The 275541-nt window shown below is 46.8% G+C and overlaps 4 protein-coding genes and 3 long non-coding RNA genes across 15 annotated transcripts; 4 read left to right on the plus strand and 3 right to left on the minus strand.

The window, feature by feature from the left end:
- Positions 1 to 1320: 1320 nt before the first annotated feature.
- LOC140689847 (uncharacterized) lies at positions 1321 to 7852 on the minus strand. 2 transcript variants are annotated; one of them, XR_012064989.1, is made up of 3 exons: positions 7171 to 7852; positions 4723 to 4892; positions 1321 to 1786 (listed from the first exon to the last, which is right to left on the minus strand). It is a non-coding gene; the product is annotated as an uncharacterized lncRNA (long non-coding RNA). The 2 variants fall into 2 exon arrangements; XR_012064988.1 differs by lacking the exons at positions 1321 to 1786; positions 4723 to 4892 and adding an exon at positions 6511 to 6756.
- A 19528-nt stretch (positions 7853 to 27380) lies between these two features.
- On the plus strand, positions 27381 to 39562 carry INSYN1 (inhibitory synaptic factor 1). Its single transcript, XM_006213734.3, has 3 exons — positions 27381 to 28385; positions 28798 to 29504; positions 38749 to 39562. Exons 2-3 carry the CDS (start codon positions 29349 to 29351, stop codon positions 39466 to 39468), a joined length of 876 nt encoding a protein of 291 aa, XP_006213796.2. The 5' UTR covers positions 27381 to 28385; positions 28798 to 29348; the 3' UTR covers positions 39469 to 39562.
- Positions 39563 to 57427: 17865 nt separating this feature from the next.
- On the minus strand, positions 57428 to 87410 carry CD276 (CD276 molecule). Its single transcript, XM_072951047.1, has 10 exons — positions 87284 to 87410; positions 71738 to 71864; positions 68516 to 68854; positions 68024 to 68338; positions 67087 to 67425; positions 66613 to 66909; positions 62822 to 62956; positions 62161 to 62202; positions 60727 to 60762; positions 57428 to 58772 (listed from the first exon to the last, which is right to left on the minus strand). The coding sequence occupies exons 2-10, from the start codon at positions 71808 to 71810 to the stop codon at positions 58750 to 58752; spliced, it is 1599 nt and encodes a 532-aa protein (XP_072807148.1). The 5' UTR covers positions 71811 to 71864; positions 87284 to 87410; the 3' UTR covers positions 57428 to 58749.
- A 28050-nt stretch (positions 87411 to 115460) lies between these two features.
- Positions 115461 to 180487, plus strand: NPTN (neuroplastin). Of its 2 annotated transcripts, none has more exons than XM_072951071.1 (8): positions 115461 to 115732; positions 153173 to 153344; positions 156587 to 156681; positions 167049 to 167182; positions 170859 to 171132; positions 178078 to 178099; positions 178860 to 178934; positions 179470 to 180487. In XM_072951071.1, exons 1-7 carry the CDS (start codon positions 115642 to 115644, stop codon positions 178918 to 178920), a joined length of 849 nt encoding a protein of 282 aa, XP_072807172.1. In that variant the 5' UTR covers positions 115461 to 115641; the 3' UTR covers positions 178921 to 178934; positions 179470 to 180487. The 2 variants fall into 2 exon arrangements, with proteins under 2 accessions (XP_072807172.1, XP_031547526.2); XM_031691666.2 differs by lacking the exon at positions 115461 to 115732 and adding an exon at positions 147946 to 148288.
- Positions 117478 to 122363, plus strand: LOC140689778 (uncharacterized). Its single transcript, XR_012064885.1, has 2 exons — positions 117478 to 117582; positions 120628 to 122363. It is a non-coding gene; the product is annotated as an uncharacterized lncRNA (long non-coding RNA).
- Positions 128397 to 131788, plus strand: LOC140689777 (uncharacterized). Its single transcript, XR_012064884.1, has 3 exons — positions 128397 to 128573; positions 130299 to 130448; positions 131508 to 131788. It is a non-coding gene; the product is annotated as an uncharacterized lncRNA (long non-coding RNA).
- REC114 (REC114 meiotic recombination protein) lies at positions 167928 to 237401 on the minus strand. Of its 7 annotated transcripts, none has more exons than XM_072951065.1 (6): positions 237212 to 237401; positions 226645 to 226734; positions 195507 to 195590; positions 188509 to 188721; positions 183312 to 183398; positions 167928 to 168266 (listed from the first exon to the last, which is right to left on the minus strand). In XM_072951065.1, the coding sequence occupies exons 1-6, from the start codon at positions 237368 to 237370 to the stop codon at positions 167958 to 167960; spliced, it is 942 nt and encodes a 313-aa protein (XP_072807166.1). In that variant the 5' UTR covers positions 237371 to 237401; the 3' UTR covers positions 167928 to 167957. The 7 variants fall into 7 exon arrangements, with proteins under 7 accessions (XP_072807166.1, XP_072807167.1, XP_072807168.1 ...); XM_006213764.4 differs by lacking the exon at positions 167928 to 168266 and adding an exon at positions 180488 to 180752; XM_072951070.1 differs by lacking the exon at positions 167928 to 168266 and adding an exon at positions 180788 to 180849.
- Positions 237402 to 275541: the final 38140 nt, after the last annotated feature.

Raw genomic sequence — 275541 nt, forward strand, 5'->3', positions numbered from 1 at the left:
GGAATAGCACGAAGGGCTGGGGGTTCAGGCACCAGGACGGGGGAGGCATGACTCCAGGCAGAAGTTCTCCTGAGGCCCCTCTCCACCCACCCTGCTCTGGAGGTGCCTGCTGTCAGCAGGACTGGCTGGCATCCAGCTCATCGACACCCACAAGTCTTGTATGCAGCACGGGAGCTCCCACAGTTAGGGTCTCTCCCTTGGGCTGAGCTCGGTGGCATGCCCAAAAGGAAGGGCAGAGGAGGAATGCACCCAGCTCGAGGCACAGAGTCCAGGGTCACCCACAGGAAGGAATCCAGGGTGCTGGGTCTGCCCTGCAAGGATGCCCGACTCCCTCTCCCTCTCCCCTGTCGTTCTTGCCCCAACACCCTTGATACCTTCTCTTCTTTCTCCTCCCCTCCCCCTCCTCCCTGCTATGGAGAGCCAAGGGTGCAATGGAGGCTGGGGCCACCAGACCCCTTGGGGGCAGGCCCATGACCTGCCCCCAAGACTCCCCTCTGAGAAACCCGTCCCTTGCTTCCTGTTTCATCAGGATTCCGTCCTACAAACCAGAAGCCCTCATGTCTGGCTTTGTCACTTCCTCATCCAAAGGGTCCCAGGACCTAGGAGATCCTGACCACTCCTTCTACATTGGGTCGGAGCACTCGTTGTGACCCCACAGGAAGTGCTAGTGGGGGGTTCCAGGCACCGGGGAGTCCCTGCGGCCTGTGCACCCCACGAGGGCCATGCTGCCTGGGTTCCACTGCAGACCAGGGTACCAGGTCTTCCCTTGAGCCCAAAGAGACTGAAGGTGGGGGTAGGGGCAGGCTGGGGGCTGGGTCCCAGGTGGGGGGGACTGAGGAGGAACAGCCTTGCCAGCCTTTTCATCTGCTCCTCATTATCCTCTGCCTGAGAAGGTAATTAAGTCTTCCTCCCATCAAAGGCAGAGGGTTGGCTTCACCCCAAGGCCTCGCTCACATGGAAGGGAGATAATGAGCGCTCTCGCCAGGCCTGGGGAGCGGGGAGGAGCCCTGCCCCCACCCCATCACACACACACACACACACACACACACACACACACACGCACGCACGCACGCACGCACATCCGAGAGACTGGTTTGAAACCCCCCCCCCCCCGTGAGCACCACCCCGGGCAGTGGTGGAAAGCCCCGCTCTCCAGGAAGCTCTGAGAGGGAGAGCTGCGTTGTGCTGGGCCCTGGGGTTCAGGGCCCGGCCATGGAGGCGCCCAGGCGGAGGGGCGGTGCCCAAGGCACTCTTCTAACTCAGTGTGGGACAGGACGGGGTCCAAGGGCGCTCTGGGAGCTCGGAAAGGGGAACCACAGATTCCCGTGGACAGGACGAGGGTGGCTAAGAGGCTGGCGTGGCTCCCTCTGCTTGAGCCCTCAGCGTGTGCCGGGCACTGTGCTAGGCTCCGGGGAGGCGTCATTTCCTTTAGTGGGAGCCACACCCTTTTTGCAGCAGATCCTTGTTTCCTCTTTTTTTTCCCAGAGGTACAATCTGAAGCTTGGAGAGATTAGCTTGCCCCAGTTACAGAGTGCAGAAAGGAAGTCTTCCCGGAGGAATGGCCTCAGAAGGATGGGGGGACGGCAGGACTGCCAAGGTGAGGTGGAGGGGAGGGCAGCAGCACTGGTGGTGCCGAGAGAGAGAGATGGTGGCTGGTCCGTCAGGCTGAGCCTAGCGATGTGGGGAGGGTGACAGCCAGAGCCGCAGCCAGCAGGGAACCAGCGAGTGTTCAGGAGCAGAAAAGTCCCAGGAACAGGCACCAGACTGGCAGGCACAGTGAACAGTCCTGTGGTTACCGGGGACGGGGGAGGGAGGGATAAATCTGGGAGTCTGAGCTTTACAAATGTTAGCCACTATATATAAAAAGAGATTTTAAAAAGTTTCTTTTGTAGAGCACAGGGAACTATGTTCAATATCTTGTAATAACTTTTAACAGAAAAAATATGAAAACGAATATATGTGTGTATATGCATGACTGGGACACTGCTGTGCACCAGAAGATTGACACATGGTAACTGACTGTACTTCAATTAAAAAAAAAAAAAAGAACAGGTCTTAGAATCAATGTCGTCGGGTAGAGAGAAGGGGCCAGTGTGTATCGGGGCCAGTGTGTATCAGTGCCAGGAGCCTGTCTGACCCTGACCTCCAAAGCCCGCATTCCTGGCTCTGCTTCAACAGGGGAGGGGGTTCCCGGAGCCCAGCATGGGAACTCAGACTCGGGAGAGGGTAGAGGCCTGTGCTAGGACCTCCGGCACCAAGCTCCCTGCCCCTTGATGTGGTACAACCACTCTATGCCTCAGTTTCCCGGCCTGTGAACTGGGATAATGATGGTGTCCACCTCATGGGGCTGGAGAGAATTAAGTGGCATAAAGTTTGTGTCAGAACAGACCTGCTCTGGGTTGCCGCAGGTTTCTTCCAGCCAGGGGAGGTCCCAGATATGATCCCTGCCATCTCAGGGATGAGCACATTTAATGGGAGGGTTTCAGGCCAACCTCCAGCTTTCAAGTAGTAAATGCCTTGCCCAGAGCAGCTCCTCGGTTACCCTTAATCTTGATGATATGGAGCTGGGCCATTGCAGGCCCCCAAGCAAGTCCCCAAGCCCTGTCTACCAGTTACCCAACCCTTACAGTCCCCAGGTGACTCAGGGTGGGGGCTGCTGAGAGCTCAGGACAGCTCTTCTCTCCTGCCCCAAACTGCCTTCTCGTGCCAGTGGGTCAGGCTGGCAGGCTGGACGAGAAAATGTTTTGGGCCACAGAGACCTGGTTTGAAATTCCACCATTAGCGCTTGGCTCTGGGCCTAGAAGGCCCTTCTCAACCTGTCAGTCCCCTCTGGGCAGCCTTATTAGTCATGAGCAGCTGCCTCTAGCAGTGATTTTATTAGATCCCTTCTAACCAGCAGATCTCTGGGCAGGAGCAGGTGTGGATGGTGGGAGAACAGAGCAGAGGGTGTTGGTCTTATGAGGTGGGACAAGAAGCCAAGAACCCTGAGCCTGATAACCAGCTAGGTTGAGGCCTCATCTCAAAGGCTGGACACTAGTGCCCCTGCCTCACACCTGTCTTATTACAGAAACCCCAGGAGGAAGTTCTCCAGGCGTGTGGTCACACACACACACACACACACAGGTGGGGAATTCTTCCTGGATACTTCTGGGCTGAGTGAGACTCTACACCCATCAGAGAAGAGAACGAGAATGGGAGACTGAGGCTGGTAACTCAGGCAAGGCCTCACTCTGCCATGGACTCACTTTTTCTTTCTGGAAAATGGGGAGATTTTCTGACTTCATGTGATTAACCCAGGTCCCATGTTCTTGTCCCAGAACTGATGAAAGTACCACACAGGACTGAGCCCTGAGACCTACGACTCCAGATGGGAGGACTGAACTGTAATTGCTTCTCTGGGAAGTCTGTTCCCTTTAGTGTGGCTTAATCATATGACCAGCAGGCCAGGGCATGGTGGAAGGGAGTGGTGGGAGGGAAATGTGGGGTTTTTTCTACCCAAGCACTCTAGTTTCAAGCAGATGCTGCCACCAGGTGTCACTAAAGGCCCAGAGAGGTTGACTGACTTGCCCAAGGTCACACAGGCCTTCTGATGCCCAGCCCTGGGAATTTCTTGCCAGACCTAGAGTAGATCTCTGCTCTCCCTCTGAGGTCGGGTAGGGGAGCCATGGGGAAGCTAGAAAGGACCCAAAGGTCCTAACGTCAGAAGTAGCTTCCTGGGCTCAGGGCTCAGAGGGGTAAGGATGTCAGATGCCAACAGCAGGAAGAGGAGCTCTTAGAGGGGGAGGTGGCCTGGGTTCTCTGACACTGGGTGAGGGGCTGGCTGACACTGCGGGAAGAGCAGTGCCCCTACTCATGCCACATCCAGTACCCGGGTGCCTCCTCTACCCTGCTTGTCTGCATACCTTCTCCAACCTCCAAAGGAAGCCACTTCGTGATTGGACAGATGAAGTGGGATTTTGAGGCCAGCCTTATTTAAACTCCTCTCCAAAGTCAATAAAAAGTGTTAGCAGGCTCAGGACCCACTGATGTCCAATGGGCAGGACCCCGGTCCAGGATGCCCCTTCCTCAGGGCCAGGCTCACTTTGGCCCCTTGCTCTCCTTTCTGCCTGGCTTGGGTTGAAGCTCATTTCCCCACTGGCCTCCAGAGCCAATGGCTAATCAATTCAGGGCACCGTTAATGTTGGTTGGATGACTGTTCCAGGGGGGCCATTTCCAGACCGGCTGGCTCCCACGTCTGGGGGTACTGAGGGCTGTGTGTGTTGCCATGAATGCCCACTGGTAGCAGACCCTGCTGGTCGGTTGACCCAAGCCCCTCCACAACACTTTCTCCCCAGCCACCTTCCCGTGATTGGCCTAGAGGTGGCCATGTGACCCGCCTCTGGCCAATGAGATGCAAGAGAAGCACTAAGTAGGGCTCCCGCGTGCTCTTGTTAAAAGGGACAGAGCTGGCACACCCAGAGCCTTTCCATCTTCTTTCTGCCTGGGATGTGGACAGAGGTCCGGCGTGGCTACAGCCATCTTGCTATTATGAGACAACAAGCAACAAAAAGAAGGCTTTCACAATAAGGATGGTGGAGGGGGTGATGGAAGGAGCCTGGGGCCTGGGCAGCCTAGTGGAGCTTTCATTTTGGCCCTGGACTTTGCACCCCTGAACTTCTTGCTGTGTGGAACAGATGTCCTCCTCCCTTTTATGTGCTAGAACCCTGCTAGGCCTTGTCTTACCTACAGCCGTACGCATCCTTAATGGTTATACCACCCTTCTCCAATTTAGCGATGCTGAGCCCAGGTAGAAAGAGAGCTCTTTCCTTTGACCTCAGTATTTGCTGGGGAGGCCGGGACCCTGAGCTTCCAGTGCATCGTGAGGCCAGGACCCTCCTGGAGCAGGAACTGACCTGGAAACAAGGCTGAGTGTTGAGTGTCAGTAACTCCACTAATAGCCTGAATCAGGGACCACGTGGTCTCTGAGTCCCCTGTGTAACTGCATGTGCATTTCCTGCTCCCTGCACTCTCTCCCAGCTCTACCAACCTCCTGGCTAACTCTTATTTATCCTTCAAAACAGCCCATGCCACCTCCCCAGTGACCCCCTTTACTGCACCCTAATGATGGGTTAGACAGTTTCCTTTTTGCCCCCACAATACCCTGGCCACTCTCAGCACTGCATTTATCACCAAAGATATGATGCTCACGTGTATGTTGTCCTCCCTCACCAGACCAGCTGTCTTTTTCCCTTTATATGCTGGTACATATAGTGGGTGTTCCAGGCATCCAGGGAGCCATCATTCTTTGGGTTATTCCTTTGTTCAGAGTTTATTGGGCTTCCCTCATGATCCCGATGCCACACGCAGCAGCTCTGCTGTGCCAAGCTGTCACAGGGCCTAGAACATCCTTGCATAAGGGATCCCTGGGAACAGTCCCCAGAAGGCTGGACTCGGGGATGAGTACTTCCAGCCACAAGCCCAGCTTCTTAACAGCTTCACAGAGCAGGGAGGGAATGTAAGACTGGAGCCAAGATAGCAAAACAGATTCTCATTCTGGGCATTCTGCCCCACCCCCACTCAGCGCTGCTGTTCAGTGAGGAGGGAGAGTCAAGGGCAAAGTGTCAAGGGCTGTATGATGCAGACCCCACATTGCCTAGGCTCTGGGGCTGGAGGGGTGGTCATGGGGTTCTTTGCAGGGCCTGCAATTATAATCACATCCTCCAGGACTCAGATTTGGGAGCTGGGGATCAGGGACGAGCAGACGCAGGGGGCATCCCGTGTGGTTGTAACCATCTGGCCCTGAAGGCTTAGTGGAGAGGGAAGCCCCTAAAACTCTTACGTCTCTTCCTCTTCTGGACTGAGAAATGTTTCCTCTGTGCCGCCCACACGCCCAACGCCCCCATTCCCTCGTTCCCTTTCTCTCCCTCCAGAAGCATTACCCAAGTACCTGAGCACCGTCAGTCTCTCAGCATTTCAGGTGAGTGGAGGCCCTGCGTGCTCTGCTTCCCCTGGCTCCCCGGGTGGCCTGAAGCCTTGGACAGCCCCTCCAGCCTCATGGGCCAACTCCCCTGCCCTAACCCAAGTCTCTCTGGCATTTCAGAGGAGCCCAGGCCCCACACCCAATGGGGAGGCACTGGTTCCCGTCCTAGCCCTCTTAGGCTCTGATGGAGGGAGGCTGCCCAAGGGCAATGTCAAGAGACCTAAAGTGGTCCAGGCTTAGAGTGGGCGTGCTGCTCAGTTACTCCACACTGGGAGAAAGTGACTCAGTCACTCTGCCCAACAACCCTGCCCAGTAGGAATTGTTATTACCTTCTTAAGAAGAAGGAGGAAATTTTCTAAAACTAACATGAGAAAAAATAGAAAATAGGAGCGCTTCTAAAACTCCTAAAGACATTGCATTTATAATCAAAAATTCTTCTCACAGAGAAGAGTCTAGGCCCAGGTGGTTTTCCCGGTGAATTTTACCTAATATCTAAGAAAAAGAAATAAACCTTATTACAGAAAATCTTCCAAATAATAGAAAAAGAGGAATTCTTTCTAAGTCATTTTATGAGGCCAGCATGACCTTGAAACCTCAATTCCCGCATCTGTGAAGTAGCGCCTGTCTCAGAGGCAGGGAGCAGGATCAGCATTAGAGGAGTTGTATGCATAGCCCTTGGCACGATCCTGGCACCCAGCCTGTGCCCCGTGTATGGCAACTGCTTCTATGCGGCCAAGCCAGGATTCAGGCCAATGCCTGGGTCCTATCCGCACCAGGCTGAGACCAGAACAGCATCCCTTCAGCAAAGAGAGAGAAGAGGGCTGGGGAAGTTAGCCTGTCCGGCAACAGCCACTTAGCAAGCCTGATCTCAACAACCCTAAAAAACCTCTTCAAGGTAGGTGTATCAACCCCCTTTTACAGATAGGAAAGCTGAGGCTCAGAGAATCTGGGACGGACTGTGTCAAGCCTAAGCAGGCCTGTCTGAAGACACAGCTCATGATTCTCTGAGCCTTGCTGATCAGGCAGGTGTGCTAAGCATCCGAGCCACAGCAGTGGAGATCTCTGACCTTGAGCTAAGCTGACTGAACTTCAGGGTCCCCATCTATAAAATGGGCGGAGGGGCTGCTCTCAGAGTTGTTGAAAGACAGAGGAAGCACGTGGAGTCTCCCGGCTGCCATGTCTGTTTGAAAAGTTCCCATGATCCGGCTCACCTGGGCTGTCAGACTGTCCCCCTCAGGTCGCCCCTGCCCCAGCCCTCACACAGCACCGTTCCTGGCGTGGGGAGGTGGGTCCCCCGGGGCAGGAGCATCCCACTGCTGTACAATGTTTTTATTGCGCAAGCGACACATGCATACAGTCTCATTGTAATAAAAACGGAACAATTCAGAAATACATTGACTGGTAAGGCAACATGCCCCTGCGCCTCCCCCCGCCCACACGCCCACCCGGAGACGAGCGCGGCGGGCAGCGCAGAGAGCTCCTTGCAGCCCCGCGTCCGTGCGCTCGCTCGCACAGGCAGCGCTGCACGTCGGCACGCGGCACTTGGAGGTGGCCTTCCACGCGACGGCGACCGTCCTGCACGTGTTGTTCTGCCACGCGCTCTTTTCACGGCCCCATCCCACGTGCTATTTATAGCTTCTCTGCTTCCCGGGGATTTGAGGAGGGTCACCCGAGTTTTCAGAGGGCGGGGTGCAGGGCAGCCGGGAGCTGGGGCCCTGGCGTGACGCTGACCTGGACGGATATCCCAGCTCTGCCACCTGCGTGTGGGGGCCTTGGGCCAGCCCCTCAACTCTCTGAGCCGCCATTTCCTCCTCCGTGAAAAGGGGGTCACGTTAGCAGTTACCTCACGGGGCCAGTGTGACGTCACTGTGGGACGGCAGAGAGGGTGCTCCAGCATTTCAGCTCCCCAGCTGCGACATCAGCCTGGTCCTGCTTTCCCTACGCAGGGGGAGAAGCAAGCTGAGCTTAGTATCTGTTGATGTCCTTTGAATATTGCCATGACCCATTCTTTCACTTCTGAGACCTGGTGGAACCTTCCTCTACCTATTCGGAAAATGGGAACCTGAGTTCAGGGAAAGTCGGAGCTGCTGAGCTCTGGCCATCACCTGGCCCAGCCTCCTCATTCGACGTGAGGAAACAGAACCTGCAGGGAAGAGAGTAACTGGCCCACAGACTGCTCTGTACATAGTACAATCAGTGTTCGCTAGACTAGGGCCAGATGCTTTATCTAATTCTCATCCATCGCAGTGAGGCAGGTGTTGTGCTTTCCCACCTTATAGGCCAGAAAGCTTAGGTCACTTTCTCAAGAAGACGCCACTAATAGGGGCCAGAGTTAAAGCCCGGGGTGTGAGTCTCTCTGCCCATCTGGTTGAATGTCCCCTCTGCCTCCTGCCAGCACCTCCCCTCCCTCCCTCACCCCGCTGGAGCTCCCCGAGGAGGGCTCTCCCGGCCCCGGGGGCAGCTCTGCCCACCCTCCTGTGCCCCGCTGCTCCGTCCCGACACTCGGGACCCCTGAGCTCGCTGACTTGGTGTTGAACCTGTCCTCTCCCCCGAGACTGTGAGCCCTCGAGGAGAAAGTCTGGTTCTGATTCACCTCTGCATCCCCATGCCCAGCACAGGGCCTAGCACCCAGTAGGCAAATGCAAATCTTTGTGGAAGGGAAGGGGGAGGGAGGAATGCCAAAGCCCGTGGTCTCTCCTCTGTCTCACAGCTTCTTTTGCCAGAGTCAAGGTCAGAAGACAAGGCACCAGGCTTTACACCAAATTTGATCTCCCCCCAACTCTCATCACTGCTGCCCCTCACCCCAGTGCCCAGTCCCCCTCCCTCGTATGCCAGGGCTCCCCACTGCCAAGGGCAGCAGCCCCTCCCTGCCTCCCCTGCCACACTGCCCACAGCTCTCAGGATCCGCCCTGCCAACCTCACATCCATGAGGCCCCAGGCCTCAGTAAGGAGCCCCCCTACCAGGCCACATGCCTTGAAAAGGTGACAAGGCCTTGAGCACAAGGCCAGCAGGGCCTTGCCTCGTCTTTCAAAGCAACTGAGAAAGTGGTACCTCCTCCATCAATGCCACCCTCCTGCTCAGTGGGAGCCCCCGTGGGGCACGCTCTCCCTCCAAGGTGGGTAGGGGGCTGGGGAGACTCCCGGTGTTTGTCAGCCGGAGCACTGTAGTTAGGAGGACTGCGTTTCCATGGATACAAGCCATGGGAGCTGCTGGGAGATGGGGCCATGGTGTACACAGACACGGATCCACACGGACCTGCGAGAAAAATAGCAACAGATTTGCTGAGTCATTGGCCCCACATATTTATAGTCTCTGGCAAAGGCAGACCTGCCTATCAGAGGCTAATAATACTGCAGTAGCGTGTTAATTGCAAAGACGGAGCCTTCAAGCATCCATTCAGACACCCAAGACCGTTCCCTGAATAAAGAGTGGGGCCCTCCCAATGGGAGCCCGCGTGGGGGTGAGTGTGCGTGTTTGGGAGTGCGTGTGCGTGCAGGGATGTGTCACCTGGCTCTAGCAGATTAACAGCACCCGTTGTCTCTTCAACTGGTCTGAAACCACCCCACAGCAGGGTTTGTTTTGAAGTACTCTTTAGACACCTAAGGATGTTTAGGATTCAACCCAGGTGTACAGGTGGACAGGAGAGGAGAGGGGGCCAGTGGCTATCTCCCCGGGATGGGGGCGGGGGTGCAGCCCTGAGACCTTCATCCCACACCCGCTGGGGACAGCTCTGGGCAGCCAGGCAATTAGAAGAAAGGGAGAGAAAGGCCTCCGCTTTCTGGGAGGTCAGCCCCAGTGAGCCACCTGACACGCATGAGACCAGACAAGGGCCCAAATATGGGAAGCAGAGTCAAGGGCGATGGACACCCAGAAGCCCGGGTGCCAACCTGAATAAACACCCAAAGGCCAAACTCAACTCCACCTGAGTCTATGCACCGTCGCCTCTGGGAACCAGGAAACCCATCGCGCTCTGGTCCAGGCAAGTCTTCCCCTCCTGTGACTTCCATCCACACCTGGTGGCTCTGCCTTGCAGCGGAGTTCATTATGTTCCTGTCCATCACCTCTGCCACTCTGGGAGCAGCACAGAGACTGGGTCACACGTGCTCAGCACCTGGCAGAGAAGGCCCCCGGTGAAGATTTGTGGATGTGCAACCGAACCCCTCCGTTTCTTTGAAGGCAGTTCTCAGGTTCCCCGAGTGTTCTGAACTCCAAGCCAAATACGCCCCTGGCACAGGTTCAGGTCTCCTCCCTGGCTCTCTTCTTCTCTGGATGCTCTCTGTCCTACACTGCGCCCCCCAGTGGACAAAGTGGGCTGAGGATGGGGCCCCAAAGGGTAAGGCCTTCAGCCCCCATACGCTCACTCCTGCCCTCAGGACAGGGAGGGCAAGGATTGCTGAGCCCAGCCTCGCTTCTGGCTTCTGCTCTGGCTGGAGTGCAGCCCCCTGGCCTCTGCCCTCTGGCTCAGCCCAAGGGGACAAAAGCCATACTCTCCCTCCAGAGCTGGGGTTGGGGTGGCCTCCAGGGGCCCACAGGGGAACAGCAGAGCTAGGCTGTGCAGGGAGGAGGGGGAACTGGGCTCCTTACGTGAGCTGGGCCTCCACTTCTCCCACTCAAGTCCCCCAAACAGCTCAATCATTCATGACAGCCCACAGTATTCTGAGGAAGGGAGACGGGGAGGGCGGGAGGAGGGGAGGAGGGGAGAGAGGGCCAGCGTTCCAGATCTCACTTCTCTTCAAGAGAAGGTTGACTCAAGAGCTATTATTAATAGTAAATTAAATAGTGTGGTTATTCTGAATAATAAAGAGCTCTCCTGTTCCAAGTTCTCACTGTCCTCTCTCCAGGGAAATGCCTGCTGTGGCCTGAGATGCGGCATCAGTGATGGGCATCTGTAGGATGGCACTGATGCTTCCACTGTGCCCACGCACAGGCTTCCAAGTCCCGCCAGGAATGCCTCTGCCACCCTAGCTTCAACTGTGCGGGAAGACGTTCCAGGTACCCACCACGACTCCACCACGGAGCCCAGAGTCACCTCGTCGATGACGTCCCTGCTGGCAGAAAGTGGCCCTCCTGCTTGCTAGCCAGGTGACCTTGGGCAAGTCCTGAACTGTCAGTTCCCTCATCTGTAAAATGGGGATGCTGTTTTTAGAAGGATTAAACTTAATAATAATATTGTTATTACACATAAAAAGTTAACACACATCAAGGACTCGTAACTCTGCTGGGCACCCAGTAAGCTCAGGGTAAAGGTTTGTTAAATAAACAAGAAACTGCCAGGATGTTCCCAGGCAGAGGCCAAGACCCAAGAGGGCAGGCATCGGGGCCTTTGTGACAAATGCTTGCCCCCTGCAAAGAGTGCCTCCATGGACACCGGCCCACTGGGGGGCGGGGAGCGGGCGGTCAGCAACGCGGCATCTTACCCGGCTCTGGGCCCCAGTTTCTCCCCCACCAGCAGGGGATAAAGCTTGTGCAGTGAGCCAGCTGTGACCCAGCCTACTCTGACCTGTGGTGTGTGTGTAACACCAGCTCACGTCAGACTGTGATCCATCTCACTGAATCTTCACCCAGCCCTGTGGGTGGGCACTCCGCTCGCTCCTCAGATAAGGAAACTGAGGCTCCAAGAGCTTAAGTAATACGCCCAAGACCGCACAGCCAGCAAGGGGTGGAGCTGGAAGTGGAGCCCGGGTCTGCCTGACACCACAACCTGACTCTGATGCCCTTTAAGCCAAGTCACCTGACCTCTCATCAGATTCTTGTCCAGAAATACGTCCTATGACTCAGGATTGCTGGGGAGGGCGGCGGGGAGGGGTGATGCTGGGGGAAGTCTGGGCTGCACCCCCCACCACCACTGGCGGGGCCTAGTGGCCAAGCAGCCCTCCCTTTGATATCAGCTTGTTCCAGGAGGTGAGAACTAGATGGCCGCCTGGTGGCTGGGGGAAGGCAGAGAGGTGAGAATGGATCCTCTGGAGGATGAGCCAAGGAGACCCTGGAGGACCAGGACGAGCCCGAGGCCCGATGGAGAGGCAGAGGCAGAACTGCTGCTGAGGCCCAGATCAGGCACCAGCATCTGGGCTTCAGGGAGACCCAGGGGAACACGGCCCATCAAAAGCCCTCTGGCTCTGTCCCTCCATCTGTCCCCAGTCACCCGGCCCCTCCTGGGCCCACTTGGCTTCCCTCTCCTGCATCTCCAGAGGCAGCAGCTTTGGGGGAGCACGCTCTCCCCTGGGGCCCTGACGCTGCGCAAAGTTGTTGCTTAGGAGGAGGAAACAAGGCTGACTGCATTTTCTAAAGAGGCTCCAGGGAGTGGCAGCCGCCTGTGAGGCTGGCAATGGGGGCCTGTCCACCCTCACCGTGGCGGAGCTGGGACACAGGTGGAGCAGGGGCTCCAGCGGGTGTGTGTGCAAGTGTGTTGACAGGTGTGCTCGCTCTCAAGTTGATGGAGCAACACGTGGTGGGCAGGCCCTGAGCTGGGGGAGGAGACACCGAGGGGGGAGCAGGCCATTCCTTGGCTGCCTGGAGCTCCTGCAGGTGGATGGGCACAGAGAAACCACCTTCCGCCTGGTAAGTACCAAAGAGCCGGGGGGCTCACCCAGCCTGCCAGGTCAGGAAGGCTCCCTGGGGAGGAACTGATGTGTCCACCCTGGGGAAGGAAGATGGGAAGGGCATTCCCGGCAAGAGAACAGCATGTGAGGAGGCCCAGAGGCACAGAAGGAGACACAGGTTTGCCACCTGCAAGGATTTTCATGTGGTTAGAGGGGAGAAGGTGGGGGTGATAAGCAGGGTTGAGGTGGGGGTGTTGGACAAAGGCAGTTGTATGAGGCCTGGGCAATGCACCTAGACGCTTGGGTTTTCTGCTGAAGGCAATGAGGAGCCACAGAAGAAAATCATCTGATCTGACTGAGCTTTAAAAGATCACTCTAGGGCCAGCCAACACCCCATCCAGCTCTCCAGAGCCCCAGCTCAAGGCCCTTGGCATCACAATGGGCGTGCCCCGATGAGTCTGCCTCCTGGGTTGGGGGGGTGGGGGTGGGGCCACATTGTGGGCATGCTCATAGCCACGGGATGCAGCGCACAGTACAGATCTGCTGTGTCGCCATATTTCTCTCGGGCAATGCATCCCCTCCCTACTTTACAGATGGCTATAGCAAAGATGATTATATATCAGAAAAGCAGGCCATGTGATTAATCATGTCAGTTACCAGAAGGGGAAAAGTTAGGTGGCAATCTTAACAGACACCAAAGAATCATTTGATAAAATTGAACATCCATCCTGATGAAAAGTCTTAGTAAAATAAAAATAAGAGAATATTTCCTTGACATACTAAAAAAAAAAATCCATCTGCCAACAGCCAGCATCATTCTCAGCCACAAAACACCCGCAGGAAGTATTCATATTTAAGTCAGAGCAGGACAAGAGTGCCTGTTATTATGACAATTAGTTTACATTGTTCTCTAAGTTCTAGCCAATGCGATAGCACCTTAAAAATCAAAATAAAAAGAAGCATGACTTTCGGGAGGGAGGGAAACTGCTACCATTATTTGTTCATGATGTGATTGTTCATCCTGAAAACTCAAGAGAATCAACTGAAAAACTAACGAGCCCATGAGAGAGGTCAGTCAGATGGTCAGTATCAAAATAAGTAAATCCAACAGCAAAATCCAGTTAGAATATGTAAAAGATTGGGGGGTCTCCCACGTGAGTTCCTCAGTGGCTCCCCACACCTTGAGAACATGGAGTGAGGAAGCAGCCCAGGGACGCTCAAATCTCAGGACTAAGCTCCAAGCACCAGGGCCCTGGTGGGGAGCAAAGGAAGATGGGCAGAACTGGAGAGTCAGGGCGAGGAGGAGGGTCCCCTGCAGCATCTTCCAGGGCTGGCAACAGTCGGGCTTTGACTAGGAGCTGCCCAGCCCCTGGGCCTGGTTCCCAGCAGCCCTGGGACGACGAGACCGGGTTGCTCCCAATGGGTCAGTGAGCCTGGACTCACTCAGGCACGGGACCTGCCCCCGGAGGTTCCAGGCTATGCTGGACATGGGGTGGAGGGAGTGCAGACTCTGATGGAGAGTCTTCATCCACTACAGGGTACAGAGTCCCAGCAAGTGAGATTCCAGTTAAAAGAGTATTCCTCAACATCTGAAGGACTGATGACAAATTGTTCCTCTGGATTCGTTAAAGCATATTTCCCAAGAGAACCTGTCCATGGCAAAGAGATCCACCCAGCCAACGTCCCAGCTCCGCTCCGATACCAGGGTCTCACTCCCAGCTCTCTGCCTCCAGACGCCCAGCAACTGGGCCCTTCTTGCTTGGGGTGGCACAATTCCCCCAGAGGCACCCAGCAGGGCTGCAGGTGCCCAGGCACTGGCAGTGTCGCTCCCAGTGCACATTCTCACAAAGTAAAGCTTGTAGATTTCTCTTCCGTTTTCCATGGTGTGAGTGTGGCACGTTAGTGTGTATGGCTTCTCTCAGATGCTGGGAAATCTCTGGGTTTTTCCGTTACTCACTGTCAGAACCCCCACAGCCAAAGGTGTGACAGCTGTGGCATGTCAAGGGAGCAGGCTCTCTCATCCCCACCCCTTTTCTCATTTGTCCTCACTCACAGGCTCCACCTGCACCAGAAAGCCACTGCGGCCACCAGCCCAGGGACGGGACAGTCATCTCCCAGGTGAGACGCGGCCATTTAGAGGGAGGTTTGGTACAAAGCGGTGGTGCTTCCGTGGTGGAATTTTAGTCACTGGGACAATGTGTAAGCAGCATTTTAGTCACTAATTACTTGAGGATCATTTTTCAGTGCCTGAAAGCAGGAAACTAATGAGGGGCAGTGTGGTGCTTCAAACCCCCTCGGGAAGCTGTGGTGGCCCAGGGGTGCAGAGAAGGAAAGGGGGGAGGAAACAAACACGTCTCGAGCACCCACTCTGCGCTTCGCCTCTGATGTCCATGAAATCCACTACCATTGGGCACAGGCGTTACTTACACCTGGACTCACAGCCTGGCCACTTGGGCTCCACAGCGCACGTTCTCAAGCGCCGGACCCTGGCTGATCCTTAGAAGACCAAGCTTTACATGGCAAGCCCCTGGGTGCTCACCAGATGCAGACCTCCTCGCAAACCCACCCCCTGCTCCATGGCCAGATCTGCTTGGGTGTCCTCATCTGCCTTGGTGCCTAGAATTACTCCATGAATGCTTTCTGTCCTTCGGATCAGAACTGTCCTCCTGTGGGTGCTCTGTGACCATCAGGGTCTCCCTGTGAGGGGCCACGCTCAGCACCACGCCCCCCGGGAAGGGAGCTTTTCAGGCAGGACAAGGGGTGGGGCACAGAAAGGAAAAGAGAGCACTGATCGTTTTGCAGGCTCTGTCTCAGTGCCCAGCCCCCACCCTCCCTACTTCTGTAAACTCAGTTATCTACAGTCCCCTCCTCAAGCCCAGAGTCTGGGGGAAGATGCTGGGGAGTGGATTTGCTTGGCCTAGCTCACCGAGTCCCCCTGGCTCCTTGATCTTGTCACCACAGAAACCTCGTGGAGTCACCAGTTTCATTAAAATGGGGGAGAAACTCTCTGCCTCTGCTTGGTTCTGTGCGGGAGTGAGGAGGTTGGCGGGGAAAGACCTAACCCCATCCTCAGGGACGGAAGAGCCCCTGATGCCCGGGGTGCTGGCTGCTCAGACACAAGTCTTCCACCTCCCTGAAGTTTCTCGGGCATCCTTGCCAGGAAGAGCGAATCCTATAGTTTTGTGCACATGCCCAGCGAGCTTCACGCTGCACCTGGAGACTGGGAAGGGCTCTTCCCAGGCAATGCTGAGTAAATGCTCATCTAGCAGACTTGGGGAGCTGCTGTTAAGGAAGAGAGAGGGAGCCAGAGTTCTGGACCACTGCACTCACCACCACCACCACCGTCAACACTGCCACCACCCGCACTACCATCTCACTCGCAGTACCACCACCCCATCTTCACCATTGACACTGCGCTCACCATCACCACCGCTGTTAAATGTCACCAACACTGTCCTCGCCACACGGCCACGCATCATTATCGTCACCACCACGGCACTCAGCACATCACCATCATTTGAAGGGAAAGGATGTCTCCCTTCACAAAACCAATTGATAGACTAATCAATCAATCAATCAATTTTAAGCCCTTTAATGGAGGCGGTAGAGGAATCCGTGTAGGGAGGGGCTTCTGGATTACATGGTCCCCGGTGTTACTCCCCGGGCTTCTTCATCCTTCAGGGAATCTGTCACTTGTCACTGTGGCCACCAAAGTGGCTGCAGGGGCTCTTTCTTTGATGCCTTGGGACATAACTGAGACAGAGCTAGATCATTTACAATAAGTGAGACAATAACTCAAGCTGCTGGTGACAGTGAGGTCCACACAGACTTCCTGAAAGCAGTTTAGCAATACAGCAAAGGCTTTGGAAAGTGCATTTTCAGAAATTTTACTTCTAAGAACCGATCCCAAGGAAATGATTAGATAAATGTGCAAATGATTAGATAAATGTGCAAATGTGGGTGTTATAATAGCAAAAGTTGGAAATAGCCTAAATGCATAGCAAAAAAAAGAGATGGTTTAAAGAAACCATATGAACTAATATGCAGCCATTAAAACAGAAAATATAGATGTGTCTATTGATATAAAACTATGCTAACTCTATATTGTTCATGAACAAAAGCAGGTTTCAGATCAGCATTTATAGAATAACATTCCTAAAAAAGTGTGTTCATGAAACAAGGTGAAAATATTTTATTTTAACAGCTGGCACCAAAATTCTTCTTAGACAAGATACTGTCTTTGGGAAAATACTTGGGGCAGCTGTTCAGACAGATGATCATTGCAAACCACTCAGCATGAGACAAGGAGAAGAAATCCTTTTGCTCTTGAGGAAGATGGCAGAGAGGTGCAAAGATCAGAGAAGAAGGGAGAGAGACAGGGAAGCTGGTGTGGAGGAGAGAGGGCGGACACGTGCCAGGAAACCCCCCAGGGGTGTGGGCGGACGCAGGAAGGCTGTTAAGAGCTGGGACCTCTGCCCTTTGCTCGTGGGCTGCAGGATGGGCCACGCCTTCTTGTCCCCGACACCAAACGTTCAGTCAAGTCTCCTAAGTGCTCAGAGTTTCTGCACAGAATTGGATAAGGGGCCGAGTTTCAGGTCTGATCTACCCCCAGGTGGTCCTTTCTGGTGAAGTAAATTATGGGTGGTGCAAATACTTTTTAGTTTTGTTTATTTGTATTTTCTGATTTTCTACAGTAAACATTAAAGGAAAAATTCAGAAACCACACACAGGGAAGAGAGTCAGATGGGACGATAATCTGAGTTAAAAAGCGTGGGCTACACCCTCCCACCACAGACCCCCGCTGCCTTCATGCTGTGGGCATCGTCTTGACACCTGCCTCCATTCAGGAACATCCATTCAGATGTCTCAGCACCTGGAAGCCTGGTCCCAGGAGAGTAAAATTCCGGGGCAGGCACAGGGAATCCCCATCCCAGTGCCTGAGCCTGGACCTATCTTCTCATTCTGGCCTCTGTCCAGAGGGCCCACATCTTCCTGCAGGGTTTACAATAGGAATGACCTCCCCTTTTAAGGGGTGTCCTGCCACTTACAAGAACTTAGACATGTGGCCTGTCACAAGACAGTGTCTTAAGACAGCACCACGGCAGTTCCAGCAATCATACAACAAGTGCGCGCACACGGCAAGCAGGGTGCTCGTCTGGCTTGGAATACTCCCGCCCCCACCCCCACCATCGCCTCATCGCCGCCACAAGCCCCAGCCTCCTTTGTGTCCGAGCAGTGTGCGCGCATCCAGTCCCACCTACAGTGGGGCTTAGCTTGAGGTGGGCCTGGAAGGACACTACGAAGAAGGAAGTGGGGGAGGGTCATGGTGTCCCTGAGCCGCACAAACCCCGTGCAGTTCCTTCCCTTGGTATTCAGTGCAATAATGTAGCTGGTAATGGGTTTGTTTGCATTCAGTTGGATGACACTGTTAGTTATGAATTTATAATTTGTACAGGGATAAGGCTTTTTTTTTCCTTCGAGGCGTCAGAGAAGCTGTTGCTTACAAACTTGTAATTTGCCACTGCAAATCCATCTGTAAATGACACTATTGCAAACTGAAACCCTCCCAGGCACAAGGAATACAGCCTTAGAATTAAACTGTGTGTTTGACAAGAACCTGCCTTTCTGTCCCGCCCCAGCCCTGTTGGCTCCCCCTTCTTCCTGGGCTCAGCCTTGGCTTTGGCCCCTGCGGCTCTCATTCCCCAGCAATCCAGCCCCAAGCCCCTGCTCCTCTCCTTCCACACCCAGAACAGGGTCAGTAGCCAAACCAAGGTTGCACAGCTCTCCGGGGAAATTGCTTAGCCAGCAGGCATGTCATCTGAGTCTGGGGGTGAACATGGAACCCCACTGTCCCCTTCTCCTAACTCTCTCTGGGTCTTTGTTTCCCCATCATTGATGGGACCCCAAAACCAGAGTATGGATAGGCAGTCTGAGTCTGCTCAGGAAAGCACCCCTCTGACCAGGACTAAGCCCAGATGGAGGGGAAAAGGGCAGGCAAGGAATGGATCCACAGCCCTGAAGGACAGAACTGAGGGGAGCAGTGAACTGGGAGAGCTCAGCCCACAGACTATACGGAGCCAAACCTCTGCCTCAACTCTGTCTAGGCTCTTGTATTTTATACTTTTCATCTTATTTCCTTTTGTGTTTCCCTCAATTATTGGCTGATTTATTCTCTTCTTAGTAAAAGTTTATTTTAAACCTTTAAGTTTCCTTAACTTAGGATGGAAATTAAAAGGAGGCTCAATCCATAGCTAGGCTGAAGATTAAAATTGGTGTCTGGCAGGAAGGCAGAGCTGGGAAGGAATTTGGGGAACTTATCAACAGAGAGTCAAATCAACAAACATCCTTAGTGCTCCAGCCCCACTGCACGCCAGACCCGGGGGCAGAGGAACACGAGAGACAGCGTGGCCTCTGCTTCAGAGGCCATTGTGCAAGTGGCTAGGATAACATGTGATCGCTGCTTTGATAAAGGGAACCTGTGGGTTTTGGGGCCCCATGACAGAGGTGCCAGAACTAGTCTAAGAGGATTTAAGAGGAGACCTGCTGCTGATAAGCTGTGTGACCTTAAGCAAGTTGCTTAACTACCCTGAACTTCCTCAGGTGTCAGGATTTGCTGAGCACTTGCATTGTAGTCAGTAACAGGGATGTACATTTTAGCAGCAAATGTAGATGGGACATAAGTACAAATGACAGGGGGCCTGGGCTAGGCTGGGGGAAGGTTCTGGGAAGGCTTTCCTGAGGAGTGAGATTTCAGCCTGGGCCTCAAGGGTGAGCAGGACCAGTGGGTGAAGAAGGCGTAAGAGTGCCCCCAGGGCAAAGGGATCAGCATGTGCAAAAGTCCAGAGGCACCGTGCATCCAAGGCGCTGGAAGGAGGTCAGTATCGCTGAAGGACAGAGAGTAATGGAAGGTGAGGAGAGAGGGGAGCTGAGAGAGCCCCAGGAGCTGGACCACCCAGGGACTTGCAGATGTGGTGAGACTTTGGACTTTAGGAAACTGAAACACAGGAGGGATTTTAAGCAAGGGAATGACATATCGAACTCAGAGTTTTTTGAGATCCTTGCAGCTGCCATGCGGTAAATACCCCAAAGAGGAACAGAGAGCATGTGGCAGAAGGTGGATTTCATTGTTTGATGGAGAGATGATGGATGATGGTGCTTCAGACAAAGCAGGTAGCAGCAGGGAGTACTCAGATATTAGAAAACATTCAGGAGGGAGAATGAGCAAACAGGTGGATTTGGTGTGGAAAGCAAGAAGAAGGTACAAAGGAAGATTGCCAGAGTTCCTGTAAGAGCAGCTGAGATAGTGGGACACGGGGGAAGAACTGTTTAGGAAACACTCTGAGCTTAGTTTGAATTCTGAGCAGCTCAGGAGTCAGGAGGCTCTGGAGGGATCTGGGCTGGAGATGCTTAATTGGAATGGGGGCCATATGGGTGGTAACTGCAACCACGAGGGAGGTGGGTGCCATGGAAGAGGAAGAGAGAGGAGTGAGAATGAAGAGGACAGAACTGAACCCTGAGCAACTCCAGTGCTCAAAGACGGGCGGGGCGGAAAGCAGGCAGAGGAAGCTGAGAGCCAGCTGTGGGTGTGCAGCCAGCAGGCTCCCAGGAAGGCGTGGCGCCCCTGCAGCCCAGGGAAGAGAGGTTGTGACTGAGCCACGTGCGGTGGGAAGACAAGTCAGATCAGGATTGTGAACTGAGCAACCTGGAGGTCACTGGTGACCTCAGCATTTAAAGTTTTGTTAGGGGAATGGTGGAGGCAGGCTCCAGACTGCAAAGGGAGGAGGCAGGAGCGAGAGCAGCAGGAGGGCTGGCCAGGAAGGGGGGCAGCTCTTGGGGCCAGTCTGGCTGTGGCACCGAGAAGATGTGACAGGGAAGCGGGGTCTTACTTTAAGATGGGAGGGTTTGGAGAGCAGATGCAAACACTGTTGAAAAGGACCAGGAGAGAGAGAGAGAGAGACAGAAAGACAGACAGACTGACCTGAAAGGAGAGGGGAGGGTAAAGGAAGATGGCCTGCACATGACCCCACCGAAGGCAGAGGGGAGCTAACACCGTGGCTCTCCCATGCCGAGGTAGACTAACTGGGGATTCTCTGAGTGAAAGTACTCTGCAAAATACCATCCTCCTGGAATATCCCAACATCCCACTTTTAGAAGAGGAAGCAGAGGCACAGAGAGGGTGTGTGATTGGCTTAAGTCACACAGCAGGACGTGGCATGCAGGTCTTTTCTGAGCTGAGCAGAACTGCGTGTAGAGGTTCGGGGAGGAGTGTGAAGGCTCAGAATGTGGGTTGGGGGGGGCCTGAGCTATGTGTCATGCCCCTTCTTTCTAGCGTTTCCCATCTCGGTCACCTGAAAATATTTTCTTTAATAAAAATGTGAAACAAGTGTGTTAGAGATTTAAATTAAAAAAACGCACGTTGAGAACCGGCTGCAGCAGACCCTGACGGCACAGAGGCGGCCGCTCTCCAGCAGCCCGTGGGCTGTGGCAGAGGGTCAGGCTCATGGTGACGATGCAGCGCGGCGAATGCCGAACTTGCAGTGGGTGAGGGCGCTGTGGTGGCACAGAGGGCGGGCCTCACACACTGAGAGTATTTCAGGAGGGTCTGGCAGTTGGCCTGGAGGAGAAGGGTGAGAAGGGGGACATTCCAGGCAAAGGGAGAGCACGTGTAAGGAGGGTAGTGAGGCAGAAGCATCAGGAACGAGGGACAGCGGAGAGGAGCTTGGAGAGACGGACAGAGCAAGGTCCTGAAAAGACCTGAATGCCAAGCTAAGGGGACCGGACTTGCCTGGTAAGGAAGGGGAGCCATGGAAGGTCATAAACAGGAAGGTCATAAACAGACCCCACCAGCCACAGTGGACTCCACAGGGTACGTCTAAGGTCGGCTGACGCAGGGGCCGGGGGACGCAGGAAAGTGCCTGGTCAGCAGTAGGGAGAGGAGAACTCCGTCTACACGATGTCAGGAGTTACAATCCGCAGGAGTTAGTGAGAGTCTAGGGTGACCTCAAATTTCTGGCTTGCGTTGGGGGGAGGGCGGTGCCACTCTCTGAGATGGAGAAGAGAAAAGCAGACACACCTGGGGGGAGACTAGCGGGTTCTGACTCAGGTGCACTGAGCCTGAGGTGCCTGCAGGACTGCCTCGTGGAAATGTCCAGCAGGCAGCTGGCAACGTGGTCTGAAGATCTGGAAAGCTCTTGTCTGGAAATAGCAAACTGGAAGGCAAGAACTTTTAAGAAGTGCCAAAGGGCCCCCCTGGGGAAGGTGCATGGAGGGAGAAGATGGTCTGAGCAGCCCTCGGACCACCAGCACTTAAGGGAGCAGAGGCGCAAGACGCCGAGCCCGCTGGGAAGCAGCCCTCCGAGGGGGAGGAAGAGACTGGGGAGAAGTGAGAAATGAGCCACGGAGGAGAGGGTGCCGGGAAGTAGGAGAGGCCTCAGCAGGGCCAAGTGCCACCAAGCCATCGCCTTGGACAGGGGAGGGAAAGTGCCCGCTGGTCTTAGCAAAACAGGGTCTTGCTCGGTGAGGGCGATTTCAGCAATGTGGTGCTGCCCAAAACCAGGTTACAGGGCTAGAGGGCGATGGGCAGTGGGGAAGAGGAGGCAGCCCGTGTAGAAAGCTCTTTTGAGACCCTTGCCTTTTGAGGTCCTTGAGACCCCTGAGATTACAGTAGGCAAGACAATGACAGAAATGTTCCCAGATGTGGCTTTGCCAATGTGAGCCCCACCAACTGTCCAGCCACAGAAGGACATATGTCACCTGGTTGTTCCGAAATGACCCTTCCTGGGAGACTCAGATATGGACTCCTCTTAACTTGGGAACTTTCTCTTGAAAACTTTGTCTGTAGAGTTATCCACTCATCCCACCTATGTGTTCAGAAATTTTCCTGAGGCCCCATATATCAATAAGAGTAGCTAATTTTTATTGAACACTTACTAAGCCCTGTGCTGAACATGTTATATCAACTGCTTTATTTACTCCTAAAGACAACGCTCAGGAAGGTAGTTACAGAGAGGGGAAACTGAGGCTTGGAAGATTTAGTGAGTCCCAGGGTTGGTGGAAAAGCTAGCTTATGAGCCAGATCCTTCTAGCGCCCCCCCTCCCCCGGGTGCTAGCTGCTCTCTTGTCTCTGTGCTCTCTCTCCGGAGCCTGGACATACTCACTCTGGCCCCGGCACAGCCTCCCTGGCGCCAGAACCCACTCCTTCTGAGAATCCAGCTTACAGATGGAATCTCTGTTCCCTCCTGACCAGTCTCAGTCCTGCGCACTCAGCCACGATGGATGGCAGGCGAACAAAAACAGCTACAGCCCTTCTCGCTCTTGCCTGCCCCGCCCTCGCCTTGGGCACTATGCTTGGTGCTTCTTGTTCCTTACCTCACGCTATCCCCAACGTAACCCTATATGGTCACTATTATTTTGCCTATTTTACACGTAAGGAACCTCAGATTCAGAGAGGGCAAGTAACTTGCTCAGGCTCACACAGCTGGTGAACAGGCAGAGCTGGGACACAAATCCCAGTCTGCCTGATGCAATAACCTCCCAAATACCCTGCCTCCTCTCTATGGCCACAGGGCTACAGCTCCCAATCCTCTGGCTTCAGGAACTTGGGACACCCACTCCATCTGGGAACCCAACCATGTAGTCAACCGTCTATTCATCTGGCATTCCCTGACTGTGTTTTTTAGGCTCCTATTGGTTGCATAAAACAGGAACCCAACCCATCTGCTGGAGCAATACAGGGATGTATTGGCTCTTGCAGATGGACAGGATGTTCCTGCAGCTCTCAGGACTAACAGAAGGGCTGCAGGAACCAAGGCCATGAGAGCCCAAATTGGGACTGTCAGCAGTGCTGCTAGCAAGCTCTCTAAACTACCCCACCCCTGGCCCCGTGACTTTGTTTGGATCCTGCTTTAATGGGAAAGATGACTTGTCTGCAGCCTTGGGCCTATGGCATCCAGCTTGTGGCTCTTCCTGGCCCCCACATAACAATTCCAGGGAAAGAGTCCCACTGGCTCTGCTGGGGAATGTGCCCATCCCTTGTGCCAATCACTGGTGCTGGAGGATGGCACTCTGTGATTGGTGCAGTCTGGGTCGCATGCCTACCTGCTGGCAGTGGGGTGGGGATGGGTGGGAGTAGTGGGCAGGTTAACGGATAACCCACTAGGATTACGTGATGACAGAGGAATTTCCCAAAGGAAGGGATGCCTGCAGTGGGATGATGGAAAACAGGCCAAAGTAAGTAACTAGCTGTCACACTCCACTCACTACACAGGTCCACGTGAGAGGCAGGGGCCGACACCATCTTGGGAATTCACAGCCTCACAAGAAAATAAGGCTTGTAGACACAAAGCCATTAACAAGAGCTGAAGGCAGCTACCATCTATGGAGCACCGACCAGGTCCCAGGCATTGGGCCAAGTATTTCCAAGTGCTCACAATGACCCTGGAAAGTAGGTACTATTATCATCTCTATTTTTCTGAGTCAAAGAGACAGTAGAAAACAAGCTTTATTTTTTTGGCAAGATGGCCAATATAGGGGGAAAAATAAAAATGTTTATGGGCTCCTTATCCCTGCTCAGAGAGGTTAAATGACTTGCCCAAGGTCACACAGCTAGCACATTAAATGAACACCGTGGGAAACATTTGGTTAAGGGCCAAAAGAGTACTTCTGTTTCTCCCTATTGACTGAAGGACTAAGGAGGGCTGTCTGGAGGTGGGGGCTGGGGATGTGGACCTAAGCAGAGATCTGAAGGATGGGGTATCTGGGCAGGTGGCCAGGGAAGCTAGGAGGAAGGGAAGATGGATAGATATACTAAGGAAGGTGAGCCTGAGCACCACCTCGCCCAGTGGCAGCCCTTTGAAGATTTACAGAGACCCCTTCTCCTGAGTCACCTATTGTCCAGCCTTCTCTGACCAGCCTAATCCTTCTTCACAGGACATACACACCAGTCCTCTCCCCATCCACACATACCTCCTCCACATTGGCTGCCCTCCTGTGGACATACCCAGTGAATGGGGGTCCCAGACATAGTTTAATCCACACAGATGACAGAAGAAATATCACCTCCCTTTTTCTAAACACCATACTTGTATTAATGAGACCCAAGCTCAATTAGGTATTATTAAGTCATTACATCCTATCCTTTCAAACAAAGTGCACTGTCTCCTAACACTCCAAGTTGAAATACATCTCCCCCATCCTGGATATGGGCAGAAGTTTCCATGGACCTAAGATGAGAAAATCATTTTTTCTCAGGCTCAGTCCATTTTGTATTTTGGCTATCCCTTAGCATCATAGCTTCCACGAAAGTGATTGGTGGGACTGTATGATTCCACTTATATGAAGTATCTGAAGTAGTCTAACTCATAGAAACAAAAAGTAGACTGGTAGCAATTGCCAGCAACTGAGGGGGGTGGATGGTGCATTACTGTTTAATGGGTACGGAATTTCAGTTTCGCAAGGTGAAAAGAGCTCTGGAGTTGGATGGTGGTGATGGCTGCAATAACGACATGAATGCCCTTAATGCCACTAACTATACACTTAAAAATGATTAAGGTGAAAATTTTATGTTATGTGTATTTTACCATAATTTTTTTAACAAAGTGACTGGTGGGCCCTCTGGAGCCACCTTCCCAGGAGAACATCTCCTGCACCCCAGGCAGCTGGATTCACACCTTCCCAGCTTCTGGAGGACCCAGGGCCTCCAGAGGACCCTTGTGAACATACCTCTGAGAGAACTAGGAGAACAAGTGAAACCATTAGGACCCATAACACATCACTGTCCCCAGAATTCAAGACCCTGTGGGCCAGCCTCAAACCACCATCCAGCTGCACCTCCCTTGACCCCTCATCTGCCTCTAGTTCAAGATTTCTACTCCTTTGTCATCTGAACTTCTGACAATGTCACCTATACTCTCAAACACCCATTCAGCACCAACCACTCAACCCTCAATGCCCAACAGTTTGCTTCCTCCCACCTTCTTCCCCCCAAACAAACAAAAACCTTTCTCCTGCCACATCGCCGCTGACTTCTAAATACTGAGACCAGTAGATGCTTTCCATTCTTTTCTCACAGCCACTCTCTGCAGCCCTGACATTGCTGAGTGCGTGCAGCCCTAACACTGCTGAGTACTTCCTCCTGAGCCCGTTTGATGCCCACTCTCCTGGTTCCTCTCCTACCTCCCTGCCCACTCCAGCTCCGTCTCTCTCGGAGACTCTTTTCCAAGACCCCAGCCCGGACCTACTGCTACCAGTCTCCACAGTCTTCCTGATTAATTTCATCCCCTTTAAGGATGATTCAAATAAAGAAATACTCTGAAGCCCAGGCATAGATCATATGCACGACAGGCTTCAGGACATCTCCACCTGTCCCACATTAGACTCCTCTTCTTCACCCCAGGCCTGTCCTTCTAACTCAGCTGCGGGCACAACCACCTACCTAGTCTCCCAAGCTGTAAGCCAGAGGCATCCTGGCCTCCCACTCCCTCTCCAAGTTCAAGGTCTCCAAGTCTTCCCATGTTCTCCTAAATTATTTCTCAAAGCATCTCTCCACTCCATCCCTGCTACCATGCAGGCCCCTCCCCTCTCAGCTTGATTCTTGTAACTGGTCTCCTCCCAGTGGCCTAGCCCTCAGATCCTCCATCCATAATGCCCCAGAGGGATCTCCTGAGAGACAAGCAGGACCAGGTTCCTCCCCAACACCACAGCTTCCTTCCCTCTGCCTCAGGATAAAATCCAATCTTCTAACCATGGCCTCTGAGCCTCTCAGGACCTGGTCTTCCTCTAGTCCGCTTTCCACAGAGCTGTCAAAATGCCATCTCAGAAAGGCCACAGTTGGTTCAAACTTCCCTGCCTTCCCCTCTGCTTCTGAGCCTCGGCTCTCGCCCCCACCCCCACCCGGGCCTGGAGTGCTCACCCCCACCTCCCCCGTATTGACAGGCACCTGGGTAGCTCCTGCTTCTCCTTTGAGATGCAGCTCAGGGGTTGCCTCAAGGAGAGCCTGCCAGCCCCTGGCCTGGGTTCTCCCAGTCTCCCGCCCTTACGTTTGCTTCTAGAACTAGCCTCTGTCCTGCATTCACCACCCCTGAGTTTACTCCGGAGTGTCCCCACAGCTGTGAGCTTCCCGAAATGCTTTTCCTTCCTGTGACCCCAGAGGCTAGCCTGGGGTCTGGTACACAGAAGGTGCAGAATAAATGTAGAGTAAATGGATGAATATCTGAACGAAATGAGCTGTCCCTGTCATCTGCGGAACCTCCGACTCCCAGCCCTGTCCAGCCCAGAGCCTGGCACACAGTCGGCGCTCACTAAACATTGTCAGTATTCTATTCTCTGAATTAATCTGATTGAAGGTACTGTCCGGAGTACCTGAGGTATGATGGAGGGAGGGAGTCTGAATGCGAGACATTTAGCCAAAAGGCTAGCCTGGGGCTCACCGCAGTGGGGGAAGGGGCAGTGAGGGCGGTCGGAAAGGTGGGGAGGCACGGAGCCAGCCCTTCGGCCGCTGCCCCTCCGCGCCCCGAGGTCAGCAGGAGTGCGCCCGGGCCAGCCCGCTCCAGGCCCGCAAGGGCAGGACGTTTCCCGGTCCCCGGGGTGGCGAGACCGCCCGGCTCGCTCTCGGCGCCGGGAGGCGTGTGTGTCGCTTTAAAAGCTCCCTCCCGGCGCGCCGGGCCGGCCCCTTCCCTGCCAGCGCCGCGGCGAGCGGAGCCGGGCGAGCCGGGCGGCCTTCGAGGGGAGCCAGCGCCCGCCCGGGCGGCCCGTCCGGCGGGGGGGAGGGGGGCGGCGGCGGCGGGGCGGGCCGGGGGCGGCCGGGGCGCGGGCGGCGCGGCGCTCGGGGCGCGGGGGCCCAGGCCCAGCGGAGCCCGGCGGGGCGGGGCGGGGCGAGGCGGCCGAGGGAGGCCCAGTCCGACCCGGCGCCTGGTGGCCGCACCGGCCCGACCCGGCGGCCGGTGGGGGGGGGGGGGGCTGGCCAGGCGGCGAGCCGAGAGCCAGCGGGCGGGAGGCGGCGGAGCGGAGCCGAGCCGAGCGGAGGCTGAGAGCCCCGTGCGCCCCGGCCCCCGCCGGGCCCGCCGCGCGCCCCCTCCCCTCGCCTCGCCGCCTCCTCTCGCTCTTCTCGCCTCCTCTCCTCCGCCCCGCGCCGCTCCTGCGCCCGGGCCCCTGCCTCGCGCGCTCTCGGCCCGGCCCGGCCGGGACCTGGTCCCGGCGGTCGGCACGGCCCCTCCCCCCGGGACCCGGACATTCCGGACCTTTCCGACCGTGGACTGAGCGGCAGAAGCATTGTCGCCCCCGGCGGACCGCGGGGCTGCGCTGAGCGGACACTCGCGGCCGCTCCGGACGCCGCAGGTGCCGGAGCGCGGTCATTCTGGGTCCGGGGTGAGCGCGTCCCGGGCGCCCACGGGTGCCTGCTCCCTCCGGGCAGGGCAGGGCAGACCCCGGCGGGGACCGGAGCCGGCGGATCTGGACTGGACAAAGCGAATCCCGGACGGTGCCGAGCCCGGGGAATGCTGGGCGTGGGCTAAGGGGATCCCGGCGTCTTCCCATCCCTCCGACTTCGGCTCACGCGCTGGGACCGGCCCAGTGTCGCCTGGGTCGCCCTGTGCCCGGGTCACCTGTGGCCTCGGAGCCCCGGACCCGCCCGACCCTTGCTCATTCTCCACCGGGAGCCCGGCGGGGGTTGGAGGAGATTTTTCCTGCCCCCTTCCTTGGAGCGGGGAGGCCCCGCCCCCTCCCACCGCCCAGATGTCTCCGGTGGCGGCTCTGAGGACCTCCCTGAGGCCAGGGGCCGAAGGGTGCAGAGAGAGAAGCCCGCCCTAGGGAGCCTTGGGGGCCCCCCAACCTCGCCTTGGGACTTGGCCCCCGACGCTGCTCGAAAGGAAGGCCGGTGCCCCCACTCTCGGTGAGTCCGGGAGCGGAGTGGGGGTTCTGACGGAAGGCGGGGCTGGGGAAGGGAGGGTCCAGTTGGGAATGAGGGCACCCTAGGGGTACCAGGAGTGAGGATAGATGACTGAGAGGCCCTCTGGTGAACCAGCGAGGCCAGGCCTGGCTGATGGGGGAGGTTTGGAGGGGAGCTGGGGCAGGGTGCCCCAGCGCAGGTTGAGGGCTTCTGCTTCTAAAGCAGGGGCTCCCTCTTTTCCCTCTAGAGGAGGGGCTGTGCTGTAGAGCATCTGCCCCCGCCACCCCTCCCCACAAAGAAAGAAAACAAATCCCCAGCGAGAAAGGGTGCAGGCTGGGGTGAGGAGGGAGGCAGCGGCATTGCTGGCTGGTGCTGCAGCCTGGGAGGGCTGACGCCAGGCTCGCTTTCTCTGCAGGGGGCTGCCCTCCTCCAATCCAGCTCCCTTCCCAGAGCCACCCACACCTGGAGCCCCCTACACATCTGGAAGACCCTGGCCACCAGCCCTCTGCAGGTGTCAGTTGCATCCCAAGACCTCTGCCTTTGCAACTGCCTAGGAGTTGTGAGGGGATTACTGCTGCCTTCCCCCCATCCCAAGGGCATCTCTTACCCTTAGTCCCTGCAGAGTCATCCCCCTGCCTCTGTGTCCAGCTCAGCACACCCACAGGCACTTCAAGTCCTGGAGGCCACTCCTGAGAACCAAGGCCCCTCCCCCTGCCCTTCTATGTCCTCACCTTGACCCCCTCTGTCAGACTCTGCCTCCCTCTGGGTGTCCCATTCCCCACCCAGAGGTAGAGGAGGCGAGGTGGCAGGGGGCAGGGGCTGGGTGAGGACCACCCAGGGCCAGGGTGGGCTGGGGGGCCGTTAAGATGTGGAGCTCTGCCCGGCCGAGGGGGGCTCCGTGGAGGCAGACGCAGCGTGTGCCCAGCTGGGGGGAGTATGGGCAGGCCTGTGGCCACGTGGTAAAGGATGAACATTCGGGGCACCCCGGACCTCGGGCAGCCCAGTGACGACCCCAGCAGTGGTGGTGAGCGGGAGCGGATTCGACAACGCATGAAGATGGTCATCGGGCAGCTCGAGGGCATCCTGCGAGAGCTCAAGGAGGTGGCCAAGGAGCTAAGGGAGGTGAGTGAGGGGCCGGATAGCCCCTAGACCAGTTTTCCTGGCACAAAATCGTACTCACACATAAGTGTTTAAGTGTGTGTGGGCCAGCAAAGCTGTGTGCACCTGTGTCACTCTGCTGGGTCCTTCCTTCCTCTTATTCTCCTTTCCCCAAATCTGCTTGCTAAATGTCACTGTACCCCAGCGCTGGAGGGGCCTGTGATCCAGAGACTGCTTGCTTGGGCAGCATGTTGTGGGCACAGGGCTCAGGGGTTAACACTCAGAGCTGCCAAGGTGGCCAATAAGGACCGAATCCCGCCACAGCCTTAGTGGAAGACATTCTTCTGTGACCCAAGCTGACCTTTGACCCCACTATCTGCCTCCCAGACTCTGACTGGCTTATAAGAAGCCCTGGGAGAATGTAGATGGCTCTACTGAGGCCGTCCTGCTGCTCGAGGCCCAGCGCAGAGCATTCCCCAGAGATCACGCAGATACTTAGAACCCTCGATCCTGAAAAAATTAAAGCCAGTGATGCCTCTTCTGCCCTGAGGGAGGAATGGGTCTAGGGGACTGCTCGTGGGTGTCAGAATTCCTGCATATGTCGGCAGGGTCAGGAATCTCAGAAGGGATGCATCCACGTCCAACAGTTCTGAACGTTTGTTGCCAAGTATGAAAAGTCACCAAGAGAACCTGGGATGTGTGTCCCTCTCTGTCTCTCTAAGCGGAGCCCAGTTTAATTACTGCTTCCCACATTGCCAGGGTAATGAGGTACACATGTCCTCAGCCCTGCCTCCTGGGCTGTGTTTGAGCCCAAAATGCATGACCAGCGTTCTGAGCTGCTGGCCTGAATATGCCCGCTGGGTGCCATTACGCCAGCCAGGTGGGCTTTAGGCAAATTTCAGCTCCTTGTAACCAGGGTCCCTGCAGAGATGGCAGGGGGAGTGATTGAACTGGAGTTATGGGCTTGAGCTCTCCCCAGCCAGCTGTAGGGGGGCACTGGGAGTGGTGGGGAGAAGGGGTGATGGTGGACTATCTCCGCCAACTCCTGACTGGTAAAGTGGCGTTCCAGTCTGGCCTGAGAGCCAAGGAGCAAGGGGTGTTTGAGGGAGTTGTGTTCAGAGTAGAGAGGGTTGTGGAGATGCTGGGACAGGAGGAGAAGTTGGGCAAGGCGGCACCCTGCCCAGAGTCAGCCTCATGGAGCCTACTCGGAAGTCCTTTCTCAGGAGGTGGGAATGCCTGTTGCTGCAGGTAGAGAGAAATGGTACTTCTTCCCGTGGTCTGGGCTGAACATCTTTGGGGAATACAGTTTAGAGGTCAAAGGCCAGATGCCCCTGAGCAGCCCCTCCTCCCCCAACCTCATTGGTCCAGAGGACTACAGTCCCCCTCTTTGACCCTCCCCACCCCCCATCTTATTTCAGATGTTCTATGGTTCCACCAAGGCCATGGGAACGGCCCAGAGTCTCAGTCTTTGGCAGAGGCATGGGATTGATGCCTCAGCAAGCCTGCCCAGAAAGAGCCAGAATTGACTCTCAGCATGGGAAGCAGCTTTGATAAGCTCAGAGCCTACTCCCAACTGAGCATCTTCTGGCACCTGCCTTTCATCTTCCCCCCAGCATAGCCATCCAGAGCTTGAAGGCATCTCACAGGTCATCCAGACCAACCCTGTCTGTTTGCTGTTGAAGAAACTGAAGCCCAGAGAGGGATAAGGGCTTGTCCAAAGTCACATAGCCTACCAATGGCAGAACGAAGCCTAGAACTCAGGTTTCTGATGCCTATTCTGGAGCTTCAGCAGGTGGGCTAATGGGTGACCTCTTTGCATTTTGACAGGGGCCTTCTAGAGGTGATACCTTATGCTTGTACTGTGATGCTCTGAGGGGTACCTTTTAGGGGCAAGTCAAGGAGCTCAAAAGTGCTAGGACTTGTTTGCAGTCCCTTCCCAGCACAAACACTCACCCACTCCCATGTCTGGCACAGCAGAACTTCAGATTCTCAGGCTCTGCAGCCCAGAGGCCTGAGCTGGGACAGAGAGAGATGAGTCCCCTCCCCATACACCCTGGAGGCCATGTGCCTCCACCCAAGACTTTGGCAGGTTGCTACAGCAACCAGAGTCTACCCTGTATGCCACCGCCTGCCCGCTACCAATGACACCCAGCTGGGAGGGGGGACAGGCCTCAGAATTCCCCCGTCCCCCAGGCGGGGTCTGGACGTTGGGTGATGGGCAGAGGGAAGTGTTGCAGAAGGCAGGTGAGACTCCGGGAGGCCCAGGCAGAAGAGGAGATGCCATAACTGAGTTCCTGTGGGATGGGATTTGTTAAGAAATGGATTAACAAGAGAGGGGTGCCAGGCCCCAGTTTGGAGTAAAGGGTTGCAGTCCCTCTGCTCCCTGGAACCTCCAAGGGGGCCATAAAGCTGAATCTGTCAGGCTCTCCTTCGCTATAGCTTGGTGTGGCATTTGCCCTCAGGGGTGTCACAAGGTAGTAGGCTCAAGGTTGAGAGGGTGGCAGACACTTGTTCCCTCATCACTCCCCACCCCCACTCATCTCAGCGGGGCAGACAAGATTCACGTGTGAGACTGCTGGGGGCTAGCACAGGATGCCTGATGAAGGAGCAAGGCCAGCAGGGAGGACCGCCTCAGCCGTAACCCCCTCTGCCAGCCTCCTCTGTCTGCTGCTCCCTTCCCCCAGCCCCAGACCCCACTGATCGTGGCAGACTCTCCTCACCCTCTTGAGCACACAGCTTGGAGTTCACAGAAAGATGAGAGACACTAAAGCACTCCCTCCCCAGGACCCTGAGCCTCAGTCTGCTCATGTCTGAAATGGGGATGATGATCATTTGCACCTCAGTGTAATCTTAGGAGGATTCATAGGGCTTGGCATGTGGTAAGGGGGACAATACCTACTCACACCCCTAAAGGATTTGGAGTCCCCACCCCCATACCTCCCGCACCCTCCCCACCCCTGCTGCAGCCCTGACATTGGCCTCCTGGGCGATAGAAAGCAAGTTCTGCCCCATGGATGGGGCAAGTAGTTTAATGGACTAAGAGATGAGGAATGTAAAAGTGCTTTGAAAGCTAAAATTGTACTGCAGAGGGATGTGACGGTCAATCATTAATTAGCCCTCATCTCTCCTCGGTTCCCCAATACTCCAGGATGCCAGACCAATCCCAGCAGGCTCTCTAAGCTCCTCAAAATCCTAACTTAGAGACACAGCAGAGCCTAGGGGCTAAGAGCATGGGCCTTGCTGCCAGACGCCTCTGGTTCAAATCCAAGTTCTGCCCCTACCTAGCTATGTGGACTTGGGAAAATTACTTTACCTCTCTGTGCTTCTTTTCTCCCATCTCTAAATGAGGGTAATGAGCTCTGTGCTCCCCATCCCACCCCCCAGCCCCATGGTGGTTGTGATGAGGGTAGGAAGGGGGCTTTGAACAGAGAACCAAAGGAAGTGGGGGTGATGTCTAGGGGATGAGCCTTCCAGGCGGCGGGACCAGCCTGTGCAAAGATCCTGGGGAAGAAATGTGCTCCTCGCGTTCAGGATCAGCAAGAAGTGAAGTGAGGCAGGAGGAGAAAAGCAGGAGAAAGGTCAGAGAGGGAGCCAGGGAGTCAGATTACACGGAGCCCTGCGGGCCACTGTGAGGAATTTGGATTTTATCCCCTGAGGATCCCACGTGCTTTTCGGAAATCTGGTTGTGTTTCTGGGTGGGAATCTTGCCTCCCCACTGCTCCCCCTGTTCCCTACCTATAGGGGCCCTCAAGGCCAGGGATAACGGCCTTGCCTTTGGTTTCTCAGATGTTGCGCTTACCTTGAGCAGGTACTTGGCCTCCTCCTCCAAGGTTTCCCCCTCCCCAAAATGTCACACAGCACGGGGGTTCAAAAGTGTTTCTTGTGTCGATCACTGGTGTCCCTCACGTCATCACTGACTCTTGGGTAGGACATAACTTAAGGGCACAGTTGCCCACTTTGGCCTGAACACCTCAGGAGGATGGAAGGCTGGGCACAAACCTCCCACAGCCAGGGGCAGTGGTGGGGGGCCCCCCCACACAGTGTTCTTGGGGAGCGGACCCAGTGGTGATTGTACAGTCTCCTAGGCAAGATGCTGCCTATGAGGTGGTGCTGAAAGCCAAGGGCCGTGCGGGCACAAGATAAATGTGGCCCAGTCAGGAAGCAGCTGGAGCAGGAGAGGCTGGGGACCACGGAGCTGTGCCAAAGTGGGTCAACTCCATCACCCGCCGCTCAGCAAGAATTGTGCGGATTTTTTCTCATTTTTTTTTCTCGCCTTCATTTCCACCCTTTTCCCTTTGCATTCTCCTCCTCTGAACAGATTCACGAAGCTCCCCGGCCAATTAAGCCAAATTCAGGAATGAGAATCGTGAATCATGCACCTTGCTCCCCCCCCAATCCCTTCCCCAACTCCACAGCCCCCCAGGAAGACAATAAATAACATAATCAAGAATTAAAAAATAATCAGTGGTCATAAATAATGCAGAATCCCCAGTTATGTAACCAGCTGCCCCGGGGAGCTGGGAAGGAGGGAAGGAGGTAGCAGCTTGTCAAAGGAGATAGGGGCCAGAGGTGAGGAGCGAGAGGACTAACCGGTTCTAGGACTCCCAGGTCCTCAGTCCTGGGGACTTAGGGACTACGGACACGCTTTCCTTGGAGAGGGGTCTCACCCAGGGCTGGAGGGCAGGCTGAGGCAGGGAGTACTGGGGTGTCCAGGACCAAGGAATTCTTTCTCGAAAAAGAAGCCCCCAGCGGTTTTATTAAGTAAGCCTTCTATCTCAATGCATCTGCTCATTCAAAGCTGTATTTGTAAAGGGTATGCCAATTCCTGTGCCAAACTGGGGATGCAGTGGTGAGTGAGGCAGACCCAGTCCTGCCCCTCATGGGGCTTCCTGTCTAATAGGAAGACAGACATCAACCGCATTATAACACATATACACATAAAATGGTAGCAGTGGTAAATACTGGAAAACAAAGGAGAGGTGCAGGGTGCTTTGAGAGCCTCTCCCAGGGAACCTATCCTCAACTGGAATCAGGGAAGACTGCCTTATGGAAGTCAGGTGGAGTGAGTAGGGAAGAAAGGAGGCATTCCAGGTGAGGCCAGAGGAACAAGTGAGCTTGGTGGAGGAGTAGGGCTGGTGAGGAGGCCGTTCTAGCCGCGTGGAGGCTGATTGCTGGAGAGAACTGGACCTGCGACCAGGTTTGGTATGGGGTTGTGTTTGGGAGGCTCAGGAGTTTGGGGAACAGGGAAGTGCTGGAAGCAGAGGGGTGATGTGGTCCTGCTGGCTGGAAGTCCCCCGGGTGCCTCGTGCAGCAGGAGCTAGGCAGGAAGTTGCTGTCGGTGGGGAGACTGGATGAGTGCGGCGTTCAGGTGGGTGCGGCTGAGGCTGTGACCAGGACACAGGTTGTGGACACCCTTGGGACAGGGCCTGGGACCCCCAGAGGGTTTGTCATGGCCCTTAGCCCTTCCTCTCTAGTGTTCACTCTTGCTCCCTTTAGAGCAGACAATTCTTGTTCTTAAGGGGCCGGGCCCAGGAGCCTGGACCCCTGAATTCCGGTCTCAGCTCAGCTCCTTCCTGTCTCTGGGTCTCAGTTTGCCATCAGCAAGCACGATGAGAAGGGTGGTCTCCACGGTGTCTCCACCCGCTCCCGGCTTCGAGGTTCTATGCTTTCTCTGTTCCATTTCTTTCTCCATTCTCTCTCTCCCCGTCTCTTTCCTTCTGTGTATATAATTATTTCCCTGCACTCCAAGACAATCCCAAATTACATGTAGGCAAAATGATTATTAAATCTCAGAGAGAAATCATAGATTTCAAGACAGTCAAAGCGGAGAGGCAGGTAGCCCGGGGCCTGCCTACCATCTGCCCTCCCCACTGGCCCCGTGAATGAGGCACCAGGGATAGGCAGCAGGGTTTGTGGACTGACCTGGTCCCTGCATACAGTTTGGGTCCCCATGGTACATCACTCCCCTTTCTGATCCTCATCGAGTGGGTGTGACCTGTCCCACCTAATAGGCTGGCCTAGATTTGCCTTTGAGCCTCAACTGTTTGGCTTTTAAAACCTTTTCTCCTGTTCTGTTGGGAGACAACCCTACTATAGGGAACATAGGTGCCACCCATGTGCTGGGGTTTGAAAGATCCAATATGTCCCATTATTCTGCCACAAGCACTGGAAATGTCCCCATCACAATGTCATTCCTTTGTGAAGAACTGACTCCCATCAGCTCTTGGGCCTGGTGCCAGAGGCCTGGCCCTGTGTTAGCACCCATGGGTGCACAGTGGATACTGGTGGTCTGCATTATTATACATGCTTTCTGTGCATCAAGTCATTAAAGCCTGACCACAGCCCTATCAAGTAGGTATTACTAGAATTCTCCTTTGATGAAGAAACTTTAGGCCCAGATAAGTTGAGTAACTTGGCTAACGTCACACAGCCTCTAAGTGGTAAAGCCAGGACTGGACTGCAGATCTGGCTCCAGAGCCCCGGTTCTTAAGTGCTTGGCTGTGCTGACTCTGCGGTTAAAGCACATTCCTATCTGTCAGATCCCCGGGGCCTGGTGAGCAGAGGCGCATCCCCCTGTTTGACAGGGGAGGGAACAAGACATGAGAGAGGGAACTTACCTGCCTCTCAGGCCTCCAGCCAAGATGGGGCAGACTTGGGACTTGACCCAGACCACCCTTTCTTCCTTCCCTCCACACTCCAAGGATGGGACCAGAGAGGGACATTCTAATGGAGAAGAGGAAGGGCCCAAACGTGAATGCCTCCTGAGCAGGTGGCCGGCAAGGGCTTCTTGGGCAGGGTGGGTGTGTGTCCAGGCCTGAAGGCTCTGGGGCTCCTGCTCCGTGAACCCTGCACATTCCTCCCAGGGGACTGGGAGCCCAGCTTCAGGCCTGGCCTGCCCTCAGCCAACCCTGTGAGCTCACAGCCAAGTCCTTAAACTCCAGATTACCACTGAGGTCCTCCCACCCTCAGAGCAGCGGACTCTCAGCAGCTCTGCTTGATCAGGGGAGTCTGATTAGAGGGTGTGGCTGTCTCAGAGGCTCAGGGCCTCTCCTGAGGCGGCAAGGCCCTAGGCTCCTATTTCTTCACAGCTTAAGTCCGCAGTCCCCTCGGCCAGTGGTTCTCAAAGTCTCCCTGCACCACCAGCAGCGGCAGCACCTGGGGGAGCGTGTTGGAGAGGTGCCTCTCCAGCTCCACCGGGCCCAGGGAATCGGAAAGCCCAGGGAGTGGGCTGCTGCGTGCCCCGGGCTGGGAGCCCCTTCTCTAGGCCAGGGCTCCCGCCAGCTTCCAGTGGGGCTTGGGTTAAGCAAGGGTTTGGGGGGAATGTGAGCTTCTCTGAGGTGGGGGAGTCATTCTAGGGCAAGGGAGGGCATAAGAAGGGGTGGCCAGACTGGAGGCGGAGCCCTGTCCTCGTGGCCTGTCCGAGCCCAGGTATCACAGCAACTCCCTATGTGCAGTGCTGCAGGGCTGGGGAGGCCAGAACCTCGGCTTCCCTGGGCCTCGGGCCATCATCTGTAAACTCAGGAAGTGATGATCTTGTCAGTGGAAAGCCTGACACGCAGTAGGTGCTCAGAGATGGGAGATGATGTCACTTTTATCACCAATGTCCCCGTGAAGCCCTTTTACTGACTTCGCATTGTTCCTCCTGAAGCTCTGGTGAGGCTGGCAGGGCTGAGATGACCATACCCTGGGTGGTGAGTGATGTTGAAGGCCAGAGAGATTGTGTGAGTTACTCAAAGACATACAGAGCATTCAGTGTCTCAGCTGAATCAGGACCCCAGGTGTCTTGACTCCCCCAGCTCTGCCATAGGCCTCAGCCAAGTGTTCCTTCCATCCCTGGTCTGGGGCGGGGACGGTGGGCATCCCTTGACAGTGACATTCCAGAACAGCGTCTCGAGTCACTCCTGTAAACACAGAGCCCTAGAATCTCAGAGGCAGAAGGAACTTTGGAGATAAGCTCGTCACCCAACTCCCCATTTACAGATTGAGAAACTGAGGCCTAGAGAGGGAAAATGACCTCCAGTCCACCTGCATCGGAGCCCCCGAGTCCTACCTCAGTAGGTGACCCACTGAGCTGGACTCCTCCTGACCCGTTGCTTCTGCCCTTGCTTTACACTTGCACTGTGAGCCACTCACCACCCCCACTCCTTGCCAAACACCTTGCACATCCCCGGACAGCAGTCGTCTTCAGTAAAGGTTTGTTGAATTAGGGACTTCATTAGTTAATGAATTAACTGACCGCTCTGACCTCAGGGACAGAGCACTGGACAGGGCCGGGAGCTGGCTCCTGGGCCTGATGACTCACCGCGTACATCTTCGTCTCTGGGTCTCTTGGTCCCTCTGCTTTGCTTTTGTTGTTTTGCTGGTTTGGATTTTGACCTGAATCTCCACTCCTCCCCTTGCTCTGTCCTCTCCCTGTGTCTCCGACTGGGTCTCCTTTTCTCTCTCACTGTCTTTGTCACTGATGTATGTGCCGACAGTGGCCTAGGCAAGGGGCTGTCCTGAGGCAGGGCCGCCTGCATGGAACAGGGCTTCACTTCAGGCAGGACAGGCGGGTGCAGTGACCTCCGCCGCTGAGCTACCCCGAGTGCATTTGATAGGCAGCTCTGGGCCCAGGATGGATGGTTTTCTTACTGCTGACCAAATAATGCTTGCTTTATTCCCTTCCCAACAAGCCAGGATTGATCTCCACTCATCAAGGGGCCGGGAAGGGAGGGGGAGAGGAGGAGGCTCTGGGGCTGTGTTGGGGTGGGGAGATGGAGACCTCTGCGGGGTGGTTGCTGGCCCGGTGCAGGGGCTGGTCCAGGATGCTTTAGAAAGCCTGGGCAGTCTGCAGTTACTGCACGTCATTTCCTTTCTGAGGGTGGGTCATCCCACCACTGAATGGACTTGCTGGAGTCTCTTAGCCCTCTTTAAATGACCCCTGTCAATCAAAAGATCAAGCTCTGAGCACCAGGGCTGCCCCCCAGAACAGCAGCTGGCTTTGGGGGAGAGGGGCTTGTGAATGGATGGGGTGCAGGGCTGGAAGGCAGTCTCCTCCCTCCCCCAGAAGCACTGAGGAGTGGAAAATGAAAATGGCCGGTACCAGCTCTGTGCACCCTGGTCCGGTTTGGGCCCTCAACAGGGCAAACCAACCTGTGACCTCAAGTCCAGCTGTGTCCTGTAGGGTCGTCAGCCAGGGGCTCTAGCAGGGTGGGACAGGGCGCACTCTCACCTAGGTGATGCTGGCTGCTGCCTGGCCCCTGTCACTCCTCTCCCCTTCCCTGGCCAGGTGGTGAGCCAGATCGATAAGCTAACCTCAGACTTCGACTTTGAACTGGAGCCGGATGACTGGACCACAGCCACTGTGAGCAGCACTTCCAGCAGTGACAAAGCAGGCGTGGGCGGCCCCTTTGACCTGGGCCACCTGGACTTCGTGACAGCCGACATCCTCTCGGACAGCTGGGAGTTCTGCTCCTTCCTGGACATCCCCACCCCCTCGGACTCCGTGGACGGCCCCGAGCCCGCCCGGCCGGGGGCTGGCCCTGACTACCGGCTCATGAACGGCGGCACGCCCATCCCCAACGGGCCCCGGGTGGAGACCCCGGACTCCTCCAGCGAGGAGGCCTTCAGTGCCGGCCCCCCGAAGGGCCAGCTGCCCCAGCGGACCCCGGGCACGCGGGAGAGGGTGCGCTTCAGCGACAAAGTGCTCTACCATGCTCTGTGCTGTGATGACGAGGAGGGGGACGGCATGGAGGAGGCGGCAGAGGAGGAGGCGGGCCTGTCCCCGGAGCCTCCCCACACTGAGGCCCCGGCTGGCCCCCTCAAGCCCTCCCCGGCTCCCTACAAGCCAAGGCGCTCGCCGCTGACTGGCCGCTGCTCGGGCCTGACCTTGGCCCCCGAGCAGACCCGAAGGGTCACGAGGAACAGCAGCACCCAAACGGTGTCAGACAAGAGCACTCAGACGGTGCTGCCCTACACGGCCAGACAGAAAGCCAAGGGGAAAAACTAGGGACCCGGGAGGGGCTTGGGGCTGTGGGCACATAGAGCTATAAATATATATATATTTAAACAAATGCAGTCATAATAAAATTTTAAAATGCTAAGGATCCGGCCCCACAGGCCCCAAAGCTGTCACAGAGCTCATCTTAGGCACAGAGATGCCTGCTCACCTCTTAGGTCTCAGGAGGTGTGGCCAGAACCACCTTCCTTCTCCTGTCAGGGCTCCTGAAAGGAGTGTCCAAAAGTGTGCATATGAGGTGGGGCTCTAACCTGGGACTCCTCGTGCAGGCCCCTGTGCGCCGGGGTGGAATCTGGCTGCCGGCTGGGCCACGTCCTGGAGGGGTTTCGTCAGGAGGCAGGCTCTCAAGAAGCAGTGTCCAGGGCCAGGGCTGAGAGCCGGCGCAATCTGCAGACTGCGGTGTGGACTGAGGGCCTGGGGCTGGCATCACTCTAGCTGGGCCCAGGATCACTCGCACCCCTGTGCCTTCTCCTCCAAGGCAGACTTTTGCCTCTCCTTCCCAAAGGCAGACTTACCTGGATGTGTACGAGCCCGCCCCGCCCTGCTTCAGCGGGTAGAGAAGGAGCAAGTGGCTCCTGCGGGTGGGCCTCCCTGCTGGGAAGCTGGGCCTGCACAGCCCCCGGAGGGCTGGGCTGCGCCGGGTGGAGGCTTGTTTGGAGAGCCCGGGCCACTCCCAGTCCTTTCAGCCCTCATGCTCAGCCTTAACTTCCTGGGATCCAAGAGCCTCAGACAGCCCCTGCTTGGCCCTGCGCAAACCTGGGGTCCACGGGAGAAAGCAGGCGGCAGCTTCCCCGGGCTGTGAACCAGAGCCATGGACAGGCCCCCTTCACCCAGCAGGCAGCCCGGGAGAGGAGTCCAGCGGCCCTCCTCTGCCCCTGCTTCTCCACACTGGGACCCTGAGCCCAGCTTAGCAGGTCTTGAATGACACCAACAGAGACAAGATGGGAGCCTGGAGGTACCAGGGCTTCGTCCACCTCTAGGCTCCCAGCTGGTGTTCCTGGGGGCTGGGCCAAGTCAGACAGAAAGCTGTGGGGTTTCAGTGCTGAGAAGCCCGCAGGCATTGGGTCCAGCCTGTGATCCCCGGGAAGGAGCCTGGAGCACGAGGCAGAGACCAGCTTAGAAGGAGACGGCTCTGGGCCATGTCCTTTTGGTGACCGGGGTCCTCAGCCTGATGCCACTTTAATGGGGGGAGCACACTGCAGTGTCTCCAATGTCTGAGAATGAGGAGGCATCACTGTCTCTATTTTATAGGCAGGGGACAGATGAGCCAGTCTACAGAAGCCGTCTGATGGGACCAAGAGGCAGAAAGGGTGGCAAACCACACAGAGACCCCAGCTCTTAGAGACAAGGTGAGGCCCTGTCAACAGGAGGGAAAAAGGGTGGGGAGGAAGCTGGAATTCAAGGCAGGCCCAGCCTCCCACCCCTTCCTCCTCTGCCTTTCCTGAGGTCCCTTTCACTGCTCCGACCCCTCCCCACCCTCCCCTGCCTCCCACCCCCCAGCTGGGGCTTGTGTGAGGGAGCTGACATTTATCAGCCACCTAGTATGCACCTGCGCCTGGTCACTGGGCTGCATCCCAACACTAACTGGCAGATTTAGTTGTGCCCAGCACATAATAGGTTGCTCAATAATTATGTATTAAGTAAATGGATGAACCACAATCCCTATTTTACAGGTGAGGAAGCTGATGAACAAACAAGGAATTTGTTCAAAGTTGCACAGCAGGAAACTGGTGGAGCTGGGGGTTCACGCTGCTATTATTATTCACACTACATAAAAGCTGCTGTTCGTGGAATACCTACTACTTGATGCATTAGTCACTTTATGTAAATTATCTTACCTACTTTACAGCAACCCTCCAAGTCCCTGAGACTATTACCATTTTACAAATGAGAAAACTGAGGCCCAGAGAGGTGTATCCTTCCCAAAATAGCCAGCTCTGAAATGCAGAAATGGGATCTGGATCTTGACTTCGCCATGCTTCCCCCACTCCTGGCTTCAGGGTATCTGGAACCCCCGGAAGTAGCAGTGCTGCCAGAGCACGGATTTCCCTTGGCACAACTGACCAGCGCTCATCTGGGCCAGGCCCCGCTTCCTCCAGCCCAGGCCGCAGGCCCTCAGAAGCAAGACTTCTAAAACCAGTGGGTCTGGGGCACTGACTAGGTGACCAGCAGAAAACAGCTCCAGGTCCAAAGTGTCCTTTTCCCCTTCTGATGTCTCCCCAGAGCCAGGAAGACGACGCTGTCCTCAGCCCAATAAATGTCCAGCCCCTTTCTGGTCTGGGCTGAACTGGCATTAGTTCGGGGCTGGAGTATCTGGGAAAGGCTTCAGGGGGCCGGGGGAGGAGGAGGAGGGATTTGAAATGGAATTCATTTGCAATGGGGTAGAACTTGGTCACTTGGAAGTGGGAACGAAGGACATTGGGGGCAGGCGGAACTTTACAAAGATGGCTAGGGTGGCCTTCAGGGGACAGCAGAGAGAGGCCTTGCTGCAACAGAGGATGCACATTGGTGCAAAGTGAGAAAGATATGCAGTGAGGGCCTAGAGAGCCCCATGGCGCCCTCAGACCCACTCCTTCCTCTTGACTGCGGGAGGAGGAATCGGGGTTTCCCGGCTAGTCTGAGACCAGAAGAGACTTAAGAATGTGTTATCCAGGAGGGACCATCATGATAGGGCCCCGCTGCACTGAACAGGGAAGAACATCACACGATTAGCACACTGGTAAGTCAAACAGACATGCCAAAGCCCCAGTGTGTCACACAAGGAGGTTAAACGCCCCTCCCACGAGGCATTCTCCCAGAACCTTTCTTTCCCCCATGGGGTGGGGGTGGGGGCGCTGGGACCGCACGGGCCCCGTTACAGGTGAGCCAGCGGAGATGCTGATGAGCCCTGACTCTGCCCACCTGCCTGCCCTGCCCTCCACTACACACGGTTGCGTAGCCGCCATCACCACCCAGCTCTCCCACCTTCCTATCCCCACACGTGTCAGCCAAGGAGACCAAAGTGGGTGACCTCGGGCCCGTGCTGTCCACACCCTGGGCCCGTGCCTGATGAGATCTGACGCCCTGCCAGGAACACTCAGGCTCACACACCTGCCTGCGGCTCTCAGTTCCCTGTTTGGGCTGCTCCCTCTCCTGTCCCTGCTGGGACGTGCAGGGAGAGGAAGCTTCCCCGGGGGCACAGTAGGTGGTGCAGACCCAGCAGAGCATCCTTCACGCCACCACCTTCTTAGAAGCGCTCCGGACGCCAGCTCACCTGCCTTCACTCTACTTGATCCATCCTCCACCCCCACGGAGGTAAGCCTGGCCAGGGGTCATTACAAGGCACAGCCTGTGGAGGAAGTGTGGTAGGAGGCCTGGGGTCCTGATTTTTATGGGATTTCTTTGTGGCCAGTTGTAGGGCCTTTCCAGGAGACCCCTGTAGGGACAGAGAATTTTCCCTGAGCCGAGGAGTAGACCGTGCTGGCATCCCTTTGGAGAGGCGGGGGAGGAAAAGAGTTCACTGGTGACCCAGGAGTGCAGAGGGAGGGCCCGAACCCTGGCGCCTGCTCTTCGCCAGCAGTCTTGGCACCATCCCTCCCCTTTGCCCCCAAGATTGACCACTCCCTCAGGGGACAGTGTTTGGAGGAGGTACACTTGCCCCAGGGATCCAGGGTGAGTGTGGAGAGTTAAATCCATAAGACCAACAATGAGAAAGGATGAGCCCCAGGATGTTTGGGGCAGTCTGTGATCCCAGAGGCAGCAAGGAGGCAGGGCAGGAGGTCCCTGGGGGAGAAGCCAGGAGCATGAGGCAGGAGACCAGCCTGAGACCCCTTTCATGGGTAGGGCACACTGAGTGTCCCTGGTGCCTGAGAATGAGGTGCTGCCCTCTTAGGATGGACTTCACTCCAGGCCTGCCGTTTAGGGTGTGTGCCCAGACATGGAGTCCAGTCTTGCCCACTCAGCATCTGGGTCTCCCTTGGGGTCCTACCTCCCCCAGAGAAAGGCCCCATCCAGGCCCTTCCCTCTGGCTGCCTCGTAGAAGAGCCCCTTGTGCTCGATCGAGCCAGGGGCTGGGGGCTTGCCTGCGAAGCTGCTCGTGGTCCTCCTGCCCCACGGCAGGTTGGGGGGTGCCGAGAACTTCTCCAGCCCAGACACACCCCTCTCCGGCCTCGCTGACCCTACTTGCCCTCCAGTTCCTTGGGTGCTTCTCTTTTTCACATCCAGACATTGCAAATGGGTGGCCTGCAAACTTGTTTGCTTCTCACATATAATTTTGTTTTAAAGAGGATATCACATAAAAACACAGATTTCATGTTTCTTGGGAAAATCCTCTCAATTTTGTGCAAAAAAACTGTCTCTAAAAAAATCGATTGATCTGACAACATTGGGCTTCTACCCCACACAGAAACAGTCAGCAGAAACTGAACAGCAGGGCCCCTCCAGGTGGAGTGGGCATCACCAGCAGCCCCCAGTATGCCCCCCAGGGGCCCTCATACATTTACAGTGGCTCCTGCAAGCAGTCTGATTCCTCTGCTGATATGACCTGTCCCCAATTCATCTTTCAACATGCCATCCCTTCCTTCTGCCCCTGCAAGTCTTTTTTTAAATTTACTTTATTTTTTATTTTATTTATTTTTTGAAGGGAAGAGGTAATTAGGTTTACTTACTCATTATTTATTTATTTACATGGAAGTACTGGGGATTGAACCCAGGACCTCGTGCATGCTAGGCATGCATTCTACCACTGAGCTATACCCTCCCCACTGCAAGTCTTAAACATACCTTCCTTCCACCTTCATAACTGCACTGAGATGGATTTTCCCCACTGGAGCCTCTCCTCCAGTGGATTGCAAGCCCCTTGAGGGCAGGAATCATCAGTGTGCTTCCCGGAGCTGGCACAGGGTTGGCGCATAGTAGGTTCTCAGTGAATGTACATTGAATGAACATGCCTCACGCTCAGGCACTCGGTAGGCCTCCATTGCCCTCAGGACCTAAACCCCTCTTCAGGTCCACAGTGGGGGCCTTGAGCCCCAAAGTCCTCCCAGAGGAGGGGGTGTCATTCTGGGTCTTGGAGGAGCCAAAGGGCAAGAAGGGCACTTTGCCTGACCCTCCGGCTCTTCAAGGCACCGACCTCTGCTGGAAGCACTGAAGCATCCACTCAGTTTTGTTTTGCTTTGTTTGCTTTTTAATTAAAGGCATCATTGCAAGACTGAGGGATGAATTCATGCTTTTCAATAAAGGAATCTTCAAATCAAATAGCCCTTGTAGCTGCTGCATCAATCCACTGGAGCACTAGCCACAGAGATAACTCGTTCACGAAGTAACGGAGTGAGGATGGGACATTGTGAGATGTCAGTTAAGTGAATTTTTGCTTCATCAAGTGCCTTTTCCCCATAACGTTTATACATTCTGAAGGCCCAGTGGATGCCAGGGAGGGATGGGCTTGGCTAATCTGGCTTACCAGGTCTTCTCATCTCTCTCCTAAGTAAGACCCTGCTGGGATGCGGCTGTGGGAGAGCCTGGGGTCAGACCTCCCTCCTGGAGGCCCAGCAGAGCGCACCTGGGCCCAGGTTGTCATTCTATACTGTTCCCCTCGCATCTGGCTGCCCGGAAGCTCCGGGTTTGCAGTGAGAGCCCCCTTCACTACGGAGAATGGAGCTTCATGTCCTAGGACACCTTCCTCTCCTCCCCCACCTCCCACCCCCCAACTCCTCCTAGTCCTCCTCGATTCGCAGGTGCAAGGCAAGCATTGCCCGGTCTTCCTTCACAAGGAAGCCAACACTTCTCTGCTTTTTTAAGGTGTGAGCTCTGGGCTGCGGACAGAACAATGGCGAACGGCTGTGTGGAGTGAATCACTCTCTCACCCGATCGCCCCTGTCAGCAGTGGCACCCCTAGGACGGCTGGATGAGGTAGGGGCTCAGCTGTGGGGCAGGCTCAATCTACATTAGGAATTAGGGCTCAGGGAGAGGCCAAGGAGGGGACGCAGTCAGGGCAAGGGAGGGGCTCAGCCTGCTCTCCTTGACTCAGCGCCCTGATCTCCAGTGTAAACCATCCTTCACATACAAAAATTCAAAACAACGTGTCCCGCTCTGGTTTTAAAACCTCCCATGAAAAAAAGAAAAAAAAAAAACTTCAGCGGTTCCTCGTGGCCTTTAGGATCACGCTTAAGACCCTCCTAGCTTGGTCTCTGCTGGTTCTCTGCCTTCCTGGCCACTCCCATCCATGCAGCTTTCGTTCAAGGCAGGTGAGCTGCTCGCAGTCCCTGAAGTGGCTGCTGCCCTCTGGCCTCTCTGTTCCCAAGGCCACTTCCCCTCCCGGGACTGACTCTGCTTCCCCTCAGGACTGTGCAGGGCCCCGAAGCTCCAGCTCTAGCGCTGAGCAAAGCCGGGTTTGATCCCTGCTTTATCACTTGCTGACTGTGGGGCTTGGGGCAAGTAGCTTAGCCTCATCTGAGCACAGAGGACAGTTACAGCACCCGGGCATGGGCCGGGGTCAGGTTTTCAGGGTTTTGGGCTAAAACCACAGACAGGGTTTAACACATATTACTCATTTTAATCACTTCGTTATTCCCTGTTGTGTTTATGTCTGATGAAGACTGGGCATCCCATTCTTACCCCTTTCCTGGTGGCCCTCCTGGACTGCTGTGATTGGAAAGCTAAAAATGACACTTACTAGGTCCTCTACCACTGAGGATGAGCTCAGTTCCAGCAATGCGAGGCACTTTGGCAAGACCCGGACCGCAAATTTGGAGGCCATCTTTGGCTGCTCTGGGCCCGCAAGCCTGGTTGTGGAAATGCAGCCACATTGCAGGGTTGAGTCTTCAGACTCACGGGTGCTGGCAGGCAGCAGCATGACCCCTGCTCCCCGGCCCAGCCACAGCAGCGAGGTCCTGAACCCAGTGCCTCCAGGAATTCCTCCCTACACCCCATGTTTCTTTGCTGCCATAATCGAGTGCCACAAACTCACAGGCTTAAAACAACATGAACTGATTCTCTTAACTCTGGAGGTCAGAAGTCCAAAATCAATCTCATTGGACTAAAACCAAGGTGGGCAGTCCCGTGTCCCACTGGAGGCTCTAGGGGAGAATCGTTTCCCCGGCTTTTCTCGCGGTTTGATGTTGCTTGCACTCCTTGGTTCATGGCCCCTTCCTCCATCTACAAGCCGGATCCTGCTTCTGTCACCCTGTTTCTTTCTTTCTTTTTCCCCTGGCTCTCCTTTCCTGCCTCCCTCCTATCTAACCTCCCTTGGGTTATGTTGAGCCCACCTGGATAATCCAGGGTACTCTCCCCATCTCAGGATTCTTTGTTTTCATTGAAGTATAGTTGATTTGTTACATTGTGTTAGTTTTAGGTGTACAGCAAAGCGGTTCAGGTTTGTCCTTCAGATTACATTCTACTATAACTCATTATAGGATATTGAATAAGGTTCCCTGTACTATACAGCCCATTTTTGTTGCTTCCCTACTCTGTGTGTAGTGGTTTGTTAATCCCGTACTCCTCACTTGTTTCTCCCTCTTTCCCTCCCTCCCCCCTTTGGCAACCATAAGTTTGTTTTCTACACCTGTGGGTCTGCTTCTGTTTTGTATATAGACTCATTTGTATTACTTTTAGATCCCACATGTAAGTGATACCATATAGTATTTGTCTTTCTGGCTTACTTCACTAAATATAATATTCTCTAGATCCAACCATGTTGCTGCAAATGCAATAGTTCGTTCTTCTTTATGGCTGAGTAAGATTCCATTTTATATATATATATATATATATATATATATATACATACATATATATATATATATATATATATATATCTCCATTGTGTGTGTGTATATATGTATAATGACTAAGATTCCATAAAATGACTTCCAATACTATGTTGAGTGGAAGCAGTGAGAGTGAACATCTTTGTCTTGTTCTTGAATTTAGTAGGATTCAGCTTTTCACACCGAGTGTTATGTTGGCTGTGGGTCTGTTGTAAATGGCTTTGTTATGTTGATATATATTCCCTCTGTACCCACTTTGGTGAGATCAAGACTCTTAATCACATCTGCAAAGTGTCCTTTACCATTATAAGATAATATTCACAGGTTCCAGAAATGAGGACGTGGGCATTGCCGGACGGGGGGATTGCTCCAGCGTCCCACAGCGCCTCTCACTGCAGCCAAGGTAGCCGCCTCCTGGCTGGTCCCTTCCGGGCTATTCTGGGAGTCATTCCTGGAGACCCAGCCCCAAGCCTGCTCCTTCAGCCCTTCCAACAATTTTGCAAACACCCTGCATGCAACCCCTTTCTGCTTAAAATCCAGTAGCTTCTGTTTCCTACACACAACCATGACTGAAATACCGATCATCCTCCACGTCTCAGTTCAAATGTCACATATTTGGGAAGCCTTCCCCAATTCCTCCAAGCTTCCTTGCTCCCAACTCTGGACCCCACAGCTCCTCCTAGACCGAATCTCCCTGGTGGATCGTGACCTCTCCGTGCAGCTACAGCACAGGATCAAACATAAAGAAAGGCTACATAAATAACTGAACCAGAGGCCATCAGCTGAGAGCAACCATCTGAGCATTAAGCCTTGGGGGTGGACAGAGACAAGCGTGGCCTAGGAAGGTGGGGATCAGCCAGGGTGGGGCCTGGCTGCGTGGGCAGCTAGCAACACGAGAAGGGGAGCCTGCGATAAGAGTGCCACCTCAACCTCGCAAAACCCCCAGGGCTCAGAGGGAAATCAGAAGGAATTTTCAGATACAGAAGCAAGTCAGCAGCTGAACAGATGTGAAACAGTACATTCTTCTGCTCCAGAGCTGCTGACCAGTCTGGGACTTCATGGCTCTGAATGCAGAAATGCAGAAACAATGGCGTGTGATGGAAGGGGCAGGCCCTGATCCACAGGAGGATGTGAAGGGTCAAATCTAGAAAACAACCGATGAGCAGAGGCTGAGTCTTCCTTGGATGGAGGCAAAAAAGGAAACAGGCCAAATGATGTCCTCAGTCTACGACCAGGCCGTGACTCCAGCTCACCTGGGACGGACCCCAGAACCCAGAAGGGCATGCCCGTGCCTGGGTGTACATGGAGCAAGGAACCTGTCCCTTTAGATGCATGCAACAAATCAAAGGGAACTCTGTGTACCCCTTAGAGGACGTGCATATGAAGATGGGACAGTAGGGGAGATAGCCCTGCAGAAGACATCCCCGCCTCCCTGGCCAGCAAGAACCAACAAGCCCAAACTGGAAAACTCAGAGGGTCTGCCCTGCGTGTGGCTGTTGCATGTCGTGACATCAGGTGGACTCCCTGTCCTTCCTGAGCCTCAGTCTCCTCCATCTGTACAGTGGGAATAGCAGACTCTTAGGGAAATAAGGAAAGATCTTAGGGAAATAAGGAAAACAAGAAAGCACCGTGCAAAGTAGGAGGTTAGGCAGGGCAGAGGAGTGGGAGATGCAGATCCTGCACTGTGGCAGGAAGGCGGCTCTGGCTGAGGAGGAGGCCTGGGAGGCCTGGGGTGTCACTAATGAGGCCCCAGCAGACAGGGCTGGGCATGAGCGAGCTTAGGGAAGCAGCCCTCCTCCATCTCGATGCTCAGCACACTTCAAATTAATAATTAAAATGCTTCCTGTCAGATTCCAGCCTGACACGTAATTAGAGCAGCTCCAGGCTTTAGGCGATGGTGATGAAAACAGTTCTTGTTAGAAAGAGACTTTTCTGGGGATGAGCCGGGTGAGGATAGAACCTTCCTCCCCAAATTTCGCTGTCAAGGCCTCCCTCCATCTGCATTCCGGACAGATACAGACAGGGGTTTTCCTGCCAGCCTGGGGAGGGGCGGAGGCATAGGGAGGAGCATTCACTTCCCCACTGTCTGCACAAGGAGGAGGTTGGACCAGGTGACATCCTAACTGACAGGAGAGGGTGGCACGGGGGTCCATGCATGGAGGAGGGCAGGAGGGGACTCCTTGGACTTTCAAAAGCCAGACACAAATCTGGGGCCAGCTGCAGATCCCAAATGCCACCCCAACATATGTACACAAGGTATTGCTGTCAGAGCCTTTCCTCCCAGGGCTGCTGGGGAGTACCTGAGTTCAGGGGTCAGGGCCCCCCAGGCCCCTCCCTATCAACCCATGGCACCCATCACTTCCTTCTAGAGCACAGCTCTTCCTATCAACAAAGTGGGGCCCGGACCCAGCAGTCCTAGGCCCCAGCCCCTGGGCATCCCAGTTCCCCGGGGGCACAGCTTGGAGGTGCTGTCCATGGTTCTGGTTCCAGAGACACCTCTAGTTTTCAGGCTCCTCCCCTGTCAGTTCTCCCAGGGCCTCAGCCAGGCTCCTCAACCCCTTCCCCCAGAGTACAGTCCCTGAGCCTTGTCAAACCACCCTGCCTCCTCACCTGCCACCAGGCCTGGCCCCCTAAGGAAGGGAGGGGACCCCCCTTCCTGCTTAGCTCATTCAGGGAGAACCCCAAGTGCTCAACCCTGGGGCTTCACCCTGATGGGCCTGCCCTTAGGAGCTTGGCACTCAGAGCTCATGCCAAAGCTACCTATTAGGAGAAGAAATTCACTTTAAAGCAATGTTGTGTTGCTTCATTGAAGTTGCCTTCATAAATATTTTAAAGGTGTTTATTAGGAAAACCACAGGAGCAGAGAGGAGGCTGCTGAGGCTGAGAGGAGAGATGTCCTGTGAGGCCTCAGCCGCCACTGCCGCCACCACCAGCGCAACGTCTCCCTCGGGGGCGCTGGCCCTTTGGGGGCTGCAAAGAGGAGAAGCCCACTTTGTTGGGCTGCCCTCCCCCACTTGCAGGAGGTGGCTGCTCCAAGGCCATGTTCCTGTCCTTGGATTGAACCCCAGAGGGCGATATAACAGAGTCTTATGGACCCAGTGCTGAGCTGGGGCAGGAGCCTCGGGGGCTCTCCTCTAAGCACAGCTCCCAGCCGCTGGGCAGTTGCTCCCCTTCTCTGACTCAGCAGTACAGGGTAAAGAGCTGGGAGGTCCCTTCCCGGACAGGCTGACGTGCCCAGATTTGTCGATGCTTTCCTCCTCTCTCCTGTCCCCACTCCCTCACCTGTCCCCTCCCCCCATGCACATACCGACCAGGGCTGCAGCAGAGCCAGAGCAGGTGCACGGGGCCAGACAACCATCCCAGCAGCCCCTCAGCCCAGGCCTGTCAGCCTCGCCTTGCCCCACTCCAGTGGGCAGGGAGAGCCCAGCTTGTGGCCTGGGGAGGGGGTAAGAATGGTGTCTCCTGCCCCAGCTTCCCTCTGTGGGGGTGGGGCAGGGATGGAGGTGCCATGGCTGCCTCTGACACAGCTCTTCTCCTTGGGAAAGAGCCTCTTTCTCTTCCCCAAGCCAAAGCCAACAAGCCAATTAAACCCCGAGAAAGCAAATCAATCTGCAGGCCAAGGGATTACACTGATCTGCAGTGCTGGTACCCAGGGGGCCATGGCTGCCTCCCCTTCACGCCTGGAGCTCCTTCTACTGCTGTCTTCAGCTGAGCGGTGAGCAGCCCTCCCCACCCACCGCTGTCCTCTACCACCCCCCAACCCCGCCACCCACCCTCTGACTGCCTGCCTGTCCCATCTCTGTTTGTCTCAGGTCAAATCTCTCTCCTTTGTATGGCCTGAGCCTGAGGCCATCTGTTGAGGCCCATCCGTTCACACCGCACAGTGCAGGTGAGGGGGCCCCATGAGGCCTCTGTCCTCTGGGCGATCTCTCTCCATCTTAGTCACCCAGGGAAGGGGGTGCTACTCTTGCCCCCATTTTACAGACACGACCTGCAAGGGCACAGAATACCCAGCACCCCAAGGGTTAGCAGGTAGCGTCCCCCACCCAGAGCGTGGGAGTGGGCTAATGGAGCCTAGGGAAACTTCTCTGGTAAATAGAAAGAGAGAATGCCTTGCAATTACCGTATCAATTGTTTCTGGGTAAATAGGGGCTTCTAAGAGATTTTTAAAATAGATTATTCCTTTAACTAGGTTAAGCACCCTTTGGCAGCCTCATTTACATTCTTCATTTGCTGAAAAATCTTTGTTCAGGGATAGTGTGGAAGCAAACTTCAGCCTCAGTCTGAATCCCATTCAGACACTGGACTAAGGTGGTTTGAATACTTCCCTGCCTGCAGTGTTCCAGAGGTCAGGGGCTGCTCTGTGCCCTGGGCTGGGTGGGGGAAATCGAGACCTGATCTGGGGAGAAGAAATGAATTTCCAGAGACCAGTGAAGGAGCCGGAGCTTTCTTACGTCTGTGAAACACGGAGGTGCGCCCAGAGGGCCGCACGGGAGGGAGTGTGTAGGATCCGCACAGGCACAGAAGACAGAGGGCAGACCCGCTGGGAGGAGAGCTTGAACAAAGCTTAGAAACAGGATAGAACGTGGTCCGTGCAACTTCTGCCACTCCATCAGTCACCTCTGTCCCCTTCTCCCTCATCGCTCACCCTCCAGACAGAGCAAACTGCGCCCCTCTTCCAGCATGGCAGAGCCCGCTCCACAAATGCCCCAGGTCTGGAGGCCCTGGTTGCCAGCACAGTCTGGGGCTGACCCAGATCCTCCCGGCTGCAGCGGGTGGGCGGGCACTCTGAAGGGCAGCCCGGGTAGATGCCAAGGAGATCAGCAGCCTGGCCGTGCCTCCCAGGTCACCAAGGACCTCGGCATCGTCAGCCAAGGAGGCCGAGCTCCCCCTGCCACCTGGCCAGCTTCGGGTTCTCAGAATGTTTGCTGAAGCAGCCACAGCGAGCACAGGGACTTCAGCGCAATTATGAAAGCTATAGGAACAAGAAGGAATGTGCTCATTCATCAGCAGCAAGTTACACTAAATTCTCCTGGCAAATAAAGCAAAACAGTTCAGTGGCTGGAAGAGACACATGTTGGTCCTTACTCCCAACGCTCGGAGAGTAGGGGTCACATTCTGTAGGAACTGTTTAGAGAGGATATTGAAACATAAGAGGCAGGAAGCGAGTGGAACAGGGTGCAGACCAGGACTCGGGGAGCCCAACAGTCTGTGAACTATGGGACTAGACAGGTGGACTCCTGATAGGTAAGTTTTGAGATTGAGGAAGGACTAGAGGCCAGAGACCCTGCAGGAGGGCGGCGGGGAGGAAGTGGTAGAAAAGAGATGCTATGCTCAGGTGATTCTGGATACGGCATGTCTACAGAGCACTGGAGGCCGCAGGATATCCAGGGGCAGAAGCACATTTGAGGCAGAGATGGAAGAAATTAGGAAGGGCATGAAGGCTACTTCCTTGAGCCTGGCACACGTGCACAGACTGATGGGCTGCAAGGAGCAGGACAGATGGTCCTTCCCTTTGCAGAGAACACTGTGCTGGAGGGAGGGAGCCGGAACCAGCCGCGTGGCACTGCACATCTGGAAGCCTGGGGGCGACAAGGGAGGGAGACAGAGGGAGAAGGGGAGCCAGTGGGAGGAAGAGGGAGGAGCCCCCTATTTCCAGTACTCAGGCTGAAGGGGGCTGAGCCATCACTGCTGGTGCCCCCCAACTTTTCTCACTTCCCCAGAGCCTGGGTGCTTGGTCTGACTTGACCGAGGGCAGGAACTCAGGGTTCCTGCTCCCCTCTGGGCCCCACAACACAGGGAACAGGGCCCCCTTTTCTTCACACGAAACAGGATCACTTCCCTTAACCTTCCTTGTCCTTGTATTTTCTGTGCCTCCTTTAGTCAGAAAACAAACACCCCTTGGTCTGATTCAGTGACAGTTAAAACAGCTGGCTTGTCTCAGGTGCCTGGTCTCAAAAGCCTCTGCTCAGGGTTGTTCCTCTGAATTCTATTTTGCATTAACTTGTAAGCCAGGGTGGAGCCCCTGGGGTATGCACATCAAACATTTAGCAATGATCTCTATCAGCTGCATCAGAACTTCTGGAGATGGTGCCCAGACATCAGTATTGTTAAAAATCCAAGTAATTCTAGGGTGCAGCCAGGGTTTAGAACCACTGGACTAAGGGGACCCAGGGCTGTATCACTAGGAGCATAGTGCTCAGGACCAAGGAGGTGAGAGACTGGCCTATGATGACCTAAAACATTTCAATCCATGCCAGGGCCTCAGTCTGAAAGGGACAAAGAGGAAACATGTCCAAGGAGGGTGATGGGGCTGAAGAAACCATGTCAGCTGAGGGAAGTTGAAGGGAAGGGGTTATTTTGCGGTTCAGGTGCTGGGGAAAGGCTGGGGACAAAGGTCACAGACCCTCTGTGTCTGAGGGCTGTTCTGGGTCTGCCCCAGGAGATCCGTGTTTCCTGTGCTCTAACAAGCACCACCTCATTAGTGGTGCAGCAGTGTCACCATAATTACCTGGAGCTGGTGGAGCCAAACGGCAGGTCATAAACACCCTCAGACACAAGTGCAGGACATTGAACTTGCCCTCAGACACCTGCAGCCAATGAGATGCTAATGAATGTCCTGGGCGCCCCATTCATTGCGGTCAGGTGTGGTCAGATGCAGGGCTCGGCCCACGCTTACATGGTTGCTCTCCCCGGCCCAGGAAGAGGCAGGCCTAGTCCATTCCAGGACTGGGGTCCCAGAAACATGAAGACCGTCAGGTCCTTGCCTGGCGATCTGAGGCAGCGGCTGCCACAAGGTAGGCGGTGAAGGGGAAGGCAGTGCAGAGGAGGTGGGGGAGGAAGAGATGGCCACAGGCCTCGCCTTCCGCTGAGTCGGGCTCCGCTGCTGAGGTCCCCGAGAGCCCGGCTGGGGCGGGATTCCCAGCACGACTGCTGCCCTGGGTCTGTTTTGCTAGTGGCCCTATGTGTTCTTTGCTCGCACATTCTTGCTGCCACAGGTACTGGCTAAAAAAAGGCAGCCCTAACAGGTGGAAGCTCTACCAACGTTTACAACGTGCAGGCCTGTGACCCTGTGATTCCACTTCTGGGCTCCATACTGTGGACTCCGGAGCACAAGGCTGCATTATTTGTATCCAAACTATAGAAACTGGCAAAATATATTCTAGAGCAGCAGCGCTATGAAATACTATGTAGCCATTTAAAAAGACTGAGGGAGGTCTCTGGAAGAAGCTAGACCCAGAAAAGTTTATACGGCAGGACTCCATTTATATGACGTTCAGGAACAAGCAAAACAAATCGTGGTGCCAGCAGCCAGAGCAGTGTTCACGGTGGGGCCGTGGCCTGGGGAGGGAGGAGGGAGCTTCCTGGGATCTGCAAGTGCTCTATGTCTTGAACTGGGTGACACTGTGCTCACAATGCAGCAATGGGCCGGTGACGCGGGTTGGTAAAAGAATCACCAGAGACCGAGAAAAGTTTAAGGAAGTTTAATAGTTACTCTGCTATAGGCAACAGGGGGCCACACAGAGGAGAGGTGCCTGAGTGAGTGCCACTGAGTGCCGAGGGTGGCCGTGCAGGGTCTTTTATTGGGGGGAGGGGGCTGTGCACACAAGGAAGCGGGGGCTACATGATGAATTAGTGCACAGGTCCCTGATTGGTTGTAAGATCTGTCGGGGACTCTCTGAACAGTAGGATTTACTTTGATAAGGTTTTACTTTGTCAAGTAGGTTTTACTGGGAAGGGCAGAGTGTGAGTCCTGTCCACCGAGGGTATTGTGAGCCGGGCTGTCTTCTGGGGTGAGGAGTCCGGCCAGGGTAAACACACAACAGGAGATATCTTTATCCTGCAGAAATGCAGGTGTGCGGAGGGTCCTGCAATGGCTCCAGGCACACAGAGCCCAGGAGTGGTGGTTTACGTCAACTTCAGAGCGGCTTCAGAGCGTGCCAGGGGGCTCCCTGGGTGATGCTTACGTGGGTAAATCCACGGGGCCATACACTGAGGGCCAGCATTGTTTCCACCCCAGATGTATGCTACACCTCAATATAAAAGGTAAAGAAAAAGAACTGACTTAAGAAAATGGTAAAGAAAACAGAAAAAAAGTTGCAGGACAGTATGTACAATTTCATTTTTATCGATGTGTGAGCCTGGGGGAAAGTCTCAAAGGATTGCGAACCCTTCCTTCATGTTGCTTCCCCTCCGAGTAGGGGCGGGGGGCTGGAGGTGAAGACTGCTGCCCCCATGCCCCCCACATTCCCGCCGCTCATTCACAGCAGCCTCTGGTCCTGCTTCTCGGTGGGTGCCTTGCACGTGGAGGCCTGGGTTTGGGGATCCTTGGGGCAAACTTTGGCTTCGCATCTCAGTGTAAGGCTTGGGCTTTGCAACAAGAGCTTTGGATGTTGCCCAGCTCAGATTCTGCCAGGGTGTCTGCTCATGGGCCCACGCGTACCAGCATCCTGCTTGGCAGGCGCCTCGAGGGATGGGCGAGGTCAGGTGCCTCTCCCCGCACAGACCCCACGGAAGGCGCCCCTCACGCCTGTGAGCAGAAGAGCGCGCGCTAGAAGAGGAAGTGAGCCAGGGGAGAAGGCAGGCTGACTCAGGCCCCCCAGCTGTTCCGTTTGCACCCCTCAACCCGCCTCCTCCTTTTAAGTAGCCAGAGCCACTAGTAGGTCTCCATGGCCTTGGTTACAAATGGTCCTGGAGGTGAATTCCAGTCACACCTCGAGCCAGGAAAATGAACCCTTGCTCTGTCCCCTCTTTAATATGGATGTGACACCTGCAGGCTACCACTTGTCACCCGGTAGGAATTATTTCTCCACTAAAATGCGGGAGTTGGAGCTTTGCCCAGGAAGGGCAGCTAAAAATACTACTGTCTGGGGCACCAGTGACCGGGGGACTGAGTGGCCACCTTCCTCACCCTTCAGCCCCTAGGAAAGCCCGACGCCTGCTGGGCACCCCCTGGAGCACCTGGTACAGCGTCCTGTCTGAGCCTCGCCCCAGCCCTCTCAGAAGGAAAAAGCCCTGGTCACCGTGCCTGCTTTACAGACGGGCAAGCAGGTTCAGACAGCTGTGCTCCACCCACAAACCCACCGAGGGAGCAGGAGCGTGCCACCCGACCGCAGGGAGGGGGAGAGACGCCATCAGCGTGCACCCCAGCACTTCATAGTTCACAGTGTCTTCTTCCTGTTGTCCAGTCCCCACACGATCCTATAAAACAAGAACTTGTATTGTCCCCACCTTACAGGCGGGGTTGAAGCCCGGGGAGGTGAGAACACAGGGGGAGATAAGGGGCAAAGGCAGAGCCTCAACCCAAGGCTTTCGACTCTAAAACCCACCCAGAGCACCAGCGGTGGGACTTCAAGCAAGGGGACCAGTCACACTAGCTTTACAACAAGCAGCCCAGTTTGTAAAGAATGCCACATACCTTTCAGGAGGGGACTCGTCACCCCTACTTAATAGACCAGGAAATTAAGGTTCAGAGGGATGAAGGGCTTGTCACAAGTGAATAGCAGGTCTGGGAACAGAAGTCAAGTGTCCTGACCCCTGGCCCCACTCCTCTGGCCACCCCAGGGCCTGTGAAGCCCCCGGACTGACTGGCAGATGGTGCTGAGACCCTGGCACCCAGGGGCAAATGACAGCAGTGTACGCTGCAGGCTCCCTCGTCCCTGAACCCCCGAAACTGTCTGCTACCACGTTCACCCCCTCTTCTCGGTCCTTGGAGCTAGAAAGTGGTGAGAACCTCAGGCCCGTTTTTCACATAAGAAAACTAAGGCCCAGAGAAGCTAAATGCCCTGCTCAGGGTCACAGGGCAGGACCTGGTGCCCGTCCCACTAGGTCAGCCAGGAACAGCCAGCAGAGCTCCCTTTCTGTGTCAGCTTCTTACTGGGCCTCAGCTTCCGCATCTGTGAAGTGGGGGCATCAGGGAGGCCTTGAACAGGCCTAGAGTCTGAGTCTTCTGAGACAAAGATATCAGATGACACTTGTAGGAGTGGGTGGAGCCCCATACAGTGACCAAGGGGCTTGGCTTCCTGGAGGCCAACCTCACTTTACCAAGGGGGAAATGGAGACCAGGGAGGGGTCCGTGCAGACCCGGTGACTTAAGGACGGGGAGAGTAAGGAGACCCAGGTGTCCCGACTCCAGCCTCAAATGTCCGGGAGGGAACCTTTCTGCAGAGTCCCGCCACCCACCCTGCTTCCACACATTTTGCAGAGAAAAAGCTTTCTATAAAGGCATTTATTTTCCCCCCAATACACCCCCCCAGTTAACAAAATTCCTCAGAGTCTCACATTTAAATTAGAAAGCCCCACGTCTTCCATTCCTGGAGAAGGGAGAGATGTCAGCGGGAGGACGTCAGAACATCAGAAGGTTACTCCCCTGGGGGCCAGAGGTCAGCCAGAGACAAGCCAGGAAGTGTGGGCCCAGCCCCAGAATAGCACCATGATGGGGGTCCCTGCTCCCAGGCTTCCCCTGTGCTGCGGCTCGAGGCTCCCGGGGCCCTGCTGGGCCTGGCTGCCTGCTCCTGCCTGGAAAGATACTTTGGAAACCATCAGATTCTCCAGTTGTGGGAGAGGCTCCGTCCCTCTCTCCAGGTTTCTGCCCCCACCCTCTGCTCGGGGTAAGGATTAGGGATGGGGTGGGGGTGAGGTATCCAGGGAACTGTGGGCACAGAAGAGAGGTACACTAGGGAGCAGGCAGGAGCCCCCTCACGGACCACTCTTTCCTCATGGGTTTCCCAGCTGAAGGGCAAGTCCTTAAGGGAAGGGCTTGTCTTGTCCTGTCGGGTCCCCAGCACCTAACACAGTGCTGACAGCCCATGGGTGCTCAGTGAACATTACGTGAATGGATAAACGAAAGGAAAGGCAGGAAAAACTGAGGGACAGAAGCTGCCCCCCAGGGGTGCCGTGCCTCCGCCGAGACCCGTGTGACCAGCACGTGCTTCCCGTGGGGGGGGGTGGGCAGAAGGCGGGGCTCCCAGGGCGCAGCCCGGGCAGGAGCGGTCCTCACGTGTTCCAGCACGTGCACCTGCTGTCTCTGCGTGCCTGGGGGAGGGGCCCTGTCTTCACTTAGCGGGGCAGGGAGAAGGCGCCTCTAGACGCAAGGAGGTGCTCAGGCTGCAGCCGCCCTGTCTGAGGAGACAGGATCACAGGCAGGTGGGAGAAGAGGCTGAGAAGTGATAACTGTGTGTCAGGGCCATCAGAGAAACAAGGCGAGGGGTGACTGGATCACGGCTTCGGAGAGAAGAGGCAGCCAGATGGTCCGTGTTGCTTGTGCATCGGAGAAATAAGGTTGCAGGGAGGTCCATGTATTGTGTCCATAAGAAGTAAGGCAGCAGGATGGTTTGTGTGTTGTGGTCATCGGAGAAATAAGGCGGCGGGGTGGTCTGTGTATCGTGTCCTTTGCAGAATGAGTAGACCCGCCAAAGTGGGAGCCATCTGTGGGGGCAGGGAAGCCCCCAGCCCAGGGCTCACACTGAGGCCCCAGTGCAGCCAGAGGTGGGAGCCCGGGGCAGGGGCGGCAGCTCCCTGGTCCTTGTGGTCAGGCTATTTCTGGTCCATCATCTGCATTCCATGATGGGAAGGGAGATAAAGGGGGAGAAAGCATTAAGTGCAGGAATTCGACTCTTGGGAATGTTCCAGAACCTGGTGTAAGACAGACCAGGAAGGTGCCTGGGGGAGAGCCCAGTCCTCGCCGGCCTCTTCTGGGTCCCCATGGGTCCACCCACCCTGCACACTTCCCTCCACCTGGCACGCTTTTCCCCTCCCAACCCCACTCCCTGCCTCGTCTGTCCCTTGACCCATCTTCCCTGACCTGGCCCACTTCCCTCCACTAGCTGGAAACCCTTTCCAGCGACCCCTTCCCGTGCTGATTCCTCCAAGAGCAGTGCTGTAGGGAGCCTACGGAGCCTCCTTCCCTCTGGCATCATGTCTCCACGTGGCCCGGTACCCCATGGACTCGCACCTCTGGCCTCGCTCCATTCCCTGACCTGAATGGAGGATTTAGAAGAAGGACCGGGGCATGTGTGACTTCCCCTTCCCTCTCCCATCCTTCAGGCTTTGTCTGTCCCCAGGAGAACAGTGCTCCCTTCTGGGGCTGCCTCTGTGCCTGTCCATCCTGGCCAGACAGGGGCTCCAGGCTGCCACCCTGCGGGGCAGGACCAGGAAGCCCACGGCTCCGCACACCCAGGCCACACTCTCCAGCAAAATGTCAGAAACCACACTGACGTTCTGATCTCCATCGGCTCGATCCTTCTATGCCTCATTTGGTTCAGAACAACAGGGAGATGGATAACTTATCTCCAGCCCTGCAGACCCCCACGCAGGCCTCCACTCCTGCCACGAGCACTCCGCAGCACTTGGGACCTGCTTCACAGAGCACTGCCGAACGGGGCACCTCGTGCGGGAGGTGTGGCAGGATTTCACCCCATTGCCCAGACAGGAAACTCCCCCTGGAAGGTCCCGGGCAGAGACCAAAAGCGCGGTCTCCCCTCCCAACCTGGGGGGCTCTTTCTCCTGCGTGATGCTGCCTTTCATGAGAGCCTATCACCCAGCTTTTATCATGAATTCTGTGCAGGTTCCCGAGGGCCCCACGGACCCCGGTCTCCGGAAGTTTCCTGAACACAGGGCCTATGTCCTTCCTCCCCTTCTCCCCAGGGAAAAGCTAAATGCAGGGGTGAGCCTCCAGGAATTCGGTGAAAGTGTATTTCCTAAAAGGGACACCAAGGCAACCTGCAAAAGATTTAAGGTTCCAAAACCTTTGATTTTCTAATTGGAAGCCACTCATATTTAGTGACAAGTGTGCATCAAGGAATATTTTGTTCAAAATACACACAAATGTTTATACACAAACACTCATACATAGGTGTGGCTGTTGGGTACTTTCAATAAAGAAGAATCTCAGATTAAACTAACCTCCAACCAACCACTTCCGAAAGTAACTGCAGATGTTACAATAATCTGAATACTAATGATTGCTACCATTTATTAACTGCCTACTGTGTGCTAGGAACACGGCTGCCCAGCTGAACGCACATTTCCGAGCCTCACTTGAGTTAGGGGTCATGTGACTGGGTTCCGACTAACAGATATAAACAGGAGTGACGGGCGCTGTTTATGGTCAAGCCCTAGAAAGGAATGTCCCCTCTGTCTCCTCTCTCCCCCTCACTTCTAGAGGGGCTGTGGGAGCTGACGCCACCACCCTGGGCCTGGGGATGGGAGCTTCAAGTAGAAGGAGGCAGAAACCAGGTAAATGGAAGCTGGTTCCAGGACATCAGTGGCCTTAAGGTCACCTAACCTCCTGTCCGGGTTAAGCCTCTGTCATCTCTGCATCCTATCAGAGCAGCTGGGACCTTGGTTTCTCCGCCTTCTGCCATCTCCCCAGCGGGGAGTCCAGGCTGCTTTCCTGGGAGGGAGCCTCAGGGCACCCCGCCGCCTCAACCCTCCCCAGATACACACAGTCTTGAGCACACAGGTGCACAGACACAGATACACAATCGTGAGCACCACGTGTCTTTACCTTCTTTGCTTTCAGAGTGTTTCAGAGGCCGCAGGGCTGCAAAAAAGGAAGGAACACACAGTGAGGGGGGACCCGTGGAAAGTGGGGGGGCCTCAGGTGGAGGGACAGGAGCTGAGGAAGAAGTAAGGGCTAGACGGACCCGGGAGGCAGAGGCAGGAGTGAGGAGTTGGGAGGGTATGGGTGACATCAGAGCAGCAGAAAAAGGGCCCTCAGCTGCTGTCCCAGGTCCCAGCTAGACTCTGCGGCTTGTCACGCCTCCTCCTGGGCCTCAGTTTTCTGCACCTTTACAGTGGAAACAACTCCCCTGCCCAGCTGTGAGTGAGAGGTGTGAAAGTGAGCCTGCCCTACAAGGAAGGGTGACGTGGGGAGCTAAAGGAGGCTGCAATGTCCCCAGGTGGGCCCAGGACTGTGCAGAACCGAGACCGACCACAGCTCTAAGCCACCCTCTCCTGCCCACTCCCTCCCTTCTGCCAAAGACATCTGCCTCTGAGCATGAAAAATGAGGCCCCACCCCAGGGCTGCCCCACACCCACCACACCCGCCACACCCACCACACCCAGACACCCAAGACAGAATTAATTGGCATAATTTACAGCAGCCCCCAGGGGTCAGTCTCCTGCCTTCCTTCTGCTGGGCTGGGGAAGGAACCCATGTCAGCACCCCAAATGGCTCAGTGGGACCCTGCCTCCCAGCCCAGGAGCCCAGTAAGGGAAGGCGGCGAGGCCTCCAGTGGCCGCGGGGCACCAGAGCCAGGCTGGCGACCCCACAGTGCTGTGCCCTTCGCAGAGTTACTCGAGAGAGCTTCAGAACAGCCCTGTGGTGCCATCCGGGCAGGGCAGGATGACATTTTACCGACGGGAAACTGAAAGCCAGAGGAGCAAAGCGCGTGGATCAAAGTCACACGGCCTGCAACCAGGGTGCAACAGTGTCAGACTGCAAACCCAGCCCTACCCCCAGGACTGCAGAGTGCAAGCCCTGACAGGTGCCAGCCGTGGCGCCGGGCCCTCTATGTTCATTATCTCATTCAATTTAACTCATACAGCCTATGATGGGAGGCAGGTAGGGGGAAACTGAGGCCTAGAGAGGGAAAATGAATTACTCAAAGCCACTCAGTTTCTATGAGCTGGAGCCCTGTCTCCCGCGCCCTCACTCCTCCCCCCAGGAAGCCACCAGACCCCACAGCGCAGGTCACTCAGGGTGGAGCAGCCCTGGGAGGTGGGTAAAGGGAGGAGGAGGAGTGAAGCAGCACCTGGACCCGCCTCCAGGTCCAGCACCGGCCAAAGACCAGGCTCACCTCGGCTGGGAGGCCTCAGTCCGCGGGACACACATCATTCAAACCTTCAAGCAAACACAGCTCCTCCAGACCCTGGAGTCCTCTCCCCGTCCCTGTGTCCATCCCCCAGCCAACAGGGCCAGCTCTTGGCTCAGACTTACCTGTCTTGGATCCTTCTCCATCCCCATCCTGGTCCTCAGCTCCTGGAAGAGTGAACAAAAAGCTTCCTCAACCCCACCTTCATCATCACACCTGTGCTCCTGCGGGCGCTGGAGCCGGTGAGTGGGGCTGAGCAGGCCTGGCCCGTGGTCCAAATGCCGGACTTAGCTCGGAGGCTGAGACCCAGTGGAGCAGAGCCCTGTGGCAGGATGAAAGGGACCCCAGCCTGGAGCCCCCCACTCAGCTGACCCCTCCACTCACGCACGCACTCACCAGCCCAGTCACCCACCACCTCCAGCAGACACCCACCCGCATGAGGATCCCCATCCTTCCACAAGCCCACTCACAGACACACTCACATGACTGACACCCTCACCATCATGCTTGTTTGTGTGGACACATTCATCCCCTTGACACACTTCAGCCTTACACACGCACCGCTCACTCCCAGTCACACTCATATCCACTCTTCCTGCCACGTCTGCACACTCACGGGCAGGCTCACACTTGTTTGCACACACAGGACATGTTCAGCCTCAAGCTCACACACTCTAGTCCCATTTGCACACCCACATGCATTCTGTCACTGGAAAGTGACACACACATTGATGTCATGGACACCAACGAAACCAAAGACCCGCGCACACACACCCCCTCACTCACCTGCATTCTCCTCCTCACAGCTCTGTTTGATCTTTCTCCAGCACACAAAGGCCAAGGCCACCAGCAGAGCAACAAGACAGACGGAGAGCCCCACTGTCACCCACAGGGCCTCCGGGGGGAACGTCATGGGCTGCCCTGGGAGGGAAGTGGGGAGAAGGGAGAGAGACTGTCAAGCCTGGCCCCCAGTGGCCCTGAGGACAGCACCTCTGGCTCCAAAGTGTGAACGGGGGGCTCCTACCCTCACGGGGCCCCCAGACTATGAAGAGAGCTTACTCGAGTTCCCGTGCCCCTTCCCCGCACGTCCACGTGCCCTCCCAACCTGACACAGCCATGGCTGCTGCAGACGTGCCTCCTCCTGCGAGGGCCGAAGAGTCTGCAGTGGATGGTGCTCAGGAACCTTCCAGGGCTCCCTACTGACGTGAGAATAAGGCTTCAATCTCCTCAGGATGCTTCCAGGACCTCTGAGATCTGGCTGCTGTCACCCCTTGCCCCCAGCCCCCGCCTTCGCAATCCCACTGCGCCAGCCAAACTGGTGTCCTCGCCACTCTGCAGAGACAGCTGGCCCCTCCCAGCCCCCACACCGCAGCTGTCAGTTTCCTCCACCTAAAACATGCCCCCTAACTCCCCTCCGAGCTTGAGATTCCTCCGCGGGAGGCCCTCCCTGACTCCCCCAGCCCCACCTGGTGAAACCCCCCACCTGAGATCAGGCGTCAGCCAGCTGGAGCCCATGGGCCAGATCTGGCCTGTGGCCTGTTTTCTGTGCAACCTGTGAGCTAATAATAGTTTTACGTTTGTGAAGGGTTACCAAAAAAGGGAAAAGCAGCAGCAGCACAGAGATGGGATGTGGCCCACAAAACTTAAAATATGTACCATCCAGCCCTGACGGAGCATGTGTGCAGCTTCCCGCATCAAGATGAGGGTGGGCTCTGAGGGCGCCAGCGTGAAGGTTCCGGGTTCACCCCAGAGGAGACCTGCCAGGGGTCTGTTTCCGGGCGACGCTGAGGCCCTCCTGTTAGCTGTCCCACGGCACAGGGAGGGTGTGGAGGCGCCCACGCCTGGGTCAGGGCCAGCGGCTGTTCTGAGCGCTCCACCCTCCAGCCCAGTCCCGGGACCCACGCGGGGTCCTGGGCAGAGACCTTGGGGACAACAAATCTCACAAAAGCCAGGGGGAAAGCAGCTCCTGCAGAAGGCACCGTCAGAGCAGAGACGGTGCCACGAACGCCTGGGCAGTGGGGGCCTCGGCACAGACACAGGGATTTGCAGCCAATGTCACCTTCTACCGGCCCGACTGGCAAACCTCCACTGGGGACCCTGGAAGCAAAGGGACCCACCAGCCTGGTGAGCAGGAGAGGAGGACAGCAGCTGACATGAAGGGCCAGGAGGGCCAGTCCGTAAAGCACATGGAGGGACCCCCGGGAATCCCAGGGTGGGGCCCTGCAGGAGAGCACGGAGCAGAGCCACAGAAATACCCGGGGGGAGGGGCTCCCGCCGCGTCCGCCCCTAGGCTGGTCTCGGTGCCTGGAACACAGGCCCGACTTGCCCTCCTTCCACTAATCAAGGACAGAGCGGGGCTCAGCCCTGCATCTTCAGACTCCAAGTCCAGTGTTTGCTCCATAAAGCCCCCTCCACATACGGCACACACCACTAACTTCCAGCAGGTGTGGGAGAGACCAGGCTGGAGGACTGGAAGTCCGCATCCCAAAATGTTTTACCAGGCACAGAGCTGCCCTAAGCGAAATAGAGGCCAAGGGCTCCAAAGTAGGCCAGACCTGCTCTCACAAAAACAGGAGGCTGGGTGGTGGGGAGGAGAGAAAATTAGGCTGAGAGGCTAAAAGCTGGGTTCTGGTTCTGGTTCTGGTTCATCTGCTCCCCGCACGGTGCTGGAGTCAAGGTCCAGACACCCATGGGAAAGTTTAGAGGGGCCACGAACCCCCAAAGTTTAAATGCAAATGATTGCATTTTTCATTTATCCAGTTTTCAAAAAGGTATCTGACTCCCCAAAGGAGTCAGAGCCACTGTGGCCGTCTGTGGCCCTGGGGGAGTGCTCCCTTGTCTCTGGGCTTCAGTTTCCTCATCTGTGAAATGAAAGCACGTTAAACGTTAGCTACTAGAACTTTAAATAAAGGCTTTTCTTGTAGGTGGGGTAAATGTCCCCGGTGAGCAGGAGAGGAGAGGAGGACACCAGCTGATGTGAGGGGCCAAGAGGGCTTCAAGGACGGACCCCTGGGGATCCCGGGAGCACAGAGCAGAGCCACAGAAATACGCAGGGGGAGGGGCTCCCACCACATTTGCCCCTAGGCAGGTATCGGTGTCTGGAACGCAGGGCAGGCTGGCCCTCCTTCCACTAGTCCAGGACAGAGCGGGGCTCAGCCCTGCATCTTCAGGTATATGAGCATAATCACATTCACACTCACAAGCCGTTCCTGCACAACATGGCAAACATCCAGTTCCGCTCAGTGTGCAAATCATCACGAAGTTCACCGATCCTTCAAGGTCCCCTCGACCCCCACCTGTCCCTGGAGACTCCTCCTGAAACTCCAGCCCATTCTGACCACTCCCTCCTCTGAAAGCTTCAGTCTCTGCCAACCCTGCTCCATCTGATATCTCTGATTCTCTCCTGCGGATGCACCAGACCGTATGTTGTTCTCTAAAGGTCAAGGAGACCTCTTGCGACATCCAGCAGCCCAGGGCAGTGACTCTCCCACAGAAAGCACAGACCTAGGGGGTCTCCAGGAAGAGGGTGGGGTCAATCTTGGGGAAGAAGTGGGCAGAGGGAACACCTGAAAGAGAAGGAGGAATGAATCTGAATTCCTAGAAGACAGCTGTGATGGGCACTGGCTCTGAGCTTGCAGAAGTGAGGCCATGTGAGGTCCGGGGATGCTCAGGGGGTGCGGGTAGACAGGAATAAGCCTCTGAATCCCGAGGCTCGTGCAGAAACCGGCCGCCAGGGGCGTCAGAACTTGGGTGGGCGGCAGGTCGGGTGGAAGTCATAGGAAGAGAGAACGGGAGAACCAGACAGACAGGACCTGCTGCCCTGACCCCAGAGAATGCAGGGAGGCCGCTGGGAAAGCTTTGCTGGCCCAAGGGGAGGAACTGAGGAGCCAGACTGAGGCCCAAACACAGATGGAGACTGCCTCCCCTGGCCTGAGTGTGGGCTTGAGCCCTCCTCACACCTCCAGGCACAAGGGGTGCCCACTGAGGTGGGTCCTAAAGGAAGGGAAGGGTGTCTGGGCTAGGACCCCAAAACCAGAGATTGAAGAAATCGCCAAATGGGCAGCGCTGATCTAGTGTTTGACCACGTGGGGGCAGCAGAGAAAGCCCGCCCATTACAGTTGCTGCCTGGGTCCAGCTCACCTCCAACAGGAGAGCTGACATTGATTGATGGGGTGAGGAGGGCTGACCATCAGGAGAGGGTCAGCTGTCTCTCGGGGCCTCACGGTCAGATGGTGCCCAGCATCAGATGGTGGCGTAGCAACACCTTCCCAGCACCTGGAGAAGTTCCCACAGGAAAGCAGGACTCCCAGAACTCCCACATCCACCTCCACATCCCAGCCAGGTACTCAGTCCCCTGAGACACTTGGGAGGGCAAACGCTATAAATGATTCTTATCAGCTAGACAGAGCAAGTCCCTTAAAGAGTTTTAGGGGGAGAGTTTGAGACACCTGAAATGTACGGGGGAAAAATTTTTTTAAAAAGTCTTCTGGCCACGCAAGCCTACCTAAATTCCAGCTCAGGTGCTAGCTAAAGGCGGGGCCCCTCCATCCTTCCCCAGCTGTTCGTCTGCCTCCTACCCGTGATGGTGACGGAGCCGTGAGCGTCCTGCTGCAGCACAGGGTTGCGCACCAGGCAGCTGTACGTGCCATTCGCGCCCAGCACCACCCTCAGGACGCTGCGCACGTCGAACAAGCCCTGCTCGTTGGCCATCTGCGACGTGGTCACGTTGCCGGTCAAGGGCGCGCCCTGCCCATCCTGCCAGAACACTTCTGCCTCGGGGTAGCCCCGGTAGCTGGAGCATGTGATGGTCACCGTGTCCCCGGGCCGCAGGTCCTTGTTTGGCTCCAAGGTCATGCTGGGCTTTGAGTAGGGGGCTAGAGGGGGCCAGAGGAAAGGGCAGAGGTCAAAGTAAAGCAAGGACAGGGGCACACAGTGGAGAGAAAGGGGTGCCTGGGGCTGCGAGGACACGGGTCAGCTGGGCAGTGGGTAGGGGGCTGCGGGAAGTACCAGGGGTGAACCAAGGGGAGGACGCCCCCCTTCGCGGCGCTCACCTGCCACCTGCAGGCTGACCGCGGCGCTGCCGAAGTCCCGGATGCTCACGAAGCAGGTGAAGCTGCCCTCGTCAGCCACGCGCACGCGCTGCAGCCTCAGGGACGCGTTGCCCTGAGCCAGCAGGTCCGGGAAGAGCGCGGTGCGGTTGGCATAGGAGCTGCCCTGGTCACGGCCCTCGGCGAAGCTGTGCACCAGCTGTTTGGTGTCTGTCAGCTGCCAGATGAGGTTGAGCTGTGCCAGGCTGAAGCCGGGTTCGGGTGAGAAGGAGCAGCGAAGGGTGGCGTCGGTGCCCACCAGGGCCACCACGGGGTCTTCGGGAACCTGGACTTCCACAGCGCCTGGGGGCGAGGTTGGAGTGGCAGGGCAGTGAGGAGGGGCGGGGCCACTCTGGGCTACCAACCCACAGCCTCCCGGATCTCCTCCTCCATCAACCCCCAGGTCCCATTCCATCTTCCCATTTTCTCCCCAGACCTGAAATCAGATTGAGTCCCAGCACTCCCAGACATAGAGCCTCCCTAATTTGACAAGAATCACAGTAGCCTGGCCTTGCCTGACAAGGTCCATCCACAGGAGACTGGGCCTGGGCAGCCTCCAGCCCTAGCAAAACTCCCCTCTCCACCAGGACCCGTGTCCCTCTCCTGTCCCTGCGCTCTGCTGAGATCTGAATGCTTCTCCATCCTTTCCAGAGGTTTCCAGAGCCCTGAGGTCAGGAGACCCAGAGAGCTGGGAGGACCTGTGATCATTACCCTCACCTACTCCCACTGCGGTAAGGTTCCCCCATCCCCCTTGGTTATCTTTTCCATTATTATTACCAGGCATCTCACTGTTCTGGGAGACTGAAGCTAAGCACCCAGATTCAGATCCTGTGGCCCCTGCAGACAGGACCAAACCCCTCCTCCCTCAGGGGGACTTTTAAGAAAAAAATACAACAAAAACCTGCGGGGCTTCTATGGGGCGTGATGGTGACGGAGCCGTGAGCGTCCTGCTGCAGCACGGGGTTGCGCACCAGGCAGCTGTACGTGCCATTCGCGCCCAGCACCACCCTCAGGACGCTGCGCACGTCGAACAAGCCCTGCTCGTTGGCCATCTGCGACGTGGTCACGTTGCCGGTCAAGGGCGCGCCCTGCCCATCCTGCCAGAACACTTCTGCCTCGGGGTAGCCCCGGTAGCTGGAGCATGTGATGGTCACCGTGTCCCCGGGCCGCAGGTCCTTGTTTGGCTCCAAGGTCATGCTGGGCTTTGAGTAGGGGGCTAGAGGGGGCCAGAGGAAAGGGCAGAGGTCAAAGTAAAGCAAGGACAGGGGCACACAGTGGAGAGAAAGGGGTGCCTGGGGCTGCGAGGACACGGGTCAGCTGGGCAGTGGGTAGGGGGCTGCGGGAAGTACCAGGGGTGAACCAAGGGGAGGACGCCCCCCTTCGCGGCGCTCACCTGCCACCTGCAGGCTGACCGCGGCGCTGCCGAAGTCCCGGATGCTCACGAAGCAGGTGAAGCTGCCCTCGTCAGCCACGCGCACGCGCTGCAGCCTCAGGGACGCGTTGCCCTGAGCCAGCAGGTCCGGGAAGAGCGCGGTGCGGTTGGCATAGGAGCTGCCCTGGTCACGGCCCTCGGCGAAGCTGTGCACCAGCTGTTTGGTGTCTGTCAGCTGCCAGGTGAGGTTGAGCTGTGCCAGGCTGAAGCCAGGTTCCGGTGAGAAGGAGCAGCGAAGGGTGGCGTCGGTGCCCACCAGGGCCACCACGGGGTCTTCGGGAACCTGGACTTCCACAGCGCCTGGGGGTGGGGCCAGTGGGGTGGGACGGTGAGGAGGGGCCAGGACACTCCCAGCCTCCCTAGTCCCCCTCCCCTTCCGTGTTAACTTCAGGCCTTGTCCACCCCTTGTTTACGGCTGAGTTTATTACCTGTGGTCGTGGTTCAATCAACACCAGCATAGTAAGCACCTACTATGCCAAGTGTAAGGGTTAGGAAGGCCACAGAGAACACCACCACGGTCACACCCCTGCAGAGCTTACATGTTAGTGGGAGAGGGACAGACTAGCACACGGATCCTCATTCGCATGTGCTTAGGGGTACGAAGGACGAAAGCAAGTTAATGGATAGAAAATGAGGAAAGCCTTTCTGCTTGTCGCCGTTGAGGATTACGCTGGCTGTGGGCTTGTCATAAATACCTTTTGCTATGTTTGCTCCGTACCCACTTTGGTGAGAGTTTTTATCATAAATGGGTGTTGAATTTTATCAATGCTTTTCCTGCCTCTGTTGAGTAGATCATGTGGTTTCTGTCCTTTCTCTTGTTGATGTGGTGTATCACGTTGATCGATTTGCATGTGTTGAATCATCCTTGTGTCCCTGGGATGAACCCCACTTGATCATGATGTATGATCTTTTTCACGTGTTGTTGGATTCTGTTTGCTAATATTTTGTTGAGGATTTTTGCATCTATGTTCATCAGTGATATTGGCCTGTAGCTTTCTTTTTTGGTGGTGTCTGTCTGGCTTTGGTGTCAGGGTGTTGGTGGCTTCATAGAGTGAGTTTGGGAGTATTCCCTCCTCTGCGGTCTTTTGGAAGAGTTTGTGAAGGACTGGTATGAGCTCTTCTTTGTCTGTTTGATAGAATTCCCCAGTGAAGCCATTTGGCCCTGGACTTCTGTTTGCAGGGAGGTTTTTTATTGCTGATTCTATTTCACTTCAAGTGATCTACTTCTTCTTGATTCCGTCTTGGTGGACTGTATGTTTCTAGAAACCTGTCTGTTTCTTCTAAGTTGTCCAACTTATTGCCATATAGTTGTTCACAGTATTCTCTTATGATTTTTTCTATTTCTGTGGTGTTAGTTGTAATCTCTCCATTTTCATTTCTTACAGAATATGAAACTGAATATATGTATATTTATGTATGACTGAAGCATTGTGCTGTACACCAGAAATTGACACAACATTGTAAACTGACTATACTTCAATTTAAAAATATTTTTTAAAAAATTAGGAGGGAGCTTTTCACAAATCTGATAGGTATTTTACAACTGTCATGCTAGTTGCATTTCCCCATAAGTATATATTATCTTGATAAGTTGTAAAAAGGGAGTCTAAAAAAGTATACACCAGAATGTTAATAGTGGTTTTTCTCTGGATAAGGAAGAATCACAAGTGCTTTTTCTTTCTTCTTTTTCTAAACAAACATGATTAGTTTTATACAAGAAAGAAAGAATACCTATGCATTTAAATGTGGTGATGAGCCACTTTCTCCATAAAGAGATATTAAGCTGAGATTTAAAGGGAATGAAGTAGAGTCTGACATAGCCAGAGAAAGCCCCCTGGGGCAGGTCCCCCTGCTTTTGGCCCTGCCCTCTACCCTGTGGATTTGCCCTGCAGCCTCCCTCCCAGTCACCTCTGCCTCCAGACCAGCTCTTCTTTGAGAGCCCTGGAAAGTTAGGCAGGAGGCCTGGATAGCCCTTCTTTCAGTAGAGTGTGCCCCCTAACCTGGCACCACCATTTTTGAGTATGGTTAGATTCAGTGTGTGATTTGGGCACCAGCAAAGCAGGCACTCAAAAAGTGTGAAGAACAGTCTTGAAACAGAGGAACTGAATACAGCACTCATGAAAGGTTTCTCACATTTAGAAAAACAGCATTTTACAGTTGGAATTTTCATTGTGACGTAACCCAGGGAGGGGGTGTCATCATCTTTGCAGTGTGAAGAGCTCTCTAAACGTCTTAAGTTGGCCCTGGGGCTCTTGCTGCAATGCCAGGTGCCCCAGCCAGCTCTCCAGTTGGAAACCAACAGGGTGCCACATTGTATGGGGCATTTAAGGGACGAAACCTGAGGAATCACCCAGACAAAACCCTTTCTGCACAGAAATCAAAGTAGCTCTGGGTGAAGCGGTGCTTCCTCTTTATGACCACCAGATGGCACCGGAAACCCAGCTTTGTCTTCCCAATGGAGGAAGAAGGCAATCTCCCTCAGCCCAGAAACTGATTAGGATTTGAAATATGACGATGTTGTTAAAGTAGCTGCCATTACTGAATGCCAACTCTGCGCCAAGAACTGTGTGGGAAGATTTACATCCTCTATTCCCCATGGTTAGAGCACCTGCTATGTGCCTGGCATCAATCCTGGCCCTGCAGAGAAACCCGACTCTTTCAGCAGAGCAAGCAATAAGCAAGTAAACATATGCTCTGTCAAGTGGGGATAAATGCGGGGAGGTGGCATGGAGTAAGCTCTGGGAGAGGGAGGGGTGATGTGCTCTTTCATGCAAGGTAGCTGGGGGAAGGGAGAGCCTGCGGAAGGTGACATTTGAGCAAAGACTTGAATGAAGTAAGGGATCAAGTCATATACACGTGTGGGGGCAGAAAGTTTCAGACTGAGGGAACAGTACGTGCAAAGGCCCTGGGGAGGAAGCACACATATAGTGTGTTCAAGAAACAGCATTATGGCATTTAGTGCTCACACTGCCATTTTACAGAAGAGGAAATGGAGACCAAGAAATATAAAGAAAGTTGCCTCTTGGATCCTGGAGGTAGGGATGAGTGTGGACAAGGCACAGGGGAGACGGGAGGATGTTAGCCACAGCCTCCCAGCCCTGCTGGACAGAGAGGGTTGGCAGGAGCCCTGATGGGAGTGGGCACCTCTTCCCCCACCTCCAGGCCCCACTCTGCTCCCCTCACCTGTGAGGCAGAACCAGAGGGCTCCCAGGGCGGTGGCCACACGCATGCCCGCGCTGCCAGGCAGATGCGGCATCTTCCCGCGAGGCAGCTGACAGCTGGGCTCTCAGTGGTGGAAGGCTGCCCCCACCTGCGAGGAAGAGGAAGTGAGGCTTTTGTCTCAAAAGGTCCTCCCCAGGCCCTCTCTCACCTCATCCCCGACCCGGGCCAGCCTGGGGCAAGGCTGCAGCTGCCGGCTGGGAGGTACTCCCCCACACACCCCACAAAGCTCCCTGCTGAGGGATATCCTGAGATGCAGGCAGGAGCGAGTTGAGTCACTAGGGAGGCTGCACCAGGGAAGGCGGGTCAGGGGGCAGCTGGGACCCACCCATTCAGAAATAAGATGCTGGCATGTAAACACAAGGAAGTCGAGGCAAGGCAGCAAGGCAGGGCAAGGATGTGCAGAGATCAGTTTGGCTTGAGACAACAGCTGGCAGGGGAGAGTAAGACTTAAAGATTGGCAAGAGGTTGGAAGTTTATCCTAAGGCAGCTGGGAGCCACTGAAGTTTCTGGAATAGAGGAAGGATGAGGTCAGAGCTGTGCTTCATAGAGATTACTCTGACAAAACCTGCAGGATAAATGAGAAGAGCTGGATGGAAGAGACCAAGCAGGTCTGGGGGAAGTGACAGCACTGGCGGGCACGGGGGGGGGGGGACAGTCCCGGTGCCCATGGTTCTGAGCCAAGTGACCGGGTGGGTGGAGCGCTCACAGAGAGAGAACACGGAAGGGCTCAGTGCAGGGTGTGTGAAGTTAGTGTTAGCGCAGGCACTTGCAGGGAGAGTTCCAGGAGACAGCCTGGTGTATGAGTCTGGGGCTCAAGACAGAGGACACAGGCTAGCTTAGCTCACGTATACGGAGTGGCCAAGACTGGCCGGACATGGCAGAGGCCTGGACTGGGGCTGACCCCCAGGCTGGAGTCAGGACGGAGTGAGAGGTATTTTTCTGCAACTACAGGTTGGATCTGAGCTTGGGGGGGCGACCTCCGGGGGTCCGGCCCTGCAGCCCGTCCTGGTTCCCCTCTCCAACCTCCCACCAAGCTGCCTGCCTTTGCCCTTCCTGCTGACTAAGTTTTCCTGCCACATCCTGCCACCAGGGTCGATTTTTGCTACCCAACACGATTTGACAAAAATATAAAGGGTTTCACATTCTCTGAACCACCCAGGGAGCTAAGCTGCCTGATTTTGTCTCATTTTGCAAGAGGAAAAAATTAAAGCCCAGATAAGTGAGGTGACTTGGTTAATGTGATGTGATTCGCCAGCCCGCACAGGTGAGAAGGGTTCAGTGTTCCCCACCTCCTGCCACACCTCTGCCCTTCCAGGGAGCAAACAGCCATTAGCATCAATTCCAGTCACAAGCACCCAGCTTCAGCCCTCCCCATCCCGGCGAGCACCCTCTTCCTCCAACACCCCCCACCACCAGCAGCTGAGCCGAGGGAGTCCCCCAGCCACCGGTGCATCCTGCCCTCCTCCCAGCTGTCCGCGCAGGGAAGCCCCGAGCAGCCACTTCCTTCCCAGACACTTCCGCTCCAAACCTGGCGGCCTCACAGCCTTGCCGCCTGCTGAGTCAGCAGCCTTCGGGCTCCATTCATAAAGTCGCGCCTGGCGGGCACTACATCCTGCCCACAGGGGCCACCGCGGCCCAGAGGAAATGCCGGCAGGCAGCGGCCTGCCGGGCCTGCCACCCCCTGAGGGAAGCGCAGAGACTAAGCTTTAAGAAGCTCCCAGATTCCAAGTCTCCTGCCTTTGCTTCACCCCGAGACAGAACCAGGGCCTGTCTGTTCCTCCTGGGCCCCCCTCACCTGTCCCACTGTGGCCTATGCCCACCACCTCCCACCCTGAACTGTGCGGCCAGCCCCCTCTGATCCCCCCGCCCCATGACCCTCCACTCTGCTCCCGCCAACTCCACCCCCCCACCCTGTGTCTCCTCTCAGGACCCGAGGCAGGAATCTGCTCACACCCCTCCCCCTGCAAGAATCTCTCGTGGTTCCCCTTTTACGCCCTGAGTAAACCCTCATTCCCCTGCCTGGCATGCAAGGCCTTCCTTAGGACTGTCTTCTCCGCCCATCAAGCTAATTCCTGCCACTAGGTTTCACTCGCCAGGATCTCCTGGGCCTGCCTACCACCTCCATGAATGCGAGGTCAGGGAGCAGCTCTCTCCTGGCCAGACCTATCAGGTTCCCCAGGGACCGAGCTGTCCTGCTCTCCAGAGGGAGGTTGAGGGCTCCCAGGGGTGAGCATTGGATTTGCTCCCTTCAATTCCCTTTCTAGACTCTGGACCCGGGGAAGTTCCCACCCTCATGCTTACCCTGGGGAGAAGCCCAACAGCCCAGATTCAAAGACACAGAGAGACTCCCACCCCAACAGCTGGGCCCCCAGGGCTGAGGGCAGGAGGGAGCAACACACCTCAGAGACAGGATGCTGGCGGGGAATGAGAGCGTGGCCTGTGACCATCGGGACAGTTGGGCCGTCCGGTACACAGAGCCTCCTGGAGATGCACAGACCTCTTGCCACATTCGCAGTGCCCAGCCCATCTTTTCTACAAAGGGGAATTCTCATCCCCAGGCAGGACCTGCCCTGGGGCCAGCATGTGCCATCCCTCCCAGTCAGTCACCAGTCGGTCCTCCCTCCTCCTTCCCCCTGCCCCAGTCCCAGCCAAATGTGGGAACTCCAAGGACCCCTGCCCGGAAAGACCACAGGGTGCCCTGGCTTTCCCAGAGAAGCAGAAGTGAGGGGCCCAGGCCACCCTTGGCCTCAGGGCACAGCAAGTGCATCCAACCCCAGCAGATACGGAGCCCCGGGAAACCCCCAATAGATGACACAAGATGCGGCCGCATGAAGCCCAAACCACAAATCAAGGGCGGAGGCCCGGCTCCGTACCAAGATGCCCTGGACTGGGGATGTCCAAGAGGAACGCCTCACCCCTACCATGACCACCAGGAGCACCCCATGTTCTCCTAACCCCCTGCCTCTTCCCAGTCCCTGCAGGGACTGTTTGACAACACTTCCCACAAAGAGGGCAAGAAGGGTCAAGCCACATAACCAATGTCAGTCTTTGCTAACCAGCGTAGGCTAGAAGCACAGCTTCCGAAAACAGCAGCTAAGCCCCTGGATCAAGCTATGCCTGAAGCAAGCCGCACACCTAGACTGCCCAGATACTTGAGCCAATCATTTTTTTTCCCCTCAAGCCAGTCTGAGCTAAGTTTCTATTACCTGCAACTGAAGGAGCCCTTGAATATACATTCATTCACGTATTTAGATATGCACTTAACCGTTCACTGAGCGCCTGGTAAGCACCCCAGGGAGCCGGCATTCCCAGGAGGGAGTGCACAGGAAGCACCCCAGTTCAGTACAGCGCACTATGTAAGGTAACGGTGAGGGCTATTTGGAGGCACCTCAGGGACAGGATAACCCTTAAGGTGAGTCCTGACAAATGACGAGCAGCTCCCCAGGTGGACAGGCTGGGAACGGTGGCCTCTCCCCAGCCCCAAGAGACTGTCCTCCTGGCACTGCTTGTCTGCCCTGTGGCCAGATCTCTTTGGAACAGTCAAAAGTGAGCCCAGAGTTTGGGTTCCAGCCCCAGTTCTGAAACTTTGCTGTGCAGTCTTACCAGGTGACGCCCCCTCTCTGAGCTCGACGTTCCCGTCTATAAAAGAAGTGTTTCACCAGATGCTGGTGGAACTTCATGGACCACACCCCTAAGGCCCAGCCGGCTAACTGCCATGCAGGCCACACTGAAGCGCACAGAAGGGCTGTGGCAGGAACCACTAGTGTTCCCCTTACACCTGTCCTCCTCCTGTAGAACATTTCCTTAGGCACACGGCCACTAGGCTAAAGACTACAGATCCCAGCCTGCCTTGCAGCAGGGTGTGGCCATGTGACCACTTTCTGGCTAATAGGATGTGGGAGGAACTGACGTGTACCAAGTCTGGGTAGTGTCTTTAAAGAGAAGGCGCACACCCTTTCTCTTCTCCTCTTCCCACTGGCTGGAATGCTGATGCGGTGAGCCCTCGAGGGCCATGCTGCCAAAGGCAATACCCCGGGGACTGCAGAACCCAGGACAGAAGGCCCCTGAGGGGTTCAGCATCAGCCTTGGACATCCTTGGACTGTCACATGGGTGAGAACAGGCATCTATTCTAGCGTCACTGTTATTTTGGGTCTTTCTTGCAGCGTCTGAAGTGGCTAATTTCGGGGCCCATCCGTCCCTTCCTTTCCTGCCTTCTCTTCCCTCTCTTCCCACCCCATGAAAATTGCTACTGTTCAGAGCAGCAAAAGGTGTTTCAGCGCATGAACTGAACACTGTCTCACCAGAGACGCTTAGTGACACCTGGGCCCAGCTTAGGAGAAGCTTCAAGGGGCGCCGTGACCAGGCTTGGGGTTGTTTGTATGGGCAGGAGAAGCGAAAAGGGCCAAGGATGTGCTGAAGGCTTCAACCAGTGGGTGCACAGGGGCACACACAGAGGGTGGGAGACGGTTCCAAATCATCCATGCCAAAATGCCTACGGACCCCCGGGCACACAGGGCCGGAGCCCAGACGGGATGGGGGAGCTACCCCTGGAGGCCAAAGTTGGGATCACTGAGGTAGATCATAGAATGAGGAAAGCCCTCCCTTCCCCCAGCAAGTTCTGGACAAACCGCAGAAGTTAACGGTCAGGTAGCCAAACGGGAGCCACTCCCACAACCTCTGTGTGCCCCCTCTAGGCAGAGGCACCCACTACCTCCCAGAGAAGCAGCTCTCATCAGTGGAAGGCTCTACCTTTTTTGGAGACGAAACCTGCCAGCCCATTATCAATCCTCGTTCGACCCCGTGGACCACACAGAACAAGGTGCCCTCTCCCGTATACCCGCCCTGCAGGTAGCTCTCTCTCCCCCTGGTGGAGGGCATCCTGGGCAGCCATGCCACACTGTTCACCAAGACAACCCAAAATAATAGACTGTCCAGTCTGTGGCCAGCGACCAGAAGTCATTTGCTCCCATTGCTGCAGACCCACATCTCTGCCATCCTCTCCTGAAAGATCTGGGAAGGGGAGGGGCTTTACAGGATGCTTCATTTGTTACGATTACATTCTCCCTGGTAAGCTAAGTCCATCACTCCAACTGCTATGATCTTTTTTTTTCCACCTGTGGCCAAATGCACGTAGCATGAAGTTTACCATTTTAACCATTTTTAAGTGTGTAATTCACTGGCATCAAGTCCGGTGTTACGTAACCACGCCGTGATCTTTTGAAGTGCTGTTTTGATGGTTCCTGGTGCGTAGAAAGTGCTCAATAATTTTTTGGTGGATGAAGAATAGAACAAATGGGTGTCATCTGAAAAGGTTGCCCTCCTCTGCTTGCTTTGTTTCATCAAGGTCCTCGGGGAGAGGACAGGAATGGGAAAAACCTGCGGCACTAGGGTCTGCCCCGGGTCAGCCTCTGCCCGCTATTCAGGGCTCTGAGGGCACAGGTCTTCCTACCTGTGCTGCCCCCCCGCTGCCCGTCTGTCTCATCCCCAAGTGTCACTGCGTCTGGCGGGGAACCAGTCGAGTGGAGAAGAACCAGACAGAGGGCTCTTTGGACGAGGGTGGGCTCTTCCTCAAGGGCTCAACTGATCATTGGTTCCAGGGCTTTGTCAGGGATGAAGGACACGGTTACCAGTCCGTGCTTCCCATAATCTACCTTCTTCGCCATCTTCAGTCTTCCAGCATTCATTTATCCATCCATGCAACAAACACGATGCAGGCTTACAGCAGGAATTATGGGAGTGGAGCAATTCACTGGAGGAGTGGGGAGGCTCAGTGAGGACGTCACAGCGCAGGAGACAGTCCAGCTCTCTGGCTCAGGCGGCAGCACCAGCCACGTCCCAGGGAGCGAGCCCCCACAGCACACTCTGGGAAGACGGGGACGCCTAGGAGAGGCTGTCAGGAGCTGAGGCAGGGAGGCTGTCAGGGGTGGGTCAGGGAGCCTGGGGTGATTCTGTACACGGGGGAGGCTGTGGCGTGCTGCGACCCACACCTCCATGCCATCTTCTGTCTGCCCTAGTCGTCCCGAAATATTCCCAATAGCTTCTCCGAGACCTCACCTCCAAGTCCACTCAGCACCAGGACAGGAAAGCCCAGGGGCCAGAAGGCAAATCCATTTAAAGCAGATTATCACCTCCCACCTGGCCTGAACCCCAGTTCCTTCTTAACAGCTCTGGCCCTCCTTTCCTTGACACAGAAGCAAAACGTATGCCGAGCAGACCTCTGCCTTCAGTCGTCAGTGTTGACACTCTGAGTTACTTTGCTCCACGCCCTTTATTCTAGAGTGCCCCTCTCTCGTTCTAGGCTGGCTCCTTCTGATAACGGTTCTCGGCTTGCCTGCAGGGAACCCCATCCACAGGGTGCGGATGGGGCTGACCCCAGCCTCAGGCTTCAGCACGTGACCAGACCTGACTCACTGGAGAACCCCTGCCCTGCCCCCGCCAGTGACTTGCGTGGGAATAAGCCTGTGAGCCCAGCCACACCGGATCAGAGACTTCCCAGGGCTTTTCTGCTGGAGCTCTCAGAAAAGACTATTTCTTGCTGAGGTGGCTAAAAAGGATGTGGTCTGGGGTTGTTAGCAATGAAGCTGTCAGCTAGCAACAATCTAAAGAACTGACCCAAACAAATAAACAGAGGCAGAGGTCAAAGCAGGAGGGACACAGAGCCCTGGAAACACATTTGTGCCCCTCTGCCCGAAGCAAGCTGCACACCGAGACCGCCCAGATACAGGAGTAATCTCTTCTTTTCATTCCTTAAGCCAGTTTGAGCTAGGTTTCTGTTACCCACAACTGAAGGAGTCCTTGAGTATACATTCATTCGAGTATTTAAATATTCACTTAACTATTCACTGAGTGCCTGATAGGCAGGCAGGGGAGCAGGGGACAGAGAGGTGACTAAGCTGTGTCTGTCCCCAAGGAGCCTGCATTCCCATGGGGACGTGCACAGGGATCGCCACAGTTCAGTACAGTGGGAGCTCCTGGGCGGTACCTCAGAGACAAGATAGCCCCAAAGCTGAACCCTAAAAACTGACCTGAAGTTCCCCAAGTGGTCAGGCTGGGAAAGGCCACTCCAGGCAGCAGGAGAAACCCGTGCAAAGGCTGTGCCGTAGGAAGCAGACGGGAAACTGGAGGAATTGTAAGCAAATCAGGATGGGCTGACATGGGGTTTAAGATGGCGGCCACACGAGGAAGAGAAGCTAAGGGGCAGGCCAGGGCCAGAGCGGGAGGTCATGGTGGGGTTTTGCTTGTGGGTGATGGACGGGGAAAGGGTTTTAGGTAGAGGAGTAACATTATTGCCATAGGTAGGCCCAACCTTTGATGCACTGATCAATGTGTAATTTTAACCTTGCTGAAGAGGTTTGAATTTTAAGGGATGATTTTTTTTTTCTGATGTCTAATTTTATTTATTTAAAAAAATTTTTAAATTGACATACAGTTGATGTACAGTGTTGTGTTTGTTTCTGGTGTACAGCATAGTGATTCAGTTATACACACATATATACTCCTTTTCATATTCTTTTTCATTATAGGATATGGAATGTATTTCCTTGTGCCCTACAACAGGACCTTGCTGTTTATCTTAAAGGATAATATTTTAAAAGGGCAATGGTTTATTCAAAATAAGAGGATGGCGGATGGAGAGGCTGCAGGCATCAGAGAGTTTTTTCTAGATCGTATCCTCCTAGACATGCTGAAAACAGCCAGCTCGGCCAGTGTGTGGACCTACTGCTGGTCCCGGTGTAGCATTGAGTCAGGCAGGGCTCAGCAAACTGCTTCTGTGAAGGTCCGGACAGTAAATGTCTTAGGCTTTGCAGCCCTCCCATGTCTGTCTCGCCGCCTCGACGCTGCCCTTGCAGCAGGTAAGCGGCCAGAGACAGTGTATACATGACGAGCAGAGCTGGGTTCCAGTAGAACTTTATGGACACTCAGAATTAAATTTTCACGAGTCACATGATTTTTTTCAACCAGTAGAGACGTGAGAACCATTCTTAGCTTGTGGACTGTGCAAAAACAAGCGGCAGAAGGTCTGGCCCGGGGAACAGTTGGTAGGAACCGGTGAACAGAAACACCAGCTCCTCTCTCAGACACCCAGGTGGCGACACAAACGGGAGACAGTCCGGAACTGGTACCGTAATTAGGCTGCATCTGTGTGATGGGATAGCACACAGCCTTTCAAAAGAACAGGCACTAACATGGAAATGAGCCTGTGACACAGGTCATGCGAATAAAGTATCTTGTGGATTAGATGGCCTCATTTCTGTGTTACATTTATTAAAATGTTCCCGTGGCCCCATATCTGGTCACCTACCTCTCTCCCCATCTCCCACCGCTCAGCGCAGGCCTGTCCTGCTGGGGCACAGAGCCCCCGGGCGCTTGCTCCCAGGCCTTCTTCTTCCTTGCTAGCTACTATTTTTTCCTAGATGACTTCATCTACTCTCGTGGCTTTAAACACTATTTATATGCTGGCAACTCCCAAATTTACTTCTCCAAGTCCACACCTCTCATCTGAGCTCCAAACTTAAACCCAACTGCCCCCTAAACATCTCTGTTCCAGTGACTCACTGCCGTCTGCCTCTGAATGTGTCCCTCTTCAGACTGTTGATTTCTCCCCCAAACCTGTTCCTCCCCAGCCCTTCCCACTTAGTAAAGGCACCGTCCTCCATCCTTGGATCAAGCCAGAAACCTGACTTCTCTCACCCTTGCAATCCATCACCAGGAACAGCCATCCCTGACCCCAGAACATATCTCAGGGCTCTCTGCAAGCTACAAATCCAGCCCACGACCCACTTTTGTTCCCTTTACCAGTTAAGGCGGGGTTTACCTTTTTAAATGGTTAGAAAATCAAAAGAAGAAGAATATCTTGTGACACATGAAAATCACAGGAAATTCAGATTTCAGAGTCGGTAAATCAAGTTTCACTGGCTCCCAGCCACACTTTGCTCATGGACACAGTGTCTGTGGCTGCTTTTGCTCTACAGTGGCAGAACTAAGGAAATGCAACAGTCACAAAGCCGAATACACCACTTACGTTCTGGCCCTTTACAGAAACAGCGTGCCAGCCTGATACGGCTTCCCCCTCTTTCCCTCCACTTCCGCTTCTCTCCCTGGTCTGCCAAGCCGCCATCACCTCTTGCCTCGTCACTGGTCTCCCCGCCTTCTCTCTTCTCCCCAACACCCAGTTCTCCATTTCAGCCGAGACTCTGCACAGCAGCCAGAAAAACTGCTAGAAAAACGAAAGTGCATCATGTCATCGCTTTCAATATCTAATCAGCTCCTCCATGGCCTTCAGGGCTGTGCCTGGTCCCGCCCTGCCCACCTCCCCAGCCTCACCTCCTCCTGTTCGCCCCTCGCCACAGTGTGCCTCTTCCAATGGGACCCTGTTCCCTACCTCACAGGGTTTTTGAAAACAGTTCCTTCTTCGTAGATGACATCATGAGAGTCACACTGGCAGAAAAGCCGGGTCAGAGGTCTGCCACTCTAAGGTCTGTCGTAGTCCGTCTACCTCCCGAGCACGGAACCATGTCTGCTTTATTTACTATTGTATCCTGACTGCTAGCAAAGCCTTGGCACATAGTGAGTGTTCAGTGCATTGTTTGATGAATGAATGTGTGAGTGAATGAGTACATGTGTGTTTAGATAAATAGAGAGATGGGTGGATGGATGATTGTATACGGGAAGAGGGTCTGGAACAGTGAGAGTGAACCCAACCCTAGGGCTTAGGGATGAAGGTAAGTATCTACTTCCACCTTCTAGTTGAGGCACTTCTGTAACTCTGACAACGAGCATCTAATCCTTTTGTATTAACACAAGAAAAAGGGGGAAGAGTAACATCAAAGATTCCTGTGGGTTTTAGACCAGGCTGTGCCACTCACTTGCTAGGCTCCCTAGAGCAAGCCTGCTGGGCTCTCTGCACCATCTCAACCCTCAATGGAAGGTTCTGGCCACCATCCTGTGCTATGACCGTGATCACATGCAAGCCTGATATAGTCATAAGAAGCTTCATGGAAGAGGTGAGCTCTGGTGTTTTTCAGAAGACGACTCTGGAGTCAGAGATACAGGTTCAAATCCAGACTCTGCCACTTCCTAGTCATGAGATGTAGAGAAAACATCTTTGAGCCTCAGTTTGCGCATTTGTGACACAGGAATTATAACCTCTACTCTCATAGGATGATTATAGGACCCAACTGAATAGAATTATTTACACTGACCTCGTTGGTATTGGTGCCCTATAAGCGGGTGGGCATCTGTGGGAGAGTCAAGGGGATGCCCAGAGTGCCCTGGGAATCCTGCTGGCCTTCCTTTTTCCTGATAATGAGTCAGTTTGAGCCTTTTGTGTTCAAGGGTGTCCACTTGGCACCGATCCCCAGCCTCGTGATCCCACCCAAGAGAAGAAATCAGTTCTTCCTTTCAGTGATTTCTGTGTGAGTCAAGACAGCAGTGTGTCAGTAGGGCCAGGCCGGCAGAGTGGGGCCAAGGTTTTCTTGGCATCCTCGGCCTGCTTCCTTTATGGCTTTAGGAAGAACAAAGAAGAGGGAAAATGGGCAGAGCAGAGCCCCTGGCCTCCCCAAGCCAGACCATCCCCACCGAGGCACCCTCTCCACACTGACGTCAGGGCTTCAGAACTGGAGGAGGCAAAAGCAGAGAGAACGCATACGTCTCAGTGGCTTTTGCTGCAGCAGCTGGCCTGCCTCTCACCCCCTCTTCTGGCTACGGGGCCGCCACAGAAAGAGTCTGCAGCCCCCAGGGTTCAACAGCCACTTGACAAGGCAGATGATACCATCTCAGAACCACAAGTGTATGCAGAGGCTATACGCGTGTGCAGACACACGCACCCTCCAACAGGAGCTCAAAACCCTGAACTCAGAAGACATCTGGCCAAAAGACAGGATTTGAAGGAGGAGGTGGAGAGAGGAAGGGAAGGCATGAGGGAGCATGAGACCAAATCAGAGGGCGGGTCCCGGGTCAGGCCCTGGCAGGCCTGCAGGGCACATCTGCAGTCACTCAGCCTCCGCTCCGTCCTGCCAAGTGCCCACCTAAATATGGCTGGAAATCCCATCCCTTCCAGAAGCCCTCACTCAAGGAAGGGCCACTCACTCCAGAGGTGTTCTGCCTAACACCTGCCTCCACGTTCATTACGTCTCTACCCTGAAAGAGGTTCGCCCTAGCAGAGCAAGCCTGCAGAGCCCCTCCACCTAAACACCAGCCCCTCTGGACCTCCAGGGGTTCCTCCTCAGGAGTTTAACCGGCTCCCAGACCTCACAGCCTGAAGGCCTCTTGGCGCTCACCTGTCCAGTGCCCATTTCCATGCCCACTGCACAGGTAGGACCCTGAGTCCAGTGTACAGATGAGAATCTGAGCCTATAGAAAGGGGATGTGGGCGGCCCAGAGGCCCACACTCAGTCATAAGTCACTGTCAGAGGTGACTGAGAGCCAGCTCACAAGTGCCTCCAGGCCTCAGCTCCTTGCCTGTTAGATGGAGCTATCGGGCCACCTCACCTGCACCCGGCATAGCGTGGGCTCAGGAGCAAGCAGCCCAGGTTCACATCCTGACTCAGAAGCCTTGCTAGACACATGATCAAGTATATATGACTTAACCTCTTTGAGGTTTGATCCTGCATCCCTAAAAAAGGGGTAACAATCTCCACCCCACAGGGCTACTGTGAGAATAAAATAAGACGATACACAGAGAGGACTTAGGAAAGCACCAAGCACATGGACAGTGTTGACAATTATTACTGCTTTTGTTAGTATTACCATGGGCATGGAGACAAGGCCTCCTGCGACCCTCTGCACTGAGCCTCCCCTTTGCCTCCCACCCACTCTCCCCAGCCAAGACCTCCTCTGTCAGGCTAAACATCTAGGTCCCCGACCCCTTTCCAGCTAGAACCCCATCAGCACCCCAGCTCCAAAGCAGCAAACGCACAGTTGGGCTCCATCTCTGTGTCTGGTTTATCCCTGGTGGTCCTCTCCCCCTTCCTCCCCCCAGAAGCCAGGACACAGCCACCAAGCAGTGGGCGCAAGCGGCTACTGCCCCTGCTGCTGCCAGGACCCCCCACAAGCACACATTCCGGTGTCTCCCCCACAGAAGGCCCCGTTCCTGGGAGCCTATGTTGACTTTAGGGTGACCGGGGAGCCCTGCCTCCCAGAGGCAGTGTCTCTCCCTGCTCCCAGGCTCCCAACAAGAAAATGTTTCTCAGTCCCTGCTCCCAGTGGGTTCCTTCCATCATACCTTCCCTATGCTCAGGAAAGCCAAAGGCCCAAAGGCATGAGAGGCATCCATCCTCTGGACCACAAAGAGAATGAAGGATGATGGGGGCAGCTGGCTGGGGGCACTGGTCAGAACTGGAAGGAACAGAAGGAACTCCTGGAAGGCATGAGTGTGCTGAGGACCAGGCCTCTGGAAGAGTGAGATCTCTTAGCAGTGGTCCAGCTGGGCTGCAGGGACAACTAGTCTGGGACACCCAGGTCAGGCCTGCCCTCTCTCCCAGCTCCCAAGACGATTCCTCTCTGCCTCACTGTGGGGACCCTTAGCACATCTTGCCAGGCTCCAGAACAAGGGGTGAAGCCTGTGCCTGCCTCCAGAGTGGCAGAAAGAGCCAGTTCCAGAGGCAGAAAACAACTCAGCTCCAGCATTGGCCAGCTGCATGTCTTTGGCCATGTGACTTCCCGTTTCTGGGCCTCGGTTTCCCCATCTATGCAATGGAGCTAATGATACCCTACTTCACAGGGCTGCTATAATGATTAAATCAGATGATATCTAAATTAAGCATCCAGCACAGCCTCCCCCCCCAAAACCTGAACACTCAATGCTCCTATCTGGAACCTTGTACTGCAGGGGTGGCAGAACTGGGGGTGGCAGGCAAAGGATATATAAAGCATGTGGCCCTCTCCCAGATGTGTGGTCCATTCTGAGCCATGGAGACCAAAGGAAATTTCTCAAAGATCACAGGGACCAGCTCCCACTCTCTTTGTGCTCCCCCAGGCCCTGACTATGCCTCCCATCTTGTGCTGGTGGACCTTCCTGTCATTCCTGCCCTGGGGGCGTGGGAAAAGAACACCAATGGAAGTGCCCACCCACTCAGAGGAGACGCTAGCTCATGGCAGTGACATCATCCTGCCTGCCCTTCCTCCTCCTCTCCTGACCCCATGACTCAGGCCCTGTGTGGTCCTAATCACAGAGGCTGCTTGAACTTGGGTCATTTTTCTTCACACAGCCCAGACCCTCCATGTCCAACCAAGAAGTGGCCTGCACTTGTTCTACCATCCTTTCTAGGGGTCTCTTTGGGTGCTGTGGAATCTCAGCTCACAGCTCCATGATCACACTGCGTCTCTGACCCCAAATAGTATTGCCCAGCTCAGCATCAAACCCAAATCCTGTTCCAAAGAATGAAGATTGACGACTCCAGAGAAGGGTACAGTTGAAGGGTGGAGGAATTCCCACAGGAAGGTTCAGAAGTCAGCCTCAGCAGAATAAGGACACCGCCTCCTCAGAAGGGACCACGCTTCTATCTGTCCTTTCCACAAACAAGCAAGCACCTGGCCCGACTGTCAAGCATCTGAGTGTCTCAGACATTCAGCCACCCTGCTTCCATCGGGTGCCCAGAAAGAGCTGCAGAGGGCCAAAGACAGGAAGCAAAAGCAGTCGTCAAATCCCAGCGCCCTTCTCTCCCTCGGGCTTGCTTTCACGCAGGCTTCCCATCTCTAACAAGCTGGATGGTCTGATCTCTTGGAACACAGGAGTCTGCACTGAATTGGAAAATTCACTGAAAGCAGGCAGGAGAAACCACCAGTGATGCCATCGAAAAAGAAAAGAACTCCAGAGTCAGTCATGGGACCCACAGAAGCATCACTGAAGCCACTCAGTGCAAAGCTCACCCCCTCAAGAGTCCCCTTGCTGTATAAGCCCTTAGTGCAAAAACTGATGTTCAATGGGCGGATCTGAAGTCACGAAGGAAAATTTCACCGACATCAGAAGCGCCCTGGTATCAGACCATTATGTATGTAAAACAGGGGAGGAAGGATCCGATGCTCAATGGTTAACATAAAATTATTAATGCTTCATCTCAGGAACTCCAGATGTCAGGGAAATGTACTCACCCCAAATATTCCTATTCCCAAAAGAGCTGGAAGTGCGAGCCACCACTCATACCCACAGCCTCAGAGCCCTCCACCCCTCTCCACTTAGATCACCACGCTGCCACTCAGATCAGCCCAACCCATCAGACATGTTTAGACTTCAATTTCAAGTTGAGACTTCAATTTCCCTCAGCCTCCGAAAGCACCCACCTAAAGTGCAGGCCCCCAGCAGACTACAAGCAAGGCTGCACGGCATCAGATTTCCTAGGGATTTCTGGGAGGCCAGAGAGAATCAGAGAGGAGGCTGAACTAAATAAAGAACTCTCTTAGAACAGCTTCATTACTTTCTAATATAGAAACTAACTGCTAAAGACAGGCATGCAAGAAAAGGACCTAGGGCCTTAATTTAATAGTGAAATCAGATTCATTTACAGTTATCCACGTCCAATTTGAAGGTAAATAGTTCTTCTCAATTAAGTCAAACGAACCCTCCCCACTCCCCAGTCATTTGTGCTTTCCTGTTTGCTTAATGTTTTCTTCAGCGATGGATCCATATCTGAGTCATCCATCACACATTTCTCATTAGGGCAGGTTTGGCTTAGAAGTAAATCCCCTTTTCTGGAAGTTCACTGCCTTAGGCCCCAGACCTGCCAGTTTGCTAGCTAAGCAGCAGTTGAGAACTTGGGACAGTGCGATTCAATCCCCTCCGCTCTAGTGTGGCCCCAGCCTGGGTCCCCCCGCCTTCCCTGCACCACATTCTCCATCCCCTCCTTCCCCACCATCTCCCTGAGGTTTCCAAGCCCAGACTGCCCCATACCTGCTCCCTCGTGTTCTGCCTCTCACCCTCGACACCTACTCACCCCTTCACCCAGGCCAGCTGTCCCTGCCTGTCCTCGGAATTTGTCCCCCACATGCCCACTGCTGCACGTGGCAGTCCTCCAGTCGCCCACTCCATCCTTCGGGGCCAAGCAGCGTGGACCCCCCTCCCCTATCTAACCACTCCCCCTCCCCTCCCTGGCAGCTCCCGCTCCTCAGAGCTGGTGGTCAGGTTAGGGTGTTAGCCTCCGCAGCCCGCCCCCCACCCTCCGCGTCCCTCCCAGCTCCAGCCAGCGGCTTCACGAAGCTTTCCAGAATCATCAACACAATGGCATCTGCCTCTGTCCCCCTGCACACCCAGGCCTCCAGATCACAACCACCCAGCCAGCCTGCTCCAGCGTCTTTCCGGGTAAGGGCAGGTCCCACAGCGCCCCAGGCCCCGCCGGCCGGAGGGAAGGCGAGGCCAGGCTCGGGGCGCGGTTGGATCCCGGCGGCCCCAGAGCCGGGGTCCCCGTGCCGGCCCCGGGGAGAGGGCTGGGGGCGCGGGCGGCGCGGGGCCCAGCTCGGCCGCAGACAAAGGCCGCCCCCGCCCGCGCCGGGCCCGCCACGCAAGCACTCACCGCGCCGCGCCGACTCCCGGGCCTCGGGGACGCGGCCGAGCGCTGCCGAGGTGCCGCCGCCGCGGGGCCGGGCCCGAAGGGGGGGCCGGGGGCGGCCCCGGGAGCCCGAGGGGCGGGGCGGGCGGGAGGAAGCCGCGGGCCGCGCCCCGGAGGCCGGATTGGCCCCGCGGCGGCCGCGTGGGGCGGCGGCCCGGGCCCGCCCCTGGCCCCGGCCGGACCCCGCGGGCGCTCCGGCGAAGGGGCGCGGGGCTGATCCCTGCCCGCCCCGACTCGCCCTCCAGGCCGCTGGCGGCACAGCCGGAGCTCAGTTCCGGCCGCCTGACCCCCAGTCCGGTGCTCTCTGCCAGCGCCAGGCTGGTACCGAGGCCTGCGAAGGGTTAACTCGCCGGTGAGGCATTCAGAGCTGCAGGGAGCTCTCTATAAATACAGTGTGTCGTGGGCGCCTGAGCCAACCGCAGGGCAATTTCCACTGAGCTGGTTTTCCTCTTTTCTTTCCACCCACGGCCACCCGGCCAGCCCGGCCCCAGTCCCATGCCAGGCTAGTGGCCAGCCCCGGCTCCAAAAAGGGGAGCAACTCTTGACACAACTCTGGCCTTACAGGAGCCAGCTCCAGCCTGGGAGGAGATGGGGGTCAGGCCTACGCCTTGGCACATCCTGCCCCTGCACCTGTTCTCCGGCCTGCTCTCCATCCGTTACAGACAGTAACAGCTGAGGTGTGGCAGCTCCCTGTGGGCCAGGGTGGAGGCTAGGCGCTTTCCATGTTGGGCCTCCTTGGATCCTCACAACAGCCCAACCAGGCAGATAATGTTTCCCCCAGTTTACAGGTGAAAAAACTGAGGCTCAGAGAGATAAAGGGACTCCAACCTTGTGCTGCAGGCCAGGCCCGCTACCAAGTGGCAGCACCAATGTGGGAGAGGGCTTAGGAAATGCGGGCATCTCTATGTGTCAGCCGCTGTTTTAAGCTCTTTACCATTTTATCTCATTTCATCTTCACAACAACTCAGTGAGGTAAATGCAATTATTATCCTCATTTTCACAAATAAAGGAATTAAGAGACAAGGAGATTAGGTAACTTATTTGAGAATATCCAACAATTAAGTGGTGGAACCAAGATTTGCCCCCTTGATTTTAAGTGCTGATTTCAAACTTAATTGTGACATGTGTGTGGGGCAGTGATGTATGGGTGTGTGTATTTGTGAACACATGTGAGCAACTATCTGTATTTGAGTCTAAGTGCACATGTGTTTCTGAATGTAAGTGTAATAGTGGCTGCATCTGTTTGACTGCTCCTTGGGATGGGGCAGAGAGTGGGGGGATCAAGGCCAGGCCATCTAGTCCAGAGTCCCTGAGGATCATCAGCCTCCCCTCCAGTCCACACTTTTCCTCTCTGCTGTGTCAGGCCCTGTCCAGCCTGGGCCTGGCCTCCCGGGTCTCAGGGTAAGTAGCCCCTACGAGGCCCCACAACCTGGGGGAGGAGCACCCCAGGGAGAGGTGTCCCTGCGCTGAGAGGCCCAGGAGCCCTGCAGCAGGGCCCTGGATGGGGCCTTTGAACAAATCTAGAGGAATGTGCTTTCCTTCCCTTCACCCAGAGTCAGTCCTGTGCTTTGTGCCCTGTGGTGGTGATGCAGGTCCTGTCCCAGAGGACTTACAGGCTGGCAGAGGAGGCACAACCGGCCCTGATGGACAGTGAAGGAACAGCACAGGTCAGTTTATGGGGTTGGGGGACACTTGTATCGTACTTGCTTGAGAGAAATGCGAAGGAAAAATATGAGTACTGTCTCTCACCCCCGGAAGCAGCGGCTGAAGAGGCACTGATCCCTCCAGAAAGGGCAAACAGCGTGGGCAGGGAATAGACACAGCGTCTGTAGGACAGGCTCAGCTGAGACTCAAACACTTGGCCCTGGACACAGACAGCTAGAGTGACCATCTCAGCACACACAAACCACCTCAGATCAGAGAATGTCTGTTCTATGCCTAGCTGAAAATGCACCCTTCCTCAGACTCCCTTGCAGCTAGAGGTGGTCACGTGATCTAATGTGGCCAATGAGATGGAAGTAAAACTCACTCGGGGCTTCAGGGAAAGCCCTTTGTGAGGGAAACAGGCTGACACTATAGAAAACAGCACGGTGGTTCCTCAAAACACTAAAACTAGAATTACCAGAGGATCCAACAGTTCTACTTCTGGGTGTATCCAAAGGAATCGAAATTAGGGTCTCAGAGATGTTGGTACACCCATGTTCGTAGCAGCATTACTCACAGTAGCCAAAAGGTGAAAGCAAGTCCATTATCCATTAATGAATGAGCGGGCAAATCAAATATGGTAATGTGTACAATGGAACACTATTCATCCTTAAAAAGAAAGGAAATTCTGACACGTGCTACAACATGGATGAACCTTGAGGACATTATACTTAGTGAAAGAAGCCAGCCACAGAAGACAAGTAGTGTAAGTTTCCATTTATATGATATAGCTAATGTAGTCAAATGCTAGAAACACCGAGCAGAATGCTGGTTGCCAAGGACTGGGAGAGGGAAGATGAGGAGTTATTGATTAATGGGTACAGAGTTTCAGTTTTGCAAGATAAAAAGAAACTGGAGATTGATTGCCCAACAATGTGAATATACTTACTACTGAACAATATGCTTGAAAATACATTATATGTGTATTTACCACGATTTACAAAATTTAAAAATGACTATACTTCAATTAAAAAATTTTAAAAAGCAGGCTTAGCTGGCATGAGCCTCTGCCTTTTGCCTTTCACTCTCCCTTCTCTTTGTGCCTGAAGTGCAGACACAAAAGCAGACAGTGAAGAGGCTCTGGCCGCCGGGAGGACAGAAGCTAAGTAAGGGCCGCAGAGGAGGACGTCAGAAGGAGCCTGGTTCCTACAGGCATCGCGGAGCTGCCGCCCCAGCCCCGGGTTGCTGCCAGCCCTTGGTCTGGCCCCCGAGCTGCCGCTGTCACCTCAGGATTGTTGAGGAAGGAACGATGACCCTCAGTAGCTTGTCCTCCCCAGGCTGCCTGTAAGAGACATCAGACCACCTTCTGGCAAAGGGAGGCAGTGTTCTGACCCTCTTACGACCTTCTCCAGGACAGAAATTCTGAGTTCCTGGTGGAATTCAGAGACAATTTCCTTTTGCCTCCTTTGACATACGAAAGGACAAGGGTCTCACTCATCTGTCTGAATACACTTCAATCCAGCAGCTGGATTCCTTCACCTGGCTTCAAAGTGGGGGCTCTGCAGATGTTCTTGGCTCTTTAGAGCAGCTAAGCAGCCCTTCTTTGAGAAAGCAGCTCTCAGAGAGGTTGATATGCTTCATCTAAGAATGATATTCAAAATCTTTCATTTCCGGAAGAAAGAAAAATCAATTCTTGGCAGCCCTGGGGGTTTAAGGCCTCATCTGGGCAATTTTCTCTCCCGCGGACCCCCGTGACACCAGATTCCTGGTATTGGTCTCCCTCCTCTCAGGCTGGTTGCTGCACGTTACCTCCTGAGTCGTCTGAGTTTTCAGGCCTCAAATCCTTGACGTTTTGGCAAAGGCCACATCCCCAAACCCGTCCCGCCCACTCCCGGAGGGCTCCCAGGGCCGCCATCTGGAGTCCTCCAGCCAGCCCAGGCTGTCCAAGGTAACCACGCTTCCCGAGAGAATGGATCCGGAGAAGGCTTGAGTATGGTGCATAGTGACCCCTGCAGGTTCCTGCTTTCTAGTTTCTTATTCCTGGCACTTGAGTGTTGGGGTAGACTCCAGGTGTCTAGATTCAGACACTTCCAGCTGGAAGCTCATGGCCAGCAAGATAACAGGGACAGCCTGAAACAAGAGCGGAACTGGTCCTCCCGGGAGAATCATCCAGAACACCTCACCCCCAGACTCAGTACACACACACACACACTGCAAAATGACAAATATCCCCCAACCAGACTTGTATAATTAGCCGCCTCCGTCCCATCCACTCTCCCCTCTTCGTTATCTGTGGAACCATTTAGCCCCCTCCCTCTTGCCTCCTCCTCCTCCATGGCCCAGGCTTACAACATTTCCAGTCCTAGGAATCCATCTTAGAGTCTGTGTCCTGCTGCTGGAAGGTCAGGGTGATCCTCCCAATGGGAGGATTGGGCCAGAATTAAAGAGCAAAACAAGAACATAAAAACTGCACCATGACGCCAGGGGAAATCTGTCATCACACTGGGTTTTTTTTTCCTGACTTCTAATCACGTGCAGATAGCACTTGTGTGACCCTGAGAGTGACCCCTCCTCACTTTTACGTCATAGGTGCCTCAGTTACAGCACCTCAGCCCCGGGCCTGCTCTGCGGCTTGGCTTCTGACAGACTCAGAGCAGAGAGCACAGAACAGGACAAGGACGAGTTCCAGCTCGAAGAATAAGGCATGGAGAACGAGGGGTCCAGCATGTGAAGTCGGCAGCGGAGACCCTCCCGAGGAAGACAGTGGATAGACCACGTGAAGCCCAGAAATCCTGATCTCAATCCAGGTGCTAAATTTTAACTATTAATATTGATGGTTTTGGTCACAGGTTCTCATTGTGGTTGTTTGTTTTTAGTTAAGCTCGAGACACTGTGCCTGGGGGTCTTCAGGACATCTTACCGTAGTCCCAGTCCTGGTGTGGACACAGGGAAGGCCTCGCTGCCCCAGGGCTGAGAGCAGTTTATTCAGTCCTCCCTGATGGGGCGTTCTTAACCTGCCAGCTCATGGGGCTTGTCAATCCCCAATTGCTGGGCCAGGACCACTGATTACCAGTCCTGGCCCCCTTTCCCTTCCTGTCTTCTCTCAGGCCACTGTCCCTCTCTTTGGGAGAAATGTAGTGTGTGATGGAAGTGACCTCTCTTGGCCACGTCTTGGCCACTGCTAGGTGTCCACCTCGGTACCAGATCCTGGGGGAAAAACAATGTGGGACAAGCTATGTGAGCTGTCGCATCTCCAGTGAGTGACCAAGCTTAGTTCTCTTACAGGGTCCCTCCCTCCCTGCTCCTTCCCACTGGCTGCAAACCAAGCTTTCTTCCCACTGGTCCACTTCACCCAAGGTTCCCACATCAGATGTGGGCGATTATTTCTGATTGGCTTAACTGCTTTTTCCACGTTTGCGGCTGGCAAACCCAGTTGCTAATGAATACAATCTTGCATTTGTTTTCTTAAAACAGGACTTTCAGCACAATAACGTATTTGGCACCTCTTCTCCTTTCCTCATTTCCCGCAATGAGATCATCACAAACACAACTTCTAAAGAAATCTCTGCAACCAGACTTTCTGAGGAAACCCGACACTGCCACAGACAATCAGTGGTGGGCCTCAGGGTTCCAACAGGGAACTTTAGCAGCAGCAGTGACTTTTCATCCACTCGGGGAGGGGGAGGGGTGTGTGGCCACCTCTGAGCTGCCAAGTTCCTCCCCGTACCCTAGAAGCTCCCCCATCAGCCCTTCATCATTCTGTTGGGGTCAGCATTGCTGTCAAAATGTGGTTCCTCTCCATCACTCAACACCCTCCACCCTCTGTAAATATTCACACTGACCCGTTCCCTCCCCTCAGGGAGGAGTCTGTCAGAAGTGATTCTCTCAAACTGGACAAATCCGGTTACTCCCTCCCTAAGTCCCCTTCAGGGTGCAGGTGCCGACTTCAACCCTGATCTGCTGGGACACGCACTGCCCGCAGGGCTCTCTGCTTGCCTCGTGCCGTGCCATACTTCCACAGGCACTCCGAGGGCTCCCTCGGGCAGGAGCCCAGGCTCACTCTCCAGGTTCCTCACCTGTGCTCCCTGCCTTCCCCTCACAGCTTGGAACTGAGAGAAAACTCGAACTCTGGAGTGAATGCCTCAACCAGGGCTGGCAGGACTGGGGTGTAGACAGCATGGCAGGCTGGAAACCAGGACACCAGGGCTCAGCTCCCAGCCCTTCAAGGGCTGGCTGTGTGTCTGGGGGAAGTGGGTCAGCTGTTCAGGGTCTCTGTCTTCTTTTCCTCCAAAAGAATTTTCCCCAGGCTCCCCGTGCAGCCGCCTTTTCTCACTGAGAGCACTAGGACGACCCCTCCCTCAGCCCTCTAGCAGGCAGGACTAATGAGGCAGCCTAGCGCCATGGACAAGCCGCCTGCAAAGCCAGGAAGGGGCTAGTAGTTTGCCTCCAAATTCCCTGCTTTTTTCCCAAATCCTTCCCCCCATCGTTGACGCGGAGCTCAGCTGGCTACCCTGAGCCCCCTCCTGGTGGAAAGTGGAAATGCAGCTGAAGAGGGCCTCCGTCCTCACCTCATCCTGGGTCTCCAACCTGGCTTCTCAATGCCAGTCTTAGAGTTGAAGGAGAAAATGGGAGAGGAGACGAGGGAAAAGCAGGGTGGGCTGGGGCTGTGGAGGTCAGGGAAGGGTTCCTAGAGGAGCTGGCCTTGAAGGAGGGGAGGTATTTGACAAGTGAAGAGGCCTGGTACTTCTCTAAGACAACACACAGGCTGGGAAGACCTCCATCTGCCTATCCTGGGGGTGTGCCTGGTGGGTCTGAGAAGAGGAAAGGAGTCAGGTGATGGAGGCAGAAGGGGCAAAACCCTTGAGCAGAGCTGGGAAGGGAGACAGAGCATCGGGACCCACATACTCTGCCTGCCCACTCCCAGCCCCTGACCCCCAGAGTTGTAAGTGAAGGGGGGCGTGTTTCTGGTGAGACTGGCCCTCCTCTTGTGCACTCTCACCTACTCAAGGACATCACTCCGGGCCCTCTCCCTCTCCCCTGATTCATCCCCTCTCTTGAAACACTTCTAAAACACCCCCTCTCTTGCTTTTCTTCTTGCCTCACTGGCTGCTCCTTCTATTCTGCTGTGCTGGCTCCTTCTCTTCTCCCTAACCCCTGAATGTTGGGGAACACCAGGACTTGGCACTCAGAACCCTTGTCTTCTGGGTCTACACCCACTCCCGTGGTCATCTCATCCCTTTAAATTCTACCTACATGCCAAGAACTCTCCGATGCAAATCTCCAGCTTGGACCGTGTCTTGAATTCTGTATTTCCAGTGGCCTACTTGACATCTCCCTTTGTCTCCAGTCAAATTCCTGATTTCCATTCCCTCCCATCACCAGTGAAATAAAACAAAACCAACCATCTTTCCTGCAGCCTTCTCCATCTCAGGTAATGGCACCTCCATTCTTCCAGTAGCTTGGGCCAAAAATCTTGAGATCGCCCTTGATTTTTCTCTTTCTTACACACCCGCATCACCGAACCTACTGGATCTGCCTTCAGATGTGTTTGCAATCAGATGCTCTCTCCATCTCCATTTCTACCCCATGGTCCAAGTCATCTCCATCACTTGTGTGTATTGCAATGGCCTCCCAATTGGTCTCTTTGCTTCTGTCTTTCTCTCTATAGTTTATTCTTTATACAGCAGCTAGAGTAATGCTTTTAAACATATATAAATCAAGTCATTCATCTGCTCAGAATTCTCCAGGGTAAAAGCTGAGTCTTCATACTGGCCTACAAAGTCCTACATGGCCTGGCCCCCTGCTATCCTGATCTCATCTCTGACCATGCTCCCTGTTGCTTCCTTTACTACAAGCTCCCTTCCTTGCTGTTCCTTGAACACAGCAGACATGTTTGCCTCAGGACCTTTGCACTTACTATTCTCCTGATGGGACTTTCTTCTCCCAAATGTCCATATAACTCACTCCCTTACTTTCTCCGGGTCTCTATTCAAATGTTACCTTACCAAGGAGGCCTTCCCTGACCACCCTATATATAGTGATACCCACCCACCCCCAAACCCTCGTCGTCCCCAATCCCTTTACTCTCTTTGATTTTTTCCACTTGGCATTTATTGACCTTCTGATAATATTATATATTATTTGTGTGTCCATTTATTCTTGTATCTCCCTCCATAGAACATAATTTCCATGAGAGTCAGGATTTTCTTTTGTTCACTGCTGTATTCTTACACCCAGAATAGTGTCTGGCACATAGTAGGTGTTCAGTTAAAGTTTGCTGAGTAAGTGGATGGGTGAATGGAAGGACCAGTAGTTGAAGAGCACGTGGATGGGAAAAGGTTGCAGTGCTTTTTTCAAGATATGAGGGCCCTGAACATATTTATGTGCTTGTGAGAAGGTACCAAGGCAGGAGACAATAAGTCCCCTGAGAGGGAAGGGGTATGACACCTGGCACATAGCAATCTCTGAGAAGGTGGAGAGGGACAGGATTTGCGGCCTGGGGAGGACCACTCCTTCCCTGGGCTGGGGGGAAGGAGCTGATGATGGGGTAATAAGGATGAGAGATAGGAAATCACTGAGGTTCCACTGAAGGCCTTATTTCTCCCCTGTGAAGCAGAGGCAGGAACACCTGCTAAGAGCAAAGGGAGTAAGAGCAGGTGGAGCCTGAGATGAGGGGTGAAGATTTTGGGTTAGTGACAATGGAATGAGAGAGACTGATCCTCTGGGACACACAGCGTGGTTTTAAAACAGTGAAGAAAGATCACAGTTTGAAACAGCAATGATCACGTACCCTCTCCCCACCCCACCCCCCATCTGTTTTAGGGGTTGCAGGCAAGATACAGTAGGGCAGAGTGCTGCTGTGGGGAGGCAGGGATCCAGGTGCCCAGGTTCAGAGTCTGTGCCCTGCCTCATGACCCGTCTCTCTTCAGCTGCTCCCCCGCCGTGACTGAGGCCCCCTGACCCCGTCTGGTCCCGAGGTCTGGCTTCCTCATGACTGTAATTCCACCTAAGTGTGGCAGGACGGGTCCCTGGGAGGCAGACTCCGAGATGGAGATTAGCATGCAGGAAGCTTGTTAGGGATGCTCTTGGGCTCAAGGCCTGAGGAAGAAGAGGGAAGGAAACAACTGGGCTGAGGAGAAGCTGGGCCACAATACAGGGCCCACAATGGCCTCAGCCAACCCATGGGGCACTCTGAAGCTGGGACGACCTCTTTAGAGTCGTCCTGTGTTGGGCCCAGGGCTGGCCTTTAGTGCTCAAGCACCGTTCAGCTGTGGGATGTGGGTCTGCTAGGAAGGCAGAATGGCTCGACCCAGGTTACTTTCTTTAGCAGAAGCAACTCCCAAAGAAGACTTAAAGCTGAGAGTCACCTTCCAGCAGTGCTCCTGGAAGCTGGGAGAACAAGTTCCTCAGTCGCGAAGGGGGATCCCAGCAGGACACCACAGCCTCTGCCATGGTAATACGTGCTTCGTTAGCCCTCGCTCTGTCCCTGACCCAGGGTCTCCCTCAGACTCCGTGCGGGGCTTAGAAGCTTCAGGAACTTACCTGAGGCACCTGCGTACAGGTATCCGACTCCTGCAAAGGAGCAAGCGCCTTGGATTCTAATCCTAGGTCGGCCACTGACTCACTATGTGATGTCAGACAAGTCTCTGGCCTCTCAGCCTCGGTTTCCCCACCTGCCTATGAGGTTTGAGCTGAGGTCCTCAGCCGACAGTCTATGGCTTTATGATGCTTAAAATCGTGGGTGGCAAGGAGTTAAGCCGATCTGTGCCTCATTCTTGGACCTCCAAGGCCACACCACCACCCCAGCCCTCTCCCTTCTAGAGCTGCCCGGGCCAAGTCTTTGTGGGCAGGGATCACAGGCTGAATAATCCAAATCCAAGGTTAGATTTAGGAGAGAGTGAGCATCCTGGGGCTCCTTCCAACCCCCTCAAGCCTTCGCAGAGTGGATTTTAGCTCTTCCCAGGAGTGGTCATGATTTCTGCCCCTGCAAAGAGACACACCCTTGAGCTTTTGATAGGAGAGATTCTTGGAGGTCATTGAGTTGATCACCCTGTTTTCTGTCATCATAGGCCACATGAGACACCCCCCTCTCCTGGGGAGTTATCATCTCACGTTAGTCATTAGCAGCTTCTGGGGACAACAGGGCCTTTGAAACACCGGAAGGCAAGATAAAAGTAAGCTGGAAGTCTGTATTTGCTTTGGGAATAACAAGAACTCCTGAAATGATCCTCCACTCCGCACGCCCCACCCTCTGCCAGCAGGTTTACGTGTCTCAGGATAGCCCTCTGCTCCCCCAGCTCAGCTGCTCGTTTTTGGAATTGTTTCTGTAGATGGTTTATGCTTTTCCTCTAAAAGGAAATAGTCTTTACTCCTCAGCTCCCCGACTTGCTCCCTGACTACTCGTGACCACGGTGAGCTCAGGGCGAATGTGGTGTCTCCACCCGCATCTCTGCACTACTGGGAAGGTAAAGAAGAAAGCAGGCCAGCCGACAGCCGACAGCCGGGCCTGGTGCTCGGGGCCGCAGCACGCTAGGTGGGGAGAGGGCTTCACATACTGTCTAGGGGACAGCACGTGTTACAGAGGGGAAAGCCAGGCAGCAGGAGGATGAGAGCCCACCTTCCTACCAAGGAGGAGAGCCTTCAGAAGACAAGGAGGAAGGCTTTCAGAACCTTGGTCTTGCTTTTAAAATGACAGAGTCAACATACAAACAATTCTTGAAATAACCAATACATAACAGAAATAGAAAGTAAGATGAGGCGCCACTAGCAGACCAGAAATTGTGGGAGATTTCTAGGTGATGGAAAGCAGATGGAGGTTTCACATGGCTATCTTGATGCTGAGTTAAGTGCATGGAAGGCTCCCTCCCCCAGAGAATTATTGAGAGAAGGGGGGATGTATCCCAGAACCCAACTCCGGAGAAACAGAAGCCAGACAGGTTCCAGTCTGGGTGAATACTGCCGATGAGAGGTGGAGAAGGTCAGCTATCATGGACAGATGAGAATCTGGGCGAAGACTCTAGTTGTGGATTTTCCCTCCTTCATCATTCTGCAGGTGTATGGTAGCCTGCCCTTTCATCTCTGTGGGCAGAAAACATCCGCATGGTACCAGCTGGAAATGGCAAGGGAACCTCACGGTAGTGCTGGAGCCAGCTAGGGTGAGAAATAGATTCCACAAACAGAGGCTGGCGGGTGGCCACTGAGCTGTCTCTCCTTCCTCTTCCACCCCTTGATTGGGATAAATGACTATGCAGAGGAAAGAGGAGTGATTAGGGCAAAGCTCAGAGAGGTTCCGTGGGAGGCGCAGTTCTCTGGCTTATCTCTGGGCATCGACAAACAGGGGGCAGAAGCTCAGAGGCTCTGCACCCCGAGGCACTCCCCTCGTAGCTTCACCTGGAGGAGCCAAAGCAGGAACCGGATCTTTAATCTCACTCCTCCTCCCAAAGTACACATTATTGGCCAAGAGAGCCGACACTACCAACAACATGAATTCAAAGCCAAAAGCGACCCACAAATGAATGACTCTAGCAGAAGAAATAAAATGAACAGATGGGGCAGAAGAAGAATTTACATTCAGGACAATACAGATCTTCAAGACTTAAGGGAGAACATTGTAAATATAAAGCAACAGGAGCAATTATTTTAAAAATAACTAGAAATGTTGGGAATGACACATATTATTGAAACAAATCACTCAGTAGTTGGGTTAAACAGCAGGATGTATTCAGCTGAAGAACAGACGAGGAAGCTGGAAGATGAGGCAGAGGACAAAAGCCAGCATAGTAAATGTCAGGCAGGATACAGAGACGGGAAAGATAAAGAAAAGTTGAGAGGTATGGATGACAAACTGGAATGGATGACATCCATTTAACTGGAGTCTCAGAAGAAGAAAAAGAAACAGAAGCTATTCTAAGATACAATGTCCAATTGTTTTCCACAATGAAAGACGTGGGGCCTTTGAGAAGAGCCCTTTAAACACAGCCTGTCTCCTCTCCCAGAACACTTGCTGGCGGCTTGAGTGGCCCAGGAGGGTGGGGCTGGGTACGTGCAGCGGGGAGCGTGCAGGATCACAGGGTGAGGCTTCCCACAGGCTCACAGTGCTTAGGAGATGAAGTCCTGCTAGCGGGAGGGGGTTTGTGTCAAACACACGGCTGGTCTCCCTCGCATATTTGCCAAATTTTGAAGCTGTCTCATTTGGGAGGCTAAAGAGCTAAGCTCAAACCTCTGAAAGACATAAATGAATTTCCCACAGTGTCTCACGGCTAAAGAAGTAGAGACTTGACTAGCTCTCAGTCAAACCCATGCGGGAGTGATGTCTTCTAGACCCTCCCGGGGACCCTTAACAGGCGACAAGAAGGTGACAGGAACCACAGTGAAAGTGGACAAAGGATGTGAAATATTTATTAGTTCCACTCATCATTTTTATGTCTGATTCTCCTCGCGGTGCACTTTCCTGTCTCCGTGAAGTCATGTGTGCCATGTAACTTGCTTAGTCGATGAGATTTCAGTGGAAGTGACAAGTGTCAGAAGCTTAAAGTCCTTAAGTGATTCTGCAGAAGCAGAGCCATTGTGCAGTTTACCACATTCTTTCCCTTTGGGGTGATAGCAAGCAAAGTTAGAGATAGTGGTGACTCCATTAGCCTGGGTTTCCGAGTGGCTCTGATAAGCGCAGACTCCTGCTGACTTGCAATGACCCAGAAATACTCCTTTGTGACTTTAAGCTGTTAAGACTTCATGGTTGTCTGTCACTCTGGCATAATTTAGTCTATCCTGACTGATACAGAAGTGGGGGTCCCACCAAACAATATAATCTAAAATATGTGACAGTGGCTGAGGAGCTGGTCATCAGGTGGTGAGGAAACTGTGAGCAGATGCGGAAGGATAGCAATTCACATTACGCAGAGGCAAAATATTGGATCAAGCTGCCACCTGCAACACCTGGAAGGCAGATCTTACACCCAACAAGCTTTTAACCCTAAGGGAAAGGAAGAGAGTAGCGAGCATTCGTTTCTGTTGACTGCATCTGAAATAAGCTCAGGAAATAATGGGCACATTTCCAAGTGGCAGTGGAGGGAAATTGAGAAGGACCAGAAAACTGGGGTCTTTGCGCAGTTGGAAATGATAACTGCTTCTCAACCCGAACAAGTGAAAGGAAAACTGAGAAGGGCCAGTTAAAATCTCAGCCTTTGGGGAAGGATTAAATCAAGTTTATGGCCATTTCACCCACGGATAGGAATTTTGAATGGGTACACTGTCTCAAAGTGAGGGTCTAGCTAAAGGTGAGGTATTCAGCAATTTCTTTCTTTTTTTCTTTTTCTTTTCTTTTTAGCAATTCCTTTTAATTTGACAAAATAGTTCTGGAAAAAGAGACTAAATGTGCGGCTCTTCCACAAAAGCTGAACACCTTACCAGCAATTAAGTAAAAGGGAAAAAGCGGGGAATGGGGTGGGAAAGAAAAGTAGCTAATCCAAGAAGTTTGGTTAGAAAGTAACTGCGGATGAGCTCTGCCACGTGGAGCTGGCTGCAGAGAAACACACAGGAAGGCTGTTAAGTGTTTACAGAGCATTGTATTGCCAAAGAAATTGCAAGTGTAAACTTTAAAAATCTGTGACCCTTTGAACCTTAAAGTGACTCTAAGGTTCCCAACCATCAATGGGCAGGAAATGTGCTGATGGCTACATCAGATAAGGCCAAAGAGGATGATGGAGGGGAAAGAATCTTCCAGAAGGTCATGAAGGGGTTACGGAGAGTAAAGGATGAGGTAGCTACTCCCAGAGCAGGAACTCAGAGTCAAAGCAAAGAATATATGTTAGAAGGTAGATAATGACTGTGTGGAATATGTAGGAAGCCAAAACATGTCACCCTCAAGTATGCCACGTTGGCATAAGGATTACACTGAGTTGAAGGCAACTGAGAAGAACTGAACACAAGAAGAGCTCCCTGTCCTCTTCCTACCTGCCTAAAAGCATGACATAAATGTTCAAAGATGCCCTCCTTTCTTCTCTACTAGAAAAGACAAGAGTTAATCACTAGAGGTGATTTAGACCCTCTCAGCTGGGGGCTCTGGAGGAATCTACATAACAAATTTACTAACTAGCTTCTATCTGCCATTAGTTTCCTATATATTTACCTTCCCATCATTTGTCCTGGGAACCCTGAAAGATGGTTTCCTTTGTCCTGTCATTTCTCTACAGGTTTACTGTTCTTTGTGGAAGATGCTGTGTAAGCTGGGGTTCTAAGCCCCCCCTTTAAGCTACTCTCCCTGAATCTCTCCCATGTATATAGGATATTCATGTGAATAGCCTTCTGTGTGTTTTTCTCTTGTTATTCTGTCCTTTGTTACAGGAGCCCTAGCAGAGAACCAAGAAGAGGAGAAGGAAAAAACATTTCCCTCCTCTACAATGTTTACGCATTTCCCTTCGGTTAGGGAAGAAGTGTACTTTTTATGAGGGGAAGAAAACCAACTGAATGTTTGTTGACCAGAAGGATAGATGATGGTTGTTCTCCAAATATTTTCACTTCTCCTCCATCTGGACACACAGCAGGATTTTATTTTCCCATATTCTTGAAGTTAAATGTGGCCATGTAACCAGCTATGGCAATGAAATGTGAGTGGAAATGACTTGTGCCATTTCTGGGTGGGAATTCCAGAGCCAATGCATGGTTCGCCATGTTCTCTTTCCCTCTGGGATAATGACTGGCAGTGTCCGAGATTACGGCTGCCTCATCACCTTGGGTGCCTGAGTGGCTGAGGACTGGAGGTCCTCTGACAAGCCACTATGGGCAGGGAAGAAACATTGCTTCTTTCAAGCCAACAAGAACTCTTTGGCTGTTTGTTAGAGCAGCATAACCAAGCATACCCTGGCTAATATCATAGGCAATTTGTAGAGGGGGAAGTCCAAGCGGTCAACATGTATATAGGAAGAGATGCTCGAGAAATATAAATTAAAACAGCAGTGAAATACTACTTCATGTCCATCAGATGGGCAAAAATTAGAAAACAGAAAAATAGCGAGTATTGAAATACATGGGGAAATGGGGATCTCTATGAAGTGGGAGCAGAGAGCTGGAGGTAACTTAGGTACCCAACACCAAGAATAAATAAATAAATGTAGTGGAAGATTGTAATGGATTACCAGGTTGCATTTTAAAGCGTTAATTGTATATTGATAGAATATCATGGATATATATTTAAAACACAATGTTGACTGAAAAGGGAAATAAATCTTTTAGGGCCATTTATATAAGTTAAGAATATAAACATACATGAAGTAAAAATTCATCTTTCCTGTAAAGAATAGGCGTTGAAGCATGAAGACCAAAATAAACAGTAATACTAGGACCGATGATGATGGTGATGGTGATGAGGATGGAATACTGTAGACTGATGATAACTGATTGCTATGAATTGAAGATTAATTCAATCCAATGCACTGGAGAGCCACATAAGCAAAGATCAGTTTACAAAGATATCATTCAATTGATGGAGAAAGCACAGAGGAGCAGTTTGCATCCTAAACAAATATAGCAGAGATTGGAAACATAAGTTAGAGATGCTTTTTCTCAAAGAGCTTCAAGGCATCAAGGGCAGGGAACAGGAGTGGACCGTGGATAACTAATTAAAGGTCTGCCCTGGAAAACAGAGCCAGTCATCATCCCTTCTCTCTCTATATAGGGCAGCTGGCTGCAGTGTTTGGCCCCAGGATAAAGCCATGATTACCACTCTCTAATCAAATTGGAAAATCGGCCCGAGGGGCACTCTGAGTCATGTCTTGGGACCAGAGAATCAGATTAGGCCCGAGACCAATTCTGTAAATTCACAACATAAATGGAGAAACAGAAGAAAGACAATTTTTAAATGCAGCTCACTCCTGATTAAAATAAACACTCTTCTTTAGAGGACAGTTTTCCTTTTTTCATCCACTGTGTGAGCTTTTCTGACTGTCCCTGACCTAGAGTCTTTCATCAATCCTGCAATGAAGGAGAGAGAGGCCAGTTGTGGAAACAGAGCTTCGATTATTAAGAGGATGAATATAAGCTATATCTCAACCTTAGTCTTGCATTAAAAAATATAAATGGACAATTAAGAATCACTAGGCGTTAGGAAAACCAACAGCATGAAAGAGAAGGGCCAAGGTTAACAAGTAGGACATTCAGCCCTGGAGGAAACAAGGTTAATTCAGGAAACAGAGAACTTAAAAAAATACTTTTTTAAAGTGAGTTAGTGTCCTTGGAGATAATCAAGAGCAACCTGCATCTATAAAGCGAGAATACACTGTTATGAAAAGGTAGCAATAAGAAAACTAAAGAAATACTGACATTAAAAAGGAAAAAAAATATTGGGCAAGCATTCAACATTGTTTTCCACGTAAAACATTATTTTGTCTCTAAGAAACAGAAACTGGCTTAACCAATAGGGAAACAAAGTCCAGATGCAGGGATTCCAGAATTTGTTGGTTCATTAACTCTAGGATACCAGCTGGAGCCCAGGTTCTTTCTGCATTTCTGCTCTGCCATCTTAGCATTGGCTTCAGCCTCAGGTGATAGCAAGATGGCTGCCACAATTTTGGGTGGGATATCTACCTATGACAATGTCCAGAGGAAGAAGAAGGACTGTGTTTTCTGTGTTTCTTCCTTTCTATTCACAAGATAACTCTTACCAGAAGCCCTTCGCTAATTTATCCTCATGTCACATTACCCAGAATTGAGTCATGTTTCTGAGCCAATCGCTAGCAAAGTGAATGAAATTACTAATCGCCTGGTTGGAATGTGATCTGGGGACTCCACCAGTGCTCACTGCAGTATTTCCTATAGTGTTCACAAGAGGGCAGAAGTCTTACTAAGATGACACTGTGACAGATCTAGAAGCCAGTCACTTCGTATTAGAATAATTTAATAATTAGATCAATAGGATCCAACAAAAATGTCTTCCAGAAGAGAAGTAGAATAGATTCCAAGCAAAAATGATTGATAAGAAGCTGGAAGAGCCGAGTGGTGTATTAGTTTTCTCAACAAGAGAGGCTGGCAATTAGAAATTCTAGGAAAGAATGTGCATGAGAAAGCTGTGGTCCAAAGAGGAAGCAAAAGAAAATCTATCCGACCTGAACTTCTTCAAGCATCACAGGTTCATACTACTGATCTTGTAAAGAAGGAAATGTGAGTCGATCACACAGCATAGGACTGATAGAAGGAAGACAAACATTGTGAGTCCTAATATTGCCCCAGCGTACTGTTTTGAGGCAGCTTTCTGGGTGTAGGGAGGGAGAACTCAAGCAGAATTGGTATTGCTAAGACAGATTTGGAGAGGCTGTGGTGGCTAGAATTTGGGGGGCACTATGCTGGAAAGGAGGAAGCTGCCTACAGAGAAGGCTCCAGACAGCTGCAGAAGGATCCTCAAGACAGTCTTTGGCTGAGTGCTAATCTGCACATGATTGGGGTGAAACTCCAGGAGGCTGGGAAATAACCACTGGAAAGCTTTAGGCTAAATAGTTGCTGGATCTCACACACAGTGGGGAATAGGTTTTGTTCCCACCAGCCAGAGTGAAGAGACTTTGTACTATGTGGGGCCTCCTCAGAAGAACACCTTAATAGAAGAAGGTTTAAGTAAACCTGGGGAAGCAGCTGCTCTGATGCTATGAGAACACAGAAGAGCAAGCTTCAAAATGATCAAACTTATCCACAATAATTTAACTGCACGTCAAAGCAAAGCCCAACACTCTTCAAAGAAATACAACAAAAAGCAACATAAAACATGTTACCGTGTAGAGCATGCAATGAAAATGATCAGGCATGCAAATAAGCAAGAAAACATGACATACACCCAGAAGAAAAACTGACCAACAGAAACAAACCCAGGAAAGACAGAGATGATGGAAACAGGGGGCAAGGACCTTAAAGTAGCTATTCTCACTCTTACGAATACCTTCAAGATGGAAAGGAAGAGATAATGAGGAGACACATGGAAAATACAAGAAGACCCAAATGGAACTTCTAGAGATGAAAAACAACAATGTACATGAAATCTGTCCGGGGGTGGATTAAGAGCGGATTAAACACTGGAGAAAAGAGAGAGAGAGAGAGAGAGAAGCAAATGTGAAGACAAAGCAACAAAAACTATCCAAAGTGAAAGCAAAAATGAACCGATTCTAGTGATCCTATGAGATACTTTTAAGTGATCTAGCGTAGGTATAATTTGAATTGCAGAGGAGTGGGGAACAGACACCCATTAGAAGAAATAATGGCTAATTTTCTAAATGTGATGAAAGCTGCAAACCTATAGAGCCAAGAAGCTCAACGAACTTCAAGTATAAGAAACAAAGTCACAAACGCCAAGGCGCATTATAATTGAATTGCAGAGAAAACAGTGATAAAGAGAAAATTTTAACAGCAGCCAGAAAAAAAAAAAAAAGACGTATGTTCAGAGGAACAACAGCAAGACTTACAGATCTACCATCAGCAATCAAGGAAACTAGACCATACGCAATGACATCTTTAATGAATTGGGAAAAAAAATCTGTCAGTTTGGAATTTTGTACCTGACAAAAATACCTTTCAAAGGAGAAGCGAAACAAAAACTTTCTCAGACACAGAAAAGCCTACAAGATTCACCACCAATAAACCAGCACTGTAACAAATGTCAAAGAAGTTGTTCAGGCAGAAAGAATGATGCCAGATGGAAGTTTGAAGGGTTCTAGAAATGGTAACTATGTAGGTATAAACATAATAAATACTTTTTCTCGTTTTTTAACCTTTTAAATTGTAATAGACTATTCAAAAATATTTTAAACCTCCATTATAATCTCTCGTGTTATTTGCAAGTATGATGTTCAATTTCCACTTATTTGGAGAATTTTCCCAGATATCTTTCTCTCATTGATTTGCAGCATATTCCATTGTATGATCACTTTTAAATTTGTTGCTTTATAGCCTGAAACATAGGTTATCCTAGTGAATGCTGCATGTGCACTTGGAAAGAATGTGTACTCTGCTACTACCAGATAGAGTGTCCTACGAAAGCCTTAAGGTCCAGGAGATGGTTAGTGTCATACAAGTCTTCTGTATCCTTACAGACTTCTCCGTCTACTTGTTCTGTCAATCAATGAAAGAGATGTGTTAAAATCTCTAATTGTGGACTTGTCTCTTTCAACGTTCAGTTTTATCAGATTTTGTTCCAGGTATTATAAAGCTCTGCTTTCATGCACACGTCATTTCAGGTTGCTACGTGTTCTTGGTAAATTGACCCCATTATGCTATGTTTCCATTATTCCCTGATAATATTTATTCTTCGGAAATCTATTTTGTCTGATATTAATACAGCCATTCCAATTTTCCTTAAATTTGTGTCTGCATGGAATACTTTTCTGATTCTTTTACTTTAAACTTATCTGTGTCTTTATGTTTGAAATGGCTTTTTTATGGACAACATATAGTTGGGTCTTGTTTTTTGTTTTATCCAAACAGATAATCTCTGTCTTTCAATTGGAGTGCTTAACCTATTTAATATAACTATTAACTTGGTTGAGTTTTAATCTATCCCATTACTATTTGTTTTCTATTTGATCCATTTTTTCTTTGTTAATTTTCCCTCTTTCCTGCCTTCTTTTGGATTAATTGAATATATTTTAAGATTCCATTTTATTATCACCGTTGTTTATTATCTCTGTCTCCTTTTTTAGTAGTTGCTCCACTGTCTTTAGTTGATCACAGATTTCCTCCACACAATATTATATCGCTTCATGTAAAAATGTAAGAAACTTAATGGAATACTTCTCTTGTCCCACTCATGCCCTTTCTACAGCTTTTGTTATAAAATTTACTTCTACATAAGTAGTAAACCCCATAATATATTATTGTTTTCACTTCAGACAGCCAATTATCTTTTAAAGATAGTTAAAAATGAGAAAAAGACTTTTATGTTTACTCATAAATTTATTATTTCCAAAGGACTTTCTCTATTTGATTTTAAGAGTTGGAATAAACTTACAGTAGTTGAGACATTGTGGTTTGGTAGAAGACTAGACATAGAAATCAATGGAACAGAAGAGTCCAGAAACAGATGACACATATATGGACAACTTCGCAGTACCGGGGCCAAGGTAATTCAATGGGAATATGACAGTATTGTCAACAACTGGCATTAAAAAAAAAAATCTTGACCCTTACTTCATACTATATGCAAAAACTAACTCTGAGTGGATCATAGACATAACTGTAAGGCTTCTAGAACAAAGCATAGGAGAAAAATCTTTATAACTTTGGGTTAGGCAGAAATTTCTTAGGCACAAAAACATAAACGTTGAAAGAATAAGTTGTTAGGAAATTGATACAACACTGTAAACTGATTATACTTAAATTTTTAGAAATCTAAAAAAAAAGAGAATATGTTGATAAATGGATTCAAACAAAGTTAAAACTTTTGATTTTCGAAAGATACTCTTATGAAAGTGAATACCAGGGCACAGAATGGAAGAAAATGTATGTAAAACACATCTGATAAAGATTTATATTTAGAATACATATATACCGCTCAATAATAAGACAAACAACTCAATTAAAAATAGGCAATAGATGCTAATAGGTATTTCACCAAAGAAGATATGAGGGTTGTCAATAAGTACATAAAGAGATGTTCAATATCACATATCAAGAGGGAAACACAAATTAAAACCACATTGATAGCACATACCTGTTAGAATGACTTAAATTTAAAAGACTGCCCTTGCCAAGTATTAGTGTGGAAGAGCTGGAACTCTCAGACACTGTCGGGAACGTGGTGGTGTAACCGACTTTTGAAAACAGTTTGGCAGTTTCTTAAAAGTGAATCATATGCCTACCTACGATCCAATCATTCCACACCTGGGCATTTACCCAAGAGACGTGAAAGCATATGTCCACACAAAGTCTTTTACGTGAATGTTTCTGCAGCTTTAATTGTAATAGGCATTACCTGGTAACAGCCCAAAAGTTCATCAACAGGTGAATGGATAAACCAATTGTGATTTATCTATACGATGAATTACTACTCAGAATAAAACACAACAAACTGTTGACACACACAACAGCGTGGATGACTCTCGAAATAGTTATGCTGAGTGAAAGCAACTGCCAAAACTAATGCATATTATATGACTCCATTTATATAAAACTCTAAAAGAAGCAAATTTACAGTGACAGACAGGAGCAGATCAGTGGCTACCTGGGGAGGTAGGCGGGGGGGGGGGAGGAGGTGGGAGGAGAGATTATAAAGAGGCACATGGAAATTTCCAGGGTGATGAACGGTGATGATTTCACTGGTATATAAATGTCAAAACTTATTAAATTGTACACTTTAAATCTGTGCAGTTTGTTGTCTGTTAATTATACCTTAATAAAACTGTCTGACATTTATTGACACTCTGTGCCATTTACTATACTAGACACTGGAGAATAAGACAGTCAATAATGCTCCTTGAGGAGCTCACAGTGGAGAGGGAACATTGTTTCTTTTTTGTCAGCTTCATCCTCTCTCTGCAGCCTGGCGTCTCACACGTGGCAGGATGTCTGGCCACTGGCACCTGACATCTCATAGCTTATATCACTGAGGAGAGAGAAACTGACTCTCAAATTTTAATCCAAAACTTTCCCAGGGCTTCTGGGTAGCCTGGCTGGAGCCTGGTGACCTTCCTTGAACTGAACAGTGGAAAAGAGTCTTACAAGAATGGAGTGGTCAGTCCAATTACAGCCATGTAGATCTGAGTAGTATTTCTCAGGAAAAAGGAATAATACCAAGGAGATACTGCTGTTACAACTATAATCAATCATTAATATGGAAACACCAGAAATGAGTTTCCCCATTCATTCTCAACGGTGGAAAGATCATTGACCTAGAAGCATCTCGGACATTCTGGCACTAGCCACGGAGTCACAGACTGTATTCCTTTTAAAACCAGAACCTATTAACCCCCTTTAAAGACCCTAATTCTGGGGGGAGGGTGTAGCTCAGTGAAAAGTGCGTGCTTAGCATGCACAAGGTCTTGGGTTCAATCCCCAGTACCTCCATCTAAAATAATTAAATTTTAAAAACTAATTACCCACCCCCTCAAATAAAACCCCACCTCGTTTGGATCATTTGGGCAAAACTGTTTTCCCATGGGCCCTCAGCGATGAAAGTTCTCACAGCTGGCCTCCCTCATGGGCATACCAACTGATGGAGGAAATGTTTCTTTGCCTTGTGGAGGGACAGGTCTCCAAACCAAGAGCATCATTATCACCTGGGAGCTTGTTAGAAATGCAGATTATCAGCACCCACCCCAACCCTAGACCTCCTGCCTCTGCATCTCTGGGGGTGGGTGTGAAAAGAAAACAGTTATTTTGAATTGCTGCCTAAGCATTTTACAGTATGACAACCGTGCTCACACCCAGAGTCTGCACATTTAGGCAAGGACTTGAGTTTAGGATGCCTGCCACTTTCCCACTTTGCTTTTCCCCAGACACTTTTAAAAATAACCGCTTAGAGCTGAGCCTGAGAAGTGTTAGTAACCTCCGCCCCAACCGCCTTATAAGTAACAGGTGCTGGCTGTCCTGCTTTCCAGCTCCTGCTCCCTCCTGACCTGGGAAGAGGAAGACTGCCCTTTCCCTGGCTCATCATCCCTCATTTCTGGAATTTGTAAGTAATAAATCTTGTGACTTTACTTCTTTTGTGTGAGTGTATTAAAGCTGTGTCTTCAATCAGAGCTACCGTGGGGTTTTCACTTCCTCCAAGTAGGAGCTCGGATGCTGAGGGAGCTGCCTGCCACTTCCTGCGTGGGTGGCTTGTGTCTCCTCATTTACAGGTCATAATCTGCATTTCTTAATTTAATATGCCAGCTATGGCCCCCAATACTGACCCAGAAATCTGTGTTTTAACAGCCTTCTTTGTCATTCCACTGCATACTCAAAAGTTTTTTTTCAAGTTGCATTTGAGCACCTCTTTTTAATTTTAGCTGCATGTTGTAATTGCCCGGGGAGTCTTAAAAATACACTGATGCTTGGGTCACCCCCTCCAGATATTTTGATTTAATCAGTGTGGTCTAGGGATTGGGAGATTTTTTTTAAAGTTCCCAAGTGGCCTAATGTGCATCAAAGTTTGAGAAGCAGTGCATTACTGCACATTGGTGTGCATTACACTGCTACACATGCTTGGCCCAACCCCAGGACAATTAAGTCAAAATCTCTGAAGCTGGGAGCTGGAGAGATATATATATATATAAAATATACAGCCCCAGGGATTTTATGTGCACATATATTTTATGTCTGTCCCAGCTATTTCCATATTTGAGCAGAGACTATAATGGGGCTATGTATTGGCCCCTAAAAGCCTGCTGTAACACCAGGGAGAGTCTGACTTGGCTGTTGAGTTGCCCTGTCCTATCCCTGCATGGGCCATCACAGTGGAGATGGTACCCAACATGCTTTCTGAAGAAATGATGAGCACCCTAACTCCTGGCCAGGAGACAAGTCAACCTTACACCAACCTCAGCAGACCTTGCCCAGGGAGACTGCTTCATCTTCATCTTAGACTCATGATGTCTGAAAAGAGTTATCTTAGGAGTCTGTCTTCCTCAAGATGATGACAGCCACACTTAGCGTTTTCCCTTTGGAGTTCAAAGGACTTGGGTTCAATTCTATTTGTCTTTATTACCTGGTAGCTAGGGATCTTTTTTTCTCCTTGATTACAATTTACTTACTTATTTAGTTTAATTGAAGTATAGCTGATTTACAATGTTGTGTTAGTTTCTGGTATACAGCAAAGTGATTCAGTTACATATATGTATACATATTCCTTTTCATATTCTTTTTCAATGTAGGCTTTCACAGGATATTGAATATAGTTCCCTGTCTTACTGCTATACAGTAGGACCTTGTTACCTTTTATATATATAGTAGTTAGTATCTGCAAATCTTGAAATCTTGATTTATCCCTCCCCATTCTCTTTCCCCTGGTAACCATAAGTTTGTTGTCTGTCTGTGAGTCTCTTTCTGTTTTATAAATAAGTTCATTTGTGTCACTCTTTCGATTCCTCATATAAGTGATACCATATGCTGTTTTTCTTTCTCTTTCTGGATTATTTCACTTAGTATGACAATCTTTGGGTCCATCCATGTTGCTGCAAGTGGCATTGTTTTATTCCTTTTTTTGGCTGAATAGTATTCCATTGTGTGTGTGTGTGTGTGTGTGTGTGTGTGTGTGTGTGTGTGTGTGTGTATAAAAGAATAGGAGGATCAATGGAAAGCGAGGTATTATGTTTCATAGCTCAAAGATGGAGCCTTTTTGGGTGATTAAAATGTTGAGGGTGTAACCTCAGAGGGATGGCTCAGTTGAGGAGGTGAGACCAAAGGACTGAGACCAGGGTATTGAAGAGGTCAGCAACATGGATGCTGAACTCACTTGTAAAGTTCAGGTATGGTTCCAGGAGTTGGAAGGAGCAGGGAAACAAATTTCTTTGGTGGGTCAGAAGATGACCTTGATCAAGAAGGGCAAGGTGGTATAGCCAAATGGAAAGAGCCTCAAAGGAGCCCAGATCTTTGCACAGGAGGGAGTGGGGAAACCATTAGGAAGTTCAATCTCAACTCTACTAACACTATTATAATTTTCACTGACATCCTTCCAAAGACTGGATGAACCACACCAAAACCAGCCAACACCAACCCACCAACCACCCAATCCAGGGAAGACTTTCAATTGGGAATGGTTTATTTCACCAGGAGGCACTGTTAACACTGGAAAGCAAGACTTTTCAAGCAGTCCTCGGAGGCCAGGAAACTGTCTCAGCCTGAGCACTGAGGACCCCTAAGGGCTCTTATGAGATATTACAAGGAGCTCTGCTATCTTCCTGCACAGCGGCAAAGATTTTTAAGTTTATGTAAATCTTAAAAAAGAAAACAAATTTAAATTCTTCAGTTCCTTTAAAGAAGTTACTGAGTTACTGGAGGTTTTAGTTATCATGTATTTTTCCCAAGGATTCTTCATAACTGCAGGTTTTGAGAGTTGATGCTAACACTATACTTAAAAATTATCTTTTGGAATCACTTTTCAGAAGAAACATGGCACAGTGGGAAAAGCACAGGACTGGAGTAGAAATTGTAGTGGTGGCAGCTACAACAGTACTTATTACCATTATCATCAACATTTGAGTGTTTACATGACCCAGAAACTGTGTAAACATTGTACATAAATTTCTCATTTATTGCTCTTATAACCTTATGAGGTAAGTGTGTACTATATTAGCACCATTTGACAGATAAATAGGGTCCAGAGAGACAGGTCACTTGCCCAAGGCCTCACAGCTAGTTGATGGCAGTGGTAGTGGTGGGTGGACTTGAACATCATCTTTTCCCTAATCCGAATAGTCCAGATTACGCAGGAGAAAACACTTCTGAATCTCGACAGTGTCGACAGAGTCTACCTGTTGTACATGGGTTGGCAGGAAGGCCTGGGCTAATTGTTCTAATTTAGGGATCTAGGCTGACATAAACTTCATTTTGACACATGCTGCTACCATCGGGATCACTGATCACCATGCCAGGGGAAAGAGTATGCTAGAGTCTGCAACTGAAAACAAATGCTTCTGCTTGATGGATGTCGCTTCTCACATTTCACTGTCTGACGGAAGCAAGTCACATGCCACTCCCAACTTTCAGGGCACAAGGAAATGCACTCCTGCTGTAAGCCTAGAAGGAGGCAAACCAGATTCTTTGGTATCAATGACCACCAAAAGCTTTCAGATCCTGGGTAATTTATGACTCTTTGATCTTAGTTTCCCTACCCACTAAAGGAGCATAATCATTTTGTAAGGATTCCTTGATGTAAGGAACCCCAATTGAATGTGGATTTTTTTAAAAATTGAAGTATAGTCGGTTTACAATGTTGTGTTAATTTCTGGTGTATAGCATAATGATTCAGTTATACATATATATATATATTCCTTTTCATATTCTTTTTCATTATAGGCTATCACAAGATATTGAATGTAATTCCCTGTGCTATACAGTAGGACCTTGTTATTCTATCTTACATATAGTTAGTATCCACAAATCCTGAAATCCCAATTTATCCCTCCCCATCCCCTTCCCCACTGGTAACCATTAAGTTTGTTTTCTATGTCTATGAGTCTGTTTCTGTTTTGTAAATAAGTTCATTTGTGTCATTTTTTCCTCATATAAGTGATACCATATGCTGTTCTTCTTTGTTTCTGGATCATTTCAGTTAGTATGACAATCTCTAGGTCCATCCATATTGCTGCAAATGACGTTATTTCAGTCTTTTCTATGGCTGAGTAGTATTCCATTGTACATATATACTACAACTTCTTTATCCAATCATCTGTTGATAGACATTTAGGTCGCTTCCATGTCTTGGCTTTTGTAAATAGTGCTGTTATGAACATTGGGGTGCATGTATCTTTTCAAAGTAGAGTTTCCTCTGGATATGTGCCAAGGAGGGGGATTGCTACACCATATGGTAAATCTATTTTTTGTTTTTTAAGGAATTTCTATAATGTTTTCCATAATGGCTGCACCAAACTACATTCCCACCAACAGTGTAGGAGGGTTCCAAATGGGGATTTTGATTATGGTTATGATGAGACAGGATGACTGCATCTGACCAAAGCATCCATCAGCTGAAAATCTTGGTCCCATTGCAGGCAGCCCCATGGCCCTCCATACAGAGCTGTCTGCAGAATGGCCTTTGTCCAAAGATACATGATGACCTTCTTGTCACTCACACACCTAAGGTCTTGAAGGATACAGTTTCATTTTGAGACAGGCTGAAACCTGGGACCCTCTGCTGCAGAGCTTCTATCTATCCTCAAGAAAAAGAATACAAAGAAATTATAAGGGACTAAAAATAACAGCATATATGCACAGTTGGGGCAAATTTTGAACAACAAGGTACAAAAAGACCAAAAACCCAACTGCCACTTCTGAGGTGTCAGGAGCAAAAGCAGGGTACTGTGCATGATCCCTGCACACGGCACCACTAAGGGGGAGGGCAGACCACCTAAGCTACTCCTCTCGGCCAGACCCATGAATCTGCCCCTACCCTCACCCCATTTAAGGAAACAGCCTGCCCCCTATTAGGGGGCAAGTGAGGGAACTTGTTACTTGTTTTCTCTCCCTTGTGCTGAAGCACAAGTCCCAGTAAAGCCTTGCCTGAATTTCTTACCTGGCCTTTTTAAAATTTCTGTTGATTAAGGAGTCCAAGAACCCTGGTTGGTAACAATTTCAGTCAACAGCATGCCATAGTTGTAGACTTGCTAAAAAGCTTAGCTGTCCAGTTCATGTTGAAAGCTTGAGACCACTTTGGCTTGAGAGTGTGAGGGTCATGCTGAGTGCTCCTTCTTCCAGGTTCTCTACGTTCTCCCTTTGAATTGAGTCAGGTCACCAGGACTGTTTAATTGGCTCCTCTCAGTTTCACTCCACAGACACTCCCCAGGACGTCTGCCCTGAGTCAGGGATGAGCAAAGCCACAGAAACTCCTCTGCCAACTAAGGATTGATGGCCTGAAGGTAGTACCAAAAATACCCTTAAAACGAGTATTTCCCAAACTTGCATGAACAGTAGTAACCCCATTGCCAGAGCACTTGGCTGGCTCCTTTCCTGTGGGTCACTTTGCTTTGCAGTCATTTGTCCTCTTTCTCGCTCCTCTGAGAGACCAGGTTGCGAACTCTGTGAGACTGGGGACCATCTTTTCATCTAGGTCTCAGAGCTGATGTGAAAACCTGGCACACAGCAGGTACTCAGTAAGTGTTCGATGATGCATGAAAATGCTTCTGAAGATTCTTCATGACCTCCTTGTAGAACTTAGCGTCTGAATTGCCTAGCAATTAAAGCTAGTTGAACTTCAAGCCCTGAGGTCCTCCGAAGCTAAAATAAGGCCAAAACGGGGGAGGTGGGAAGAGAAGGGCGAGGAAAAGGAGGACATTTCACGCAGAAGGAGAAAATGTAGAGGCAGTAAGCACGAGGCAATAGAAGGAGCGGGGAGAGCACCGTTTAGCTCGGAAGGTTAAAACAGTAGGTTCAAATCGAGATTGAAGCCAGATGCCAGCAAGGGGGTCTAAGGCCAAAGTCCAGACGGAAGGAAATAGCAGGGCTTTGATAGGGAACAAAGAGAGGAAAGCTTAGCGGCAGTGGTGCATCACATTCTGCAGCCAAGGGCTCCAACAAATGAAAGGCAGGATGGGCGGAGGAAATGTACTATGTTCCCAAGGCTTCCTCTTACTTATGGGCGCTCCCTCTTCTTAGAGGGATAAGCTGAACGCACACTTCTCGGTTCCCCGGGGCCAGGACAGCGGGAGGAGCCCCGCCTCGCCCCGTCACGTGGCCAGAAGCGCCCCTGGCACGTGACCTACCTCGCACTAGGCCAATCAGCCTCTGCAGGGGCGGGGACGCGGAGCCCGAGGGGTGGGAGGATCAGTTGAGGCCGCCTCTTCTCGCGAGCCTTGACGCCGTCCCTCCTCAGCCGCCCACGGCCCGGAGCGAAGGTCTCGCGAGGTTTGGGCGCTGCGGCGGTAGGAGGAGGACGGGGAAGGACGGAGCCGAGCCGCGGCTGCCTCCCTCGCTCTCTCCCTCGCGCGCTCGCCCGCCCCCTCCCTCCCTCCCCTCCCTCCCCCGGCCCCGGCTCCGGCCCCGGCCCTCTAGCTGTTCGGTCTTCTGCAGGGAGGATGTCGGGCTCGTCGCTCCCTAGCGCCCTGGCCTTCTCGCTGCTGCTGGTCTCTGGCTCCCTCCTCCCAGGACCAGGCGCCGCTCAGAACGGTAAGCAGGGCGCCGGGGGCGGGCCGGGCGGGGGCCGGGGGACGCCGGCGGCCGGAGGGGGCCGTCCGGGGCCAAGGAGGCGGCGGAGCCCGGGGAGGGGGCCGGTCGGGATGTGCGGGGCTGCGGCCCCGCGAGGAGCAGATGCCGCTGGCGAGTTGGAAGAGGCGCGGGTGTGAGAACCGGAGGCGCCTGTCCGAGAGGTGGGGGCGTCCGAGAAGAGCCTGAGGTGTTGCTGACTTAGCGGCTTCCCATCATGGGGCTCGGCGCTCCGAGTCGGGGAGGGGACACCGAGGAAGCCGACGTGAGGAGCTGGAGTAGCGGGGGCGGACGAAGAGGGGGCGCAGCGTTTAAAGAAGGCGCACAAGACAGGCATTTGTGTTTAAGGTGACGGGAGTGGTGTCAGACTCCCCGGGAGAACGGGGGTCCCGGGCGCTGGGGTCGTCCTGGATCCTCCTGGGGCTCCGGAAGGCTGGTGACATCCTTAAAAAACAAGGGAGACGGTGGGGGCAGGGAGTCCTGAGGAACACTGAGCAGAGTACTAGAGCCCTGAGGAGCGGCGAGGAAGCGGCGAGCCTGGGCTGCGGAGGTGGAGGGAAGGTGGGTGGAGAGCTAAGGTAGTAGGTTGACTGCAGTAGGGGATCCGGAAGGAGGAGCGGCAGTGGCTCGCGATAAGGCGAGGGACGCGGGCTGGGCTTGCTAAGGAGGGTGGAGTGCTGGGCATTCTAGGGTAGTGGTTGGGGGAGCAAAAGGGAGTTTCTAAATGAGGAGAGGAAAAACGAGCAGAGAATTGGGAGGAAGGGTTGAAACTGAGCTAGGAAGAATTACTTAAGAGAAGAAAGGGTGCCTGGCTAGAGAGATGGGGGTGGAGGAAGACAAAATAAGGGAAGGGAGTGAAATGCAGGAAGCCGGTGGGGTAGTGCTGGTTTGCAGTGCGGAGGATAGATGAGGGAAGGGAGGATCCGAATTGTGGCAAGCGCTGTGTGGTGCTGGTTGGGCCTTTGGGAAGGCTGGGACACAGAGGCTGGAACTGCAGTGGTGGGATTGGAGGCAGTCAGTGGAGAGAGGGGGATGGGGAAATGGGTTTTTAAGATCCAAAAGTTTCAAGACAGAAGAGACGTTATTTCTGAGGAACATAAAAGTAGTCCTGGGACGTGTGCAGGGTACAGTGGAAAGGAGAGAATTGGGTTTTGAACTGAAGCTCTTTAGAGAAGGTGGAGAAATGGCGGGGAATCATTAGTGGTGAGGGATCTAGACAAAAAACGATTCTGATTGATGGAGGTATGCGTTACAGTTCAGCTCCTGAATTGATTTTTCAGCGATGAGATTGGAAGTATTGTGAACCTGTTTCTGCTCTTGTAGAAACAGCCTTTAAGATGTTTAAAAAATAATTTTACAGGAAAAAATTTATGAAGGTGGACTCATACATAAGAATACTGGAGAGTGAACTATAACTTCTTTTTGCTAATTCAGTGTTTCTTTGCTGTTATGCTAGAACAGTTTAAAATTGCTTTTGTTGGAACAGCAGGAATTTGAATAACTTTCATTCAAAAAAATTATTGATAGAGCCAATAGAGCTAAGCATTCTAAGGAGAATCTAGACTTAAAATGCTGAAGATTACAGTGAAAATACATCAATAAAGATTGAAAAAGCATCATCAGTTAAATGTTAGTGTTTTTTGTACCAAATTGTACTAATTAAATGTTAAATCTTACGTATACTTCATGGCCTTGAATTATCACTGCAGGGTTCAGGAAGGAAACATTTTTCGGTCTCTGGCATTGAATATGGGAACTGTATTGGGTATCTTTCCTGTTTTCCTTCAAAGCATGAGGCCGTTGTGGAAGGCAAGGTAGAGTATGTCTGATTTGTCTTACCAGCTTTTAGTCTATTAACAGTATGACTTACAGGAGCCTAATACTAATTTCAGCTATTTGATTTGTGGAAATAGCAAGGTTTCATTTGGCACAATAGGTGAGAGATTTTTGATCTTAACATGTTTAATCTCTGTGCTGGCATAGCTTCTTTCGATGATTTATAATATGGTGAAATTGTAGTTTCTTAGCAACTAAAGCAGGGTTTTTGGATAGGCCTACAAAGACTCACCTGGCTGTTCTCAGTGATGTGTTCTAAATACAGCGTAGTGCAGCCTTTTCCTTGAAATGAGCTTGAATTCAGTCACATGACGTGAGTGGTGAAGTGAAGCTGAGCCTGTAGTTGACCCAAATGAATGTAAATTTAATTTGAGGAAGAAATGGCTATTTTTTGAGTTTGAGTCCATGTAGGGAAGGGTGCCATTTGATAGCTTTCTGTAGCATAAGATTCAAGCTTTCAAGTGGTAATAGCCTGACAATAGTCTGATCTCATGTCGTGGAATTTGTATTTTCTTACAGTGTTTCAGAAATGGATACATACACCGTATGATGTTGAAAGGCTAGATTTTCTATTTAAAAGTGATGAACTTTAAAAAAAAAAACTCCCAAGTGTTTCTGGATTGGGTATGTGGAAGTTTAGATGGAGTATAGATATTTTTCAAAAGATGTCTGTTTCATTATTCTTAAAATGAAGAATTTGGACTATGACCCTTAAGGTCTCCCAGCTGTGACCCATTACCATAGAGATATAAGGTTTTCATTCAGATAGGTTTTGTTTTCTATCCAAATATTTAGACTTGTAGGACCATACTTTCAGGTAAAATCCTTATTTAAGGTGTTGATTTTTGTATATATCAAGAAAAGTGTAGTTCATTTTAAAGGAAGGTTCTTGTCCCTAAAAGTAACCTTCCTGGTAAGACTTTGAAAAGCTTCAGACTAAAATTAAAATTGAGTGAGTGTAACCAAGCAGTATGATGATCAAGAGCACAAACTTTGGCTCCTGATAGACTTGGGTTTGAGTCCCAGCTCTTGTTAGCTGAGTGACCTTGAGTAAGTTGCTTAATACTTCCATGTCTCAGTTTTATCGTCTATAAAATGGGTTTATAATAATACTAATCCTCTAGGGATTATGTGAGACTTCAGTGAGATAGTGGCCATAAAGCACTTAGATTTCTGCCTGGCATAATAGTGAGTCTCAACAGGGAGTAAGTTTTTACTATATGTAACGCTTGTTACTATATGTAACATATGTTACATTTCCACATGGAGCATAACAATACTATGTGTATTAAATATTTGCTTGTTTTAGTAAATGTTAGTTGCTATTACTGTTCTTTAAAAATTGGATTAATTAATTACTTGTTTTTCTTTATGATATATTGAACATTTAGTTGTTGATGCTGCTCACTGTTGTCTTGAATAAAGTTAAGTAGGCCATTGGAAGGCCCCACACAGATTTTTGCTTTTGCTTATGTAACTTTGTAAGAAACCTGACCAGCTGTGCTGTCTCTGCAATTGCAGATTCTGGTGAGGAAGTTCAAATTTCCATTTCATTTTCTGGGAGATTTCATGGCTTGCTTTTCCTTTCAGTGAACTAAATATCTTTTCATATAGGCTAGGTCTCACCTTTTCATAGACTCCCGCTGTTGTGAATAAGAAAAACAGAATGTAGTGCCTGGCATGCAGTGAAGCGTTGGAGATGTTAGCTGATGAATGGATGTAGAGTGAAGTGTAAAAGTGTAATATAGTCATAATGAAAATGTAAAATTGGATAATTAACACTGTTTCGTGGGAGAAAATAAAGAGTCTAATGAATTTTATTATTAATGAGCTAAATTTTAAGAAACCATTTCACTTGGGTGATACTAGATAGTTGTTGCCAGTGTTTGCATTAGATAATTCATGAATCTTTTTCTTTTCTATCGAGCACTGTTTGCTTCAGTGGTTTGGCAGTTTTCTCTCCCTGAGTATGTTTTCAGATGTGTATGTGCATCTCCTCTTTGGGTGAAGTAAAATGAGCAATGAAAGACAGATGTTATCTACAGCAGCTGTGGCACAAATGACATGCCAAGTATCAGGCAACAAATCCTAATGTAATTAATCCAAATAAGATTTTAAATGACCAGAAGAAATAATTTGCCTTGAATAAGACATTTCCTAAGGCGACCTTAAGCCTCCAGACTCTCAGGCAACTGACAGCAGTGTCACTACTGATGTAATGGAGCACCCAGGCATGAGAAATTGGTCAGGGGACTGGAGCGGAAAGGCCATGTTACAGTATCAGGACCTGTCTGTGGGCTCTCAGTCTTTGTTTCTGAAGGTTTGTAGCACAAATTAGGAATGCAGGTGGGTTTTTGTTTTGCCAGACATAACAGAACTTAACCTGTTAATATACTAAGGTTTAAAACATTAAAAGGAAATAAAAGCCTTTAAATATAAATGTGCCCCACAGTCCAAACATTTGCTGTAAATTAAGATTAAAGTTCATTACAGGTCTTTGTGTGAGTTTATACAAATCCTCATGAAAAATTAGACTATTTTGTCTTGAAATAATCCCTTTATTTTTCTCTAATACAATTTTGATGTGAAATATTTTCTCTTCTGGTATATACCTTTAGAAATTAACAAAAGACAGAATGTCATTGTATTGTCTTTATTTTTTTTAAATAAAAATAAGTACTTAACTGGACCTGCAGAGATGACCAGATATGACTAAAAAAGTGCTGTGTCAAATTTGTTTTTCATTTATTTAGTTTGAGCTACTTTTTCAAAGATGTTTCACATTTAAAATCTGAAATTTTGCTAGATTTATGTAAAGGTGTTTTTACAAGACAGTTTTGGACGGAGGCAAGGTGCTAAAATCTATACAAATGAAGTATGTAGAAAAACAATGAATGACTGTTTTGGATATCACACAGGAGATGTTCAATAAAAATTTGAATAAAGTTATGCAAAGAAATTTTGAAAGAAGTGAATTCTGTGAAAAAAATTCTGATGCAGTCTATTTGATTTATGGTTTGCAGTGAGCACAGCGTGGACAGGATCAGAAGTAGGGGGAGAAGTTCTGAGAGAAAAGACAAGACGGAAGGCTTACAGTAGTACAAGGAGAAAACAGAATGCAGGAACGAGGAGTGACTCTTTCTTTGAGAACTATCTGGAAAAGCAGAATCTGTCAGAAAGAATAAATAAACCAGGGACCTCTAAAGTAAACCCATATCTCAAAATTGAAATATGTGATGATGGAAAACTCTCCCCTGGGAACAGGTGGTCTTGCTTTCAGTGTGCCTCTTTAAACAAAACACTGTTATTTTACACAAATTTTTTAAGATGCCACTGATGATACGGAGCTTAATCTTAAGCACCTTAGATAATGCATTTTTAAATTGTGAGATTTTTGTGGATTTTTTTCCCCAGAATTCCTAATTTTAGTTGGTAGGGATTAGCTTTGCGAAGGCAGTAAACCTCTCCAGTAAAACTAGTTGAATATAAACTGTTACATTTTATAGGTTTATATATATATGTAAACGTCTCACTTAATTTAAAGTAAAATACTGTGGTGATTCTATGTAAAAACATTATTCCAGTGGTGTTGATGTTTAAATTTAAAAAACGAATATATAAGTAAAATGTATGTTTTTCAAGAGTTTATTCGACTGAAGAATTTGTTCAAGATTTGTAACTTACTTATTGTGTTATCTAAAATTGAAAGTAAGCCTGACTTTTTTTGTTGTTGTTTGCTGTTGTGTATATCCAAAGATGGATATTTATTAATCAAACTTAATTAACTTGAGGTTATTTTTTCCTGATCACTGAGAAGTTTTAATTGGTCTGTGTGGAAATAGGGTTTACTGAATATGTAAAGAATTCCCTAAGTGTCTACACTTACTTGCAGACAGTAAGTTAGTGGGAGACATATTTAATGTTTTTCAGACATCTACAGGTTTTTTGTTTCTTGCTTTTGTTGTGTTTCAAATAAAAAAAAAACTCTTATCTCTTTACATTAAAGCTGTGGTCAGCTTTGATGGAAACATCTTATGTTAAGATTCTTGTACTAAAAAGTACTGAATGGTATCCTTTTGCATTTCTGAAAACAGTTATGGAATATTTTAAGACTAGCCTTCTTTCCAAATAATCTGATTTACTGGAACCTTATGGGGTACTTTATGGTATTTTCTAGAAGTATGTCATTTTGGATATGCTTTGCTTCTCATTACTTTGTCTTGATTTTTATCATTGTTATACCCAAGTATTGTTTCAAATTGACTAAACAATGAAATATAAATGAGATAATTTTAAATCACTCTGAAAGTGTCAGGGTTCTATATATTATATAAGGTTCAATTATTAAAGAACATTAAGTTCCAAATTTTACCAATAGTTTTAATCGTACCCAAATTTTTATTCACATTCTAAAACTGATTGAACATAAAATACAAGACAAAATGTCAAGTCTTTTCTGATAGAATTCTAACAAGGCAAAATGTTCCATATGCAGTAAGATACATTTTTTAAAAAGGTGAGAGTATGCTTGCATATATAAGTTGTTACGTTATTAATTCTTTTCTTCCTGGTAGTGTTTGTAAACTACTAGACTAGATGTCTAAATTCCCTTCTGTTTCTAAAATTACACAGTCCTATTGACCTTATAGTTTAGGAACTGCTTCTAATGATTAAAAGGCCTAGAGAGAGAATATTTTCTGTTTTAATAAGTTTTTGGAAACTTACTCTTGGAATTAAAGAAAATTGACTTTGCAGCATGCACTGTCTTGAAATCCAATTGCCTGTAAACCTACTTCAGACAACACTTGTTCATGTTTCAAGGAAGGCAGAATGGTGTCTGTTATAGAGATCACGTATTAAACTTGCTGGGGAAATTGCCAATGTGAATTAAGCAATTAAGAAATGAAAATCACTGCCAGGTAGGTATTTTGTGTTCTCTCTTGGTTGAAAAGTAGTTGACTGTTGAAGAGGCAGTGAAGCACATGAAACTAATTATATTTTTGTGTTATCCTTTGAGGAGGTTTGTTTTGTATTTATGTATTAACTTTTCTTTATGCATTTTTTTTAAGACCTTTAAACTTGCCTATTATTGTTAAACAGGGCAACCCAAGTTTGCCTGAATTGTATCTGAGGAAGTTCGTAGATTGATATTCCTTAGAAACAATGTCAGAAGTCTCAATTTATAAATTTATTCACTATACTTCTTTCTGTTGGGTAGGTCTTTTACCTTTTTTTTTCTTCTACATTGTTGTCAGAATTTCAAACATTAAAAAATAAATAATGTAATAAATCTCATATAATCATCATCTAGTTTTCAACAGTTATCAGCCACATCCTTGCTGCTTATTAACTGAAAAACCTGAAAAATTAACATTAGAAACTAAAATTTCCTAGGTGCTGAAATGTAGTTAGGGATTAGCTTATATAAGTCAAATAGAAATAATTCTGTTTGCATGTAATCATCTTGAAGTGACTTTAAAAATATAAAAGCTCTTTAGCAAAAGGCTTTCAAACTTTTGTTTGAGACCCAGTTAGAGAAATAGATTTTATTTGTGACTCAGTACATGCAGAAATATGTAACATTTTGTGAAACAGTACCCATCCTTACTCTGTAATGTGTTTAAAGAAAACCACTGTGACCTTCTAAATTGATTTCATAATTCATTAACGGGCTATGAGATTTACGTTTGAAAAGCAGCATTTTCAAGTATGAAGTAGTTTTGTTTTATTTTGTATGTACCATGTAGTTTGGAGCATTCTGATGATTTTTGTAAACACAGTAAGGATTTTTATGAGGCATTTACCAGTAATAGCAACATGTACTATTAACTAGTTATCATTAGTAAGGAAAATACAGCATTGTTGAATTAATACATTACCCACTACGTATATAATACTGTTTTCCCCCAGTTGAACTTGGGCAAAAGGGGAAGCTACAATAATTTGAATATCATAAACAAAGCACAAGTTTTCCAGAATATTTAGTTGTCCTTTCTTTTAAATTAGAGCTTATGTTCCTTATTCCCTAGCCCTACCTTTGAGTTACTGGTTGAGTACAGGACTGGGAGTACTACTGTTTATTCTGAGCTGAATACTTACTCTGATGCGGTTGTCTGAGGCACATTTCTGGTGAGTACAGAATGAGTTGAACACTGGCCAAGGGAAGAGAGGGAGAGGGGAAGCAGAACCATCACTGAAGAATCATTTGCCTTTCATGTGTAAGATCTAAGTTTATTTTCTCATTTTTAGACATTGCTTCTTGGAGGGGAAAAAAGGCAAGATGACCTGGCCGTGTTGACAACTGTGAAATACTTTTCAATCTATAGATTGAATGAATATGTTTAATTTAGGATTTTTTGATTGAAGGGATGTTAAATTTAGTTTAGGAATTTTCAGCTATTCAGTTTTAGCAGGTTGGAAACCATTGTGGAGCAACTGGAAAAAAAATATCAAAGCAACTCCAGCATTGAAATTAATTATTAATGCTGAATCTCAAATAATTCATCAAGGAAGATGAAATAAATGGCCTTATGACAAACCAGGAAGCTGCTACCTGGGAAACAAGTATAAAGAGGTTTCAAATAACTTGCAGTGAACTGTCGTTGAATTAACCTTCAACAGATAACATAGTGATCACATCAAAATTACTACTAACAGTGTTAATATTTTCTTACTAGGATTGAACTCCAAATAATTACGAACACTTTCCAACCACATTTAGGAAAAGATGCAGACAGTTCTACATTGATGGTGGCATAAGACTTAGGAGAAAGGCTTGAAAGAGCTGAATTTAGGAAAAGAGAGCACTAGCGGGGTGTGATTGTCTATTAATACCTTCCGGGTAGCAGTGTAAATGAAGTGTGGGAATTGGGCAGTCTCCAGAGATGGACCGGCTGCATCAAAGAGCAGTGGCCTAGAGCACAGGGAAGAAAAGCAGAGGTTTAGTGTTAAGAAGATGATTTAAATGAAACTCGCAGAAGAATAGTTACTTGCACTCCCTCATTGTCAGAGCCATTATAAGTAGGGCAAAGAGCTGGTTGAGAGGAACCTCATAAAACAAAAGGGAGTATCTCTTTCTGTGATATCTAGTACTTGTTTAGGAGCACAGGAGGTGGAAAAACCTTCTCGGAAATGAATATGAAATGAGATGGGCTTCCAGAAGTTTTTAAGGGTCAGAAATTAGTTTGTTTCCAACTCTGAGGCTTTATGATTATGAATTCAAGAAAAATGGTAAGATTAACTTTGGAATCCATTTAAGTAGCTTTTAGGACCTACCTGTAGTATTTAAAATAGAATTGTTTATTATAACCTTCATAAACGACTTATTTTTGCTTAGGTATCAGAAACCTACAGTGAAATTTTTTAAATCTCTTTTTAACACACAGAAGCCTAAGCTTAATAAGAATTCATTCACTATAAACTGGATGGAACCTCATAAAAGTTCAGCCTTTGGCTCTTAGAAATTAGATTTTTCTTTTATATGGTAAATTTCAGCTATTAAGAAAGGCTTATCATCAGCAAATGAGCACTTCCAGACTAGCTCTTAAGACTTTATCAGTCAAAATACTGCTGTGCCAGAAGCCCCAGCCAGTCCTTTATGAGTAGAGCTGGTGTTTAATACTTTGGAGGAGATGGGAGCTCACTTTAATTAGCTCAAGGAATGTAGGGTTGCCAGATAAAATGCAGGAGGCCCAGTTGTATTTGAATTTCAGATAAATAACGAAGAATTTTTATTTGCTAATTCTAGCGATCCTAGAAGAATGCCTTTTTTGCTATTTTGGCCTTCCATTTAGAATTTAAACAGCAGAGTCTTGTAATTTGGTGAGTTTTTGTATATTAAAAGAAATCTTTTGGGGAGAGTGGGTATAACTCAAATAGTAGAGTGCATGCTCAGCATGCACAAGGTCCTAGGTTCAATCCCTGCTCCTTCCTCTGAAAGTAAGTAAGTAGTAAATAAACCTAATTCCCCATCCCTCCACCCCTAAAAAAAAACAGCAAAAAAAAAATTTTTTTTTTAAATGGATTTAATGTGAGCAAAATCCATGTTACATTGCAAACTGTATGAAGAAATACAGTTTAGGGTGGTATTGTTTTATTCTGGTTACATCACATTTCTGTGTTATCTTTAATTCTGCTACCTTATATTTGACAGGGTAAGTTTTTCATTTATACTTTAAAAATTAAAGCTGTTTTCAGGAAGGATGTGAGCAGAGGACCTCAGGGTGGTTATGTTTGTTTGTTTGTTTGTTTGTTTTTGAGCAATTCCACTTTTCTTTCCTTATCTAAAATATTAAAATTTAGGGCACTATTGCCTAAGGGTGTATGATAAAGAAATTTCTGAGGCTGTTGGTTCAAAAATTGGTTTGTTCCCCCCCCCCCCAGTTTTTTTGCTTAGGGTCTTGGAATATACTTGCACTCTTGGCTGGAAGAAGTAACTGACCACACCCTTTTCTTACTAGTGAGTTCAGAATGATTTCAACTTGCTTAATTATAACCAACTGATTTAGAGGGTTACAGAAAGTGGATGTTAGCTCTGCAGACTAGGGATGTGATTTCTTTATAGTTTAATTTCGGTACTAAGAAAAAAATCATGGTTTCATGAGCTTTATTATGAGATCCTTTGATCAGAAGTGTAGAACTGTGTATCAGTAATTCAGTATAAGAGGTTTGCCTTCTGTCCTTTTGGTGTGGACTTGGGGAGGTGAGGTCGCTATAAGAATAATAAGAATTAGAATTAAACAGTGTAATCAGCTCCAGCATGAATGATATTAAGTAACATAAAGCATTAATCATATCTATACTTACACATATTTGAAATATATTTAAGGCAGTTTTAAGAGGTATTAAAAATAACTTAGGAAACTAGAAAATTCATATAGTTTAAATTTGGTGCCTAAACTCAGTTGGAGACAGTAGTGCTAGATAAGTAAACTGACAGTCCGTCACCATTGTAAGTGCAAATTGTAAATACTGTGTTAAAAAAGTTGTTTCCTGGGGCAGTGCAGTTGAATGAGAAGAGCACTGCATTTGGCAGTAGCCCAGAATTCTATTTCCATTTTAGTTCCTGTGGTTTCTGTTTTTAAAATTAGTATAATACTTAATCTGTAGAGTTTTAATGAGATTAAATGATAATGTATGGAATATTGTTAAGTGGCATGTATTTGCATTACAGGACCTGGAACTGATGAAATTTTTACCTTTAATAGGTTAACTGTAGCCCTGGTAGTTCGTAGGAAAGTGAAGAGGAAAAGTTGTAGTGAGAAGGGCCAGATTATTTCAAGAGTAGTTTTGCTGACACACAATGACTATATCATATCATAAAATGTGCATTTTATTTATTTTTGTGTTCTGGTTTTTTTGAAGGAAAAATTGAGGGGGGGGCAGGTAATTAGGTTTATTGATTTATTTTTAATGGAGGTACTGGGGATTGAACCCAGAACCTCGTGTATGCTAATACCCATTATTAAGAAAAATATATATATAATGCTCTAAAAGTAATACAAAGGAGAAAATAAAACAATTTACAATAAAATACTTAGTTCAGTCTGTAAATGCTCAGGCATGGCTACACAGGGAGACAGTGAAGTAGTCTGCTCTTTATATCCATGTGTAGAAAACTAAAGATGTGACAGCTACAAATGCAGACTGATGCAGCTGTGCTGTAGTGGTGACACAGATCCCACAAGTGGCTTTGCTGTCAATAATATGATTTTCTGAAAAGGTGAACTTTTAGTAAAGTTCCAAATAAAACAAAATACAGTCTAGCCTCACTTTACACAGTAATTGCATTCCTGGAAAATTGAATGATCATTAAAACCATTCAAGGGTATTTCGTGGTATAATTTAAACAGGTTCTAGGCTCAGAACAAGTTTTCGTCTTTTTTTTAAATGAGAAGTATAATTCTTTAATAAATTTTAAACAGTAAAATAAAGTTTCACATAGGTATTGTGTATCAGATTCTTCCTTCTCAATAGCATCTGTATCTATTTCCATCTCTCTGTGCTGCTCACAAACACACATAATAAACAGACATGCACACGCACTCACTAACCACCATGTGTCTCCTGGCTTAGGTATTTATAGATTATGGCACAGTATAACACCTGAAGTATTCTACATTAAGGAGAAGGTTGTTGTTCTTAGAGAATCGACCAGATGACAGAATAGATTGACAGTGGTATTATTTCCACTGATTTAAGATTATATAAAAAGTTTTAAGTGTCTTTTGTTTTAAAAATATACTGAAATATTTATGTGAAGGTGCATTAGAAACCAAGATTTTCATCTTCTTGAATGCCGTTTGAAAGTTGTGTAGGAAGAGGGACAGTTCTTTGTGCAGGACTCTTCTGCTTTGTGAGATGGTGAAGATCCCTGGTTCCAGCCACTCAAGGCCACTAGTGCCTTGCTAATTATTGTGTCAGCCAAAAATGCACCCACCGATTTCCAAAATGCTCCATAAAATGCAGAATTTCCATTTTATGCAAATATCCTCTGAACTAGGATTACAACACCTAGTACCCAGGACAACGACTGCTCAAAGCCACACCTTTTCTAGGACTGGAAAGGCAAGGAGAGCAGGTCTTCACTTGTGTTTATTGTTTTTGTTGACATACATTAAAGCAGGGATTGCAGACTTTACCACAGGAGCTAGGCAAGTATCGTTTGCTAAAGTGGAGAATACAATACGTTCTTTGACTGAAAACACTGAAAGCTGGACTTTTAAAAATACTGTGCTGGTCAAATAAAATTGTCAGTGGGCCCCCATTTTGTATCCTCTTCACCAAAAAATTATGTTACCGATTTTGAAGCCTAAGAGATTGGATTAGGGTCTTGATTTTTGCCAAGTCTTTTACTCTTTGTTTCCTTGTTTATTGGTTAGGAATAGTACACACCTCTCAGGATGGGGGTTAGAATGAGATTGCATGAATAAATCACCCAGCATGATAACTGACACAAGATATATGCTCGGTAAGATTTTGATAAGACAGAACATTGGCTATATTTCCTATGTTGTACAGTACATCCTTGAGTCTCTCTGACACCCAGTAGTTTGTACCTCTCCTTCCCCAACCTCTGTGTTGCCCTTCCCCCCACTTTGGTTTACTCTTTAATCTGAAAGCTAGCTATGTTTTATAGTAAAATCGTTATGAAATTTGAAATCTCTAATATGGGGAATATTAGTCCCTTCCTATTTGTAACAGAAACAAGTGAAGGAGTAGGAAACAAACTAACTTCCCTGATGCTGAAACTGTCTGCTGGTTCCTTCTAAGAAATCCTGCAGCATGCTTTCTCTCCCTTACTGCTTTCGTGCTAAGCAGCCCCCCAACTTCTCCCTGACACTCTTTACCATGGTTTTAACCCAGAGGCTATGCTCGAGGAAGAAGGTAATGGGCCAGGTCTCAGAAGAATGGACAGACCCTCTGCCAGATGCCAGAAAGACACATCAAGATTAAGGGGAATGTAGTGGTACCCTGTAAAGCCGCCTGATTGTTAGCACCTTTTCTGTTCGGTTTTTTTTTTTTTTTTTTCTGTGAAACTTCAAGACCCCAACTCCTAGATGGAGTCCCAGTCTCTAAGGCACTAGCCTGCTGTGACTCCCCCTTGCCTGGCAAAGCAATAAAGCTGTTCAGTTCTGATCCTCCCGGAACTCTGCCTCCGAGTCAATCTGGTTTTGGGTTATAGAGGCCAGTTTTGTGGCAACACAAGGAAGTAATTAAAGTGAAATTTTGGGGTTATAACACAACTTACCTAGCATTTAAGGCATTTAGAGCCTGATCATTTTAAGCTTTTTAGAGCCTGATGCTTACAACACTCACCATGCCTGTTCCAGACTGTCTCAGTTGGTTAGCCTCCTTAATCTTTCAGGTTAGCTTTCAGTTTTAACATAGCAATGGTCTTTATTTAGTGTGATATTTATTTCTGAAGTAGTGTTAGAGCAGATAATTTTGCTAGTACTACAGTACTTTATTTCACCTTCAGAATTAGATTATGCCATAGAAGTGACATTTTTATAATTGTTGCTTGAGTTAGAAATTTAGCAACATGATTTTTACTGGGAAACTGGTGTATGATTTTCTTTCAGTTCAGTGAATGTTTTGAAAGCTTTGTTTTCTTGGTTCGTGTAAAATGCTTTAGAAGCACATACATCTTGTTTTCATACTTTAGCAGCAGAAAATTTTAAACTTTTTTCTTTAGTAATTAACAGTGATCGAAGTGGTTGAAGAAATACAAAAAAAAGTGCTTTATTTCTTTGTTCCTATCCTCATAATTCTGTTGTTGATCTTTGTTTTCTTCCACAGTGTGATTCTGAGTTCTTTTTAAGTGCTGTTTTAGTTATACGTATATTATTTTTTTGAAGTCTCCCCCCCATTTTTCCTCTCTAAGCCTAGTTTCATCTAGCCATACCTACTTAGTCTTGTCCTTTCTTATATCTTCAGTTGTTTCTAGATAAACATTTGGCACTTTCAGATTCTTTATCCTGTTTTCTTTGAATCCTTTTGTTGCAGGGGGGTAGCAAATTCTATTATAGTTCTAATATACAAGGTTTAGTTTAGTTGACTGATGTTTTTGAGCTGGAGTGTTTGCATACTGTGATTTCTGGGTATTTTTACTTTTCCTGGTAGCTGTGTAATAATTTTCTTTATATGGCGGAGATTTTTCTGACATGCCTTTTTAATCTTTTAATCCCCACAGGGTCATAATGTTCATATTTCTCAGAAACAGCTCAGCTAGTTTTCGAGGCCTAGTTACAAAGGAAATTAATTCCTGATGGAACTGAGGACATCAAGGCAGGAAGAGTTCCAGGCAGGCGGCTAGTAATGAATATTGATTGTGAACTGTGAGGTACTTGCTGTGGGCTGGTAAATTTTAGTGCTTCCCTGCAAGGCTACCACTTACTGTGGATTGCACGTGAAACATTCTGAAATGTCTGTCCATGGAGCATATAATTTGCTTCTCAGTGGCAGGTAGACATTAAAATTCAATTATGGGGTGGAGATGGTGTTAGGGGTAATCAGATTTTACAGCTGTGGGAAGAATGGGCAAATTTTGATGTGCATTAAAGAAAAAAAAACCCACCAGAGTATACAGAGTAGTAGTTCTTACTCTAGGAACATTAAGTGACAGTGAAAATTGCTCAAAAATAAGCGGTAGTATGAGCTTGCTGTCATTTGTATTTCAGCAACAGGTGTGTATATTTTACCCGCTATTTAAAGCTAGAATGGGAAAGAATTTGACTGGAATGTGCTTTTAGTAGTGTCTTAGAGTGTCACATTACCATTCCGCAGCACTATCCATTTGTCATCGAAAATACTCAAGAATTGTTACCAAGTCTTAAACTCCTAGAATACACCACTGGAAAAAGTTGACAGGCCTAGTAGCACCAGGTGAGCCTGAGGTAACCAGATATATAAGCTCGTTGGCCATCTCTGCCTGGGATTTAATGAAATTTTTATCAGGTTGAATTTTCAAAGAATAAATATAGCTCCTCCAGGAGGGGATATTAGCAGACAGAGAGGGTGAGTCTTCCTGCCTTGAATAGAGATTAACCAATATTTTGACGTGGAATTATTTCATTTAAAATTTTGGAAAAAGGGGAAAGTTACTGGATTTTAAGAAATTATGAAAGGGCTAGCTTACATGATAATTTCAAATAATACTTAGGTGTTTTAAATGAAATATTGAAATTCCTCCTTTTGTCCTTTTATCCTTCGATTCCACTCCCCAGAAGTAAGCACTGGGAGTAGTTGGTTGTGTGTCTTTTCAAACCTTGTTCTGGGCAGACATGTGATTTACAGATTGTAATGCTTTAGTAGTACTAGTTTTATTATAGTTCATCTTGATACTTATAGTCTTCCTTTTTTGAGAATAGTAATTGGAGTGACACATATTTTCATTTTTTAGGTGTATGGAGCCTCTAGGATACATCTGTTGTTACTGATTGTCACTGAAGGGAATTATGCTGATGATAACTGGATTCTTGATATAGAAATTGGCCCACTGAGAGAACCTTTCTCGTTCCAAACAGGGAAAAACTTCGTTAAGTGAAAAAAGAACAATATATTGCTGTATTTTTATTCTCGGTCAAATTTTTTGGTGGAAATCTTAAATACATTTAATATCTTAGCAGTGTAATTGATTCCTGGGACAACTGCTAATTTTAAATAAAAGCATTCTGGATACAATTTTGCTATCTATTTTCAAGAGAAACAGCAATAATTTTTGCTGATGTTTGGAATAGCAGGTAGGTAAGATAGACTGATCCTCCACCTCATTGTGAGGGTGGAAGTACTACCTAATCATGGAGTTATGAGATAATGACCTGAAACAAGGTGATGAGAGTACAAATGAGAAGTAACTGAAAGGACGGAATAGATTTGGATTGTTGACTGAATTTGGGGATTTCCTGAGGAATTGAGGAGTGAGCTGATTTTAGTAGCTAAAACATTAGTGAACAGGATTCAGGAATTTTGGATTCTAGTAAGGATTCACAACTACATTACAGCCTCCTTGGACCACAGTATATCTCAGTGTTAGATTACAGCAAGAATTAGATTTAGGAATTTTCAACCTGTAGTAGCAGAAAGTTTTTTTCTTTTTCTTTAAAAATTAAGTAGACTCTTAGTTTGTTAATTAGATAAATGTAGAGCTGTTTTGGGGAGAAGGGATCCCCTAATTTTTCCAAAGAATCCATAGGGTCTGAGGAGCAGGGTTTTAAAATTGTTTTTAAACATTAAAAAAAAATGTTTCTTACCTTTGGTTCACCGTCCACTTGGGCAGTCTTGGTATCTACATGAAAGAGGTCTTATGGATACTTCGCAAAGTAGATGATTAAAATATTTATGCTAATACCCCTGTCTATGGTTGAAATAAGACCAAAAGAAAAGATGATCCCTTTAAGGCAGAATCTTCCAAATAGCACAAAGAAAATCATCCTGTGCAGAATGGACCTGGTAAAATAAATTTTATTGCAAAGTTTGTCAGCCTCTGTTTGAGAGAGCGTTACCTGTCATTTGTCTAGAGTTTTGAAATCCAAGAATATGCACAGTAGGAGAGTGCAGAGGTGTGCCTTTGAGGCCCTGCTTGGAAGAGGATCGAAAGTGTTATTACTTTTTATCCGTTGGTGAGAAGAAAGTCTTACGAGTATGTGGTTTTAGCAACCACCTTGGAGATCTGCCAGAAAGAACTAGAGATCTACTGAGTCCCACTTTACTAGCTAGGAATGCCAATTTAAAACAGTAGGGCACAGTTAGTAATGTCAGATACTTTTTAAACTCACAGGTCCATATAGAATTTCCATATAGTAACTTAGATAATTGGGGATGGCTGTGTAGTGATGAAGGCCTGAACTGGTATCACTGATGAGAGAGAAATAGAACACACTGTGTGACAGTCATTCTAAGATAAAATGTTTTTGAATTAAATTATGTAGGATATTTTTAGTCCTAATTACCCATAGTAAACAAAGCATTGCTATCAGTGAGGCAGTATATGTAGTTTTTGTGGCAGGAGAATGAGGGCACAAGAGGATGGTTATGTCCCAGATCTTGAGCAAGTTTCTGGGACGAGCTTCCAGGTAAGCGTCCTTGGCTTCTCGCAGAAAAGAATCCAAGAGTGAGCCACAGTAAAGTGAAAGCGGGTTTATTTAGAGAGCTGCATGTTCCTGGGCAGAATTCAGCCCTCTCAGAAGGTGTAAGTGGTGGAGGTGTGGGCTGGTTAGTTTTTGTGGGCTGGGTAATTTCTTATGACAAGGGGGAGGATTATTTCGGAGAAGGACTAGGAATTTCCAGGATTTGGGCCACTGCCCACTTTTTGGCCTTTTATGGTCAGTCTCAGAACTGTCATGGCACCTAGGGGTGTGCCACTTAGCATGCTAATGAATTACAATGAGTGTATAATGAGGCTCAAGGTCTTCTGGAAGTCAGATCTTCTGCCATCTTGGGCCTAGTTGGTTCTAATCAGTTTCTGTGTATCCTCAATGCTGTGTCCTTCTTTTAACACATTCATCACCATGTCACCCATACCTGGGTGTGTTGTGTTTTCTCTGGGGCACCCGATCCACAGTGGGCAATTAACGTGTTAACGGTTGTGCCCTGCTCCCTTCCCTCCTCTCTCATTTTGAGCTCTGGAATTACAGCTGCCGGGGTGTGCATCCTGCCTCTGGACATTTGTAGAATGACAATACAACCTTAAGGGGTAGGGAATTAAATTATATAATGTACTTTGCACCATGCCTGACTTATGTAAATGATCAGTAAATCTTAGGTGCTATTATAATAGTTTAGTTTCAGAGACTTTCAATTATGTGTTTAGTATTGGAATTTTTTTTTCCTTTAAAGAGTAATTAGAAAGTATCCTACTCCCTGTCCCTTCCCCCAAACGCTTCCCCCCACAGATAGTTTTCTTAAAGGTTATTTTTTTAAAGAAGGTGATTTCTAGGCTGGTTTTTTTTGATTCTAGGAAGTTTCCAGGGAATCTAAACTTCTTTTTTTTAGAGTTGATGATGGGTAGCACCTAATTTAAAAAAGAATGAGAAAGTTGCATTCTAACTGTAAAGTAAAATCTCAAATCAGAGATCTGTTTTTATTTCCTTACTCAATTTTTATTTCCTTGTTTGTTAGTATTAATGATTGGATAACAAGAAAACAAACTGACATTAGGGATTTGACCCTTTTTTTTTTTAAATAAAAAGTAACTTCTAGTGCATCTGGTAAATTCAGATATGCCATAGTGTAGTCTCATAGAATTTATGATTCTGTTAATACTCAGAAAGATGTCTCTGATATCATGAAAAGCTCCACTAATCAAAGAAAGATGGTTTTGTTTATTACACTGTTCACTAACATACTAATGATTACTAGTACATTTTAAGTTAATAGGTTGAAATTTAATGAAAGGTTTTTATCCTTAATCCTCAGTTAATGAGAATTGTATTTCTCACCATTCTTTTAATAAACATTATTGAGTACAATATGGACAGCAGTGTATTGTGGGGATATAAAATTAGAGACATATTCTGATTTCTAAATAATTTATAATTTGTTAAAATATACTCTTTCTCACAGACATGATATTGCTTGATGCATTTTCATGGATTCATAGAATACTGCATTTCAATTAATTGGCCGTTTATTATATATAGATTTACAGAGTATTTGAGCTGAAAGGACCTTAGAAATCATCTATTCCAGTCTTCTGATAACACACAGAATGGAACTAAGTTTTCATAATTTATTATTTTATATAGAGTGTTATACGTAATACATGTTATTAAATGGAATGATTTCTATGCTTTATACTTTTTTAAAGTCACAATATAAATTGATAGTCTAGCATTTTATTATCATGCGGTTTTGTATTCATTTCTGAAACACTACCAGAGAGTATCTGATAAAACATTTTAGAGTCAGTCTTGGCCTATTCCGTAGCGGGGTTTACAATTTTACTAGATATGATAAACTAGACTACTGAGGAGAGACCTACTTTTTGCAGATACTGGGGTTTACTGATCTTCATATACTGTCGTTTGAAATCAAGGCAGTAGGGCTTGATGATACTCTGTACTTCATAGTATAGCACGAGGTTCTGGTTCATGGGAAAGTTATCTGAACCAAGAGTGGTACAGCTACCAAATGATAATGAATGTAGAATAGGGTTGAGGATTTATCAGTTTTGATAGAGGAAAAAACCCAGGAATTTGGAGGTGCTTTATAGGATTAGATACATTTAAACCTGAGTTATAGCTATTTAACAGTCAAAGGAGTTGTTAGACAATTATTGCTCAGAGTTCTTGGAAAGAGTCTGTAAATCACAAGCATACTGATTTTGGAATTGGAAATGAATTGACCTAGAGTTTTATTCTGGGATAGCTTCACTCTAATTGTTTAATCTTACACAACACAACCTCCAGGTTCCCCCAGGTAGGGTAATCATAATTCTCAGTATGTGCCTCTTGCTCCATCAAAATTATTCATAGCATCCCTTTCCCTCTTAAAAGTGTCCTGGTTTCGATGATAAATTATGCCATCACTTTGCCCGTGAATGTTACACCTGCCTTTGGGTACTTAATGTGTTGAAGGCCTATGAAATGTCCTCCTATGTTGGTAAGATTCTCTTCCTTAAGCTGGGAGATTTCTGTTTAGTGTAGTTAGGAGGGCATTAATAAAGATAGTCTAGTGGAAGTTTGGATGATCTCAAGGTTTAAGATGATTTAAAGGCTAGAAAAGAGCCTTACATTTTCTGTGCTTGCGTCTGAAACACAAGATGGGTGGATATTACTTAGCTCGTCTGGCCAAAATGAATTCTCATTGCATGAAGGTAGTTTTGCACTTACCTATCGTAAAACATTTTATCTGCAATCAGATACACTTAATACTAAGGACAAATATATCTCAGTACATGATTCTAAGTATTTTTTAGTTGGTGTATTTACTTTTTAAAATAACTTTATTTTTTAGAGCAGTTTTAGGTTCACAGCAAAATGAGCAGAAAGTAGAGAGTTCCTATGTATTCCTTGCCCACACCCACATATACAGTCTCCTTCACTAACACCATCCCTACCAGAGTGGTATGTGTGTTACAGTTGATGGTCTTACATTAACACATCATTACCACCCAAAGTCCATAGTTTATGTTAGAGTTCACTCTTGTCACTGTACATTCCGTGAGTTTTGACAAGTATATAATGCCTTGTATCTATCATTATAGTATCATAAAGAATAGTTTCACTGCCCTAAAAATTCTTTGTATTCCACTTGTTCATCCCTCCCTCCTCCTTAGTCCTTGGCAACCACTTATCTCTTTGCTGTTTCCATAGATTTCCCTTTTCTAGAACGTCATACAGTTGGAATCATACTGTATATATGATTCGCTTTTTCACTTTGCTAATATGCATTTAAGATTTCTCCACGTCTTCCCCTGGCTTGGCAGCCCCCCTTTTTTAGTGCTGAATAATATTCCATTGTCTGGAAGTATATTTAATTTTAAGAAAATGTTATCAGTAGTCTCTTTCTAGGTAGGCTTACTATATTGCACAAGTAAGACCTTAATTCTTTTAACAATAGATGGAATATATGTTAAATTCTCATTTCTGGGGAGGTGGTGGTGGTGAAATTGCTTATTGCTTTAAGAATGATTTGTTCTGTGGCTCTCCCCCCCCATTTAAATGTAAAACTTTCTTCATGTTACTACCCCTTTGGGGGATGCAAGTGAAATTCCTGGAATGAACTAAATTGTTGAATTTGGGAAGAAATGCAGATCTTCATGAACAGTGTGCAATACCAAACATTCTTTGGACTCTGTTGCTTAATCTCATATTAATAATTTTGCCACTATCACAACTTAAGTGGTGGGAAAGTTTGCAGTTTCAGCACGTTGTCAATATGGTTTATAGGACAAAGAGTCAAATTAGTCTCTTTTCATAAGCCATTTTTACAAACTCAAAATAAAACTCAGTATAGTTCTGTTGAGTATCCTCTAATTTTTAAATTGAGAGACTCTTGGGGCCCCGAGTGGCAAAGGAAATTTCCCATTCCGTGCCATTGTTGAAGTGGAGAATCTCTTGGTCACTTGCCTGTGTGTTTCTATCCTTATTTTCCAAATTAATATGTGGTTAATCTTTATAGAAATATTGAAGAGGAGCAGAAGGCAGGAAAAGGGACATATACATTGCAAACTTCATGAACTTTTATTACTGTCTAAAATAGGAGCTACTATTCTTGTTGATTTTTTTCCCTCTGGAATCACTTGGTCTGTGGTGTATTAGCGCTATTTCTTTTTCATCTCTACTTAAGAGTAAGGGGGAGAGGAGAGTTGGGCTTTAGGCTGAGAGTCCATACATTTTCCTTTTTTTTTTTTTTTTAACAAATTGAGAAAATTTGGTTGGGATTAAGTGTTAGCTTTTTCCCAAGAAAAAGCATTTCCCAAGATAATCTTTGTGACCAAGTGGGTGCTATTTTTATAAAAGGTTAAGGATTCTTTGTAAAAGACTCAGCATTACATTGTCTACTCAGGTAAAATCTGCTCTGGGAGCTTCTGGCATGGATACTATGCCTTCTACCTGAGTGACTGACAGCAAGAACATGAGAAGCCCCTTCTTTAAGTTTTCCAAAGCAAAGTATTAAATTATTTACCTAATGTTATTAAAAATGTTGTTCAGATATAGGAAGGGATTAAGTCTTATTCTGATGTATTTTATCCTAGTAAAAGTGCGTTGCATGCAGTGGTGAATCATTTGAAAAGAAGTGTAATTATGTAGAAAGTTCCACTCAGTTCCCTTTTCATCCTCCCTGAGTGATCTTACCTCCTCCCGTAGCTTCAGCTTCAATGTAAGCTGATAAATGCCCCAGTGCATATTTCTTATGTCCACTTCTCTCCTGAATACCAGATCCATAGTTTTAATTACATCCGAACATCTCACCAGTATAGCCTATCCTGCATGTGCCTCCAGAGCCAGCTCTCAGCCTGCCTGCCTTTATTCCCTTTGCAGCATCAGTCTCCACCCTGTGGTCAACAGTTTCAGCTGATTCCATCATGTAAACATTTCTCACATCCATCACCTTCTCCCCATTCCCACAGCTACTCTTACTTAGTTCAGACTCATTTTTCATTTGGATGATTGAACGAGCTTTCTGACTCTCTTCTCGCTTCAGACACATCCTTCACGCGGCCGCCAGTCAGATCCGTCTCATCACTTGCCCTGTGGAAGCAGCTCAAACCGCTCGGCCGCAGGCTGCTTGTCCTCTTCCCTGAGTTGTGAGGTCCTGAGGCTACAGACTGTCTTGTTTTTCTGAGTAGCATAAATGTTTAACAAGTGCTTGGCATATAAAAGCACTCAAAAAAATTGAGTTTTTTCAGTTTTATTGTGAACTGCTCATTTCTGCCACTTCTCAACACTGCTCGTAACTGTTTCCTCTTGCCTAGACCAGGGCGATATCCCCACTCACCCAGCTGACAAGACTAGACGCAGATTTTATGCATAAAGTTCCAGTGTATACATCAGCCTTCTCCCCTAGCAAAGTTAGTTTCTGCTGTTTTTTATACATCTGTTATATAAGTGATAATCCATTATCAATTGTATTGGACTTCGATTATTTTTCTGTCTCATGTTTTGCAAAGATGAGCTTTCTTTAGGAGCAAAGTTTATCTTTGTGCACAGTCTTTGGTAAATAAGCCCTCAATAAATGATAAATTGAGTTGAAAGCATGCTCTCAATTTATAGATAAATTGAACAAATACAAGATAAAAGTCATTATTATGCATAGTGACACTATTTTTTAGCAACCATTTTGGCCACATTCTCCCTTTTGGTTATGAATCACAGACTCAGCTGCTAGGAGAGTATATGGTTTCAGAAACATCTGTGTAGTTCCTATATCCCTATTTTCTTCTATTTGGAAAGCTGAAAAATTTAACAGTTTCAGACTCCTGAAGACATTAGTTGTCGAAGTCTGGCCTATGGGGCAGCAACACTAGCATGACCTGAGAACTTGTTAGAAATGCATGCTCCCAGCCCCACTCCAGACCTGTTGAATCGGTCTTTCGGGATGGGGCCCAGCATTTGTGTTTTAACAGGAGATTCTGATGTTGGTAGTTTAAGAATCTCTGCTCTAGGATTTTGCCATCTAAGAAAAGTGTTGCCTTTAGTATATTGATAACAAAGTTTCCATGTGGTTTCCACTGTAAACTGTTCTGTGCTTTGGAAATAATTCATCAGCTGAGAAGACTGGGACTGACTGTATTACCTAATACCCTAAGATGCAGTTCGAAGATTGAATTTCCCTATGTGCAGAGTATTTGATTCTGTGGCTTCTGGGAATGGCTGTTTCAAAGAAGGCGTGCGAGGAAGCTTCCTGCCTCTTTCAGTTAAGATGTCTTCTAGATTAAATCCAGACTGTCAACTCCAACTTTTTGTGTTCATTGTCATTTTCATGGGATATATAAGGATGAAAAAATGAGATGAATTGTATTATCCTCTGGAAGAATGAGCTGAATTGTGTTATTTTTAACATTTAAATCCTGATTGTTGTTATGCTGTCAGGGACAAGAAAGGTAACTGGTTAGCAAAGTTATACTGAGTCTATAGACAAGTGAATGTCACAGAAAAAGTAATTAGTGGATGTTCGCTCTTGATTAGTAATTACTTATGGTTTTTGAGAATGGTTTATTTAACTGGAGTTGTCAACTCTTCTAGAGTATTGTTTTTATTTTGCTTTTAATAAATCCTAACTGGAGGGTCAACTGAGTCATACTCTTAAAATGCTTTGTAACTGTATTCCCCCTCCCCTCCTGCCCAAATAATTATTTCTGGCTTCAAAGTTCCATTTGGGTGTAGTTCTAGATTGGCCCATAGCTATTTTTGACAGTCTTTTGGGATAAGAGCTTTTATTAGCATTTGCTTAAGTATATAAGCCTTCCACTGTTGGAAACCAAACTTTTATTAAGAACACCCTATGAGATAACAGCTGATTTGTATGCACTGTTTCCTTTGGATGAGACATCCTCGGTTTTTAATGGTTAGCAAAACTAGCTTTTTCCTTTGTGTACTCACAGCTTGAGTACAGTTTGTGAAGTTTGAAAGTTGATTTCCTGCTATATGTATGTATATGCATGACTGGGACATTGTGCTGTACAGGAGAAATTGACACATTATAATTGTACTTCAATTAAAATAATAATAAAAAAAGAAAGTAGATTTTCTAGTTTCCTAAAGAAACTAACTTGATAGCAGCTTGAGGTTACTGTATTTTTTCCCCTTGGACACATCCTTAGTTTTTAAAAACTAAGGTTATGGTCATTTTGATGTCACAGTTAAAACAGGACCTGATCTATATTTAGCTTTACTTTCTTTGCTCAAGATTAAATTAAAATGCTTCTTTCCTCCCCCGGGGGGGGGGGAGGAAGAAATGTTGTTAGTCTCAAGGAGTGTCTTTAATAATGAAGCTGTTTACTTGAGGACTATAAAATTGTAAACTAAGGGGCTAGGATTTTATGATAAATAATGTATAAGCAGAGTTTTCAATCTGTTACAGTCCATTTGAGGATGTTCAGGGTCATGGGCAAGTGTTAATGAGCCCCTGCCTGGAGCATCTTAGACATGAGGAAATGCAGAAGGGGGTCATTTCTGAGCTGATTGCTCTCCCTTCTATTGAAAATTTCCAGTCCCTTTTGTTTCTCAGCTCTAGTGTCAAGTTCTGTTTATAAGCTACCCCCGCTTTTTAACCAGAATTTGTTCTAATTTTTAAAATGTAATGCTGGCAACCTTACCTTATTTAATTTAATGTCACTTTCTATTTGAAACATTGAAATTCTTTGGGTCATTGGTTTTCAATACTTTTTTCTTTTGGAAAATTGAAAAATTCAGAAAATATGGTAGACAACTCCCATCCTGCATGAGTGAGTCTCTGAGCTCTGTCTTCCCAACTTTCTCTCGACCCACAGTGTTTTTGAGGTACCTCAACAGAATACCCAGGACTTGTTCACATCATCCTTTAAGTTACAGAGTAGGATGCTTGCATAAAATGGCTATCTTGTATTACTACATTTTTAGCTGTACAGGTTACAAAGTAATTTTACATACATTATTCTTGTGAACCTCACCATAACATTATGAAGAAGGTAGGAATTATTATCCCCATTTTTCAGATGAGGAGACTGAGGTTGAAGAAGTTGAAGAAACCAACCCAGATGTAAGCCATGGCTCATTTCCCTGTAAGGTGAGCTCTCAAGTTTAATAGAGAGACCCTTATCTATTCACTCATCCTGTAGTTGTGCAGTCAAGACTCAAGTATCTAACCTGAGGTCTAGGACACCCCGGTATTTTATGCAAATTTTTGTCTGTGTGTATTTTCTGGGATGAGAGGGCTTCTCCCATCCCAGAAAATATACACATGGCTTTTTTTTTTTTTATCATACTTACAACCTGGGTGTTTTTTTTGTTTTTTTTTTTGTCCACTGACTTTTTTTTATTAAAAATTTTTTAAAAATTCCTTTTGTGGGGAAAGGTAATTAGGTCTATTTTACTTATTTATTTAATGGAGGTACTGGGGATTGAACCCAGGACCTCCCGCACTGCTAGGCACATACTCTACCACCAGAGCTATTACCCTCTGTTCCCCCATCCCAGACTTCTAGACCCGTGAATCTAAGGAGATCATGCTGTTTAGCTTGTCAGTTGGAATTGATGACAGGACTGGATGAAAATCCTTGCTGAAGATCAGTCACATCAGACTTACTGCTTATTCCTTATCTATCCTAAAGTGACTTTAACATTTGCATAGAGCTTTACAGGTTACAGCCTCTTCCATGTATGCATCACATGCTTTCTGCAGCTGCCCTAAGTTGCATCACTCCTGTTTGAAGAAGCTGCTCAAAGAGAGTTTAAGTGGTGGAGATGCCGACTCAAAAGCTGACACTTTCTCAGACTGAAATGAAGCTGATCTGACATGATCCCAAATCCTGTAACTGCCGTCTTGTCTTGCATTTTGTGAATTTACAGTTCGGCCTAACCAATATCCAGTCTCTTCCCCTGTATCATTGCTAAGAAGCAGCTTAATTTGTAGTAGGTAGGTTTACTTTCCTTTTTTTTTTTTAAGAAGAATCTTGTACTGCCTCTTTTTGTTCTCATTACTTTTTGGGCTTTCCATGTTGTTCATAGAATCTCAGGTTTAATGGCTTGTAACCCTGTAATAACATGTGCTAATTCCTTGAGTCCGCACTGCTGTTACCACTCTCCCAATTTTAGTTTGTTCTAAGGATAGAAGAAATGAAGAATCCCTATCTTTTTCATTGCCTTCTGCAATTAATATTTCCATTCTGGTTCTCATTTTATTTTAAAGGTTAAAATTAATTTGTCACTTATTGAAGAAGTTGGATTCTAAATTGGAACTCATTTTGAACATAAAGTTTCTGCTTCCCAAACTGTTGTTGTAGGATAGTTTTGAAGGCTACTGCGTGTGGCCTGTTCAGCGTGATTTCTGTGGAGATATATAACAGCTAACATATTGAGTGCTTACTGTGTGCCAGGCACTTTGTAAGCTGTTATTTCAATTTCATATAATCCCCACAAACACCCTCTGAGATCGCTACTATTATTAGCCCAGTTCTACAGATTAGGGAGAGGCTCAGAGATTAGGTCACCTGCCTAAGGTCATACAGTTAGAGACAGCACCTCCAGGCAATGTGAATTTAGAGTGCTGCTTCTAATCACTGAACTCCCCAGTCTCGGAACTAGATCTCCCTGTTTCTCCACAGCAGAAGGCGGGCGAAGATGTGCTGAAGCAGATTCCTTTAGCCATTTGGAAGCTATAATTTCAGAATAAAGGATAGGCCCTGGCTTAGAAGCTAGTGTGGATCTTAATTTCCAAGCCATTGTCATGTCTGCTTAATAGAAGTAGAAAAGAACAGGTTTGAATTTGGAAAATGCTTTGTAATTGCTGCCAACTCTACTTACAGATCAGACTGATTCATGAGATCAGACCCATATACCTCCTTCCTGCCGCAGAGAATAAGGTTACCCTGTTTTCATCCACTCCCAGGGCCTCAGGCTTGTCTTAACCTTGGTTGGTACGCACAGAATGAGTGCATATGGGCTCATGACTTGCCTTTGGTGTTGAGGAATAGTGATGTGATTGCTAATTCATTGCTTACACTGCAGTAAGGTTAGTCAGGCTGCATCATGCCTGTAACTGCAGTTGGATATCAGTCTTTTTCCTTTTTGAGGTGCATGATGAGTGTGGGGGGGCGGGGGGGCAAGTGCTTGTGTCCTCGGCTGTCATTTTCCTCTTTATTATGAAGCATGAAGGAGAGGACAGCATGAGCCTCCCACAGGGAGTTGGTAGTAGAGAGGGGCTTGAAGGGAACAGCTGTTCAAAAAAAAGCGACAGAAGCAGGCTAGATTTAAAGGCCTGGCCTTGGCAGTAGTCAGCTGAGAGAGGAAGACAGAAGTTAGTCCTACTGCCTGTTCGGTGATTGCCCTGGAGGTAAATGAGAATTTGGGCTGTGAAAAATCACTGATGGTCCCTCCTCTGTGGGGCAAGGCTAGCTTTTTTGCTTCCTTAGGGCATATGTGAAAGCAGTTTCTTGGGATTGGGCTCAGCTTGCTCTTCTGGGTTCCCTTTTCCTTCTCACCCTCTGCTACATTATCTACACATCCAGTTTTTCCTGCCAGAGAGCTCCTCCTTTTCTCCGGCTGCTAGCCCCAGCTGTCATCTTTGCCTCCCATCCCCCATCCCCAGTTATGCAATTTTACATTGTGCCTTTTCTGGTATTACTGTCTTCATTTTTTATACTTTGCCTGTCACTCTCCTCCACCCTCAGCATCTAGTACCTCCCTCCTGCGAAGCAGTGACCACTGTTCGGTTCCCCTTTTTATCATTGTAGAATTGAATGCAGATACCAGCACTCTGTCAGACCTGCTAGAGATCTGAGCCGGGTACGTATTACAGTGGGTGGAGATGATGGTGGTGAAGGGGCAGGAGGTTGTTTTTCCGAAACTTAGGCTTTTTCCAAAATACTAGATGAGCTTTGACTTGGAGATCAAAAAGATACTTTTGCTGGCCCCCTGGCTTTAGGGAATGTGTGTTCTCATGGTGAGAGCATGTATTTGTTTGAAAGCCCTTGGTAATGAAAGGCAGGGCAGTGAGTCAGGCTCTGAGCTGCCTGCCTCCTGCTGCTCGCTGGTTCTTCTCTTCTGCTGAACTGGAGCTAATTTTGGATGGGTAATGAGGTAAATGGTTGCTAATAACTTTCCCTCGCTGTGATTGCACAGTACTGTATGAGAGGGTGTTCTTGTTTTTTCTTTTCCCTGTTGCTAGGAGGAGAAATAGATCTGTTTTCATGAGTTTTTTGATGAGTGTTCAGCTATCAAGGAATCCTCTGTTGGTTTGTTTAAAGGCAGTGTGGTTTAACTGGAAAGAACTGTAGACTGAGCTGAAACCTGTGTTCTGATCCCAGCTCCACTCAGGATTACTGCCTGAGTGATCTCCGGCAGGGCATGAACCTGTCTCTGCACTTGCCTTGTGAAATTATGTGAACGGAATGAGATGTACTGTGTGCAAGCACTTTGTATAAACTGTTAAGTTTTATAAAAATCTCAGGTGCTGCCCTTTATTAATTTGGCCACTGACCACACCACCGGAGAAACGCATGTAATGTCTTTTAAACACCTTCCTGTGAAGCCAGCCTTCTCAGGAGTGGGGTGATGGAAGCATCAGAACTATGGGGACGTCTTGTTTCTGAACCATCTTTTCCTTTGTTTTCTCACTCTGTCCCCCCCCCCCATTATTGCTTTAGGAACTCCCATTCTGTAATGGGATTGTAATCTTAAAGAATTAGTGATCATAGCGTGCCACACATTCCCCTGGAGGAATCCTGGCTTTTCATAGGCAGAAATTATTAATTATATTTAAGGGTGACCAGAATATCTATAATTTTAAATAACTACAAAAAATTTTTCTGGCCTTGTAAGGCACATTGACTGCAGTTGTGGAAAATGTTAGGAGACCATGTTTGGCTTTGGCCACCCCTGGATCAGTCCAGACGCACACTGTTAGCTTCTTACTGTGGGAAAAATACTTAACTTTTTTGGCCCTTAGTTTCCACAGTCTAAGAGGACTATAATGGCACCTATTTTATGTTGTGAGGATTAAATGAGATAATGTAAAGTGCTTTGTACATTGTCTAACACATAACACATACTTAGAAAGTGTTACCTGTTGATACACATGTCTAATGATAATAAATGATAAGAAAGCCCACTGGTCTGTTGTCAGTGTTTTAGGGGATTTTTAGTCTTGTTTTTAGATAACTTTGTTTAAATACAAATCATTATTTACTGGTTCAAAGAACATTTCTGACTTGGTCCCCGTTTCCTGTATGCAAGTAGAAAACTAAACTAAATCAGATCAGCATTCCTCCCTCCTCAGAAGTGAGTCTTGTCCAAGGGAGGCAGTGTCAGCCTGAGTGACTTGCTTGGTTCTGTGCAGCGGGAGTCGTGTTCAGGCTGTTTCTCGGCTGCCTTTGAATTGTGGTGTGTTGGGATTTGTGATTACACTGGAACTGGATGGGTTCTTGGTGGTTCTGGACGTACTTGCAGGTATTCCTTTTACATTAGTCTGGTCAGTAGATTGATGGACATATAGGTTTAAATCTAAGCCTATTTTGAAGTGCAATTCAGAAGAAGGGGAAAAAAACCCACACGTAATCACAGCATTTAAGAGGACATAAACTCCTCCAGTTGAGAGAATTTGAGAATAAGAGCATTTGTGATTTCCACTTAAAGATGAAGAATATGATTAAAACAGTAGTACTTTTTACTGCTCTCTAGAGATTTACTGAAACAGTTTTCTTTAGTGATTGAACTAGTAGTAAAATGAACGAAACCATCTTCCATTACCTCTCCCACTGTATTAGCATTAACTTTGACAGGCGGGCAGGTGGAAGTTTGGGAGACTAAAACATGGCTCCTTGGACACCACTTTATTTGGAAGTGAGCTCAGCTTTTCATGCAGGGGCTTGGTGTTTCCTTTCTGGAATTCTAAAGCTCCCCCCGGCATCTGAGAATGACACCTTGTTGGCTTTTGGGGGCCTCTCATAGCTAGTTCCTTACAAGGAACTGACAGTGGATCTCAAGAGATAGTTTAGAGTGGCATTTTGAAGGCAGAACAGTCAACCTAAGGCTGTTAATTACTGCTTTCCTGTACTTGCCAGATTCTGAATGTTTTGTGAATTGAAAAACTAGTATGAATTTGGAGATCTTCATCTCTGCTTGAGTAAATGTAGTACCTCCCTTAGGGTTCTGAGGTCCATGGGGTAGAGTTTATCTCCAAGAGTAGGTACTTCTATGTATGTAAATGGAGAAATTTCCTCTTAACAACCTCAATTTTCAGCTAGCCCCATTGTATCCTTGGCTTCTGGACTATATGAAAACTGTTCGATTTAATTCATACCTCTCCTCTGGAATGTTCTCAACCTGATGTTGGTAGATACTGGCCCCACTCTGCTCACTGCACAGGATGTGGCTTGGTCCCAGGAGAAGTTGCCCAGCCACTGAGAGGACCCTCTTTTAGCTTCTTGCCTGGTACCTTAGATACTGAATTACCTTAGCCTGAATTAGTGGAAATGCTGAGTGAACTCGGTGGAGTAACTGGGTGAGAGAGAGCATGCTTGCACTGTGGTATGGACCCCTCTCCAAAATCTTCCAGTAAGTCAGGGTTGTGTATGTTTTTTTTCTTTTTTAAACTCTTTTTGCCATTGCCACTTTGTCTTACAGAAGTGTAACTCAAGCCAATTATGAACAAGTGGAAGCAGGCCTCAACTTTTAGTTCCTGGTGATACCTGGCAGTGTTGTCAAGGCCTAGCCTTCACCATAGAGTTTAGCTTAATTCATCGTTGTATGCTTCTCATTTTTTTTGAGCTGGCCTCTAGGAGCCAGGCCACTAAACTAAGTGAAGAGAACCTGTCAAGTGCCGTGGGTACTTTTACAACTGACTTTTCAGATATTTCTAGTTGTATAAACTTCTGGGGTCATGGGGGGCACGGTCCCTCCAGGCACTGGCAGTTACGGGGTTACTGTTGCTGTTGGTTCCACTCCTGAGCTGACCCCCATGGTAGTTCTCACCCTGAAGTGCAGACTGTCTTGCTCTCCTGTGCCTGAAGGTCTGCATTCAAATAGAGGCTGCTTAATCACAGATAACTGGGTTATTCATAGGCCCAGCAAAGAATAGGATGTGGGGAAAAGTCTAACCTGCATTGAGGATAGGACCCTGCATAAGAGATTCGTGCCTTTCAACTGAAATTTGATTCTGACTCCCAAGAGAAGGTGTCAACAGGTCAGTTAATACTTCTTGTTGAGACCCATAAAAGACATTGCGTCTCTGACAAAGTGCTCACCCATCCGAAAGAGAGATCCTGACTTGGCTTTAATCCTATTGCCACTTCTGGTTATCTTTCATCACTTGCCTGTTTGAAAAGGTAATGGTTTGTGCTCCAAGGAGAGAGACTCTTCCCTGAGACCTGAGGCTTTCTCATTCCTACCAGCTGGGCCCATTGCTAAAATGCTTTCCAGTGGGCTTGCTTCTGCCTGGCCAGCACCTGGGCTGCCCCAGCTTGTAATTAGCCTGCCTTTGCTTCATGAGCTTCCCAGGGTGGTTCTTCTTCTAAAAGCTTGTATGAAATGCTATTTACTGTCTCTTTATAGTTTAAAAATGAATCCTTTTTGTTCTTTGCAACTCATTTGCTTTTTTCTTTTCTTTTCTTTAAATTACTATTAACACCTGTTGATTCTTTTTTTTTTTTTTCTGATTGGCCTGTCACTGCATTCCTGCTCCCCCTCCCTCTAGCTGGGTTTGTCAAGTCGCCCATGTCAGAAACTAAGCTCACTGGGGACGCGTTTGAGCTGTACTGTGACGTGGTCGGGAGCCCCACGCCAGAGATCCAGTGGTGGTACGCAGAAGTCAACCGGGCAGAGTCTTTCAGACAGCTGTGGGACGGTGCTCGGAAGCGCCGTGTCACCGTAAACACCGCCTACGGGTCAAACGGCGTGAGTGTGCTGAGAATAACCCGGCTCACCTTGGAGGACTCTGGGACTTACGAGTGCAGGGCCAGCAACGACCCCAAGAGGAATGACTTGAGGCAAAACCCCTCCATAACATGGATTCGAGCCCAGGCCACCATAAGCGTCCTTCAGAGTGAGTCCAGCACCCTACAGTAGTAGTACTGTAGCCATTAGAGGTGGCCCGATGACCCTCCCCTTCTGCTTCCTTTCCCTCTTCCCCAGTATGATCGCTCACCCCACCCTTGTCTTTGTTTTTTCAAACCCACGACCCTTCTGGTTGTAGTGTATGAAAATATCTGTGGCAACTTTTTTTTTCTTCTTTGCCATTCTCTTTACCTTCCCATATCCCCCAACCCTTCTCTGTGTCTTTCTCCTCAGGAACAAAGAACTTGGGGAAATCCGTGACTGTCCAAAATCATCTACACTGGAAAGAGGTGGGGAGGTGGAACTGGGGAGGCTAAAAAAAAAAAACACCTAAAACTCACAAGACCAGGCAGTCAATCCAGGGCAATGTTGAGTTGTTTTTCTCCCTCCCCTTTAATTCTGTAGTAGGTTTCCTGCTATCCCTTTGCTGATTTATCCTCTGGTGCCTTTCTATTTTTATTGCTCTCCCGAATCTAACAATTTTGACGACTTCTGTTCATCTGTTTGAAGCTCTCTCAGTAGCTGCTTTCACCTCTATGGTTTTAAGTTTATGTCTGCCCAGCCTCTTCCCTCACTGTGACTTGGTGTCATCCTGTTCTGTGATGGGAATGTTGCCATGGGTGCAGTGTGGTGGTGTGTTTTGGTTGTTGGGTGGCATGTAAGCTTGGATATTTCCGTAGCTCCAGCTCTTTTTCTTTCCTAAAGCAGTGGCACGTGCTTCTCTGGTAACAGCCCTCCACTGCAGCAGTGCGCTCCTCGCTAGTCTTGCCCGTCCAGCCTCCTGTTCTCTTACAGCAGCAGCGTGGGGTTTCCTCCATGTGTCTTTCTGTTAGGAGCCAGGTGACACCAAGCTGCAGAGTGTTTCTTAAAACCCCCATCACATTGTTTTGACGTCAGAGTTGGACCTGTTGACAGTTTGACTCTGATGGCTGACGACTGGCACAGTGCTCCTCATCCCAGAGGCTGGCAACCCCAGAAATAGTTTGGAAGCCATTCACACTGGCCTTTTCTTGTGTCTTTAAAAAAGAGGAAACTAAATTCCAACCCTGTTCCTCTGAGTGATGAGGGTGAGCTGAGCAGCTGGCTTAGAATCCGTCCCTTCATCCATTGCAGCGGATACAAGTAAGACTCCAGACACAGGAGCGTTGTGGCCCTCTGTCCTTCTGGGCAGCATCTTGCTGCTTGAATGGTCAGAAGACAGGAGGGAGAAGCCACCGCAGAGCCAGTGCTTCTGGCCAGAAAGAGTTCTGCTCCCACATCTGACCTGGTTATAACTGAGGAACCATTTCTCCATTTAATGGGAAGATCCTCTGGGTTTTTTACCTTTTCTTCAAGGACTCAGTAAGAGCCTCTGTTGCCAGTTTTGGCTTAAAGAACTGATTGATTTTGAGAAAGTAAGTAAACGTAAATTTATGAGGAATTTGGTAATAACACAGGAGGTAGTATGACATGGGCCTTGAATCTGTACACTTACATGGAGAATAGCAAATTAGTTGTCTGTTCTTTATAGCAACTCAGAAGATGCCTGTGAAGAAGAGGACTTGAGAGAGAAGCGAGGCTGCTGCAGTGGGCACTGTTGAATCAGAGAACCTGCTTCTGGAAAGGGGAAAAGAAAACCTTGTCTCTGTGAAAACGGGGAACATTAACCCAGTGATTTTTCTTTTATTTAATAATTTTTTCCCTTGCACGCCTCCTTCTCCTGCCCCCTTGCTCCTTTCCTTACGAAAGCAGAATTACCCAAATGGCCACAAAGCTCTGCAGAAGTCTGTAGGCATGGACTGGGCTGCGCACTTGGTACTTGCAGGTGCAGGAGCCTGACTCAAGTAGGCTCATGCTTGGAAGGTCATGCCTTGGAACTAGAAGACGAAGCTTTGGGGGTACCTACCTATCAGTCCCGAGAGTATGTAGCATTCTCCCAGTTTACTTAGAAATAGGCTTCCTGACTTAAGGGTGCCTGCCTGTGATTGAACCAAACCCTGGTTAGTTCAGACTCTCCTCAGACTTCCCTGTTAGTCAGTTACTAGTCAGTAATCTAGTCAACTGTTTAGAGAGCCAGGCTTCTTTTTTTTTTTTAAAAAACACCCTGAATTCCACTCTAATTGGATTATTCTATGATTTCAGCATCCTCCAGGACATTTGTCTCCCAGGGGAAGTTGAAGTTTTCTACCTAAGAATGGACTCCTGGCAGTGATGTAAGCCAGGAAGAGAAATGTGCCCAGTTTTTAGGTTATCTCTGTCCGTAGCATGTTCTGCATATGAATGATGGCTAGGCTAAGGGTCTCCTAGCCACTGCTTCTAAATAAGAGTCAGTGGCAGGTAAGAACTTTTGAGTTTCTCCTAAACCGTTCATCTCTCTTGGACTGTCACGGGCAATGCTCAACCACCAATATTTGACCAGAAATAAGTGTCCCACCTTCATCCTGGTGCAGAATGCAGATGTGGTACCATGGCCCAGGAGCTTGGTCTAGCGCTGGTTTCCATATACAGCAATCACAGGAGGGAGGTCACCCCACCCCGCAACCCTCCTGTGGTGCAGAATCATATTTAAACCTATTAAAATTATCAACTTGCTCCCAGCTGACTCTCTCCTGGATCTTTAACGCTTAAGGGAAAAAGTGCTTTCCTTTGCCTTCTGAGAATTCTTGGCAGAAAGTCTACCAGGTTGCTTTCATCAGCCTCTTACTCTCCCCGAGCTACAGTGGTCGCTTGCATCACCACAGGTAAGAGCAGCATTTGCTGTGGCCTCCTTGTATTTAAACATCTGGAAGCTCTTGGCCTCAGTCTCAGAGTTGACCCTGTCTCAGTGCAGTCTCAGAGGAAGACCCAGAAGGAGAGTCCCAACTGGGACAGAAAATGAAATTGGATAATAAAAATTCAGTAAAAACCTAAAAGTGTGCTTGGGTTTTAATGTTGCCTTTATATTTTTTAATTTCTGTGGAGTACTGGTTCTCTCTTTTTCTCTCTTTTGTTTTTTGCTTGGTTTTGGTTTTTCCTGGAGTTGTGATGCTTTCTGCTGATGGTGTGTGTGCGCCTTCCATTGCAGGATTTGCAGCCGTTCTGCTCGACTTAAGGCCCAGGGATTTGGCTTCTGTCCAGTGTGTCTTGGAAACCATGGGACACCACTGCGCTAACGTGTTGACATGCATCTGCTTCTGTCTTAGTGGCTGCTATGCCTCCATTATCTGTACTAGAGACCCTGTGTGACGTTACCAGTAAGGCCCAGTGCTGAATGGAAGATAACCGCTATCCTTTTGCCAGAGTTGGAGAATAGTGAGAACCAGTTTATTTGAGCAAACTTGAGGATTTGCTGTATTTGTCACAAGTTCCTTTGACAGTATGAGCTTTGACAGAACTGTCACACTGCTTAGGAGGTCCTTGGGCATTACATTTTTCAAGTGTCCCATGACTTCTCCATCCTCTCCCCCTTCCTGCACAATGAACAAAGCTTAGTTTCAGTGAAGGGAACTTCGGTGAAGTTTTGTCCTCAGGAGTCAGCATTATACTGAACAAAATGGTGTCAGGGAGCTGCTACAGAGTGTAGACAGGAAGTAGCCAGGTGCAGGGAAGTGGCAAGTTAGTCAAGGATTTCTGAGAAGGAGTCAGAAAAAAAATAAAAGGGTAAACACCTCTAATTGTGGTTGGGAAAAGATGGCTGGTTTAGACTCTACCTGAAAATGTTTGGCCAAAAGAACTCACCCTGGGAAAAGGTAAAGATAAACGACAACAGTGAAAGACAGCAGACGTCTTGCCTTCGCTGCAGTGATGGAGTTGCACGTGCTGAGAGGGTGAGCCTTCCAGGAAGGATGCTGATACTGTGCCTTAGAAAGTTTACGCTCAGTGTGTTACAGTATTTGACTCAAATAGATTATTTTTCTAGATATTAAACTAGTGATCCCAGGTTATCTAAGCCCAGGACAGAACCAGAAGACGAAGTATTAACTTGCCCTGGGCTGGAAGTGTATGGGGGGTGTTTTGGGGTTGTGGGGGGAGGGACAAATAATTTGGTCAGACGTGTTTTCTAGGCCCAGCTTTGCCACTAACAGTAATTAGGCCTTGCTCAAGTCATGTTACCTTTCTAGCTCTTTAAGAGTGGGATTCCTTGAACTCTAAGGGCCTTTCAGCTCTAAAATTCTAGGAGCCCATAATAGCAACACATACTGCATTCTAGTTATATTATCTCACGATGGAAAGTGTTCTAAAGTGCAATTCTGAAAAAAAAGTTGTCTTGGGAATAAATACGGGCTGGAGAGAAGAACTGACGCTTCCTTAGGAATTTTCTCTCGGCAAAATTTGGAAAATGCAGTAGACTTCCAACAGGAAATTTGCTTCTAGGATCTACACTGTCTTTTTCTGCATAATTAATGGCCATGGCTTGTTTGCCATAGATTTTTCAGATTTAAATGTGGGAAAAGCCATACATGTATTACCTAATTACAGTTATTACTGTTCCAGGCCTAGTGACTCCGTAGGGAGTTTGTTAGTCACCTCAATGATACTGCCTTTGTCTTCAGACCTGCAAGGTGGAACCTGGTTTTCTAACTGAAGCCGATTAGTTGGTGGTTCTTATCTCAGAAAATGGTGGTATTCAAAAGCGTAAGTGGAGTGTTGCCAGTACAAGCATCCATAATACTCCCATTCTTTTCACGTCCAGGCTAACTGGTCTTCAGGCTGTTGTCTGCGCTAGTGGTCATTTGCTTATAATCATTGTTTTTCCTTTCTTGACTTCCTCCAAAGTGGTAAAGTGAAACTCCTCATGTGGTCCTGTCTGCCCTCCCTCTTACTCTAGTCTCCCCATCCTGCCCCATCCAACTCTCAGGCCAGGGCTGCAGAGGCTGAAACTGTGGCTCCCTATCATTGTGCACTCTTATTACAGAGCCAAGGATTGTCACCAGTGAAGAGATCGTTATTCGAGACAGCTCTTCGCCCCCTGTCACCCTGCAGTGTAACCTCACCTCCAACTCCCACACCCTTACATACAGCTATTGGACAAAGAATGGGGTAGAACTGACCGCCACTCGTAAGAATGCCAGCAACATGGAATACAGGTGAGAGGGGCTAGCAGCTCCTGGGAAGATGGGGGGAACATCGTTGAGCTTACTTGACAATTATAATCTATAATTATGCATGTGGGAGAGACGTGAGATACGTATGGTCCTCCCCTGGAGAGTCTAATCCCATATGCCTGGGGTGGGGCCCAGGAATCTAGAAAAGATTTCCAAATGATGCTAGTGAGCAGCCAGGTTTGAGAGCCATAAAAGATCCCGTCACTATGATAGTAGAGCGGCTGAGGGCATTGGGAGTGATTTGATTAGGGTAACAATGCTAGGCAATAAAAAAGCCACAGTTAAATGCAGGTCTCTGGACTTAATCCAGTGGTTTGAGGAATCGGATTGAAATTGAAATCAGGACTCTAGAGCAAGGTCACCCTAAGTGATCTTTCTACTGAGTAGATTTCCTAGTAAATTTCCTTTTAGGAGTGTTTAATCTGACCATAACCTGATCAGGACTGGTGGATACAGGGTTCTTTAGTGATCTGGAAAAGGATGGTAGCCTGGAAGTATCCTTGGTGAAAGGGGATATTTGCTGGCTGAAGTGACCCAGCACCCAATGATTTGATGCTTTTCTGGAATATTTAGAACATATAGCACTTTACTTTTCAGAGTAGTTTGTTCCTTGTTGAAAAGGATCGGATAATCCTATTTGTCAGGATGATGCAGTGCAAAGAAAGAGCTCACTAGAGTGAGACCAGGAAAACCTGTGTACCCAGCTGTAGCAAGGACATCCTGCAGTATTTTGCAGAATTGAGGTCATTTCATACCCTTTATTTAATGGACCCACATTAATTTGTGGAGCCTCCTCTTTTTGGGGGGGAGTGAGGAAACTGAGACTCAAAGAATAATAACTCTTGACTGCTTTCAAGGCTATGCTGCAGAACGAAGTCTAGGTTCCACGTCTTTTGACTTTCTAGAATCTAGGTCATTTTTTCCCCTGCTATATTATACCATTTAGTGGCAGGGTACTGTCTCCACTGTAGTTTCTTCTGATTTAAAATTGGAAGTACAGCCTCAGCTATACCCTCATAGATTGTAAAGTTTAGTCACATAGATACTGGGTGGAATAAAAGGTATCTCTTCTTGGTCTGTCCCTTAGTTTCACAAGTTGTTGTTGTTGTTGTTTAATACCTCTTTCAGGTTACCAGACATCCAATCATCTTTCTCTTGGGTCTTGTACTGAGTCACCTACAAAGCTTTGAACTATAATTATATAAAGTCTGAGCACGAGCATATGAAGTTGAGGCATTTATAAAATACCTCTTCCTTTTTCCTCAGCCTACATGAAATTCTCCAGGGCATTCTGCATTGTCAGAGTTGTTGAGGGAATCTGTGTTCTCCCATATTTTGTAGAGTAACAACTGGTAAGTCCCGTGGGCCACTTAAGAAGTCAACCATAGAGCCAGTCTCAAGACCCTGCTTCTGTTTAGCCTGCAGGGACATTTTCGATTTGCTTTAATTGCTTCCCAGTAGCCAGTTGAAAGAAATATGGGGAGATTTTGAGCCCGTAGGCATGGCCTCAAGTTTGAGAGTCATCTTCTCAAGGAACTTACAGTCAGTCTAAGCCCTAAAGATTTAGCTGCAGCTGCTCCTCCAAACTGTGGAACATTTGCCAGGAGCAGCTGACTTGTGTCTGTTTTCCCATTGGGAGCATACTGATGTAAGAAGCAGCACTTGTGTCAAGTTGAGAAGACTCTTGACAGCTCCTCAGAATATTACGCTGCTGTGGATATGCTGAGACAGTCCTGAGGATGGGCTGTGTCTCCTGAGCCATAGTCTCTTGTTTCTTTTTTAAGATGAATGGTAAGATGGATACCTGCATTTAGCCAGTCAGTGTTTGAGGTTAGGCGTTTTTCTCAGACATTAACTAATACAGTGGAGATTTTGACCATCATAAGTATCATATTTTAACCACTGAGCAAAAGAGCAGGAGCTAAGTAAGCTTGTTTTCTGATCTGGAAGCTGTTTTTCTCTATTTTCTGCACTTACACACAAGCCTTTCTGCATGTATTTGTGTGGGGTGTGTCTGCACCAGAGTGAACTGAGCTGATTTGAAGCTGATCTTCAGGGGCAAGAAAGCTTGTTTAAGATTGCGCTGTGGGATTCAGAGGAAATGCTGTTCTGGTCATACATACTTCTTACAGTCCTTCCTTTCACTCTGCTTGACTTGGTTTAGATCTGTGCACAGCTGTGCACTCTTAAGTTTGTGTTCATTCACTTGTTTACTTATTTTTCTGTTATATTCCAGGCACCAGGCTGTGTGTATAGAACTGTGCACCAAATAAACAGTTCCTATCCACATAGAACTTGGTCTGTTGAGAAAACAGACATTCATCAAGCAGTCCCACAAATACATAATTACACATTGTGATGAGTACCGTGAAGAATTTCAGTGTACTCTGAGAGAGAACGTCAGGGAGGGGGCTGGCACTTGGCTTAGGGGTGGGAGGAAGTGACACACAAGCCCAGGCTGATGGAAAGGCGTTAGGCTGAGTGACGGGAAGAGCACTGCGTATAAAGGAACGTCTTGTGTCAGGGTTTTGAGAAAGGAATAAGCTCAGCACATTGAAAAACTGGAGACCAGCAGGGCTGGAAAGTGGCTGAGATGAGGCCAGGGAGGGGCCAGGTCACGCAGGGTCCTGGAGTTCTAGGTGCAGCTAAAAGCCTTAAACATTTCAGGCTTCTTTGCATCTCTGTGGCTGATGCTCTGATGGCAGTTTGGTTTTTTTTTTTTTTAACTATTCCTGTGTCCTGTTAGTGAGTAGACTTACTGAAAGGCATGCTGCTAAAATACAGGATGGGAAGAACAGTACTACCAAAACAAAGTCTTACGCACAGGAAAAGATTTGCTTTTTTTTGTTCTCATTTATTTGTCTGGAACCACCATATGAGCAAGAAGTTTTAGTGATGGCTCCATCCTGTGCGTCTAAATCTAGATTATAGTACTTTGTAGAGCCTGCCGTTTTGATCACTTATTTTGCAGCTTATTTCTCCCAACAGACTGGAGCACCTAAAGATTAGGGACTGTCTTTGTATTCCTGACACCCAGTAAGGAGTAAAATATTCATGTTTTGGGATATACAGAGGGAGGTTTTTGCTTTTAGTTAAGAGGAGGTGAGTTGCATTCATGCATTAATTTGTAGAGCAGGGTCCCTGGTTGCCCCTTGATTCTCCTTTTGTTGTATATTTTGACTGTTCCCAGCTTCCTCACTTGATTTTTCTTCTCATCTCTGCAGGATCAATAAGCCGAGAGCTGAGGATTCAGGCGAATACCACTGTGTATATCACTTTGTCAGTGCTCCTAAAGCAAATGCCACAATTGAAGTGAAAGGTACAACCCAACAGAGGCTGCAGCGTGAGCCTCTCACTTTCTTTCCGAGACACTGCCTTGGTCTGGACTTCAGTCTTCAAGCTCTTCTTGTTTCCGTTACGGGAGGCAATATAATGCTGTGGTTAGAACCACAGGCTCAGGAGTCCAACTGCCCGGGTTTAAATCCACACCCCATCATCTAGCTACGTGACGTGGCGAGCTGTGAACTTCTCTGTGCTTCCATTTCCTCACTTGTAAAACCTACTGCGTGGCACATGGGTTAGTTAGGGAGATAAATTAATTAATATAGTAGGTTGAACCATACGCAGTTGCTGTTTTTGTAGTTTAAAAAATGTTTGAACGTTGGCAGCTTCACATGGTTCGGCCTTACGTAGAGCTCATAGAACAGTGCCTTACAGGTGTTATTACGCAGGTGTCTCCAGTGGACCAGCAGGATTTGCCAAAGGACAGTGTGAACATCAGCTGTTTGTGGATAATTCGTTAGAATTTTAACAGGAGCTCTGGGGGCATGGCACCTTACAGATGAGGGTGTAGCTGGAAGTTCCACTACAGGCCAGTAGGGTCAGAGCCACCTACCGTCATTTAACCTAGCTTTCCTGTGTCATTTCAAAGAAGCAGCCAAAACCCAGAACAGTGAAACCACTGGCTCTGTGTCACAGTTTGTGGCCGACTTAGCACAGAACCCAGGTCCTGACTCCCATTCCCGTGTTTCTCCGTTTTATAAAATGATCATGGGGAGGCAGGGCTACTGTTTGAGGTTAGACTGGAGAGAGGAGGGGTTTTCCAGTCCTTTTCATTTTACTTAGAAAGGACACAGACTTGTCCTCTAGCTCCCTAGAAGCTGGAAGGATAAATTTAGGAAATGGGAACAGCCTATAAGGCAGGCATGCAGGTTTTTCTTAAAATATTTGGAAGACTGAAAATTCAGATTCAAAGAAAGCTTTGATACATTCAAAGTTTCTGATATATGTATGATGTTATTAAATGAAAGTAGTGTCTTGGTGACACAGCCCTAACTTGTGAGTTGACGAAAGGACGGCCAGTGCCTCCCAGCTGCCAGTTTGAATTCTAAATGCCTGAGGGCGCTGAGTCATGGTGGCATGGTTACAGTCCACACAGGCCAGAGGACCTGGGGTTTGATTAATTCAGTAGCTTTTCTTGGAGAGATCTGGGTTTCTCTCTGTTCTTGAAGAATGCCACAGTTGCTCACGATGAGGGTGAAGGTGTGAGAAAGCATTGTCTCTAAGCCAGCTGAGGCCCTTCCCGCCTGGGTGAGCTGAGCTACAGCGACGTCTCACTCCTCCCTGTGAGACCTGAGGCCCTGCAGCGCTCCAGGCTGAGCCTCTGGTGCAAAGTCCAAGTGCAGAGGGAACAGGACGGGTGAGGGAGGGAAAGTGGTGTGTCTAGTTAGTCAGCTCTCCGAAGTCTGAAGGGTAATTATGTACAATTGCAAGTCCTGACTAACCCTAATCGTTACTGATTTGGTGTTGATTTCTGAGAAGCGTTTTCAGGAGGGGAATCAGAGGTCATTTTTCCATTGGTTTGGCTACTAGAGAAGGTGGGGTTGGTTCACTGGCTCCAGAGGCATCTTTCCTGACACCCTCTTTACCAGCTAAGGTGGTCTGGCGGGCACAGGCAGGAGCGTCCTCTGAGGAAGGCACACGCTCACAGTTCTCTCACCATAACGAAGGCGCCCGGCGAGGAGGACTGGGCAGGTGCCAGCACCCTGGTTGTAAAGAAGCAGACCTTAAGAGAACGCTGCTCTATGTAACCCTAAACCATATTCTGGGACGAGCTTACACAGATACGTTAGTCTTTCAAGAAAATTCATATAGACTTCTAGAAATTCTAGTTGTCTTTTCCCTCTAGCCCCTAACACCTGGATAAAGACAGCTGAATGCTTAATGTCTTTCAGGTTAGAGAGAGTTTGGTCTGGTAAAAACTGAACATTTGGCTTTTCCTGTGTAAGCTTAAAAAGGTTTGCCATAGGCCCAGGATCATGTTCTAAGCTGGCTCCCAGTCGTGGCTGGGGTAGAAAACTGCCTTGAATTTAGAGTGCGGTGTGTGTGTTAGTCCCAAAGCATTTTCACATCAACTCTCATTTTATTTCCTCAGTGCCCCTAGGGTCAGGTAAGAGACAGGTATCTTTTTATAGCTGTAATGATCTGAAAACTCGGCTGAGTATTGAGAGGTAAGAGATGGTTCGTACTCAAGAACAGACACATTCGGGGATTCAGGAAACATAAGTGACCTCTGCTGAAAGGAGTGGCTTTAAGTAAGTCGGCATTTCAGGATAGTGTGATTCAGACCAGGCACATACGTGCACGTAGAGAGACACACCCCCCTTAGCACTTACTCTACACTCAGCCCTTTTCTTCCCCGTCTGGCCTTCCCTGCAGTTGAGAACTTCCCCAAAGCTGCTTTCTGGACTCAACACTGTTGGGAGTGAAGGACTTGCCCCTCCCTGGCTAGTCTGTGTCTGGTGACAAATCTTGAGTTACTTGCAGTGCACGAAAGAAAAGAAGGGTGAAGGAATTAGAGGGAGGGAGACATGTCTGGGAGCAGACCTAAGGCGGCAGTGCTTTTCCAGCCTAACCTATGGCTCCCTGTCAAGAAAGGAATTTTGAGGATGTCATATGTGCATGTATTAGGGAAGGCCTTGCCTCTGAAGTAGGGTTTAGTTTTTTTTCAAGGACAAGAATGAGGCACAGTGTAAACAGGAAGATACTGTTACTGTTGAGGATTACATTTCTTAGGTATTGGGCAGGTGACCTGAGCAGACACTGGGGGTGGAAGGCGGGGCAGGGCTGGCTAGGGGACAGGAGACGGCAATGACTAGACCTCATGGGACCTCTGCCCCACAGCCCGGCCTCTCGGGGCAGCTTAGGTCTCTCTAGGGAGGCATCTCTTTCCTTTTTGAGCTTTTTGATTCTTCAGAGGTTGTGTCTGTCAGAGACTCCACACTTCACTATACAGCATTCTTGAATGAATAGTGTTGAATTTGCTCCCTCTGTAATTACTCAACCTTTCTAATCCTTACTTCCTCCTCCTTCCCTTCTTCCTTTTCTGAAATTAAAAAAAGTACTCATAAAGCAAATTAAAATTTCCTGTGTAATTTACGAAGTTACAAAGAGAAAGTCCCCCTCATGACTCCCAGATCCTGTCTTTACTCCTCAGCCATTCTGATTAAGCCAGGAAACAGAGTTTGAGTTTTATTGCTCTTTTTAGACAAGGATTTTGGAGGTCGTCAAGTCCTCTGCACCAAAAATGCCACTGCCTCTTGTGAAAGGCACATCCCAGCCCCACGAAGGGCTAGATCTGGTGTCCTCTTGGGCCCATCATTATCACCCCCTCTCGCTGGACATTTCAGGTGAGTTTCAGTCTTTTGGTGGCTGTGAAAGCCAAGACTGATCTTGTTTTTCTCCTCCCCACTTCTTAGCTTTCTTTCTATTTGAATATTACGACGAAGTGTTAGGATTTCTAGAAGTGACCTTGCCCTGCATCCCTGTTTCATACTCTGTCGCACGGCCTTACAAGTGATGTATCAAAAGTCACCCGGTTGAGTCAAACTGTGTGGTGATGGCGACAAACATGATTAGTAAGAGTGATAACACACATCTCGCATTTGGGCAGCACCCGCAGCATGCAGTATTACGCTCATTTCTTCGTTCAGCAGGCAGCTAGTTTGACAGGTGAAGATGTTTAGAGGTTGTGACATAGTTTAGGTCAGAGCTGATGTCAAAGCTGATTCTGAGTCAGAATTGCCCCGATTTGAAAAGTCTTTGAAAGCGTAACAGTAATGTCTTGAAGCTGCTTTTGATCATTTTGAACGTCAGCCTTAGCCCAAGTAACCACCTGTTCTTTATTCTCCTCTCTTCAGGGTGCTACCCTGCCCTCCCTTAGTAAGAATAAGAACAGCGAACGTCATTACACACGTACTGTGTGTGGGCACCGTGCTGGATGCGTTCGTTACCTGTCCCTTTCCTGTAGTCTTCACGACTCTCTGAGGGAAATGTCATTATTATCTCCGCTTTCCAGGTGAGAAAGCTGAAGCTTGAGGAGGCTGAATGAGGTGTTCAGTGTGACAGAGTTAACCAGTGGAGCCAGAGCCTGTGCTCCCAGGCACTGAGCCACACTCTTGTGTTTAGCATGTAACAATTAAAACGTGTTGGATTGAGAGTTAGAAGAAGTGGCTTCTATTCCCAGCCCTCCCATTAAAAACTCACCATGACCCTGACTAGTCACTTTCCTCCCTTGGGCCTCAGATTCCCCAGATGTGTGACGAAGCAGGTCGAGGCAGCTGGTCTCGAAGGCTCTGTAAGGCGCTGAAGCGCTGTGGTTCCCTTATACGGACACAGATGAGAGGCTGGGTTATTGAAGGAAATGATTTCTAAGCTTCTGTTCCTAGTGGTAGTGACTGTCAGTGTTTCAGCTTCGGGAATGTCACCTTAGTGCCCCCCACACCTCCACTCATTCACCTCCCTGTTGGAAGGGAACTTCCCTCCTCATAGTCCACTGATCTCGGACACTCACACCAGGAAAGGTGTTAGAGCAGTGGTTCTCAAACTTGATTTAATGTGTGTGAAATGTGGCCTGGGCATCAGGCTTATTAAAAGCACTCGGGACAACGACAGTCTACAGACAGGGTTAGAATCACTGTCTTAGGGGAGACTTCAGCGCGTCCTACTCAGTAGCTCCACCTGCAGGAGAGGGCGAGCCTCGTCTGCAGAGTACAGGCTGCTCTGCTCTTCACAGCCACTGACGCGCCTCCTCGGTGTAATTTCTGAGCCGGGGCCAGCAGCTTGCTTGCTTCCGTCTTGGCCAGTCTCGTGCTGCTGCTCGCGCGGCCCTTGGCTAGCAGCAGGTCTTAGCTCTCCTCTGCCTTAAGCCAGGCCTCTATTTTGCTGTAGCAGAGACATCTCTGGGATTTGATGGGTTGCACAAAGGAAGCAAAGAGACCTCCTCTGCAGTCTCAGTATATTGTACGATGAGACATTTTATAGTATCTTCAAGGATGGAGTTTCTTTGAAAATTTGAAAAGGTTATGAATCTGCTTTGAAAAGTGAGCACCAAATAAGCAGTCCAGGTAAGAGGCCCCATACTTTGATCCCTGTCTCAACTCTGTTGCATTAACTTTATTTAATGTCCGCTTCAGCTGAACATGTCTCCATTGCCCAAGGTGACACTTGGTGTAGCCAGCAGCCAGACAGGAGCTGGAGGCTCCGCTCTGAGTGCCTGCAGGTCAGGCAGCAGAGGATGCTGAGGAACATGTCTTTGTCCTCAGCCAAAGGCCCAGGCAGTGAAATTGGGTCAGGTGCTGGCGAGCAACTGACTCTTTTGGAACCCTGGCATCGGCCATTCACTAGTTTACTGGAGGGATCTATCCATTAACTCATGTGATTAGAGTATGTGGCTAACAAGGTCAGTTAATTCTCAAGTGGGTCTGTGATCTCTTTTAAGAATCTCTTTGTTACTTCCTTGCTGCCCAGTCTGTGCCTCCTTGAGAATGTCAGTGGAAGTAGGCAGTATTTGCTCTGCCCCACTCCTCAGACCTACTCCTCAGACCTGCCTGCAGACCAGCAGGATCTGATTAAGCACTTCCTTATTAAATGGCAAGCCCATGTGAGGCGAGGCACTGAAACCAATATAACTAGGCCATTAATCGTTATAATTTGTCAGTGTCTGACCTGAGTGAACCTTACTAGAGTCACAGAGGTCCTGTCTGTATCAGCAAGCCGGAGAAACATCATAGTCAGCATCTCGGATTTCTCTGAACTCAGTAATGCCTTAGCCCAGCCCTTCCTTTCCCTCATAGCGCAGTGTAAATTTTTAGTTTTGACCCTGTGCTCCAATCAAGTGCTAGATTGATAGAGAGATACAAGTTAATCCCCATAAGACCTCCATGATGTAGGTGGGTATTTTGTTCCCATTTTACAAAAGTAATACTGAAACTCAGAGGATGGGGAAATGACCTGCCTTAGCTTACTCAGCTAATGAGCAAGAAGAGTCGCAATAGAGCTGCGTTTCTGTGACCTGAAGTTCAGAGCTCTTTACGTTGTAGTACGTGAAGTGCTTAAACTCTGGCAGGTGGATCAGTCCCACCTCAGGCCTAGAGTGTTCTAGTACATCCACAAGCAGAGAGGCCATTTGGGCAATTACCAGTAATGCATGTTGTATGTTTTTTTTATTGTTTATGGACTCTGTTCTAGTTTGGCTTATTTCCTCTTCCATATGACGAAGTACAAAAAGCATGCCCTCCAGAGTCAGCCCTGAATCTGGATTCCAGTACCCCCAGTATAATTTTAGATGTTAAGTAACTTTACCAAACATGAGTTTTCTGGTCTATAAAAATGGGGTGATGTCTGCTTCATCGGGTGGTTGTATTTGTTATCTGTTGCTGCATAATAATTTGCCCCCAAACTTAGTGACTTAAAACAACAAATACTTACCACAGCATCGTTTCTGTGGGGCAGGAAGTAGCAGATGAGTGGAGTGGTTCTGGCTCAGGGTCTCTCAAGCTGTTGGCTGGGGCTCAGTCATCTGAAAACTTGACGGGGGCTGGAAGATGCATTTCCTAGATGGCCGCCTCAGTGGCTGGCGGTAGAAGGCCTTCACTCCTCATGACGTGGGCCTCGCCATAGGCTGAGTGCCTTCCCAGCGTGGCAGCTAGCCTCCTTCAGAGTGTGTGGTCTCAGAGAGAGACCAGAGACAGAGTGCGCGCGTGTGTGTGTGAGGAGGAAGCCACATTGTATTTTGTGTGCTAGTTTCCAAAGTTCCACACCTATTTTTATGTATATAAATTTACATATGTTTTCTATGTGTAAATACATTTTATAAATATATATTTATATGTATATATAAAATATGTGCTATATTTTATTCTTTAGAATCAAGCCACTAAGTCCAGCCCATACTCAAGGGGAGGGAAATTAGGCTCCACCTTTTGGAGAGAATAATAACCAGAATTTGTGGGCTATGTAAGAGGTGGACTCTGAGCCCTGAGGGGCGCCCTCCCTGGCCACTGCTGACACATGCTCTGAGAGCCTACACCTTTCGTGCTGGGGATTGGCTGTCCTGCTCAGCTGGTGGGGCAGGAACAGACTTTCTGATTGAGCAGCGGCCATAAAGATAGAAGTGGAAAAACTTCTCAATGACCCAGAGGCTAAAGTGATCATTACAATCACTCCCTGTAAGAGCTGGGTGTGTGGCTTGGGTTAATCACCTCCCTGCCTAGTACACTAGCCATACTTCCACCGTCCCAAGAAGAGTCAGGGCATTATTCTTTTGAGTACATGAGGTAGAAAGGATATTACTCCTAAGCTTCACTCCGTATTCTTTGCTGGGCTGAGGAGAAAGCAGTAGTAGATCTAACTTAAAAGATTGACAGTGCTTTCCTATAGGCTTCACTATGGCCAGTAAAGTGGGGCGGGGGGTGCCTCAGTTCCTATGTAGTATCTGCACATAGTAGCCTCGAAAGCACCTTTGCACTGTAAGTAGAAGCCTCTAGAATCTGGAGTGGATGAATGGAAGGGGAAAGAAGTGTTCTCCTCGGCCCGAGCACCAAGGCAGTGGTGAAGGCCATCCCCACCCCTCTCCCCAGGTGGTGGCCTTCAAGAACAGTAGCGTTTTAGAGGCTCTGGAACCATAAACCAACTCAGCCTTAAGCCTTCTCATGTGTACTCTTAGGGATGAGTCTTCTAAAGCAAAAACTAATGTTGGTGAATTCACAGTACTGTTGGAATTAGTCAGATAACTGGACCAGAGTAAGCAGAGTGGGTATTCTCTGTGGGGCAAAGGAGAATGAAAGTGGAAAAATGTATCACCTATAAGCTGACTTCTGAAAGTTGCATCTCTACCCTAGACCACTCCCCTGTGCTCCAGGCCTGATATTCTACTGCCTACTTGACAGTTTCACTCGGATGTTAAATAATTAAATGTCTTAAACTTAACATGTCCTAACCTTTGAACTGGATTTTACTACCAGCATTGCTCCACCCTCAAACAAAACAAAGTAAAAACAAGCAAGCAAGCAAGCAAACGTGCTAGTTCTCCTGCGGTCTTCCTCATCTCCCTAACTGGCAACTCTGTTCTTAGTTACTCAGGCCAGAAACCTTGGTGTCATCTTTGACTCCCTTTTTCTCTCACACCCCACATTCAGTGCATTAACAAATACATTAACTTAACCTCTAAAATATATCCAGAATCTCCTCACTTCTGCCACCCCTGCCCTTGTCCACACTGCCCTCTCCTGTGCCTGGGTTGCTCTGAAAGCCTCCTAACCGGTCTTGCTTCCGCTGTTGTCTCTCTGTAATTGTCGTCCACACAGTAGCCAGAGGGAGCCGGTCGAAGCGCACAGATAATTTCATACCTGCACCTAGTATTCACCAGTGGCTTCCCAGCTGACTTAAGAGTAAATGCCAAAGTAATTTCATTGGCCTGTAAAGTCCTATCCAATCTGGGCGCATTGTCTGATTTCATCTCCTCCCATCTCCCCCTTGCTTACTGTGTTTCAGCTGAACTGCTCCATGCTGTTCCTTGTGCGTAACAAGCACGCTTCTGCCTCGAGGCCTTTGCCTTTCCCTCTGCTTGGAGTGTTCTTCCTGCAGATGAGTGGCCTGCTCCCTTACCTTCACGACTGCTGAAATTCCCCTCACCAGAATGGGCCCCCACCCCTACCCTGGGACGTACGCGGTGGGTGGTGAGCGTTCAGCAAATGCCTGTTAGGTGACGGGGACCCAGCCAGGGGCAGACGTGGCGGCTCCTCTGCTTGTGTGTCTCCCCACCCCTGGCTGCTGTTTTGGGCTGCGGCTCTGGAGCTTACTCCTTGGCATGCTTAACATGGTCCTTCGTGATTTACTGAGTGGAGAAAGCTCTGAGGAAGGGTGACCAGGTTGAACAGTAGGCCTGAGACGAGTGAGTGGCTGTGATGGGAACTTGAGCCAGCGTGACCCACTCCTTTCTGGAGTGAGGAATTATGCCTGGAAAAGCAAAGAGAGGACATTTCCTTTATAACGCGCTACGCAGAAAACACCTCACACTGAGCAGTAATGAGCAGGCCTTAGTCTGGCAGGCAGTGGCTATAAAGGCAGCTTGCAGCTTGGCTCATTCCATTACTATCCAGGTGCCTAGGAGGTGGTCTGGGATGCACAGTCTGAGAGTAGCAGGACTTTGGAGTATTTTGAAGCCACACCAAGCCCGCCAGTCATAGGGGAAGCACGCGGTCAGCCCACGATGTAACAGTTATATAGGCTCGTACAGTCTCAGTATTAACGTCTTGACATCTCACTTTTCTCTCTATCCAAGAACACTGGATGTAGGCAGGGGCTAGGATTACTCCCTTTGATAATAAGTGTAGAACTGAAGCGCAGAATTAAGGAACCAGCAACAGTGGAGTCTGGACCAGGCTTACTGATTCTCCTCCCCTTCTCGGCTTAACCAGGTGACGTCTGGCCTACTTTGAGTTTCACTGCTTTCACATTAGTACAGCTGGTGAGGTGTGGTGGGAAATACAGTTGAGAGCAAAGCAGGCCAGATTCCAAGAATTAGCCCTTATCTCAGGCATCTTGAATCCTTTAAACTTAACTAACATTTAAACCGTGGGCACTGTTTATTTCTTCCTGAAGGATTCTTATAAGTGGAGAAGACCAGTCGCCGTAAGCCTGTCTAGAAACTACCCCGGGACTGAGCTCACTGAGATGACTGCATCTCACGTGTACAAGTCAGATTCTTAAGCTGCTAGTAAAACCTCTTGGGACACTGGCTGAATTTCCCGTTCATTCCTTTCTTCCCTTGTGAGGACCCGCTTGCTGGATCCCCTTTCCTGGGAGAGCCTTGGCCGATGGTGCTCATCACACAGCTTCTCCACGCACTCGCCGCTTCTCCATACCTTGCAGTAGGACTTGATTTTTAGTCCTGTTTTGTTTGCTCTCAGGGATCTCTCATTTCCTTACGGGCATATATGGTATTTGACAGTCCAGAATTATTGTTCATGTGTTTTAAGAAAATATCATGACTAGTAGAAGAGATAACAACTGCTGTTTGCATTTTCTTCAAAGGATGGCTTGCTTTAAGGCAGCTGAGCCTGTGCCCTCCAACAGTCGGTTGGAGGACCCCCTGTATTATTAGTTGAACTTCACACATTGTAATCCTGGGGTCTGCTTGGGCTGCTTTGGTGGCCTGGAGGTAGGGGATAGGGTTGGTTCCATTGCTCTGTTCTGACTTGAAATGCATGCTATCAAAGCTGAATGGGAGGGCGACTCTAAAGCCCGAGTATATTAGAAGCAGGGCTCTGAGCCAGTAGGTGGGGGCTTTGTATCCTGTTCAGCATAGGCTCCCATGGTAACTATATTCAATGCTCTTTCTCACAGCTGCTCCTGACATCACTGGCCATAAACGGAGCGAGAACAAGAACGAAGGGCAGGATGCCATGATGTACTGCAAGTCAGTTGGCTACCCCCACCCAGAGTGGATCTGGCGCAAGAAGGAGAACGGTATGCTCGTGGTGAGTAGGAGGCAGCGCTGGCTCTCCGGACCTGGTCCCCGTGGCTGCTGGTGTTTCTCCGGGGGTGGGGGGCTGGACATCTAGACCAGTTTCCGCAGCCTGCCACGTTGGCTGGTGTGGCTTGGGTCACCCTTTCCAGAGTCATGGACGGCTGCCTCATGAACCTGGAAGTCACTGACGGTCTCTGAGCAGCACGGAGCCCTATATGTGATTTAGTAAAGCTGCAGGGCTGCTTGCCTTCAAGGCAGGACACCAGGAGAGCCTGTGCCAATCTTAAACTTTTATTATTATTCCAGTCCATCTGTTCTAAAGAAAATGCTGGTCTTGAAGTGGTCTTAATGCACCTTTCTCGTTTTGGGGACGGCAAGGCAGTGAGGCGGTTACTAGTATATTCCTGGAGCACACGAAACACCCGCTAGGAGTGGACAGTCTGACGGGGCCCACGGGCAACGTAGACGTGGGGAATCCAACAGTGTTTGCTTCACAAGAGGTCAAAGGAACAGCTCTTCTAATCCGTGGCGCGACTCTTGATGAAACTGGCGGAGTCAGAGCCTTAGATTCCTGCTTCCCCCGATGGATGTCTGCCGGGGGTGGGGGGTCACACAGCCCTCCCGGCGCTGTGAGCCCAGCACCGCCCCCTTCAGGCGTCCTCCTGACGGGCAGCCTTTGGAATCGGAGGGACCCTGGAGAGCGTCTAGTCTATCACCTACCTACTAACCAAGGCAGACGGCCAGCCCACTGAAGGGTCAGTTCCGGTTTTTTTATTTCAAGCACGTTATTCTTCCCACTCGGCAGCCTCTCGGTAATAACATGTCAAGTGGTGAGAAGGACGCTCACACGGACAGGGAGGACCAGGTCCGAGGAGCCCTTCGTGAGGGGACGAGGGTGGAACGGGGAGGCGAAACTGCTGCTGGCTGGCATTTTCAGAGCGGGCCTCTAAGGTGCCAGCAAGGAACTGCCCGTTTCTCTCTACTGGTCCTGGGGCGGGGCCTGGAGCTTCTGCCAGGGCCGGTTCGGAGTCCTCAGTGGGTGTTTTCAGTTCTGCTGTTCTCCTGCCCACAGACCTGTTGTATTCTGGAAGACACTGAAAATAAAACATTATTACTTCCTCTTGTTTTCAAGCTATATATCATTTGAAAGACAGAAGACTTTTTTTTTTTTGGTGGGGGGAGGTAGGTAGGTTTTTATTTATCTGTTTTTTTGTGGAGGGACTGGGGCTTGAACCCAGGGGCATGTGTGTGCTGAGCATGTGCTCTGCCACCGAGCTGCTCTTCCCCCGGTAGACAGAAGACTTAATGAAACAGGGACAGGACAAAGAAAAGCTATATCTAGGTTGATGCTCTTGAAAGCCAGTTTCTGAACAGCCTCAGCTTGGTTGAGTGCTGAAGTAAATGCTTTCATGTCTTCCTAGACGCTGGTTTCAGCAGTTCTCTGACTTCCTCTTCTGGACAGGCCCCATAGCTTCCTTGGACCTCTCTGTTGTTAAAGAGCTGAGTCCAATCCAACATTCCAGTTTATCTCCTGCCCCCTCTCCTGCAGCCTGCAAAGAGAGCAGAGGAGTGTCCTTGCTCTGTCCTCTGGCTGCTTCTCTGTCCTGTGTGGGGAGGGAAGAAGGGACAAGTATTCACTTGTCTGGCTTTTGTAGTCCATTCTTGGTTGTTGCTTCTTCTGTGGCCTCAACAGACTGGCCTCTATGCAGCATGCATCCAGGTGCTCAGTCTCTTGGGAGCTGTGCGAGCTCTTCCGGGTGCCAGCCCTCAGTATGAGAGGTCTGCCGAGTGGACCTCTCTGATGCCTGCTGAGCTCTAGCCGTGGGCGATCTCGTCCTGAGCTTCTCACCGCTGGAGTCTGCTCGCCTGAAGGTGACCCTCTGGAGTGGAGGGAGCTCGAACAGCATGGCTTTCAGGTGGTGGGAGTGTAGGCTGCTGTGGCCTCTCGTCTCAGGTAACTCCTTCCCAAGATAGGGGCACAGGGTGCACCAGCCAGTTGCCTGCCTGAACAGACACCCAGTGGAAAGAGATGTTTTCTTTTTGGCGCCCCCAAACTTAGAGTGATTCTCTTGGCTGCCAGATGGAAGGATACAGTGCCAAGTGTTAACTCTCTTCCTGTCATCTACAATCCTGCCTTCTGCCTTAGAGCCTGACTTGGGTAATGTAGTTTAGGTGATGACTGGGGATGATTGAGATAGCCTTATGGGGCTCCCTTTCCATAAGCCCTTGGAAGGACTTTGTCCCCATCTTTGTTTGAGCCATTTTTTCTTCTTTGGAATATGGGGTACTTTTGATACCTCATCAGTTCTGTGACAGTAGGACAGATCCCACCCAGTATCTTATTATGCATTGATTGAAAAGGTGGAAGTCTCCTACGTATGATGGTATTTTAAAAATACCCATTGAAGCCTTGTGGACCAAAGATGACACCAATCACCTCAGGTCATAAGTGAAAAACATAAAATTAGTGAGCCAGCAGAGCATGGGTTAGAGAAACTGGCAGCTTCCCAAGTTCTAGAGTCGACACTTCACAGAATGACTCTAATTTTGAAGGCTGTGAGTTCCCATTTCAGCCATGCTCTCGTGCAGATGTGGACAGGATTTCCGGCATAGTTAGGCATCATTGTGGGGACTGTCCTCCCCTTTCCTCTCTACTATTTCCGATCACGCTTTAGTCGTTGCCTGTGGACTGGCCCATGAGTCACTTCCTCCGCTACCAGTGTCCCCTGAGGTCAGTGCTGCAAGCCTGTCCCGCTCCACCTAGGCCCTGGGCGTCGTCTCACCCTGCCTCCCACGTGTGCCTGGAGCGTTCCTGTCCTGCTCTGTCAGCCCTCCTCCCCCACAGTCTAGTTGAAAGTTAGCTCTTCTACAGAGATTTCCCAGACTCCTTCCAGCTGTGGCCACTCACTCCGTGGCCCAGAGTGCTCCGTTCACACCTTGGGGCTTTCTACCATATCCCTCTGATTACCCCTTTGGAGGTCTGCTTTCCCCTCGAGGCCAGTCTCCTTGTTCATTTTTGTGTCATACTTCTCCCCTTCTGTCTCACCTCCCCCTCAGCAGGACAGAAAACATGTGGCATACATTAGGAAATATTTGCTAACTGACTGAATGAACTTTCCTTTAACCCTGTCATTCTGAAAGGAAGTGAAAGTTATGAATTTTCCCCACTCTGACTTCTTAGCATTGCTTCTAGAAGTTCAGGGAGACTTTCCAGAGTTCACGACGCGTCGTGTAGATGTGCTGACTCTGGAGTCATTGATAGGCCTGCTGCTACCAGATATGTGCCTGACCAAGGCGGTCCTGCACCGTCCTCCTCCATCCTTCCCTGTTACAGTTTCTTCCCTGGTGTTTGGAGCAGCATTTTCTAGATTGAGTCGTTCTTTTCCGGGTCCATAGGGTAGGACCTCCCTTCACTTCACAGAAGTTTGCGGAGTTCAGAGGATCAATAGTAGGGGAGGCTTCTGCCCTGGCTTTATTAGAAGCTTGTTGATTTGCTGTTTTTGAGATTGAAGGGAAGTGAGTGATGAAGTACTTGAAGTTCCTTGGACAAAGACGGTGTTAGACACTGCTCCTTGGTCCCAGCCAGTAACCTGCTGAGGATGGACAAGCACCCTGTCACCCCGTCTCGGGCACGGATTTGCCTGCTCTGACCTTTGTGTTCTCTCGCTTTCTCTGCTCCTGCACAGGAGATTGTCAACAGCTCTGGCCGCTTCTTCATCATCAACAAGGACAATTACACGGAGCTGAGCATCATGAACCTGCAGATCACAGAAGACCCTGGCGAGTATGAATGTAATGCTACCAACTCCGTTGGCTCTGCCTCCTTTGTCACCGTCCTCAGGGTACGGAGCCACCTGGCTCCACTCTGGCCTTTCTTGGGAATTCTGGCTGAAATCATCATCCTCGTGGTGATCATTGTCGTGTATGAGAAGAGGAAGAGACCAGATGAAGTTCCTGACGGTAAGAGCATCCCTACAGAACAGCTGTTCTGCTGGGCCGGCTCCTTGGGCTGGTTCCCAGGCGCCCAAAGGGGACTGTAAGGGTGCTGGGATTCAGGCCCAGAAGGAGAGAAGGAATACTCTTACACTGGTTCCTCACCCTCTACCCCTAAGATTAGCCACCTCGAGCTGTAATCACTAACTTAGTCCCTCCATGTGGGTGTCCTCCAAACCCCAGTCCCATCTGCCCTTCAGGCCCCTTATAGGGAATGGGCAGCTGTCAAGTCTCTTTGTTCAGCTCTGTCCTCCTTCAACACAGATCATCAGGCAGATTGAGCTTGAGGAGAATCCAAGTCAAGCCTAGAAGCCACCCCGAGAGCACAGGCTGCCTGGCCTTTCAGGCAGATTTAAGGTATCTGACTGGTTGCCACGTGGTCACCTGGTGCAGCCCCTGTAGGGAACTTTCCTGTCCCAGAGTGTTGCTGGGAAAAGCCATTGGAACAAAAGTCAGCCTTTGGGTCCCTTGGTTGGTCTGTCCAGAAGGTTTTGAAGGTTCTTGGTGAAGCAGGCCCCGGCCGTCTGGCTTTTTTGCCTGTCTCAGACAAGAATGGCGGAGAGCACCGGATGGATCCACCACGCCCAGTTTAAGACAGATGGCCAAGCACTAACGTCTGGAGTCCGTGCCACAAGGCGGCTCCCCCAGGCTGGCCAGGGTCAGAGAAGGCAGCTGACAGCAGCAGCAGGACCACAGTGAACTGTAAGGCGCTGGGAAGAACAGGAGTCTTAGGCTGTTGGACATGCTTAAGAGTTAGAAAAGGTCCTGGAAGTTTTTTGTGTTTTTGTTACGGATGGCCCATTTCTAACCCTGTGATAGCAACTGGGGAAGCTACTAATGGAGCCCTGTGTCAGCAGTCCTTCAGATCCCTAACCGGGCCCCACTCCCCACCTCCCACCTTATGACGTCATCAGCAAAAACAAGTTAATTGGTCAGCCGACCATTACGGCCACTTGCCTGTCACTGACTGGTCTAGAAGGGTGTGCACCTAAGCTCTGTGGAGGCCAATCTTGGGAGATGGGAGGATGCCAGCTCCAGTCTGACCGTCCTGGGCCTGTGCTGTGCACTGTGGTGCCGGGCCCTGCCCCAGTGAGCTGCCTGTGTCCCTGTGGCTGGCCAGCAGGATGGCAGCGCCAGCTGTGTGTGTCCGTGGAGAACGCTAAGGGAGGTCTGGTGCTCCCGCAGAAAGGGTGCAGCCCGGAAGCCGTGCCGTTGGCTTCAGATTCTCCGGAAGGATGTGTTTGAGAGCAGCAGTCACTTCCCCTTCTTTTCCTTTCCTTCAGCAGCTCCTAAATCTTTGTCTGTACTAGGTAGAGGGAGTGCTGTAGTGAGGCTGGTGAAAAGGTTTTTTGTTGAAACGAACGATATATTTGGGGAGACCTGGTGGATTTCCATCCAAATGTGCGGGTCAGCAATGAACTAGACAGGAATGGGATGGACGTCAACTGGAAGCAGGTGGGCCTTTGTAGATAAGTGGGCTCATTCCCTGAAACGTGAGCGTGTCCTGGGATTTTTACTTTCCTTTTCCTCGGTCCACAGAACTGCTATTCTATGGAGCGAAACTGCTTTCTTAAGATTTCCACTATATGCATAACATTTTTTTCTCTAAATTTCTCTTTCCTGCTACAAATTGGTTCCCAAGGCAGAGGACCTATGTTTAGATCTGAGAGTAAAGGAGGAGAGTTGCCTGTCAGTGTTTCCTGTGTAGGTTTTTTAGGAGCAGTTATGCCTCACTTCTGGAAAGAGCTTTTCCATCCCCTCTGAATGCTTTTGCTTTGCTAAATACCACCTTTCTTAGCTTTCCCTTTGGAAAGGTTGAGATGCAAAAAGTCAGGAAAAGGTAGGGTGTGCTTCAAAACCTGATTTTTTTATTTTAAGACAAGGCTGCCTGTCCCTCTCTTGGCAGAGTGACCCACTGGCTTAGCCTGTCCCTGTTGGAGGCTTCAGTCTTTGTAGAAGCTTCTTCATTGACCAGGTTGCTATCCCAGTGTATGTGGAATACCATCAAGTTAGGTTTGGTTAGTATTGGTTCTGTCTGGCAAGTGCAGACATCTGCCCCGGGAAGCAGCTGTCTTTTTTTTTCAAGAATCCCAAGGCTGTTGAACACAAATGGAAACCAGTTTGTTACAGGAGACATCTGTGGCCAGCAAATTTGAACAGCTTCCTGGAGGAAAAATACCTCTTTTGAGCTAAATTATTATAGACAGTGACTGAATCCTACGTAAAAGAGATGATTGCAGGGTAAGTGCGAAGTAGAGCCTCCATGCTTTAGTGTCTTGGAAGAGTACTGCACTGCAGGCAGCTTCCACTTTGTTGTTGTTGGATCGAGGTGGCAGACCGGGGATGCTGGAGTCACTGCAGTGTCTGCCTCCTCTCCGCCCCTCCTGCCAGCCAGCGTGGTCCAGGCGCCACTCTTCAGCACATCCCTGCTCTTGCTCAAGCAGTCCATCCCATAGTTTGCTCCTTTGTCTCCCCACCTCCTTCTCTCAGACTCTCCCAGACTCCTGTGCCCCGCTCCAACCTGCCCTTTTTGCTTCTCCTCTCCTGGAAGTAACTTTTTAAAAAGTTGATTGTTCTTCTGTGAGTTTTCCTCATGCAGCGTTTTTTTTTTCCTTTAGCCAGTTTCCCTTCAGCGCCTGCGCAGGTCCCGTAGGAGCAGACTCACCTCCTAGGCCTTCCTCCCACATGCCCGTCCCCAGATTTACACACAGGTGTAACGCGTACTCTCCTTTTTGGAATGGACGAAGCAGCACGTTGTATCTGATGCAAGTTTGGAGCTTTAGAGGTGATTTTTATCTGTCAGATAACCATTTATGGCTCTGTGTTGACTTCTTTATACCACTGTGAAAATTGGTGGTTTATGGGTCTGACATGCTTTTTCTCTGCCAAATGATTACTTCTTTTATCAAGATATACCAATGATTTATTTCTGAATCCTTGAACTTTTTTTTAATGAAAAAGTCCCACGTAAAACCCACCGTGTTCACATTCAGGCACCCTGTGAGTTTCTGATAACTCAGCCCCTTACTCCAACAGAGCCCTACGGGGACGGTGCAAGAGTATCAGAACGTACAAACCAAAACAGTGTGATTCAGCCTGAGCGTGTTCTACTGGCAAAGCACGTACTGCTGTAGCTTTCTCACACAGATGGTACTTAGGCTTAAGGGCTAGCTGCTTCCCGGATTTAAAAAAAAAAAGGCCCTTGACTTTTCTGTCTCCCGGCCTATACTCAGGACATCTTATCAGTGAAATTCACATCCAGACCCCTTAAGGCCTCTGTTCCGGCCTCTGAGGATCGTGTCCCAGGGAGTTGTCTTGTAGGCAGGTCACCTGCATTATACCTTTTACCTTCAGTGTTTTCAGTAACAGGAGCCAAGTAAGGGCTTCATTTTTTTGTTTTTGTTTTTTCACTTTACTCACCTGACTGCATACAGTGAAAATGTTAAATAAATAATTCTCTAAAAAGACCAAGATTCAGATCCCTCTAGCCTTCCCGTCCATCTCACAGCCGGACGTAATGCTTGGAGCACACCGTCCGTGCTGGTTCCCTGCTGACTGAGCCCGCGGGGAGATGGGGCGCAAACCTGCTGAGTTGCTGGGGCCTTCAGTTCTGTACATTTTAGTGACCCTGAATGAAAACAACAGGAGCTGATTTAAGAAAAGAAGCAGTGGCATCAAAAAGAGCTTTCTGTCTTCACGCTAGGGGAGTAATTTTTGTGAGCAAGTAAGGGGACTCTTCAAGTTACTGGTGGAGAAGGTATTTGAGGTTTTATGGGAACCATTCTTAGTAGCTCTGATGTTTCCAGCCTGTTTTAGACGCTTTAGAATTAAGAGCTAGTCTCAATAGTCCAAAACCGATTAGCTGGTCAACACATCGGTAGTAGATGAAGCTTTACAACAGGCTAGGAATGTTGGAAAAGAAATGTGACTTTTTAAAATGACAAGCAAAACACACATTTGTTATTTCTTAACCAGGGGTCATTCTGGGTCAGTAACAAGTTACCTTATGAAGAAAATACAGTAGGACCAAACAAGGAAGGTAATAGGAAGTAACTGCTAATCTCTTTCGGGTTTACTGCTTCTCTGCTGAGATCAGGCAAAATTTAAGTGGGTTTAGAAACCATAAAACCGCACCCTAAGTAGGATGAAGGCAGAGAAGGAGGAGCTTTGACCAGACAACGCATTTTGACTTCAAAGCCATCTCTTTGGAGGTGGTATTCTATCAGGTAACCTGTTACTTAAAGGCATCGCAGAGCGCCCTTCCAGAGTCTGAGGCAGCGCAGTGGAGTGAGGGCGCTAGTGCCTTCGGCTGGGAAGACAAACATTCAGGTGGATCAGGGTGTGCAGCAGCTCCACCAGGAACTTCACTCATAGACGGATTCCAGGGCATCTTGTCCCCACTCTCCCCCAGCCCTCTTCCTCTCACCGAGCCAGAGGCTGTGAGCAACACCCAGTGGAGAGAACAGTCATCGTTTAGGTGGCGGTCTTGTGGCCTGAGGGTTTGGGAGTGTGTTGATACTTGTCGGTTACTATGACTTCTTTTTTTTCCCCCTCAATTGCATCAAACCCTTAAAACATGGTGGTAAGTGAGCGATATGCATGCTTTTGGAGTTTGTTTAATCTCCGCTTCAGTCTATACGATGCACAGTTCATAATGTTAACACTTTTCTTCAAGTTTACTTCATTCACTTTCACAACTAATTTGGATTTCAGTTTGCTGTTTAATCCTCATTTACTTTGATTTTCGTACCTTTTTTCTGTAGTTCTGTTCTTTCTCTCTCTCCTGATTTCCCTGTTGGAGGTCAAGTTGTTTTCTGTTTGACCTGTAAAGGGAGAGTGCTGATGCAGATAGTGATTCAGGCCAGGAAGGTGGGGAACGCCAGGCTCTTTTCTCTGTTCCTTGTAAATGTGAAAATGGATTTGGGGAGAGAGAGGAAGGGGCTTGTGGCTCTTGGGATGCAGACCCCCGTGTGAAGAGCAGCCGCTCCCACCTGCAGGCATGGCAGCTGCACCAGGGCCAGTGTCACTCAGACCCTCACATATAGCCCTTTGCACGTTCCTGGCTCTTTGGGCTGGAAGATGATGTGACCCGCCAGGCGCCAGGGTGTACGTGTCCCCCCGCTACCGAAGAAAGGAAAGCTCGCGGTGCCAAGTGCTGGGGTTGGTGCTGACCGCGTTAAGCTTTGAAAAGATTAGCTTGGCTATTGCGACTCCCCCTCCCCTGCTTTTTCTCAAGTTGGGAGTAGATTGATGATATTCTTGAATCTACTGTCTTGTTTTAGAATTTTGTATTTTCGGGTGTACAACCAGAGCACTAAAAATATTCTAAGTTTGCTCCTGTGTTTTCCTTTAAGTCCCTGAAGTGCTTAGTTGCTAGCATGTAGCTGAGCTGGCTTGGCTGGGACGCTGAGAGCATTAGGGTGTCGCGGTGAGGGACGATGCAGGCTGGGCTCGTGTGTCTCGGTGCCCGATGTCCTGTGTACCTGCACCGTGTGCACAGCGCACAGGTGTCGTGGGTGTCCCCGAGTCCTGGCTTGCCCTCTGTGCTGTGTGACAGTGCACTGTCGTTGGTAGCAGAATCCTGTGGACACTGGTGTGTCGCTAGCCTGTTTTGGCTGAGAAGTCGTTGGTTCATGGTTAGTTTGTTTTTGTCTTGTTTTCGTTTTTGAAATCTTATTTTGCTCCGGTCACTTGTGTGTGCTGGCGGTGGCTTTGCCTCTCCGTTGCCTCGAAGGAACAGGTGGAGCAATGTCTCCCTCTGACAGACATTACTCCTGACGTGTGCCCCACGGATGCCTACACGAGGCTGTGATCTCCATGACTGCTTCATGTGCACCAAGCCCCTTGTGGAATCCTGCTGAGAGTTTTTCTAGAAGCCTTCAGGAAAATCAAACCGTTCTGAATCATTTAGTCCACCTGACTTCCATAAAATAAAAAGGAACTAAGAGCACTTGCTTGTTCCCTCCCTTTTGTGGGCTCTTAAAAAACCCAACATTTTAAATATATATATGCGTACATATATATATATCCCTGATTAAAGGGGACCAAGTTGCCCTTAGTTGAAACAGGAAAGAAAAACTTACAAATCAGAATCATAAAATAATCAATTTAAGAAGGCACCTAGACTCATAACATAAGCTTTTTGATTTAAAAAAAAAAAAGAGAACTCGTGGCTCATCGGGGTATGGGTTCTGGTTTTGGCCAAGGCCCAAGAGTGAGCCTGTCTTTCTGTCTGAAGTCTTTTCTGGAGGGATGACACCACTGTTCAGCTTTCCCCAGTCTGTCCCAGAACATCCTCTGGTGTGTGTACACTTGTGGCTGGTGTAGCCCAGCCTGGCTGACCCAGCATTAGGTTGAACTATTGTGGCTTCCTCTGTCTCATTCTCCAGACAAAAGACTCTCCTAAACATTACAAAACAGCAAGAACAGTGTCCTTTGGGGAAGTGAGGATGTGTAGCTAAATGTATAGAACATACACATCCATCTACACTGCAGGACTGAGCCAAAACTGCATGCATTCACCACAAGAAAACAAACAGCAGGATTTTACAACTGAAATGTTGGTTTGTCTTCTCATCTATTTAAGAGTGAACCACTGGAACTTGGGGACAGGATGAGTATAATGACGTTGCAGCCGATCTGTCCGCTACAGTTGCAGTTTTTCATGACAAGCATTCAAAGTGTTAACTAAAACCATTGAAACAACATACCTGCCATTAAAAACTTGAACCTAGAAATAACTCCATGAGTGTTTGGCACCTCCAGACGGAATGGCCTTGAATAGATGCTATGAGTAGCTATGTTTGCCACTTGCTGTATGCTCTTCTGTTAATCCTTATGCAGAGTCTCACAGTTTTCTCCTTTCTCCTCCTGTCTCTCAATGGATTATTAAAAAACTGAACACCTGTGTAGACGATGAACCAGCTGGGCCAATGTAAGTACTTTATTGAATGTTGATTGAGTAGAGTTATTTTGTATTTGCAGTTTAATCAAAGGGAGGAGCTGAGATTGTAGGGGAGGACGGGGAAATGAATGCTGCAGTGTAGACTTTGTAGCCAAACATGGAGCTGACTGACGGCCATTTGATTCCCAGGACAGGCTGTACAGTTTTGTTTTCAGCAGCAATATAAAGTGGAATACCATGCAAAAAAAAAGTTTAAAATTTTGCACATCCCATATTGCTTAAATTGGGGGAATGACCGGTATATCTGAGACTTCCGGTTTTGTTAAAGTTAATAGCAAGCTGGATAAACTGGCTCCGTTAACGATTGCATGTATCCAAGACTGCAAAGTTTGAATCAGTCCAAGATTAGCAGAATCTTAGAGTTCGGGACTAAGGAGTCAGAGGCAAGCAAGCAGTGCCCAAGTTAGTTAAATGCCAGAGGGCACAGCACTGTCTGTATACAATTCATCATCATTTGACTGTGGTGGTTAGTAGAGAAACTACTGTCTCACCTTCATAGTCAAGTTACCTGTGTATCATCTGCCTTGGGAGTCAGAAGGACCCGCTGGTTTCAGGTACGCGGGCACCTCACACCGGGAATAGTTTTATGCGTAAATATTGTGCAGCAAAGTTTCTGACTACACCAGGGATGGCAGTAAGTGAAAGAGTCCCTGTATTTCCATGTGTTGTACTTTCAAAAGCTGCTGCTGCCCTTGAGTTTAACTCTCGTAATACGATTCTTCCTCCAAAGGAAAACCAACTCTACCAACAATCACAAAGATAAAAACTTGCGCCAGAGAAACACAAACTAAGTACTGCTCGTAATGTAAGTATGGCCTTTAGAAGTTTTAAAAATTATATTCAAGTGAATGTGCCCTGTTGACCTTGTTACAAATTCTTTGATAGTTGCTGTTACGTTGCGAGATCTTATAGTTCATTTCAGAGCAGCCGATAATGATGGAACAAGTTCTGTCTGTCCAGTTGTAGCAGCTGGACAGGAACATTTTCAGCTGAGTTTCACTTATTTATATAAATACGATTTCAGAATATGTATGTTTCAAAATAAATATTTTGTTTTTAACATACCTTTAAAAAGAGGTAAAAATTAAATCGTCACCTTCTTAGGTGGACTGTCCCCAGAGACCACTTGGTCCCACTTTACCTCTGAGGGCAAAGCAAGATGGTGGCCAGGCACAGCCGGGCCAGAGCACCTTCTGGTTAGGCACATGGAGATCGGAATTTCACACCACATCCCTGAGCATGCTGTTTGAACCAGGGCTTTGGTTTTATGTGGTACTTGGCAGAGTCTTAAAATGACACTGCATTTTCTCACTTAATTTCTAAATACTATTTCTTTGCAGGTCTTTAGGTTCCTGAAACTGGTGGCAACATGACCTGCTAAATTTTCTGCTTGGACCTCTTTGGTTCTTTCCCCTTTCAAGTGAGCAGCACCATGACGACCGTCTAAAGCATGCCTTATTTAGCCTCTCCTGTCAGGGTGACTAGCCAGGTACATTTTAAACAATGCTTCGGTGTAGAAGGTGTAAACTATTTCGGGCTTGATGTGCTGTGAATGTTGCTTTTTTCCCCCCTTTGTTAAAATATTTAAATAGAAGTGAAAAGGTCCTCTGAGGATCACCAGATCATGCATGCGCCATTTTTTACTTAATGCAGCTGTTCAATTGGCAAAGCTCTAAAATGCACTGCTGCCATCTAGTGATACATTTTTGTAAAGTACAGCAAAACCTACAGATATATACAGTATATAAATATATATATATATATATTTATATTTTTGGGATGGGAGAAATCCAAAATAAAATGATGCTTGTTTCATTTTTAAGCTGCTGATACTCATTCCTTATTGTATGTTGTCAGATGAGGAAATTGTGCAGTTCTGGTACGTAGAGATGAGTAATATAAACTGAAATCTAATTTTAAGGGCTTAACCTATGACTTTGATAAGCTGGAACAGTCCACTGAATGGATATAATGAATTGCAATATATATGTATGATTGCTTTTTAAGTGATTTTTTTTCTTTTGTTAAATCATGTAAATTCCTAAATCCTTTTGCACTGATGTGTTGAATCTTATTGTACATTCAATTAAGGCAAACTTTTATAATTTACCTTCTGTTTTCAATGACCTTGAAATGTTATATAGCATGGTATTCTATGCAACTAGTTACACTTTGGAGTTGACACTGTATTTTTTTCATTAATTTAACGGTTGAGTGTAGATTTTCTCACCCGGCAGGGTGCTCACACGCGGTACGTAACGGTAGATGCATGTACTGTGTTCTGTGTAATTGTTGAAGTGCAATGATGTATAATAAAGTGGATTCACCTGTTTTTAAAAATAAACTATTGATAAAAGGTGTTGGAATAATTCTCTTTATTCTGGTATCTTCTTTAAACCTTAGGAGGAAGCATTTTTCCAATGCTTTCAAGTTCCTCAGTCCCGTATGTACATGGAATGTTAGTTCCTCAGCCCATCAGCTTTTTTAGTTCCTTTTCCACCTCTTCCACAAATGCTGGGAAGTTCTGATCCAACAGGCACAAGCGGAGAAAGGGGCCCAACTCTTCTGCATTCCATGCAGACGGCGCACAGCCGAGCGCCGGCTCCTCTGACGCCAGCAGCGACTGTGGGGATTGCAGAAGAGTTGGTCATCAGAGGTACAGGAGGAAGCCCGAACAGCCCGAGCAGCGGGAGACAGAAGGAACTTTGCCTTCAGGCAAGCTTAGGGAAACAGACACCGAAATTAGTGCTGGCTTTTCAGAGTCCCGCTACATGATGTTTCTAGGTGCATACAGGAAGTGAGAGAGATCTGAAATACTTAAGGATACAAGTATGTTAGTGAAATAATTTGCAAGGTTAAGATCCTGCTTTAATGAAGAATGCTGTGCTGGTAAGTCTGTGATTGATAAGCCTATCAGTGAATGAACTCCCCTCTCTCAGTCCGCTTTCCCACCTCATAGGTGGGGGAAGGGATGTGAGCAGTTTACCACATGGAAACTGGGCTCTGAATGTAACAGAGTCACAAACTGACCATCCCAAGGACATGACTCGCTCACCAGGCCTTGTTCTGGTCCTGTCTGTGAGGTGTGACACACAGAGGCACAGAATCACCACCACAGTCGAGACAGAACATTTCCATCATCCCCCGGAAATCCCCTCGTGCTGCGTGCTCCTGTTGTCGAACCCTCAACCCCTGGCAGCCATGATCTGTTCTTCACATTTTATTGTTTTGCCTTTTCCAGAGTGTCATATAAATGAAGTCACATAATAGCATTTTTCACAAGCTTCTTTGCCATCTGTCTGTCTGCTCTGGTAACCAGTAGTATTTTAAAGTCCAGTATTTAAATATTAGGGGCGTCCAAATAAAAGTCCGACTGCGCCTGGCACTTTGGAAGATACTGCGGCACCGGGCCCACAGTCGGCCGTGAGGGAGGCGGCCTCCGGCTGTGTGGCCCACCTTGTGTGGGGCTGTGACTCCAGTCATCCTACCCTGTCCAGCCTTCCCAGTAACTGTCAGGTGGGCGGTTTTCTAACCTTCCTGTGGACGGCACGGTTTGGTGTGTGTGTATACAACTGACCTTTCTCTGGGATCTACAACAGAATAGAATAGAACTGACTTTTCTAAACTCAGGCCAGCTTTTCAGACTCCATCTAAAGGTAGAAAGTGGAAAATGAAGTGAAATGGAGCCCTGTTCCCCAGTGAGAGCCAAAGTTACCATTTAGTGGATTTCCTGCCAAACTTACTTTGCGTGTGTGTGTTTACTACGGAAATCAAAGCATACATGCTTTGTAGCCTTTTGAAAACTTAATGTACTATGAGTATCTCTCCATGCCAACAGATGGAGACACGTCACTTTTACTGGCTGCATGTTTATCCCACTGTGGTCACAGCGCTCTTTAGCCACTCAGCATCCAATCAAGTGAACAATTAGGTTGTTTCCAATTTTGTTTCTATAAAGAACACGGGAAGACATCCTTATATGTGTATTTGTGTAGATGAAATGGAATTATAGGTAATAAGATACAACATTAAATTTTATCTGTATTGCTAAATTGCTTTCAGAGGTTTACCAATTTATATTCATAGAATGACTGAGCTCCTAGCCTGGTGCTTTTTCTTGTTGATAGATGATTCTGTAGGATGTTAGTAAGCTGGGCTAAGTAAGGTACACCTTTTATCGCAACGGACACTTCCTGAATAAGGACATCACACCCTGCCTTGCTCATGTTTTTTGTGGCTGAGCCACTGTGATTCAGTTAACCTCTAACCCCAGTGCAGATACAAAGCTAAGGACTGGGCACTATGAAGTCTGCCCTGCTGCTGGACAAGGAGGCTTTAAAATTTTTTCTGTCATAATTGCTGAGTTATTAAAGAAACGGACATGAATTCTTACTTAGTCTTCTTACCTCTCAAGGTTTTTAATCTATGATTGTCCATTTATTTTGAGTGAGTGGTGAGCCAGAAGAAAACACCCATATTTCCTTTCTCAAATACACCACTGTTGGCACAGTTTAGTAGATGATTTAAAAGGCAATTCATCCTTGAATACTGAGGAATTCCACACAGAGTTCTGTGGAAAGCATAAACTACTGTGAGCCTGCGGCGAACACAGTGAGGGGGAGGCTACCGTGGAGGCGCTCCCGGCAAGGCAGGCCTCGGCACCCTGAGCCTGAGTGGACAGCTTTGCAGGATTCTCTGGAAACAGCGGGCTGCGGGGGCGGGGGGGGGCAGGTCTGAAACCAGGTCTGCGGCGACAGAGCTGAGTCCTCTGGGGTCTGCCCACAGCCTTAGCTGCGAGCCTCCCACTGACTATCTGCCCCTGCAGAAACCGGCAGTGATCCGGCTCCAAATTCAAATTGGTACTTGTCTTAGGCTAGTTCCCAAATTTCATTTCCAAAAGTAAACAGAAACTCTTCCCTTTAGTCCTCTTTCTGGGAAAGTGGTGAATAAATTGAGAGGCCGACGCTGCAGACCACTCTTTCTCTTTCACTTCCTCGGGAGACCAGCGCTCCAGCGTGTGCCACCGCGGCCCCCACGAGAGTAGCCAAGTGCCTGTCCGTCTCTAACCACCTTCTAGGGAGCACTGTAAGTCACTGCTCCGGAACAAAGGAGCGGGCACAGGGATACAGAGTCTTCAGAATCACTGTTTTTCCTGATAAAACAACACAGAAACAGGCCTTACCTGAGCCAACCAGGTGAGCGAGGTCCTTCCTCCTGGAGTGCTCGAGCCGGCCGGTGCCCCCTGCTGCTGCTCCGGGTGCCCGTGTGACTGCAGTGAAACAACCGAATCAGGAGACTGGCTGAACATGATCGTACACGTTACAGGCGTGGAGACACATGCACTCATGTTCACATTAAGAAAAAACTGGTAAAGCTGGGAAAAGCATCGTCGGTGTAATATATCCTACTTTAAGCTTGGCTGTTACTGGACTTACCACAGTCGAGGTACAGACAGAGTTTAAATTGGAGGCGCCTGCCCTGCACCTGGTCGGTGTCCGACAGGCTGGCAGCGCAGTGTAACTTCGGTCCTCAGAGGCCCAGCCCAGGACCACGTGCTAGTACTGGGGGCAGTGCCCCGCTTCTGATGGTCATGATTTGTCACCTCCTGAAAATTATTACTCAAGTAATACATGTTCATTGCAGAAAAGCAAAATGGGGGAAAAAAACCCTATAGTTGCAAGATGAACCATATATTTTTGGTAAAACTTAAAACCTCGTTTTAGACATTCTGAGGGAATGAGTTCTGTTCGTAAAATTTCTGGGTATCTTCATTCAACAATATTTCTGCTACTACATACTAGGCACTGGGGTGATAAAGGGAAGGGGCCACAGAGAACAAAGTAGAGGTCTGGTCCTCAAGAACCCACAGCCCAGAAAGCAAGATGACGCTGAGAATGCAACCCAGAAGGTGCTGGAATGCAGGTGGGGCTTCAGGTCACAGGGAGGGAGGCAGGAGGGGTGCACCTGCCGAGCACCACGCGCAGGGACGCCCCGGAGCCCACGCGGTATCAGAGGAACCAGTTACGGGAGGGGTGGTTCTCGGGCAGAGCACGGGCTATTTTCTAGGCAGATACGGCGAACAAGGTGGAGGAGGAGGCCTGGAGGCGTAAAGGGCTCTGAGAGCTGCTTCTGCCTGAAAGCACAACTTCCACAGCCACTCCCCCACCCCTCGTCCTAGCCGCAGGGCTGCAGGCCTGGCCATCTTGGGTGCCCGCGGATGACGCGGTGCTGATCCTCCGACAGGTGTTCCCACCCCAAGTGTGAGCTGGTCCTGTCGCACAGGGAGGAACCAAGGCCCTCCCGGGAAGGTGTGTCTATCGTGAGCCAAGTTCTGCCTGCCAGAAGTCCTGTCCCACACGGAGGCTGGCTTTTGCTAGTTAGTGGGTATTAGCAGAAATGCAGACCTGGAAGCATCAAAAACTGGAGGTTGGGGGGGAGCAGAGAGGAGGGAAAGAACAAAGAGAAGAGAAAACTAGTCAAGATACCAAAATAAACATGAGCGAAAGGAGGGGCACTAATGAGCGCAGAGCCCTTAGGCGAGCCCACGTCTCCAGTTCCCTCACCTAGAGGGGTCAGGCTCCACTGCCAGTGCCGCTTCCAGCTCTGGTGTCTGGTGTCTCCCTAGGGTGCGCGTCAGCCCAGCTCACACCGCGTTCTATACACAGCTGAGGAAGACATCAACCAAACCCGCGTGCCGCTCACGCTGCGCTACAGCAAAGCGCGACAGGTGCGCCGGAGGCTGGCGGGGCGGCTCCTGGACGGACGGTCCTCCGCCCCAGTGCTCAGACACGGAAGGTTCCAGGCGCACAGGAGCGAGCTCCTGGCGGCTTGCTGCTTCTGGCCTTCCGGGGCTCACAGGCGCTGCCCCCGTCTCCGGGTGGGCTGGGTTGCCTTAGGAGCCCTCAGGTAGAGAAGCACCAGGTTAGGCCACAGTTAGGAAAATTACAAGGCTGAAGAGAAGTAAAAACAAAATACGGGCCAGGAAATGACTCAACTTGAAATAGAAAGATACAGAATTCTATTTGCCAAGAAGAGAACTGTTTTAGACCCAGAAAAGCAGGTATTGGGGAAAAGATACACCTGAATTAGGAGAGCAGCAAGCTGGCGAGAACTTGGCAGAGCGTGCGCCCCTCGAGCTGCAGTCCGGGGACGGGAGCACGATACCAGGTTCGCGCGGCAGCAGCCAGGGGACCCCGGGCGCGTGCTGTCACCGGGCAGCCAGGCGTTCTCAGTGGGCTTCACCACGCCTGCACTCCGAGGGGTCAACGCAGGAGCCTTGCCCTGCCCTCTGCTCTGCAGCCGCAGCCACTCCGTCCTGTCACGGCCCTCTGGCTCTGGGGCCCTGACCCTTGCTTGGAACTGACCAGGATGCACATGTGTTCATCTGCAGGGGAGGGCGGACCTGAAAGGGGACGGCACTGGCGACCCAGCAGTAAAGGCCCGTGTTACTTAGACGTTTGCCAGGGGCCGCGCCAGGGGCTTTACGGGCAGAACCGCAGCCTCCCCACTTCACAGATGACATTCAGTGACTTGCATGACATCAGGTAGCTACTCACAGGCCAAGGTTCAAACCTAGGTCTGTTCTGATTTCAAAGCCGGCGGTCTGTGGACACCACCAGGCCCTCGCCCACTCAGACCTCCCAACCACAGGTCAGAGCAGCCCTCGATACGGAACTGGGAACAGACACGGCAGGTTTCCAGCCACCGTGGGGCTATTTCTACCTCAGTTCTTGCGACCAGCTCCTCAGAGAACTGGAGCCTTCGTCGGCCACTGCAGCACACAGCCCCCAGGCTGCGCCTGGTACCGCCTAGTACGCCTCTTCTTCTTTTCGTACTCGGGTAGCTGTGTCTAGTTCTAGCCTGGTGTGTCACCATTACCTTTATGAGGCACTCCAGACCCAGCTCCCAAATCCTGGGGCCTCTGCGGCTCCTGTGGCACCCCATGCACTGGGCACTATAACCTGAATCTAACAGCTAGTCGATGAAACCACAGAGAAAGGAGATCCATTTAAGGTGAACATCATCATAGGCAACGGAAGCACCTTGTCATAAACCACTCCACCTCACTTGCAGAGAGGGGACTCTTAGAGAACACAGCAGGAGCTGACGAGGCGAAAATGTTTTAAACTAGACCTAGGGTTTCGTAAGCAAGCAGCTTTCGTGTTAAGACATCGTCACAAAAAACCATACAGAAACAGATGAAGGAAAAGCATTCTAAAACATTAAAATCGGATTTGGCAAATAAACATAGTCTAGAGGAAATCGTCTAGCACTTGTTTAAAGAAAAATATCTCACCATAAATGATGTAAAATCCGTGTTCGCCCTAGATCAACTACAAACGACAAGAAACCTGGTGATGAAACAGCAAAAATGAACTGTCCTGGCCCAGCGGGTGAAGGGGGACTAACAGGCTGAAGTGACGGAAGCCGGGTTTGGAAAATCACTGCTCAAAGTAGAAAATAAAAAACCCAGCTTGAAACTGGGGAATTTCGCCCCAGAGCGGACGCAGATGCTCGTGCTAACGTCGTCAGGAACAATGCCGAAGGCAGGCTGGAGTGTGCGCTTCCAGGAGCAATTCTGTAACAGCGATTCTCAGACTTTTATCACAAGACCCCTTGACATTCTCATAAATTACTGAGGCTCTAAAACAGCTTTTGTTTGAGTTACATCTGATATTTATATGTTAGAAATTAAAACAAAAAATTTTAATATTAATTCATTTAAAAATTAATAAACCCATTATATAGGTCAATAGTGAAAATATTTTTTTGAAGAACAACTATTTCCTAACACAAAAGTGTCCTCATTTTTACAAATCTCTTTAACGTCCAGGTGACTCTCCTGCCCACTCTGCATCCAAGCTGCTGACACGTGTTGCTCTGGCTGCAGCACACCAAAGAAAACCTGGCTTCTCATAGGGAATACAGATGGAAAAGGCAGAGTTCCTTTGAGAGTGTCTTCAGGTTACTGCAGGAATTCTTTGATATGACACCAAAACTCAGCAAGTGGTCATTTCTTAAAGGTTAGCTGCAACACAGAACATGAAATCACAGCAATGAACTCTTCATACTGTTGTATTAAAATCCTTTGACCTAAGGGATCTCCACACTGTTCTCCATAGTGGTTGCAACACTCCTACATTCCCACCAAGAGTGCACAAGGGTCCTCTTCCCTCCGCACCTTGTCTTCTTGATGACAGCCCTTCTGACAGCCGTGAGGTGCTCCCTCGTTGCTTTCATCTGCACTGCCCTGATGATGAGTGACGCTAAGCTGTGTCTGTTGGCCGTCTGCATGAAAAACGACTATTCAGGTCCTCCGTCCATCCTTTTAAGTGTTTGTTTGTTTTATGTCAAGTGATACGAGCCCTTTGTATATTTTAGATATGAACCCCTTTTCAGATATATCGTCATCAAGCATCTCGGCCCACTCACGGGGTGGCCTTTTGCTTTGTAACCAGCTCCCTTTGCTGTGCAAAAGCTTTTTGGTTTGATGCCATCCCGTTTGTTTGGTTTTGCTTTTGTTTCCCTTGCCTGAGCAGACAGACCCACAAACTTATCACTAAGACCATGTCAAAGAGTACACTGTCCGTGTTTTCTTCTAGGAGTTTTACGGTTTCACGTCTTACATTTAAGTCTTTAATCCATTTTGATTTTATTTTTGTATATGGTGTGAGAAAGTGGTCCAGCTTCCCCAACACCACTTATTGAAGAGAAAGTAAAAACAACTAGCATATGATGCAGCAATTCCACTCCTGGGTATTTTTCCAAAGAAAACAAAAACACCATTTCAAAAAGATACATGCAACCCTGTATTCACTGCAGTATTATTTACAGCAGCCAGACTACAGAAGCAACCTAAGCGTCCACTGACAGATGAATGGATAAAGATGGGTGTGTGTGTGTGTGTGTCTCTACACACATAACGGAATATATACAGAAATGAGGTATACACACACACAATGAAGTATGTGGAATCTAAAAAACAAAACAAAAAAACAGACTCAGAGATACAGAGAGCAAACTGGTGGTTGCACAGGAGCGGGGGGAGACAGGCAAACCAGGCGAAAGGGACTAAGAGGCACCGACTTCCATCTGCAAAGCAAGTCACAGGGAAACAGGGTACAGCACAGGAAGTAGTCAGTGACACCGTGATAACCGTGTGGTGACAGATGGTGACTACACATTGTGGTGGTGATTCTGTAACGTACAGAAATACCGTCATGATGTTGTACACCTGAAACCAGTACTGTAAGTCAATTATACTTCCTAAAAATAACCAACATTAGATATCTTTTAACCTACAAAATGGGGTGATCTGGGTCTCCATAGAGCATGACCCCGTCAGGTGCCTCACCCCGCCAGCACCCTTGCCTACTTACCCCACGCTGCAGTGGGACGCTCCACACACAGCCCTCCCTCGGGCCCGGGCCTGCCCTCAGGGGGTCGGGATGCGGCCCGAGCCGCGGGCCGACTCCGTCCGGCGCCTGGACAGGCACGTACTGGGCCAGGGCCTGCACGCAGCCGCAGCAGTGTTCCAGCGCCCGCGCCTTCGAGTCTCCACCAAACTGTACCCGGAACATACGGCTCTTGTTCTGTTTGACAAGTCGAAAGTTATCCTCAGTGAGCCTTGTCGTATTACTTTACCTTTACTTACTGGGGGTCTTCCCTTTGTTTGCAGGGAAAGAGGTACAGACAAGGGAGCAGTTACCCCAGATTGTTGATGCGGGTAAAGAAAAGCCAACAACTAGTTTTCTTCCTCCTTTTGGGAGCAGTTCCTCACACGGAATTCATTTCCTTCAAGGAACTGCCATGAGAAAAAATGGAACAGCCCACATCATAAGACCAGGATGGCTGCTACACTGATTGCAGTAAAAGATCCATGTTCTGTCTTTGGAACAAAGATTTCATATTGTCTTAATTCCTCAGGTAGAAAATCAGTGAAAACAACAGAGCACAATCCTGGCTCAACAAGATTTTCCAAACCTGAGTATACAATAAGAGCTAACCAGGTACATGCCGCATTAAACAAGCCAGTGAATTTGAAAAACAAAACTGGGGATCAGGGGACAGGCAGATGCTAAGAGCTAGTGTATCTCTGTAGCGCCCTTTAATCCATCAAGAGGCCAGACGCCTGTGCAAATCACACACACAGATCATATGCTGCCTTTAATCTACTGTATGAGTTACAATCCCTGGCAGATCAGCAAATGTGGGAGAGATGGAATTAAAGTTTTTACATGTGGCAACAACATCAAATTTATTTGGTTGTGAGTTAAAAAATAAAACTGAATGGTAACAACAACAAGCCCATTATTTGAATGGAAGCAGCTCCCTCTCTTTCTAGTCGGCTGCTCTGCCCGGTTCAGCGCTATCAGCGGGCACGGAAGCCAGGGGCGCCATGCCTTGTGTACCTGCCTTCAATTTCTTCTGTGAAGAAATTTACATGCTAACCTAACATAGTAACAACACTTTTCATTTATTAAGTACATAAATCACCCTGCTGACTGGAAAATGCTTCTAAGCACAGTTAAGAAAATCCTGTAAATTCCTATAAGCAAAAATTCTTGATTTTCCTGTTCACAATTTACACTATTTAAATTTTTAGATAAAGCCACCAGGCAAAGCCACATCTTTAGGTTACAGAGAACTTGGCATGGCTAAGCACTGGTGAGGCATCACATTTAGAAGAGACACCACTGCCCCTTTACTGCCTCTGTTGGCTTCTCTTCATTTTTTAATTCATTTACATTTTTTCCCTGAGTGTAAAAGTAATCTATTATTACCGCCCACTCCAACAATGAAAAATATGAAAAGGAAATATTTTTAATATATATGTCTATTAGAACCTATACATATACTGATAAATATATAAGTTATATACATATATAGTATATAAAAATATATAGACCATATGTGTTACATGTATACAATTTAAACTACACTGCTGTTTTGTCACAATCTTTAACTTCACAATAAGTATAAAAATGGTATACGTCGTTACTTTTAATGACTAAAGAATGTTCCCTTTAACTAGCTCCCTACTGAGAAATAATTATTTCCAACCTCTTCTTGTCCCTATTATAAAGCACAAAGCTTGGATATCACTCTTATACATACATTTTTGTACATTAATGCCTAAAAGCAGACTGACCTGCTCAAAGGATTCGTGTATGCTGGTACCTAATGCCAAACTGCCCTGGGACAAGAAAGTACCAATTTGCTCCTAAGAGTCTATCTACCCGTTTCCCAGCACCCTCCAACACTGGAGATTCTTACTCTTAATTTTTTTTTTAATCTACCAGGTTAATACAGATTTTTATCTGAGAATTTTATTTCTTTGATTGTAAGTGAGGTTGACAACTTTTATTATGTGTATTAGTCATTTGTATTTTTCCTTTTGTTTACTGCCTACTCATTTCCTTAGCCATTTTTCTCTTGGATGAGTACTCCCCAAATTATCAAGGGTCCCTGAAAGCTAGCCTTCCTGGAGGAAGGGGAAAGAACCGAGAGGAGAACTCTACATTTAGTTTTTGGTAATTCTATGAATCTTCTTCTGTAAAAACGAGCTGATTTCTTGTTTACAATTAATTAGCTGTTTCCAAATCCCCCTGGTTTAGACTGTACACGAGGACCTCTATGTGAAGCACCTCTGCATTCGCTGTTTCCATGATGGTCCTGTAATTATCTTTTGAGAAGCAGTCACATAAACAATTGTGCCTCACAGCTAGAGGAAAGCTGTATGTAGAAACAGATAATTATTAAGTGTATAAGTCGGGCACAAATCTCAGACCACTTGTCTAGAAGTATTTATACATATGTAAGTGTACATAAGAATGAGTTTGGATAGTTAGGGTTTCTTTGGAATGTAGTTCCAAGAAACGATGGAGAAGGTTATATGTCTGGTAGTGTAACTGCTGTCTTGCTCCATGTTTGCTTCTGTAAAATTCTCAGACAGAATTTGAGCTTATCATCTGAAATCAGAAATACCACTTCAATGCATGTGGACTCAAGATAAAGCCAAGGTACACCAGGAAAAATCTGAAAATGGGTTACATTTTCATCCTATATCCTCAGTGTCGTGGTGCACCACAGTAGAAAACCTGCCACCAGGTTAACAAAAAGGACTCCCAGGTTAAAAATCTTGATGAGATTTATTTTATGCCCTGATTAAAAGTCAGAAAGAGCTCCTAGTTATGAAAAGTTTTCAAGGATATACCAACAGCCATGAACTGTCCCAAATACAGTCTCCAGTTTCTACCATCTAAGGAGATTAGTTCAAAATTACTATATTTTAAGTGGTGGCTTATATGCTAAATTGTGCCTACCCTACTTCAAAACAATTTAAAGTTATTACCACTAATAGAAAACTCCCTTTTACAATGACTCCTTGGAAAAAGAAGAGTTAAGGACGAGCGCGTGTCTCTTTGCACTAATCTTCATGTACACACACACAAAAATCAGGCTTCACCTTCGGGGAAGCACTGGTCCCACCAAATGCTGACTCTCAGGTGAACAGCATCTCCATGCAGGTACCTTAAGCCGCAGGCTTTAGAGCTAACGTTGCAAGCACACATGGCGGAGTGGCGCCCAGGCAGCACCACAGGGCGAGGCAGCCAGGACACACGAGAAGCCCCACAACATGGCCACGTTTCCCTGCTGGCTTTAGATGCATCCCCCAGAGCTGTAAGAAGTGTCCCATCATCACTAGGCCCCCGCCGGACGCAGTGCCCCCCGCCACTGGTAGTGAATTCCTCTGCTGCAGAAACTGGGGTGGAGGGATACGGAAAAGGACAACCAGAGAAGGACTTCAGCATTTTCTTTGACTCTCTGCTTGAAACCAAGAGGTGACACTCAGGTTGAGGCCAGACACAACCATGAAAAACGTCCTCAGTGAGTTCCTGGGGATGAGGCCGTGGTTTACGCTTATTCCTCTGAACCAAAGGGAATTACACGTCCACTGCCAGCCAATCAGCCAAGAGCACTTTGGTTACAACTGCTGGAAAGGAAGAAGCCCAACTTACAAGGAGGCAGAACTTCCACAATCTATTTCGGCCAGAGAGAAAGGACATATAATCTTTTCTACCCATGGAATTTAAGTTTCTGTTAGAGGAATGAAAGTTTTATTTCAAAATACTTCTTTCCATCAATTTAAACAGTGATGTTTGTTACATAATATTTGGTTAACTAAAAATTATCCAAAGCAAGAAAGACCACAGACGTGCACCCTTTCCCAGGTAAAGCAAAAGAAGAATCTGCTGGCTTAGTATTAATACATCAAATCAACAAATCAAAGGATTAAAAAAAATCATCATGTTGACAATGTTAAAATTTAATATGTGATTCTAATAAATATTAATAAACTGTAACTAAAAGAATTTCTCCCTTACATGGTAAAGAATATCCAATCAACAGCCAGAAATATTCTTAATGTCAAAACACTACTTCTTGTTCAAGTCAGCAAGATGTCAAGGATGGCTGTATATCCATTCGATTACAGTGTTCTGGAAAGTCTAGATAACTCAGTAAGGTGAGAAAAGTAAAAAGTATAAACCATGGAAAATAAATTATCATTGCAGATTATAAAATTACTTTCCTAAAAATTAAAAAATTAAATTATAAAAGCTAATAAAAGTTTAATAAGAAAGCTAATTAAAAATAATTCAGAAAAAAATCCAGTAATAAGCAGCTAGAAATATCTTTGGGATAAAGAATATCATTCACAGGGGTAGGGTACAGCTTAGTGGGAGAGTGTATGCTTAGCATGCATGAGGTCCTGGGTTCAATCCCCAGGACCTCCATTAAAAAATAATAAATAAATAAACAAAAGAATACCATTTACAATCACAATAGGCAAAAGGTACCTAAACTAAGTATTTAAAAATCTATATATGAAAGATATATGTACACAACATCGATAAAATTATTTAACTACATAAAATACGTTTTTTTCTATATAACACGTAATCTATACATGCATTTAACATGTAATCTCTATACACAGAGTGTCTAAGGACTCTGAAGAGGAAAATTAGGCAACAGCAGTAGACAGGTGACTCACAGAAGGAATACAGATGGCTAACACACACACAATGTTCATCCTCATCAGTTACCAAAGAAACGCAAATAAAGGAAGACGCTCATTTTTGCCTATCAAACTGGAAACTAGTTTTTAAATTTAAACTGTAACACCCTCTTGGAGAGGATCTGGAGTGACCATTTTTACATATTGTTACTGCTGCAGAAACAGGGACAACTTATCTAGAGGGCACCTTTACAAAATAAATATTCATACTTCTAGTACTTCTATCTCAAGCAACCTGTAAATAAATTCGTATGAAAATCAAAACATTTTTACAACAGTGAAAGACTGGGAATTAGGTAACTGAATCATGGTGCATCCAAACAATAAAAATTCTAGGTAGTCATGAAAAATCATGTTTTCAAAGACTAAGAAATGACTTCATATGATGTTCCAAATGAGAGCAGGATGCAAAGCACTCTGTATACCACAATCCCAAATTTATGAATTATCTATATGGCAGACACTGTTCATTGCCAGAAGCCAATCCACATCAGAGGCTGGAAAAGTCAAACACTCATTTTGCTGGCCCTGGCAGATTGGGATGGTCACATTACACTGTTTCGGTCCATGAGACACAAGCAGACATCTTCCAGGGGTTGTGGGAGGTGGAGGGCCTAACAGGAAAGCTTATGCTTTCCTTATAGAAGGAACAGATGAAGCTGGCCTCCCATGAATGGAAATGTAACAGAGCTGCAGCATCCATTCTGAAAATGTGAGGGAGAGGCCCAGGGAACCGCAGAGGCACTGAGCTTGGCCGGGGGACTTGCTGAGCCAACAATAGCAACCGCCTGCTTCTGGATTTCTTATTTAGTGGAAAAAAAAAAATAACCCTCATATTTTGGGGCTAGTATACCTTGATTTTCTGTCTGCATCTGAACACTGTCTTAACTGATGCAATATATATGCCTAATAAAAACTTCAAAATATTAATAATGATTATTTTTGAATGGTCAAGTTATTTGATTTTTATTTTTCTCTTTATAGTTAAGATTTTAATAATAACACATAATCAGGAAAAATTAAAACTCAAATATCAGACATGGCCTCGTACAACTTTTTAAAAGACTTGCACATTCCTTCAGCATGACACAGTCCTGGGCTGGGAGTCAGAAGACCAGTGGGTGGCCCAGTTTTCTGCTAGCTAGCTGCAACCGCGGCCGTTGGCCTATGTTGCATTCAGTCTCCTCACATGCAAAATGAAAACTGGGGCTCCTGAATGTCTTCAGTATGTGCTCCAGACCCCTCTGGCAATCTGGTGAAGCCAGACGACCGCTTCTCAGAACCATGTTTTTAATACAAAATACGTAAGAGAACAAAGGAAATCAATTATAATGAAATAGTTTATTACAATATTAAAACACTAATTTATGAACTAATAATGTATATACATGTCCTCATTAACGTACTCAATTAAATGATCTAGCAGCAGGACTAACAGCCACCACAGCCTGGGGGCAGTAATGAGCATAAGTAACACCTGAAGGTCTGAAACAACTGAAACGATACGAAAATACCTGTGATTTCCACAGGTGCAAAGGTCTGAAATTACTGTGGTCTGATGCCAGCATTCATAGTCGAGGGAAATGGTAAATTTCAGTTAGAGGTCAGTGCAAATCCATGCAGCTTACGGACCCTCTGAATTCTCTGAGGGCCCTCTGGAGGGTCTGATAAAGACTCTCCTGTTAGATGCCCTGGAAGACCTCTTTCAATTCTCAGTCTATAAGCCCATTACAAAGTAGGATCTTTTAGCTAAATTGCAGTATTATCTACTTAGTGAGTATTAATAGACTGGTTTTTATAGTTACTTCTGAAAGAAAATAAGCCAGGTGATTAATCTTCATATTTCTTTGATGGGATTATTCTTTATGTCTAATACAGCTAGAAAGCAAATAAAACTCTATTTTTTAAGATTAAAGAGAAAAAAAAGAAGAGACATTCGTGAAGCACTTGAAAATACACACCTTTTTATCATCTAAATAGCAAGACAAACGATGAAACTTCACCTCCTCGCAACTTGCACTTGGGGGATGGAGAATGGCTGCACGGCTCTGTCAGACAGGTACTGACAGACCAATCAAAGCCCTGGCTCTTCGGCAACACCCTCCTGCTAACTACGCTCTGCCTCTCGGCAGTCCTTGTGTCCTGTTCTGCTCATGGTGCAAACCTTTCTTAAACATGCGTATTCTTCCCAGGCCCATTTCACCTGCAAAGAGAAGCTCCCACCCCCGCCCCCTCCCAGAAGATGAGAAGAGTATGATCAGTTGCTTAAAAACAGTTGGCCACATAGCATCTTGCCTTTATCGTTGTTCCAAATAACAGACAATCCACGCGTCTTACAATCTTCAACCAGTTCTTGCTACCAATGAGTGAAAACCCTTCCTGAAACAAAATAATTAAGCAAGATTAGCAACAGAAGCAAACAGGGACATGAAGAATCCCTATGGCACAGCTGCTTCCTATTAGAAAGCTGAATACTTATTTATTCTGTAACGCAAGCACAACAGAAATGACTCAGTATCACCAACTGCCAAGGATGACCCTTCCAGTGAGTCCCCGTGTCCTAGCGTTCTTCCTGCATCGTTGTCAGCAGTTTCAGCTTTTATTCCTTTGCTTAACATGCTCATATTGGAAAAATCAATCAAATACTAAAGACAGTAAAAATGCCCATCGTCATATATACTATAAAATACATTTCTATGCCTCCAGGATTTGCCAAAATGAGTTTATATTACACTAATTTATTAACTTACCTGCCATATCCCTCACTACATAGTGAGAATTCTCTTCATGAGAATCTCATTTTCAGACTCTTATGAATGGAAAAATTGAAGCAATGTGGTTTTGGATGGTGAATGTTTAGTTCTTCATTTCAATTTAAAAAAAACAAAAAAGGCCAAGAGGGCAGTAGAGAGCACACACGTCTCAGAAGAGGGACAGCAGCTGGATCCTGAAGGTGGAAAGATAAACTTTATCCGCAGCTTATGAATAAAGTAAACAGAACGGACGCTCTAACGATTATGGCCACTCATAAGCTCCAGTTACATTGTCAGATTTCTTCAATTAAGTAGTCCATTTAGTTAGAATGTGTTCAGCACTCATCCAGGGAACTGATAAGCTGACAGTACGCAAAATCATGCGACTGCCCTCTGCCTTGTAGTGTTAGGCTGCTGGAGGGATCTGAAAAGGTGACAGCTCTTGAAAAAAAAAAAAAGATCCTTATCCACTTGAACCCTCACAAAATCTCTCTTCCTAGATCTGAACATGATGAAAGCTGCAACTTTCATAGAAATTTGTAGTCTAGGAAAACTGGGTTAATTCCTTGACATTTTCATTTAAAAAAGAGTCCATTCTAAAATGTTGATTCTATGAGTTTTATCATCAATAGGAAAGGTTTTTTCTTAAAAAAAAAAAACAGAAAATGAAGTTAAGTAAATCATTTGTGATTTCTTCTTACTATTCTCTCAGAATTAGCAAAAAGAAACATAGTCACTATTATACCCCCAACATGTAGATACTGTGGTTTAAAATGGCAGTATATGGGGAAACTGGTGCACACACAGACTGCTAGCAGGAGTGCAAATAGGTACAACTCTTATGCATAGAGGGCAACACTGCAATATCAAAACTACGAGTGCTTTTACTCTTTAGTCCAGCAACCTCAGAACTGGGGATTCATTCCACAGATCACCCTGCACACATACGAAGTGATGCATGGACAAGGTTAAGCATTTCTGTATTTTTAATAGTAAGAGATTGGAAACAACTCAAGTACACACCAACAGTAGACTGGTTAATTAAAGTATGTCGCTCTATGCAATGAAATACCATACAACTGTAAAAAAGATGCTCTGTATCAGTGTTGTCCAGCAAAAGTATAATTTGAACCACATACATAATTTAAAATTTTCTAGGAGTCCCATTTTGAAAACAAAAAGAAATTAGTAAAATTTTAATACTTAATATATCAAAACATTATTTCAACATGTAAACACTGCAAAACATTATTAAGATAGTTTACATTCTTTTTTTTTGTACCAAGTCTTTGAAATCTGGTGTGTGATTTACACTTGTACCACATCTCAATTTGGATGTTGTATTTTAAATGGTTAAACTGAAATGTAATCCTACTAAAACAACAGGGTTGAGTTTAATGCTTCCATCTTTAAACCTAAATTTAAATTAAACAAAATTTAAGATTCTGATTTTCAGCCGCAGGAGCCAGATTTCAAATGCTCAGCAGCCACACATGGCCTGCAGCTCCTCCCCAGACAGTGCGGTTCTGTACTGAGCTCCAGAGTGTGTCGTTCAGCAGAAGAGCAAGCTACAGAACAGCATCCAGAACACAGAACCTTTATATAAGAAAAGGAGGGAACATATAATGTACATTCTTACTAGCCGCCTGTATTTACATTTCAAAAACCGGAAAGATCAGTACACAAGAGACTAACAGACAGTTACCTGGAGGGGGTGCGAATGAACAGCTGGGGTGGAGGCAGGGGTTCAAGTAAGATTTTTCTACTATATGTCTTTTTATACTGCTTCGGTTTTGAACCACATGAAGCCTCACGTGTGCATGTACATGGGAATATTTGTGCAAAGACACCCATCCCAATACGGCATAAACTCAAGAAGGAGGTGAAAGCAGGACCTAAATAAATGGTATGACTATGGGAACTAACTCTGTACTATCTTCACAGCTTTTCTGTAAACCCCAAACTATTCTAGAATAAAAAGTTTATTAAAAAGACAAGAAATGAACAGCCCCTGGTCCTGGCCTGATCTCACCTCTCCCTCCCTCTAGGCCTCAGCCCTCTCCACGTGGCCAGTTCACAGCTCTCTCCATGTCAACTTGCCCAGGCTGGGACGTGACAGTTGTCCCTCACACACACTGCCATACTGTTGTGTGCTGCCTCCATGAATGGCATCATACACGCCAGCCAGTCACCCCTACTGATCAACCTGGTATCATGCTGGCTCCTCTGTTCACTCCCCCCTCCACAGCAGTCAGTCTCCAAGTCTTACAGATCCTGTCCCCAGAAAGCTTTCTCATCTGACCACACTCCCCACCTGCACTGTCACTGCTGCATCAGGCCGCTCCTCACACCTTGATTTCGTTGTATCACTTGTTCCTGAAATGCCTTCCACTTTCACTCCTCTTTTAAAACCCTGCTTTATCTGCAGCACTCCCCATAAGGCAAGGCTGGCGGGCTCTCAGAGCTCTGTGCTCTCAGGACCTTGCTGTACTTACCACATCCTATCATGACTAGTTACATCTCTTTCTCCCTGATCAGAATGAGGAGGAAGCCCTCGGCAAGGCCAGGCAGGTTCTAGGATGTGCCCTTGGCAACTACCACAGTGTTTACCAGAGGCCACCGGGTCGGTTTCAGCCCCTCCGTTCAGGATCTGCAGCAGCCATGCGGGAGCAGCTATGGCCTTCCTCCTTACGGCATCTGAGTTAAGCCACTTCATGGCTCTGCCTCTTCAATTTGTCCAGACCGTCTTGCCTTAGAACTCTGTACATCTTTCTCTCTGCCTCTTCCCACTGGCTTTCCACCTAAGTAACTTCTGACCACTGTTCATTTCACCCCTCATCTCAACTGGGCCACCTATTTCATTTCTCCAGAGGATTCTACTTTTTCTCTTTCATAGCATTTATCGCAGTTTGTACATGTGTCTGTACTGAGTATTTGCTTAATGTCTGTTTTTCACCAGACTGTAACCCCATCAGGCAGGGGCTCTGTCTTGCTTACTACTGTACATACAATACGTATTACTGTCTTTGATACTAGACGATACTTCAGTGAGTTGAGTGAATGAAAGAATGAAACGCTTCATAAAAATTAGCAAAGTATTTCATGCCAATATCATTTCTTGGGAACAAAGAGATCCACAGATTTATTACCTGTCCAGTGATGCAGAACATTATTTTCCTTTTTTTTTTTTTACTTACACTAATCTTGTTCAAGATTTAGAAAGAGCTTTCTCATCCTAATGTTTCGGGATTTAGTAAAAAAAAAAAAGTCTGTGTACCTAACCACTTGTCATTCATATATTTCTACATTTTAATAATTGACCTCCCTATCTTTGAAAATCCAGCTCTTTGAAACTCCTTCAAGGCGTATCCTTCTGGTAAATTCAGTTTAGCTCAACTGGCGGCTCCTCTGTGCAGCCTTTTCTAACTTTCTCAGACAGTTAAGCGACCTGCTCTGTGCTCCCACAGCATACTGCACCTGCTGCCACTCACTTAACATCACTGAGTTCCTATTTCTCAAAATGCTAGGTGTTTAAAAAGACACAGAATCTACCCAAGGAGAAAACAGTAAGCATCAGACTCCCCAGGGAGCGCCTGCCCTGCTGCTGGGAAGCTGTTCCCGACCTGGTCAAAACCCACTGCTCACTGATGAGAATCCACCGTATCCCTTGGAAGCGCTGGGGGTGGGGGGTGGGGGGTGGGGCCTGGGCACTGGCAGTATCGGGTGGGAAGGAAAAGAGGGAACTCTAGGAAATACCAAGTAGACCATGAGACAAAAAGAAGAGCAGCCAACCACCAAGAAATCACATCCAGGACAGAGGCGTGTGGAAGCCTGGAGGAGAGAGACTTTCAAGTAGTGAGTGGTCAACAGTACTGTGCCAAGGTTTGGAGTAAAAATAAGGGCTAAAAGTCCGCACTGAATTCAGCAGTCAGGGGTGCTATGCACTGTGACATCTGTGTGCATGACTGCCATTCTGTCACTCCCTTTCTAGTTTCCACTTGATTGCAAACTCCATGAGAGCAAGAAGTGTTTCATTTATCTCTGTATCTTGCATGTCTACTGAATAAAAAAAGAATGCCAACCTCTGACACCACCACTCCCCATTTCCTCCAGTCATCCTTTGACTCATCCCTCACCCCATGCTCTCCAGCACTGGGACAGTCTCCCTGAGGTGCAGTGGTCAGAATGCCATGTGACTCCAAGGTGGAGCGCCACACCACACTTTTACATAGAGAGCCTCAAGCTTTGGTTTTCAAGTATTATAAATTATGAACTTCATTTCCAGATTTTAGTTATCCATGTTCACCTTGGCCCCTGTTGTCATAATTAAGAGCTACCACAAGGATAAACCAGAGAGCTCTCTCTCCCAGCCACCCTGGCTGATAGCGCCCCACTAGATCGCTTTTCTTTCCTTCTTCTCTTCTGAGCAATAAGGCAGCTGTTCACTTTGCCCCTCTGCCTCTGCTGTGCAAATTCCTTCACAGCCGGTGGCAAGGACCCACACTGTGGTGGGCTTCCTAATTTAGGAGTCCCTCTATCTGCCAACAAATGGCGAATCTGGCAGGACCCTAGACAGGACATTCGTGGGTACTGCTTGCTCAGGGTTCCCCAGGACCAGACACTGCAAATGGGACTGAACAGTGCGGCCGCCTTTAGGACTCCATTCTGTCCTCTTCGTTCCCTCCTGACAGCGGCTCGTCGATCGGGGGTACTGGACCAGGTAAGCATTTGGCGGCTCTATTTGCTCTTTCTGACCTTCTGCATCTGCACCCCCTTCCTCTCTAAACCCTGCCATTTCCACTTCTACTTCCTTTTTATTCTTCCCAACTTTCCCCTAAAGGGAGGATCTCATTAGGACAGGAGGAGACCAGCCCAATCCCCTGTGAATTGCGAGATCATGGCCGAGGCTACTCCCTGGTCAACTCTCAAAACCTGGGTTGCCAAGAGTGGCTGCCCTTGGCCGTACGATGTCTGAATAAGGTCTTCCCAAAAGCTTTGCTCTCCAGAGGCTCTTTCATCGCTTATCTGAGCTGCGTACTTTTACTTCTGGTTCTTTTTTTCAAAAAAGAAGGAAAAAAAATGTTTTTAGATGGCAGATCTCAAAAACATACTAAGTGAAAAAAGCCAAACACGTAAGTTCATATTATACAATTCTGATTATGCGAAATTCTAGAAAATACAAACTGAATCTATACTAACAGAAAGCAGATACACCAGTAGTTGTCTAGGGTCAGATGTGGGTGGTATTTACAGAAAAGGGTACTCCTTCTGAGGGTAAGAAAACGTTCTGCATATTGAATGTGGAGGCAGCAGTCACGCAGATGCCTTTTATTATAATTTGGGGACAGGAGACTGCTGCCAACGTCTTCCCAGAATCCTAGAACGACTTTGGACGGACAAGTCTTAGTTATTAGGGTAAAGAACCAAGTGGTACAACACGAGCAAAGGCAGAGTCAAGAAATAACACGTTTCACATACAGCTAAAGGAACATGTGCGTATATAACAGGCAAGGATAGGAGGCTAGAGAGATGGGTAAAGTCCTTGAAAAGGGCCTTTTCTGCTAGGCTAAAAGGTCTGTACCCATCAAAGTAAGAATATAATTCTTCCAGTTTCTGTCAATGTGGTGAAATACATCAATCTTTTAATATTAAGGTACCCTTGCATACTTGAAATAAACCTTTGTTTTAACATATTGTCCTTTTTATGTATTCAATTTGCTAATATTATGTTAAAATTTTTACATCCATAAAAAGGTTAGTAAGAGAAACTGTTCTATAATTTTCCTTTTTTTGTAAATTATTCTCATAATTTCTTTCCTACAAGAGAAGTCAGGAAGTGTCCTCTTCTACTGTCTGGGAATAGTTTGTGTAAAATTAGTGTTGTTTCTTCCTTAAATATCTGAAAGAATTCACCAGACAATTTATACACTTCGAGGTTTTCTCTGCGGGAAGGTCTTCAACAATGGAATTAGTTTTCTCTTTCTTTCTTTTAATGGAGGTATGGGGAATTGAACCCAGGACTTCATGCATACTAAGCATGCACTCTGCCACTGAGCTATTTCCCGCCCCTTCCCTGGAATTAAATTTCTTAATAAACATCATATTATTTAGATTTTCTATTCCTTTTTCTGTTTCGGTAAGTTTTTTTTTCAAGAAATTTGTGCATTTCATCCAATCAAATTGCAGGATATAAAGATGTTAAATACGTCCTCTTTCATCTCTTCAATGTCTGAAGGCTCCACAGTGATATCCCTCTTTTTATTCCTAATATTAAACTTTCCCTATTTTTAAAAGAATCAGTCTTTGTGAGGGTTCACCAATGTTATTCATCTTTTCAAAGCACTGGTTTTGGGCTTTGCTGATTTTTTTTCTATTGCGCATTTGTTTTCTAACTCATTGATTTTTCTGTTTCCTATAGGCTTCATTTGTTATTACTATTTTTCCATCTTTTCAAGGTATGTTCAAATCACTGATTTTCAGTCTTTCAACTTTTCTAATATGCTTTTATAACGACTACAGAATCTTCTCTAAGCACGGCTTAGGCCAACAAATACTCAATTTTGGCACATACACTATATGCACTTGAAAAAATGTCAAGTCATTTTGGGTACAGTGCTCTATGTGTCGATTAGGCCAACACTGTTCATTGTTTTGTTTCAGCTTCTATGTGCTTGCTCATTTTGTCCGCTCTACTACTGGCTATTAAGAGGGTATGTTAAAGTCTCCCGCTGTGACTGTGGATTTGTCTAGATCTTCTTGAGCACTTTTTAATACATTTTAAAAAAAAGTTTACTCCAGCCGTACCTCTGCTAAGGAGACTTTATACCTTGGCCCATCCCGAAAGAGATACTGATGCTCTGTGTTCCCGTATCTTGTGTACACCACTGCTATAGTGCATTCCACTCTGTACTGTGCAGTTGCCTCATTTATGAAGCCCCTGAGAGCAAAGGCCATACTGTATACCTCTGTCTCTTAGCTCAAGGATGACATTCAAACAGGTGAAGGGGGTCAAAAGGTACAAATTTCCAGTTTAAAACAAGTAAGTCATGGAGATGTAATGTATGTACACCGTGGTGACTATAATTAATGATACTGTATAATTAATGATACATTTTAAAGCTGCTAATGCAATAGATTTTGAAAGTCCTCATCACAGGAAAAAAATTGTAACTATGTAAGACGACAGGTATTAACTAGATTATTGTGATCATGTCTCAATGTATACAAATATTGAATCACTTTGTTGTACACCTGAAACTAATATAATGTTAATGCTTCTTATACCTCAATAAAAATAAATTCTAAAAAACCTACTGAATAAAACTGAAAACCATGAGTTTGTACAGATACAAGTAAACAATGGAATAAATCAAAAGTTTAATGAAAAAACAGGAAATTTAGATAGTCTCAAAGTATCTTTCTCATGAACACTTATTAATGGAAAAAGAGTAACTTTACAAGGGAGAAACCTGGCAGACACCTCCTTAATCAAGTGATCAAGTGACCACTGGCAGAAATGGGACACGTGGAAGTCATGCGCCACCTGGCAGATGCAACGAGAAGACGATACCCTCACTTGTGTGGCATTCCTGCCAAATGCACAACCTGAGCCTGATCAGGAGGAGGTGGCATCAAACAAATCCAAACCGAGGGAATTCTACAAAGTACCTGGCCTGTAGTCTTCAAAAGTATCAAGGTAAAGAAGGTCAAAGGAGGACTGAAGCCCTCTGAGGCTGAAGAAGGTTAACGAGAGATGACCACTTTTTCCTTTTTGAAACGCATTCGCTTTGGTGTCTATGGCCCCACACTCTCCTAGCCTTCTTCCTCCTCTGACAGCTCCTTTTCTGCCACCTCCTTCGCTATCTTATTCTGCTCAACCTCCTCTTTCCCTTGCTCATTTTTTGATCCCCTCCCCAGACTGTCCTCACCACACCCAGTCTCAATTACTATTTAAATACCTACGATTCTCAAATCATATCTCTAGTGCAGACCTCTCTCTGACCTTCAAAGAACCGGGAGGGTAACTATTAAACAGTAAACGAAAACGTGTGGAACTGACATCTCAGCTCGAGTGTCTCAAACACCTCAAATTCCAATTGTCCAGAACCAGAGCCGTGGGCATCACACACACCTGCTGCCAGGCTGGCTCTTCTCTAGAGTTCCCAACCTCAGTCAATGACACCACCTTCAACTGAGCTGTGTAAGCTCGAAACCTAGAAGTCTCCCTTCACGCTCCCCTCCTCCCATCTGCACACCACCACTCGTGACTGATTTAGCTTTAAAATCTCTCCAATCAATCCGTTTCTCTCCATCCTGGTAAAAGCCACCATCTTTCTTGTACCCCAGAAGTATCCTCTTGCCCGCCCCACCTCATCTCTACACTACTGTGAGAAGATGTTTTTTATCTAAAAAACACAGCTGACCCTGTCACCCTCCTGCTTAGAATCCTTCAATAGTGTCCTATTTCTCTCAGGATAAAAACCAAATTTTTCATACAGTCTGCAGAGGAGTAAGCGGGAAGGGTGAAGTTTATGAACCTCTGTATTCTAGTTTATAAATAGAAGACTTCTGAAGATCACAAGCTGCCAAGAAATCATAAGGACAATTAAGGACCTGAAATCTCTTAAGACAAAAGTCTAAAGACACAGAAGAAGCCTTTGTTCTGGTGACGTTCTCTCAACCTTCTCCCCCAATATGGGTGCTGGGAGCAGTGGAATCTACAGGTGCATTCTCAGAAAGACTGCAATTTTGGAGCCTATCAACATCTTTCATAACATCTCTTTGAGAAAGCCTTAGCCCAGAATTTGGTCTCATTTTCATGGCATGGGGTACTGCATCAATATCATCTCCAAAGTTTTGCTCATCTACCTTAATTTATGTTTCCTCAGGATTCAGCCTGGGGGCAAGCTTACCTCCCTGGGAAACTTTTCCATATCTCTACTTTTATTAAAAATATACAAATGTGTACATATACATATAGACAGAGTATCTATTTAATATGTATGGAAAAATCAAAAGATAAAAATATTTCAAAGTAAAGACTAAGTCCTCTCTGCCCTCAGCCGCCCAGCTCCCCTCCCGGGGCAATCACTGTCACCACGTTCCTGAAAAGCCTCTACACACACGCTGTGCACAAACAAGCAGATATGCACATGTGATATATTTTTATCTAAATTATACACATACATAGTCTCCATTTCTGTGGATAATCTTTTTATAACCTTTGCCCATTTTTAATTCAGTTATAATTTATTTTTATTAATTGCATTGTAGACATTCTTTATATATTCAAGAAATGAACACTTTGTCTTGACTTGAAAAATTTTTTTTTGACTTGTCATCTTTTTTTTCCTTATTCTTTTTCTTAAACTTTGTTTATGGTATTTTCTCCATGCAGAAAATACTGATTTTTTTATGCAGCAAACCTTATCAATCTTTTCTTTTATAGATTCTGGGTTCCTCAGTTTTTATATTTGATTTAGAAAGGCCTTCTTCACTTCACTTTAAATTTTTCTAGCTTGGTTATGGGTTTTATTGGACACACCAAAGTTTTCCGCTTTTATTTAGTCAGTAACTCTTGATCTTCTCCTTGGTAATTTAGAAAATCCTTTCTAGGTTTTCATGAAGTTAGTACATAACTTTATATAAGTACCTTCTCTCAGACCTGTATTGCTTTAGGTCTTCCAAGGGGCATCTAAGTTTGAAGTGGTCACTGGCTTCTGTAAGACAGGATTTATAAAACCCATTCATTTATTTACATTTATTCCCCCCAAAGATTTACACTTAAAACAACATTTCTAAAAATGACTGAATTTAGTTTTGATAAAGAAATATATATATGGCTGAATTGAACTATAATCCTTATCAAACCATGTACGTTCACACTGTTCACAGTTAATATCAATTTCTGATCTAACTCTTGAATTTTAAATACAGCACTTCCACCTGCATTCATTTCTAGTGGCACTTCAGCCGTGTTATATCAGCACCACAGGCATCTTTTCAAGCTTTTAAGTTTTAGATTTCATGAGTAGCAGTGATTGTAACAGTGCAGTGAACCAGCTGAGCTGGGTATAATGCCACCCCTTGCTATTTCAGTACAGCCTAGACAACAATAAGTGACATTAAAAGTACAAACAAGAAAACATGGTAAAGCTTTTTAAAAAGAGAAGAGTCACAATTCAGAGTTCCAATTCTCAGTTCTCTATCTTCCATTATTAGAAAATATATGTGACAAAAGACCAAATGCAAAAAGAAAAGCTTTTAGCTTCTAAGAAATAACAAAGTTTTTTTTTACCTTTAATTTATAGGGCCTACTATAAGTTTTCTGTGTACAATGACTAGATCAGTATGAAAACATTAATTTTAAAAAAGAAAAAAGCAGTGGATGCTAATTCTTTGTCAGTTTGGAAAGGATGTTCTCTGCACAAACCACATTTCCCAGGCATGCCCTCCTCTAATGCTCCATCGGTAAGGATAAAAATAAAAAGAAAGCCTTTTCAAATTAAGAGTACAATTTTAAAGAGCTACAAAGAGCAAAGTATAATTGGAATTTTCAATGAACCATAACCAGGTTAAGAAGAACCAGAGCTGAACCCTGGATCAGAAAAGAAAATGCTCTATTTAGGGCAAAGGGCATTGGTTAAAAATAATAATAATAAAAGGGTCCCAACTAGCCTGTACCAAAGAGATGGTTAGAAAATTTACATATACAACAATAGGACAAAAAACTATTTTCATAAGAAGCTTGGTGGATTCAGAAAATTTGAGACAAACAGGCTGAGTACACAAGGCAGGACCTGACCAATATGACACACATATTTAACTTACTCAGATCAGCCCATGTCAAATCACATTACAGAGAAATTTTAAAACTTTGATACGGGAAGAATACCACAAACACAGTGAATGCAGGACCACTCATGAGCATTCACAGGGCTCCCTCTACATTGCAGGAGCTGTGCAAGACAAACAGGATTAAAAGATAAAGACGACACAGTGAGAACTCACAGACTTGTGAGGAAGATAAACATGAAGGAGCTTCCCCACCCCCAGAGAAGAGGGGGAGTCATTCTAGGAATGAGGAGAGCAAACACAAACGTACAGAGGAGTAGAGGAACATGACACGAACAAGGAACAGAATGTCACTTAGTCTGGCTAGAAAAAAAGACGCAACTTGGTTGTCGTAGAAACTTAGACAACACAAGGTCCAGGGTTTCTCGATCCAAATGAAAACGGAATCCAATACAAAGCTCATATTCTCTAACAAAATCCATCAAAACAAAACACAGCATATGTTACACTTTAATAAATAACAACAAAAACGTAAACAGCTCATTTCAGGCCAGCCCAGCATGTGAAGTCAGCAGTAGTCTGCTCCTCCCTGCCCACCTCCCCAAGCACATTACTGAGGAATAATTTCAAGTGACCCATTTCCAAAGTGGAGGGAAGCAAAATTCAAGAGTATGACTCTTGCATTACCTGAAGAACTCAAAGGAAGGGGAAACAACTGCTAGTGGTGGGCAGGAAGTAAGGCTCGGATTCTTCTTGCCAACAGGACCACAGCTCAGGAAGGGAACCTACGTCAGCTGGCAGCCCAGGGAGGAAGTGTAGGTTGCTTTCCAAATCGGTGAGAAAAGGATAGTGTTAGGACAACTGGTCACCCATACGGAAAAAAGTAATACTGGGTTCCTATATCACACTGTACACAAAGATACATTCCAGGAAGATTAGAGACATGAATGCAAAAAAAAAAAAAGGAATATGAAAATATTTCTATGGAAGAATTTCTGAAACAAGATATAAAAAGCACAAAACACAAATAAATACACTGATAAATTCATATACATAAAAGTTAGAAACTTACGGACAGCTAAAGCTATTATAAACTAATTAGAAAAATCCAATCACACACTGGGAAAAGAGATTTGCAACCCACCTACTAGTCAACGGCAAAGGACTAGGTTCAAGAATACACAAAGGTCTAGAACTGACAAGCATAAGACAAATAAACTAATGGGAGAACGGGCATGGAACAAAAAAGCAACTCAGAGTCGTCAATATGAAAAAAGGCTAAAGTTCATTATAATCAGGAAAATAAAATTTTAAAATATGAGATCTCATTCCACATTCACAGATTAGCAACATTAAAACTTTTTATTACCGGGCATTTCAAGCATATATGAAAGTAGAGCAGTAAAATGGACACCCATGCAACCAGTCCCACAATCCAACCATCATCCATTCATAGCCTATCTTATTTCATCTCCAGTTCAACCGCCAAATAATTCTGAAGTGGATCCCAGGCATCACAATACTTTTTTTCTGCAGACATTTTTGTTAGATCCTTAAAAGATGGGGGAAATTTTTAAGCCAGATTTATTGATGTATAATTTACATACAGGAAAATCTACCTTTTTAATGCACAGTTCTATGAATCTGACAAACCACCACAGTCGTGTACTCACCATAATCAAGATAAATAACATTTTCATCATTCCCCCATTCAAATGATCTCCTGCCTGCCTACAGTAAACCCTGACGCACACCCTTAGCCCTTGGCAATCGCTAGTCTTTTTTCCGCCCCTATAGTTTTCCCTTTTCCAGAATGCCAGGGAGAGGGAATGACGCAGTAGGCACCGTCCTGCGTTGGCTTCTTTTACTTGCAAAATGCATTTAAGATCCATCCAATCTGCTGTGTGCATCAGCAGTCATACGTATGTACTGCTGAGAGTACTGCGTGAATGTACTACAGTTCATTTATATATTCACTGATCTAAAGACTCTGGGTTATTTCCAGTGTGCAGTGTTGAATAAAGCTGCTGCTAAGCATTTGTAAAATGTATTGTAAAAGCAATTGCTGTAAGCATTTATTCATGTGAAAACAGGTTTTCATTTCACTTGAGTAAATATTTAGGGCCTTTATTGCTGGGTCATACATATTGCTGGTAAGCATATATTTAACTTTACAAGAAATCGCCAAACCCTCTGCCTAAGTGTCTGCATCATTTTGCATTCCTGACAGCAAAGTGTGAGAACTCCGTCCACTCTGCATCCTTGCAAACAATACTGTAGTTTTTGTTTGTTTAATCTTGGCCATTCTAATAGACATTAATGACACCTCATTGGAGTTTTAATTTGCATTTTCTCTAATCAATGCAACTGATTTCAGTAAGAACTGATGCAAATGTAGAAAAATATTAATGATTGGTTTAAGTTAGGTGGTAGATGTTAGGGTGTTTGTTTATTCCCTACTTGTTTCTATTTGAAATATTTTCATAATAAAGTACCTTTAAATAGCCTTTAAATCTTCATTTATAATTCCTTAAAATGGCAAGAACAAACTTATTTAACTTTAGTATCAATACATGCCTTAAAGAGACAGATCATCCTTTTTGCAAATAACAGTCTGCAAACAGATTTTGGGGGAAGGTAATGGTAATCTAAAAACAAGTCAGAATTTCACAAATCAACACGAAATTTTCCACTTTTTATGCCCTGACAAATTTTCAATACTAAAGATGATTTAGTCTTCAGCTTGATTTTATTTTCATTTTTTCCATATTTCTTACTTAATAATGACATGGAGACCACATCGTATACAAGCGTTGCATTCTGTACAGACCGAGATTGCTTCCTCTCCTTACTAAGATCACTCTCAGAGTTGTACTTTTCACAACAGAACTCTCTTAAATCCTGAGTATATTTACAAAATATAATCTTAATAAAACTCATTTCACAAGAAAATAAATTCTATTCCTGAACTGTACATATTTAAGTATTTACTGCTCCGATGGTTGCTCTGAATCTTTGCACCTGATTATCTGATGAAACATCTATTATGAAAAATAAAACATGAAATCAGCTTGCTTAAGAGTGAATCAATTTTGTCCTTTCTCAATAATAAAACTGCCAAAGACCCAGAGGATAAGCTCTTACCATTTCTTTTGCACCTTCCTATGGATTTTCATTTTCACCATCCTTCGTCCAAAAGAAGAAAAATGACAAGAAATACTTCTGTAAAATGTACCTTGCCTCAAATTCTACTATATACTTCACACTATATATAATAAAAACTTTTTTAAAACTTCAATTAACATTTACTCAACTAGACTGAATATTATACACCCTTGTAGTTGTGCTGCAATAAGATATACTCTTAGTAAAAGGAGTGGTTGGGATTTTTTTTTTTCACTTCAAACATCATACCTCATTTTCATGGATACTCTTATCTAAGTACTGAAAATGGCTTCAAGGACATGCCTTAAATTCCCATGTGATCTGTACTGGCTAGTGAATCATTTCCTCCCCAACTACAACTCCTGTTAATGGGCAGTGAGTCCATGACTCCCTCCCTCAAGACACCCAACACAAAGTGGGCCCATCACAGGCCGCCCTGCATGCTAGGAGATGGAGGTGGTGGGGATGAACAGGAAGGGAAGGATTCAAACGCTATTCATTCAGAGGAGGGAGTAGGAGGAATCTGGAGAAACTCCCAGTTTTCCAATTTGAAAAATCAAAAAAATGGTGGTACCAGGAAGGAAAAGAAATAATTGAAGAGGGTAGGGTTTTTTTAATTTTTAAATTGAGGTGAAACTTACATAGAGAAAGCACACAAGTTTACCGTTTGATACATTTTATACACATACATATTTAACCATCATCCATTCAAGACAGAATATTATCTAGAGGTCTCCCTCACATATGACCTCTCTCAGTCAAAAATGTCCCCACCTCACCTGCTGCCAAAGGCAACCACTATTCTGACTTCTGTCACCATAGATCAGTTTTGCCTCTTCTTGAATTTAAGTACTCTTTTGTATTTGGCTCCTTTGGTGGGAAAGTTTATTTTTACGTAGCACAGGGAATGAGGAAGCTATGAGGTTGGTTTATTATTTGTCACATTTATTAAACACCTATTATGTGTCAGTATCTACATTAGGAACAGAGAACACCAGGTAAAGAGAGCTTGGTATCTACCTTAAGAGACTGACAATCTAGAGGGGAGACACATAAATGAGTCATTACATCAGTGACAAGCATGCTACAAGCAGGATGGCCATGGCGCCAAGGAAAACAGCACAGGAGTGGCTCACTTTGCCTAGGGAGGTCATGGAAGACTCAATAAAGACTTAGTTAAAAATTGAAAACTCAAGACTGAGGAGGGAAAAAAAAGATTTGCTAACTTGATAATCTGCAGTTGGATGACAGGTGCACGGGAGTTCATTACATTATTCTCTCCACTTCTGTGTATGTTTGACAATGTAATTAAAAGTTTACGTTGTGTCTTGAAACATGCATAGGAGCTAATCAATATGACAATGAGACGAGAAATTTTAAAAGTAATGAGAAGGAAAAACTACAGAGTCTTCAGGAAACCACAAGTCACCTGGGAAATTGTAGGAATTAAAGACAGAAAAGCCCGGCGGCGGGGCTAGACCATCGATGCCCCTGCACTCCACCAAGAGAGTTTAGCTTTGTCCTAAGGTAGCCACTGAAACAACCCCTGAAAGAGGATGATCTGATTAGACTTGAGCTTCAGAATGATCACTCAGATACCAGAACAGACACGATTAAGAGAAGAAAAGTGACCAGTGGGAAGTTACTGAAGTAACCCTGGCAGGAGATAAGGGAGGCCTAAAATCTATAATTCCTTCAAAATAAATTTTTATTTTAAAAAAAAAAGGAAGTGCAATAAAGAGGGCCTAACCTGAGGTAATGGTAATTAAGATGAAGGGAACACGAGTGTTAAAGATATTTTATTAAATATAATTTATTAAAAATTAGCTTGTGGTTCTCTGTCAAGCAAGCTGAGTAATTTAGCAAAAGGGGCTGCATTCGATACAGCAACGGTCAAACTGAATTCTGGTGAATATTTGATTTTTCTATTTAAAAATTCTCCACATGGCCTTGCAGCAATTAAAAACATTTTTCCATAGTTCTTCCCCTCATAATGGGTTTCACTTCGACTAAACAGAAGGAATCAGAGTAACTGACTCTGAAGCGCTAACACCAGGGCAGGTGTTCCACAAGTGCCGACGTCCTCACTGTCAAGGGCAGAGTTTTAGGTACTCGGTAGATTAGATTAGAACAGCAGTGACAACGGGAAAGTTCAACTGAGTGCCACCGTGCAAAGAAGTCAACAAAGACCAACAAGAAAGATGAAATTTCAAGCTAAACCCAAAAGCTAAAGCTAAACCCCGAAGTTTGAAGTTCACAGAATTTGTTCATTTTGAGGTCTCTGGATTTTACAAAATCCCCAAATAACTGGCATAAAACAGCAACCTGTGATAGCTTCAATACCTCACTTTAGCTTTTATAAACATATACATACAACAATGAGGCAAGTCTAATCTTTTACTGTATGAGAACACAGAAGATGCCAACTGAAAAAGCCTACGTCCATTAATATAATCATTTACTGTGACCTGTTCTTTATTCCATTCTGGTTCCACACCTTTCTTTGGCCGTATTTGTTAACATGAAATAGAAAAAAATACTCTATGGTGTGAAATCTTCCTCAGTTACAAACGTTGAACAAAGTGGAAACTCATTTATTCTTCCTTCACTATTTGCAGTTCAGACACTGCTATTTCTACTCCCTGTTCACATCACTAGTAACTGCTGAAGTCAGGGAATCTCATTAGAATTTGCCACCTCACCGTGCTCAGGCAGGTCGACCTACTTAGCAGCTTAATCTACTATTTTTTGCCTGATTGTTGTGACAGGAAGAAATAATACCTCCATCCCCAAAGACAAAAGAAAAATAAAATCTTAAATCACACATTTAGCGTTCAATAGACTCTCCAAATGCCTAGAGCAAACAGGACGGAGGAACAAATGATCCTGGTCATTGGACATATGTCTTGATTCAGAAACTTAGTAAGAGAAAGTCACAGCAAGGACTACCGCACACAGGGTTGTCACCTGTACCTAAAAAGACTCAAAACCAAAATGGAAAAAAAGGCAAGAGCAGTAACATTCACGGCCCCTTCTGGTTCTCTGTGCATCACCCATCCATTAATAAAGGACGCCAGAGGTAAGGTTTCCAAACCAAACAACAGTTTGAGGTGCAGGAAAAAATTAAGTTAATGTTGTTTTTATAAGCCACACTTAATTTGGTAACATATTTTGTTACCTGAAACAAGGGAGTTTTCAAAACTAATTGTCAAAGAAATACATTTATTATTGCATAATATTCTAGGGAATTCAGAAAGTATTCATTGCACACAGCAGAATGTGAGAATGCTGCTCTGTATTTCTATGATTTATTATTGGCTTTCTTCTGGTCACCTCCATTCTTGGTCCCTCCATAGAAATACCTCAAAAGTCTAAAAATATTAATTCTCAGGCCTGCCCCTGAAAACAGCCTCTGTTCTCTAAAAACCCATGAGCATTTAACAACAAAATAGTGGCAATGTTACTATTTGTATCACATTTTATAGTTTGCAAATCTTATATACAACAGAGCAGATATTATTTACACTTTACAGCTAAGGGCACTGAGGGTAAGAATAGCTGAATATTTTGTCTAAAGTCAAATTTCATGGTACTCAAGGAGTTAAAAAACAAAAAACCCTGAGATTCTAACTCATAAAATGGTGCTAGTGGCAAAATAAATAGTAATAGTAATGGATGACAATTTACAGAATAAAGTAAATATCCATGAGTTCACATGGATATAATCAAATAAATGAATACAGAAATAAGAGAAACGCTTTTTTAAACAGAATTTCAATTAATAAATGTAGAAAGAATCATAGAAATAGAAAACCACCATTTGACAAACACCAGAGCAATACATTGTTGTAGGCAAGAATCACCAGTGAATGCTAACGTGAGTAGGCAAAAACATGATGAGAAACAGGAAACTGGCACACCTCCGAATATCTCCCCACAAGATACCAACTACGAAAGGAAAAACAGTGATGTTACAGCTACATTACAATGGAGTAAGCTGGTAGGTACCACCTTAACCAAGTGCTCGAGGCTATCATCACCAGTAATGAGACTTATCAACACCATGCGCTTCCTGAGGCTGAATTGAGAAAGGGAGAACATCTCTCTCAGAGACCTTCTACAGAGTAACTGGCCAGCACAAGTGTCAAAGGACCGGAGGAGCTCAAGGAGATACGACAACTAAATGCCATGTGGGGCCGTGGGTTAGATCCTGGACCAACAAAACAACAGTGGATACCTGATGATGCAAGAATAAGGTCTGTCCATTAATGGTATTGTGTCAAGGTCAACTTGCAGCTTTGATCACTGTTCTACACTCAGTGTTAACGTTTGGGGAAGTTGGGTGAAGGGTATATGGGAATTCCTTGTACTATTTTTGCAACTTTTCTGTAAGCCTGAAATTATTTCCAAATAAAAAGATCTTTGCTTATAATCTAAACCTCATTATTTGGAACTGCATTTTCTTGGCTTCAAGTATATAAATTTTGTATCCTCAATAAGCTCACTGATGTATTAAACATTCATAAGGGTTAAATCAGTTTAAAAAGAAGAGTTCAAGTAGTTATAGTCAAAGTAAAATCTGCTCATTTCCCCTTCGTTAGTATTAATGATCTAAAAAAATGACTTTTCTCCAATAATAGTAAAAGATCTATTTTAAAAGAATCCAAGTAAAGTTGATTCAATTGAAACTAGTATAGACTTGAAGACTGTGGGAAAAATCTTATACCAAAGGTATATTTTCAGACAGACTTTAAATTTCAGAACATCTGAACAAGAGAAGGGATCTAGAAGCCTGGCTGAGAACTATGACTAAACTTGTGCCATGTCAGTTTGATTAAGAGGGTAAACTGGGATGTAAATTAAACCAAGAATTATTTTGTGGCATTCAAAACAGAGTAAGAGAAGAAAACTTTTTTTTTAATATTTGTACTGTAAAAAATTTTAAGACCATGGTATTTACAATGTTTTAGTTATAACATTGATGGCAAAACAGCACAGATAACTGGTGAGCTATATACTGATGCTAACTTTCAACACAGGCAATAAGAATCAACCAAAGTTTAGCCCCAAAAAGGCACTTTTTCTTCCAAACTACAAGTCCAGTAAACTAAATAGGAGCTCTAAAAATAAAGACACAATCTAAAGAATCTGGCAAATACATTTGACTCTAAGATGTTAGGAAATGAAAAAAGGAGTGGGGGGAGGCTCTTGGGTTTTAAGTGTCAAAACTACTTGCTTTGTGAGTAGCTAATACCCTTTCAAAAGCATTATTCCCAAGTTATGACTCACTTCAGAGAAAAGATGAGAAAAAGAAATTAAATGGTCAATAATACTAGCCTCATAGCTTAGGATTTTCATACTAAATGCAAAATAGAAAAATTATTGTCAGTAATTAGTCCCTGAAGAAAGGATAAGAAATATACTGAAAGGCCACAATGATATGCAACAGAACAAAGTATAATTATAGTTTTAAAAGCAAAGCAGGCTAGATAAGCCCTTAAATTCCCTATCAGAGCCATTACCGTATCAGTGAAGCTGGATACATACACTCACTTTCCACAGAACACTTAGCGTAACAAAGTAGCTCAGGCTTAGGTCAAAGATCACCCAAATAGAGGGCCTCATTTGTTTGATCCACTATAATAAGGGAATTACTTTCATCTTCATAAATGCTCTTGATTTGTATTTGGATATTCTAGCTCACTGCCAGCAGATCACCCAACTGCTAAAACATAACCTCATCTGAGATACCATGAACAACCAAACCTCACAAAACACTGCAGAACTTTAACTGTTTGTTACCCTATGGGGAGAAAAGGTACATTTTGGTAGAATACTGAAAGTGTTTTTAGTGGGGGGAAAATCAGAAAAATAATCTAATAGGTTTTATACCTCCAGGAATGAGAATATCTTGAATGCAGGCATTTAACTTACACCTTCATCCCATTACAATCACAATACCAAAACAAGTCTAAAATAGGAGAGTGCTACAGTGACCCTAGAGACTGGGAATGAACGCCATTCACATGACAAAACGGCTGGAGAATTTCTGCAAGACATGTAAGATAGATCTGGATGGAAGAAAGATGTCAAGAGCCAACTAGTGACTTTATCTTCCTCGCTGTGACTCAGACAGAAAGCAGAGGAGATACTGACAAAAATAATCATTAATAGGAAGGGCAAGAGCTAGGGAATGGGTGGGCCACAGGGGGAAAAAAAAAGAAACCCTCCATCTGGAATCCGTTTTACCACTACCAATTAAGGGCACTGGAACCAACTGTGCCCCAGGACATGCACTGCAGTATACCAAACGATGATCTAGGAGATTTAAGAATTTCTCCCAGAAACAGTGGACAGAAGTCACAGGAAGGTGGATGAATAACAGCATTCAACTGGCCTGTGGCTAGCAAAATACCCATTCCTCATAGAAAAAATTAGAGACATCACTCCCCTGCTAGGACAGGCTCCTAACCTATTCCTCTTAGGCTTTTGGGTAGATGAACAGAAATGTAGGTTTCTATTAACCAGGTCTGTTATGTAATATTTCAAAGGAAAATCTATGAGTATCCAAAGACACTGAGGTTATTGCAGATGAATCCACCCACAGGTCTCTAGATGAGGCTTCTCTAAGCATAAGCATAGAAAAAGGGAGATGAAAGAGGAGGAGAAGAAAGTGAGGGTGGGGAATAGGAGGAGGAAGGGTTAAAAGGAGAAAGGATGGGAAGTGGGGAACAAGAGGAGGAGGAGAAAAAAAGAAATCACCATACTGCACCTATGAAATCATTCTGCAACAAAGATGAAAGAGGAAAATATAACACTCAAGATACAGTTTTGAAAAAAGAACAAACCAACAACAACCCTAGAAACAGAAGGAAATTTTAATTAAAACTGCCCGCATGAAATTTAATAATTTTTAAAAAAAAAAACAGGATTTTGAAACAAGAGATAAAAGATCAGATATTGGGTAACAGACTGAGGTTTAGCTAAGAAATAAGAAAGGATGTAATAGAATAAACAACATTACAGGAGAATAAAAAATGTAGTAACAGAAGTAAAAATTACATTAGTGATTACCTAACAAAAAAATGAGCAGATTTCAACAGACACTTTTCAAAAGAGGATATCCAGATGGCCAATAAATATAAGAAAAAGTAAACAATTTCATTAGTAATTAGAAAAATATAAATTAAAACCAAAATGAGATATCACCACACACCTATTCAAAATGCCAAAATAAAAAGAAAATAACAAGTTTTGTCAAGAACGTGGAGTGCTCTCACACATTACTAGCGGGAGTGTAAATTGCGTATAATCACTTTGGAAAACTCTTTCGTAGTATCTACCAAAGCTGAACATGGGCGTACCCTCTGACCTGCCCCTCAGAGTGTCCATGGATTAGTAGCAAAACATCCCTAGGAATCCATCAGAAATGCAAAATCTCAGAACACACCCAACAGCTGCTAATTCACAATCAGCATTTCACTAACAGCCTAAGTAATTCATATGCACATTGAAGTTTGAGAAGTGCTGCCCTACAACTCATCCATTTTGCTTCAAACTCATCCATTCCACTCCTGGTTATATGCTCAACAAAGATACATACAAGTGTTCACCAGAAGGTATCTATTAGAATGTTTACAGCAGCACCATTCCTAATAGCTAAAAATTAGAAATTATCCAAACACCCAACCACAGGACAACGGACAAGCAATTGTGATATATTCCAAAATGACAATGGACAATCTGTAACTGCACACAATACTACATACAAGTCTTATACATAGAACAATGAGTGAAAGAAGTCATACAGAGGACAGGCCTGTATTATTCATTTTACATAAAGTCCAAAAACAAGCAAAGCTAACCTGTACTGCTGGAAGTCAGAATGGTGGTTGGCCTTTGGGAGAGCAGTGGTCCTACAGCAGTGACTGGATAGGAACATGAGAGAGGTTTTAGGGGTACTCAAATGCTCTGTTTCTCAGGTAAAATTTCCAGTTATAAAATAAGTCACAGAGATGTCACGTACAGCATGATGACTATAGTTAATAACAGCACATTGCATATTTGAAAGTTGCTAAGAGAGTAGATCTTGAAAGTTTTCATTGCAAGAAAAAATTGACAACTATTTATGGTGATGGATGTTAACTACACTTATTGTGATTATTTCACAATATATACATATATCGAATCATTATGTTGTATGGCTGAAACTAATACAACGTTATAGGTCAACTATATCTCAATAAAATGTTCTATTTCTTAACCTGACCAGTAAACATATGAAAGATGTGTTTCATTAATCATCCAGGAAGTGAAAATCAAACCACAATGACAAACCATTACCCAGACACTAGAATACTAAAGTTACAAAAACTGACAATACCAAGTGTTAGCGAGAATACAGAACAACATGGACTATCAAACAGAGCTGGTAGGAAAGCAGAATTGTACAATCACTTTGAAAAAGAGAACAACAGTTTATTATAAAGTTAAACCTCCACTTACTATGCAACCCAGAAATTCCCCTTGTGGGTACTACCCAAGGGAAATTAATACATATGTCCACACAAAGACTTGTATACAAATGTTCATAGCAGCTTTACTCAAATTGTCCCAAACCAGAAATAACCCAAATATCTATCAATACATGAGGAAATAAGACAAATATGGTACCAGCCACAAAATGACATTCTACTCAGAAATAAAAGAGAACATGATACACACAGCAGCGTGGACAAGTCTCAGAAACATTATGCTGTGTAGAAGCAGCCAGACACAAAAGAGCATGTACTATATAATTCCATTTATAGCAACTGCTAGCAAAGGCAAAACTGATCTGTGGTGACAGAAAGCAGAGCAGAAAGAAACAGTGGTTGCCTGGGGATGGGAGTGGGTAGGCATGAAGGAGCTTTTGGGGATAAGGGAAATGCTTCCTACCATGATTGCGATGGTGGCTTACACAATTGTATACATTTATCAAAATGTAGTGAACTCAATAAGCACATTTTACTGTGTGTAAGTTATACTCCAATGTAACTCATTTTCAAATAAGCCAACAACAAATCAAGAAAAAATACAATTCAACATGCATTCAAAGGTTTAATAGTCTTCCTCTAGAGAGAGAATGCCGATAATACCAACAGCAAAACCCCACTATTCCATTAAAAACCGTGAAGCACACTGGATTTCCAGAATGCTGAGAAACTTGCAGAAACACCTGAGGACTGACAACTTTTGATTTCAGAAAAAGATGCAGATATGAACCCAATGCCTGTAAACATTTCCTTAGTCAGAAGATAACTGAGAAAAGTCTTCTGGAATGATAACATAAGTCCTAGGTATAGAAGTTTATGGCTCAGGAAAAAAGGATCTTTTCCAGAGCCAGGCAAAAACAGTGTCATCAGACAACAGGGTTAGGGAAAGCCCTGCTGAGATTCACTGTATCTACTGTGTCCATGTGTGATCACCTCACTTCTCATGAGATTCTGTTGCCTTTGCCAATTAAGCAAGGAAGTTAATCCAACCCCACTGTGTGTGAATGCGCTTTCTCCTGCCACCCACCCGAAATGCATCAGCTTGCATCAGAAGTGAGACTGGCACAGACATCCCACCACGCTTGTTAAACAGGTTTGGAAGGAGTGCTGGGAAGGCAAGTGAGAGGACTGCTGCCTGAGGAAGCGTGGGTGGAGGTGAGAGAGCTTAGAGCAGTTCTGTGAGCTTCTTTCCTGGAGTAGTCTTAAGAGTGGAGTTCATAGACTATTCTCTTATTTCTAAAAAGTTGAGCCCAATGGATGATTTAAAAGAGGAGAGACAAGACAGTCTAAGACATAGTTCACTGTACCTCACTAAGGTGAGGATGATGATCACAGGTTCTCAAAGGGAGCTGAAAGGCCAGGGGAGACAGAGGAGAAATGGTAGAAGACCCCCTCATACGCTTCTCAGATGGGCAGTCAGCAACCTTTCATGCCAGGAATGCGTAAAAGCTGAGGTTTATCTAGATGTGGGAAAGTATAAAAATAGAGCAGCAAAATGCTTTAACTATCACTAATCCAATGCTCTGTAGAAGAGACAACAAAACACAGAAAAGTGGTATTAATTGGTATTAATTGATACCTGGGGTTTTAAATGTGGGAAGGTGGTGATGATCAAGTTACGAAGAGCTTTGTCTTCCTTGATGCTTCTTGAATAAGTGGCCAAAGAAAACACTGGTTCTAGTCTGAAGAGTTTAATTTATAAAGTTTGTGCTAAATTCTGAAACTGAGATGATGATTGGGACAAAATTTTTTAATCTGAATTAAAATCAGTGTTTAAAATTAGTGTTCCAGAGTTCGCTTAAATAGGAATATAACATTTTCACTGGTAAATAGACTAATCCTTTTGGAAAAATATTTGGGCTCGGTGTGAAAAGTGAAAAGAAAGACAAATCAGAAACTATGAATTCCATTTCCAGGATGACCCTTGTTTCCCAAGAAAACAGAATTAAAATTTTCTCACGGCCATTTAACTTCTGTGTTTCAGACATAATTTTGTTTAGGTGAAGACGCTTGTACTGGATCAGAGCCAACTGAGATAAAAAGGAGTGCCTGGAAATAGAGGCCAAAGTCTGAGAAAGTAATTTCCCCCATTTGGGTATCTTTAAGAATCTTGGCTTAAGACTGGATTCTGTAACTTCTGAGTTGAGAAGGGAGATGCTGATAAAAGGTAGATCTTTGTAGATTTACAATTATAAATGGAATGCTTTTAAATTCAGAGAAATATCCCCAAAGGAGTTATGAACTCTACAGTTTAAAAATATCGCGTGGACCTCATAGGAGGTGGCAGTCAAAGAACTAAGAAGTTTAAGGGAAATCAAGTTTAAATAGCTGCCCAGATCCAAGCAGAGGGCCCAAACCCTGTTTGGGTTTCTACAAAAGTATCACAGAGGGAGCTGTTTTGGGGGCCTAGTAATCAGTTTCTCTGAAAGAAAGAACCGCACTTTTTTTTTTTGGTTGTGCAGCTTCCACAAAATTTGATAGTACAAATATAGCACATTTTAATCCATGCCAACAATCAGGTTCTCATACTAAAACAAAGTGGGTAAAATTTTCCATGGCTGTCCTGTCACTGCCTTTTATGGGAAAAATTCTAAAAATATATCACAAGCCAGATTAGTATGGAGGGAGAGGGTGTGTAAATATAATACCAACATAAAATTACAACCGCAATGTGCTATAATCCAAATATGTTTCCTCTTCTACATGTTGGTTCTTGTGAAACCCAGAAAATACTGTGAATATACTGCATAAACTAACAACATTGTTCTTTGATTTAGGGGGGAAAATTTTTTTAAAATATGTATTCTTATTTTTATCACACACAGATACGTAATTTTAAAAATAAAATATTTCTATAATAAACACTGACTCAGTAAGAACTGAGTATTTTTAAGGTTTATTACATCATCAAAACTAAAAAAAAGGAAAAATCATCTCAATAGATGCAGTAACAGCATTCAATAAAATTCAACTCGTATTCATGATTAAAAACTCTCAGGTAACTAGAATAGAAGGTAACTTCCTCAATCTCATAAAGGGTACCTACAAAAACGCTACAGCTAATATTATAGTTATTGGCAGAAGGACCAAATGCTTTCCCCCTAAGATCAGGAACCAAGCAAGGATGTCAATTCCCACTATTTTCACTCAACGTTGTAAAGGATGTTCGAGCCAGGGCAATCTTGGGGAAAAAGGAGCAGAGAGGTGGGCAGAGCATACAGCTTGGAAAGGAGAAATATAAAACTGTCTATCCAGACAGCAGATCGCCTATGTAGAAAATCCTACAAAACACCTACAAAAAAGCTGTAGAACTAATACATGAGTTTAGCAAGATGATCCCAGGATACAAGGTCAACATGAAGAAAAATCAATTGTATTTCTACATACTAGTAACTAACTATTAGACATTGAGATTTATAAAATTCTATTTACAATCACTTAACTATGAAATATTTGTGAATAAAGTTAGCTAAATATGTACAAGACCTATTGTGAAAACTACAAAACACTTCTGAAAGTATTTAAATAAATATAATAGATAAAAGATACAAATAAGTGGAGTCATAACACATTCATGGATCAGAAGACAATATTAAGATGTCAATTCTCCCAAAATGATTAACAAATTCAAAAGAATCCCAATCAAAATCCCAGAAATCTCAGCAGATTTTTTTTTGTAGGAAAGCTGACACTAAAATTTATGTGGAAATGCAAATGACCTAGAACAGCCAGAACAACTTTGAAAAAGAACATGGAGGAATTAACTTATGATTTCAAAAACTACAGCCAAACTCCTAGGGATATATCCAGAGGGAACCTTAATTCAGAAAGACACATGCACCCCAATGTTCATAGCAGCACTATTTACAATAGCCAAGCCATGGAAACAACCTAAATGTCCACTGACAGATGACTGGATAAAGAAGCTGTGGCATATTTACACAATGGAATACTACTCAGCCATAAAAAATAAAATAATGCCATCTGCAGCAACATGGATGGACCTAGAGAATGTTATTCTAAGTGAAATAAGCCAGAAAGAGAAAGAAAAATACCATATGAAATCACTAACATGTGGAATCAAAAAAAAAAAAAAAGACAAACGAACTTATTTACAGAACAGAAACAGACTCACAGACATAGAAAACAAATCTATGGTTACCAGGGGGAGAAGAGGGTGGGAAGGAATAATTCGGGAGTTTGAGATTTTCAGATATTAACTAATATATAAAATATAGATAAACAACAAGTTTATACTGTATGGCACAGTGAACTATATTCAATATCTTGTAGAAAATTTTGGTGAAAGAATATGAAAATGAATATATGTATGTTCCTATGTGACTGAAGTATTGTGCTATATACCGGAAATTGAGACAACATTGTAAACTGACAATACTTCAATAAAAAAAATATATTAAAAAACTAAAGTAAGCAAGACAGTGTGTTATTGGAGTAAGGATAGACATTTAGGTCAACAGAACAGAAAAGAGTTTAGAAACAGACCCACACATACATAGCAAATTGATTTTTAACAAAGGAGCGAAGGTAATTCATCAATGAAAAGCTAGTCTTTTCACTAAACAGTGCTGGAACAATTGTTAAGAACGTGCCAAAAAATTAACCCAGACCCTTAACCTTCATCATACATTAAAAATTAATTAAATGGTTCCAGAAGTAGAGTCCCGAAGATCCATGATTATATTCTATAATACAGTGATTTTTCAATAATGCATCACTTTAATTGAAGGGGAGAAGGGACTATATGCAAAATAATATTAATGTTATGCAATACCACTATAAATTCATAATGAACCATAGGCCTAAATGTTAAGAGCTAAAACTATAAAACTTCTGAAAGAAAATGCAGAAAAATATCATTGCCATCTTCAGAGCAAACAAAAATTTCTTAAATAGGATACAAAGAGAAAAAAATTGGACTTCATCAAAATTTTAGGCTTTTGCTCATCAAAAGACACTGCTAAGAAACAAAAAGGCAAGCCACAGACTGGGTGAAATACTCGCAGAACGCATGTCTGATAGAAGAGCTGTAATCAGAATAAGAACTCCTACAATTCAAATATAAAAAGACAACTCAGACATGGTTAAAAAATATAAACAGACACTTCACCAACAAGATACACAAATGGCAAAAAAAATCACATGAAATGATGTTCAATATCATTAGTCATTAAGGGAATGCAAATTAAAACCACCACGAGATACCACTACATATCCACAAGAACAGTTAAACTTAAAAAGACTGTGACAATACTAAGTGCTGGTGAGGACGCAGAATAATTGGAATCCTCACACATTGCTTGTGGGACTGTAACTTTGGGAAACAGCTCTGCAGTTTCTTTTAGCTTAAACACAGATGTACCATATAACCCAGCAACAGTTCCTCTCTTGGGAATTTACCAAAGAAAAATGAAAATGTATATTCACACAAAGGCTTGCATACAATTGTTTATACCAGTGACATTCATAATAGCCCCCAAACAGAAACAACCCAATGTATATCAAAAATTGAATGGATAAGCCAATTAGGTTTATCTACACAATGAAATACTATTCAGTAACGAAAAGAAATGAACAATATGGATGAATCTCAACATCTGAATTATGCTAAGTGGAAGAAGCTAGACACAAAAGGACTATTATATAATTTCATTTATATGAAATTCTAGAAAAGGCAAAATTATGATGACAGAAACCAGATCAGTGGTTTTGCTAGGTGCCAAGGGTGGACAGATAGGACTGACGACAAAGGAGCAAAAGGAAAGTTTTTGGGTTAGTTGAAATGTTCTATATCATGAATGTGTAGTAGTTTTACGACTGCACACATTTATCAAAACACATCAAACTGAAAACTTAAAATTATTGAATTTCATTTTATGTAAATTATACCTCAACAAGATGATTTTTCAAGAGTTTAAAGATTTAAAAAATACTACTCAAGTTATATATGTATACACAACATGCACCAAATTGTGGAGCTACAATATTTTTCAATAGTGGTGTCTTGGAATTTGGTAAACTTGGTTTTGTAACTGCAGTGCAAAAATCTTTCCACATACGATACCAAGTTTGTAACAACATCTACCACTGATGAAAAAGAATGAAGCAGAGACAAGGTACAGGGTCAGCCCCTATGTTTAAGGAAGCTGAACTGCATTAATGCCACCATTCAGCAAAGACCCATAACATTGACAGGGAGAATTAGCTGTGCATTAGGCATCCCTTAGTCTACCATCTGGAATACTCCACATTTGAAGCTGAAGAAGAAATCTTATCTCCTGGCAACTGATACAAGCCCTAACAGTGGCAGATTAAGCACAACTGGCAGTTTTAAAAGTCACAAGGAACACAAAAATAACTTCGCAGGTCACCTCACATTCAAAGATAAGTTTATATTCCACTTATGTGGAAAGATGAATCATCACAATACACAACTGTGGGATGCTGCCATCATATTACAATAGAATGTGTAAGGATTCACCAAAAATTCATGTCTTTTAAATATATTTCACGTATATCATTTGTTTATTGCTGTTTCTCTCCACTGGAATGATGACACTCCACAATGACAGCGATTTTTGTCTTTCCTGTTCACTGCTATACCCCTAGCACCTAGAACATGCCTAGAATACAGTAATTGTTCAATAAACAATTGTTAAATGAACAAATTATGCCTACATATTCAGTAAATACTTGCACAAATTTATTATGTCTACTAGATATCAGTCACAGCTAAATGACACAATAGCCTTCCCTTACACTTCCTTTCTTGTATGGTTTCTTTGATCTGAAGATAATTATATTGTTTCTTCATTCATTTGCTTCTAAGTATCAATTCAAACATAAGCTTTCAATATACAAATAATAAATGCTGGAGAGGGTGTGGAGAAAAGGGAACCTCCTGCTCTGTTGGTAGGAGTGTAAATTGGTGCAGTCACTATAGAAAACAGTATGCAGGTTCCTTAAAAAGCTAAAAAGAGAGCTACCATATGATCCAGCAATTTCACTTCTGGGCATATGCCTGGAAAAGACAGAAATTCTAATTCGAAAAGACACATGCACCCCAACACTCATAGCAGCACTATTTATAATTGCCAAGACATGCAAGCTACCTAAGTGTCCGTCAACAGAGGAATGGAAAAAGAAGTTGTGAGATATATAGATACAGATATATAGATATACACAAACATATATACATACACATATATACATACAATGGACTATTGCTCAGCCATAAAAAAGAGTGAATTATTGCCATTCGCAGCAACATGGATGGACACAGAGATTATCATATTAAGTGAAGTCTGACAGAGAAAGACAAATACTAGTATTTATCACTTATATGTGGAATCTAAAAATAACACATAAATTTATTTACAAAACAGAAACAGACTCACATAGAAAAAAACTTACAACCGGTTACTAAAGGAGAAAAGGCAGGGGAAGGATAAATTAGGAGAATGGGATTAACAGATACACACCACTATATATAAAATAGATACGTAATAAGGATTTACTGTATAGCACTATATTCAATATCTTGTAATAACCTGTAAGGGAAAATAATCTGAAAAAATATATAACTGAATCATCTTGCTGTACACCTGAAATTAATATAATATTGTAAATCAACTACACTTCAATTAAAAAAAATTAACTTTCAAGCAATTGATTCTTTATATATTTCTTCATTTCAAAGTTTCCTACAATTTGTGTGTATTCAGAATAAAAAACAAATACATTTTTATAAAATTAGAGTTTTATAGAGGGCAGTATCAATTGATAATAGCATGCTTCAAGTTTTCATTTAGTTATTCCTCAAATCTATTCCTCCCTGCATATACTCTTTATCTGGAAAACCCTCCACCCATTTCTCTACAAATCTAGCCTATCTTCAACCCAATCTCCCCAATGAGAAATCCTTTATAATACTTGTTAATCTCTATCCTTTGATCCAACCCGACTCCCAATAAAACCCTAAACCCCTTTAGGGCAGGAAATATTCAGTATGTTTTTGTATTTCCCACTGTTAACAGAACTTTCAAAAAATTCTTAATTTGTAGAATCTGATGAATTTTAGTGAGAACCTTCAACATAAAAAATTAATGTAAGACTACAAAGATGAAGAAATATAGCTACATACTAAACTATACGCATAAAACCTACCAGTAGCGTCTGTCCTTGGGAAATGAAGAAATGACCTGATATAACTATGGTGAGAACAAGGTGTCCAGATTCTTCATTGGAGTCAAAAACCTTGAAAAAGAGCGAGAGAAATGTGTATAAGACAATTCATTTCTGTAATGCTAATAAACTTATGACTAAACTTTCTCTCATACAGATCTTCACACTCTAAATGTTCCCTTTCTCTCCATTTAACCTATAGTCATTCCCTTATACTTTCAAGTTTCTCCTCAAATAGGGGTTAACAGCCAAGCTTTTAAAAAATATAACTAAAACCAGTATTTTGAAACAAGAACACTAGACGAAAATCAAAGATTTGGGGCCTGAGCCAACCACTTCTCACTTATATTTTAATAAATCATTATCTTTGAGCCTCAATTTCCTTTCTGCACAATGGGGATGATGCCTTACATGACTGCTGTCAGACTTCAGACTCACAGTTACTTAGCCATTTACTCCATTCATAACCCCTCAAAATCTGGTGCTCTCCTTCGGATGAGCTTTAATTTGTAACGTCACTCTTAAAACTAGGGTGCCCAAAACTGACCATAATATTCTTGGTATGCTCCAGAACCTCCTGTTATTTGCAGTAATGAAGCCTACGATCACGTTAACCTTTAGAGGGAGCAGTCCCATTGAAGAGCGATCTTGTATCAATAAAACCTCCTGAACCTTCATCACCCATGTTGGTAAATCATACTTTTACTTTCGTCATCTGAACCTAAATGTAAAACCTTGCATTTATCCCCATTATATTTTACCTTGTTAGATTTGGTCTATAGTTGTGGTGGGGAGTTGAGGCAATTAAATCAAAGTGTCAAGGAAGACATGACTCTTAAGAGTGGGATTTGGGTCTTAATAAGTGACAACACTGTAGATGTGTCTTTAATATCATTAATAAACATTGTAAAGGTAAACATCCATGTATAAATAATAAGATGAAATACAGACTCATCTTAATGCTCAAGCTCAAAATAATTAACACATACTTAACTCAAGTATATTTTTATAAGGTTACTGCAGTCTATTGAGAAATAATGTTCTATCTTAGTTTCATATGTGAGGTTTGGAGTTTTAACGCTATATTTAAACTCCAGATTTCCTAATGAGTCTCCCCTAATTCACGTTAAATTCCAAACTTAAAAATCAAATAACATTTTGGATGTCAAGGAGGGCATGCTAAGCCCTGCACTGTTTCCTTCAGTGGTTGTCATCCAGCCTCTTTCCCAATAGTAGGATTTCAGTTATTTGTATGCCACTCTTCCCATCATAGTTTGAATAAATTATCTTGTATGTTTCATAACCACTTAAAACCACAAGGATATCTAGGAGTCAAGCACACCTATCAAATCTAGAGTCTGTTAAATTCTTTGGGAGGCAACGTAATGGTCAATTTTTTATTTTTAGAAATATAACATATTCCAAATAATACACAACACTTAAATGTACAGTTCAATGACTGATGATAAAGCAAACATATAATCACCACTCAGCTGAAGAAACAGAAGCCTTCTAGAAGGCACCCCAGTGCTATCTCCCAATTACTACCTGCTCTCTCCTCCCTGTAAGATAACCTCCATCCTGACTTCAAATACTATAGTTTTAGCTGTATGAATAGAATCATACAGAAAAGAATTCATGTCTGACTTCATCAATGGTGTTGCATGTACCTGAGTTCATTCATTTTCATTACTGTAGAATACCATCCTATGACTATACCACTATTTTTTCATTCTTCTATTTGTTTTCATTACTGAAAAATAACATTCTATGATAATACTACCATTTATTTTTTCATCCTTCTGTTCAAGAATATTGTTTTCCAGTGTGAGTCTACTACAAATAATGCTGTTATGAACATTCTTACATATGTCCCTTGTTGGGTAGAAACACTCATTATGGAGATGCCAGTTCTTTCCAAATTACTTTGTAATTTTTCTCTCCTGATCTCCACACTTTTACATCTAATTGCTCACTCAACATCTCCACTTAAACAGTCATCTCAAAATTAACAGCCCCAACTTGAAATCTGAACTTTCCCATTCATTCATTCAGTATTTACAAAGTGTCAGGCAAGTGGCATCTGTTGCCTGTCACCAGGAGTAGAAGTCCAAACACGTCTGCCCACTGCATCTCGGTACCGGAGTTACTATAGAAAACAACGCTGTGAAGCACTAGAGGGAACAGCTCTTGACTCACACGGAGAAGAAATAAGGCAAGATCAGCATCAGTAGCGGGGGCCGGATCCCCCACAGCCAGCAGGCCCCTCTTGGCAGCCATGAAGGGCAGCTGGCCTGCATTTATCCCTCATGGCTGCAGCACAGGACCCCTTTTCTTCTCCCCAGGAGACAGATACAGCAATGGGGCTGGCCAGAAGTCATATGCTGCTTAAGCAGAACAAGGGAGCACAGGCTGTGAGAACTCTCTCTTGCTAAGTAAGCGTTCCAGGCCCAAGGCCCATTCTTACGTGGCCGAGGCCTAGATGGGGTTGCACGACTACATGCACCAGACTGCCTTTCCCAACACAAAGCACCTACTGTGTACCAGGCTGCTGCAGGTTTTGACTCCCACAGTTTCCCCATCTCAGAATATAATTCTATCCTTCCATTTTGTTAGGCCCAAACTGTGGAATCGTTCTTGAGTCCTCTCCCTTCTGCATGCCCACAATCATCAGCAAATCCTTCATAACTACCTTCAAAGTATTCAGAACCTAACTGCTTCTCACAGGTCTGGTCTGAGTCATGTCATCATAATCTCTACTTGGTTTATTTTAATAACCTCCTATCTGGTTTCCCACTTTCTGTTCTTGTTGCCCCTTTTCTACACAGTTTATTCTCAATACAGTAGCCAGAGTGATCCTTTTAAAACCTAAATCAGGTCATGTAATTTCCAGCTCAAAGCCCTACAACAGCTTTCCATCTCATCCAGAGAATTCATGCAAGATGTTAGCCCTCCATTACCTCTCTGCTCTCATTGCCTCTTTGGGACTACATCAAACTAACAAATTTCTGCATATCAAAAGAAATGATCAACAAAATGAAAAGACAACCTACAGAAGGAGAGAAAACATTTGTAAACTACATATCTTACATGGGGTTAATATCCAAAAAATATAAGGAATTCTTACAAATCAATAGCAAAAAAGCAAATAACCCAATTTTAAAATGGGCAAAGGACCTGAAAAGACATTTTTCTAAAGAAGATGTTCAAATGGCCAACAGGTACACTGCAGCATTATTTACAAAAGCCAAGACATGGAAACAATCTAGGTGTCCATCAACAGAAGAATGATAAAGAAAACATGATGTATACACATACGTGATAGAATATTACTGAGTCATAAAAAAGCAAGAAAATCCTGCCATTTGGGATAATGCGGATGAACATTGAGGGCATTACGCTAAGTGAAACAAGTCAGAGAAAGGCAAGTACTGGATCATATGTGCAATTTTAAAAAATGAATTCACAGAAACAGAACAGATTGGTGAAGAACATAGGTAGGGGTGGGTAAAATGGGTGCAGGTGGTCAAAAGGTACAAACTTACAGACAAATGATAAATAAGTTCTGGGGATGTAATGTACAACATGAGACTATAGCTAACAATACTGTATTGTATATTTGAAAGTTGCTGACAGATTTCAAAAGTTCTCATCACAAGGGAAAATACTGTAACTATGTGAGGTGATGGATGTTAACTAAACTTACTGTGGCAATCATTTTAAAATATATACATATACCAAATCAGGTTGTACACCTTAAACTCATACAAAGTTACATGTCAATTATATCTCAATAAACTGGGGAAAGAAAGATTTACATCAACCTGACCTCTGGCTATTGTAGTATCTTGTCATCAACAAAGCAGCACACATTGAGATACAGAGCCTGCCTATCACAACTGGCTTCAAGCATAGATTATACGCTGGCTAAGTGATCAGAGAGCCTCCTCCTGTTTTATATTCATGTATTTGTGCAAGACTTTACTATAAGACTAATATAAAATTAGTTAGAAAAAAAGGTTAAAAGAACTATAGTAAAGTATTTCAAATGAACTTATAAATTATATCTATATGAAAGGCTAAAATAAAATAGCATTATTCTTCAGATGTGGCAAATTAAATTATGTACTTAAGAGTTTTTCTCTGCATTTAAGACTGCTCAGCAAGGGTCACAGCTCTATATATTGGCCCAAACTGCTGATTTATGCATTATAAAACGTGAAAAATGTGCAAAATTGCTAAGTAGGCTATTAGGTGCCTCCTCACTTACTCTTGGTAGTTAAAGAGCCTCATAAATTATTTCAACAAACTTGTAGGGTGTATTATGCTAATGAAAGTGGTCCCACTACATACCCATTACCACATTCTAAAATTCAGTATTTTGCTTTTCATGTTTCACAGAAATGCAAAGTGCTAACAGTAACCATAATAATAAACACAATTCCAAGAGCATAGCACCCAGATCAAAAAAATAAAAATGTAATGATATATACCTGGGGGAATTTGTTTTTTCTTTAGAACCAAAGGGGGAAAAAAATCATCTCATGCATCAAAGCATGAGATGTGATTCCCTTCTTTTACCACATATACCCCAAATAAGATTAATGATCATGAAATTATCTAGTCCTTCTAAACCTAGCTATTGGAGCTAACTTCATCACCTTGATTCGTAGCCATAAGCAGAATGTATTTACTCAAAATACCTCCCATGCTACAGAGGAATAAGTTCTTTATGTCCTGATTACCAACCAACCAGGCCCCTCTGGTTATTATTTTTTCTATAAAACACAATCCTAACTAAAAAACCCTTGAATATTTCCCAAACTAATAACTCTTATAAAAACCCCTGAACATACCAGAAAGTGGTGCCTTCCATTGGTACACCCTTCTGAGGATTCTGCAACTCAAGCCCTTGCCTTTGCTATCTTCACAGGTGCTATCTATTTACTCAAAACCAAGGCTCGTTTAAGCCCGTGACAGTTCCAATATCCAAACTGTATTTCTAAATCTGAGTTCAAGAAACACCTTAACTTACTTCTCAGATGCCATGTTGTCTTTTTTTTACGTGAAAAGCATCCTAAATTCCAAATAAGCAGGTATTTGAGCTTACTTGGCTAAATCTTCCAGTGGTGATGACTTAATCATCTCTAAACAGAGACCTGAATAGTGTCTGGCACATAGTAGACAGGGAACAAATCCTAAACATGAATGATTTTTAATTTTCTTGGGCCTCATTTTAGACTATAATTTCTTAGACTCCTTCAACCATTAAACTGAAAAAAAAATGTTTGCTGTATTTATTTAGATAAATTCTACCTTAAGTCAAGCCATAGCCTCTACGAAAACTATGTTACACAGTAAAATTAAGCTTTTGTTTACTGAAGGAAAAGAGTTGGAAATATTTATTTATAATCTGGGGCTTTGAAACAAGTAATGATTTTGTCACAGAAAAACATGTTAGACTATCAGAAAGGTCTTCTCAAAAGCCAAGCAATCTACAAAGTACAACGTATGTGACATATAATTCAATTAAACATAACCCTAACTGTAAAAATTATCTCTGTATCAATCAGATATAAGCTAGAGTCTGCTGTAGAAATTAACAACCCCCAACAGCAATGGTTTTATTTCTCACTCACACGATCTATTTCTACCTGTTTTCATGTTCTACCTCACACTGCCTGTCATTCTCACTATAAGACCTGTGCTGACAGGGTAGCCCACACTGTAGCAAAGGGAAAGAAAATGATTAATCATACATTGGCTCTTTTCTTTTAAATTTTTTTGGGGGGGAGGTAATTACGTTTATTTATTTTTAATGGAGGTTCTGGAGACTGAACTCAGGACCTTGTGCATGCTAAGCACACACTCTACCATTGAGTCATACCACCACCACCTCCGCCCATACACTGGCTTTTAAAACTCCTGCCCATGACATAGGTCATTTCTGCTCACATTTTATTGGCTAAAACCGGTCACATGACACACAACTTCACATGACACACAACTTCAAGGCAAGGATATGCAACCTTAGTACTTTTGGTGAACAACGCTAATGACTACTACTTTATACAAGACATTATCTGGAGTCAGATAGACCTAGGGTCAAATCCTAGTTTTGCCACTTAGAAGTATAATTTCTTCATCTATAAAATAAAAATAGTAACGATTACCTTATAGGATCATCCAAAAGATTAAATGGGATAAAGCAAGATCAGATACTTAGAAGAATGCCTGACCTTGACTCTTTAAAAAGCTTGGGGCGGCATTTCTCAAGCACTATTCCAGGTACCGACAGATAGTAACTAGGCACTAAATAACTTTTCTAATTTGTTGCTATTGTTATTAGAAATGCCTTTTGAGTTCCAACCAGGGACCCCAGGAATTTCACTTAACAGTCTCCAGATTCAGAAGAGACTTCTCCTTGTTCTCAAATCACCACTTTCCTTCTTATATGGTAATAGAAGCCCTGATTTTCATCTGGACACATGTCTCATGGAATTCAGGCTACATATGTCAGCTATCCATGCAGTTAAGATGACCACAGGTCCTAGTTCTGGCCACTGTGCTACAAGAGGAAGTAGCATGTGCAACTTACTAGAAACTTTCTTAAGTGTGCATCCTTTGTCTACTTCTTCATTCCTTCCTCTATCAGGCTGTCTGGAATATCAGTTCTACCTTGGACTCTGAGACCATGGCCATGCATGGCAGGGGCACAAACTAGGATCCTCATTTCCTGATGCTGTGGAGTGTCATACCAGCCCTGTACCATTCATTATGTGAATAATAATAAACGTTCATCTTATTTAATCCACTGTTATTTTGCACTTTGTGTTATTCAGAGCCAATCTTAATCCTAATTAATAAAAAACATAGCCTGTTAACTCTTTAAAAAGCAAGCTGCATGAAAGAATAATCTCTCTTGATGATACCCTACATCTTCCTAATAGAAGACACCACTGTAGGAAGCAGCCGAATACAGCGGAATGGAATTGAATCAAATGACCCAGTGTGGACTTCCACTTCTGGCCAACACGATGTACCAGGGACTAAATTCGCCCTGGTGCCTGAAACAACTGAAAAATTGGACAATCAGAGGAAACAACAGTTTTCAAGACAATGGATATCAAGTAATAAAGGACATGATTCCTGAGAAATAATGGAAACAAAGGAGGTGAGCCTTACCCTTGCCCTAGATTACTTCTTGGAGAAAGTTTCCAGGCCAAAGTACAAGGAGAAGGAGCCCAGGCAGAATCTGATGAGGTGTCCTTGAGAGGAGGGGAAAGAACTGTAAGCCCAACAAGGTCAGTGTGGCTAGAGTTTGGGGGCCAGAATACCACAGAGGAGAGTGTTGCTCGAAGAGAGGACCCCTGACACCTGCAGAGACCCCTTCTCAAATCTTCAAGTTCCCGTGTGCGAGCAAACGACCAGAGGCTGGGCAAAGAACCACCTGAAAGGGCTTAAAAGGGAACAATCCAGAGAGCTCACACGGGGCAGCGAATAGCACCTGCTCTCATCAGCCACTGTAAGAAATCTCCTAATTTACAGGGCATTGGGTAGAGTATGTACACTGAAGAGTCTGGCCTCAGGAGTAGGAAAACTGATCCCTAGATTAAATGCTGCTCTGGTCCAATCTAACAAAACTCAAGAGCAAGACCTTTCAAGGATCAAACTGTTTCCAAGTGACTTATCCCAGCAAAAAGCTCAAGAATATTTATAGGAACCCAAAAATATCCAGCACCCCACTGGCTAAAATTCACAACATCAGGCATCCAATCAAAAATTACCAGGCATGCAAAGATGAACTACTACTTTACTATTTTCAAAAACAATTTTCCTGGGGTTTTACTGGGTATCTTAAATTTTCCTCAAAAACAAAAACAAAAACAAATACAAAAACCCACCTACTCTAATTTTTATCATTTTGACCCTGTGTGTTAATCTCAAAATTCCTCATCAATATAACTGAATTGCTATCCCCCATATGAAATATTAACACTTCTAAGACAAACAACATAGTGGTTAAAACCTTTAACCTTGGTGATTAAGTGGTCAAAGCTTTAGAGACATGAAAAACAGGGTCTGAATTCTCTCATCTCTGTGTTCCTGAGCAAGCCACTGAACCTCTCTTTTAGTTTTCTTATCTACAAAATGGTTGCTTCACAGGGCTGCTGTAACAAATATACCAAAGCAAATAATAAATAGTAGCTATCATGTCATAATTATCACATTATCATAAGAAAAGTTTAGAAAAGCTACCACACACTCAGACATTTACTGAGCACCTATCATGCTAATAAATATGTAGGCACAAGGAAAAGAACGAAAAAAGGACACTGTTAAGAGGACTCAAAGTATATCTTACGCTGAACATGCATTTAAAAGTTCATTTCAAGTACAAACTTCATATTCTATTTCTTAATTTCTAAGTAGGGCAATTATTTTAAGTTCCTTCCATAAAAATTAAAGGATTTTTTCCCCTTTGAAAGGAAAAAAATAAGAAGTTGTCAGGTTCAACCAATTAGGGCATGCCTGAGAAATCCTTGGAATCTGAAAAGCGTGGTAAAACTTTAATTTAAAAGCAACCTGCAATTAACATCACCTTTCAAAATTATTCTCAAATTAGCAGACTAAATTACATTCAGACATAAAATACATAAAACGGACCAATCTGTTATTATGATAATCCTTTCAGAAAGGCTGGGCTAACAGATGTAAGGAATTAAAATCAAATTCAAGATGTATTTCATTTGCTTATTCTACTTATGTGACAGATGGCTTAAATATTAACCCTACTAATAAAACGTTTGCATATTCATTGTGAATCTGATTGCCTTACCTCATAACTCCACAAATTCATTTTATTAATTTTACTATAAGGCTTCCCATTTCATTCAAGGTCTTCTAAACTCTTGTCTCGCAAAGGGTGGTCCTTGCACAAACAGCTCCAGCATTGCCTGGACGCCTGTCAGAACCACAGAACTCCACTGCCCACACCCAACCTACTAAGTCAGAATTTGCATTTTTCAAAAAAAAAAATCCCCAAGTGATTTCTGTGCACACTGAAGTCTGAGGAGCATAGCTCTCAACTGTTGATTTTTTCCACACTTTTTAGAAACAGTATTACAAAGTTTATTTGCTTCCAAATTGTTGTTAATTTATCTCCAGATCTTAACTTTTCATAACAATAATTCAGTTCAGACAAATAAATCAACATACATACACATTCTGTATTCTATGTATAAGATGTCTCAGACTTGACCATACCTTTCAACTAAGACTTCAAGTCTTAGAAGCCTCATTGTACTATTCATTTTTTTCTCAACATTTTTGCCTTAGCATGTAGCCATTGTGAGGAACGTCTTCTCTATAATTAAACTACTATATAGAACTGGAAATCAGATTCTCCCCCATAATTTCAGGAAAGAGAAAAAAACTCAATATAGATTCAACCAAAGTTGAACTTGAAAGTGCCCTAGAGAAAAAAAGACCAGAGTGACTCTATTCACCACAATAATATATTTTTATGCTTTACCCAACATATTTCTACTGCAGGTACCACATATTTTTAAAATAAGAAATTCACAAGGGACTTAGGGCAGTTCTTTAGATGGCTCATCTTTTATTACTATTGCACAGTAGTCACAGTGCACATACAATAGAACAAATCTTGTTTTCTCTTTCGTTTATCCCCCCCTCCCCAAATGACAGACCTAGGCTGAAACTATCACAGCAGGTAGGGTGGTTCGGCACGAATTCAAAGGAAGGTACAAATGTTCAGTTTTCAAAAGCACTGCAAAAGCCAACCTCATCTCTTGTCGCTGTAGCCATGGCTGTATGCCAAAGATTTGAGAATTGCTGAAAAGTACCCTTCCTTATAAGCAATTATGAAGAGCTTTGCAAAGAGAAGGGGGAAAAGTGTAATAACAACTCCTTAGCATGGTCAACGTCCCTGGCCTCTGGGTTACAAGACAGGAGTCTAATAGTTACCCAGCTGCACCTGAGGCAATGCACCCAACGAAGATGCCTTAGGAGAAAGGGTTTAAAGGGTGTTAAGAGAAGGTATCAAGGAACCTGCTGGGTGGTTTCAAAAACTATGTCAAGAATCTCCAATTATTTTTTTTACAAGATTCTATTATAGATCCCATTTTGCATTTGCAGCCTATATAATTTCTCAAGATACGGTGTTCCACAAGAGTACAACGAAGTATTTAACGCATTTTTTATGGTCTTAGCTCTAATATTCTAGAATTTGGTGAACAACTCATTATGCCCCAACTCTACCCACAGCCACAGCCAAGTCTCCCGGAAGAACTGGCCGCGCACACCGGTTCCACTTCCTCACCGCCCACTCTTCGGCCCACCCCACCCGGCTTCCACCCGCTTCACTCACTGAAACTTCTCTTGGCAGAGACTGTAACGACCTTCACGTTGCTAATCCAACTGACACCCCTCATTCGTGCCTGCTCTTCACTAGAGACCGGCTGCAGTCTTCCCATCCTCCCTGAGGGGTGAGCACCCTGTGGCCCTTCCCACCCTTGGGCCTCACCTTCCATGTCGGGGAAGAGGCTGTCCCAGCTTCCAGGCCAGGCCCAGGCGGTTCTCCGGTGCCCGACGGCATGAAGCGGCCATACCGCTGGAGAGGCCACTGAGACGCGTCTCTTCCGAAGAGCCCGAGGCCCGCATGCTCTCTTCCCGCCTCCGCCATGTTGGGCGTCCAGGCTCGCGCAGCCGCGGCACCCGCCAATCAAGGCAGCTAACCAATCAGGAAGCGAGGTGACGCAAGGCCCACCCTCCCCCAGAGTGGGAGCCAATGGACAGGCCCTGGAGACGCGTGCGGGGCGAAGCGGGGCGAAGCGGGGCGAAGCGGGGCGAAGCGGGGCGAAGCGGGGCGAAGCGGGGCGAAGCGGGGCGAAGCGGGGCGAAGCGGGGCCGGGAGGCGCCTCGGGTGATGGGCGTCGCTCTGGACGTCGAGCTCGCCCTCATCTTGGTAGACGAAGTGGGATTGGTGACTCCCACCTGCACTGCGGCTCTGAGGCTTACAAATGGTAGTTGGCCTTGCTTCTGCCACGTTGGGGCCCGCACGTTCCCTCAGGCAGCCCAGGTCATCGTCCAGCCACCCTCACTGAGACATTTCCGAAAACTGACCGACTCCCTGTAACTTCTACACCCTGGGTCCGGGCCGGCTCTTGGAGGCCGCCTGGGCACTGTGTTTCCCTTCCTCACAGCAGCCTTTCAAATGACAACATCCCTGTCCACATGAAACCTACCACGACAAAGCCCCAGTTCCACACACCGTTCAGGAAATGGGGTTGTCTTCATCTTCCTGTGGGTCCCGAGGCGTATTTCCTCCAGTCAAGTTCTCTTTAAAAGAGAGGAGCAAATGGGTGGGCTGACAATTAAAGGTGTGCCTCAATCAAACGGCAGGTGCAACTCAGTGACGGGTCTGGGTGATTTATAATGGACAAAACACTTCTGCGTGTTATTTCACCTGTCCTCCCAATGACCTTGTGGTGACTTAAGGAAGCAAAGCAGAGGTTATTACCCCCACTGAATAAATGGAGGAAAAATTAAGTCCTGAGAATAGAAACAATTTATACAAGGTTGAACAGCCAGAATAGAACTATAGATTCCACAGTCTCTTCACGTGTCTGTCTGCCCAGCTGGCAAAGAATCTGGGTATCCATCCATCCGTTTCAAATCAGAAGCAATGTGCAGGAGGATGGAAGCTATGTTAACCAAACACATAAAATAAAGTTAAAATGCAAACAATTTTTAAAGCCATGCATGTCAAAGGGTATTAAATGATAGACAATGGTTGGAGAGGTGGTAATATATTCGCTCAAGCAAGCACCATTAAATACAGTAAGTAGCTATGTTAGTTACAATACAGGTAACAGAAATGGGTAAGGCATGCATTTGCTTTCTAGGACCTCAGAATCTAATAAAAAAGACAAAGAGAGGTACCCATGATACCTGACAGTTAATGCCAAGTGAAAGGTACAAACCATATGCTCTAGGGATTCAGATGAAGTAAAAATCTACAAACAGGAATAGCAGTGGCATTTCAGTCCCGACTTGAAGGATGAGAAAGTGTCCAAAGGGAAGATGCAAGAAACTAGTATTCCATATGGAGGGCAGGTTGAGGAGCAGAGTAGCAGAGATGAGGATACTGACATAACCAGCCAGAATGCAAGGGTTTTTAAAGAAGATGAAGCCACAAAGGAGAGTTAGGCAGAAGGGCACTGAACAGAAGTTAAGGAGAATGAATTTTACTTGGTAGGTGATGAGAAGCATGGAAAATTGGCATAGGAGAGTGACACTATCATAATGGTGGTCCAGGCAGGCTGATCTCTCAGGGGCATATAGAATACATTGCATTCAAGGCAAGAGGTATTTGTTATCTTCCCATCCCAACAGAGCTTGAAGGGGTCAGATTTCAGAAACGGCTTTTGAAGGTCCTCAAATGACACAGCAGTACTGCATTTAATATAGTAGTAAATGGTTAGAAACTTGGTTTGAATCCCAGTTCCACCTCTTGCCAGCTGTGTGACCTTGGGATGTCACTTAACCTCTCTGTGAAATAGGGTTAGCAAATACCTACCTTACAGGGCTTTAGGGAAGACAAAATAAGATCGTATGTGTGAAAATACTTGATAAATTACACAGCGGTGCACGTGCTGGTGCTTTCTATTTGCAGAGTTAAAATGACTTTCTGTGGGCTCCCTACAGGCAGGAGGATGGAAATGGGAGCCTGACATTCAGTCTCAGAGGCGCTCACCTTCCAGGTCCAGAGCTGCGGATGCTGTCAGACACCCTTCGCAGTAGCAGATGGTGCTCACAGTTGGGACCCTGTCAGTGCCCAAGGACACCCAGGGCCCTGCTGGGCTCCCACCTGCAAGCTCCCTTCCTAGACAATGCACCTGTGCTCAAGCTCCTGGGGCCACCAGCGTCTGCCAAGAACAGATCATGTCTGCAAAGGGAGATATAAAGCCACAGCTCAGTGCACAGAGGCTCCTAAAAACCTATGATATTAACAAAGGTGATTTGAGCATTCAGGAGGTCCCAGGCACCTTACTATGTGCTGGGGATGCAGCAGAGAACAAAACAGATGTGACTTCTGCCCTCCTGAAGCTTATGGTCTAGTGCCTGGAGGGGGCGGGGTGGATATGTGAATTACTCCGTGTTTTTTTAAACGCCGGTTATGTTTTCTTTTTTAAACGCCGGTTATGTTTTCTTTTTTAAAGATACATCTGTAATATACCTTAATAAGGTATAATTTTTCCTCCTAAGCTTTAATTTAATTAATTTATTTACCTTTTTAAATTGAAGTATAGACAGTTATAATGTGTCAGTTTCTGGTGTACAACATAATGTCCCAGTCATGCGTATATATACATACATTCTTTTTTTTAATGACTCACAAACTTGCATGAGGCTTTATTACTCAAAAGCTTTTCTTCCACCCATTTCCTGTTCCTAATAAGGTTTAATTTTATACAATAAAAAGCACGGATCTTATATGTTCAGTTAGGCAAGTTTTGACACCTATCTACATTCATGTAACCACCATCCAAAACAAGATACAGAACATTTCCAAAAGCCCCAAGTTCCCTTCGAAGTGCCTCCTTCCTGTCAGTCTCCTACTCCCAAGGTTAACCATTGATCTGATTTTAATCACTGTGTCTTAGCTTTCCTGTTTCTGGACTTAATACGTATGAAACCATACAGAATATACTCTTTTATATCTGCTTCTTTTATTCAGTGTAATTTTGTCTTTTAGCTTCATCCATGTTGTACGTATCAGTTGTTCATTCCTTTTAAGTGATGAATAGCATTCTGTTGTATGATTATATCACGGTTTGTTCCTCACTTGTTGATGGACATTTGAATTGTTTTCTGATTGGCTTTTTAAGCTGTTATGAACATTTTTGTACCAGTCTCTTTTGTAGAGATGTGCTGTCATTTATATTCAATAAATACCTTGGAGTGGAATTGCTGGTTGAGAGAGAGAGAGAGAGATGTTTAACCCTGTAAAAAACTGCCAGAGTTCTTCATGATGGTGGTACCATTTTGTGCTCCCACCAGCAAAATATGAGAGTTCCCGTTGTTCTTGCTGACATCTGCATTGTCAAGTCCTTTCAGTTTTAGCAACTTGAGTGGCTATATAGTGGTGTCTCATTGTGGTTTTAATTTGCATTTCCCTGGTGATGAATAATGTTGAGCCCCATTTCAAATGGCTTACTGGCCATTTGTGTATCTAATTCCATGAAGTGTCTGTTCAAATCTTTTGCCATGATTGAGTTGTAGGAGTTCTTTACATATTCTAGATACAAGTCTTTTGTCAAATATATGTATTGAAAATATTCTTCCCATTCTATGACTTGCCTTTTCATTTTCTTAACAATGTTTTTGAAGGAGCAGAAGTACTTAATTTTGAATAAATTCCAGTTTATTAACTTTTCAGGTGGTTTTTATGTGTTTGTGTGTGTGTGTCCTGCCTGACAAATCTTTGCCTGCTCTAAGGTTGTACACATATTCTCCTATGTTTTCTTCTAGAAACTTTAATAGTTTTGTCTTTTACATCTAGACATATGATCCTTCTTGTATTAAATTGTGTGAAGTAGGAATTAAGGTTCATTTTTTCCATATGGATATACAATTGATGTTGCACAGGAACAGCCCTCAACCAATGACTGATGGAAATTAGCATATAAATACCCCAATTTCCTGTAGCTTGGTATAGCTACTGTGGAAAACAGCATGGAGATTCCTCAAAAGACTAGGAATAGACTTACCATATGACCCAGGAATCCTGCTCCTGGGGATATATCCAGAAGGAACCCTACTTCAAAATGACACCTGCACCCGAATGTTCACAGCAGCACTATTTACAATAGCCAAGACATGAAAACAACCTAAATGTCCATCAACAGATGACTGGATAAAGAAGATGTGGTATATTTATACAATGGAATACTATTCAGCCATAAAAACCGACAACATAACGCCATTTGCAGCAACATGGATGCTCCTGGAGCATGTCATTCTAAGTGAAGTAAGTTAGAAAGAGAAAGAAAAATACCATATGAGATTGCTCATATGTGGAATTAAAAACAAACAAACAAACAAAACAAACAAAACATAAATACAAAACAGAAACAGACTCATAGACATAGAATACAAACTTGTGGTTGCCAAGGGGGCGGGGGTTGGAAAGGGATAGACTGGGATTTCAAAATGCAGGATAAACAAGATTATACTGTATAGCACAGGGAAATATACACAAGATCTTATGGTAGCTTACAGAGAAAAAAATGTGACAATGAATATATATATGTTCATGTATAACTGAAAAATTGGGCTCTACACTGAAATTTGACACAACATTTAAAATTATTATAAGTCAATAAAAAAATGTTAAAAAAATACCCCAAATCCCTCACCCCTCGAGTGGGACAACATCTGAGATTTGTGTAAAACCCCATTTTCCCACAGTTCACTCATGGGATCAGGTTGCAGTCACCCATGATGTAACTTGCTTGCTTGGTAATGATTCTTTTTTGGCTAATTTCCCTTCCCTGTCTCCCTCCCCTACCAGTGTTTCCTGGGATCACCTCTCAGAGTTACCACCACTGGAATTTTTGTCCCAGGGTCTGCTTGTGGGGGAACCCAAACAAAGACAGTGACAAACAAGGCAGAGAGTTCCCTGCCTTCATATATTTAGCTGTAAGGTAGTCACATACAAGAAGATGGCACGAAAAGCACTGAGAGGAGAGAGACCGTCCAGTGCCTTGCTGACCAGAGGCAGCAGAACTGCAATTGTGATCAGGACTAATGAGTGACAGGTGGCTATGAGTTACTACATCCCCCTCTTAGGAGATTGTTACCAGTTTTTTTTAAACCTAGCCCTAAAGTATAAAAAAAAAATGGTCATTTATTTCACTGAGCATTTTTTGATCTCAAATCTATTTCACAGGTGGCACAGATGACAGAGAGATGCTGCTGCAAGAGTGGTCAGCATCATTGTTGGAGGCAGGCTGCAGGGCTATTTGTGGAATCCTAGCATGTCTCTTTCAGAGCAGGCCAGGGACCCCATACATCCTCTCTCCCTAGGATGTTGAGTCAACAAATGAAGTGATGGCTTCCGTCTCCTTGGTTCTCCTAGATGATAGAGAAATACGCACCCTTAGTCTGCCCGCCATGTCCCTCAGCAACAGCTCCAGGGACCACACAGGCTGATTGGAAACTGCAGGGCTCTGCTGGTGGCTGTGGGGTTTCCCAGAAAAGCCCTGTGTGCATCATTAAGCCAGGTGAGGTGTCTCCATGATGTCAGACCTGGGGATGCTGTGTAAGAAGGGGATGTTTCAATGGAACGCTACACTCACTGCTAGAAAGCAGTTATTTTCTAGTTTCTACTCCGTTTCTCTCATCTGCAAAAACTAACTGCTCCATTTCAGGTAACTGAAGGATTTCAGTGTGACTGGGCACAGACAACCCCAACCTGCGCTGATCATGGGCACAACAGGAAGAGAGATTAACATGGACTTTTCCCATTTATTGAAAGCATACAGAATAATAATAAGCTAGTATAAGTGTTTGCCTGCTGATAAATTTGGAGGCACTTTTTACGAAGCTGGATTAGAGTCAGAAGTAAGAATTTCAAGCAAACCCTAAAGAAAGACCATGAACTCATACCTTGAAGGAAGGGGTTGTATTTTACTTATGTTGGAATTCAGAGTTCCTGGCGCATGGTAGGTCCTCAATTATTTTTGACAAAAGGATTGTAAATTTAATATGGAAGAGTGAAAGGGATAATTGAAAAAATCATTTTGAGGGTACAAAGGACTGACATGGGGGAAATGGTTAATGACTCTTTCCCGTCTTTATCGCCACACAAGTTGGAACAAGAAGAAACACCTTCAGCCATATCACAAAGAATTGGTACTAAAGCTAAAGAAGAAATTTTTGTATCTCAAAATCGTAACCTCAGAGCTGTCTGTTCAGGAAATTTACAACCCCGAAGCCTACAAACATGCAGTCAAATACAGGCGCGTGGACAGGAAGGCCCCCTCGAAGTCTCTTCCAGTTTGATGCATCACTTACTCCATTGTTTGTTGCCTGACACAGGAGAAGTCTCTTAACTCACCTCCGCAGAGTGAGGCGGAGATGTTTGCAATTTACGCCTCAGAGGACAGATGAGAGCATCATAAAGAAAACGCTTTGTGCCGGAGGGTGACTCAGCACGAGCGTTTTTGAGCTTAGTTGTTGAGAGTATTTTGAATAATTGAGCCTGCAGCCATTGCAACTGCACCTGCAGCAGATGGTAGGTTAGGACTGGCAGTTTTAGGGGGACCCCAGGGAATGGTCAGGGCTGCTTGCAGTTTTCTCACGCTAAAGGCTTCAGCCCTGAGTGTTTCCAAATGAAAATCCTTTCCGCAGGGGATCATTCTAACAATAAATTGAGAGACCCAGAGAAAGAGTGCTTTTGAGGCGGGGGTTGGGGGTTGGGGGTTGGGGGGATGTCACGTGAGTTCAACTAATTTGTTCATTCATTTATTCAGCAAGTATCTGCTGGGCTTGCTCTGCGCCAGACACTAAGCAAGGTAAGGGAGAAACAAATCTGAACAGGACACAGCTCTTCTCTTGAACACGCTTGTAGTCTGGCAAAGGGACAGACACAAATACAAATGATTTGCAGTATCATTTGCAGAAGATTGGAAGATGCTCACCAAGGGCACAGACTAGGTATTGCGTTGGTGCAAAGAAGGAGCGATTCATTCAAAGGGGAGCAGTAGGAAAGAGACTCTCTTTTGTCTCGGGGTAAAATTCACCTAAGAGAAAACCCATGACTTTAACTATTTTAAAGTGTACGACTCGATGGCATATAGAGCATTTACAGTGTTGTGAAAACATCACCGCTGTCTAGTCCCAGAACATTTTCATCACCCACAAAGGAAGCCCCACACCTATTATAGTCACACCCCCTTTCCTCCTCCTGTGCTCCTGGAAACCACCAAGCTGCTTTCTGTCTCTGTGGCCTTGCCTGTTCTAGGTATTTCATATAAATGGAATCAGCTGATAGACGGCCTTTCACATTTGGCTTCTTTTACTCAGCGTAATGTTGTCAAGGTTCATCCATGTAATAGCTTGTGTTGGTACCTCACTCTTTTTAATGGATATTTGCATTGTCGCCACCTAGATGGAAACTCAAGAATGGTGGTTTATTTATTTCTGCATAAAAACGGCTTTGCTATCCTTGTAAAACAAAGCAGTACAGATTTCCAGGCACCATAGTATATAGTTAAGTTCACTCCTCTGAAGCTTCTCCCACCTCCAGACACATAACAAGGACAAGTCAAATAGAAGAAGAGATAACCAAAAAGAGATGGCAGGGATCCAGGACGAGGCAAGCATCCCTAGGACTGGAAATCCACAACAGCGAGCAAGGATGAGGCCAGGGGCACGTGGGCTCTAGGTCTGGACCCAGACAGGGTTGGAAGGAGACTCACTGCAACAGAGAAATAGGGACCAAACAGCTCCACACCAGGCACAGAACAGAGTCAGGCTCCCTGCGTGAACATGAAGCCGAGAATGGGAGTCTGTGTCCCTCCTTTGAAGGGGGCTTAGCAAGACTGCTACTCTGCTACTTCGTGTAACTGTTTTTAGGCTGATAGGAACCTAAGGAGGCAGCTGGACAGACACAGCCTCACAAGCAGGACCTGAGCCAAGTCTTCTGCAGGCTCTGAGGCTGGAGAGCCCCAACGTTTGGTGGGAGAAGGGTGCTGAAACATCCCTCTGAGACCTGGTTCTGGACTGGGGCCTGGGAGGGTAGGGAACACACCTCTCCACTACAAGAAAGTAAAGTAAAGAGGAAAAAGCAGACAGATTTCCACTTAAAATGATCTTAAAAATCAAAAATCTAAAAGCACATGAGGAAATAGAATTCTAGAAACACAACAAAAACAACAGGAATACAAATTCGCTTCTGAAAAAATTAATTGTATGAAATAGACAAAAATACAAAAATGCCTAAAAGTGACCAATACTGTCATGACCTACAACATGGACGACTATAACTCATGGATTATATGTTACAACCATAACAGTACAGATAATATATTGAACAAAAGAGGCTGGACACACTCCATAACACACGCATATAGTGACATAATACGAGGAAAACAAACTAATATACAATGTTGGAAGTCAGGACAGGGGTTGTCCTTGGAAGAGGGCCCAAAGGGTTGCTAGAAATCTTTCATTTCTTGACTTGAGTGCCTCAGGTGCTTGTTACACGGATGCCTTCACTTTGTGAAAAGTCACTGTGTTACATGTACAGTCAATCCTCTTTATCTTCAGATTCCATATTCGCAAATTTGCCTACTCACTAAAATTTATTTGTAACCCCACAAATCAACACATGCCACCTCTCTGTGCTGCTTCATAGACATGCTTTGAGGGGGAAATTCCGAGTCGTCAGAGCTGTGGTCCCAGGTGAGGTGGAGCAAGACGACGTTCAGCCTTCCTGTTGCAGCTCTCACATTACATACAAGGGTGCTTTTTGTAGTCTACCTAGTGACATGTTTTTCACATTTTCGTGCTTTTTGTTGGTGATTTCACTGTTTAAAATGGCTCCCAAGCATGATGCCGACGTGCTGGCTGGTGTTCCTAAGCTCAAGAAGCTCTGATGTGCCTTATGGAGAAAATCTGTGTGTTACGCAAGCTTCCTCCAAACACGAGTTACAGTGCTGTTGGCTCTGAATTCTATTTTAATGAATTAACAATATAGATTAAATATGGTATCTTTAAATGGAAACACACATGAAACAAGGTTATGTTTTGATCAGCTGATGAAATGATGTGGCCAGAGGCTCTCAGGAATCTAACCCTGTATGTTCCCTAGGAGCAATGGTTCAGTATTTACTAATTCAGTATTAAGCAATCCAGACATTTTCAATGTAATAACAACTAAGAGAGTCTGTATTTCTAGATATTCACTAAAATAATTACTAGCGGATGTATTTAATGCTAGCATGGAAATTTGTTTAAAATGCAAAGAAATTTAATTATTTTTTTGTAAAAATGTAAAATTGAAACTAAAGAAGTACACGATGGCAGACAGGAGGTGTCCAAAAACTAGTTAAATTATGGCAATGTTCAAAGGTAGGGTTAAAATACTTAATAACATTAACTTTATTATAAGAGTGAGGCATTATATGTTCAAAAAACTGGAGAAACTACTAAGAAATAGAAGTATATTCTATAGCTTCCAAAGGAACAGGCTAAAAAAAGTAGACTATAGCAAGAATAAAGAGAAATCTATCAACAGAAAGAAAGAAAAAGAAAAAATAATAAACAGAAATCACGCCTAACCTGGTACTGAAAATTGAAACATAAACACATTCACAAAAATGTAAATAGATTATACTCCCATTAAAAACACAGATGTTCAGATTGCGTACTTTTAAGTCTGGCTATATGCTGTAATTAATTATATTATATAAAGTTGTAAGATTATCAACTGGAACTGGAGACTATATACAATGTTCAGATTATCACATGGAAATACCACCCTCACAGGTACACCCACAGAAAAGTAATCAGATTATAAGGTGAAATACTGATATAGCAGAACATCAAAAAAGAAGTATTAAAAACAAAGAAATAACTTAAAAGACCAAATGTATTGTCATGTTAATAAATGTAGATCCAAATTCACCTGGGGGAAAAAAGACTATCTCAAAGCAAAGTAGAGGAGAGACTTCAACAAGTCTCTGAAGAGAAAAAATTACGCGAGGAAGGATAACTGAGAGGGTTGGGCCAGCTGCAGCCTGGAGAATACCAGGAGGGTGGTTTAACCTAGAAGAGAGCCAACGTGCCTGGCAGAGCTGGCATGCATCCCCAGAAGGCAGAGTAAACTGTGGGCAGAAAACAGATGGATGAATTGAACGTCTGTGAATGGAACACCTTCTCACAACTTGAATGTGAAACACCGTAGCCACGAGTGTCTCTCCTCAAGCAGAAGGGTCTTTCGTGGAGAAATTAGAGAGCTCCCTTGCGGCTTGTATTTGGGGGCCTTTCTGATCACCTAAAGCAAAGTGCACCCATTTTAGAGCCCAGTCTATTACACAGCCAGTCGATCTTTCTAGTGCCTCACTTTCAAATAAAAACTCACAATATTTCCAAATATTCGAGAAAAATCTCTTCCAGTAGAAGTCGCAAAGATGTCATGTTACAGGCCTGATCATAACACCCCTTCTGGCTGCCCTGTCTCATCCACACACCTGACTCAGAGAGGAAAAGCAAAGCCATCCTCTGCAGTACAGTGACACCTGACTGGATGGAAGGTGGCCTCCTGACAGGTAGGTAGTGTCTTAAAAAGTAGCTGGGCACAAAGGGCTTTACCCCATTAGGAGGCACTGGAAACTGAATTTAGCCAATCAGATGGAATCTCTTAAGCGTTTAGAGAATACAGAGTGAACTGTCCAGCCAGAGTAGAAGGATGATGAAGCCAGTGCTGAGAGAGACGAGGGGACATGATCAGAGCCCCCGGTGCCTAGAGTCCCCTTGGATCCTAGACAGCTTTTTGATGCTAGATTCAGCCCACGTGTGTCCTTGCAATAAAGCCCCTTCCTTTCTCGAGTGGCTTCATGACTCCAGGTCTTGCAGTCCTGCCCTGTGCAACTGCCCACACACGTACACAGTGTGCAAAGTGGCAGAGTGGGAAGCCTGACATTTCAGGGAACTGGTAGAAGTTTAGGGCAACTCTGGGCAGGATGTAAGGAAGGTCATAAGAGTTAACATTTACTGAGTGCTTACTATGTGCCAGGACTGCTACAAGTACTTCACAAATACAAACCAATCTAATTCTTAAAAGAACTCCATGAAGTGCTATCACCCCCATTTTACCAGTAAGGAAACCCGGGCACAGAGCTGTGAAGCAACGTGCCCAGGTTTGCACAGCTAGTAAGCAGCAATGGATGCTAGCCACCAAGCCACACCCATTCTGCAGTGCTAAGAGATGTTGCTGGAGAGGGAGGCAGGGGACAGGTCATGAAAGACCTTGTACGCCTTGCTGAGGATTCTACGTAATTCAACAGAGCAGTCCTGCATTTCTCTGTTCTACACATTGCACTTCCACTTGGAGATTTCATTTAGATGCAGGGTCTGCTTCTAAAACTGCAAAGAAAATGGCAGTGACTGAGGAAGTTTGAGCTAGAGAGTGACGTGGTCTGACTTGCCTTTTAGAAAGATCAAGCTGGCGGCAGCACGGAGAACGCATTGGTGGTTGCAGTGGTCCAGGTGAGAGATGAAGCTGTGTGATGGAGGGCACTGCAGCAGGAATGGTGTGCGATGCATTTAGGTGGTGGACTCAACACTTTAGGAAGAGGTTGAATGTGGAGGAAAAGAGTAGGGGGCCCGGGTGGCTGGGACCTGACACTCCATACTCAAAGGCACAGCTCACACACATGCACATTCATCTCTGTGCACACACTATGTATGGAGGAGCATTATTAACTCTGGGTAGGAAGACACACACTCAGATTCACAAGTCTGTTTCCACACTAGGTGAGGGCCCTCACAGCCACCTCTGCAAAGCTCACTTTCTCCCCTTACTCTCTGTCAGGATCCCATTCTGAAACAGGGTGTTGTTCCAGACAGATCTGTCATGGGTCTATCTGTCTGCGCGGTTCTCAGCTGGGGGTGTCCCACTTCTCCATGTGGGGAGGTTTGAAAATATGTGGAGGCAGTTTTACTTGTTACAACAACCTGGACATGCTGTTGATCGTTAATGCCCAGTGACCAGAATTGCTAAACATTGTGCAATAAAAAGCTATCTCACACAATATATTGACAGCAATACCTCTGAGAAATGCAGGAAGAACTTCGTAGGTTTGAAGAGCCCTAGGTTTGAAACTCAGCTCCTTCCTTTACCAGATGGGGCAAATTAGGGTTTCTGAACCTCAGTTTCTCTACTTGTAAGATGATAATCTATTACCTGCCTCCCAGGATTCTTACAAGGATTCTGCAAGATAACGTAATGCCTCACATATATGGAGTTCTCAGCGAGGATAGCTTCCTTTCCTTGTTCAGCATCGCAGTCCTTTTCTCAACTTTCTTTTATGGGTCATAAACTAGTATGTTAATTTCCAAGAAGCAAATGTTGCTCCCACCCCTCTCATGATCCTGGGTGCAGAGCAGGCCTGTGCAGTCCACTTCAGGGGTAAGTGATTGACAGCAAAATGTCCCTTGAAATAACTCATGAACAGCTTGTGAAAGTTAGCTGTCAGAAATTCCAGTTCAGGAAGAGCTGTTTCCAGCACTAGTGGCTGTCAGCCTATTATATTTATAGAGACAGGGGCAGCATGGATGGATGGATGGTTCAAGCCCAAAATGGGGGTGAAATTATGGAGAAGCCTGTGGCTGAGTTTCTTTACTTCAGAAATCAGATAGTCAATCTTCCTACAAGGACGTGTGTAAGCCCCTGGACTGTCTGAAGCTTTTCATCTTCGAGATGGTTGTAATGGATACTTACTGATTAACTCAGTGATTAACTAATGATTACCTAAAGTGTCTAGCACTGAGCTAAACATTTTATTAACACTACAAAATTGGTTCATAACCAATTTTCAAGGCGGTTTTCAAATGTGAGCATTGAAGTTTGGCGAGGTGGAGTGGCTTGCCCAAGATGACACAGCTCCCATGACCAAGTCACTTTGACGTTGGCTTGTCTTGACTCCCAAGCTGACTCTCTTCACTAACAGCAACAGAGGGCCAGGAAGGCTTTTGCTGAGGTTTATTTTTGTTCTCTCTCGTCCATGCTTCCCTTCGCGTTTGACGATGGCAGTCCTGACCTCCCTGGAAGCTGTGAGTCTGGTGGTGGGGATCCCCGGTCCAGGGACAGTGATGGGCTGAGGACCCCTTGGCTACGGGGTGCCCAGCACTGCTGGATGAAAGTAGACTGGACAGCTGTGTGGGGTACTCTGAGGTGGCAGTGACGGCTGCAGAATAGAGACTAGCAGTCTGGCAGTGGTTACTGATGCAGTGTAAGAGCCAATTGCCTGTTGACTAGTTGGGTGACCACTCAGATTGACTGATAATTGTGCCATACTGCTTATTAAATATTTTGAATTATTTTGTATTATTGTGTTATTAAGGTTAATTTAATTATTAAGGAAGATTTCAGAATGCTGGCCTCATTCTACTACGAAAAAGTCTAGTGAAAGGAGTTTGCTACTTTTTGTTGCATATAGAGTAGTATTATTATGAGTATCAAATATTTTTACTTTTGTGGTGTTTAAAGTTCCCAGAGAAATACAAGTTCATCGTAAACATGTGGAATACACTGAAATGCAGCTATCTGTTAGCTGCCTAGCCAGCACTCTAGCAATAACCAGGCTCTTTGTCAGAAATCTACCCCTCCCCATCGTAGCCCATCTGCTTTGGGTAGGCCCTGCTTGATCTGAGATAATCAAGATGTTTCAGAGATGAAGTTGTGATGCAATATGACCAAGGAAATGCAAGTGTCATCTGCCTGGACCACACGAGAAAGGAATCTCCTCTTCTGAAAGAGCTACCAGGAGAGGGTCGTCTCCCTGGGACATCATGGTAAGTAGCTGCAAAGCTCGGAACTTCTGTAGCCATTTTGGGACCATGAAGGAGGCCAGACGTGGGGCAAAGCCTCAGAAGGCAGAGCAGAAAGAAGGAAGGAAACTGGTCCCTGAGGGAGAATGGCATCGCTGAACTTCTGAGCGAAATCAGCTCTGAAGCTCGCCTCCCCTCTGTCCTTTTCAGTTACATGAGCCCATAAGTCCCTTTTATTTTTCAGGCCAGTTTGAACCGGGGCTTCCATTTCTTACAACTAAAAGCAGAGTTGGTTGGTTAACTGCCATAGAACCTAGAAGAAAAATAAAATAGCAAACTCATGTCAGCCTGCCATCAAATCATATCGTGAAAGCCATCGGACCTGCATGGCAATGTTTAAATCGACCCTCATCTCCTTCAGCTAGAGGACAGATTGTGCTAAAAGGCAGGCCAAGGTTTGATTGCAAAGGAAGATGACTTCACAGCCCTAATGCTTCTATGCTAAAATCAGGGCCCTGCCACACGCGGTAGGGGCACTTGGGGAGACGTCTTTGAGAACCTGGAATTTTCTGGGCCAGCAGGGGCCTCCCCACTGCCAGGAGCGCAGCCTTCCATTGCCACCCCTAGACTGATAACTGGGGTCAGGTTTCAGCCTGACTTTAATGGGGAAATATTGCCCTTTCTATGGAATAAAAGAGAGTATTCCCCAAAGAGCTAGAGAATATGGCAAATACGTGGGGGAAAAAATGTGGGGATGGATCTCAAGGTTACTAAGCAAAGATGCTTGAACGTAAGGCTGGTGTGGAAGATTTCATGATATGGAGATACTTCCTTTACTTGGAATTTAATATCATGGCAAGGATGCCTGGAGCTGGCTCTAATATGCTGGAATGGCTCCTTGAAGCTTGGAACCAAAGAAGGTCCATAGGAAATAAGGTGGAGATGCCTTAGCAGAGTGTTAAGGAAGAGGTCAAAAATCTCAAAGAGAAAAACATGTTCGAACGGATTTATTATGTAATAACAGAGAGCTCTCCAGCTGACTGTGTTCCCTGGGGAGGCCCAGAGGACACTTCCTTCATTAAGACGATGAGGAATATGATAGTGAGGAGCTCATTGCTATCTGTCTTCTGTAGGCCAGGGTTGATGGCAAGGGGCGCTCCTGCAGAACTGGGATCCCTGGTGTCAGAGAGATGATAGAATTTTAGGACAGAGAGGTTAGGAGGCCAGCACTTAAGTCCAGAGACAATGTGGGTGTAATTACCGTAATGAACGTCAAGGCCAGATGGAAATCAAGAGCCTTGATCCACGAAGATCAGGGCAATGGCTAATAGACAATGATGTTTCAGAGGGCAAGAAAGTGGACAGCCAGTGAAGCTGTGGCTTAACCACTATGCTCAAAAGAGATCAAAAGAGAGTGAGCAGCAGTTTGATTGCAATGGGAGCATGTGCTTTCTCACCTAGTTCCCAAACCTGAGCCAGTTTTTAGAGCACGTGATTGGAGGGGCAGAGCCCCCTTGAAGAAGAACCTTGCAACATCACGTCAAGTGTGTGCAGCGGATATTCTCCCAGCCCTTCCCTCAAAGGGACCACCAGTCATTCACTAGTGCCGTTGTACACTGAGTGCAGGGGAACAGCCAGAGGTCTAAAGGCTGCTGGATACAGGGTTTTAGTTGACACTAATACCATGGGGACCCAAAAATGCCATGATGGTTCCCATGCTTAGGGATGGGGTATGTGGAGGCCAGGTGTCACATGGAGTCTTGGTCCGGGTTCATTTTCTCAGTCTCTGACTGCGTAGCTGATTGCATAGCTGGCTCCCTGGCCTAGGGAGTAAGAGTCATCACAGCAAGGAAGGCTTTAACTCCTACCCCCCAACCAAGATAGTAAATCAGAAGTACTACTGCATCTGAGTGGGACAGCAGAGACTAGAGCCATGCTAAAGGACCTAAAAGTCAAGTGAATCAAGGCAGATGATGGTGGGCTACTACAAACCTGAACGGGTCCTAATCCCAACCCCAGCCGTCGTCCCAGAGACGATCTCTTTACTGAGAAGATCAGCGCGGCCTGTCACACGTGGCACACGTCGCCTGAGCTGACGAATGTGCTGCTTTTACTCTCCGTCAGGGAAGCAGCTCAGCAGCAGCCTGCGTTTGCCCAGCGCGGGGAGCAGGGCACAGCCACGGCCCTGCCCCGGCGTCGGGTTAACCCCCTGCTCCCTGGCACGACGGAGCCCCGCGGGACCTGGATCCTCTAGACCTCCCGCAGAACTTCATGATGGTCCGCTCTTCCGACGATGTCAAATTTACCGGAGCTGGTGAGTGGGAACGGTTAGGGCCCTGGAAGCCCTAGTGAAACACCTGAGTGCCGGGAAGTGGCAGATAAATCCCACAGACGTTTAGGGGGCCTAGCGCACTGCGACGTGCTCAGGCGTCCCGTAGCCTGGGGCGTGCTGGAACATTCCCATTCCACAGTAAAGGAGAGGCTATTGCGCCGCGTAACCCCTAGCATTAAAAAGGGGCCACAATGCTTGGCAGGCCTTTTTGGATTTTAGAGACGACACGTACCATGATTGGGAATGTAGTTCAAGCCCATTTATCAGATGGATCAGAAGGCTGTGGGTTTCCAGGGTGGCCTGGAGTCAGACAGGGCTCTTTCAGCACATCCAGGCTGCTGCGAAAGACTCCAGGGTCATATAACCCAGCAGAGTCAGTGGGGCTAGAGGATCTGTGGTAGATAAAGGTGCTGGGCGGAGTCTCTGGGGAGCTCTATGGGCGGGGGGAGCAACGTATACCCTTGAGGTTCCAGAGCAAGCTATGCTGTCTGAGCGGAGAGGACCGTCATTCAGCAACGCTCCTGGCATGTCACTGAGCCCTGGTAGAAACTGACTGTATGACCACGGGGCATCAGGTGACTATGTAACTGGATCTGACCTTCATAAGTCAGATCCTGTCACATCCGCCAAGTCGGAAGCTTGAGAGGCACCGCGGCAATCAATCGCATGGTGGAACTGAGCTCAGACAAGATTGGAGAGTTCAAATAATTTACACTACCCAGTATTCCAAATCGCCACACCATCTCCCTCTGTTGCTCCAATACCTCTCCCTCAACTCAGACCTAAGACCTCATGAGGAGTTCTGCACAACCAGCTAATTTAAAAAAAAAAAAAAAAAGGAAGAAAGAAAAAGCTGTGTTGATTTTTTGCTGTGGGCCAAAAATGGATCACTGACCCACTACAGCTCCACTCAAGGCCATAAACCTCTTCGTAGAGAGAGCTCTAATCGTGAACCTTCGTGGGGGCAAAAGCAGCCTGAGATAAGTATATGCATGTTTCACTGTGTGACTAGCCATTGTTCATCCACTCATGAGTTCATGGACATTTAGGTTGTTCCTACTTTTTGACTATTGTAAGTAATGCTGTTATGAAAATTTGTGTACAAGTTTTTGTTTGAACATGTGTTTTTCAGTTCTCTCGGATGCAAATGCTGGGTCACATAATAATTCTATGTTTAACTTTTGGGCGAACTGCCAAATTTCCCACAGTGGTGGCACCATCTTACCTTCTCACCAGTAACGTAGGAGAGTTCTGATTTCTCCACATTCTTACCAGCACTTGTTATTTTGTGTTTGTTTTTTTAACAGTCATCCTAGTGGGTGTGAAATGGTATCTCATTGTGGTTTTAATTTGAATTCCCCTGATGGCTAATGAAAGATTCACTTTTCTTTCTTATAAGCTTGAGCACACATTTAAAAAAATAATGGCTGTTATATTTTATGTCTCAGTGTTTGTAGTGCACATACCCAGAATACTTTTCCCATCTCAACACTGGTGTTTCTCTGCAGTCAAGGATAATTAGGGTTAAGGGAAAAAAAAGATTAGAGTTAAGCATAGAGAGACACGTCTAGAGGGAGCAGTATGTTTAGACTAGTTAGAATTAGTATCAGAAGAGAATTTCATATAACATTTTTTGACCTACAGAATGACTGGCATAAAAATGAGACGGCTATTAGCAGGGCAAGAGGATGTGGAGGAGCTGGCCTCCCCTAGTCACAAGAGAATGCTCATTATGGACGCATATGTTTGGAGACACGTGAGAACTGCTCAAAGCCAGCTTCTCCCATGGCCAGAGCCAGCTCGTGCTGTAGATTCAATGTATCCTAAAACCATGTTATGAAATAGGGAATTAAAACTCTGTCCCAGTGACCGCCCAGACTACCCCCACTGGATTGTCAGTATGACAACACTGCAAATCGCTCATCCATGCATTCACTCATTCATCCATTTGTTCAAGAACCAGTTATCGTGCACCAAGGACCAGCACTGAGGACAGTGACAGCCGTTGGTCCAGGCTCAGGATATACGGGAGTCAACGAGACAGAGCAGGACCCCGCTCTCCTGAGTCTTACATTATAGCAACACCGAACGCACGGAACTAGAGAGCTTCCTGGACCAGCTCCTCTCCCTCTTACAGAGTTTCTGCCCTCACTCAGGACAGTCGCTTCTCCAAAGCCCCCATGACACCCTCTCACGGCGCAATTAGAATGATCCAGATAGAGACTATCAAGTGTGCACTTTCACAAAGAGACAATCTGGATTTAATTAGAGAGAGGACGCCATTAACCCATTATTCAATCAACTGAAAGGCCCTCTAACCTAAAAATTTGGAAATGCAAATGAAGGCAGGCACAGTCGGAGAGATTTTTAATACCTAAGTGTCCAAGGGCCAGATTACAGCTCACTCCACATGCACAGTTCATACTCTCCAAGCCTTTTCCCAGTAATTACTGTAAAAAGCTTTGAGATACCTTGAGCATAATCACTGTTCCAGGAAAACAAATTAGACAGCACATTAATTGCATTGGTTGCTGAAAATATAGAAGGCCAACGGGGCCAGCTGCTGAAGGACTGGGGCTTTGGGGGTAGCCAGGATGAATAGTGTACTTCAGCTTACAAAAAAATGCAAGCCAGGGTATCTGGGAGAACCGTAACCTGGAACCCAGACGGTCACGGGGAAGAACACTGCTGACAGCGGGCCTGAGGATCAAAGGGGGGTTCGGCAAAGCCACTGAGTGCGGCTCTCTGGGCCGGGCCCCACAGAGGAGGCAGGACCGCACCCTGCAGGAGCCCCCACAGTGATGGGGAGACCTGCGGGGCAAAGCCCTGCCGAATGCCACATCAGGAAAGGCAGAGACACACTGACTGGACTGATACCCTCCCACCCGAATGGCTTGCTGAAGGCAAACCAATTGTTGGCCCCCAAACTGGGTGGAGTCCCCCACATCACTGCCACTGCCCCTGCCACAATAGCTTCCATCATTTCCCCACTTATCAGTTCCTGTTGATCGTTCAAGACTCAGTTCCAGTGTGATTTCTTGCACCAGACAACCCACACTGATCTCTCCCTTCCCAAGCCTTGGTGGCTTACAAAGTCCGTATGCTGATCACGGACGGCCTTGGGTGAGGAAGGGGACCTCCACTCAGCTCCCCCCTTCCCCATCTCATCCCAGGTCCCTCTTAACCTCCTGAGCTGGCCATTCAATTAGTAAGTACCTAACTTTCATTCAACAACTGACCGATCAGTACTGCTTGAGCTGTTTCTCTGTGTCAGCCCTTGTGCTGCACAGTGGGATTACAGTGCTTAGGGGACAAGACCCGTATGGTTCTTGTCCTCTCAGGGCTTACATTCTACGTCTTTCAGGTAGTTCTCTCCTTGACTGAGACATAATAAAGCATACAAATCACAAGAGCTGCTCACACCAGCCAAGACTTTTAGGTCCAGAAGGGCCTTCCAGGGAATGCGGAGCAGAGCCGGAAAACAAGAGGAACTCAGTCCTAAAGAACACCAGAGTCAAGCCTCCAGCCCCCGCTCCTAACACTGCCTGGACCATCAGCATGAGGCTGGGACCCTAGGGAGGGGATGAGGCTTTTTTACGTGCCCTAGTGATGACCCAGGTCACACGGAAAAGTCTTCTCTCTGCTGTGTTAACCCTTTCTGAACCAAACTGCCAAGGTCTGGGCTGAGAGAAGTACAAAGTAGATTGAAAAGAGTCCTTACACTGGAGGCAGGAGGTCTGGGTGCTATTCCTGGTTCTGATGATTACCAATGAATGGCCTTGGATGAGTCATTTAAAGCTCTCAGATTCAGTTGCTTTATCTAAAAATGGGGCTAAAATACACCTACTTCTATCCAGAAATCCACAACATTGTAAAACTGACTATACTTCAATTAAAAAAAAAACCACATCTGCTTGATTGCTTGATGGAGTGGGCCTAAATTAGAAGGTGTCAAAGTCCCTTCCAAATAAAATTCTGGAATACAATACCCAGGGGAATACGTAAAACATGAATGTAGGGTTTAATCATTCTCCTACAGTGACCACTCAGTCAACACAGGTCAGGAAAGAGTATTTCTAGCACCGCTGAAGCACCTCTACGTGCCCTTTTCTAACCACAACCCCCATCCTCCCCAAGAGGTGTGCCCTATCCCGATACGTACAGTAATCATATCCCACCTCAGAGCGTGAGCCTAGGTGAGGCAGTTCAGTGTTGCTGGTTTTTAAATGTCACATGGGTGGAATCATGTAGTGTTTATTCCTTTGTTTCTGGTTTCTTTTGATCAAAATTGTGTTTGTGAGATTCACCTATGTTGTTGAATGTAGCTGGATTCATTTTTGTTGCTATGTAATATTCCATTGTATGAATATGCCACAGTTTATCCATTCTACTGTTGATGGACATTGTTTCCAGTTTGATGCTCTTGCTGGCAATGCTGCTATGAATATTCTTGCTCACGTACATTCTTATTCAGGAGTTTCTGAGTCATGGGGTTAGCAAATCTTCAACTTTATTTGAAAGTGCTCATTTCCCACAGTTGTTGAGCCAAATTACACTCCCATCATCAGCGTAAGAGATTTCCTCTTGCATCACACCCTAGCCAATGCCTAGTGCTGCCAGACTAAAAAAATTTTTTGCCCATTTGATGGGTGTGTAATAGAATCTCATTGTGGCTTTAATTTGCATTTCCTTGATTACTAATAAAATTGAATCCTTTTCCTTTAGTATATTCGCTCTTTTGACTTCCTTTTTTAACAATGTGTCTGTTCGAGTACTTTTACCATTTTTTAAATTATGCTGTTGCTTTCTTATTGATTTGTAGGTCTTCTTTGTTGTCAAATATAAGAGTGTCTTACTGTGTGTCTTGCCTTTTTACTCTTTTAATAGTGTTTTTGGTAATCAAAGTTCTTTAATGCAGAACAGTCTACTCTTTTATGGCTGCTACACTTTGTGTGTCTTATGAAAATGTCTCCTGCCCTGAAGTCCTAGGGTGTTCTCCTGTATTAACTTTTAAAGACTTAATGATTCTAGCTATAATTTTTACGATTCCAATTTATCCAGAATGTTCCAATCCACCCAAAATTTATTTGTTTTAGATGATGTGGGCCTAAGGGTCAGATTATTTTTCCACATGGATACCCATGTAAGGTCACCTCTCATTTCTCATATCTTTTCCCCAGTAATCTGCCATGTTATTATTTTTTTAAATTATTTTATTTTGGCAGGGCAGGGAGGGGATGTAATTAGGTTTATTTTTTAAAGGACGTACTAGGGATTGAACCCAGGACCTCCTGCATGCTAAGCATGAGCTCTACCACTTGAGCTATACCCTGCCCCCTGCCATGTTATTGTCGTCACATATTAAGTGTCTGTCTATGCACAAGCTATTTCTGACTTCTCTATTTTACTCCACTGGCTCAGTTTTCTATCTTTGCGCCAAGACTACCCTGGCTTAATTGCTGTAATTTCGTAGTAAATCTTGGTCTCTGCTAGAAAAAGCTCTCTTATCTTGTTCTTTTATAAGAATGTCATGGATTATCTTTACATTTCCATATAAATTTTAGAATCAGCTTGCCATGTTCCATAAAAGTATCCTGTGATTTTAATCGAGGTTGCGCTGAACCTATTGATCAATTTAGGGAGAATTTATATGTTTACAATATTGGCTTCCAGTCCATGAACATGGCATATCTCTCTATTTATTTAGGCCTTCCTTAAGTCTTTCGAACATTGATAGTTATCTTCACTGAGGTCTTGCAGTGAACCAGCCGCAGCAGCTGCTGACCTCATACCCACCAGTGCTCCTCCCTGGTTCCACCGTTCCCACCACGTCTCAGTCCACAGGTCCACTCTCCCCTCAAGCCTGAGCTTCTCCATCTTCCCAAGGCCTTTAGCTTTTCACCATTTCTCTTTTAAGCTATCCCAGATGCTATAATCCATCTCTACCCCAACTCAACCGCGAGCACCATTCTCTGTGAGCCGCGCTGCTCCCTGCTGGTGCAACGTGAAACTGCCGGCAAGGGGCCCGGACACGTTAGCAGTACTTGCTGCGGGAGCGCCCCTTAAGTCCTCTCTTCCTTCTCGCAGTGGCCGCTGCATCGCCAGGGCAATCCTCCAGCATCAGAAAAGTCAGCTTCTCAATCTACATTCAGTCGCCTCAAGTCTACATTTCCTGCCGAGGTGTGGGGCTGCCTGCAGGAGGCGTTGAAGCCACAGAGGCTGGGGCTGATGAAGGGCACTCCTTCACCTCTCTTTGTGCAATGCACAAATTCTCCACAGAGCAGACTGACATACTGTCTGTGGTCCTCATTCCCCTAGGGAATGCGGGCGGATCACGTGACTGCTCCTTAGCTTCCTCATCTGTTTAGCTGACTCAGCACCCATTCCAGCCATATGGTCTCCCGCCTTACTTCACTGCAGAGGCTGGCAGGTGAAGTGCTTAACATTTTCGTTTTTCAGAGAGAAGTGGCCACTGTATGACACATCTAGCTGATGAGATGCAGGCAGAAGTCCACAGGGAGGCCCTCCCTTCCAGAATAATAGGCAGCGCCTGACAAGGAGGAGGCTGTTGCTCTTCCCTTTTACTTTTTGCCTCCCTCCTTCCCCTTTGTTGTCTGCTTGGAAAGTGGAAATGGGATGTCTGGAGGTACGGCACCCATTCTACCCTATTCAAGGAAGAAAAACACACGAGTGGTGATGAAACAGGTGCTAGAAGAAATCTGGTTCTTCATAATGACCTTGACCAGCCACACAGTCCTGAATTCTCTAACCTGAATACCTATTTATGTGGAAAAAATGAACCCCTTACTTGTCTGAGTAAGCAGTAGGGTTTTCAAATGCTCATGGCCAAAAGCATTCTTACTACTCTTACACTACAGGGTTGTGATAAAAAATAGTCAGTGTATGTAAAGCCCCAATAGTACCCTTTGCTTTGCTGGTTGTTCAGTAAATGGCAGCTTCATTACAGACCCCTGTGTGTGAGTCTGTTGCTGGTCTAGAGAGACTAGAAACTTCCTGAGGACAAAGCCCAAGAAAATGGTCTTGGCCCACAGCGGAAGTCAGTACAGACCGAGCTGAACTGAATTGAGATGACGTCTCTCCTGAGCAAAATGTTACTTACAAGCATTCCTGTTTTTGGCTTTGCTTTAATGCGTTTTTCACAAATTGGAAGTTTGTAGCAACCCTGCATTGAGCAAGTCTATTGGGATCACTTTTCCAACAGCATTTGCTCCCTTCATGTCTCTGTGTCACATTTTGGTAATTCTTGCAATATTTCAAACTTTGACATCATTATCATATTCATGATGGTAATCTGTGTTCAGTGATCTTTGATGTTACTATTGCAAAAAGATCACGACGTGCTGATGGCTCAGATGATAGTTGGCATTTTTAGCAATAAAGTATTTTTAATTAAGGTAGGCACATTTTTTAAGACACAGAGCTATTGCATGATTAATAGACTACAGTATAGTGCAAAAAAACTCGTGTGACTCATTTATTGTGGTATTCACTTTATGGCAGTGGTCTGGAATCAAACCCGCAGTGTCTCTAAGGGGTGCCTGTACTTAGGGGGTCTAGCCGAGGCGGATGCATCAGTCAGTTCAGTGCAGTCAGCAGAAATCATCTGAGGATTCTGTGCAGAGGGAAATTTAATAGGATGAATTAGGAATGTCTGGGGAAGAGATTTGTGGTTTGACAGTCAGGGTTCTGCCAGTAGGCTGTTGAATAAACAAACACCGCATCACTGAAGCTATCAGGAACCCGCTACTGATGCCACCTCTACAGACACCACGACTGGACTTTCATCTCACAAAGCTGGACACTGGACACTGGAACTCTGAGTCTAGCTGCCAACATAGCCTTTAAACCCTTTCAACCTTCCTTACCACCAGCAGCAGTAAGATGGCCTCCCCCTCACTTCTTACTTCCAAGTATAATTTGAGTGCATTTACTGGTGAAAGCTACTTTGAATCCAGGAGCTTGGCTGCAAAGGAGTCTAAGAAACAAATCTCTTAGCATTTTTAACTGTTTAACTAGAAGGTAGACTGAAAGTTGAGAGGCCACTCTTCCCCAGAAGGGACATGGGGCAGAGAGGAGGAGGGAAGGGAGCAGAGGAGATGGGTGATAGGAGGGGAGGGAGGGAAAGATGAGATCTGTGCTCTTCCTGCAGTTCTGTTGAAGGCACCAAAGAAAGAGCACCAAACATGGTATTTTCTAATCACTGATGGTTTTGCAAGAATAAGTTCTGACAGGCAAGCTGACAGCTGCTGGGAAAGGAGTAACGCGGACCACATGCTCATATGAGTCTCATTCTCTCAGTGAAACAGACACAAATAAGGATGCGCTGGGAGAAGCCACACCAGGGAGAGCAGCCTCTGCAAGCTGACACGTTCCTGTCGCTTCTCCTTTGTCAGGCTCCAGCACACTTTGGAGGGTGTGCGTAAGAGAAGCAGGAGAAGGGAGGGAGGCTGGAGCTGCCCTTTCACCACGCTTTCCCATCCCGGGCTCGGTCAGGGGGGCACTGTCCATCTGAGACTCGGCTGGAGGGTCTGTGCAGGCCTCTACTCACCTGGCATCTCTCCCACCAGCGCCCAGAGTCACCATTGTGGCTTCTGCATCACTGTGTGCTGGGCCCTGTGCTACCTGCTTTGTGTATGGGTTTCACTCAGTTGTCAACAAATATTCATTTAACAAACATCGGAAAGGTAGAGTGCCCTTTGTGTGTTAAGACGCCAGTCTAGGTGAACAAAGGAAACAAAATACCTGCCCTTATGATTGATATAAATGAGAGTCACGGCCCTCAAATGCAGGAATTTTCACATTTATTCTCACAGGCCAAAGTAAATCACTGTCTGAGCACCACAACCCTTTAACATATAAAGAAGTGCTCACCATGCCTACCTTAAAGATTCCTTTGTCCTCGCTACTGGCCCATAATTGGATCCCAAGGGTTACCTGGGGCCTGGGCCTTGGCCCCATGTGGTTAACAGGGTTCTTCTCACTTCTTCTGTCCACGCCTCCTGCACTGCTGTTCTTGGTGGCGTGTTGACTCGCCCGTCATAGCCGTCCACCTACTGACCACCACTCTTGCACCATTCCAGCCTTCCTCCAACTCAGTTTGCTCTGCTGTCTCGAAGGTGCACACCTCCCGTGACATGGCGGGGCTTTCCACTTGCAGAAGGACCCCCAGATGAGGGTCTTCGGCTTGTGGGTGTGCCTCAGAGAAAGAGGGAACACGGCTCATCAGAGAGGCAGCCGTACAGCCTGAGGTCACTGCCTCACTGGGGTCTGGTCCGTGTCATCCTGAGTTCTACCTGCAGCCGGATGAAGAGGAAGTGCATCCTGTGCCGACGTGGGGATCGCCATTCTGCTGCTTCCTCTCTCGATGAATGTAGCCTGCAGACAAGACTACGCTGAAATGCTGAAACTCAGAACCATCAACACAGTAAAGGGGAAAATCCATGTGCCCTTCTTAAGAGATGCAGAAAAAGCAGTTCATTCAACATCCACTCAAGATAAAAAAAAACAAAAACCAAAAAACAGAAACAAAAACAAAACCGGAAAAACCTTGTAGCACAGTACGCCTAGGAGGGAGCGTCTCCAACCCCATAAAGGACACCAGTCAAAACCTACGGCAAATGTGTTAGAAGCATTCCCTTTAAAATTAGGAAAAAGACAAGGATGCCTGCTTCTTTTCAATAAGGTAATGTGAGGTCCTAGTCAGCACAGAAGGAAAAAAAGATGTGGGAAAGAAAAAAAAAAACCTCTAATAAAGCATAAAGAAATTAGTACAGAGTTGTCAAAAATGTATTAAAAATAAAGAAGCAAAACCATCATTACTTACAGAGAAGTTTGCATTAGAAAATTATTTGCGTAAGAAAACCCAAGACAATCCACAAAAAATAATTACTAGAATTAAGAATAGGGGAAGATGAAAATACTCAAATATCAAATTCAATCATATACAGTAGCATTAATTCTTATAAAATGTAATTAAAAAATATAAGTAAAACAGCAAAACAAAACAAAAACAAGACTAATAATTAACTAAGAATAAACCTAACCAAAACATTCAGAGCCTTTAATGTAGAAAATAACAAAACACTATTGAAAGATTTTAAAACAGACCTAAATAAGTGTGTGTGTGTATACACACACACACACACACACACACACATATATATATATACATACATATAATATTTATATTTGGGTAAACCCAAAATTGTAAAGATGGCAGTTACACTCAAATTAATATCTACAGTCAATAGATTTTCAGGCAAAATCTCAATAAGGTTTTCTGTGGCACTGAATAATCTGATCCTCACATTTACATGGAATAGTGAAGAATAAAAAACAACCAAGAAAAATTTGAAGGAGAGACTCCCCCAGTGAGATGATGGGATTTAGTACAAGGCTATGGTAGCCAAGAGAGTGTGTTATCAGAATAAACGCTGACAAACGGGAAGCCCTGCATACTAGCGAACCCACCAACATGTCTATGCCGACACGAATGTCTGATATGTGACGGAAGCAGAATTTTTGAATCAGAAGTAAGTGGTGCTGAAGACATTGGTTATCCACACGTAAAAGGTTAGAACTGCAGCTCATACCATACACAAAAATAAATTCCGGATGGATTAAAGACCTAATTATGAATGGCAAAACTTTAAAACTTTCAGAGGAAAATATAAAAGAATATCTATGTGACCTTGGAGTAGGAAAGTATGTCTTAAGTTAGGGGGTGAAAAGCATCAAAAATGATAGAAATTAGATAAATTCAACTACATTAAAAATAAAAACTTTTATACAAAATAGACATGCCTATTGACAAGTCAAGTTGCTGACTGGGAGAAAACCTATGTGATGCGTAAAGCCAACAAAGGGTCAGTGTAGAGGACACACAAAGAATTCCCACAGATCAACGAGAGAAAGACTAGCAATGCAAAGGAGAAAAACTGGTCAAACAGGGAAATCACAGAAAAGGAAGCTTCAGTGGCCAATGCATGGGAAAAACGCACAGCCCCAAAATAAATAAACGATGTGCAAAATTAAAACAACATGACATACCAGCTCACACTCAAGAGATGGGCAAAGATTAGGAAGCCTGATGCAGCGTGGACTCTTATACAACCACTTTGGAAAGGAGCTATTAAATATAAGATGTGTATACCCCAGAAATAAATAATTATTCCAGCTAGATCCATGTACAAAATTTTTCACTTTAGCATAGTTTGTAATAGAGAAATGTTGCAATCAGCCTAAATGCCCATCAACAGGAAAATGAATGAATATATAAATTGTGATATAATCAGGATCAGCATAACTAAATCTTGAAAAATGCGAGTGAAAAAAAGCTAATTGCCAAAGGATACTTAGGTAGGATGCCATTTATATAAAGTTGAAAAATATGCAGTCCAGTGCTAATGATCGTTTACAGATACATGCCTATGTAGTTCAGGTATTAAAACATTCATAGGAATGATGAACGCCAAATTCAAGCCAGAGGTTGCCAGTGAGGAGAAAGGAAAGAGAAGGGAATTGCAGAGCCTTTGTAAAGCCTTCAGCTGTACCCGTAATATTTTATTCCAATTTCTTAAAGAAGTCTGAAGCAAAGATGGCAAAATGTGAAGATTTGACCAGCTGAGTGGTATTTAACGGATATTGGCTGAACTATTCTATACACTTTTTGGGAGGGTGGGTTCCTGAACTAGCTCCTAGTTTTTAAAATTACATGGGAAAGAGCTATCATGGGGGTCAGCCCATATGTTCTCAGGACTTCTGTTACCCCAGGCACGCTTGGTTTCCTCCTCATCCTGTCTTCCTGGTATAACCTGACCCTAAGCAGACCCCACTTTGCAGAAGGGAGGGTTGGAACAGTCCACGACAAAGCAGCCACACCATCAGACAGCAGGTTGCATGCACAGCTGGAATCCTGGGAACGCTTAATCAGTCCTTCACTTCAGCCAGGTTCAGGAGCTACACCCCACTTTTATGGAGCTGGTTGATAGCAAAGGTTCTTGCATCTGAGCCCCAGCTCCCTTCATGTGTGTCCTTGCTTCCTTTATCCACCACTCTTGGGAGAAGCATGTGGCCGCCCTCCCAGGAGGTGAGGGACATCTCTGCTCCATCTCCTCTCCCCCACAATCTTCCTGTCCTTTTTCATTTCATTTTTACTATTTTTAACTTTGTATTATGAAAAATTTCTAACATATAAAATGTAGAGAGAATGGTAAAGTGAACCTTTATATCACCACCCGGTTTCAACAACTATTAATATTAATGCTTCACCAATCTTATTTCATCTATCTCCCTGATTTTTTTTTTTTTTTGGTTACAGTATCATAAAGCAAATCCTAGACATCATTTTATCTCATCCATAAATACTTCAGTGTTAGCAGACGACTTTAAAAAATTACCATAATACCCTTATCACATCTAACAAAATTAATAATAATCTGTCAATACCTTCTAAAACAATGATACAGTATTACTTTCAGACCTGAGCAAGTCCCTGTTCTTTAGAGTTTCCACATATTTCAAATACACAGAACAAAAATTCTTTAAGGAACTCTTGGGCACCTCGACCACTCTGGATACAGCTCTGAGGTCTGGCACAAGTGGCCCACAGGCCTAACATCTGCTCTGGCAACTAACACAATTCAGGCCCCCAGGGAATGGCTTATCTACCCGCCTCTCCCTGGGGCCTCTTGGGAGAAGGTCTGCATTCAGACACTGAGTAGGCCTCTGAACGGTGCTGCCCTTGAGGTTGGAGATGGGTCCGCTGCCGGGAACCTGCAGGATTTTAGCAGCAGAAGCACTTAAGTAGAGAAAAGACAAATTAATTAACTTGTCAAATCCTCTCTCTTAGAGAGCACGAATGCAGGAGATTTTTGCGTAATGAAGTACCTGTCTCAGTAGTGCCAAGGGACCATTTTTTCTCTTCATATTCTAGTTCATGGTCCTGGAGTCACTTGTGTTAGCACAGTATTTGCAATAGTTTGTATATAGCAACGGAGGAACATTTTGCAAAATTTAATGATTCATGTTACCCTTAAACTTGTATCTTAGATCTAGATGTGATATCCCTGAAGTATAATGCTGATTCTTAACCATGGCAACTAGAAAGACAATGCCAAAATTGTGAATATTTTAATAAAAATACTTAAGATATAATTTAAAAATTTTAATTAAAATTTCAGCTGTAAATAATTTGGATTTAAATTCCTGATATTCACTCATTATGATATGTATTTTTCCTTTTAATTCCATAGATAATTTAGAATATTTCAGACTGAGAGTTGCAAACCTTTTCTGTAAAGATCCAGATACTAAATAGGGTACATAGAACATACAGTCTCTGTCCCATATTCTTTGGTTTTGTTAGTTTGCTTTCATAGCACTTTAAAAATGTAAAAGCAACCACAATGATATACCACTTCATAGCCGCTCAGATAGCTAAAATAAGAAAGACAGATAATCATAAGTGTTGGCAAGAATGTGGAGAAACTGGAACCATCCCACATTGCTGGTGGGAATTTGTAAAAGGCACAACTTCTTTGGAAAACAATTTGGCAGTTCCTTAAAACGGGAGACATTGAGCCAGCAACTCTCCTCCTCCGTGTATGCCTAAGAAAATTGAAAACTCATGTTCACGCAAAAACTTGTGCAGGAATGTTTACAGCAACATTACTCATAGTAGCCAAGAAGTGCAAACAACCCAAATGCCCATCAGCTGATGAATGTATACACAAAATGTGGTGTATTGGGGTATGATTAAAAAATACATTCGCCTTTGTCCACCATTCCTGGCACAGAGATCCTAAAACTCTTGGGATGTCCTGATTGATGGCAGTGTTTTGTTGTCCGTTGGAGCCCTTTAGACCGCACCTGATTTTATACTAATGAGGTGACTCAAGGTGGGGGTCCCTAGAGAGCTTCAGGATGGGGGCTGGTCATCAGAAAAACCGAACACATGATTAGAGGATGAAAACTTTCAGCCCCATCTCCTGACTCTGGGAAGGAGAGGCAAGCTAGAGATTGCCATATAAAAACTCTCAAACAAGGAGATTGAGGGAGTTCTGAGCCGGTGAACGCACTGACATGCTGAGAACGTGGTGCCCCCCAGAGAGGGCATGGAAGCGCCCAGCCTCACCCCATATACCTTGCCCTATGCATCTTTTCCACTTGGCTATTCATTTGTATCCTTTAAAATAAATCAGTAGTTGTAAGTAAAGCATTTTCCTGAGGTTTATGAACTGTTTAACAAATGAGGGGGGTCACAGAATCTCCTGAATTTGTGGTCAGACGATGAGAAGTGCTGGTAGCCTGGGCAGTCTGTCTGTGGCTGGTGTCTGAAACGAGGGCAGTCTTGTAGGGCTGAGCCCTCCACCTGGGAGGTCTGTGCTGACTCTGGACAGCCAGTGTCAGGACTGAGCTGAACTGCTGGACATGCAGCTGGTATCTGAGAACCGTTTGTTGTTGCCGTGGGAAAATGACATGTATTCAGTGTCAGAGGAAAAAACCCACGCATTCAGTCAGAAGTGATGTCAGAAAACACCACATCTAACACCAGAGATGGACACAGTGTAATTGTGCTTCAATTAAAAAAAAATGCACCTATATCCACACAATGGAAGATCATTCATACGTGCTACATATATGGCACATGCCACAACACGGATGAACCTCAAAAACATGCCAAGTAAAAGAATTCAGGTAGGACAGGTCACATATTGTGTGATTCACAAGTGTGTGATTCATATAAATACATGAAACGTTAAGAATAGGAAATTCATAGAGACAGAAAGTAGATTTCTGGTTCCCAGGGTTTGGGGGGACAGGGGGATGGGGAATGACTGCTAGTGGGTGTGGATTTCTTTTGGAGGTGATGAAATATTCTGGAATTAAATAGTGGTAAAGGTTGTAGAATTCTGTGCCTATACTGAAAACCACAGAACTGTACACTCTGAGAAGGTGAACTTTATGGTATGTGAATTGTATCTCAACAAAGCTGTTATTTAAAAATGTAAAAACTATTTTTAGCTCAAGGGCCATACAAAAACAGGCCAAGAGCTGAATTTGACCTGCAGGCTGAAGTCTGGACTTTTTAGATGACAAACTTTTTTTGAAACATACGGGAAAAATAATTTAAATTTCTACTCTTAACCCAAGATACGTAAATGTAAAGGATAGTCCTGATCTAATAATTAATCTACTTTCAAATTTCCATGATTTTCTCAAAATATCTTTAACACACTCATTCTCTCCTCCCAGGTTCTGTCCTCTCTTGCGTCTCCCTCCAGAGCCAGTAGCCGGTCCTTCCCTATCTCGTTTTTCATCTGGTTCTATACCAATGGAGGAAGAAGAGAAGTGGGGAGAGGTCCTGGACCACTGTGGAGATTCAAGAGCATAATCCTGCATGTTTTATGGAATGATGTAATTAGGTGATGATGGTGAACCGAGTAACAGTGGTCACAGGTGGTGATGGTGGGAAGGATGTGGTGGTGGTGGTGGTGGCAGTGGAAGGCAGATCTCTGATGCAGATAACAGCAGTCCATAATGGGATGAATACCAAAAAGGAGGTGTTTGAGAAGAGCCCTTTTTTTGCTAGCAATTTTGCTATTTTCTCTCATTCTTGAGTTGGCCTGGAAAACGAGCCTCTGCCAGAGTCTGGGCAAGTGGGAGTCTGCAGTAATATTTAGAGTTCTATTTTGTGATTTTATGGAACTGCTGAAAAGGTCAAGAACATTTCTTTAAATGTCAATGGCCTGAGGGTCCAATTACCCAGGGGAGGACATTCTTGGAAGAGTTGCTTTGCGAGTCTAGCAGAATGGCGTGGGAGGAGCTCAGTGAGGTGGGATCCACCGAGGGGCCCCAGGCTTCCCAGGGGGAGGGTCCGGGGCAGAGAAGCAGAGGAGGGATGCGCTCCTGCAGCAGCTGTAGATGCGTCCCCACCACGGATGGGGAAGCCCGCTTGAGCCGCCTTCTCTGGGTCGAACTCATGCTCCCTCCGCCCTCCTTGTGGGGCTGGGTCCGCGTTGCCTACCGGAGCCTGGGGGGCACGCTCTTCCCAACCTCCAGACTGTGGAGTCCTCAGGGTCCTTTGTGTAGATCCCTGGGACTGACAGACCTAAGGAAGGCCCTGTCTTCAAACCCCTGAGCAAGTGTTTTCAAACTTCAGTAAACACAGACCTCTCCTGGAGAATGTATTAAAAATGCAGAGCCTTGAGCCCTCGTGGATTCAAAGATTCTACAACGAGCAGCATTACTATTTTATAACAGGAAAGGAAGACGTTCTTGTGGGAGTTAGACAGCGTCCTTCAACACATATTGCCAGGCCCCCCCCAAACCACTCAGCAGACACCTGGAGGAAGGGGGTGTATGGAGGGAAGACATGGGACACAAGAACTTGCACTTTCAGCAATTTCCCCAGGGGATTTTGAGGCTGGACCTCTCCAGGCCCCCCTCAAAGAACCAGCGCATTTGACTGGAGAATCCTGTGTCCCCCTTGAATCTCTCCTTAAAACTGTCTGTTGCAGTACCACGTGGGCAGCCGGATAACAGAGCTTTGAAATCAAATAGATCTGGGATGGAATGCTGGCTTCTGCCACATTCTGTATGACCTTGAGCGAGTTTCTTAACCACTGAGCTTCTATTCCTTCATCTGTAAAACAGGGGTACTGACACTTTCAGGGGTGATGGAGAGGATTCACTGAAATCATGAAGGTGAAGAGGTTAGCCCAGAGCCTGGCACGTAAGTGCTTCGTAAATGCAGCTCAATTACTATTATTAGGCATCTGGGAGCCTTCAGGTAGGGCTTCTGGTCCTGGCCATCTGTTTCCCTTCGCACACAGGGCCAGCCATGTGTGGGTGCGTGTGCGTCTGACAGTGTGCTTGCATGTGTGTGCCCACGTCTTTGATCCCCCTTGTTGCACCCCCTTCCATCCATCGCTACTATGCCTACCAGCCAGGACCTCAGGGATGCTGGCCCAGCAAGAAGGGGTGAAGCTGGGATGTGTTTGCCAATATCCCATCCCTGGCCACCGCCAGCTCCTTGGAAGGGACAGCCTGTGCTGATACACAAGGCTGATTTGAACAGATGCAGACTGTGGTCCCACAGGACCCTGTGTTCAGGGCTTTCTCTGTGGTCTGAAACATTTGGGAGCTCCAGCTTCCTCTTGACAGATGTGGCCAGAGTCCCATGCAGGGGCCCTCTTCTCTGATCTACTCTGCTATCAGGAGATGCTCCAGGGAATCAGTCCTTGCCCTTGAGGCCAATGGCATGCCTTGGGGCTGTCACCATGGCTTTGGCATTCTCCCCAGAAACAGGGGGCTGCCTGAGCTGGCCTGAAGGGATATTTGTGGACTTAGCTGGGGAGGGGGATTGAGGTTCCCTCCCTCAGCCTGTGTCTGGGAGCCTGGGATCAGAAGACGATCCCTACCACCCTTCCTCCACCCGCCACAAACAGCTTCTCTCAGGCAGTGATCTTGCCGTTTGAAAAAGGAGCTGAGAAAACTGTACACCTCGGCATGGCTTTATTCAGGCCGTCACTTATTGAGTGCCTTAGGGATGTGTGGCTAAGGGGTATGCCAAGGGCTTACATACACTACCTCTTATAACCTGTACCATACGCCTGTTGGTTAGGTACTAGTATCGTCTTCATTTCACAGGTGAGGAATCAAGACCTCAGAAATTGTCTAAGATCCAATACGTAGTAAATGGTGGCACTTAATCCAAACTCCGGTATATCAAACTTCAAATCCCAGGCTCCTGTCTTTGGACTTTACTCCAACTGCAAAGTCAACGTAGAGCTGCCCAAGATGAGAGGATGCCAGGGCAAGATGGCAAGGTGTGGGTTACCAGGACTAACAGCTGGGGTGACAGGTGAGAGCAGTCCACGAGTCAGGTCAACAAAGTCAGGAGCTGCGGAGGAGGGGAGGAAATACACCTGCTGTCTGTGGCCCTAGCGAACCAGAGCTGGTGAGAGTAATGTTCACAAAGCTTCTGTGATGGGATCTGCAAATATATCCCACAGTCCTCATGGTGAAAGAGCAGCTGAAGCAGATACCTGTCTCTCCATCCCTCCTCTCAGTTTCTAGGGAGAGCCCCCCTTCTTCTAGTAAACTGCTCCTTCCCCCTTTCCACGCATATGGTTCCCAGGGGAGCTGCCCTTTCGTTACCCTGTCCACTGGCTGTAGCTGACAGCTCCGGGGCAGGAGCACCCAAGCTGAGCCAGTCAGACTTCTCCGCTGGGGTTTTTTGAACTGGTACTGAGATCAAGAGCCCATCTCTCTGGGAGCTGAGGTTGTGAGGGGTGAAGCTCAGGAGGTGTGGGAAGCTGATCTATAGCCAGAGAGAAGCAGAGACAGGGATGGAGATGTAAGAAGGAAGACAGATTCCTGGCAGCGTTTGAGACTCGAGTTCGAATGTTCCTGAGGCCCAGTGGTACTCCTGCTCTCTCTAGATTGACTGTCCAACCCTTCTTTTGGTAGAGAGGTATTCACTGATATCCTGTACCTGACCCCAGCCAGATCCTCATAAGGGACAATCTGGGACCAGCACATATACCAGAAAAGTTCCTTTTTGTGCCCAAGTTCATATGAACTGGGTTCTGTCCCTTGCCACCAAGGGACCTGACCAATCCATCCCTTCACCCATCACCACTGCATGAGGAGGACACAGCCAACATGTTCCAGAAAGTTGGGGCAGTGAAGCCAACCAGAAGGGCCCAGGTGCTTGATGGTGACACAGGGCCAAATGCAGGGGAATCAGGCCCGGAACAGCTGGCCCCAGTTCTGGGCGGCAGAGCCCTGGTCAGAAGCCAATCTTCTGGGCCAGGCTGGCTCCTGATGCCCAAAATGGAAGCCAAAGGGGCTGGGCTTAGAGGTGGTGGCTGTAAATCTGTCATCACTCAGATGCCTGAGCTGGAAGTGACGCCCTTCCTCTGACCTGGGCAGCAGGGCTGACTTTCAGGGAATCGCTGTGACACTCACTGGCTTTCCCTGGGAGTCCAGCGCCTGGTCAAATCCCTCTGGAACTCCTCAGCTGGACAACCCTCAGCGCCAACATGGACTGGGGAGTGAAGAAAGGATGTAAGGGAGAGAGGCAGGGAGGAGACGGAGAGGACAAAGAGATACTTTGGGAAGGGAGAAGAGAAGGGAGACAGAGAAGAGGAATCTGCAGAAAAACCCACCTTTATTTCTTTCGTCAGTAGTTCCCACGAGGTGCTTGCCCGCCTTCCCTTCCTCCATCAGACACCGTGGACTTTATTCTCCTTTTAAGAAAGCTTTTCTGCTCGGCTCGAAGGAGTGCTCAGGAGTGTGGGGCTGGACAGCAAGGCCCCTGAGCGCCCCTCTGGGTCTCAGCTGCCCCCAAGGGCTCTAGGTCCTGGGGGACGATCCTAGAGAAGGCCGTTTCAGGATGAAGAGAGCCGGCCCCTGAGGCGCTGCAGCTAGCCCTCCTGCCCATGCTGGAGACAGAGCTGAATAATGTGGCCTCAGTTTGCTACCTGTGAAATGGGGGTGATGTGTAACTGAATAGGGCCCAAAAGCTGTTGCGTAGGGTTCTCCTGTTGAGGGTTCAGGGCAGTAAAGAGGTGCCCCGCCAACTCCCGCACACCCACTACCTTATCTCTCCTTTTGGTTTACACTGGACTTTCTGTTGTGTCTTCTCAGGGGAGGGTGGGTACAGTCCCCAGGGGAAGGCCCAGAATAGCCAGCGTCTCCACATTCCCGGAGGGACAAGCAGCCGAAGCGGGAGGCTCCCTTGCTCGGGGCTGCTCAGCCCATCCCCACGGAACTGAGTTCTCCCCGCTGCACCTTTCTGCCCTCTCCTGCAGCCTTGTCCCCACCTCTGTGCCGCCTGCAACTTGGCCCTCCCCACCTGGCCACACATCTTCACTCAGCACTTCTAGCTTTTGCCGTGGGCTAACTTTCTACAGGTTATGCTCAGTCTCTGACTAGAGTGAGCTGGCAGAGGTGTGAGGCTGTGTTCCACTGTCTCTCTGGGCGCCCGCCCCTCGCCCCTTCCCCTCCAGGGGCAGCCCCGCCATAGGACACAGTAGGATTCTGAAATGCAGGCTGACTGGCAGAGCATGCTGTGCTGCGGAAAGCTGTTTGGACCCCTCTCTGGCCCTTCTCCCCTTCCGGTCTAGCCTTCCCAGACACCCCTGAGGGCCCTTCAAGGCAGGCCAAAAACTGGTTAACCCCCAGGGTGCTCGGGGGTTTAGGGAGGGGAGAGAAGATTGTTCATTAAAATTCACATCAAGAGAAATAACTAATCAGAAGCCGTTTGTTGCTTAATTGGTTTTAAACTTCAAGATTTCTCATTAGCCTAGGGGTGACCTCTGCAGAGCAGCCCAACTGGGAAAGGGAGAACAACAGGGGGGCGGGGAGGGCTGGGGGCAGCAGAAGCCCCTTCCCTGCCAGCCTGCCCCTTTCTCCCTCACAGCTACCGGTGACATGGGGCCAGGGAAGGTTCTGTGCTTCCTGCAGCAAGCTCCCAGGCCCAGGCTCTGGCTTTGCGATCTTTCTTCCTTTAAGGCCCCCTCTTCCAGGAAGTCTCCCCTGACTAGCCAGGAAATGACTCCCAGCCTTGTGCCCCTTCTGCCCATACAGTCTGTGCCGCATAAGCTGGGTATCTTTTAAAGTAGTTAATTGCGCTTCCAGGCCTGAGAGCATCTAGAAAGCCGGAGCTTTCTCCCCATTCTCCGCCTCGTCTCCTTTCCTTCTACTTCCTCTGCCTCCCTTCCTCCTTCTCTCCTTCCTCCTCTTCACCCTCCTTCCTCCTCTCACCCACACTCTCCCCGTCCCTTGTCCTTCCTCCTGTCAACTCCCTTGTGTGGCTAAGGGAAATACCAAATCATCAGCCAGCACAAAGGGGTACTTAAGCCCTCCCTTTATTTTCATCAGCATTCCAAAAGATACTTCTCAAGTCTGGCCCCCATTCCTACTTCTACCAGATTGCTGCCTCCTGCCCAGGAGTGGAGAAGAGGGTTGGAATCTCACTGTACTCAGGGAGCTGGAGGAGCTGGAACAAAGTCACTTGGGGAACAGAAGACTGGAAAGGCCACAGTGACCCTTCCTCACTCCGAGGGGCTGGCTCAGCTCGGTGAACAGCCTGTCTTGTGCAGCCCAGAAGGACAGAGCTAAGGCCAGCACTCGACTTGAGAGAGGCAGAGTCAGGCCCAGTGAATGGAAGAAGAGCAGTGAACATCCACTGGTTTTCCACAGGCTTCTAGAAACAGCTCTCCTCCCTCTGAGGATCCTACCCTCCCACACTCCACCTGGTTCCAACGAGGCTGCCGCTCACAGCACACTGTCTCCCATCCTCTGGTCATGTGACGAGGCCTGGCCAGTCGTAATTGTTCATGGCCCTGCCCACAGTGATTGGCTCAGGATGGGCATGTGACCCAAGGGTGGCCGGTCTGATCCTTCCCTGGGAATTTATATGTGGTCTCTGGGGGAAAGAAGCTGTCTCTGCTGCTGAGAGGTTGCTGAGAGGTGCTGGCTGCCTTTTCCCCAATCACAGGGCAAGGCAGCACCAAGAGCCGCAGAGGGGGAGAGGGAACGCCCCAATGACGCTGTCTGGGCCTCCGGGGCCTCTCAGGGCCGCCTCCACTCCTGCCCTTCCCGGTCTCTTAGGCCAGTAAATTCCCTTTTTTGGTGAGCTGTTTGAGCTGGATTTCTGTCACTTCAACTCAAAGAGTTCCTGAGTGACGTAAGGACTTTCTCACAGTTAGAGCTGTCCAGGTGGGGGCTGGGCCACCTCAGGAGGTGGCAGCTCCCCAGGCAGAGCGGGACAACCTCCAGCCAGAGACACTGGAGAGAAAATGTCTGGATCCAGTTGTGCCAGATGACAGCTAACATTTACCGGGCGCCTGGCGCTTTCTAACCGTGGCCTCAGTGACTCCTCACAGCTTCCCTGTAGGGGGGCATTATCCCCCCATGTTGCAGAC

The sequence above is a fragment of the Vicugna pacos genome, chromosome 27 (genome assembly GCF_048564905.1).
Source record: "Vicugna pacos chromosome 27, VicPac4, whole genome shotgun sequence".
NCBI lineage: Eukaryota > Metazoa > Chordata > Mammalia > Artiodactyla > Camelidae > Vicugna > Vicugna pacos.

What these genes read in the sequence shown, in the direction of transcription:
- INSYN1 (XM_006213734.3), top strand. Translation starts at nt 29,349, where the DNA reads ATGAACATTCGGGGCACCCCGGACCTCGGGCAGCCCAGTGACGACCCC. An exon ending in TGGCCAAGGAGCTAAGGGAG is followed by an intron (nt 29,505 to 38,748) that starts GTGAGTGAGGGG and finishes TTCCCTGGCCAG; the next exon opens with GTGGTGAGCCAGATCGATAA.
- CD276 (XM_072951047.1), bottom strand. Translation starts at nt 71,810, where the DNA reads ATGCCGCATCTGCCTGGCAGCGCGGGCATGCGTGTGGCCACCGCCCTG. An exon ending in GCCCCATAGAAGCCCCGCAG is followed by an intron (nt 67,426 to 68,023) that starts GTTTTTGTTGTA and finishes CCTCGCCCCCAG; the next exon opens with GCGCTGTGGAAGTCCAGGTT. An exon ending in CTGTGAGGAGGAGAATGCAG is followed by an intron (nt 62,203 to 62,821) that starts GTGAGTGAGGGG and finishes TCACTCTTCCAG; the next exon opens with GAGCTGAGGACCAGGATGGG.
- NPTN (XM_031691666.2), top strand. Translation starts at nt 147,961, where the DNA reads ATGTCAGAAACTAAGCTCACTGGGGACGCGTTTGAGCTGTACTGTGAC. An exon ending in TGCCACAATTGAAGTGAAAG is followed by an intron (nt 156,682 to 167,048) that starts GTACAACCCAAC and finishes TCTTTCTCACAG; the next exon opens with CTGCTCCTGACATCACTGGC. An exon ending in ACCAGATGAAGTTCCTGACG is followed by an intron (nt 171,133 to 178,077) that starts GTAAGAGCATCC and finishes ACACCTGTGTAG; the next exon opens with ACGATGAACCAGCTGGGCCA.
- REC114 (XM_072951065.1), bottom strand. Translation starts at nt 237,370, where the DNA reads ATGGCGGAGGCGGGAAGAGAGCATGCGGGCCTCGGGCTCTTCGGAAGA. An exon ending in CCTCTTCCCCGACATGGAAG is followed by an intron (nt 226,735 to 237,211) that starts GTGAGGCCCAAG and finishes CTCTTTTTCAAG; the next exon opens with GTTTTTGACTCCAATGAAGA. An exon ending in CCCAAGGACAGACGCTACTG is followed by an intron (nt 195,591 to 226,644) that starts GTAGGTTTTATG and finishes ATTTTGTTTCAG; the next exon opens with GAAGGGTTTTCACTCATTGG.